Source organism: Plecotus auritus (genome assembly GCF_963455305.1).
Source record: "Plecotus auritus genome assembly, chromosome: 6".
In the NCBI taxonomy this organism is placed as follows: Eukaryota; Metazoa; Chordata; class Mammalia; order Chiroptera; family Vespertilionidae; genus Plecotus; species Plecotus auritus.
The window spans coordinates 59,835,231-60,073,678 of record NC_137773.1 but is presented as its reverse complement, the minus strand read 5'-3'; the positions used below and the strand labels follow the sequence as shown (position 1 = coordinate 60,073,678).

The 238,448-nt window shown below is 41.4% G+C and overlaps 2 protein-coding genes across 2 annotated transcripts; one reads left to right on the top strand and one right to left on the bottom strand.

Moving 5' to 3' along the window:
- Positions 1 to 2,106: 2,106 nt before the first annotated feature.
- Positions 2,107 to 218,595, bottom strand: FHIP1A (FHF complex subunit HOOK interacting protein 1A). Its single transcript, XM_080676534.1, has 14 exons — positions 218,278 to 218,595; positions 176,075 to 176,189; positions 152,467 to 152,590; positions 89,682 to 89,913; positions 77,984 to 78,610; positions 69,157 to 69,315; positions 66,872 to 66,958; positions 32,358 to 32,525; positions 29,765 to 29,844; positions 20,867 to 21,057; positions 15,819 to 16,949; positions 9,602 to 9,780; positions 9,078 to 9,216; positions 2,107 to 3,292 (listed from the first exon to the last, which is right to left on the bottom strand). The coding sequence occupies exons 4-14, from the start codon at positions 89,784 to 89,786 to the stop codon at positions 3,039 to 3,041; spliced, it is 3,120 nt and encodes a 1,039-aa protein (XP_080532660.1). The 5' UTR covers positions 89,787 to 89,913; positions 152,467 to 152,590; positions 176,075 to 176,189; positions 218,278 to 218,595; the 3' UTR covers positions 2,107 to 3,038.
- On the top strand, positions 131,317 to 135,937 carry LOC308251650 (large ribosomal subunit protein eL18-like; the record flags this gene model as incomplete). Its single annotated transcript, XM_080675394.1, has 2 exons — positions 131,317 to 131,322; positions 135,336 to 135,937. 2 exons carry the CDS (start codon positions 131,317 to 131,319, stop codon positions 135,927 to 135,929), a joined length of 600 nt encoding a protein of 199 aa, XP_080531520.1. The 3' UTR covers positions 135,930 to 135,937.
- Positions 218,596 to 238,448: the final 19,853 nt, after the last annotated feature.

The following is a 238,448-nucleotide window of genomic DNA, read 5'->3' as shown; positions in this document are numbered from 1 at the left end:
ATTGTTATTTGTATAACAGTATAAAACTACTTTTGCCCACCTCTGTAATACTAAGAGAAAGGGGAACAATTTTATAATTTCCCTAAATACCAGGAGAAGAAAGAATCCATTGATAAAGAAAATCCCACTGCTAATTGGTTACTCCAGCATCATGGCTGACAACTTCATGGCTAAGAAATTGTCATTTGCTCCCTCCCCCCAAATTGTATTTGAGCTAAACTCAACTTGAAATTTCTTTGTTTAAAAATTGAAGAATATTTCCTTGGCCATTTTGAAAAATCAATTTTAAATATCCCTTGCTCTCATATACCACAAAACTCACTTCATCTGAACTGAACCTCAGACCCTACTTATGAGTGGAGGTTAATGTTTTGATGTTCCAGGAACCCCTGACGCCTTCGCCGACCTGGGCCATCAGGCCAGACACCAGCCAGGGGCTTCCCCCAAGGCTCTGCCCACATCTTCCACAAGTAGCGCAGCATTGGACGTGCCAGTCTGTCCACATGGAAAAGTATCTCTACTCCTGGGTCACGTTTTAGAGCATGCCAGATATCTTTAATTTTCCCCCAAAACTTATACAGAAAATATTTCTGTGACAAGAATATTTTACTTCATTACCAGGACTTTTTCCCACCCAGAGTTCCCAGCCTCACCCACCTCCTGCACAGTATCTTCATATCTACCAATGTTCATTCCTCCAACCCCTAGGATATGCTCTTCTACTTACAGCCTCAGTTCTTCAGTTTTCCCCTGGCACATCCACACCATTCTGTAAACCACATTACTAACCCACCTGGCTGTTTCACTCAACCAAATAGGTTTTCTGGTTTTCCAGAATGTATTTCCAGGTCAATTTTCTGAATTAATGGTATAAAACCCTGGACACAATACTCTGCAGTGGATTCAGAAACATGAACCACTTTCTGATGTCAAACAGGTTAATGTGAATTTGCTACCAGCACCCAACCACTGGAGTTTAACTTCCTTGCCTCTCACCCCGGACACTGGTCATCTCTGTCTCCTGTAAAGTAAGTCTACTTCAGTACCTATTTAATAAATACCAAGAGCCCACACCATCACCGGATAATGGAGAGAAGTGTAAACCAAGCCTAAAAGCTTAAAGAATAGTTTCCAGATGTGACTTCAGCATTTTATGTACCTGGGAAGTCCAAACTGGAAGACAAATACTTGTGCAAAACAAAGGGAGAGGCTAATAACTTACAGCTTACATTCCCTCTTTCTGCTCTCTCTCCCTTTTCCAGTGGAGACTTGGTTGTGCAAATGCAAGCAGGCGCCAGAAAGCCCACTACAGGCCAGTCTGCTGGGCCTCCTGGGTTCTGACTGCTGCACCATAGCTGGGCAAACCATTTTTCAAACCAGACAAATTTGAAGTTGGAAATGTTCAATGAACTGGTGTCTTCGGTTGCTTGCTTAGACTCGGAAACACTACGAGGTTGGCCCCTAAAAGCCACTCTCAGTTCACCGCTGCGTCAAGGTCCCTAGACCACAAGGGTGGCCTCTACTCTGGAGGGCCTCAGATAACAATTGCTTCTTCCACTCTCCTCCTGACCCAGAGGCTGATTAAAACCAAACCAGTGCTCCTGAGGCACAGCCACCAGACCTGTGGCTGCCCACTACTCTGCCCCCACCCCCCCCGGGGGGCTCAGCAGTGACACCACAGAGGCAGAGAGACCTGGGGTTTCCGACTTCCCTCCACACAGGTGTGTCTCATCCTTGTAGGTGCTTCTCACCTGCCCCAAATCGAGAGGAGGAGTGTTGACTATCCATCAATACCAGTTGTTTAGGGTCTCATTTTTAGCCCACAATTATCTTGTGTGTTTCCCACTCTTGGTGATGATTGAAGGAGACTGTGGCTCTACTTATAATTATGCCTCTTGGAGCAAGCTGAAAAGCAGCAGAGAGGCACTAACACATCACACTGGGGTCTTCCAATGAGCCCCATTATTCAGGAGGCAGTGATTCCGAGTGGCGTGAGTCACTGGCAGGCACTTGGCTTCGCAGGGCTCCCTGGGACCTGTTTGCATTTGCATCCCAATTCCCAAAGCAGGTGTACAGTTCCTGGTTCTCTATAAAGTGCAACACATTAGGAAAAGCAAGCAAAATTTAATTAGCAATGATTCTATAGGCTGCATTTAGTTTATCTTTTTCCCTCCATATTCCCCACACACACATATCAAGAAACAACCACAAAAAAACCGTACTATGAAATAGCTCCACAAATTAATCTGGTTTTCATAAAACACTTTAAAAAATAATGATGGCTGTCTTATTATATAAGTATATGATAGCATGCTTCTGACAAAATCCTAAAAACCAAAGAAACAGTTTGCATAGGTATATTTCACTTTGTGCAAATCTGACTAAGATAAGGCTACTTTCAGTGTTTAGGTAACACGCCAAATAATCTCTCCAGCAATGGGAACATTTCCCAAATTCTCCAACCGCATCAGCCTCCCAGCAGACAGCTGAGACCAATGGATTTGCCTGCACCATAAGCAATCTATGTTGGGCAGAAAGCGAGTTTTGGACATAAAATGCAAAGGGACAGATTATAACGTGCTTACGTGGTGGAGGCTCCATTTTTATTCTTCCCTTTGATAAAATGGAAGCCAAAATGCAGAAGGCAACAGGAACGGGTGTGCTTTCTTCATGTGCCATTGAAGAGCCGACCTGACAAGGGGTATTTCCAGAAGTCACTGAACCCCAGTATTCGCTTGGTGTGCTCTACGCTGCAAGAAGAGTCGACTCAAAGGGAAGAGAGAATAACAACCAAAATATTTAAGGAGGGAGAACTCGCCCAAGGAGCAGCCAGCTTATGAGACTTACATTCTGTATGACACAGGGTGGGAAGGCCCAGCAAGAGAGAGAGGAGGTGCCGAAAGGTCCCCTCCCCACAAATCAAGTATTGTCAGGAAACATCAAAGTAGAAATCTTTGTAAGCAGCTTTGCATTTAACATTCAGTCAAGACACTAAAACCTTAAAAAACAAGAACCTCTATTAAAAAAAAAAAAAAAAGCTAACAATAGGAGTCCTCAAAGTCCCCCAGGATCTTGTAGCAGAGAACGGAGTGTTCCTGGGCCAACGCAGCCAGTTCCTTCAGGAACTCCGGGAAGAGGGCCGCGGCCAGCATGGTGTTTCTCACCGGCAGGGGCAGGCTTGGTGGCACCCCTGCCACCGTGGCTCTGCTTGTCAGGAAGGGCAGGAGCACTCGTGGGGGACCATCCAGAAGGCTCCTGCCAGCTCCCGTCCTGGAAGCATCCTGAGTGGGATCTGAAACCAGAAAGCAGATGGTCACGGGGACCCTCCAGAGCCCTTTACCTCCACCCTTGAGTGGTGGATCCAGTTCCTGTGACTGACTGAAGCCTGAAGACAGCCCTGAGCACACACTAGCCCACTCAGTGGTTCACACACTTGCCCAGCAGATAACCTTCAGCACAGGGCATGAGATACTAGGCTTTTATACCAAAGCTTGGATAAGGATCATGGTGCAGAGAGTGTGACAAGAATTTAGGTTTATCAGGAACCCCCATGCCCAGGACTTGGCAAAGGGAAGTGTTGAAAAAGTCATCTCCTGCCGACCAGTGATTCTCATCATTGATGTTTCTATCTCTCTCTCTCTCTTCCTCTCCCTTCTTCTCTGAAATAAAAATATATTTTTAAAAAAAGACAGAAAAAGTCATCTCCTGCCACTGCACCAACCAAGTGATGGCATAACTCACCAGGATGGTAATAGGACATCCAAGGGCTCCACCTGCTCTCCCAACCTCCTGGTATCTGTCGGGAGACTGTCCTACCTGTGCCAGCAAAGCCCTAGCACACAGCCACTGCTGCAGGAGGAGGCGGGGCCACACAGCACTGCTGCAGGGGGAGGCGGGGCCACACAGCACTGCTGCAGGGGGAGGCGGGGCCACAGCCACTGCAAGCTCTGCAGCTTATACTCCTGCCTCTGGGGCTCCATGGTGACGCCCCCCCCCGCTTCCCCCCCCCCCCCCCCCCCGTAAGCCCCTTCTGGCTGGGACCTCCAGCCTTCAGTGGAGGATAGGATGAAATAAGCCACTGAAATGTTGAAAATGATGGAGAGGAAGTTGGGTGCTGGGAAGACTAGACTGGGCATCTGGTGACAAGTGACTTTAAGGACGGTTTCCAGGGGTTTCTATCTCAGTTTCAGTAACGTAGGTCTCAGATGATAATGAGCCCAAACTTGAACATATTCAAGTGATTTGCATTTTCATATCAAAGCAGTTCCACTAATTAAAATGTTCAACTTTGCAGACTATTTAATTCCTGAACAGCTCCAGCCTTCATATAGTTATAGGAGTTATTTATGCCTTCTTCTGCCCCCTACTCAAACAGTCTCATTACTCTTTATAAATCATTATATTCAAGCTCTTCATTATTTTGGCTGCTCTTCAGAATTCCAGTCCCATTTTTAACACTCTAAGAAGAGTGTCGCTTAACTACAGTACTAAAAATTCTTGACATTTATAGTACTTTCCATATCTCACTACTATCATCTTTAGTGTTAGAAAAAAATCCTTTGCTTTACTGCTTTAAATATCCTTTTTGATTAAAGCTTATCACAGTTCGTGCCATAAAGAACTGGAAAAGAATCTGCTGGTACCTTTCAGGAGAAGCCCACAGCATGTCCTGACATCAGAGTGTGGACCAAAGAGTTGACGTCACTGAGGTCCACTCACCAACCATGGAGACACCCCCTCAGCACCCACATCCCAGTCTCCAGCACTGCATCTCTCCAAAGGGTCCCACGAGGCTCACGAAGGACACTGTCCTTTGACCAGTGGGTAATGGGACACGTGGGCACTAATCCAAGAACAAGACTTGCTCTCACACTGGCTCCCCAACTGGAATTCCTGCCCCCACACCTCTGTCACTAGCCTTACGAGACTCCAGTCCTGCGGTTGAGAGCAGACTCCACCACCTGCTGGCTGAGTAACGTCAGGCAACTTGCTTTACCTCTCTGTAATGTCCTCATGTGTGAAAGGCTCACAGAGTTGTAAGGATGAAATGAGTCATAGGTAAAATGTACACAGATTGCTGAACCCTTACAAAGGGTTCAGCAATCTGGAGAAAGGAGCTGCACGTAGATTCAAAAAGGAGTCCAAGGACAAAAGATAATTTTGAAAGGCATTGGGGGTCAGAGGAGCTTCAGCTAAAGGAACTGAAGACTACCCCTTGACTCAAGACCCTGCTTTTATTAACACAATTTGTCCTAAGGCAAGATGGAGATAATACACTTCAAAGAGTAGGGTTTACAGAAGCATTGTCAGTTTGGGGAATAGGCTACAGCTGTTCAGGTGTTTGGCCAACAGGAGGCAATAACATGCAGATTTAATATGTAACACCTTAATCAGTAAAGAAATTTATAAAATAAAATAAAATGCCCTGAGCTGTCTGGCAGTTAACAATCCTATTCAGATTTGGGGGAAGTGCCATTTAGCCGTTCCAACAGGTAAACTACATATGTGGCTCAGCCCTTGTTGAGCCCCCCAAGCTTCACCAACCTTTTGATGGAACTCTTGTAATTATTACATGCTGGAATTGGTTCCTGGCAATTTACCAATAATACCTGCATGCATTGCCCTGTAGCCTGCATTGCTGTTATGTTTTTCTTCCTCTGAGATTTCTGAGAGCTGAGCCCCTACTCGATGTGTCCTTCCTGGCCCCACACACTTCCTTACTCATAGTAGAAGCTAATAAACATTTACTGGATGAATGAGGGAAGAAACTGACCAACATTAAGTCTTCCCTACACTGATCTCCCTGGAGCTGGTTCATATTCTGATCTCCATCTTTCTCTTTCAAATTCACTCTTCTTTTCTCCAAAAAGGGTTTTTGTGGCTCATTTATGTAGCTTGATCCATGAATTTAAAAAGTGTCATTGCTGAGGCTCATTTACCCAGCTTGAATCCTAGACTCCAAACTGTCTTCACTATAGAAGGCAGGTGGCCCCCAGTGAGGGGGACCAGGGCTGGCAGGGAACCCTTACGGAGCTCTGTCCTGTCAGCACGGGACCAGCCTTCCAATGGGTCACACAGCCCCATCGGGCTCTTGACTCAAAGCAAGAAAGCCAGAGGTGTGGTCCCTCCCTGGCAAGTAGCTTATATAATGTTTCAGTTTCCTTTTATGTAAAATGGGGCCAATACCTACCTCACCTCCCTCCCAGAACTAGAGACCAGAGAGGACTCTGAATATAAATAAACATAGCCTCTGTCCTTTAGAAAGTATTTGACGGGGAAATGAAAAGCCTGGGAAGTGGTTGAGCCTCAGAGACGAGGCGACGATGGGATGGCTACACAGGAAGTCCATCGGCTCTGCAGCGGACACAACCTACTCCTGTTTAAAGGGTAGTGAGGACGCTCTTTTTCTCACGGGGCCACCAGGAGGCTGAGGAAAGCATGGCCTGCCTGATGGAGCAGCTCTGGCTGCTGGCGCCTGGCGACACCCTCATAAAGCACGTGCACAGAGGACAGAGGAAGGGAAGCACAGATCAATGCCGGGGTCAGGAGTGGTCTTCAGAAACGCTACCTTGGGTCTGAAAAGCTGCAACCCAGCATTTTCAAGACTAATCCTGGAAAGATTTCAGAAGTTAGGAGAGCAATCGTTACCGCTCTGCTCTTGGTCAGCAATGTCAGACAGAGCACAGACACGGACATGGGAAGCCCAGCGTTTGACCCCTTCCCGGGATTCCTCATTACACATTGTTCTGTTCCCAGGGACAGCGCTCCTGGACTCAGCTCCTAGGCAGCACCTGCTTCAGAAGCCTGCTCTGCACAGGGGACAGGGCCTTTCCCCTCCTGGGAGTCTGGAGTTTTTTTCAAGTGGAGCAGAGGCTGCCACTGTGCTAACCTGAGAGAAGTTAATGTGGAGAAACTCCATGAAAGGAAAGTCTTAGATCCCAAGAGAAGCCCCACTAGGCAAAGCCCCGAGTGTCACAGACCTGAAAAAGCATCAGCCACAGCTGACTAATTTGACAGCATCATGTGGAACAAGCTCCCCTGGGCACGTATCTGGTGGCCACAGCCAGAGGTCTGAAGCCAGAACAAAGCACCAGGTGTGGGTGACCCCATCCTTCACCAGAATATGCACCTGTGACATCAGTCAGCGTGTGTGCACTCGGCCTGTGAACTAGGCAGACAGTCTCAGGCACCTGGGCCGCATGGTCCCACTGACTACCCTGGGCCCCTACTTTCAGCTTCCTTATATGAAAATGAACCTAACAGTACCTTTCTTGCCCATTTCACAGCGCTGTTTGAAAATAAAAATGGACCGTCTGGGAAAGCACTTTACAAACCATGACATACAAAGGCAGACCAAGTCTGGAGTGTAATGTAAGGAAACTGAAGTCACCTCCTGCCTGGTAGACTGCAAGACTGGCCAAACTCTTTGCAGCTCTTCCCATCAGGAGGTGGGGGTTTGCTGCTCTTGGACCGTGGCTGCCCCGGGGACTTTGGCCAACAGCATGCAGGATTCCAGAGCCTCAGAGGATTTTCTGTGCTCCTGCTCTCACGGCAGCCCCGTGGCTGTGACATTTGACCAGCAGGGCTAACCTGCTGCATGAGGAGAAACACAGACCCCTGCAATCCCCATCGCCCAGCCAGCAGCCACCCATGTGACTAAGGCCATCCCAGACACCAGACACCTGCAGACAGCAGCCCACGAGCCAAACTCAGCCAAGCCCGGCCCAGGTGACCACGCAGACTCTGAGTCCTCACAAATGGCTTTCTATTAACCCACTGTTTGTGCAATGGCTTGGTATGCACAGGAGCTCACTGACACACCCTCTCTCACAGGTGTGATGTGGTAACACCCTCCCCATTCAGGAGGAACACAGCTAACAGGCCAGCTGTGCAGGTGGCTAGCAGAGGCCGCATGGGCCTGCAGTCCACCTTCCCACAGGCTCCTTTCCCTCCACGAATGGCCTGCCTGCTGCCCTCGAGGCCAAAGCCTGAAGCCCCCCTTCCAGTGGCACAAGGCCCACCTTTCTTGCAAAATCTGCCTTGTGATGCCCTAAGGGCTCTTCAAACCCAGAGTTCTATAGCCGCAGAGGAAGTCAGAGATGGAAAACAAATTAAGAGTCAAGGAACCTGAGGCCTTGGTGAGGCACAGTGACTAAGATCAAAGAGCTGCACAGAGGCGAGGTCAGCCTTCAGAGTTTCCCTTAAAGGGTTAAAAATTGCCCTGAGGTAGATTTCTGTCTCTGGGAGCCAGTTTCTGATCACAAGCCTTTAGCCCAGGACTGAGACCCCCACTCTCACCACTAGTCTTAGTCTTGAAAATGCTGTGTTGCAGCTTTTCAGACCCAAGGCAAATATGGGGCATTTCCTGGTCTGCACTCACCCAGGCCACAGTGATTGCTTGGAGGACAACTGGCCGTCCAATCTGTCCAACCGGAGCTTAAGCGAAGCAAAACTCGGTGCTCCCCAGGCTGGCCGGCCAGCAGGGCGACCTCAGTTCTCCTGCGGGGCACCCACCCACCACCCTCCCTGCCCACCTTGCCAGGCAGGCCCCGTGAGCTGATGAAAAGTCACCCTCAGGAACTTTAAGCGGAGCATAAACTTTACTTGTCCCAGTCCAAATGAATAGTTTTTACCTTCTAGAGCCCTAAAGCACATTTATTTGGGGCCCAATAGTCTCTGAAAACATAATGAAGAGAACAATGCCCTCCTCAGAGTAGGGCTGGCCAAGACATGGTTCAGGGTGCGCACGGAACGCCTCCTGGCCCCGAGGCACCGAGTTATTTATTCAAGGCTGGCAACAACCCACACATCACTCCTTCCCTACGGAAGCAAATGACTGCTAGACCCTCCAAACGGCAAATGGGCTGGGTGTGGGCAGGCAGACCTTTCTTTAGGCTTAAGAACACTAAAAGGAAACTCCTCGCAGTTACGTAAAAAATAAGATACAATTTAGATGCTTTAGAGCCCATGAGCCTATGCAGCATCTTTGAACCCAGATGGGGAGGCGGGGAAATGGAGGAGGAGGAGGAGGAGGAGGAGGAGGAGGAGGAGAGATGCAGCGGAGAAGCCCAGCTCACCTTTGGGTAGTGACTCAGCTGTCACATCGGACATGTCCACTCGGAAGAGCAGGTATTGCTGGGCTTGTATGAGGAGCCCTGGGAAGTCTCTTTCCATAGAAGCAAACTGCTCAATCTTGTTTTTCACAGATGCTAGCACCTGTCAAAAGGACATGAATGATGTTAATGCTTCACATGGCATTCCAGCCCCAGTTTTCAATATCTCTCTCAGGAGCGGCCCTCCGTGCAGGAACAGTTCTGTTAGGCATTTGCTCACTCCTAACTGACCCACCGGGGTGTTTTGGCAGGGCACCCTCTGATCATCAAACTAAATGAAGTTGTGCTGTTTGCTAGAATAATCTATACACAACTAGCAAAACAGGATGAGGAAGGGGAGCAAATGAATGAGAACAGAGGAATTAAACACACACACACACACACACACACACACACACACACACACAACAACAGGGGAAGGAGAGGAGGAGCCCTGCTCATCAGCACCCGTAAAATCAGCAGGTGTGGATGTGGCTCGGCTAACGTACCTGATAGAGAGAGCGGACGCTTGGCTGGAAGACCATGTTGGTGTTGAGCAGAAAGGAGCGCAGGAGTGGCTGCGGATAGCTGGCTAGCTGCGTAATGATCCCGATAAGCAGCAAATTAACGTGCAAAGAGTTCTCCAGCATGTTCTCCAGCTTCGACAGGACCACGCTGATGAACGGGCCTGCGGGAGGGACACGGGCTTCAGGGCTGGCGGGCACGGGGCAGCCACCAGGGCCACAGCTCCCAAACCACAGCCCCGTCAGGTGCAAGTCCAGTGCAGACACGGGAAAGGCAGCCGGGTCTTCCCCTGCCTCACACCCAAGCACACAACAAGCCACCACCACCGAGGACAGCAGGCAAATGGGCATGGGAGCTACTATCCTGACTCCATGAGCACGTTCAACACCTGGGAAACTATCACAGACCTTGACAGATGATTTACTTTTTAAACTTAAGATGTACTTTCCCACACTGTTTCTGTACTCGGTGCTGCCAATGCTCAAAACCATGATGTTTTTCAGCTCATGACCCTGCATGTTGTAGGGCTCCATGCAAACATGAGAGGCCAGAAGTTTGGGTAACAAAAAAATCTTTGTGCTATTAAAGCATAGCAAACACATATGAACTGTGTTTATCAGACAATTACCCTGGGAACGGGGGCAGTCTGTCCTCAACAAGCACTGTGAGAAAGATGGTCTTGTCAAGTGTCATAGTTCGGAAGGACAAGGAAAGACAGGTAAATGAGGCTGGTAGCCCTGAGCAACTTGGTAACCAGCCTTCAATTTTCAGATGAGAGAAAGGACTTCATCTGGGGAGATACAGTTTGGTATGTCATAGCTTCCTTAAAAAAAAAAGAGAATCCATATTTCATTAAAAAGCAGTTCCTAAGAAAATTAAGAAAAAAAAGAAGCTTCGACTAATTTGGGTCACCAGAATATTAATATGCTTTGAGTTCATTGAAGACAGGAAAAAATCCAGAAAATTAATCTGGCAGTAATAAAATTACCAGAAGATATTTTCTAGTTTTACCATAAAAGTGGTCCATTGAGCAAAATCAATGAGAATTTTGTATTTGCTCCAGTGGAGCTATTGATGATGCCACTAAACCATAGCATCTTTATAACAAAGCACATATCCTTTGATGGATAAACGTGCCTTATGAAGACGTCACCAACATTAGTATGAGTTTAACTTCACCACAAGAAGCTTCGTTCAGAAGCCGTGGTGGTGAGAAATGAGAGCACCTAACACAAACCTCTTTCCTACGCGGGTGAGTAGCAGGGCAATAGTTCTGCTGCCAGGAACACAAAGCATGTCTCTAAGGGGCCTCAAAACACAGAGAAGGCACCATCCCCTCCTGAACTGAACTTAGCCTCCACATCCCAGCCTTGGGATGGGGGTTGAGCTCCTCAGTCACAATCGATGACCCAGAAGGTCGATGGACTCTTTACACAGCCTTTGGAGAGTGCTTGCTTGCAAGACCACCCTGGCAGTGTTTGCCAAACATATTCAGGAACTCTGGGTTGAAACCCCAATTTGGAGCATCTTGATGGACTTCCATCAAGAACCCCAGAAATGTCCTCAGGCATCACAATGCAATTCTAGCTTTCCAGGTAGATCCACAAGAGGCTGCTGTCCTCACTCTCCTCAACCCGGGCCCAGTCTTTCACATCCCCTCTTGCCCATCCCCGTACAGTGCCAGGCTCTGCATCTGCTTCCTTCCAGAGGGAGCAGACAGGTGAATTAAAACATGTGTAGGTAGGAATAGTCTCCTGTAACACACATGGCCTTACTGTGAACCCTCAGTTTCCCTGGCACGTCCCAGACTGCACTTGGCCTCAGCTGGCCATCCCACAGACATGAAGGTGGCTGGCCATGCAGTGACCAGGGCACAGCATCTCTAGTCCAACACTGCTGCAAGGGCAGAGAGAAAACCCAGCGTAATCGCACCCTGGGAGCGTGCCATCACTGTCTCACCTGAATGATGGAACGTTAGGTCAAAGCCAGAAGATGGTCATTATGAGCCACTAATGACATTAATTTCAACTTCTTAGCCATGTGCAATAAGAAATAGACATTAAACCCTTTCAAATTCCTGTTTTATTCTTACTTGATTTCTAGCACTTTAAATGAAGTTGTGGCGGCGGGACCGGTAAGCAGCTGAAAAGCAGAAAACTCAGCTACAATTCAGAAAGCCACAGGTGTGTATGGGGGTGACGCCTGAGGAAGAGTGACAGGTGACATTTCTGAGGTTCTGGATGGAACCCCATCAAGTTGCTTTCAAATTGGGGTTGCAATCCAGAGTTCATCCCCCTCTTCTTCTAGAAGGACAGATAAACTCCGCAGCCATAAGATATGTAATTTTTCAGAACAACTAAGGCAATCTCTACTGCCCTTCCCTGTCACTCACTCCCGTCCTCAAGTGCCCCTTCCCCTGCCTCAATGTGACCCCCCCACCCCCACACATCCTGTATTTGACTCCAACGAACAGAGCTGCCATCAGTTCTGTACCCCGGCTCTGCCCATTCCACATTGGAAATATCTCCTGAATGTGTCCCTTCACCCCCACTGCCCCTGCCTGAGCTGCCTGAGGTCACAGTTTCATCCCTTCCTGTCTGGACTTCAGCAGAAGTTTTTCTATTTTCATAGAGATCAAAATGATTTAAAAATATGTTTTTCTTCAAACAGTATAGGAGTATAAAATAAACAACAGGCCTCCACCTGGAGGCAATTCCCCTTAACATTCTAGTGTATTCTTCAATAAATGTTTTATGTCTGTAATTAAATAACTGAATTATTATTTAAAACATTAATCACTTACTATGTGCTAGGCAGTGTTCTAAGCACTTATCTTGTATCAACTTACCTAAATACTTATACTCTATGAAGTATGTTTATTATTTATCCCCATTTAAAGGTGAGGCAAAATGCCAAGTGCACACAGCCAGTAAATGAAGAGTCTGCTTCAGTTCAGACCAACCATCTCTTTCCAACACTATATCATGTTTCCCAGTCGTGTGTGTGTGTGGGCGCATGTGAGCGTGTGTGTGTATACCTATGTGTGCATGTGTGTGTGCATGTGAGTGTATTTTTTTTTGATGACGACATTCTCTACACACTGCTCTGCACCTTGCTCTTCCACTTAACAATATACCCCGGAGCCTGTGCCATGTCAGCACACACAGAGCCGTCTCACCTCTCTCAGGGCCGTGCTTACCATGTTGCCATGGGAGTCGCGTTAGTAAAACAGTCTCCTACCAGTAGACAGCAGGTTGTGGCGGCCTTTTTCCACTATAAACAATGCCGCAGTGAACACCTCTGAGGACCCATCTTGGCACATAAGTGTGAGGACAGCCGAGAAACTGCCCCTAGAAACAGGATTGCCGGAGCCCAGCCTTGGTGCACTCTGAACTCTGGCACAACAGTCTCTTACTCGACCTCCCTGGCACTGCCCTCTCCAATCCAGTGCCCTCCGTGCTACTCCAAGGCGCATCCAATCACATCCCTGCCAATACTAATACTTCTGGGGTATCCTCAGTGCCAGCAGCACAAGGTCCCCAGCTTGGCCCAAAGGCCCCCTGTGAGCTGGCACGCACCAAGCTCACTGGTCTCCTCTCTCATGCACACGTTAATCTCTGCCCCGCACACCCACATGTTCATGCCCCACGCGCTGTCCGTCTCATCTGCCTTCTGCCTGTTGTATCTGCTGCCTGGATTTCGTTCTCAGGGACCTTGACCTGGTTCCATTCACTGCCGTGGCCCTTCCAGAAGCCTTCCCCGCTCCCTGCCCTGGGCTTCCGTAGGACTGGGCATACAGCACTGACAATGCATTTCTCACCAAGAGAGTTCAGTTCTTTGTTGATGTCTCCTCTAAAAGTCCACAAACGCCTTCATTTTTGTGTCTTTAGTACCTAGCATAGGACCTGCCACATAAAGGTCTCTAACAAAATCAATTAGATAAACGAAAGGGAAACTTCGATTTTGCCGAGAGGCAAACTCATTTCAGCGGAAACCAGGATCCTACACAGAGATGGACGTTCAGCCTAATGCTGCAGAACACGCAAGGACAAAGTTCACAGACGCGGGAAGAGTAAAGACGTTTCCTGAAGTTGTGTATGCATTTCAAAGGCGAAAAAGGCACGTTTTAGTTAAAATGACCAGGTGCTTTGCCTATGCCGATAAATGACAAATCACCATTGCAGTTATGGCTGTGTATATCCAGTCACGATGTCTTTCTATGGAGAAAACGGTCCATTTCAGTTAGTTTTCAGTAGTCAGAGGAGCTAGTAAATTGCGGAAGTTTCGACAGAGGAACAACCCAATAAAATTTCACAGTAGTGTTTGGGGTTGTTGTTTTTTCTTTTAAATGTTGCATCTAAATTAGCAAGAGGTAAAAATAAAATACACTTATTTTAATATGTGATTGTGTTCAGCAATGATTATTTTATTGACTAGGTAGATTAAAGTTAAATAAATTACAACAAAAAAGAGAGGAAAAAATGACCTATATGTGTCAAAAAACACTATGTTTTGTTGGCTCTCAGGTGTACCATAAGCAAAATATTGATGTTATTTAATAAGGTATTGTATTAGCTTTTTTTTTTTTTTTGCCCTAAGCTATACTTGGTTTCCTCAATTTACATATTTCCCAGGGTTGAGGTTCCTTAACAGAAGGCTGGCATTCTGAGGAAGGCTGGCCATTCGCCTGGGGCCCTGGAGTCCTGAAGAACAGAGTGCACAACACGGTTGGGATTTCCCGCTGGGTGAGAGTAAAGGGGACCTGCTTCAGGCAGCACTGCGACTCCTGCGGTCCCTCTGCCCGCTTCCCTGCACCGAGCTCTCTGCCCCTCCTTCAGCTGGTCTGGGGCCTTCCCTCCCCTCCTCCTCTATCGACTGGGAAAATTAAGCTCGTTTAATCCTTTTTATTTATGATTGACTGACTGATTGAATTTTAATTAAAACCCATTCACACTGAAATGTTATCTCAACTAGAACCTGCAGCCTTTTCATTGTGGAATTAAAATCTTTCTCCCCATTTAGGCGTCAGTAAATAGAAGAATAAGTACTGGAGGAAGATCGCGAAGCCGCCTGAAGCCTACCTGGCTGGGCCAGCAGGGGATGTGACTCCCTCTGGGTGGTTGACTGGAGGAGGCGGGAGCAGGTCGCTCCTCCCCAGGCTGCCCCCTACTTGCCAGGGAAGGACCAGCCTCAGCCGAGGCTGCTGGGACTGGCAGCAACCTTAATAATGACCCCCCAGTATGACATTCAGTCCTCACGGGGGAGAAGGGAGGGTCGGGGACACCAGGGCACTTGGCTGAAAGTGCCAGAGCCAGGATTCCCGGGAGGCCTGGGAAGGCCGCTGTCTGTCCCGCAGTGATGCCAGCTCCCTTCGGGCCTCTCCTTGCTGCCCGAACACCGTCCGGGTCCCTGAGCTTGATGAACCCGCCTCTGCGCCCGACCCTCTGCCTCACGGTTTGCAGGTTTGGATGTTATTGGCCAATATTTAATGACATTCTGCACCATAATCCCTCACCCAACCCACTTACCGGATATCCTCCCCTATCTCTGCCTTTCCCGTGAGGTCTACCTGTGGTGAGGGTGTATCACTGGGACACCCACTCTGCAGCAGTTGTTTATGTGGGTCTCCTGTACCTATTTTCGGATGAAGAATTTGTGATTATCTGAAATGAGCTCCCAGGCAAAGGCCCAACTAACCAATGGCCCGGATGTGTCCACAGCAAGTGTTCTGGGTGCCAACCATCTGCTCTGGTCAGTGTGCAGGTGCTGGGACAGAGCAGAGAGCAAGCCAGCGCCTGGGCCCCTGTGGAGCGTACACTCTCATGGGGGGTGGGATGTACTTTTTAAAAAATGCACATGAAATAAATGCTCAGGAGGAAAATAAATTAGACTAAAGGAAATGAGGCTATTCAATAACGAGATTGGATTTCTTATGTGGTTTCAGCAGTCCTATTACTATCAGAGGTGTGACAGTAAAACTTAACCTCTAACTTGCTGGTGGGGAAAAATACTACAATTGTGGCAAGACTGACAAAATAAAATAAAAATGAAACCACCCCTTCTCCACTCTTCACAAAAATACTTCCACCCCTCTGTTAGGTAAATGCTAATGCCCCTCACCCCCACCTACCTTACTCTCCTGTGGTAATATGCACAAGTGCTTTCAAAAGCAGAAATCACAAAGCAAGCTAAGGCTGTCACCTGTGAACGGGGCACTCTGAGTCCTCACGGGACGGCGACTGGCACAGTCAGCCTCCTCTCTCACCCCAAAGGGGGACGGCACGGTCTCTTCGGCAGGAGCTTCCACCATCAGAGAGTCAAAGTCATCCTCCGCCTCCTCCTCCTCCTCCAGGTCCTTCCTTCCCTCCTCCTGCTCCTGCTCTCCTTTGCTCTCTTCCTTCCGCTCTCGCTCTTCTGGGAGGAGCAAGGGATCAGGTCCCTGGGAAGAGAAATTCTGCCCCATCAAGCCCTGGGTGCCAGAGTCCAGTTCTTTAATGATCTGGTCGTACCGGGCAATGAAATCTTCACCCTCCGGGTCAGTCGCTGTCGACTCTGCACCGTGCTCTGCCTCGGAGACAGGGGGTGCTGACTCTGCATTTGATTCCGGGGCCACCTGGGGCCCCTTCTCTGGTGGTGGCTCCGCGGACACATTGGGAACCGCATCTGAGTTGTCCCTGTGATGCTCCTCCTCAGAGTCTGTCTCTGGCTGAGGGCTGGGCAAGGGGCCGTTGTTCGTGGGGGGACTCTGCCCCTCAGTCGGGCCCTGGGCCGGGGGCCGCGCAGGCTCCTCCTGTGACTTTCTGGTGTCCTCAGCGTCCTTCTCGGCACACAACCTGTACACCATCACGTCGTCCTGAAAGTCGGACTCCTCAATGTACGACCCTTTGAAGCGCAGGATGGCATTCTTCTTCATCTCCTGGATGTGTTTGGGGGGATCGATTGGCGCCGGGGGGCCAGGATTCTCCAGATCGGCCCCCGAGGAGATGCCGGTGTCATAGCTATCGTCCCACTCCAGTTCCGTGTGGCCCCGGTCCTTTCTGGGAAGCAGCTGAGGCCCCGTCTCCCTGGGGAGCTGCTGGGGAAGCCTGAGCCTGAGCGCAGGGCAGGCGGGGCTGGTGGTGCTCTCCTCCGTCAGACTCTGGAGAAAGGTGTCAGGGTCCGGGGAGTCTCCGTCGTAGAGGGCGGACCAGACCCGGCAGTCCCTCATGCAGTGCAGGATGTTGGCGTGGGCCTCCCAGAGGTACTGCAGGTAGCTGATGTCCAGGGCTTTGCCGTACTCCACGATGCAGGCCGATGGGGAGGACGCCTCGGGGAGCGGCTGCTCCGGGGGCCCTGCGGGAGGCGGAAACAAGTCAGAGTGAAACTTCGGAGAGGTGTGGGAACAAAGGCTTTGGGGGTGTGGGGACAAAGGCTTTGGGGGTGTGGGGACAAAGGCTTTGGGGTGTGGGGACAAAGGCCTTGGGGGTGTGGGGACAAAGGCTTTGGGGTGTGGGGACAAAGGCCTTGGGGTGTGGGGACAAAGGCCTTGGGGGTGTGGGGACAAAGGCCTTGGGGGTGTGGGGACAAAGGCTTTGGGGGTGTGGGGACAAAGGCCTTGGGGGTGTGGGGACAAAGGCCTTGGGGGTGTGGGGACAAAGGCCTTGGGGGTGTGGGGACAAAGGCCTTGGGGGTGTGGGGACAAAGGCTTTGGGGGTGTGGGGACAAAGGCCTTGGGGGTGTGGGGACAAAGGCCTTGGGGGTGTGGGGACAAAGGCTTTGGGGGTGTGGGGACAAAGGCTTTGGGGGTGTGGGGACAAAGGCCTTGGGGGTGTGGGGACAAAGGCTTTTGGGGTGTGGGGACAAAGGCCTTGGGGGTGTGGGGACAAAGGCCTTGGGGGTGTGGGGACAAAGGCCTTGGGGGTGTGGGGACAAAGGCCTTGGGGGTGTGGGGACAAAGGCCTTGGGGGTGTGGGGACAAAGGCTTTGGGGGTGTGGGGACAAAGGCTTTGGGGGTGTGGGGACAAAGGCTTTGGGGGTGTGGGGACAAAGGCTTTGGGGGTGTGGGGACAAAGGCTTTGGGGGTGTGGGGACAAAGGCTTTGGGGGTGTGGGGACAAAGGCTTTGGGGGTGTGGGGACAAAGGCTTTGGGGGTGTGGGGACAAAGGCTTTGGGGGTGTGGGGACAAAGGCTTTGGGGGTGTGGGGACAAAGGCTTTGGGGGTGTGGGGACAAAGGCTTTGGGGGTGTGGGGACAAAGGCTTTGGGGGTGTGGGGACAAAGGCCTTGGGGGTGTGGGGACAAAGGCCTTGGGGGTGTGGGGACAAAGGCCTTGGGGGTGTGGGGACAAAGGCTTTGGGGGTGTGGGGACAAAGGCTTTGGGGGTGTGGGGACAAAGGCCTTGGGGGTGTGGGGACAAAGGCCTTGGGGGTGTGGGGACAAAGGCCTTGGGGGTGTGGGGACAAAGGCCATGGACGGGTATGTGACTCATCCGGCTGCTGAGAACTTCTTCCACCAGCTACTTTGGTTCTCATAGTTTCTGATTAAATGATTTCTGAATAATTTAAAATGCTTAGATTTTTAAGAAGGAAAGATAAGAGCAGAAAGTCTACCCTCACAGGAGATATAGAACCAATGTGGCCAGTCAGATACTGGCTGTCTCCAAAAGAAAACTTATTTGGTAGCAGTCCTCAGAGAAGTAAGAGCTAACCGTGGAAACCTCTCAGGTTGCTGAGAGGATTGACTTAGGTAATATATCGGATATAGTACCTGCCACAGGGTAGGTAGTGATTTTAAAGATTTTTACTTTGATTCTAAAGTGGAAGGCCTGTAATCCATGAATTGGGGGAGCAGATTTTCTATAGAAAACACGGGTTTTTAGAAAAGCCTGTTGACTTGTGCTGCCTTCCTGGGAACTATTAGGGTTGATATGTACCAAATGGTCTCTTTATGATAAAGTCCTATTTGCTACCAAAATGGTTCTTTTCACCTAAGGATGCTTCAAGTGTTCCCATACTCTGCCTTTGATGTTCAAGCTCTTTACTGCATAACTGAAAAATAGGAACTTCAGGGAAAAAAAACTCAAACAAGGAAAAATATATACTCTGCAGTTCCCTTAAACATCTCCCATGTGGCAGGTGCTTTATCGGTGCTAATTTAATCCTCACAACAACCTATGTGGTAGATAGTATTTTCTGCATTTATAGGTTAAAAAATTGAGGCTGAGCCCTAGCTGGTTTGGTTCAGTGGACAGAGCATCGGCCTGCGGACTGAAGGGTCCCGGGCACGATTCCAATCATGTGTCTGGGTTGTGGGCTCGATTCCCAGTAGGGGGCATGTAGGAGGCAGCTGATCCATGATTCTCTCTCATCATTGATGTTTCTATCTCTCTCTCTTTCCCTTCCTCTCTGAAATAAATAAAATAAAAATATACTTTAAAAAAACCAAGAGATCTTCTTAAAAAAAAAAAAAAGAAAAGAAATTGAGGCTGAGACATAAGACCACCCAACTAACTGGTCAGTGGCAGAGCCACCGCTCAAGCACAGGCTGTCTCCTGTCACTCCCTGCTCTTATGTCACTTGATGCCACACCTTTGCAAGCTTCTTGTCTCCTCATTATTTAAATCTCCTCCAGACTAAGCCAGAATGGGACCTTTAGGAATATACATTTTCAGGCTATCAAGGTGGACATAATTCATTTTTTACGGTTCTACTGCTAAAAGGTTAGTGTTGACCTCCTATCCACTGTAAATAAAAAGACATTAAAAAACAATACTAGCAATATTTATTTAGCACTTACTACATGCCAGGTAGTCTTCTAAAGCTTTACATGTCCAAAGGCACTTATCCTTGGAACAACACTTTCAGGCAGGCACTACTTTATATACGAGGAAAACAGTTTAAAAGGTTAAGCAATTTGCCCAAGAAAGTAGCAGAGCCCAAGAGTCAGAATCCTAGCTCTTAGCCACTGCACAATAATTATATCATCTATCTCCCCACCCACCTACCTACCTTTCTATCTATGTAACCACCCATCCATTAGAGTATTTGTCTGCTGTTAGGAACCCCAGAGGCAGCACAGTGGAAAGAACAAAGGACCTACCCGCTAGATAACCTTGAACAAGCCAATCCCTCTCTCTGGATTTGTTTCTTCATCTCTAACCTGGGCATTCTACCTTTTCCAAAGAATTAAATATGATAACACAGGGAAAGAAAGTTGCAGGCACTCCACAATTGTCTGTTTAACTTGAATTTTGAATTCTGTGGCAAGATCAGCCACAGAATCATTCTTGAAGTAACATTTTTAGTAAAGAAATATCAAGTTGCAAATATGTTTTTTAAAAATAATTACTTGGCAGGAAAATAGAAGAAATCCACATTAATTTAACCAACAGGAAAATATACCTAAAATCCATCTTGTTATACTACCACAAAAATTATTAATTTTCATGCATACACTGTATATTTAAAGAGCAAAAATCAGTAAGACAACCTTAATTTCTAAAAATTACATTTATACCAAATCGGCTGATATTTCTGAATCAAGCAGACTGGGGCCTAACAGAAGTGTACCTGGATGAACAGAATACAGATCGGATCACCAGAATCAACACCAGGACTGTGCCACATGCTAGTGGTGGTAGGGCAGGCAGAACCCTCCTGGACTAAAACAGCCCTCTGACCACTAAAGATACACAATGCCCCCTCGTTCCAGCTTCCTGCAAGGAGCCAAGGCTAATAGAGGTGACTATTTCCATTTTACTTGTACAAGATCAAGTACAGCTGGCAAACAGCACATCACTCCTGCAGGAGGTCAATCAAATGACTCAGATACTGTTGATGTATCACAAATTTCGAGTTTTATGGTGATACGTTATTGACAGGCAAGCGTCCACAAATGGGCCATTTCAGAAATTAAAATAAGAGCTAATTCTATCTTAGCTCTTCCATCTCCACATCCCTCGTCCATATTTTGTTTTAGAAGACATAGTGGTATGCGTCTTCCTTCACATTTGGATTCTGAGGGCAACACTAGAAATCCTAGTTAAAATAAAAGTCTGGGTGCAAAGAATCAGTGACAGCTGGGCATGAAAATGAACACTAATTACAAAGTGTCATAACTCCTTACGGCGCAGAAAAGGACCCCCAACGAAACATTCATAAAAGACATGGAGCTCACTGTCTTATTCTCCATCTTCTCAAAGAGACCCATATCCCTAGGAGAGACAGAATCTGGCATCCTTTTGTTTAAAGATCATCACCAGCAAGTTCCTACCTGAACTATCATGCATGCACTTTGACCAGAGAATATAATCCCTCTCTTGGTTCCCAAGCGTCAGGGTGATCCCGCTGGAGCAGCAGACTGGGGTCAGGGCAAGCAGCTTGGCCGCAGACACCGAGTAGCAGTCTCTCTCCTTCACAGCCCACCTCTGACTCAGCATCATGTGGTTGCAAGGGATCAGGTACCTAGAATGACAAAGAGGGCGGCTTTCAGTCTCCACAATGTCCATTCCCAACCAGTGCCTCCTAAGCCATAATCACGACTAATGGCCAGGGGTGACCCATCCTCTCCCCATTCTCAATCCATCTATCCCACCAGTCCCCAGGGTTCACTCTCTTGCTTAAAATTTGTCAAGGGCTTCTTTCTTCTGATAGAACAACCCCCTGTGCAGAGCATTTGAGGGCCTTCACAATTTAAGTTGCACAAACTTCCTCATCTCTTAATGGAGCTGCTATCCAATCTCTCTTTGCCTCTGTGCCTCTGTACCCACTGTGACCTTCACCCAAAAGGGGCTCTCCCTGCCTGACAAATGCCTTGTCATCCTACAAAGTCCAGCTTCAGCGTCACTTTTTCCAGGAAGACTTCCAGGCTACCTACTCCAAGACAGAGCTTCTCCCTCCACCATGCTCACAGACTTCTACTAAAGAAGTAGTATTTAGTAAGTTATTTTGGTGTTTGCCTCCTCAATACAATGTGCTCTCACAGCAAAGAACCTCTTCCAATAATTCTGATTATAATCCCAGGAACTCTGCCTCCTAGTGGGCACTGGAGGACAGTGGAATCACTGCATAGAACAAGTCTCCTCTCATATTCTCCTGAGTGACTATGAGAAAATACGGTGGCCAAAGACTCCCTGAGGGCCCCATTTCACACAAAACACTTTTGGTTGGTGATCAAAAGCATCCTAGAATCGTCATGACAATCCTAATACCATCTGAGCAATAATTTCTGACACCCTTAGAACACATTGTGGGGAGAAGAAAGTGTGTTCAAACCAAGCATATTTCATTACTTAAGTTGATATACAGGGATTTCTACTCTTTGTTTGAAATATTTTTTAAAAATGGTACATTGGATCAAACCTAATAAAGCTACTTATCAAATATTACCAGTGTGTAGCTTGAAATTATATTAGAATAAAGAGGTATTGGGAATTTATAACTTTGCAAACACATGCTTTCAGTAGAAACTAAGAATTTTCTTATTCTGAGTAAATTAAATAAAGGAAGATCCCCTGTGGGTTGAAGGAGAGATTCTACAAGTGGGGGAATCAGTTCAAATGAATAACCCCCTCAGAGTTAATGCAGTACTTCTACTGTATCTTTATAATGAAGGCTTATTCCAGAGGGAAGGGCAGGAAAACTGTACACTGACCCTCTGCCTTTCCATCATTTACAGAGAAAGATTTTTTTAAAACACACAAAAACAAAACAGATAAAGAAACAAAAATGTATGTTCACTGCAGCATTATTTACAATAACCAAGTTAGGGAAGCAACCTAGGTGTCCATTGATAAATGAATGAATAAAGATGTGGCACATATACACAATGGAATATTACTCAGGCATAAAAAAGAATGATATTCTGCCATTTGTAACAATATGGATGGACCTAGAGGGTACTGTGCTAAGTGAAATAAGTCTGGGCGTCAGGGCGAGCAGCTTGGCCACAGAGAAAGACAAATACCATAGGATCTCACTTACATGTGGAATTTTTTAAAAAGTAAAAACAAACAAACAAACCAGACATAACAAACTCATAGAAGCACAGAACAAACTGATGGCTGCCAGAGGGGAAAGCATTGTGGGCATGAGTGACAAGGTGAAGGGGAAGACAGTCAATAATAGTGAGTAACTTTGAACAGTGACAGATGGTTACTAGTGTGGTGATCACATCATAAGATATAAAATGTTGAATGTTGTACACCTGAAACTAATATAATATTGTATGCCAACTATACTTTAATTTAAAAAAAGAAACAGGGAGAAACCAAGATGGCGGCATAGGTAAGCACCTAAACTGCTGCCTCGCACAACAATTTCAAAACTACAACTAAAAGACAGAACGGACACCATCCAGAACCACAGGAAAGCTGGCTGAGTGAAAATTCTACAACTAGAAGGAAAGAGAAAAGCTCACAGAGAATTGGAGGTACGGCAAAGGGGCTTTGTGCGCGCAGAGAGGAAGGGCAGCTGAGAGCCTGGCTGACTTTCTCTGGCGGAAGGGGGAAGGAAGCCCCCGACTGCACTGAACCCCAGTTCTGACTGCACTGAACCCCAGTTTCGGGCGAGCCCCTGGGGACCCACGCTCTTGTGGGGGGAGTCTGGACTCTCGGGCGGAGACTCGGGAGCTGGGGAAGGCAGAAGTCTGAAGGCGCGCGCATGCCAGTGCACACAAAGGCTGCGGAGGTTGCCACAGGCTTTCCCTAGTGGAAGGGAGTCAGAGGCTCCCACTGAGCCCCAGTTCTGACTACACTGGACCCCAGTTCCAGGCGAGCCCCTGGGGACCCACGCTCTTGTGGGGGGAGTCTGGACTCTCGGGCGGAGACTCGGGAGCCGGGGAAGGCAGAGGTCTGAAGGCGCGCACGTGCGCGCAAAGGCAAGGCTGACGGGAAGCCAAGACTGAGATTCCACCCCATCCAAGCTGAGCACAGAGGCTATTGCAATTTGACAAGTCTAATCCTATAAGGCTGTCTCCAGCACCGAACTTCTCCCAGCATAGACACAGCTGATCCTTACAGCCAACTGGCTTGGAGGTCAATTCTTCCCAGTGATACCAACAACAATCAAGACTTAATTACAACAAGGCTGTACACACAGTCCACAAAGGGGTGCACCAAGAGTGTCCACCTCAAGTTAACTGGGGAGGCAGACCCACTGGGCGATATTGGAAACCTAGCACACAAATCTACCTTACCAACTCAGGGAAGCAGTGAAAATGCGGCGTCAAAGAATCAGACCACAAACGAAAGAAATGGAGGAAAACAAACGACTGGATATAGAATTCAAAACCACGGTTATAAGGCTTTTCAAGAATATCCTAGAAAAGGCCGATAAATATAACGAGACCCTTGAAGATATGAAAAAGGACCAACTAGAAATTAAACATACACTGACTGAAATAAAAAATATTATACAGAAACCCAAAAACAGACTAGAAAAACACAAAAATCAAGTCAAAGAATTGAAATACAAAGAAGCAAAAAACACTCAACCGAAAAAGCAAAAAGCAAAAAAAAAAAATCCAAAAAGTTGAAGATAGTGTAAGAAGACTCTGGGACAACTTCAAGCATACCAACATCAGAATTATGGGGGTGCCAGAAGAAGAGAGAGAGCAAGATACTGAAAACCTATTGGAAGAAATAATGACAGAAAACTACCCCCACCTGGTGAAAGAAATAGACTTACAAGTCCAGGAAGCGCACAGAACCCCAAACAAAAGGAATCCAAAGAGGACCACACCAAGACACATCATAATTAAAATGCCAAGAGCAAAAGACAAAGAGAGAATATTAAAAGCAGCAAGAGAAAAACAGTTAGTTACCTACAAGGGAGCACCCATACGACTGTCAGCTGATTTCTCAACAGAAACTATGCAGGCCAGAGGGGAGTGAAAGAAATTTTCAATGTGATAAATAGCAAGAACCTACAACCAAGATTACTCTACCCAGCAAAGCTATCATTCAGAATTGAAGGGCAGATAAAGAGCTTCACAGATAAGAAAAAGCTGAAGGAGTTCATCACCACCAAACCAGTATTATATGAAATGCTGAAAGGTATTCTTAAAGAAGAGGAAGAAGAAAAAAGTAAAGAGAAAAATTATGAACAACAAATACACATCTATCAACAAGTGAACCTAAAAATCAAGTGAATTAAAAACCTGAGGGACAGAATAATCTGGTGAATATAATAGAATCGGGGGCATAGAAAGGGAGTGGACTGATAATTCTCAGGGGGAAAGGGGTATGGGGGGTTCATGAAGAGACTGGACAAAAATCATACACCTATGGATGAGGACAGTGTGGGGGAGGTAAGGGCAGACGGTGGGGTGGGAACTGGGTGGAGGGCAGCTATGGGGGGGAAAAGGAGAAACAATTGTAATAATCTGAATAAAGATTTATTTAATAAAAAAAGAAACAGAACAAATGTCAAATATCAAAATGAAGTGGCTGTCAGTAGCAGAAAAGTCACTGGGGAATTCAGTATAAGTATTTCTCATCAGACTATCTTTTCATTTTTACTCTACTTATTTTGTTTAGGGGGTCTTATTTAAATTCAGAAAGTCATAAATATAATCACAAGATAATAAATATCTGATTTTAAGAGTCCAGATTACTCAAAGCCATCCCACAACATAGCAGAAATATATATAGTACCCATACTGTCCTCCCTCTTTTCATTTTTTTCCCCAACTCTCTGCACCCCTTGTCTATTTTCTCTTTTCCTGGGTATCACTCATTAAAACAAGTCATCATCACTTCTGAAACAATTCAATGACAACCAGTCAATATCAAAGCACACATATTGCCTATTGTTCCATCGACAATAAAAACAAACACAACGGTGCAGTACAATGACGTAAGGAAGGTGCTTCTTGTGGGATAATGACGACCTGAATAACAGACCACTAGACAAACACTTAGAAAGCAACGTTAACAAATTTCAAAAACTATCGTTCCATTTTCAAAGATAGTATGGCCACATTTCTCCTATTTGTCCTACCCTAGGCTGGCTGGCATTCCCCCCAAACCCTCCTCCAGACACCTAACTCTTGTGCTAGATGGAAATGTTCCTGAAGTGCACACACAGCTGCTCTTTGAACAAAACAGCCTCTATCTGAACACAGCAGGCAATGCAGTTCGTAAAGCTGACAATGGACCAGCACTTCTGAAAAAACAACAACAACAAAAAACAACACCCTACCCAGAACATTCATCAATGGCATCGAAAGATTAAGCAGTTAAATTTTGCCTAAACGGGGAAGCGCCAGGAATCTGGGGGTGATCTCTCCCTTCACTGCTCCTCAGCATTTCTGCCTGCCTTTGGCCTATCACATGTCACATACATGGAGATGGATAATTTCTCCTTGGTTTTCTGCTCACTAAAATAGCCTCTCCTTGGGGAGTATCTTATTTCAACGTACTTTTCTGATATTTTGCTAACTGAAAGAAGGATATCAGTTGTAACTGGATTATCACTTTGAGATGTCAATATTTAAGAGTATTTGGGTTACAACGAAATCGATGTCTAGTTATTATTTATTTATCACATAACAAATAACTCCATTAAAAGGATTCACATAATCTTCACTGCTCTATTGCCTCCCAGATCTACAAATTCATCGTGTACACTTGAGTGACAGCAATGGCAACAACAAAAGGATGGATTACAAACCTATTTTTTATGTCCCTTAAGATAAAGTTCAAATGAATAACAGAATAAGGACTTTTCATTATTCTTGCTTTTGGTATAGATTCTAAATCAGAAGAGACATTGTTTTCATTAGTTTAAAATGCATTTTCTAGAAAATTCCACTTCCTTAAATTTGTGCAATACCTTATAGCATTTCAACACATTTTCACAGATATCACCACAGCTGATCTTTCCAAAAACCTTATGAGGCAGCAAATTCCAAAAACAGAACAGGTCTAGTCAAATCAGGAGTTCACTCCCACTCTGGGGCCCCAGCTGGATTCTTGCCTCCACTGTTCATAGCCTTGTTTTCATATTTTTTATCTCTTTATATCTCTTTCTGCTGCAAACTTAATACCTTCCTCAATCTATCTTCTAGTTCATTAGGTCTCTCTTAGTCTGTATCTTAAATGCTATTTATCCCACTCAGCTTTCTTCATTTTAATAATTACAGTTTTTGTTTCTAAGAGTTCTAGGTAGTTCTTTCTTAAATCTGCTTGTCATTTTTGTTTGATTAAAACTATCTACTTTCTTAAAAGAAATAACATATGTTGGTGAGGATATGGAGAAATCCATATATTGGTAGGCATGTAAAATGGTGCAGCTGTTAGGGAAAACAATAAAAAAAATTTTAAGTAGAATTACCATATGATCTAGCAATTCCACTTCTAGGAATATACCTAAAAAATTGCTAGCAGGGTCTTAAAGAGATGTTTGTACACCAATAGTAGCATTACTCACAGTAGCCAAAAACTGGAAGCAATCTACAGTGCCCATCAACAGATGGATGAATTAAAAATATGGTATAAACCACAGAATCGTATTCAGCCTTAAAAAGGCAAAAAAATCAGACATGGTACAACATTGATGAACCTTAAAGACACTTGTATGCTAAGTGACATAAGTCAGGTACAAAAAGGCAAACACTATTGATTCTACTTATATGAGGTACCTAGAGTAGTCAAATTCATAGAGTCAGAAAGTAGAACAGTGGCTGCCAGGGGCTAGGGGGAGGGAGAAATGGGGAGTTATTGTTTAATGATTACAGTGTTACTTTTGCAAGGTGAAACAGTTCTGAGATGGATAGTGGTGATAGTTGCACAACGATGTGAATGTACTTAGTACCATTGAACAGTACACTTATAAATAGTTAAGTGGGGAATTGTTATGTGCATTTTCCACAATTATAAATAATTTTAAATGTGGGGGGAAATCAGTAGTTCAGAGGGCAGAGAGGGCAGAGACCAGGAAGTAGAGGTTGCCCAGGTCTCTCCTACATGCCCGTTCTGTGTAAGTCCTCTATTCGCTCTTCTCATGGATTCCCCCAGGCAGTGCAGCAGAATTAGAAATAAAGCATTCAATAAAAGGCAACCTTCTTCTTCATCATCATCATCATTGTCATCATCAAAGAAACAAAGAAGAAAGCCTAGGATGGCTTTGTTGAGATTTTTTCCATTATTCTATTCATGCACTCTTCTAGTAATTCCTTACCCAGGAAATAACTAGTCCTGACTTGAGCATGTACATATTTCAACCATGAGCTAATTAATTCTTCACCGTCGTAAGGTACAGATCTGCATTTCAACAACAACAACAACAAAAAGCCTTAACTAATATCATCTCTAAGGACAGTTTTTAGCAAACACCACTTCATAAGCAGACAAAAGGTGAGGAGAGGCCACCTTGTAAAAGCAGACAGCCAGCTTCTGCCACCTGGCTCAGCTGGCCAGGTGGCCCAGTATGGGGAAGCTCCGCCCCTCCGGAGTGGGGCCAGGCATCCAGGTACACTAAAAGAGACACCAGCTTTTCATGCTTCAGAGAAGCAGTATTGGAGAGTTTAACATTTAAATATAATCAGGCTTTACCCTTGTTGGAGGCAAAGTCTAGTTGTGGGGACTAGAAAAGGCTTTAACAAGCTGCGCTAACGGATTTCAGCCAGTGTTGCTAATGCATTCTGTCATATCGGTAGAGATTTGATGGGGAGCTAAGTAATCCTTCTCGAACAGATAACCAATGCCATACCCAGATGACCCCGGGCATTCACTCCTGATAGGTTTTTTTTTTCTTTGCTAATGCCTCAAGAGTGGTTGTTGGTGACCTGATCTAAACCACTAAAAAGTCCAAAACTCTTTTTAAACATAGAAAATGAGTAGGTGATATTCTCCCATAACAGGATAACTCTGAAGGCCTCCACCACAATGCCACCACCAACCTTCCTGCCTGTGTTTTATCATTCGCTTTTGCAGGTGCTACAGCTACACGGCACTGCTCCTTCAGCCAGTGGTTAGCCAGCCATCAGAATACCCTGGAGAGTTTGTAAAACATGCCCACCCCCAAATGGCGGAGCCATCCCCTCTGGGAGAAAGCCAAGAATGTGCGTTTCTAACTGGCTCTGGAGCGATGCCATGCTGCTGTCCCCATGATGACACTCCCATCCCCTTCCTTTTCCAAAGAACTACCTCTTTGGAAATGCTGGTACATGCACTTGGAATGCCATCTCCCATTCTACCTACATTGTATCAAAGACCACAAGGGGGCCAGGGGCAGTCCAAGTCTCCTCCTCTCCCTCTGCTCTGGCTTCTTCCACCCTATTCCCAGAGAGGGGTCACAGGAAGGGTGGGGAAACCCAGTAAGGAGGGGGGAGGTGAGGACATGCCCAGGATCTGGTGGCTTTTCCGCACCACCAGAGGGGAGTATGGAGCACAGACCCCAGCAACCCTCCCTTTCTTCCTTACAGAAGCAGCTGCTGCCCTGGGGACCCCGGAAGGAGAGGCAGACCTGGGCCCAGACAGGATTCGGGGTTCCTGAGTCCCCTTGCCAAATGACCAAATTAATGTTGTCTTAATAGTAGTCCACTCTGACTCCCAACACCTGGCATCAAATACCAGCCACTTGATGAAACCCTTCCCACTGGTGCCCCTGAAGGACACACCTTTTCTACCTTGTACATAAGTAAGTCCTTTCAACTCATCTGCTCCACACCTTACTCCCTTCTGAACTGTACACAGAAAGTATTCATTAAATATTTACTGAATTTAATTGAAACATACATACAGGTTAGAGTGCACATTGTATTTGTACCATTACCAAAGCAATAGTCACAGGAACTATATATCAACAGCATTTCATATTTAGAAAAGTTTGGTTTTTTCCCCCAAGTAACACAGGTCCCCTTGTTTATGAAAAAGACATTCAGCCACGCCTCAGAAAAGCTTTTATAATAATTCTGAAAATTTCCAAACATCCTACCTTTCCTTTGCAGGAGCATATTTGTAACATAATGTATTTGGCCCCCTGAAAATTTTTAACAATAAAACTAAAATTAACCTTGGGAAATAGTGCAGAAATTAAATTGATTGGTCTTGATGATTTCCTTTCTTTGACACACAGCCCCTATTTAGCTTATGTTACCAAAGAAATATGTAATAGCAAGAGTACAGAGTGAGTTTTTCTTTAAAGGGAACAAAAGATGGCCACTCACCTCAAAACTAGTTGTAACATCACGTCCTCACAGTGTAAACCGATGAGAGTCCTAAATAATGCCAGGGACACCACACAGAGCTGGGGAACAATAAACACGTTCTATTTCAGATATTGGAAGGATGGCTCCACTCTCCACAGATGGCAAATAAATCAGAATTACAAAATAAAATGGCCTCTTTTATTCAGCAGTTTTGATGAAACATGCTGCTGCCACAGAGAATGTGCATTACGGGTATTCAGGCTGTCGGTTCTGTAGGGTTCTATTAGAAAGACTACGCCTGGAATTACACCATTATGCAGAATTGCCCCCCTACAAAATGCCCCCCTCACAGTGCCACCTGTTTAAGACCCACATAAAGATGCTGCTTGTCACCTGTTTGCCCAGGTTATTTTAGATATGACATTCATTATCCACAAGGCCCGGCTAACAGGAAACTGCATATGCTCTGGCCAAACTTCCCTCTCGAGTTCTCAGCCCTGAGCCGCAGCTCCTCCTGGCTTTGGGGCAAACCTTCTCCTCCGTTCCATTTTCCATTGTGTTGAGGGTGTGATAATACACTTTTCTAAGAAGTTCATTAAAAAAAACACACACACACACAAAGAAACAAGACTTCTCTCACTCTCTGATTTCCATAAAGGAAAGCTACACAACCAAACTGGAAAGAAACCCAAAGGTATATTATAAAACCGTCATGCCCTTTTGGGAGTCAGCGCTTATCATTCTATCAGACCAGGTAAGTGATTGTAATTCAGGCTCTCCTTCTTTGTACGGGATGCACGCATTGGAGAGTTATAGGGGCAGGTTTATCTGGATCTTTACAGATTAGAAATAGGAGCAAACAGGTATTTTGTAGGAGGATAATTCTGCATCATGGCCCAATTCCAGGTTTAGGCTTTCTAATCAAATACTATAGGAGAACAGAGAGTCTGAATACACATTCTCTGTTTACTCTTACAACTTAATGATAAAAAGACAAGTACAGGGGGATAAGGACACAAATGTAATACCTTCATCAATAAAGAAATTTAAAAAAAAAGACAAGTACACAGTGCTGTACACCCTAGACATTGATGTGAAGGGTTACTATGGTAACTGTATATAATCTAGTATTGTCAACTATAACCATCATGCTGTGTATTAGATACCCAGAATTTATTCATCTTATAGCTGGAAATTTATACACTTTGACCAACACTGTGCAGTTTGATAAACTATAGTATCTATTTAAGCTTTTATCTTTAGAGTAAGTGTATTGTCCCATAAACTTAACTTGTTCTTTCTAAAGGTTATTCTTTGTGTATTATCAATTATTTGGTTCAGTTCAGGTTTAGAAATTTAACTTTCAATCTATTGATATCATTGAATCTAAAGTGTATCTCTTGTAGATGGCATATGGTTGGTTCTTCTTTTCTTACCCAGTCTGACAATCTCTGCCTTTTGATTAAGTTTTTAACCTATTCACATTTAATAGTATTGTTATAATTGGATTTCTGTATGCTGTTTTACTTTTTGTTTTCCATATGTCTTATGATTTTTTATTCTCTTATTCCTCTTTTACTGTCTTGTTTTGCATTGAGTGAATATTTTTCCCTAGTATAACATTTTTATTCATTTAATAATTTATATATATATGTCTTCACCCAAGGACATGTTCATTGATTTTTAGAGAGAGCGGTAGAGAGAAAGAGAGAGACAGAGAGAGACAGAGAGACAGAGAGAAACATTGATAACTTGCCTCTCGTATTCACCCCGACTGGGATTGAACAGGCAACCGAGGTATGTGCCCTGACCGTAATCAAACCTGCACCCTTTCGGCATATGAGAAAATGCTCCAGCTAGTCGAGCCATACCCGCCAGGGTTCATTATATTTTTAAAGTTACTTTATTAGTGGTTGCTCTCGGCCTTACCATATACATCTTATCAGACTTTAATTCAGATTTATACTAAATTAGCTCCTGTGGAATAGAGAAATATTACTCCTATATAGCTCTATCCCCTCCCCTTTTGTGCTATTATTATTATACATGTTATATATGTATGTATATGTTGCAAACTCAATAATCCATTGAGTTATTATTCTTTTACTTTTAAAACAATAATTGTAATTAAATAGAGATAGCCTTTGGTGGAGGAGGGGGGTTGCAAAGGGCAATAGTAATAGTATAAGAGGATTTTCCAAGTTGATCAGAACTTCAAACTAAAGAATGACTTCCTAAATTCACAACTGCCCAGACTTCCATTTCAAAATACTTGAGGACAGAAATATAATCTCTAACATCCAGACTTGCTACACTCTGGTTCTTTGGCTTTGCCTGTACTTACACCCATATGTTCTGCTGCATCGCGCCTCCTCCGAAGCACATTCTGCTCGTTCCACAGAAGAAAGTGCCAACCCAGACAAACTGAGAAACATGTCCTATGAAAGGCAGTAAGTGCCACCACTCTGTCAAAAGGACCCCTAATAGCAAAATTCATTCTCTGTTTCCAAAGCAGAAAAGGTAATGGCTGCAAGAAAAAAAATGGTGGGGGGTGGAGGAGAAACAGAATATTCATAATCTTATTCCAAAACGAACTCTCCTGAAATCTTACCCGAAATGGGGTGTTGATTCGACTGGTGAGAGTGTCTAGGATGTGAACATTCTCGTGCCGGTGCAACAGGATAAAACGGAGGAAGATCTCAAGTAGCGCTGGCTCGGAGATGCTACGCAGAAAAAGGTCCAAGTAGGCAGTTGTGGTCATGACCTCCTCCACAGTCACCTGGGACCAACGACAGCATGAGCACAGGTTAGCATCCTCTTGACACTATGATACATGCCTCACCGCAGTGACCCCATCAAGGCAAGGACACTCCTGCCACAAGAACACACCTCAGAGCTTCATCTGAAGCCCATAACCTATTCACACTCTACAATACCTCATGCTGCTTCCTCCCTTCAGTTCAGTAAGGGAAAAGCAAAGGCATAAAGAAGCTGTTCAATGTTCAGACAACTCTAATCATCAAATGCAGTTCACACACCATAAAGATTTCAGTATGTAATCTCAGAGGGGAAAAAGATAATGGAAAGTATTTACATAGTCAGTAAAGGAGTAATTAGATAGCTCAGCATAACTTGTTTCATTATTAGTCATTCAATAAGTATTTGTTGAGACCTGCTATGTATTAGGAGCTGAAAACATTAAGAAGATACTTTTGGCCAGGAAGATGGATTATACATATGACCTAACATTCAAAATAATATGCTAACAAATGGCAAATGAGAGGTGAAGACACAAATGGATGCAGACGTTCAGATACGTTTCTGGAAAGTTTCAAGTCACTGCATAATACTTATAATCTGTTATAAGAATTTACGGCTTATAAAGTAACTGTGGCTTTTTTATAATACAAATTAGTATTTTCTACGTGGTGTGATCTTCCCCAGGCAGTAAAATTCCAATCTTTCAGGAAATAGAATGCTCTAAAGAGTCAAGTTTTTCAAAGAGCTGAGGATGTGATGCTTAAAGCATCAAGAAATTAACATTATCATTGTGACTGGGAATATTTTAAGAGCTAGCATACATTTATCTTCCTAAAAGCAGAATATAACATCTCTTGCTGAACAGGGGACATCAATTGCCTTATGGTCTGTAGTGCAGAAATACACAAACAGGGCCGCGTGAAAATCACTAGGGAAACTTCAAAGCTTCCAACTCCAATCCCATGCCCTAGAACTCCTGGCCATCTCCGCTGCCTGATGACACAGGAAATGGCCGGCGATACTTTGGGCGGGATTACATCTTCTCTTTCTCAGTTTTCCATCTTCTTTATTTCTCCCTTTGAAAGGGGTAACTGTCACTTTATCATACTGTCACTGGGCCATTCCTGTTATGTACATTTCTCTTCCACTTGTAATTTTCTGCTTTCAAAACCCACAAAGCAGTTTAGAAACTAAATCTCCAAATCTGCTTGTATACGTGTAGCTGGGCCTTGTGCGGACACCTCTGTGCATTATGGCTTCAATTACTTCCACGAATTTCTTGGTTCTTAGGTATATTCCAGGTCAATGAGTCCAGGTGGGTAAGAGATTACCAAGTCAGTTGTGCCTGTTTTCTTTTTTCTGAGCAAGGCATGCCTGCACACTGCATGTCAACCCGCTCTCTCTGAACCCATTGCCCTGGGTGGTCTGAGAACGGCCTCAGAGGGCAGACACCCTTCCCCCACCAGCTCAGCACCAATGTTGTGAGAGCCACTGTATCATCGGAACCACTTCGAAGGGCTCTCTGTGGCCCAAATATAGCAAAGGAAATGTAAGCATCAACCGCTTAGAGAATAAATTACCTTGAGAAGAGTGCTTCTCATGGGCTGCCCCGGCTTCTGAAACAAGCTGCTTCTACCCTGTGTCTCCCAGTATTCTGTAGTTACTGGCTCCTGCCACTTAGTCCTGTCCTGGGTCACAGGCTGTCTTTTTCCTTATTACTCCAATGCGATGGACTGGTCTAGCACCTACGCAGCACTTAATAAACATCTCCTGCACAAATGACATCCCCCAAGGACCCAGTGATTCACATTGACCAGAGATGAGCTTCATTTTTAATTCTTCTCTCTTCTCTGCATGTGTCCTGAAGGCCCCAGAGAGAGGGGGCATTTATAACGAAGACATAACATAACAGATGTCACCAAGTAGCTGGAGGGGGGTGGGAAGGGGCAGGGGAATGACCCATACATAACACCTAACAGGTAGTTTCATGAGCTCACACCCTTTCCACTATGGCAAGCTCGGGGTCCTTCTGCAGAAATTGAATCCCAAATCATTTAGGCAAAAGTCCAACTCCCTAACATTTTGATCACTAGAAAAAAAGTAGCACTGATCACTCCAAATGGGCGTGTAGTTTCATCTTCCCTACTTAGCGGACCATCATGCAGAACTCCAGAGCTGCCTTGGCACCAACAATGCAGCATCAGCGTGCCCCCGACCCCTCAGTTACACAAGACCTTAATAAGCTCAAAAGCACAGCAATCAACTCTCCAGAATATAAGTCTCAGTCTTGAGGGCTGCCATGGGAGGAGGGCACTAAGCATCTATTGTTTACTATCTTCGGGTGGATATCAGTAAATGAAAGATTTTTTTTAAGAAATCAAGGCTGTCATTTATAAGTTAAGAGGATTTAAGAAAGCACTTGGAAGGACAGCACTTACATAATGTGGTATAAATATTAAGGACCCAATTCTACTGAGCATCAAATTGCACACTCGTTATAAATCGAGGTCACACTCACCTTAAACTAATACCCGAACCAGGAAAATCTGGTTCCTTCTCTTTCCATTTCTTTTCTCCTCCATATTGTCAGAGCCCTTCGGAGCCTTTTATCCCAGAAAATCTTCTCCTGGCCCATTATCTTACTTTTCAGAATCTTCCTCTAATCCACCAAATAGGCAACCTCCTTCGCCAGAATGAGACCAGAGCCTAAGTGTGATCGATCACTTGAAAGTAACAATAAACCGGGAGAAAGCAGCCCCGCTGTGCAGAAAGTAAAAGGGAAGCTTCCACTAATGCCCCAAAGAGGGAGCATTAGCCAAACAGGAAGCAGCCTCCTTCATGGTCCAATTACAAAAGATAAGCAGCTGTTGATAGTAAGACCGTCTGACTGTCAATATCAATTTATAAAGAATTGCAGGTAGCTACAAATCTACATAGAAATTCCAGAAGAAATAATAAATGAGTCTCTATTTTACCACCGTAGAGCTTAGAAATGTTATTTCTTACTAAAGGTAGAACAGAATGACTATAATTACCTAAGGAAAACTCATTCCTACAAACAAATAATTATTCTTGACAAGGTAAGTACAACTGTAAACCAAAATAGTATATCTGCTTAGGTACTCTTTTTTTTCTGGTTGAGGTCAAATTGGTATATAACATTATATTAGTTTGAGGTGTACAACATAATAATTCGATCTTTATATACATAATAGTGATTGCCACAATAAGTCTAGTTACCATCAATCACCACACAATTGAACCCCTTCACTTATGTCACCCACCCCCTAATTCCCTTCTCCTCTGACACTCACTAATCTGCTCTCTGTATCTATGAATTTTGTTGTTTTGTTATACGTGTTTTGGTTTTTAGATTCTACATATAAGTGAAATCATATGGTATTTGTCTGTCTGACTTTTTTCCCTTATCTCACTTAGCATAATATCCTCAAGTTCTATCCACGTTGTTGCAAATGGTAAGATTTTCTTCTTTTCATATATACTAGTGGCCCGGTGCACAAAATTCATGCATGGGGGGAGGGGTGTCCCTCAGCCCGGCCTGCACCCTCTCCAATCTGGGACCCCTCGGGGGATGTCCGACTTCAGGTTTAGGCCTGATCTCTGTGGGACATCCCTCTGGCAATCCGGGACCGCTGGCCCCTAACCACTTGCCTGCCTGCCTGACTGCCCCTAACCACTCTGGCTGCCGCCCTACTCACCCCCAACTGCCCCCCTGCCGGCCTTCTTGCCCCCAACTGCCCCCCTTGCCAGTCTGCTGGCCCCCAACTGGCCCCCCCTGCCGGCCTGCTTGCCCCCAACCGGCTCCCCCCTGCCCCCGTTGGCCTGACCACCCCCAACTGCCCTCCCCTCCTGGCCTGATTGCCCCTAATCACCTCTGCCTCGGCCCTGCCACCATGGCTTTGTCCAGAAGGATGTCCAGGAAGGTCTCCCGGAAGGTCTCTGAGTCTAATTAGCATATTACCCTTTTATTAGTATAGATACCACATCTTTTTTATCCATTCACCTATCGATGGACACTTAGGTTATTGTAACTAATGTCCATACTACCCAAAGCAATCTACAGACTCAATGTAACCCCTATCAGTATTCCAATGGTATTCTTCATAGAACTAGAACTAATAACTCTAAAATTTGTATAGAACCACAAACACCCTGAATAGCCAAAGCAATCTTGAGAAAGAAGAACAAAGTGGAAGGTATCACATTCCATGATTTTAAACTATACTACAAAGCTATAGTAATCAAAAACTATAGTACTGGCATAAAAACAGACATATTGATCAATGGAACAGAGTAGAGAGCCCATAAATAAATCCATACATATGAAGTTAATTAATTTATGACAAAGGAGCCAAGAATATACAAAATTGGAGAAAGGACAGTCTCTTTGATAAACGGTGGTGAGAAAACTGGACAGATACATGCAACAGAATGAAACCAAACCACTCTCTTATACCATACACAAAAATTAACTCAAAAATGTATTAAAGACTTGAGTGTCAGACTTGACACCATAAAATTCCCAGAAGAAAACACAGGCAGTAGGCTCCTTGCCATAGGTCTTGGTAATGATTTTTTGGATCTGACTCTAAATCAAAGGTAACAAAAGCAAAAATAAACAAATGAGACTACATCAAACTAAAACCTTTTGCAAAGCAAAGGAAACCATCAATAAAATAAGAAGGTAACCTACTGAATGTGAATGTAAATCATATATCTGATAAGGGGTTAATGTTCAAAATATATAAAAAACTCAAACAACTCACAGCAAAAACAAACCAACAAACAAATGAAGTCAGACTTAAAAATGGGCAAAGGATCTAAATAAGACATTTTTCCAAAGAAGACATGCAGATGGCCAAAGGCACATCAAAAGATGTTCAACATTACTAATTATCAGGGAAATGCAAATAAAAAAAAACACAATGAAATTACCTAACACATATTAGATTGGCTATTATCAAAAAGACAAGAAAACAGTGGTGGAGAGGCTGTGGAGAAAAGGGAACCGCATGCACTGTTGGTGGGAATGTAAGTTGGTACAACCCCTATGGAAAACAGTATGAAGGTTCCTCAAAAAATCAAAAATAGAACTACCATACAACCCAGAAATTCCACTTTTGGGTATTTACCTGAATGAAGCAGAAACACTAATTTGAAAAGATCTCTGCATTCCTATATTCATGGCAGCGTTACTCACGTGGCACTCTTATTGCTTACTATTCAGCTCACGTTGAAGAAAGGAGCCCTGATTCAGGTACTTAATTTTACTGCTCTCAAGTCCAGTTTAGTCTATGCTTTGAACTAAATCTCTTTCTTCACCCCCCTTTCCACCCTTCACTAGCCCTTACCTGATCCACCAATCCCTTAAACTGGTGTTTTTCAAACTATAGTTTGAGACCCAAAAGTGGGTAGTGAAATCAATATATTGGTTCACTAATAGGTTAGACCAGATTCAAATAGAAAGTATTAGAGTACATTGCATGTAGTAAAAGCACTGTCTATTTAATTTGGTATACATATTTTATTGAAACTATATGTAGTACAGTATATTATATATGTATGTGCCTTGTTATATATTCAGTAAAACACACACACACAAACGTGTAAGGTAAATTTCTGGCTGTGCGTTACAGTCAAAACATCTGAAAGATACTGAAGAAGCACTGCAGTAACCAAGCCAGTTCACAGTCCTTTCTGCCACCCTCTCACCCGCCAGTTCTCAGCACCAGTTTCCTACACCCCGGGCTGTGACCCCGCGTGGACTGGTCACCTGCATAACTAAGATCAGTTCTCTGCGCAGGGTGGCAGGTAATTCACAGTAAATTTACTCCTTTTTATCTTAGCCTCGGAGCTCCAACAGTACATTCTTTAAATTAAAATTTCAAGCTTCTCGCATATGGAGAAAATAAAGAGTGCTGTCTTTTAAAAGGGGGCGGGGTGGGTGGGAAGGGAGGAGTTGACACTGTTATAAACTCTCTCAAACAGGAGGCCAGAGCTCAGCCTGCCATCCTGCCCACGCGGCAGCAGCACATTAACTTAATGCACAGCGTAGGAGTGAAATTGAGCATATAGACATTCCGACCTTTCTGTAATCAGCTCGTGTAGGGAAATTCCATTTGCATCTAAATTAGCACCAGAATCCTCCCTGTAATGGCAGGTTTATATGTGTCCTGGAAAATAAAATTCCCACCTGCTAACTGGTGTGTGTGTGTGTGTGTGTGTGTGTGTGTGTGTGAGAGAGAGAGAGAGAGAGAGAGAGAGAGAGGGAGAGGGAGAGGGAGAGAGTCAGAAGCCACACTTGTTTGGCATTTCCTTTGCTTAAGAGGAGAAAACTAGCAAACCAAGGGTTCCACTGGGTCACCTGTGAGCCCGCAGCCTCAGCGCTCAGTGGTCCCAACTGGAAAGTTAGGAAACGAGACCCAGGTGAACGCAGCCCACGGAAACCAGCAGTGGGGACAGGGATGATGAGGCTGGACGGCAGGAGCCAAGCATGAAGTGGTCTTTATGGGGAACACAGGCTGACCCTGCTGGCTGCTGCCAGAGAGAGACAAGCTGACAGGCAGGAGGCGTGGCCACTGGAGTGCAGCCAAGGGCAGCAGCTGAACGGGCTCTTCCCAGCCATCTTCTTCCCTCCAAGGACACAAAGCTCGAAGAACATTCAAGTACAGAAGGGAAGGCAGACACCCTGGTTCTCAGCGAGCGGCACCTCAGCCAAACACTCAGAACAGAAAACGTTTAATTATTCCAAGTCTGAAAGAGTCTGCAGTTGATAATCCAGGCTCCCTCCTGCCTGGCCCACTCACAGGTCCCTTCTGCTTATCGGGGACCTCGAGGCCACACGCTTCAGTGTCAGGACTCCCCCCAGAGGGAGGCTGGGGAGGTAAGTGGAGGTGATTCCAAAGCTGGTGAGTTTGGCTATTTATTCCTAAAATATCTGAGGAAGGAGGAAATTAACACAATGGCTACAAGGACTTCAGCAACATATTTTAAGGAAAAGATATTTACATTAAAGCCAGTCTCTGCCCTTCTTCCCCAGAATTTCTTCAATGTATCTGTAATGCATTAAATATAATAATTAAATCAATTAAATGTCCACTAACAGATTAATGAAATAGCATTAGCTTGTACTTTCCCAGGGGAAGGGGATGTAGAAAACAAATGGCTTTTCAGAGTTCTTCCAGACCCTGCAGTGGTGAAACACCTCACCCCCTACCGTAGGGAAGGCAGAGTTGGGGCCTGTGGGGGCGTGGCAGCCAGGCAGTGCAGAAGCACTCTGGGGGGGCAGCATCACTCCTGCCTGGGCAATGGGGGCACCTCCCAGGCCCAGAGGCTTCCTTGCTGAGCACCACTCCCCAGGCGCACACCGCCATGCACTCGAACTGGCTCAAAAGTGAGACTCCTCCCCCAGATACACGTCTGTTATTTGGAGTTTGGTTAATCTTTTTTACATCCCCCACTTGGTGCTCAGTGTATAGATGACATTGTCATGAATAATACCAACTGTTATGGGTGCTGCACCTTTGGGGGTTCCCCCCTGCCTGCACTTGCTGGCAATGGGAACGCATCAGGAACGGCCCTGTGTAAGAAGCATGAAGCACATGCGATGTGCTGCACAGGGCCTGGGAGGAAAGGTGAACAAATACAGTTCTGGGTGCTTTGCTGCTGTAAGCAGAGGCCGAAAGCATTGGGAAACTCTAACTCAGACCTGCACCTCTGTGAGATCTGTGCCAGGAGTTAGGAGTGATGTGAGCCTCGCAGAGAACACGGTTGCCAGCACTGAGTAGAAAATGAGGTTTTGTGGTTTTCGGAAAGAGTACAGGCTTTGGGGCTACACAGACCAAGTTCAAGTCCTAACTTGTATCATGTTACTTAATCTCTTTGAGCTGATTTCCTCCTCTGAAAAATGGAGATAATTCACTATCTTTAAAAGAATTGAGAGGATTCCAGTTAATGTGCATAAATCTCAACACGTGGAGAGGACTCAGGAATGAGGAAGCCATTATTTTCTGATTTGGGGCATCCACCTTAAAATAAGCTGAATCATGGCAAGAAAGGACCCTGAAGTGTGTGGGGCAGGGGGGTATCTGGTGATCAGAGAACAAAATGTGCCTGTCTGCATATTTGGGGGTGGGGGTGGGGAGTACAATAGCCCATTTAGAAAAAGACCTACCTCCACTACTTCCACATCGCTGCCCAATTCCCGCCCAGGCATTTTGCAGAATCAGAAAGGGTGCGGTGGTCACAAGGGCTGGACTAGGACAGACCTCAAAAGTAAGTGTGTCCTAGTACAGAAGAGAGTTAGAGGGAGGATACTGGAACTCTCCACATTATTATTTTGTCTGTAAATGTTGGTGGTAGCTAATTAAAACCTAGCTCTAATGGGCGAGCTGACCAGTATCTGGGAGCAGAAATAAAGCTGCCACCACCAACAACAATGCCCCTATCTATGTCTGATGGGCCCTTGCTGCAACTGATTTCGGTCCCTGCCCCCATAACATCAATATTCTCTCCTGTTGTCCATCATACACCTTTCCCGGGAGGAGTCAGCCAATGGCTACTCTAAAGCCTCCTTTCCTATCTCTAGGTGTATATAATTGTACCCTATTACTTCATTATAATATAACTTATCAGAGTAAAAATCAATATATCACCCATTATATTTGAACCCATTTAATAGAAATACTCCAAAAATCACATAAAGAAGATATTTCATCCTATGGCTCTGAGGTCAGACTTAACAGGGAAATTCTGAGGTATTTCACTTCAGAAGCAAAGAGCTGAAGAGTATTCCAAAGATCACTTGATCCGTCCCTTTCCTGTTTGTTCCAAAAAAGGTCTTCCCTTTTGATTCGAACCTCTTAGTTGTCATGTGAAGAAAGATAAAAACAACAGGCACATCACTGATCAGTTTGCAACACCAACCATGTAATTAAAGACATTCTCAGCATGGCCTTCCTTCATTCAGCTCGTTGGGGCCACACAATCTTATGAGAACAGAGTCAACCTAAGTTGAACATATGTTTATTGTAAGAACACTCCACCGGAAGGCTGAGGGGGCAGGCTCAGAAAGGAAGGGAGGTCTGATGCCGGGCAGCCAAGATACAAATATGCATTAACTCTTCTTCTAAGCTCAGACAGGATTCCACAGCTTCCTTTGGCAAGACAGCTCAGTGCGTCTCTCCTACCGGAAAGCATTCCTCGTGGTCAAAGAGACGCAGCCTGCTATAATGTAAAGTGAACCTGAATGTAAACTGTAACTGAAAAGGAAAGAAAACCTGCCGTCTATAAATGAAACTGTCTGTGTAAGGAATATAGCACTCTATGTGGAGCGCAGGAGAGACCCAATACAATTTAGTTATCAGTAAAAATAAAATAAAGTTAGCCTGCTCTCATGTTAAGAAGTGGTGATGAAGAAATGCTGCCGCCCCCCCCCCGCCCCCCCAAAACTCAATTTTCTTTTTTCCTACTTTGAAATTCTATTAAACCAACCAGCTCCCTTTCTCAGTTTTCTTAATGCATTTATCCCTCCTTTCAGATTGCAAAGTTACTGCAGAAATGACACTCTCTGACCTACGGTGTGAATTCTCAGAGCACCTGGTGCACTGGCAGGTACTCAAAGGGTAATCAATAAATATGTCGAGAAGGAAATCGGCAGCCCTGGAACTAATAAAAACACCCTGTTGTCACAGCCCATGTCGGGATGCCTTCATTAGCAAGGTGGTTAGATTAGTCTGACAGAACGTGAACGGCAGAGGAAATTTTTCTTTTATAGTGAAAAGCATTGCATTGAAAATACAGAGCCCAACTTAGGCCATGCTCTCGAATTAAGGCAACCTAGTCAAGTGATCCTTTGGGGAAAAAAGGGATGCTTCCCCAGGCTTCCCCCTAATTTCTCTTCTTGATTAGTAAGGCAGTACTACTGAGTTCTGATGAGACTGACCTTCCACCCAACAGTAGAGGGGAAATGATTTATGAGCCAGAGACTCAGCCAGCAGCTTCTCTAGAATGAAGTACCTGAGGACAATTATAAGAAGGTGGCATCCAATGCCTGCCACCCTCGCCCCCAATTCAGTCTGCCTCCTGGGTTACATGTATCGCTTGGGGGTGGAGTTTGATACACAGGTCAATTCTCCTAGACACCAAAACTATAACAAAGGCAAGTTCTGATGATAAAAGACAGATTTCACTCCTGGCTTATTTTCCATAAGAGACGGAAACACCTCAGCACAATGGAAGACAGAGATGACACAAACGTGTCTGCCCCAACGAATTCAATCGTCCCAGTCTTTCTGGTGGTTTTTCTCTGTTATCCCAAACCCACCCATCACCTGGCGCTGGACAGTCACAGGGCAAGACACGCAGAGGAGCATCCTGTTGGAGTTATTCTTTCTCTATCTCACCTGACATGCAGTTCAGACACAAAAACGAGGGGAGGGTGGGCCCTTTAAGAAAGTCGGTGTAGGGCAAGAGAAAACTACATCAAGAAGGTAAAATAAACCAACTATTAACTTCTTTTCTGTTTCCCTTGCTTTTTTGGTTTTCTTATGACTACTTCAAGACAAACCTGTAGGGCTTTTGTTGCTGATAAATTGTTAATGTTCTCTTAGGAGAGTGCAGGGAAAGAATAAAAGATTCACACCAACTTTGAGACCAGATTCTCCCTCCCGCTCCACGTTTGTTCCCAAGAACACCTCCTGGCTGCCTTAGATAAGGTGGGCCTTGTGTGAGTTCTTTCCTGGATTTCTCTGTGTAGGGAGGGTGGGAGGATGGGACCATTTCTATCTTTTCATAATTCTGATGCTTAAAAACTGAGTCCTTTGGTACGGCATTATCTTCTTCACGCAGTTGTTGAAATGAAAAAGAAAGAAATCTAACTTTCCATTTCAAATCAAAAGCAAGCTTAAATTATAACCCTAATTTCCCTCTCCTACAATGGGAGAGAAGTAACGTGAAGCCCTGCACAGAGGTCAGAGATGAGGATCTGGCACCTGAACTGGTTCAGACGAAAGAGGGAGAGAGAGAGGGGAGAGAGAGAGAGAGAGAGAGAGAGAGAGAGAGAGAGAGAGAGAGAGAGAGAGAGAGAGAGAGAGAGAGAACAATAAGTGTTGTCCCCGAACTTCTATTATTTTTAAAGTAGTAAAAGTGAGGTGTGAAGCACTATGCTAGGAAAAGAGGCTGAGCCAGTTATGTTTAGGGTCAGATACTTAAGCCTTCTGCTGGGCTTCCTGGGACCCAATCTCTGAGCCAAACCAGTGCATACGGGGCATTTCTGCAAATTAGGAAAAGGGTCCCTCCCTGGGCAGAGTAGTGGCCCAGGCCCACGATTTGGTAAGTAGATGGCTTGGCCAGAGCAGAAGGTGCCTTCTGCCAGTTAGATAGCGGTGCCACTTCCTAAGGACACAGGCCCCTGCAAGGGCACACAGCCTGGTGAGCAGAATGGGAACTTCATCTCCCCTAATTGCCGCTCAGCAGGGCATCCATGTGCAGTGGGCAACCTTTACTACACTATACCTGTCCAGCCTGTGTTTTTCCAATAATTATAGTAACAGAAACTTCTAGCTTCCCATCAATAGAAAGAGAATTTCTCTCTTGGAAATAAACCCTAACTTTATAGCTAAAAAACTACATTTCCCTACTTCCTTTGCATCTAGGTGGCTGTAGATATCCTGGCCAGGGATATCTACACAGTCAATAAGCACAGTCAGTGTATGGAATAGGGAAGGATCATTAAAGCGAGTTTTTTTTTTTACATAAAGGGAGTTTTCTATTATCCACAAATAATCCTTATGCAAACTGATAGAGTGTTGTTGTGTTTTTTTTTGTTGTTGTTGTTTTTCTGAAAATAAGACAATTTGCTTTTTGAGTAAAGCGCTACAGAGATCTCATCCGCAGCCTAAAAACAGTGCCTGCCATATACGGGGTGCTCAAAATTTATTTGTTGAGTGAATTGAATTGATAAATGAATGTTTCACATCAAGAGAAGGCCAAATAACATTTGCAGCCCATGATAAAGCAGAGACTTATCTCCTAACCCATTTTCGAAATAATCCTCCCAGGCATGAGAACAATGGTTTTCAAACTTGTTAAAAACCAGGCCCCATTATAAGAATCATATTCACAATGACATACAATATTTACCATTACCAAATACAATGCATCCTGATATTTTCTATTCCATTTTTAAGTGCTAATTGCCACCCACCAAACTGACTTTTTGATTCATTCATGTGACAAGACTCAGTGTTTGGAAACGATTTTTAAAAATATAGATGTACTTACTTATCTGTTAATTAACAAACAAGAGCCAATACTAAAGTTTAATTTTTTTAATTATAAACCTAAAGTACTTTAAATTAATGGAAAGAAACAATGGTAGAAACAACCAAAACATTGTGCTTATTTTGTCTGAAATTTTTATACAACAGTGAAACGTGATCACTTATGTTGTGGGGTCTCTACAACATAAAATGAATATTGAATCTGCCCTGGGAAAACCTGCCTGGGACTGGGGAGGAGCTGACAGCTAGTTGACCCTCCTCCCCTGTGTCAGCTCCTGCTTTCTGTTTCGAGCTGGCACAGGGCACACCCTCTCTCAGCATTCCCAAAGCCAGGCTATCCTTCCTCCAAGTTTGGCTCCTAACTTTCTACCCTGGAGGGCTAACTACTTATAGTAGCTGTTCTTTCTCTTTGCTGATGATGGAATGCAAATGTGCTTCCTTTCTAAGCTGTACAAATGAAAATTTAAGGAAGAAAAGGGCATCACAAGGTAATAGAAAATGGACTGCAGTGGACATATATAAAACACTTGTGTTTTAATCCTTTGTATCTGGTGACCTCAGGCAAGGGATCTTTTGGCATCTCAACTGCTACGGCTATGAAACCATGGTGTCTGGCCTGCCTGCTGTGTAACCCAGCACAGTTTGTGATGAGATGGGGTGGAAGCTTCTATGAAAAGTGTCTTCCTCTGCAAATTTTGATGCAACATAAACAAGTGAGGTTCTACAAGATAATAGAAGAACACTCTAGAACTCTTAGAAGGCTTCCTAATGTAAATACAAAGCAGCCACATGAACCCTGCTGTAGATAATGTTAAAGAATTTTCAAAAATCATCTATTTTGTGTCCTCTATCCCTCTCACATATATTGTGCTCATAGACTCTGAATATTTCTTTTCAAATCATGAGTCTTACTATTCTCAGCTGTGAAATGGTGATGTTGAACCAAATGATCTATGGTCTCAGTTTCAAAAATCTGAGATTCTTTGATCCCATGTTAGTGACGTGAAACAAAAGCTAATTTCAGGCCCTGACCAGGTAGATCCGTTTGTTAGATCATCATCCCAATACACCAAGACTGTGGGCTCAATCCCTGGTCAGAGCACATACAAGAAGCAACCAATGAGCCGAAACCGGTTTGGCTCAGTGGATAGAGCGTCGGCCTGTGGACTGAAAGGTCCCGGGTTCGATTCCGGTCAAGGGCATGTACCTTGGTTGCGGGCACATCCCCAGTGGGAGGTGTGCAGGAGGCAGCTGATCGATGTTTCTCTCTCATCGATGTTTCTAGCTCTCTATCCCTCTCCCTTCCTCTCTGTGAAATATCAATAAAATATATTTAAAAAAAAAAAAAAGAAGCAACCAATGAATGTATAAATAAGTGGAACAACAAATCAGTATTTCTCTCTCTCTCTCTCTCTCTCTCTCCCTCCCTCCCTCCCTCTCTCAAAATTAATAAATAACATTTTTTAAAGCAGAGGAAGGCCTGGCCAGTGTTACTCAGTGGCTCATGAGTTGAGGAGATCACAGTTCCATTTCCAGTCAGGGCACATGCCCAGGTTGAGGACTTGATCCCCGGTGGGGAACATATAGCAGGCAGCCAATCAACTCTCATCATTAATGTTTCTATTTCTCTCTCCCTCTCCCTTCCTCTCTGAAATCAATTTTTAAAAAACATATATATTTTAAGTGGAGGAGGTATAAAACTTTAAAAAAATAATTTGAAAAGCTAATTTCAGTTTTTTGCCTTGGTAAATTAATCTCTCAGTATAATCAACACAGAACTCTATTCTTATGTAGTGATGAGGGTGCTAGCAGCTTCCTTTTGACACATTTATTTAACCAATTGCATAATGGAGTGCTTTTCATGTGTACAATATACTAGCAGCTGAGGATACACAAAAGAAGTGAACTGTGTGGTCCCCAGTGAAAGCTCAGTAACAAAAATGAGAGATCAGGGTGTGCTTACCCATGTCCCAGGCTTTAGCAGACTTAACAGATGAATATATTTTGGGCAGATACGCATGAAGAAGAAAAATCCAGTAGGAACATGGTAGTAAGACTAGAAGACAATAAGGATACTGCTCTGACATCAGGTTTGCATTTGAAAATCATGAGAGAAGGGACGTTAACAGGCAGGATGGGGTTGCATTAGGAGGAATTTTCAAAAACAACTGAAGGAGACTGGGCTATCTTCTGCAGGTAACAGGGACCCATTGTAGGTTCTTGGGCATGGAAATGACGATTAAACCACCCCTATTTATGTTTTTAATATATTACTACTTCCAAATTTGCTAGAAGTTAGAAAGGTGGAATTTTTGTACAGCTGATAGGGAAAAATGAAGTCTCCAATCCGAATGTTTCCTCCCACATGCAGGATCTCCCAGCAGAGTCTGGCCTCCCTCAATAACTCTCCCTGCGGGAGGAGGCGGAACTGGTCACTTTGATGAGCCTGTCCCTTCCTCTTTCTTTTCTTCTGTGAGTCAGGCTGCGGGTAAGAAGTACATGCTCCTCCCACCGCTGGTTCTGTGGTGCGCCTGGGTGAGTCTCTCTAACTCTGGGCTTCAATATTAGGAAATCTTGCCCACAGGCATAAACCCTATTCTCCAGAATCAGTTTAATTGGTAATAAAGGTGCTCTTTTGGTCTTCTGTATGCCTCATTCATTTTCCATAATCCTCCACTTGTCACAACTCAACTTTATACCTCAGTGAGAATACAATGACTTTTCTAAAACTGCATATTCAGTTTATATTGATTCATACAAATGCTTTACACTGTTGGCCCAGAGCTTCAATGACAGGGTACTATACTCCAGACATGGCCAATTCATTGCAAATGAGATGAGTCCAACATGGCAGCATGCAGGCAGTCTTACCAGGAAACTCGACAGTGATTCAGAATTGATGGCTGTTGTATTTGGGCCCTTGCCACCTTCCAGGCCCCCATTCTGACATCTCCTCAGCTTCCCAATGGTCCAGCCCTTTCGGGGTGTCCAAAACCCACAGCACTCCAGGGCAACAAGGTACGACTTATACTAAAGTAATCCCCCAAAATCATATTTTCCCTACTAACTCCCTTCCACACTGTTTAAATAAAAATCTGTATTCTACTTCCTCTAAGGTCAATACTAGTAAGCAGGATAGATACAAGATGAGTTATCAGCGAAATAAACTTTCAGGGGAACAACTACGTTTTAAGTGATTAATATGTGATGAGACTAAGCAAGAAGGAGTTGCTTATATGAGGACAAAGACTGAGTCACCTTTCCCAGCTGAGATCTCTGTTGGCAGCCCTTTGCCACCCCAATTCTCAGCTACCACAAGCACAACTGGACACACAGGCCATGAAGCTACTTATATCCCAGGCACCTTTCCAAAGGAGGAAAAAGTTAATTATCATTATCATTATTACTACTATTAATAGGAGTTCTAGAGAAACTTTTTTAAAATATATTTTTATTGATTTCAGAGAGGAAGGGAGGGAGAGAAAGAAACATCAATGATGAGAGAGAATCATTGATGGGCTGCCTCCTGCACACCCCACACTGGGGATCAAGCCCGCAACCTGGGCATATGCTCTGACCCTGACCGGGAATCAGTGACCACCTGGTTCATGCATTGACACTCAACCACTGAGCCACGCCAGCTGGGCTTAACAGAAGTTCTAGAAATAGCCAGAGTCCCATTTTTGTGGCAAGCACTGTGTTAGGTGCTTTACACATATTACCTGAGTTAATTCACCTTAGTCCCATAAGATGGGTATTAGGGTTCTCGTATGACAGATAAAATTGAGGCTCAAAATTTAAGCCAAAAGTACACAATCAGTGGCAGAGGCCAGAGTCATCAGAGACCAGGTCTACCTGATACCAAATTTCATGTTCTTTATATTATTTTGAGAAGCCAGGACAGGAATTCTAACAATTCCATAACACTCTCATCCCCTGCCCTCTGAAAACAGAGCAGAAATACTTTAAAACTAAATAATTGTATCAGCTATGTGGGCTGATGAAGGTCAAGGACGCTGTTATATGAGTTAAAGTTACAGCATTTTGGAGTATTTACACCCATGTCTGTCCTTCTACCAGCCCGTCCCTCCTCCAACCAATTCAGCTACATGTCTCAGGAGCAAGCTGCTCCCAGTGACAGGTCAGGACGTTACTCCAGAAAACAGCTTCTCCAAACAACTCCCTCAGCACCTGACTCCCAGAAACCACAGAGAGAAGAGAACTAGAGGAGAAAAAATGCTCTGAAAACCAACAAGAGAAAAAAAAATTAATGTGAGACACCAACATCCCGACTGTCGCTGGGACAAGTGCCAACAATATGGAATCAATGTACTCAGATGAGAATAATTACAATAATACATTAAACTGCCACTCACAAAACTCTGGCCCTCACTGCTCCTGGCTGTCCCTGGAGAGTACCCATTCCTCAGACCTGGATCGTGCATCAGGACTGACTCCACCCCTACCAACTAGACATGTCAACATGGAGTCACTTAGACCCACTGATAACTTCATTACTCCAATCATAACACAGGACAACCTCTGTCCCCAAGGAGCATACTGGTTTTCAAATATATATCTCCAATGTTCAAACTTGATTTGGAATCCAGTGATGCACAACACTCTCAAGTATTTACAGCAGTGGTTCTCAACCCTGGCTGCATGTTAGAACCACCTGGGGAGCTTTTTAAAAATACCCATGCTCACGCCCCACTTGGATATGGTTAAAGCAGAATCTCCATAAGTGAGGCCAGGATTCCCTTGTTGATTCTATCACAATGACCCGGTATCACAAAGATGACTGTACTGCAGGGGTGCTAAGGTGCCATTTAAAAATATTTCAGTTGATAGAGTGGCAAAAGCTAAAAAAAAAAGCAAACAAACAAACAAAAAACAGCTGGTTGACCAGTACTTCGCAAATAAAAAGATGACCAATCACATTCTTCCCAAAGAAAACTCAGGCCCAGGAGGTAAAGGAGCATTTCAGATCACAGGGAAAAGTCAGTGGTGAGATCCCCTGTGCTACCCACTCAGTCATCAAGTTATCCTGCTTCACAGATACCACCTTCTGCCACCTGCCACATAAGTATTTTGCAGAGCTTATGAAAACATCTAAAATCACTATTGAAGGAAAACAAAGGGGTAATTTGGAAACTTCCCCAAATTCATTTATCCAGTTGGTTACTCGATTACTGTACATGACTGAATATGTTAATTGCCCAATGGAGTACTACTGGATTTCCCAGGAAAAATAGCAGGATTGGACTAGTTCTCAACTATGATGGGAAGGCCCATTACAGAAGAGTTCATGTTTGAATAAATGACCTAGAGAATCCAAGCACTGGTTGAAAAAGCAAGGTTGATATATTGCCCACTTCCTTACCCTCCTTCTACCATAAAAGAAAAAGGAGAAGGGGGAGGGGGAGTGGGGAGGGGAGGGTCAGTAAGGTGCCTTGTTTTTAGCACTATGAGGCACAAAGTGACCACACCATCATTCCTAGCTGCTAACCTCACTCTCATGATATGAACAATGGGTTGCATGTGAGAATCTACATATTAATTACATAAAAATATTGTTCCTCTCTTCTTTTTAAAGTAGAGCCACCAAAAATTCAGACCTGCGAACCTCTTAGATCCACTAGAGGGTGCAAGCTCTCCTTCTGGAGCAGACTGAGCTGAGGAAAAACTCCAGCAGGGGTGCACCCAAGCAGCCACACACAGCAGAGCAGCCTTCCAAGGAAGGGGGTTTCCTTTCTAAGAAACCATTGAATTAACAAGAGCATAAGGAGACTTTTCCCTAAATTCTGCATTGGGAGCTCAGGAGTTAACTTATGCCATGGAAGGAATCATGGAATTAAGATTTACTTTGAAGAAGGGTCATGAAAAGAGATGATACTAAGGCTTCGAGACTTGGGAATTTGGGTTTTGGTCCAAGGTTGGCTGGTATCAACTGTGTGAGCAAGTTGCTTAACCTCTTTAGTCCTCAATGTCTTTATCTGAAAAACAAGGAGCTGGGACTAGACAATCTCTGAAATGATGTCTAGTACTCAAATTCTATGAGTACGTAATGTTATGTGTTCCCATCTGCAATTTAATCTCTCAGTGTAGATTTGGCAAGGACATTAAACTAAGGTATTACTAATTCATTTATTGAGAAGATGAGGTGTTAATAATTCATTTACTGAAAAGCATGTATGGAGTGTCTACTGGGTGCCAAGCATCGGGCTAAGAGTATGTTAGGAAATAAGGAAATGGAGACAAATTAGAGTCCTTTGCCCTTATACTACATATAGCTCCTCTATGACATTGAAATCTTTGGACTTCAAAACTCTCAACTACTAAATTCTAATAGAATTATACCTTCAAAGGAAAAACTGTGTAGCTAAATCTACTAGTTCTCTATTAAAGCATTTAACACAAATATAAATACCACATATGCTTATCCAGATAGTTTGATGTCTTGATACATAAACATGGCAATGACATATTGCCAATCATAGGCAGCATAAGCCCAAAACAGTAAAGTTTGCCCACATCATACAACTTCATTTCCAGATGTGGAGAGCACATTTCAAACATCCATCTTAGAGCCATCACTGATCCTTCAAAAATCTTTTTTTGTTCATTTTCCTTTTATTATTTTTATAAAATACCCATATCTTTCTATTTTCCCAGCAATATTTATCAGCAACATTTCTCTGGACTTCCACAATAATTAAGAGTTGCCTCACTTTCCGCAGCAGCCATATCTAGCCAATGCTAAACACCCCTCCCCTCACGTACCTCACTTTTCTCCCACTCTATGACATCCCTGAGTGCTAGCTGTCAGCCAAACATCAGTTCATCAACCTGACTAGAGCCCAACAGCTCTAAACTATTTAATCTCTCCCCAGCTTTCTCTCTCACTCCCTCACATTAGCTCTACACACATGCAACTATACTTCGTTACCATATCTATGTTCACCTATTCACTTATTTAAAAAACATAAAAACACCTATTATGTACAAGGAGGTGTGCCACAGATGCTGCTGTAATATGAGTTCAATGGATGAATGAACAAGCAAATATGTGTGGCCTCTGTTCTTATGGTGTTGACCATCTGGTAGGAGAAGTAAGACGCATTAAACCCGTAATGATCATACAAAGTGTCACCAATCAAACGCTGAAGAAGTGAAGAGTGGTTGCCTACCCCTGGCTTGATCAGGAAGACTTTCAGAAGGAGGGGGCATGTGGTCTGGACACTAGAAGATGAGAAATGTTTGGATAAGCCTGGTCGGAGGAGAACGGCAACTCCAGGAGAGGAAAAGCATAAGCACAGGCATTTAATTAGAAGGCTAATTCACACTCAGTGTACAGCACATAGCCCAGAATAATGGAGAAGTAAGTCTATGAGAGGCAAGTGGGAGGAAGTTTGGGATTAACCTAGGAAAAAGTTACAATAATTGGACTCTAAGAAATCTCACTTAGTTATTTCTTCTAATACCTTGATGTCCATAGTTCTCTAGCTATTTCCTCCTGGCAACATGCCAAATTTTATATTATTACAGGTAAAATAAAAATATTACAGTAGAGTATTACATACCAATGAAAAGACAGCTCAGCAATCTAAAATTACGATTTTCCAACAAGTATATAAGAAAAACAGAAAACAGTAATAACAGAGTTAACACTCACTCTGTGCTAGGCACCATTTTAAAGTATCAGCTTATTTCACCCTTATAAATTCTATAAGGTGGGCACTATCATTATCACCCCCATTTTACAAATGAGGAAAATGGCTCAGTGAGGGTAAAGGTTCTGCCCAAGGGCACACAGCAAGTGGCAGAGCTGGGAAATCAATCGTGGCAGTCTGACTCTGAAGTCCAACCATATTAAACCCTTTGCAAAGAACTTATTCACTGGATACCTTGATGGCTAGGTTTATGTCAATGAATAAATTTGCTTTCCCCTTTACTCTCTATTTTAAGTCTATTTGTTTGGGCATAGCATTAGATCCAGCATTATAGAGATACTGCAGGCATAGTAAAACATAGCTCCATAGAACAAGTAGAGCATTATGCTAAGCGAAAAAAGCCAGTCAGAGAAAGATAAATATCACATGATCTCACTCATTTGTGGAATATAATGCACAACATAAACTGATGAACAAAAATAGAACCAGAGACATAGAAGCATCAAACAGACTGTCCAACCTATGAAGGAAGGTGGGGGGGGCGGGGCCGCGGGGGGTAAGAGATCAACCAAAGAACTTACATGCATGCGTATGAGCATAACCAATGGACACAGACAGTAGGTGGGTAAGGGCATGTGCTGGAGGGTGGGAGTGGCCAGGGAGAGGTCAATGGGGGGAAAAAGGAGACTCATGTAATACTTTAAACAATAAAGAATATAAATTAAAAATAAAATGGAAAAAAATAAATAAACTGACAGAAGAAAAAAAAAGAACAAGTAGAGCTCAGCATCATTACAGGAAGAGGAACAGGGATACCTCCAAGGCACCAAGAGGCTGGCTTTAAGCCACAGTGATGGTATCCAATGGCCAACCAGTTCCCTATTTGTTCTGTGAATATGCAAAATGGGAGGAAAGATTTAGGTTTCCATTCCCATAACAATAGGCCAAGTCTCAGCTGAATACACACTAGTTGCCTTATCTGGAACCTCCCTGTTCACACATTCAAAGACCCAGTGCTTCAAGTAGGCTAGAAGCTTACCATGCAAGCTTAGATATTAATTACAAGATTTTCTTTAGAAAAAAAAGTAAATTTTCCAATAGTTTCCACATTCTCAGAGGCTTTCCACAATAAACAGTAGACATTTCATTATGAGCCACAGCTGGTTCACACATGATAGCTCTGGGATAAATAACAGATTCTCTTAGGCTTTTCTATATGTTGATGATGGAAAAAGTACACTGAGTGGCCGGATTATTATGATCTCTGAACACATAATAATCTGGCCACTCAGTGTATATCCTATATAATAAAAGGCTAATATGCAAATTGTTCCCTTGACCAGGAGTTCGACCAGCAGGCAGGCCGGCCAACTGCCCATGTCCCCTCCCCCTGGCCAGGCTGGCTGGACCCCACCCATGCACGAATTCATGCACCGGGCTATAAATATATATATTTATATATATATATATATAAATATATATATATATATATATATATATATATATATATATATATATATATATTTACACTGAGTGGCCAGATTATTATGCGTTCAGAGATCATAATAATCTAGCCATTCAGTATATATTTGTATATGGATCTAAACATCTGTGTAGAATTTAAACATTCCACTTAGTAACCTAGAATATGGCAAGTGGACAAAAGAAATAAGGTTACAGTCTACTGTGTCAGCAGTAGAACGATGATGCCTTATAATACTCTGTGATATACAGGACATCAGTCAGTATTCCCACTGCAAAGTCAATGGCATTTCCGTCTGGGTTTTTATGGTAATGACATCACTCACTGTCCACATATCTTGACAGCATCACACAGGAGAACAGAGTTATTTCGGAGTAATTCTGAACAATGGGAGGTACTTCCCTCAATCAAACACTGTACATACATTCTTAGATAAGAACCCAACAATCTCCTTTCACTACTCACCTTTAGATACTACTACTAGTAGTAAGTCCTTAAATATTGCTAAGTATTTGACCTATGTCATCTGCGTTGATGGCTAAAACAGCTGCAGAGGGAAGCATGGTAGACAGTATCCAAGTTCTAATACCTTGCTCGTTTGGAAAAGGCTCCAGTGCTTCCCAAAGTGCTGTCATCTTCCTCCTCATCTGATGGTCACTAGCCTTGGGAGACTGACACAGTGCGGTTACCAAAGATGAAAAACCTGGATCCTTAACTGGGTTAAGACCCTGGAGATCACACCCAAAACTAGGACCCATGTCTTCTGCATCCTCATCCAATGATAGAGCATAAATAGCCAGAGTGCCCGCAGAAGGACATGGATCAGTGTGATCAAGCAAGCGTGGTCCTGGCTAAAGTGCAAACTCTGGGCCTCAGCCCTACCTATTAGGCCAGAATCTCTAGTAGTCGGGAGTTCCCATGTAAAAAGTGTCCAGGTAATTGTCTTTGCACATTTAGATTTGAGAACCTCTGACATTGAAATTTAGAATAAATAGGAAACTAATTCTAGGAACAGCTGAGTTGACACCACACTCTGAGAGCAATGAGGAAAGAGTAAGTCCAGAGTCATGCTGTCTATAAAATAAGGTAAAAATCAGTTAAGGAACAATGAGCATATTATCATATATAATACAAGGCTAATATGCAAATTGACCTAATGGCAGAACCACCAGTCGCTATGACGTGCACTGACTACGAGGGGGCAGATGCTCAACACAGGAGCTGCCCCCTGGTGGTGGAAGTGCCACTCAGCCAGAAGCCCTGAGCCAGGCTCAAGGCTGGCAAGCACAGTGGCGGTGGCGGGAGAGGCTCAGCACTAAGGATGTCCAAGGGCTCCCGGACTGTGAGAGGGTGCAGGCTGGGCTGAGGGACTCTCCCCCCACCCCCCTCTCTGAGTGCATGAATTTCATGCACCAGGCCTCTAATCTAAAATAAAAATACTATAGCACTAAAAATGGCATAGAATTCACTGTCCAGTAATATACCGTATCATATGAAGGATGTTTCATTTCAGAGATTCAGCTGGTTAATAGGTAATATTGAGTACTAAGTACCAGAGACAATAACTACTTTAAATGCAGTATTTCATTTATTCTTCACAAGAACCAATAAGGTAGATGTTATTACCCACAGGTAATATATACACATAGATGAAGGTACTTGACACAGTGAAGCAACAGAACTCAAACTAACATCTAACTTCAAACACCAATTTAAAAACTATTAAGCTGTGCTCCTTCCCAAAATTTTATTTGATTACAATGCATTAATTGGATGTATTCGATGGCACAAGCTAACTTTCAGTTTTCAATTAATAAATCAAGTATTTCAAGTCAAATACTCTTATAACTGCCACTAAAATCTTCTAGGTCTACTTAATAGCTGGCTTTCATTGGATAGAGCGATTATTAATTTAGGCTGTCTAGAGCCAGCCTGTTTAATAGGATTTTTCAACCAAGTTTAATAGTGCTACTGCCGATCCACATTACATAGCTGCAGGCCCGAGACAGGACTGGGCCTTTTAATTACCTCGTTCAACTGCCATCGCTGACGGACTACAGTGATCTTTATATCTGTACTGTGGCCTCTCCACTTCCACGGTTCTTCTGTCTAAGTTCGCAGTAACTGAGAAGACAGGATTGTCTGGGCTCCACGAGCTCCTCAGTCACAAATGGATCTCCCGCATCAAACGGGAACCACAACGCAATATAAACATGAGGTGGCACCAGGTGCATCAGCTCTCCTGCTGAGCTCGGGCCTCTACACACAGCGCAGGACTTCCCCAGCTGCCAGATGGCCCTGAGGGAGTGAGCACCTCCCTGCCTGGAGCCACTGCACCTGCCAGAGAGAGGCTGAGACAAAAGCAGCAGCTTCTGTGCGAAACAAGCTCACTGCTCCAGGGCATCCTCGAGATCCTATCACTTTGCACCAGACCAGCAGCCTGTGGGTCCAGGTGGGCACACCAGTGTGCTTTCAGCGACGTGGAGGACAGAAGCATTTAAGTGACTGGTCTACTGCAGGCATGGTAATAAACAGAGCTCCATATGAACACGGAGAGCTCAACATCATTACAGAAAAAGGAACAAGGAGCCAGCAGAAAACAGAGCAGGACAACATTCAGGAGGCCTTTAACAGGTTTTAAAAGCAAATTACTGAAATGCGTAAGTAGAAAAATGAAATGGAGGGACCAAAATACTATCCCACTACCGTTTTTAGTATAGCTCTCCCCAGAACTGGAGTCTAGTGGGGACCTCCATAACTCAAGGAAAACTATAACGGATTTAGCAAAGAACCACCAAACTTAATAAATAAAATCTCAAAGTGCCAAGATGGCAGGGTCAAGATGGCATCCTAATTCCATGGTTTTGATTCCTTTTTTTCTTCCAACTTGCCACTGAAAGCAATGACTGGTCGGTGAAATTTTACATCATTAGTGGAAACCAGACCTAAGACTTCAAAGTGTCTTTCAACAGAAAGTGACACAGATGACAGCAGTGACAAAGAGCGCCAACATGCTCCGTACCCACAAATGCAACAGGAAGTCTGTCAGAAGAGCCAGCAGGAGACCTGTCTCTGCCCTCCTGCCTCCCAAAGCCCCTTCGCCGCCTCCCAGACTAGAGATGCAGGAGGAAGGATGGATGGAAGTGGAGCTTAGTCAGGTGACAGGCTGCTCTGCTCATTCTGCTGGAGACTAAAAACAGCAGGACATATGGGCTTAGGTATTCCTCCCATAAACTCAGCACCAGTTATAGCTCATTAACATTTATTAATGATGATCATTTGAGGATTGTATTTAACTTCTCTTAAAAGCTTCACTCTAACTAGTTTCATAAAAGTTAAAAACATCCCTAGCTAGTGAGAGTCCAAATGGTCTCTGAAGGGGTCCCCGCCCACCCCACCCACAGACACATTAATAGCAAGTGGGTGATTCACAAGTGTGGCTGCTCCCAGCCTCTCAAAATTTCCATCTTTTCTTCTCTAGTCCCCCAAAAACTTCCATCCATCAACCTAAGTCAATAAGCTATGAATTACTGAGCTCACAGGATACAGCTCATGAATATGTATGTATGTGTTTGGAAGACAAGATTGTAAAATAAATGGGCTCCAATGTGGCTTCTAGGAACCCAGCACACATGCCTTTAAGGAAATGCCTGAATTATTCTACCATGTATACTGTTCCAGCATGGTTTCAGCACACAGAGATGGTGGAAAAATCGTTTTTTTCTGGTAGATTTTTTTGCTGCTGGTTTTCCAGGCACACATATGTGGAATAATTTGCTGAATGAAGCACAGCTAGCTGCTCTTTGCAAAAACTAGAGGTACAGGCTTTCTCTCAGGCCACAGTTTTTACTGCTAATGCCTGTGAGCTGCCTGCAGAAAAGAATGGTGTGTGATCGCTTTTCCTTCCATCCATCCCTTACTTCAACATCCTCGATATCTCCACCTTCAACTACTACAGATAACCCCAAATTTCTCCCTTCATTTCTTACCAGTCTCCAAATAAAGGAGCCACTATAACCCACAAAACAGAAGACCATCCTAGTTCATAAGACACGTGACAGAAATAATATGAGTGAGTGCTCCAGTCCCCTTTCTGTCCCTGCTAGAGCCATCTTCAGCTGCTGCCACCAACTGTCTGCTGGTCTCCCACCAGCCCGGGACCCCTAAACAACACACCTGGACAAAGACTCTTCCAAGCCAATCATCCTGCTTCCTTCTGTTTCTGCCTATTGCTCCTCAGCCTCAACACTGCCTTCAAAACAAAAAGGACTTAATCCTCTCACTAGGCCAGTGGCCGGCAAACTCATTAGTCAACAGAGCCAAATATCAACAGTACAATGATTGAAATTTCTTTTGAGAGCCAAATTTTTTAAATTTCAACTTCTAACGCCACTTCTTCAAAATAGACTCGCCCAGGCCGTGGTATTTTGTGGAAGAGCCACACTCAAGGGGCCAAAGAGCCGCAGTTTGCCAACCACAGCACTAGGCCATCTCTTTCTAACTGGGGACTTTCTTCCACTATTACCATCATCTGCAAACATATATGGATCATCTAAAATATACAGAGCACCATGCTACCCTCCAGAGCAGGACTCGGCACACATTTTCTGTGAAGGGCCAAAGTATAAATATTTTAGGGTTTGTCCTTCTGTTGTATATTCCCTTCTTTTTAAATTGTGGGTAAAACACACAATTTTTAAGTGCACAGCTCAGTGGTGTTAAGTACAGTCTCACTATTTTGCAACCAATCTCCAGAACTCTTTTCATCTGTGGAACTGAAACTGTACCTATTCAATAATAACTCCTCATTAGTCCCTCCTCTTTGGTGACCATTATTCTGGTTTCTGTCTATAAATTTGACTACACTAGGTACATCTTATACATGGATTCATGTGATATTTGTCTGCTTTTGACTGGCTTATTTCACTTAGCACAATTCAAGGTTCATCTGTGTGTCAGAATTTCCTCTGTTTATGTGAGTGTGTGAGTATGTGTGAGTGTGTGTGTGTGTGTGTGTGTGTGTGTGTGTGTGTGGTGTGTATCACATTTTGCTTATCTATTTATATTTCAATGGATATACAAACCATTCTTAACTCAAGATACATGATAACAAACCACAGACCAGACTTGGCCCCCAGATCATAGCTGGCCAAATCCTGCTCTAGAGCATAAAAGATCATTCTTCACAGACCAGAGGATCTAAAGCACTTTCAGTCCATGGTACCTTCAGTATATCAGAAATTTTTTTCATAGCACTCAGAAGCCAAAAGAAATACCCAAACATACCTTTATTAAGTATTTAAGACCAAGCAACTTAATGTGTCGTTAAGTCCTAACAATTCACCTCCTGTTGGTCACTTATATCTAGAAATCAGATTGGACACTACCAACCTCACTCCATCCCACACGGATTTTCATGTGCATTTGCTTTAAAGAACAGGACTCACCCCAAACTCAGCTTTGCAAAGGTATAAGCATATTGAAAGGAATGTGTATTGAATGCTGAAACTGAACTATTTCGAGCTAGGAGTTCACTTAGTATCAAACAGATGTCACTGTGTTTCCTCATAAATTTAACATATCTGGCAGCGTCCCTGTGAGTTCACTGAAAACTCCCACGGCTCCTTGGCACATGGTTTGGGAACCATAGATATACTCTTCCAGAGACTCAGGATAGAGATAGGAACACAGAGTCAAATACCAAGAATACACCAAATAATACAAAAGTGCATATGCTGATTTCAAAATGACTGACACAGATATTAAGAGCTACAAATTCTAGAAAAGAGAAAAGCCTAGAACCCCCAAAGTCAGGGACAGCTGAGGAGCCAGTGAGATTTAAGCTGGTCCTTGAAGACTGAGTAAGAGAAAACATTCATGTCTAGTATGTCGTTAGTATATCTGCCTGTTACATTCAAGTCTAACCATGATTTTAGGCTCCAAAGGATAAGGTTCAATAGATAGAAGTGGGTGGTAACTACCTATAATAATAAAAGCATAATATGCTAATTAGACTGGGCAACCGGACAACCTTCCAGACGTCATTCCAGATGTCCTTCCGGACGAAGCCACCATGGCGGGGGCCGAGGTAGAGGTGGTTAGGGGTGATCAGGCAGGCAGGCAGAGGCGGTTAGGGGCAATCAGGCAGACAGGCAAGTGGTTATGGGCAATCAGGCAGGCAGGCAGAGGCAGTTAGGGGTGATCAGGCAGGCAGGTGAGTGGTCAGGGGCGATTAGGCCGTCAGGCAGGCGAGTGGTTAGGAGCCAGCAGTCCCGGATTGCAAGATGGATGTCTGGCTGCTGGTTTAGGCCCAATCCCACAGGGATCGGGATCGGGCCTAAACTGGCAGTTGGACATCCCCTGAGGTATCCCGGATTGTGAGAGGGTACAGGCCAGGCTGAGGGACCTCCCCACCCCCACCCACTCCGTGCACAAATTTCATGCACCGGGCCTCTAGTGAACTATAAAAAATAGACTTCCTTTATGTGTTTCTAGGAAATTTTAAACCAGAGTTTACTTAAGCATTTCCAAACACACTCTATAGATACCATCTATACATGCTAATTACTACTCTAAAATGCTGACCCTAGTAAATAAATGTGCTGGATGCCTTCCATTTGCCCCTCTCCATCTTTCACCCTGTGCAGGGCCTCAGTTGACCTGTATGGACCACTTTTTCCCATGAATCCCTTGCCACCTGGTCTCCATTTGGATTCAGCCACCAGGACATCGGAGGAAGGAAGGAGAATAAAGTCTTGCTATTTATTTTATTCCACTGACTTCCTCTCTGAGGGTTTGCCCTCACAGAAGTTCATGGTTCTTATCAGGTGGCCCTTTCTATATAGTTCTCTGCCCCTTAATAAACACATCCAGTCCTAGAGGTGGTAACCATGGTAAACCCACCCAGGATATGGGCACAAATTGATACTCGTGTCAACAGGAGGTAGGGTCTATGGTATGTCCTCTCCCCTGGAAAGTGGGTAGGCTCTGTGACTACTATGAACAATGAAATATGGCAGAAGAAACACTGTTTTAGTTTCCAGACTAGAGGCTTCTACTTCCTGTCTCTAGGAGCCCTCAACCCACATATAGGAAATCCAACTACCTGAAGCTGCCATGCTGTGAGAAAGCCCAACGTGGCCCCAAGGAGAGATTCTGTGGAAAGAAGGGGGTGGGCGGAGAGAGAGAGAGAGACAGAGAGACAGAGAGACAGAGAGACAGAGAGACAGAGAGAGAGAGATATCTCCATCCAGCCCCAAGCTATTCAGGCCCCAGACATCATGGAACAGAAACGAACTGTCCCCATTGTGCCCTACCCTAATTCCTAAACCAGAGACTTGTGCTTTATTCTAATGATAAATGATTGTATAAGTCTTTAAGTTTGGGGGCAGCTTATCACACAGCAATAGATCATTGAAATATCATATTCCTGCAGACTCTTTTCACTACCCAGTGGGTGCCATCTGACAAAAGTCATTAGGGCTGATGATCACATTCTAGACTTCTCTTCTTTTTGAGAAAATGAAACTGCACTGCCCTCTGAGGTCAGATGTGATTTTCTTTGCTTTAGAGAATGAAATGAGAACAGAAGTGATATGTGTCACTTCCAGACAGGAGCTTCAAAAGCCAGCGGCCATTCACTATGGCCTCTCCCTTATGACATTATGACCAGAGATATCAGATGTTGAAGATCTATCAACCTGGGTCCCTGACTGAGGATAACGTGGAGAAAAGCTATCTACAAGTTGCTCATTCCACACCCCAAGATGGACATGTCATGCGAACAAAAACATAAAGAGACATTGGTGTTGTTGGTGACTTAAGCATAATCATGGTGACTGATTAGTAAGTCCTTTTCTCAAGCTAATCCTTACCAAAACAACCCCATGCATGAGAGAGCATTTGAACTCTGGAATGTTTTGCACACACAAAAAAAGGAGGTCTGTAAATTAAGCAAATATATATGTCTATCTTTTTGACAGCTACAATCAGGAACACCATGAAAATCAACCATGTGGAAACACAGTGGCCATGGGAATCCACCACCTAGACCTCTAATTACAGGGAGCCTAAGCGACCAAGGGCCCCGTGGCTACACTGAAATCCCCCCACATCTCCCACAGGCTCCTCACAGCCAACGATAGTACAGTGGGGATGCTTGGCAGACCTGTCCCTGGGAAACACAGGCCTCCTCCTGGCAGCCTGCAACACTCCCATTCAATCTTACACCCTCTCCTTCACTTGGGGTCAGATTTGCATTGCAGTCTGACCACTCTCCCAGCATTCCCCTACCTTGCTCCCTATTTTCTCTCTCACCAGCACTTCTCCTAGCAAAATCCTTACACATTGAATCTATCTTGGCATCCACTCCATTGAGAACCCAGCCAGGGGTGGGCAAACTTTTTGACTCGAGGGCCACAATGGGTTCTTAAACTGGACCGGAGGGCCGGAACAAAAGCATGGATGGAGTGTTTGTGTGAACTAAAATAAATTCAAAGTAAAGGAGCGGAGGGGAGAGCAAGAGAACCCTCCACTCTTTCGGCTCCCGCGGGCCGTAGTTTGCGCACGGCTGACCCAGACTAATATAACTATGTCAATGAATATTCAGCCTTGATAACTTAGCTTTGATCAATTAAACATACAGAGACAGAGCTAGCTCTTGCTGGATGGGGGATGTTCCATTAATCTAAAGTAATTATTTTACATGATGTCCTTGGCTATGGTTAGATCCAACTCCTAAATGATCTATATCAGCCGTGGGCAAACTACGGCCTGCGGGCCGGATCCGGCCTGTTCGGCTGTTCTATCCGGCCCGCGGAGCCGAAAGAGTGGAGGGTTCTCTTGCTCTCCCCTCCGCTCCTTCACCAGCAGCAGTGTTAACATGGCAACGTCGGGAAACACGGCCGCAGCTCCTTCTTCTGAGTGGGCGGATTTAGATCCGCCCATTCAGTAGAAGGAACAACCTCTCAATCTTCCAGAGGCTCCTTGTAATGCCCGCGGTCGCGTCCCCTGACATCACCCTGGGAATGCGTAGACACGTTATCGTGGTGATGTAGGGAGACACGCCCCTGGAGAGCACAGTATCAGAGCATTAGCTAAAAAGGAGACCAACAACACTGTTCCCACTGAAGTTGATGTTTTAAAGACCAAAAACCTTTCAACCCAGTCTACATTGCCATCTACATCTACGTCCCGGGCATAATTTGGAAGTTGCACTAAAGAAAATGTTTAATTTACTGTTTACACATTTTGTTCTTTTCTATTTGTTTTAGTTTTAAATTATTTTATTATATTTAAGTTTAATTTGAAAGGCTTTTGTACCTTTCCTTTGTTAGGCAATTTTATTTTGCCTTTGCCATCTTCAATATAAGGTATTTATTGTGCTATGATTCCTCCATTTTTTGAAGTTTCAAATTATAATAGTGTTTACATTCTTCTTGTTAAAATGTTTGAAATGAATAAAACTATTGAAATTAAAAAAAAGACCATACCCTTTTATGTAATGATGTTTACTTTGAATTTATATTAGTTCACACAAATACTCCATCCATGCTTTTGTTCCGGCCCTCCGGTCCAGTTTAAGAACCCATTGTGGCCCTCGAGTCAAAAAGTTTGCCCACCCCTGATCTATATGAACATGGTATCATTTTCTTTAATGTAATTTTTACAAAGTGGGATTTAACCTATCTCCAAAAATGTATCCTTCCCTAAATGTCCAAAATAGGCTTCCAATCTCTTATCCAAAACCCTGGAGACCATGCATTTTGGAATTCAAAATTGCATATATTAGAAAAGTAATATTACACCTGCCATATTTGACGTAACCCACCAGATCTGGAGCAGAACTCTACAATCAAATACATCATTTTTTTTTCTTCCCATATAACACACAAATATTAACTCAAGTGAGATTTTTTTTAAAAAAAACAGCCTTGAGATAGTTTAGGTATGTGTTTGCCATCAAAGACAATTATTTTAAAAATTCCATTTTCAGAGATGTTTGCATTTTTGAGTTGTGAATAAAGGATTGCAGACGTGTATATCCACACTACAGAAATCTGTGCAGCCCTATAAAAAAACTAGCTTCATACTAACACAGGAGAACAAATGGCTGCCCCACAGCACTGCATGAAGAAAGCATACAGCAGGACAGCCTGCACTGGAGGTGTGACCATAAACATACACAGAGTGGGAAGAGGAAAGGTGGAGACAATCTTCACTTGCCACTTCCCCTCTCCCCTCCTTTTCCCACCCACAGCCCTCGGTAATGACTTCAGCTCATTGAGCAATGATGTGGAGACATTGTTTGTGAGTAATGATTGTGATGTGGTAAAGTTTTTAAGTATGAATTTATTTATATTACTTATGAGAGAGAGACTAAATTCACCTCTACAGACTGCCTACACTGATGGCAGGTAACTAGAATGTTTTGCATAAACTTGGGGCTGAGATAGTTCACAGGGAAATTTACTTAGGGTATTAAATCAGGCTATTCTGTCAAGGCAAGAGACCCAGATGCTGAAAACCATGGACAGGAGCCCCTGCAGTAGACTTGAGATGCCCAGTATTCTCTTCCCCATCAAAGGAGAGGACACAGCATGGCACTGTTCCCTCAGGGAACTTCTCAAGAAACACTCAGTTCTGGACATTTTTCCTCATCTGTTTCTAGCCCCTGTCCTGACATTCATAAAAGGCTCTTTTCTTCATCAACCATTTCAGAAGCCAAGAGCCAGAGGAGAGGCTGTTAACCACAAACAAAAGAAAAAGATGAAGAGCAGAATGAAAAACAAATTAAGGAGGAAATATTCTTTCTAGTAGCTCAATAGTCCTGGGAGAAATGGTCCGCGATGGATAAAAGTTAAGGAATCTTAATTAGGGATTGGAAATCTAATATGGTAACATTCACTTTGCATTTTATATACTCAGTATTGACTGTATTTTTTCACAATAAGCATGTATTAAAATAACTTCATGATTTAAAATTTTTCATTTAATTATGGGAATTATTGAGAACAATCTTTGTTAATATATGTAAGGTGCTATTATTATTCTCTATGAACCACCCTTGGGAGATGTACCAAATGCAAACACTCTGCTTGGCACTCTGACAAACATCATTCCATTTGTGTGCTGTTTGTTCAACCTCTAAACCTGAGGCACTGTGCTTGGCACTGGAGATAGCCCGGTGAACAAAACAAGTGTGAACCCTACCCCAAGAAGCAGGTGCACCATGTGGAGACAGGCATTCAGCAAGTTATTGCACATTTAATGATTCAATTCCACTTGTGGTGCGTGCTATGAAGGGGAGCACTGTGACCCGTCAGAGCCTCATGGCAGCTCTCTGAGGTGGATCTCACCCTTAATTATGGATAGAGAGTTAACATGAATATTTGTAACATTAAGGCAGGTTAATTATAATACCATACAATATACTGAACAAGTAATATTTTTATAATTACAGCTATTATGGCAATGATAAGAAATTATTTTAGTTCAACCGGTCAATGGGGGAAAGGATGGGAATAAATGTGGAACTGAGTCTAAATATGCGGGGGAGTACATGGATCATTACTGCCAAGGGTTTCACAGCTCTGCTGGGTTCCTTCATGCAGAGGCTTGGAGACCTCCACTTCAAGACACCCACTCCATCCCCAGAACAGCAAGATACTAACAGAAAGACAACCTGAAAACAAATACAGGGGTGTATTTTCTGAAGATATGTTCCATATTTTATAAGTATTTTTCATTTTAAAGACGTGGGCCCTTGTGCCCACAAACCACTAAAATAAACTGGAAATCTCAAACCGTACCCAGGAGTCCCTCTTGAGCCTAGAAGTAACACACAAGTCCTATTCAGAGCAAATACCCTGTCTATTTGGAAAACTTTGCCTCTGTGCTCAAAAGGCACTAAGTGGCAAGACATAAACATCTTCCACCAAGACCTGCTGCTCTATGAGATGAGCATGCAGAAAGGCTTGCTGGAGTCATAATACTAACCATGGTATCTGTGGTATGAATTGCCTTCAAGTTAACATCTGCTCAAAATAAAATACTTTGGAAATTTGGGGGGTGCGGGAGAGACCTGTTGCTCCCATCAGCATATACAGCCAGGCTTCAAAGTTGCCATAATCAGGGAATCTCGGATTGTGTAAAATGAGAGCCCATGGAAATGGAACTTCCAGGTGTAGAAAAATGGGCATTCCATCCAAATGCATGTGATAAGTAGTTCCTTGCTTCTCTCCTGACCAAGGCTGGCACTTACAATAACTTGACAAAGATCCTCTTGAACTAAATATTGTATATGTTTCTTTACTTAGTGAAGCACAAACTTAAAATTAGAATTCTAGGTCCATGGGTATCTCCTGACAGCTCACAATGGAATAAGCTGACTTATTACACAAAATGAAAGCATCATAGTGAATTCAGACTGGTGCTAATGAGACAGCCAACCTTTGATGAGACCTTAACTTGGCTTCACTTTAATTTTTTGCTCTCTCAAAATTTTTATAATAAAAAATTATGTTCTAAGATATGGCAAATCCATGGGACTTTTGCTCCCACACCCCTCTTCACATCCATAGTAAACCTTGCTCCCCCTATGACAGATGTGGCCTTATAGGACACCTTAACCAGGAGTTCCAAGTAGCCACCATGACCTCAGCAAGAACAAGAGTCAGTCTAGTTGCCAATCCTGGTTTAGACGATCTTACTTGACATTCAAAATGCTGTATTCCATGACAATAAATAGATCCCATTGTTAAGACCTGTTTGATATGGCTAAGGAATATAGATGGTGCGAGGAATAAGGCTGAAGTCACCATCAAGACAGTTACACCATGTTGGCCTTTCTCAGTTTCCATTAGTTGTACTACAAACAGATAAAATATTACATCAGCCAGTCACTGACCTTATGGAGAGCAGGAGCCAAGACTGGTACCAAGAACCCATTATAAATATAATTTACAAGCTGGTTACGAATCAAAGGATGAGCCACCTAAGAGAGAAATAAGTAGTTATAAAAATTACAAAGAATTCAATGTTTAGGTCTTCTTAAAAATCAAACATTTCTGAGTACATCCTGAATTCAAAATAGAAACCCAAATTTTGGCCATTTATTTCATGGTTAAAGAATAATTCAGACTTCAAACTACCATGGAGTTTTTTCAGATGGTTTATTCCAGTATAAATAGTTTGGACTTTAAAACAAAATAAAATAAAAGAGAGAGAGAAAAGCTGATAGTTTTAAGTTTATTTTTGAAAAATAGACTGAAAATGTATACGGAGTCATATCATAAAATTCACAAACTAGAAAGCATAATTTTACCCCATAATTTCATTTTTGTCCCATCTCAATTTGTGACTAATTTAAAAAAAAAAGAATACAACTGTCAAAATGGAGAATTAAATACATTTATTTTGCTGGTAGAAAATAATTTCTCATTTTAGAGGTGCATTTTCTGCTACTCTTTTTATTAAGGAGGAAGGCATTTAGAAATTCTTTTCATAAAAAATAGATCCTATTCAAAAGCAGAAAACATTATCAGAGGCACAAGTCTTCCTATATTTGATTTACAAAATACATTTTGCATGGATAACCCCCACTAATATCTTTAAATTTATCTTTATTGTTGAAAGTACTACAGATGTCCCCCCTTTAGCCTCCATTAACCCCTCCACCCCATACCCGCCCCCACCTCCCCAGGCCTTCACTGCAACTATTGTCTGTGTCCATGGGTTATATATATATTCATACAAGTTCTTTGGTGAGCCTCTTCTACAAGTAATTTTTTCAATAGTGCCCCCAAACAAAAAAATCTTAAAAGTATATGGCCTCAAAATACAGAATGAAATATATCACTTCTCGGTTCTTAACCATGCCTGTTAGCTTTAATTCTCTTTCTTAAAAGACATACAATAAAATAAAAAGCATTTTCTAGGGAAGTGAGGCTAGATCTTTAAATTACTAATAATCTCTCTCTGTACATTTGGGGAGAAACTAACAGTTCCATCTCTTTTATGTCCACACACTTCTGCAGGAAAATGTTGATAGGCTGTAATATTAAAGAAAAACATAACTTAAGATGTAATCCACTGCCCTAACTGGTTTGGCTCAGTGGATAGAGCATAGGCCTGCAGACTGAAGGGTCCCAGGTTCGATTCCGGTCAAGGGCATGTACCTTGGTTGCGGGCACATCCCCAGTAGGGGCTGTGCAGGAGGCAGCTGATCGATGTTTCTCTCTCATCGATGTTTCTAACTCTCTATCCCTATCCCTTCCTCTCTGTAAAAAAAATCAATAAAAAATATATTTTAAAAAAAGATGTAATCCACTTATCTTATATATAAATAAAACTTCCTTTGACTTAGCAATAAAAATGAGATGGGAACCAAAGTGATTTACTGCATTTCCTTCCAGAAGCTATTTCTTTTTTGGTAGATAAACAGATTATAACTAACATTTTCACTTCACAATCACCATAAAGAAAATTTGATTTCTTAATAAATCCAATACTGAGGTGATGTTTATGCTATACAGAAATAAAACATTTTTGACGAAAACCTACTACATCCTTAAATGTTTATAAAATCTGATTTTTATTGAAAACAGTAACAAAAAATCTGAAAGTAAAAATCTAATCAAGAAGCAAAATATAGTAGAGTTCAGTGGTATTCTCCCCCCGCCCCCCCCCCGCCCCACCAAAGCAGGCCAATTTCAAAGCAAATTTAATTTGTGTTGCTAAGAAGATGCTTAAGTTCTTCTAAATTCAATTGGGATAACAATATTCTTTATGTAGTATGCACCATTAAGCACAACAAAGTGTTTTCCTTTGTAGACTCCCCAAAAGACCTTGAAATAAAAGTGGTATAATTTGGAGTACTTAGAAGCCTAAAAATATCTATTTAATGAGTCAGGCATTTAACTTATTTTTGATGGTTAAGTGGATAATCAAAACAGAATTAACATTTTTTATGAGGAAGATAAAGAATATCTACTTACGTTTTCTCAATTAAAACTTCCCAGAAATCCATAAACTAACGTTTTTATTCATTCAAGAACAGTTAGTATGCTTCGAGTAAAGCATCAACATTCCATAAACATTAAAATAAAAAAGGGAATATTTATAAACTACTCCTTTACCATGCTTATACTCTGAATGGATCATAACAAAGGGTCCCTGCATTGCACTCAGTACCTGTATGACGGCATTGCAAAACTCCAGGGAGTTCATGAACTGGACGAGAGAAGGGAGTAGGAGCCAGTCATCTTTCAGAAGGCAGTGCCACTCCTCGCCTTTCTCTTCTAGCTTTGTAGGCAGGGAAGAGTAGAGACCACTGAGCCCAGTTGCAAGCACCTGTGTTCAGAAATAAAAATGTAATCAGCTCTTTTCCAAAGTTTTTTAAAATATGTTTTTATTGATTTTGAGAGAGAGAGGAAGGGAGAGGGAGAAATAGAAATATGGATGAGAGAGAAGCATTGCTTGGCTGCCTCCTGCATGCCCCCTAATGGGCACTGAGCCCACAACCCAGGCATATGCCCTGACCTGGAATCAAACCAGCAACCTTCTGGTTCATGGGTCCACGCTCAACCACTGAGCCACACTGGCCGGGCTCTTTTCTAAAGTTTTAACCTGCAACTAACAGCTCCTCAGGGAGGTCAATGCTGCTAGTTCAAAGATTGCACTTGAAGTAGCAAGATATTTAAGTATGAGAGGGTATTTTGCTACCTAGGAAGGATTTGACAAGTGGAAATTAGCAGGGAAGGACAGCTTCAGTAGAAGGAACAGCAGCACCCAGGGTATTTGGTTAATTCCTAGATGGTAGATACAGATGGCTTGTCTCTTCTGTACCAGGCACATGCTAGTCTAAGGGTAGGGGGAGTGAGGGAGAGGCAAAGATGAAAAAAACGTGATTCCTGCCCCCAAGCTGTTGAGGAGAGGGGCAAACTCATAAACAAGCATTACAGTACCATACGCTGCATGCAAATTCAGAGAAGGCACAAACCCAGTCTCTGGGAGGAAGCCCTGGACTATGGCAGCCCAGGTCAGAAGATCTCACAGGTAAGAACCATGAGTGGCTTTAGAGAAAGATTCCTGCAAACATGTTAAAGTTCAATGCCTATTTACAGTTTGAAAAGCACTTTAATCTGATCTTCAAAAGTGATAGCAAGAAGAAAGAACTGGGGGCCGTGGGTCAGACATGATGACAATAGTTCAAACAGAGCTACAGTGGGGCTAAGCTGAAGTATCGGCAGTCGGAAAAGAGAGGAGGAAATAAATTTGAGATTCATGTGTGAGGTGGGTGTGAGGGTGAGCTAACCATGACATCTGTCGATCCAGTATTGACCCAAAGCTCACAGGGTTTACTTCCTCCCTCTGTGCTATGTTCCTAAAAGGACAGAGTTTGGGCTTAGTAAGTGAGGATGAGTGAGAACTCCAAACTATGAAGTTATCCAGCTTGGTCATTAAGGAAATGATGTCTTTAACAGAGACAGAAATGTGGGCAAGGAACCCACTTGTGCTGTGTGCCTATTGATTTTATCTTGTGCAGCATAATCTGAGGGAAACTATGGCAGTCACAGTTGGGAAGCCTCCCAGCTGGAAAGTGATGATCCCAAACAGCACCTCAGAGATCCTGATCAGGCAGAGGAATAGCACGGAACAGAAGCAAGAAGTTACCTATAAAAGGCGTTCCTCTAGGCCCTAGAGTCTAGGGTAAACCCTGAGGTTATGAGGGACTCAGATCAGCTAGAAACATTCAAGAAAACATTCAATCCTAACTTAGGCCCAGAAAAGAAATAGCGAAGTTTTCATTGACCTCAGAGTCTAATAAGAGATGAATCGGCAATTATAATAGTTCAGAATACATGATAGAAAATGCATGGTGCTGTGGATATACAAAAAGCCCTTAATCCAGACTTGGGGTGGGGGAACAGGGAATGGTCTCAGAAGAAGTGACACCCAAGCTTCTAAAGAATAAATAGTAGATGGTCAAAAAAGAGTGTTGAATGGAAGAATGTTCTAAGCAGAGTGTGTACAAAAGCTCAAAGGAAAAAGGAAAAATGGCATCTTCCAGGAACTAAGAGCAGTGCAGTGCTACTGGAGTGTAGAATTAGGTAAGCAGGAGTCAGACCCTGCAAGGTTCTGCAGGCCAGGATAAAGAGCTTGAGGGACATCCACTGGACAGCCCAGTAGGCAGCTGTATGGAGTTGATGCTTAGAGAAGGGTCTGGGCTAGAGATAGAGATCTGGAACCATCCATACAGACCAGAGGGAGAAGGGAAGGGAGGTTGAGGCAGATGATATGATAAAGTAACCCATAGTGCCTGACATGAGAAAGTCAGAGGAGGTGGTGGGAGTCCAGGTATGTTGAACCTAGAAAAATGATCTACAACCTCCTTGTTGCCTCTCCTTCTCCCCTGTCCTGTTCCTACAGCATCCTCTGTATTCCTCTGTGTAGCACCTGTCAGTCTTGCATTTATCAGTTTACAGCTGGGGTCTGGATGATTTGTGCAGGCATGTACATGGAGCAGCAGAGGCCAGCAGTGCTTCCGTTAGAAACACCCCCTGTTGGACAATAGAGTACAGGCCTGGCCTGAGAAATGAGAACCTGGAGGTCTTAGCACAGAAAAACCGGATGATGCCTCGGGAAGGAGGGGGAAGGGGTCACATGGAGTGGGAGCCCACAGTGGAGTAGGAAAGGCAGTGAGAGAAAGAAGTGAACCACTTCAATATTTGAGAAATAAAAAGATTATGTCTGTTTCTCTGTCCTTTTTCCTAGTGTCCTTTTTTCACTCGTTCATTAAAAAAGAATTACTAAGCACCTTCAAGCCAGGTACTAGGGTAAGTACAGAAATACAACAGTAAACAAGATAGTGAATTTATTTCTTTTTCGTAATCAAAGCATCTGTGTTCCCAAAGGAGACTGTCCCCTATTTAAAGTACTTAACTCCTTATCTATATACCCAAACCAATCCCTTTAACTCCAGTTTTAAATGTGATCCGAGTGAGTTGTCTGTAATAAATTAGAATCCTCTACCAAGAGAGAACAGAGACCAAAAGTTCTCCTTGAAGGGAAATCTAACCTTGATGCCACATTTTAAAACTCAATTACATTTGCTAACTCATGCTAAATTATCCACAGAACAAAGGCTTTAATTCTGCATATGCCCGAAACCTTAACCACTTTGAGGCTTTGAAAATGAATTCATAAAGACAGGCTTAATTTGTCTGACTAAAAAGCTGGGAATAACTATTTAGTATATCAATATAATTACAGCAACATTAATCTTCAAATTACATACATCAGTGACAGTAATTAAAAACAACACATACCTAATATTCACTTTTTTAAAGCATCTTCTTGGAAAAGGCATGGCTAAGATGGGAACAGAAGCCTGTCTACAGAGAGAGTGCAGTGTGGCAACTGGAACAGAGAACTACCGCGTTCTTGCCACTATATGTGGGGCTAGCGGATGTCTCTGCTATATTCTTCAGACAAAGAAACACGGAAGAAAATATTCTGCAGAATAATGAGTATCACATATTTCTTTTAAATAGGTTTTTATTGATTTTTTAAGAAAGAAAGCAAGGGAGAGGGAGAGAGAGAGAAACATCGATGAGGGAGAAACATAGATCAGCTGCCTCTTGCACGCCCCTACTGGGGTTTGAACCCGAACCCAAAGCGTGTGCCCTGACTGGGAATCGAACTGGCGACCTCTTGGTGCACAGGATGATGCTCAACCAACTGAGCCACACCAGCCAGGACTAGTATTACATAGTCGTAACAACAAGATTCCAAATCTTTACTGCTAAATATTTATAGCCTCCTTTCTAAGACTGCTCAGAGTTCAGATCCATTCACCCAATCCACATATATTTCTAAAACACTGACTGTGGCCCAGGTGCTGGAGAAAGAAGTGGACAAGCCAGCTTAGGAGAGATGGAGAAGAAAGGTAATAAACTAATAAATGCAAGAAAGATGATTGCTCCACAAAGGGAACCAGAGGTGCTGTGGGAACAGGGCAAGGGAAAAGGCGAGGCAACAGGTTTGTAGGTAATTTTTCCAAGAGTTTAATGGCACCATCTATTTACTTTTAAATTTAATTTTTAACCTAATTTAAAAATATATAGACATTCAACAGCTAATTAAAAATAAAATGCCCATCCACTATTTTAGCCTTGCATTGATCCTGGCCACACAAAAGTAATTATAAGACATATTTGTTCCTAACACATTAAGTATTAACCCAATATTTTTAATTTATTTTCTCTCAAGAGTCTCCTTAAAAGAAAATAATCACCATATAAAACTATAAGGATAATAACAGATCATTTAAACAGCAACACTTCCATGAAAGCATGATAGTGGTTGAGACCATGGATTTTAGTATCAGACTAACGCAGCTGTTGAACGTGCCTCTGCCATTTACAGGCAGTGATTAAGTCCTCTAGGGTTCAGTTTCTTTACTGAGTTGCTGTGGGGATTAAAGAAAACACAGGTGAAAGGTGACCATCATGGGTGACACATAGCAATGTTCCCGCTGGAGGGAAGGAAGGTGATGTGCACCGAGCACAAAACAAGCCAGGGAAGGTCCATCTTTAACGCGAAACCTTCAACACTACCCAGTTAATTTTAGCAAAAACAAAAAGATTTTTAGCAGATGGCTTTAGTCTGAAGCTAACAGTAGAACACCTGGTGGGGACCATTTGATACACCTTGCCAACATAAAAAGCCTCATAAATTTTAGATATGGGATAAATAATGTTCTACCTGCGGCTATGTACCTAAAGGTTGCTTATTTCAATTTGCCTTTCCGAATTTATGTATAGGCTGCTTTCTACTTTTGCCAATTAGTAACAAGTGACAAGGGCTTAATCATTAATATTTGTTTTTAAAAAATCAAAAGAAGACAGGGTCATAGAGTTCCCAATCATTTGTTCCCTAGGGTATTCTCATCCTCCTCCTTTTCTTGGAAAAGCACATCGTGCGATGCGAGGCGGCGGAACCAGCAAGCTCTTCCTATCAATGACAACAGCAGGAGTTTCCAACAGTGGTCTAGTTTCCTGAAAGAGTCATTACTCTTCCCCACACCTGATGCAAACACACTTTGACAATCATACTAATTAGAGAAAGCTTTTTGTCAATTGTGGTCCTTAGCCGGGTGGTTAATAGAAGATGCTTTTATATTCAACATACAGAGGCCCCCTTTTTTAAAAATTATGTTGTCAGATGTAATTATAGAAAACTGGGGACAAATGAGATTATGGGATCCATCCTGAGGGGCAACTTAACACAACGCAGCAGCTCTGTGTTCCATTCTAGAAAATAATGTCAGCTGTAGACGTTGTTTTTCTCCAACTTTAATGAACTCGACAGTGTTTGAAAACACATTTTTAGAAAAGCAACACTCAGTAAAATCTGCTTACAACATAAATAAAAATCTAAACATTAAAAATATGCTCCATTCTAGTCCTAATAAATTTAAATGTTTAAGTATGAAATGTTACAAACATATATAACACAACAGAAACCACCCCAAAATTTCACAGATTTTAATGTTTGCACATCATTTCTTCAGGGCACTCTTTATTTTTATCAAAAAATAAAACCTAACAAATAGAGCTAAACCCTTTTCCAATCCAATTACCCTCACTTCTCCTTCCTTCAACCCCAAAAGCAACCACAGTCTTGAAGTGAGAACATATTCCTGTACTTGTTTTTGTACTTTTACTGTATTCACATGTATCCAAAAAAACAGCATATCTATGTCTTAAAACTTTGTGAATTTACTAACATACTATATGTAACCTTTTGCTACTTACATTTTTACTTAACATGTTTTTAGACTTGTAGGTATTCACACATATATAGTTACATATACACTATACATGCAATTCATTCATTTTGAATTCTAGGTAGTAATCCATTTATGTAGAACAGGGGTGCAGAATGTACGGGCTGCTGCAGTATAAGGCCTACGAAATCATTTGGTCTGACCCTGAATTAATTAAATGTTTGACCAAATATAGCAGGCTAATTTTTTAAATATATTTTTATTGATTTCAGAGAGGAAGGGAGAGGGAGAGAGAGATTCATCGATGATGAGAGAGAATCATTGATCAGCTGCTTCCTGCACACCCCCAACTAGGGATCAAGTTCACAACCCAGGCATGTGCCTTGACTGGGAATCGAACCATGACCTCCTGGTCTGTAAGTCAATGCTCAACCACTGAGCCACACCAGCTGGGCTGCAGGATAATTTTCAGTTGATAATTTTGTATGGCCTGCGAATGATTTTTTTTTTAAATATATTTTATTGATATTTTACAGAGAGAGGAAGGGAGAGGGATAGAGAGCTAGAAACATCGATGAGAGAGAAACATTGATCAGCTGCCTCCTGCACACCTCCCACTGGGGATGTGCCCGCAACCAAGGTACATGCCCTTGACCGGAACCGAACCCGGGACCCTTCAGTCCGCAGGCCGACGCTCTATCCACTGAGCCAAACCGGTTTCGGCTTGATTTTATAAATATCCAAATGGCCATTGGCAGAAAAAAAGGTTCCCCATCCCTGATTAGAACAAGCCAGTCTATTTATCTTTCCCTTAATTTCTATTTTTTTCTTCCTCAAATCAGTATTCTATTGAATACCTTTGTGCTTGTATCCTTGCAAACATGTGCCAGACTTCCCTAGGGGGACATCTAGAAGATGCAGGGTCACATGGAACACAAATATTCTATTGTATTAACTATTGCCATATTGCTCTCCTGGTTTATTGTCCCAATTTACATTCTCAGGAGTTCCTGTTTTTTCACACCCTTGACAACACTTGGTGTTACCAGATGTCCAACAGTTCACCACTCAGATGAGCAGTATCTGATGTCTCTTTGTGAGTCGATTTGCATTTCCAATGCTAGGAAAGATGCACATATTTTCATATGTTTATGGGCTTTGGGTGTCTTCTGGGAATTGTTCATTCACATCCTTTGCCCATTTTTCTAATGTTTTCTCATTAATTTGTAGCACTACAAATATTTTTGTATATTTTGGGTACCAATTACTTGTATTTATGTGTGTTGCAAATATCTTCTCCCAGTCTGTGTTTTTTGTTCTTAATTCTAGTCTTTTCTTTATGGTTGGTGCTTTATAATTATGGTTGGTGCAAAAATATAAGTCTTGATATTTTATTACTTAAGTACAAGGTAATGATTAGACACATGGGTCCTTGAGTCAGACTAACCAAGTTCAAAATCTGACTGTATCTCTTACTAGCCATGTGCACAGGTTCAAGAATTAGGATGTAGACAGCTTTGAAGTGGGAGGGGGAGCATTATTATGCTTGCCACAATTGTTATATCCAGTTTGGAGTGCTCTTGAAGAAATTTAAGCAATAAAACAGCAAAGTCAGAATTCTCTTAGGAGTATAATCTGACAATGTAAGATGGTGAATTTGGTAGATGCTAGGAAAGTAGAGAGACACATTAGGGTCTAAACACAAGGATGGTAGGAATGAGAACGAAAAGGAGGAGCTGGATATGAGCTCCAATACTGTGGTAGTAGAAGAAAAACATTTTTTTCAGAGAGCTCAAAGAAAGAGAAACTTAATATGTTGGCACAGATGAATAAATCAGTTCTTCATTTCCCATGTGACTATCAATCTTTGTACAATCTCTTATTCCACTGGTCAGAACCCAGAAGGGAAGAGATACTTCATATCCTCAATTTTTTAACTGCAATTCTATTTTTCAAAAAATTTTACTTATTTGTTGGCCTGAAATAAATATTTACCAGATATGAGGTGACCCTGGTTTATCAGTAGAAATAGGAATTCAGTAGTATAAAGAAAATTACTGCTTTTAATAAAGCAAAATACATTATGTTACTCACTAGGGTTGCTTACTAGCATTTTGAGCAGGTCAGTTCTTTACTGGGCAAGACCATTCCACAAACTGCTGTACAGCATCCCTAGCCCCCTCACACTAAATTCCTCCCCAGCCACCACATGCCCCTATAACAATCAAACACACTGCACATACATTTCTAAATGCCCTCTAAGTGCCCTCATGCCTGTTCAAGAACTATCCATATAGTGTTAATTAACAATGAATCTAATCTACTTATGTCACCTTTCCTGGCCTGTTCCAAATAAAATTACTAATGGTCTTAACAGTCTTCCAGCAGAATCAGGCATATTCAAGGCACTATACTAGTAGTTTATAAAGAAATACAATGATGCAACTGGTAAAAAGAAACAGACAATGGAAATAAACCGGAAATGTTCACTGAGTTGGGAAAATGAAAATAGCTATTTCCCAATGTAACTGACAAACCAGAAGAAGATATAAATCTGTCCTCTAAATCTTCCTTCCAAAGCCAACATTAACGCCAAAATAATGATCAGAGCCCTAAGGCTTCTTAAGAGTCCCAGAAAGTACCCATTATTTTCTGGAACTGGGACTGGACTTGGGCTATTCCACCATCTGCAAGCAACCTTCCACTTCTCACCATACCAACGATTAAGAAACTATACAGAACAGAGTATTTCTTGCTTCCAACTGCAAATAGGTACTTATTTTTAAAAATAAAGCCAGTGCTTTTTATTCACAATTATGTTCATTATCTTGCTGAGAAACAAATTAATTTGTGAGACCAGCTCTGAGGGGTCTCACCACATGCCATAATCCATTGGTGCACAATAAACCTGAGAAGCTAAAAATACAGAAAGAGCAGGTCTTACCAATTGCTCAGGCCATGCTCTTAGGAAAAACTAAAATAGTTTCTAACCCAACAAAAGTGAACCAAGACATGGTTACACATGTAGGTTCCTTATTTTGAGCTGACACTGCTAACCAAATAGCATCTCAATTTAGGATTGCCCTGGTCCCTCCCAAAAATATCCTGTAAATATCTTTCCAAAGAAGGTGCCAACTACAACTTGCTGAAAGGGAATAATAAAGTATGTATCACCAGCACAAGCGAGGAAAGAAGACTGTGAAAAGCAATGAGGGCATTGGGACTTACAGGACAAAAGTAGGTGTTCTCCACGATGTGATGGGCCACCATGCTGTTCTCGGCAGAGAGAGACATGATGAAAAGCAAAGCGTCCCGGGCCTGCTGACCCACTGTCCCCTCTCGGTGAATAAAGGGAATTAGAAGGGAGAAGATGAGGAAGTTGGCCGCCCCTTGGTCCTCACTCGTGTGGAAGAAGAGTTCCAGGATGGACGGATCTTTGGCAAGTATAGAACAGAGCTGGTTGAGCAGGACAACCAGTTTCCCCTCCACGGCGGGGGTGGCTGTTCCTGAACAAGAGCTCAGTAGCATCATCAGGGGCTTCAGAATAGGCTTGTGGTGCAGCAGAGGCTGGTGCGACTGGGTGACCAGCATCTCGTACATCTTTAGCTGCTCGACTTTAGTGTCATCAGTAAACTCCCGCCTCAAGCTCCAAAGGAAGAGTTTCTCCATAATGTTCTCAGAGACCACAAATTCCAGAATTGGCCCCATGGCAGCATCCTTGGCTTGTTCTTCAATCAGCAAGAAGAGCATGTGTTCTACATAATTCTGCACTGCACTGGCCTCGTCTGGAGGGATGGATCCGTATTTTGCCTGGGTGTTTTTCAAGGGGTCATGCTTCTCTAAGATCTTCACAACCTGTAACCAAACCAAACATTTGTCAACCAACTGATGTCTATCATAATGACAAAAATAGGGCACCAATTGTGCCAAATCTTCACGGAAGATATGGGAGCCATGGCCCACAAGATATATGTGAGCATTGTGTTTGTCTCTCTCTCTCTCTCTCTCTCTCTCTCTCTCTCTCTCATAAAATGAAGATGTTAAACTATAGAAGGAAGATGTTTGCAGATATTCATTTATAGTAATTATTATTTTGGGCAACCTAATTGTCAAAGAAAGTAGTATGGTTATGCAAATTAAGCCACATGCATATCTAGGACTCTTATTATGAAGACGATTGAGCAAAATGAAAACTTGTGATATTTTAGATGAAAAAATAAGTTACTTTATGTCGTTAGGTCCATCATTATCAACTATGTTAAAAACATGAAAAAAAGACCGAAAAGAAACATAAAAAATAAAACCATTTTTGTGTTCAATGTGATGACAAGTTCTTAAATTTTTTTCTAACTCATCAAAAATATTGCTTTTTAATCTTAAAATACATTAAATAAGCAAGACTACCTGTGTTCTCCTATAAATAGCATTGATTTGAGGATTTTCAACAGAGGAACACATCTCCTCATAGGCCCTTGAAAGAACATTCTCTTCCCCTCCTATATACTTGGATGAGCACCCTTCTCAGCCAAGCAAGCAACATTAGGAAGGATGAGAGGAAACTGGTTAACAAAAGGCATGTACCTAGCAGAATCAGCTCTAACATATGGCATATGTCTGCATTTCTTGAAGCCAGAAAAAGTTCTGAGATAACCAATCTATACTAATAAAAGGGTAATATGCTAATTAGACTGGGAGACCTTCCGGACATTCTTCTGGACAAAGTTATGGTGACAGGGCCGAGGTAGAGGCAGTTAGAGGCCAAGAGAGGAAGGCAGTTGTGGGTGATCAGGCCAGGATGGGACGGCAGTTGTGAGTGATCAGGCTGGTGGGGGGTGGGGCCGTTGGGGGTAAGCAGACCAGCAGGGGGGGCAGATGAAGGCGAGCAGGCCATCAGTGGGGGTTAGTTGGAGGTGATCAGGACAGCAGTGGGGGGCAGTTGGGGGTGAGTAGGCCGGCAGGCAGAGTGGTTAGGGGCAATCAGGCAGGCAGGTGAGTGGCTGGAGCCAGCAGTCCCAGAATGTGAGAGGGATGTCTGACTGCCGGTTTAGGCCCAATCCCTGTAAACTGGCAGTAGGACATCCTTCGAGGGGTCCAAGATTGGAGAGCGTGCAGGCCAGGCTGAGGAACAACACCCCCGCCTCCCCGCTCCCTGTACACGAATTTCGTGCACCGGGCCACTGGTTATAAAATAAATCCCTAACATACAGCATGTCTGTTTGGAGTAATGAAAAAGTATTGGAAATAGTGGTGATGGTTGCACAACATTGTGAATGTAGTTAATGCCATTGAATTATATGCTTAAAAATAGTTAAGATGGTCCTGGCAGGAGTTCCTCAGTGGGTAGAATATCAGCCTGTGCTCCGAAGGGTCGTGGGTTCAATTCCCAGTCAAGGGCACATACCTGGGTTGCAAGTTCAATCCCCTGCCCTGGTTGGGATGCGTGCAGGAGACAACCAATTGATGTGTTTCTCTCACCTCAATATTTATCTCGCTCTCTCTCTCTTCCTTCTTTTTCCCACTCTCTCTAAAAATCATTGGTAAATATATCCTCAGGTGAGGATTAACAACAACAAAAATGGTTAATTAAGATGGCAAACTTCATTATATATCTTTGACCACCAAACAGAAAAAGTCAATTGACAGTAAGAAAATGAATGAATCCCTAATCAGGTCATGGTGCTTCTCTCCCTTGCCACTGCTAGCCTGTGAATGCTTCCTACCTCTCTCTGCCCATCGATACTGAATTCTACTTTGGGACCCGGAAACTAAAACTATTTTTTTTATCTCAACTCCCATGTAACTTTATGACTTTTATGATACTATTCATTCATTTCCTTTAAAATGTATCCACATGATAATTTTTAAACAACCAAATGCTGATGGCTTCATTTTCATTCCGTTTTGCCTGTCTGAACTGCATGTAGTACCCTCCTGGCCCAGTTCTGTAACATGCAGTTACATGTTCTGTATTTAGGTTACAGAATGTTTGCAAGTCACTGGAGAAGCTGGCAATAGTACGATGCTATGTCAGCATGCATGAGAGCGATGACAGAAGTTTAGTTCTCAGGGGAAGTTCTAAGTTTCCCCCTGTCAGGAACAGGGCAAAGGAACTTTTATAGACCAGGCAAGTTATATCCTTACTTAATGAACATAATTCTACAGACTCTGTCAACTCTATCCACTTCTATTATAAAATTAACAATTCTGTTACAAAGGAAGAAATCACCCCAGCACCCCTGAGCTATTTTTTAATAAGAAAGGCTTTGGTTAGCAGCTACCCAGGAGGTACGTGGCTCAATGACTGGTGACCCCAGTGTGCCCACTGGACATGCGCTCCTTCACTCTATGCCAATTCCAGAGTGCCCCCACCCTTCCTAACATCCAAGAAGCTGCCCAGAATTCCTCAAAGGCCTGATAACCTCGCTGGCAGAAATGCTGGGACCCGTCCTCCTTTCCCTTTGCTCTGGCCTTGGTGACAGAGATCACAGTACCACACTTGTCCAAAAGGGGGCTCCACATCAACACAGCATGGTCTCCAGCTCCAAAGACCTAACTTTAATGCTCCACATTCTGAAGAACAAGTTAGCTGCCCTGCCTTATCAGTTCTATAATTTCAAAGTCCACATATTAAGTTTATGTATGCGAGCTATCTGTACAGCCATGCTTTGGGGTAGAAATGTAATTATACTTCTCATGTGTGCTCAGACTGCCTTAACTATCTAAAATTGGGACATTATACATCGATAGTGGCATAGCAAATTAGCTCAATCCTTTTGGAAAACTATCTGCCAAAAACTACTAAAATTGTTCCTCCCCTTTGACTTGTTAATCGCACTTTGGGAGAAATGCCTAAAGGAAACAACCCAAAAATAACTGGTTAATAAATGTTCACACTGGTGATATTTTTCATAATGGAAAATAAAAATATTATTTACCCAAACGGTCAAAAAGAAGAGAATTACAATCAAAATGTTACCTCACCATACAATAAAGCTATTAAAACACTTAACATATAATTACCTGCAAGTGTATGTATAAAATAATTTAAGTTAAAAACTAAATATTTGACAAAGAGATGTCTGATTAGAAGTGGGTCTGAAAAGATATAAATGAGATAGTCAGGTTCATAAGTTCTTATAAATTGATCTAATTTCATAATGTAAGTAAAAATAAAAGTAGACAAAGCAATTTTGTACTAATGTATTTTTTAAAAGGACCAAAACACTGAGTTAAAAACAATTAATTGGAAATCTCCTCATCCTCAGAAATTCCTGAGCAATATATATTTATGCATATGTACTTATACTTATATGCATGCATATAGATTATATATAAATGTACACAATACACACAAAAACTATATACATAATCATAAGTTACATTTTTCTCGTGAATATTGTTTATTCCAATGTATTTCTTTGCAAACAATCTTTTTTTTCTATGAAAAATCTAAAAAAGAGAACTGAGATTTTTATATAAAATGCAAACTATTGAGCAGCTTTTAAGTCAGAGCATCTTTATAATGTAGCTCCCACTGCCTTCTGGGTTAATGGGTAGAGAAATATGAGAACAGAGCTATAAACACCTATGAAGATATAAGGTTTGTTGATCATCTGGAATGGAGCAGAACCATTAAGAGCCCTTTATTCATTCCCAGCCCAGGAGTGGTTTTACTGCCTGGAAGATGGGTGTGTAACAACCGAGGCCTGTGAGTCATGGAATACACAATGCCCAGCAAAGTGCTGATTCTGCCTGTGTTGCCACAAGTCCTTAACCTCTCTCTGTAGGTGCCAGGACCCTCCCAGGCCACCTCCCTTCCCCTTCCAGGCAGACACACCCATGACCTGCTTTTATAAGTGAGCTCTGGGGCCCACACTCTGGGCCTGGTTCCTGTCCAAACAGGGAATGCCTTACAAGCTCTTGGCTAGAGCACAGCTTGCACTGAAATGGCCAAGAACTTCAGTTCTCATGTTCCAAGTTTGCTGCCCAGGTGGTGTCACAGCTCTTTCAATTTCTGCAGACTGGTTCCTGATGTGATCTGGACTTTTCCTTATTTTTTCCTTTGTACCCACCAAACTCCAATTTTCCTGTGTCCCCGATTTTTGCTTGCTGCCTATGTTCACCTATGTATTGACTCTGACCTTCCAGGTCTAGGATCCATGATCCCAAACTGCTCCCAGCAGCGTCCCCAGGCCTTGCCCATTCTCTGATTATATCCTCTCTCTTATACTCTCAACTTTGCCCCAGATTTCCTAGCCCCAGCTTCTTCTCAACTATAGATACTCTCAGTCTTGGGGATTCAATTCGGGGGTTGGGGGGGTCCAAGTAGAGAAGAGAGCAAAAGCAAGGAAAATACACATTGCAAATATTTGTTTTACTAAACAAGTTCACTTCATTAGGTTGCAAATATCATTCAAGAAATGAATCAACCCCTGATAAAGTCCATGGTCATTAAGTGGGTAAACCAGCTGAGATCAGAAATTATACTGTAAATGTTTTGCTGAGCACAGCCAGACATGTGTTGATTTACAAGCTTTAATAAATACAAGCTGGTATGTATGTTTGCGAATTATGAGTCCAAATCACATACAGATCCACATGTAAATTATCACAACTCTAAAAAGAAACAAATAAAAAAAAATCAACAGTGTTAATACTGATATACAAATTATCATCTAACCAATCTAGCTAAATTTTAACCTAATTTCAAAGTCATTTGATCTTATATATTAGGATTATCGGGGCTAAATAAGATGAACAAATAGCATATTTCTTTCATAAAGGACGATTAGTTACTCCTATCCTTAGCCTTAATGATGGGCCCCATCAGTCAATGAAAATGGGCCCGAATTTCAAATATTCACAAATTCTAAACAGAAAGTTCAAATGCTTTCAGAATCGAAAGATCTACATAAATCACATAATCACATCTCAAGATAACAAATGATTATTCTTCACAATAAACACAAATGTTTCCCTCTCAGGAGATTAGCTTTGACTACATCTTAACATTGTTCTATATCATATATATGTGTATACACACACACACACACACACACACACACACACATATGCATGAATCAATAGATGATTATTTATGCTACTTTAGTTGGAGCCTAGTTATTTTAAGAAAGTCACATGAGTACAACCCATACTTCCAAATCCTCTGGAATGCTAAAAGTGGCAGCATGAAAAAAAAACCAAGTTATTAAGCAACATTTTCCATCACACAGAAGAAGGGCAGGATTAGCAATGTTAAGCGAATTCCACTTAATGTACCAAATAAATACAACAAAAGTTAGCTTCCATCCAATCCTTGTTCATGACTTAACACCTGGTCTTTTAGTCTGGGGTATTCCTTACACACCTATTCCTGTGGGAGACCTTTACTAAGTGATTTCTGTTTGTATTAAGATAACATAAAATAATAACATGTATTCTTGCACAAGTTGGTTAACTCAGCTCCGGTCCTGAACTCCAGAGACTTGTTTAAATCTGGTATTAACCAGGATCACACAGGAGCTACATGTACATCCCTCCTTGGGACCAAAGACGGTCCAATAATTACTGCAGTGCAGAAACATGGTAGGGACATCAGTCAATAAAACATCATAAACTAATGCTAAGTTAGCTTTTTTTTTTTTAATTTAGGTATTAGGGAAAGGACTTAAGAGTAGTGGTCTATGTAATAATACTCCAGAGAACACTGTAATTTCAACCACAGCAAAAACAGACATCGCCAAGCACACCATGGGAGAGTTGCTGACATTTCAACATGTGTAACCACTTGAGAGGCTAACAGAAGCACAAAGGGATGCCTTGACTCTCTAAAGCAGCGATGGCTAACGGGTGGTCCGTGGACCACTGGTGGTGAGATCCAAAAGGTTGGCGACCATTGCTCTAAAGAAGCATAGCTTTTGTTCTGCTGTGCTTTCTACTTCAAATTTAGAGCTACTTGGAAAGCTGAGAAAAAATATACAAATTTTTTAAATATTAACAAATATCTCAGGTGAGAAGAAATACTGGTCAGATGTTTAACAATTTTTTTAAATGTAACTAAGATATGAAGATTAATCGAAGTTCTCTAATACTGCCCAACTTTTCATCTCTTGAAGATTTTACTTAATTTCTCTCCGTCATTGATTCTAAGACAAGGGCACAGACCAAAGGAATGAAGATGAGCAGAGCAAGAGAATGACTGTCAGGTTACAGGTGGAAATGCAGATCTCAAGTCCACGGACAAGTACTCTAAACGTTCTCAGTAGAGCCAGGCTACTTGGAGCGCTACACAGACACTATACTTAAAACATATTATCTATTTTTCATTACAGCATTGTGGGAAGACATTTGACTTAATTAACTAATCTAGATTACACAGTGTTTCCTATCCCCACCATCACCTTAGAAGAAAAAGGCTGCTAAACAGACTAGCTTTTCTTCATCAGTCAGCATTACTCTATTTGAGCTCTGAATTTTCTTAACTTGAAAAAATTGTGTAACAGCTTATTTTTGCAGAATAAGAGTGGTCTGAGAAGCTTTGGGCTATTGCCTAACTAGAATCACAAAGAAATGTGCATTCATAACTGATTTTTAAATAACCTACCACCCCTGTTCTCCTGGCTCTAAGAGCAGACACCTTTAAGTATATAACTAATCTTGATTCAGTCCTTAAAAGGAGATTAGAGAATGAGTACAGCATGGGCCATGAAGCTTCACAAAGTACAACTGTGCCATTAAGAATAACTAGTGTGTGTGTGGGGGGGGGGGGGGTAGTTTAAATGGCAGTGTAGTTCAATAGTTTATTATCTGATGGACCAGTGCTTATTTCTTGCTCTTGCTCTCTCTTCCATTCAAAAGCAAAGAAGCGAAGGCAAGAGATAAAAACAATAGTCTACTAGACTATAAACTAGTCTTATAGACTACTATAAAAATTAAACACACACACACACACACATACAACACAATACAACACACTCTTCCACATCACTGATCATTAAATACAAGTCCAAAGATCTTACTGGTAGCAAATTATAAAGTGTTTGAATATTAGTGTATGTTAAAGTTGTTTTCTAAGTCACCTCGCTCTTCTAAAAGTTGTATTTTCTGTTTCCCGTGTTTCAGTTCAGCAAGTTGAAATCCACAATATGCCAACATATTGTTGGCACTGAAGATATAGGTGAACAAATGGTCTCTGATCTCGTGATCAGAGACCACAAGATCAGAGACCGTTGGGAAGAAGATTCTGTGCATGTCATGTTAGTGAAAGGTGGTTGGTCTAACCGTGAGAGAACACTTGAGGTGCTACTGGAGCAGAGTGGGAACATACAAGAGGGCGGAAAGGTTTCCTGGAGGAAATGATGTTCCACATGAGGCCTGCAGGAGAGGCATGTAACCAGGGGGAGGGATATTCCAGGCAGAAAGAAGAGGAAGTGCCTAAGGCAGAGAGGCATAAAATAGCACAATGCCACTCCCCAGGAGGGCAGTGACTAAGAACTCCACGTAATTTTGTATTTCTGGAGACTCAATAAGAGATGAGGAATGAAAGAGGCCAGGACATAACGAACCCTATGTGCCATCCTGGCCTGTAGCTGGGAGGCCACTGAAGTTAAATCACTCCAACTAAAGGAATGATCCAGACAGATCTGAGTTTTAGATTCCCTGCTCTGGCAACTTACGATGCAAGATGGCATCTCAGGTGAGAGAAAGTACTGGCCAGAGACTACTTCCTACAGCCTGGGTTCTCCAGGGTCACTATTAGGAATACAACTATTCCTGAATGCCCACCATAGAACAAACCTGGGGGTGTCATGAGATCCCTGGACCCAGAGAACAGTTTGGGAACTCCAGTGCAATGCTGGCCACTCAAGGACTCTCCCCTGCAAAGCCCCCCTGAATCACAGGCTGCCTTGGATGGTGGTTGGTACATAACTAGCTGTCCCTGACACACTGCAAGTTGTAGGTGGACAAGCAGACTCTCTCCCCCTCCCCTGCAAAGTGTGCTTTTAAACTCAAGGTCTGGAAAAGAAGCTATTAGTAAACAGTAGAATAGAACCCATCCAATGTTAATTATGCTGAATCTGCACACTAACAATCAGAAACACCCTGGATAAAAAAGGTGCTGCACTTGCCAGCTAATGGAACACTTCACTAAATAAAACCTTATCACTCAGCTCTGTCTCTGCCACATTTCTTACCTGCCTTCCAGGTTGCCTTAGGGAAACCCAGGGGCTACAGCCCCAGGAATCACAGGAGTTTATGTCAGATTTTAGCTCATTTCCCAATCCTCTGCAACTGCTCTTCATCCACCCCCCGCCCCCCCGCCTGAACAACTCACATATGCAACTCCAAAACAATAAATAAATAGCATTTATTCCTATCAACTGGAGGTCTCATTCCTTACCTTACACTTAGTCCCACATCTCTTCCTTGCCCTGACTTCCTCACTCCTTTCTGCCACCCAAAAAAAGTCAAAGCTAAGCATTTGTTTCCAATACCCCTTCTCTAAAGTGTTCTTGACCTTTCTGACATCAAGACCTTCTTTTCCCTCAGTCGTGCTAGCAAAATCTCACTGCCTCCATTTCCCAGGCCATTCCCATCCATAGTAGTCCTTTCCCTTGATTTAATCCCTGTAATCATTATTATTCATTTTATAGCAATGTATGTCACATTGACATCCAAATTAACTTCTACATCTTTTAAAGCCCAGACCAAGGCTCATCCATTCCTGCGTCTCCTGCCCCCCCTACCCCCCGCCCCGTGGTACACTGAAGTGTGGACTCAGCAAATCCCCAACCAGCAATAGTCACGTTGACATCCACGTGAATTTTTACAACCAGCATTTTTATTGATAAAGGTAACAGGAAAGCCCTCCAAAGCCTTTGAAAGTAGACAGAAACTGAGGACGTTTTCCAGATTGGTTACAAACGAAAAGTTAATACTAAAGAGGTAAGAAACTTGACCAAAGTTAACAATGAGACCAAGAGTGTCCCCACTTTACAAAAGGAATGTTTACTAACTAAACACCATTCTCTCTGACAGTTATCCTTACTTACCCTCAGCTCGGTATTTTTCTGCACTAAATGGAGGGGGCTATGCTTCAGATAACTGAAAATGTCTGCCAATGCTGAAGTCATTCATATCGGACATGACATTAATATGATTCCGGAACTAGGATTTACTCCTTCACCAATGGGAAAACATTTTCACACCTTCCTGAATTAAGACATTCTCACAGCACTCCCACAGCTTTGGAGAAAATTTGCCCAGGACACTATCTGAAAGAGCAAATGATCTAACTACATAAAATCAAGAGGCTGATGACATATTATGTCTTTGAAGAGGGGTACAGAATGCTAAACGGATCACATCACAGATAACCCGGCAGGAATGATTACAAGCAAAGGTATTATACACAAACAAATAAGCAAAATGGGGCCCAGGGCAAAGACTGCACATTAGAATGACAGGCTTCCTCTGCCAAATGAAATGACTGAGGTTGAAAATTTCTCAATAGGGAACATCTGACTGTTCAATCTTACAAGTTAAAAATATGAGGACAAATAATTAAATTAATAAATATATACATACTAATTTATGAATATATTATGTACATTATAAACACAAAATAGGAAATTTTAAAAGATAAAGATGGGACTAGGCCTTCTAAAATATTCTTCCCACACGCAATAGCCTATTGGGCACATCTGTTTGGGTTGACCACCCCACTTTGAAGCTAGCACTTTAAGAATCTTACAAAAGTACAAAGCCAAAGGTATTAATTATTCTATTACCTGGAAAACTCCTGAATTATTTTTTTCCATTTGCTAAAGCAGCTGTGCCCTTAACATCCAGAGAAAACCCATTAAGATTCTAATGGTGAAAAGTCAGAGAATGAGAAATGCATAAGAAATTTTAGAAGCTTTGCACTGGACTGGATAGTGACAAGAAGCTACAAAGTGCAAATGACCCAGAAGCAGAATTAATTTTGTTTTTGATCTAAACTGTGTCCCCCATAATTGCTGTGATTTACAGGCTCAGTGCTTTAACCCATGTGCTGTTTCCGGACACGGGAAGGAACTGGGTAGTCATTAAAAAACTGTCATATAAATAGCCACTTACCAGCTCACCTGGGAGTTTACAAGTAGTAAAGAATGCCAATTTTATTTATTTTACTACTTGTAAACTCCCTGAGGAAAGGGTGAGCTGGAACATTCAACCCTTAATTATCCATGAAAGCAGACCAGAGAAGAGTCACAGAGAAGTCAAAATGAATAATCAAAAAACAACAACTGTTATAATTGGCTTTGTAATGAATTCAGATAACACCTGGCACTGTCTTCCCTTAAATTACACCGGACCACCAGCCCAAAAAGGGTAGAATACAGAGGTCAAAGGACCATAATCTAAGTACTTGCTTGAAAACCCACTAGTTATATAACCTCAAGCAAGTTACTTAACCTCTACAATTTTCCATTCCCTCAATGAGGAAGCTAATGTGAACTGCCTTATGGGTTTGTGGAAAAGATTACATGATATAAGGCATTTAAAGTAATCAGCACAGCACTTGGTAAACATCTAATAAATGTGTGCTTTGCCATGTCAGAGTCTAAGGTCTGGGTGGAAATCAGCAGGGAGGAGGGGAAGAGACGGGATGTAGACATGGTCAAGTATATTGAAAGTGAGGTCAGATTCACTTGAAGGCCAACTGCTGGGGAACATGCTTGTGCCCTAATTGGTTGTGTGTTGAAAACCATGGTTTTTAACCAGATACCTAGTCTAGGGAAGCTAGAAGAGAAAGCTGCTTTTCCTCCTTCTGAAGGGGCTTTCCTCCCTGTTTCTGGAAGGAAACCCTGTCACAGGTAGGAAACCCTGGGTCAGTGTGAAGAAGGCCTCTAGACCAGCAGAGAAGGTAGAACTCATACATTACCTGCGCCCAGTGGTTTTTAAATACAATCATGCATGTTTCTGGGTCAACGCCCTGCAGGCTCACAGCCTGCTGGAGTTTGCGTTCAGTCGCAACCGATGACATCATAAACCTTCATAAAGCAATGCTTCTAAGTCATATTTAATTTTCATCAAAATTTTGCAAGCAGTCACTAACTTTCAAGTATCACATTAGAAATGTAACTTCTTCACATTTCATTGTCACCTTCCAAAACCTGTAATGACAACAAAAAATGCATCTCATTATGTTCATATATTGACTAGGACACTGACTACTATATTTAAATCAAAGCCCAACACAGAACAAAACATCTACAAAATAGACATTTCTACTCAATCTAAAGGCTTCCCTTTTTTCTCTCACCTTGCTACTAAAAATATAATGAGTCTACCAAAGTTACATGCATAAATTAAGCAATTATTAGGTTTATTCTCTCCACTACTGCCAACCAACCCCCTCGATTACAATTCTAAATCACTCAAATCTAGTTGCTATCATCAAGCAAGAAACTATGATGCCAATGTCTGTGGAGTTTAAAAACACCCAGAAGCAGGGAAACCATTAGCTAATAGTGACAGAAATAAATGGCTTAATGAAAGTTGTGTAGTTATGAAACAGCACCCAGACTACTGGGCCTAATATTATTGATTTTTTTTTTTTAAATAATGCAACTGAAAGCATTCTTGGTCACTTTGTGGCTACAAAGTGAAGGTTTCTAGATTTTCTGAAAAATAGTAGAATTCCAAGTAACCTTGACAAATCAGAGAGAAATGATCCATCAAAAACAAGATAGGGTACAATTACAAATGAGAAGTGAATTGTGTGGATAAAATATGAAGAAAGTCTGACTGCAACCGACTCCCCGTAGGGAGGAAATAGATACTGAGGTCACACAGCGAACAGTGGGTCTGATCCAGTTGTGTGGCGCTTACTCTCTGACAAAGAACTAACACAGTGGTGTTATCTCACTAGTTTGAACAGCCCATAAAAGGACTGGGTACCATTCAAAATATTATTTTTTTAGTGTACAGATTGGAGAGAGATCAGAGAAAGGTAATTACACTGTAATTATCAGAGCACTGGAAAACAAAACCCATGATATAATTTCCAGGCTCGTAGTGCCAAAAAGAGTAGTGCAAAAACAGCTATTTTCAACTGACAGATATGAAAGGTATTACCAGGAGAACACTAATCAACTGTTCCTCCTACAAACAACGAAACGTAAGAAAGAAGGCTTCAGGTGATGATTCGGGTTAGACCTACGGTCAAGTTCTTTGTGGGGAGTGGAATTAAACACTGGAAAACAGTTAAGGTATATTCAAAACAAGTGTTTCTGCGGGGGGGAGGGGAGGCTAACCCTTCATCATTAAAGGATCTTTTAAAAAACATTAGGACACAGGACAGAAAACTTGCAAGAATTAATAATTCTGAAGAAAGAAACATATTTAAGGAGAATGAAAGAAGACGAAATTGTACACAAAGAGGAAGGCCTGCTAGGAAGAGGACTGCACACAGGACGTTCCCCAGGGAAAAACAGCTGTGTGTGTCTTCTATGACTGTATTTTATTATTTAAATTGGTGAATTCCCTATTGTACAGTTGCTAAGAATACAAAATTGTTGTTTTCAATAAGACACTGTTCACTGCCAACCATAGCCCTTTGCCCCTGAGAGGCAAGTTTTTTCTTGGTGTTTTAAAGCCTAAGAGTGGCCACCCCAAGCATGCAGGGTATGCGCTCCCAGTCCCCACAGTCCCCATGGTCCCCATCACTCCCTGTGACCCCACTGTCAGCCTCTCCCCCTCATTTTGATTACTAGGCTAGCCCATACAAATAACATTTCAGCATGCAACTTTGCTCCAAGTGATGAGAGATGGACCAAGTTCTGACTCAACTTCCTCATTGTCCTAAACATAATATTGCTGTGAAAAACATCCAGGTCTGTTATTCAGATGATGTATTTATCATAATAAGGAAAATCAGGATAGTTTGGTTTATCCCAGAGGCTGGATAAGTAGAAGACTCCTTGACATTCCACCTCCAGGATTCTCAGATTCTTCTTCAAAGCTTTGAGGAGAACTTATACTGTGTCAACCGCCTCTAAATCAAAATCAGTCACATGCTCTCTAAGATCCTTTCAGTTCGTTTTCAAAGGGATTTTACATGCAACCTTTCAGAGAGTGAGACTGCATTACAGACAAAATAACTATCTTAGCTGAGGTCATAAATTTACAAGTTAGTTTTGATGGCAATAGAATGTAAGCTTCTCAATTCCCAGTCCGGTGTTCTTTCTAGAAAACCATCTTCTCCTTCCTGCTGGCTAGAATTCCTGGCCCTATTGCCGTAAGGAATGTGGTTCTTCTCTGGGAAAAGTGCATCTCACTTGGTTGGTACTTATCTGATCATACTTCTGAGGCAGATGCCTGAAGAATCTAAACATGTCATGAATCCAGAAACCACAACTTCAAGAAAACTTAGCGGAGAATGGAGGTGTGTCAGGCAAGTTAAGCAAGCCACATTTGATAGTAAAACACCATGCCAGAAGATCCTACAGATGAAAATACTACCCAGAGACCAAAGGGCTGAATATTTCCACTCTTTCTCTCTCCTTCCCATGTTAGACTATTACATCCCAGACATGTCCCCTGGGCAACCTAAACCCGAAAGGAAGAGACAGCACCATATTTATGAGAGATGTACTGGTATAAGGATATATTTCCTCTAGCACCAAGATTTTCAAGATAATTCTGCCTTTGCCTGTTATCAGGCTTTCTCTTTTCCTTTTTTGCATTTTTCAATTCCAAGCTGTTTAATTAACTCTCAGATCACAACTGAAAGTCCCAAGAGAAGAACAGAGAAGGACAAAACTAAGCAAAAAGTTATGAGGAGGTAAAAGAGGCTGCAGTGGCTGGAATGTGTGCCACGTGACAAGCCTGGCTTTACTGGATATTCCCCCTTCCTCGCCGTTTCCTCTCCAGCCTAAGGCGTCTGAAGCTGGGAATGCTGGCCACTCTTGGAATACAGCCCGTTCTTCCCGAAATACACACATGCACATAAATTTAAATTTCATGCCAAAGAGAGAGCTCTATAAACCATCCAGACCCTAATGAGTAATTTCTTTTTCTTCAAATAAACCACCAACACCAAAAAAAATACCTAAAGGGCACTTTTTTCAACAAGGGTTGTTTGTGGTTTTGTGGTGTGGTTGTTGAGTTTTCTGGCATGGGGGTGGAGTGAGTAGAGGAGCTATCATAATATTACATATATAACAGCCTGATGTATCAGCACACATTCTATAGTGAAATGACAGAACTAAATATATTATTTCCAAAGACTTTACTGATAGTCAATATATTCATCTCAATATTATATGTAAAAATATTTTCCATCAATAAGGAAAGAAAAATCTATTAGATTTTTGTTGGAGACAGAGATAACTGACATAAAATTATATGATTTTTATTGGCCCTTTTTGGAAAACACCAGTATATGGTAACTTTTATTTGACTATGAAGAAAAGTGTAAACATACGCTTCCACATCACAGAATTATAAAAGACTCCATATGGTCATAAAAGCTTAGATTCTAGTCATCTAGATCACCCCTCCTTCCAATGTAAAAATTCCTTCAACCTCATTCCCAAATAAACAGGTACCTAATTTCAGACTCTCAAAATCTACAGTACTTAGGAGAGCTATAAATGTGTCAGAATTACATTTTTTCTTGAAATACAATCCCTGAATGACTATATGTTAATATATGTCCTTTCACTACAGAATGAACTTATAATGTAAACATTTTGGCATATAATTCTATATTATATCATCCTTCAATTATTTTATTCGTTTCAATATAATATCCTTTAAAAACAAATTTTTAAAAATTCCTTAAGGGAAAGAAATAGATAGCTACCTTAATGGGAGACAGAGCCAAGAGAACATTTTTATTGAGGAAAAAGTGATCATATTTGCAGGCCTAATGGGAAGGAACTAATAAACATGGAGAATTTGAAGATTTTTTTTTTTTTTTAAAAAGGCTCTGATGGAGCAAGAGGAGAAGAACAGTGAAGAAACACAGGTAGGGTGAGGCCTAGAGACAAAAGAGAAGCAGAGTCTTTTCATCGTGTTACCAATTCAGAAGTAACAGCCTGACCTTGGTGGGAAGACATTGCAGGTTCCCTTCCCACCTTTCCTTCTTCTACCCACCTGACATTTCTCTGATTGGTTTATGGAAATGGTTTGAGAGTTTGGGTGAATTTAAAGTAGGGAACAAAGGGTAAAGACTAAGAGTTTTTAGCTCTGTTGTCCAAGCGTGGAAGTCAAAAACCTTTAAGTCCCCACTTGGAATCTTGACCTCTGAACCAGGAGAAAAGGCCCCAAGACTCTTGTTCCAGTTCTAACCAGCTGTGACACCCTAACTAAAAAATGGGGCTCTTAGATTGGAACCTCACTTAGGTGAGTAGTTAGGTCTCTCCCAGCTCAGAAGTCATTATTTTATGTATTTTATTACAACTGTGATACTAATTGGGAAGAGGTAATCTTAAAGAAGGACAATAAATGGGATTCTATCTGTATGCTTTTTTCAATTGAAGCATATTTCACTTAAGGAACCCAAAGCACAGGAATCAACAATCTCAAATGTATAAACAAACAAACCACATTTGTGGTTGGTTGGTCAGTTTCTTGAGCAACTGCCAGTATAAAACCTCACTGTTTTAGAATGCACTTTGGAATGCCCTGAACTGGCTGCTACTAAACACATAAAAAGTCTATTACTGTAAAAGTGCTTATCACGTGAAATTGCATCTAAGAGTGAAGACTCTCCCAATATTGAGAACACCTGAAAGAGGGGAACCTTGTGCCCTCACTTATAACTAAGAGCAGCAAGGGGAATTCATTTCAGGTCAAACTACCTCACACAAGCTCCACTTAGAGGCTAATAAAATCCTGTTAAGCCTAAATCCTCCCTGTGCTCTAATCCTCTGGCCCCGTTTCCCTTTTTCTCTTACTGTCATATCACATAGCTTGCTGGGCTGTGGAAAATAAGGCAAGATCTAAGAGCCCTGACTCCCCTGGACCCTCAACCTGTCCAAGAGCATTTTATTTAATCCTCACCTGAGAGGATATGTTTATTGAATTGCGCGCGCGCGCGCGCGCGAGAGAGAGAGAGAGAGAGAGAGAGAGAGAGAGAGAGAGAGAGAGAGAGAGAGAGAGATATCAATCGGCTGCCTCCTGAATACGCCCCAACCAGGGATGGAACCTTCAGCCTAGGTATGTGCCCTGACCAGGAATTGAACCCACAGCCTTTTGGTGTACAAGATGATGCTCCAACCAAACACTCAGACAGGGCATCATAGAGTTTGACTCTGGCTCCTTCATGGTTCACTGTCCATCATTTCAGTAAAGCAGTACCCTGTTTTGTGCCAAGTTGTAGGTCACCAGTTCATTCACAGAAAAATTCTCAAGAATTTCAAGTGCATGAAGAAAATTCTCTCAATACATATTCAAAGCGGTTTCGGGCTTTGATAAAGGCAGACTTCAGATGAGGAACAAGACTGAGGAAAACTGTTAATGCCCTGAAATAATTCCACCGTGTTTCACATCTTCATTTCACTACAACAGGCTGCCAACTAGGTCTCACCCAAGTGCCAGGCAACTGACTGATAAACAGAATAAGTAGAAAAGGAAAATTAAAATTAACATTCAAATTCATACCTGAAATTTGTTTGGGGACTTAATTTTTAATGCTATTTAAGAAATTAAACCCCTGTTGGCAAAGATTTGGAATGTAAAAATTATAGCTTTTGAAAAAAGCTATTATAGCAAGTGTTAAGACATCTGCTCGTGCGTGACTAAACAGAAAAGTTCCTTATACACACGGAGAGATTTGTTGAAAATGAAATCTAGATCATTCTTAAAGCAAGTCTTCCCAACAACCCAATCAATCAATGTAATTTTACTAGTATGCCCAACATGTCTTGGTCATTTTCTCTGGAAAGGGAGGGGCCTTTGGGAAATTATGCTGTTCAGTCTAATGCCTGTCTTTACACCTGTACCCATGAGGATTAGTTTCCTAACGGCAGTCCTTCAAATGTCTTCATATGAAAATTTTCAGACATGTAATCTGCAGAGTAATCAAGATGATGTGAGGATTACCTCTTGAAAAAAAAACACACAAGAAGCCACCTTTTTTAAAATGTCATTCATCCAGACATGGCATAAGACTTACTAAGTGTTGCCCTAACCGGTTTGGCTCAGTGGATAGAACATCAGCCTGCGGACTGAAGGGTCACAGGTTCGATTCCGGTCAAGGGCATATACCTTGGTTTCGGGCACATCTCCAGTAGGGGGTGTGCAGGAGGCAGCTGATTGATGTTTCTCTCTCATTGATGTTTCTAACTCTCTATCCCTATCCCTTCCTCTCTGTAAAAAATCAATAAAAATATATTTTTAAAAAAAAGACTTACTAAGTGCAATGAGTTAAGTAACAATAAAATTCTCCACATATCCCATGAGTCTCATCAATTGCTGGGCATATTTTTCTAAAGAGTGGTGGCTACAGTATTTAGCCAACTCTAAAAAAGGACCCATGAATTGCTCCCCCGCTTCAAAAAAGTTTAAAAGCCACTTTAAAGATGTGTTCATGGAAAAACCAAAGAGCCCCAGAGCAGAGGCAAATGGCCAGCTCCAGTTCTGAAGGTGTCACTAAAGAGACAGTGGTGGGACTTCGGTGATAAGAGAAAGTATGTTTCAGCAGCTTGCGGGTTGTTCCAGCCTAGGAGTAATCATGCTCTTGAATAATAATCAGTTCAGGCCTCCGAGCCTTACAAATTTCATGGCTGGCTAAGCGCTTCCACTCCCACCCAAAGCACTGTCAGAGGAAAAAAAATGATTAGCATTTATTATAATTTAGTAACAGGCTCAAAAGTCAGCAAACTCCTGGTCTCCTCGAACTTGATCCCATGCCGATTAGGACATGGCACCTTCCTTGGCCAGTCTATGAAACAGGCCACGGAGAGCCCGATGCCTACTGGGTACCATAAACATGACAGAAAGGGCATGAACCACTGGTGCTTGAACTGACTGATAAAGGCAGCCTGCCTTTGAGTAGGGCATTTATGTGGTAACCTATGACTATGAAGTTCTAATTTCACATTTAATTTTTATAAACATAAAAATAATGTAAGGATATAAATATGATAATCCCTCTCACAAATGGTCTATGATTTAAACAGCTACGTTTTCTCATCCATGAATAGTAAAAGATTCTAGAAGTACATGATAAAAACCTACTGGTTTAAAGTTTTTACCACTCAGATATATATTATTATCAGGATCAGTTTATCATCAAGATAAGACACCATATGGAGAAAAATAAGAAGCAAGACCTTCTAAAAGCACTGAAAATTTTCAGGACGGAAGAAAGTTTTAACTTGAAATCTCTCCCTCTTGAGCAACACTGCATGGGCCTCAATACATGATCAAGGTCCAGACTCACCCATATCCAGAGATGACTTAGGGAAGTAACCATGGGTGCATCTCAGGGACCTCAGATGAGTGCATAAACTGGTGCTCTACCCACAAAATTAAATTTGATCATCAAAACCATTTCTGTGCATTTACCCTACAAATACACTTTCCCCTTACAAGATGGCATATGGAATAATAGTACTAGTAAGAGTTGACACTTACTGTGTACTTCTCTGTGCCAGGTACTATTCTAAATACATTACACCGTTAACTCTTTAAATCTGTAAATTATTATTACCCTTAGACACAGATAAGGAAACTGAGGCACAGAAGGGTAGAGGAATTGGTCTAATCACGGTCACACAGATATCCTGAGGTCTGACCCAGATGCAGTCTCTTAACCACTAGCACCTCTCCATGTAGAATGATGTCTTTTAGGACCATATCTGTAATGCTTATTTTAATATTATTGTGCAATAATACTTACTGGGTTAAATTTATGCAGTTTACCTTCAGCTTACGAGGTTCATAGCTCTAGGAATAGGAAAGTCAATGTTCTGCCAAAATATTTTTTAGTCTATTCAGGTCCTCTGCCCATTTTTAAATCTGATTGTTTGTTTGTTTTGATGTTGAGTTGTATGAGTTCTTTATATATTTTGTATATTAACCTCTTATTGAATGTATCATTTGCAAATATCTTCTCCCATTCAGTTGGTTGCCTTTTCATTTTGTTGATGTTTTCCTTCGCTGTACAAAAGCTTTTAGGTTTAATTCCATTTGCTTATTTTTGCTTTTTTGCCCTTGCCTGGAAAGGCATATGCAAAAAGGTATTTCTAAGGCCAATGTCAAAGAGTTTATTGCCTATGCTTTCTCCTAGGAGTTTTATGGTTTCTGGTCTTACATTTAAGTGTTTAATCCGTTTTTTAAAAGATTTTTAAATTTATTTTTACAGAGAGGAAAAGGGAGAGGGAGAGAAATATTGATGTGAGAGCAGAACATAGATCAGCTGCCACCTGCACACCCCCTACTGGGGATCAAGCCCACAGCTTGGGCATGTGCCCTGACCAGGAATCAAACCAGCAACCTTGTGGTGCATGGCATGATGCTCAACCAAGCCACACCATCCAGGGCTAAGTGTTTAATCCATTTCAAGTTTATTTTTGTAGATGGTATATGAAAGTACAGTCTGGTTTCATTTTTTTTTTGCATGTATCTGTCAGTTTTCCCAACACCATTTACTGAAGAGACTATCTTTTCCCCATTTATATTCCTGCCTCTTTTGTTGTAGATTAATTGACCATATAGCTATGGGTTTATTTCTGGGCTCTCTATTCTGTTCCATTGGTCTATTGTTTTGTGCCAGTACCACATTGTTTTTATTACAATATCTTTGTCTTGCTCAGTGGTTCTCCAAATGTAGTTGAGGAATCCAGAGTTCCCCAGGACCCTTTCTGGGGGACCTCAAGGATCTCAATAATTTTTAAGGACATCTCCAAAAAAACAAAATCAGTCAAAGTAAATATAGCTCGCTATGAAGATTTCTTATATCCCAAAAAGCGGCTGGCACTGCAATTAACTGTAGTTATACTTGAGCAGTTAGTTTCACCACTACTCACTACAACTTTTTAAATTATTTGGCTTTTTTTAATAGGATTTTTTTCTATTTGTACAAAGCCTATTCTTTCAAACTAACATTCACCCTGAAAAATCAAAAAGATTATGCATTTCTTGAGCTTTGTTTCAAAATATTGCTTTCATTCAAAGATGTGGAAAAAAATAAACTCTAGTACACTGCTCGTGGGAATACAGACTGGTGCAGCCACTGTGGAGAACAGTATGGAGTTTCCTCAAAAAATTAAAAATGGAACTGCCATTTGACCCAGTGACCCCACTTCTAGAAATATATCCTAAGAAACCTGAAATGCCAATCAGAAAGAATATATGCACCCCTATGTTCATAGCAGCACAATTTACAATAGCTAAGATCTGGAAACAGCCCAAGTGCCCATCAGCAGATGAGTGGATTAAAAAACTGTGGTACATCTACACAATGGAATACTATGCAGTGGTAATGAGGGAACTCTTACCATTTGCAATAGCATGGATGGACCTGGAGAGTATTGTGCTAAGTGAAATAAGCCAGTCAGAGAAAGACAACTATCACATGATCTCACTCATATGTGGAATCTAATGAACATAATAAACTAATAAACAAAATAGAATCAGAAACATAGAACCATGAACAGACTGATTAATTTCAGAGGGAAGGTGGGGGTAGGGGCAAGAGATTAACTGGGGAACTTATGTGCATATATGCATGCATGGCCCATGGACACAAACAATAGAGTGGCAATGGCTTGGGAGGGGCAGGTGCAGGGAGGAGGAGGTCAATGAGGGAAAACAACAACAAAAAATCGGACATCTGTCATACTTTCAACAATAAAGATAAATTTTAAAAATATATATTGCTCTCATTAACAGCAGCTCTCACTGCTCTGAAGCCTTAATTTTGCCACAGGTATGATTCTGTGGAATTCTGAAACAGAACTTGGTGAGACTGGTTACCCTGGATGGAGCAGCGCTTTACTTCAATGGGAGGTGCATTCACTCTCTCTCTCTCTCTCAGCCCCGGTCTGCACAGAGAAGCACACCCCTGCATGCACACACCCAAGTCTAGCTCTGCACCAGATGTAAATACTAACCATTAGTTGTTGCCTTTTCAGAGACGCTACAATAGAAAAGCCATATGTGATTTGCAATTAACAAAGGGTAATGAAGCTCTAATTTCGGCCTGTGGGTCCAGAATTTAGGCTTACTGTGATGCCTTTCCAAGAAATAAAACTAAAGCTGACGTGACTTATATTAAGCAGTTTCTCTATCACAGCAAGGATGGCTTATGGACTGGATGGCTGCCAGCCCCTAAGCAGACCTGCAGAGAGGCTGTCCTCATGGGGAGGAAGGCATTCATTTATCCAGAAGCCTCCAGAAGCAACTGGGTAATCACGACTCTCCCATATTCTGCTTCAATTCATCTCCACTTGCCTCTGGAGTGACTGGCACAGACTTGAATGGTTTCAGGCCATCTAGACTTCTTTAATTAAAAATTTTCTCCACTAAATTAACACATGTGTATCAATGTCTTTTGTACAGAGGGTAAAGAAAGAGAAAGCAAAAGCCAAAAAAGAAACATCAAAGACAGTGTTTTAAATTAAATTTTGCTTCAAATATATTTTGCATTTGACACTATTTCTCCCCAGAGTTGGTGCTTCAGGTAGAAAACAATGAACGAGGAGAGTAGACAAGGGTTTCTATGTTCCCCTCAAAAGTATCCTGCACTTTAGAGCTAATTAACTTCTAAAATCAAAGGAGTTATAAAGAGGGTATGGAAGCAAAAGCAAAATTTGGCTAGTTCCTTTTGTGGCAAGAGTAATTTTGAATATTGACATATATATGCATGATACTTCTATGCCCTGTGGGATTGCCAAAAAATTGATGATCTGACTCAATACTACTAGAATGAATTTGCAATTTATGTGGAGATTAGGTTCTAATATCAGTGCTTAAGGCCTGAACACCCCTTAGCAAGGCACTTGTTGGAAATCAACATACTTTTTCTCATTAAGTTGGAAAAGTAGTTGAGTATCTAAAGTAGTAGTTCAGCATTTGGGGGTCAGGTGTACAAAAAATACTGTGTATCTTCCAAGGCAAGAATTGCTTTCATCGTGGTAAGATGCTCACACTGTGAGACGCAGGTAGAAACTGGAACCAAGCAAGGAAAGAGCAGGAATACATCTCCAATTCCCCAAGAGTAAACCCAAATGTATCTGATCCCCTGAAAATTACCGTTCTCTCTTTCTCTTTCTGATTTCTTTTCTGTGGAGTGTCAAGGACATAAATAGTGGATGAAGCTACTGCACAACCCTGGAGCTATCTTCAGAATAACTATCCTAAGGGGGCTTCACAAACAATAACTAAATATACAGCAAATCTGCACTATGTCCCCAGTAAATCATATTTCCTGCTTTCATAGAGAAGGAATCTAATATAGGTAAGCCATCTAGGAGACAACTCAAGTAAAATTAAAGACAGATTTTCCATTAAGTAAACATGCCTCTGTTTCTAAAATATTTTAAATTTACACCCACAAATATAGAATACGAACATTGCTAATTAGAAATTCAGTATTAAACATCATACCCTGGAGAAAGATTTCTCGAAAGTGAGAAAAAGGATGATGATATAATAAGAACCAAATAAATATAAATATTTGGGTTTCAGGTAGACCTGATCACGGTGTTATTAGTTTTCACTTATTAAACTGGTAGGAAAAATAGTAGTGATAACTCTGGCTTTGCCACACAAATTGCTCATTTCAAGGTTCTTTCTGTAAGAAATCTACAGAGAATTTTTAGCTTTAAATCTAAGTATAATAGTTCTGAGGGCATCCAAAGTATATTTATTATAATTACAGTACATTTAAAATACAAGTATTTCCCTTACATCAGAGAATCTTTAACTTGTTTACATATTGTTTAAGAATAAAATTATTCCCTCCAAAAAGTTTCCACAGCCTTTTCTTAGAGTGTTCTGAGAATTTAAGTCTTAAAGTAAGAAAAAGATAAAGTACTGCTATAATGCTGCAATTAAACATTTTATATGATTCTATCACAATACCATCTCCTTTAGTCTAACATAATCAGTATTCTATATTTGTTGCCTGCACGAAACCATAATTACTCATTGATTTGATCAAAATTACTAGTTGACTAGAGAAATTCAGTCTGCCAGCCAGCCTTCAGAGTAATTAGTCAAATCAACAGTATATCAAAATGACTAATATGTTTCTGAATCATAGATTAGACTATCTACAACATCATGGCAATGCGTGGTTTATGTTCCAAAACCTCAGTTCACCTTAACTCTGTAGACTATTTTCCTCATAATTGAATTTACTCAGTACACAGTTAAGAGTTTTTCCTCCCCTTCAAGGGATAAAAGAAAGTGACAATAAAAGCCAAAGCAGGAAATTTAATGAAATCAGATACTCTTGTTTAAAAAAATAAGAGGAGGAGGACAAGAGCTGTTTCATTATTGTGTGAGGGGAGTAGAGTCAAGAAGAAACAAACAAAATGGATTCTTCCCAATCAAACCACTTCACGGTGCTTCCAATTCCATTAAAGGCCACAGTTCTGTTGATTTGATGCCAAATGCCTCTAAAATGTTCTTACCCAAGAAAAGTGTGTTTTTTGAAAGAACAAGGAAAGCAACACATTTAAAAGCGGGAGAAAATTTTCTTCCATTTACTTGGGTCAGTGAAACATCCATCATGCAGAGACACAAACACCTTACAGAGTGAAAGATCAGAGGAGCTACGCTAGCAGGAGATCAAAGAGCCAGTGCCTCTGGGGGATCAAACAAGCACTGAGCAGATCCCCCTGAGATTTCTCTCCTAAACTAGCTCATGTGAGTGCGGGGAGAACCACAAAGCAGAGCAGGCTAGCCCCAAAAATGTGACTAAAAAACATAATTCTAATTTGGCTCTCTCTCTGGAGGGAGAAACTTTTTCAAAGTCATTAAACAGAATAATTATATAATTAAAAAAATTTTTGAAAGCAAGGTTCAAATTATATACGTGCTAACTATGACCAAGCATTGAAATTAGCATATGCTCCGATAACAGTATGCCCAGCCCAGTTTAAACGATGATCTATTCAGCAAATGGTTACACAGTGTCAAAGGGGCCTGGATGCATTACACAGATGCCCTCAGATCTAATTTCACCTACTTGGCCTAAAAAAAAAACCACTTTGTCCATCCCTGTTACATGTACAGTTCAAAGAACAAGTTGTCATTAAAATAGGTGGAGGGGGGTAGAATTCAGAGCAGAAATGTAACGTGTCAGTATAATTTAGCAAGAAATTTCAGCATCCCAAAGCCTTTGGTTGCCGGGATCAGAAAATTATGCTGAATACCTATTAAGTGCCTGCCTTAAACCTGCCCTATTAATATCCTTCTTCTCTAAACCTCTTAGTTTAATTACCTCTCCCTGGGGCGAAGTCATTTCTGCTTTGTGTTGTGGTTATTTCAGAACAAGACTCTGCTCTCCTTGAGGGTAGGGGTTACACCTTCTGCTATTCATGGGTGATTCAAGAAGCATTTATCCACTGCCTAAGATGTGTAGTGTGGAGCATGTGAATAAAACCCAGGCCCAGGCAGTTCACTGGGGGGAGATGTTCGCCTGGGTAAGCTATCAGTGAGAAGGGCTGGTATCTATTGGGCACTCTCTCTCTCCCAGGCACCACATTAAACTGTCTATTTAATTCTCACAACCACTCAGTGAAGTAGGGATTATCATACCCATTTTGCAGATGAAGAAACTGAAGCTTAGAAAAAAGTGAATGTTTGCATGACTAACAAGAGGGACTAGGAGGACTAGGAGGACTGGGTCAGGACCAGGAGAACTGGGAAGTCTGGATGGGTGAGAGGAGGAGTTAATTTGCAGCCATGGTCAGGAGAGGGAATTAGGAATGGCACCTTCATTGATACCACCTTTGGATAGGACTGTATCTGCAGTGGCACATGGAAGCAATTCACCTCAGCAAATGAGAAGTGTGTTGATAAAAATATGATGTGATTCCCTGCATTCTAGTCCCTCATGAAATATGCCCACCATTCGTTTATTTATTTTACCATAAGGGCAACAGAACAGGGTCGTGGAACTTGACCCTATCATGAGTCCAACTTTTAGGGAAATTAAAAGTTTGGGAAAAGGCAAAATAATGGGTGAAGAGCTGTAAGAAGCACTAGTCAACTAGTCATTGCTACCACCACGTGTCACTCAAACTGTCCAGACAACTTGGGTTTCAACCACTGGAGATGGTGCATTTCCCTTCTCACACAAGTCTAGCCATGAAAGAGAAATCTACTGGTTATCAATTCCAAAGCACATTAGAAACGTGAACAAAACAGGTTACCTCACCAACAAAAAGAAAAACAAAACATAAAATTAGCCACTTTAATATATACTAACTCATCACTATAGCTCTAAGGGAAGAGATATGTTAATACTATTAGCAGATGCATTACACCCAAAATGCTGGTTCAAACCATGTGTGTTTTCCGATTCATGTAGCATATACTGACCAATAATGTGAGTAGCAGGTCATAAATTCAGTTGTATATCTACTGCGGTTATTTTGTATACAATTTAAATAAGTAAATTAAGACATAACTATGTTTTTTAAATTTTATTTATTTTATTGAATTTATGGGGTGACATTGATTTATACAATTATATAGGTTTCAGGTATACAATTCTATAATACATCATTGGTATACTATATTGTGTGTTCACCACCCCAAGTCAAGTCTCCATCCATCACCATTTATCCCCCCTTTACCCTCTTCTACCTCCTACCCACTCTCTTTCCCTCTGGTAATCACCACACTGTTTTATTTGTATGAGTTTGTTTTTTGCTTAATCTCTTCACCCTTTTCACCAAGCCCTCCAGCCCTGACCCCTACGACAACTGGCAGTCTATTCTCTGTATCAATGAGCCTCTTTCTATTTTGTTAGTTAGTTTATTCTGTTCATTAGATTCCACATATAAGTGAAATCATATGATATGTGTCTTTCACTGACTAGCTTATTTCACTTACCATAATATTGGGCACTTTCTCTCTCCCAGGCACCACATTAAACTGTCTATTTAACTCTCACAACCACTCAATGAAGTAGGGATTATCCAAATAAATTTTTGAAATATTTGTTCTAGTTCTGTGAAATATGACATTGATATCTTGATTGAAATTGCATTAAATATATAGATTACTTTGGGTAGTATGGACATTTTAATGATGTTAGTTCTTCTCCTAATAAACATGCTCTTAAGTTATGTGAAAAGACATGTGTCCTATACTACATTTTGTTTTAAGGGAATGTGTTTCTAGGAAATTAGTTCATCTATTAAATACCACTCTGATATTTCTAACGCACTTATCGCTATGGTATAGTACAAAGAACACTGGACCAGGGGTCAGGAATTCCTGGGCCCAGACCTGGTGCTGGCTCTGACCACTGTGTGACCTTGGGAAGATCATGACAACATCCTGAGGTACCTAGTGCTGAGATCCCACTAGATCAGCAATTAAGGGCACGGGCTGGTTAGTCAGGAAGACCCAGGTTCACGTCCAACTCCCATCACTTCCTAACCATGTGACCTTGGACAGGACATTAAACTTCTTTAAGTCTAATGCCCTGTCAGCAAAATACCGATGATCATAATGGTGCCTCCTCACAGGGCTGCCAGGGAGATTAAATGTGACACTGTAGTAAGTGCTAAGCACAGTGTCTCTCTTGTTGTGAGCACTAATAGAAATTAGCTATTATATTGCTAGTAACTATTTTTCAATCTGTGCCTGCCAGAACCCAAGAAGTTTGAGGAGAAGCAGTGCCTCGGGCATTTAAAAAATAATGAAAATTAAAACTTTCTAAGGTATCAATTGCTTTTATCATATTAATATTCTAGATTTCCATAGAAGATTTCAGTGTCTTAAGAAAGTTCAAAGAACTTGAGATCTTGACATTTTAGCCTTAGTTTTCAGTGAGTCTGTGGCCTGCTCCAAAGAGCGGCTCTTCTCTTAGAGCCATTTTCTCACTAAAGTAGAGAAGTGTGTCCTGACTGTTTCAGAAAGAACTTCTTTCTAATAATCTCCAATACAGTGTCTGCAGGTACTTCTGACACTTGTCATACCATGTAGGATGCAACTGAGGACCTGCAGTCCTTTATGATAACGCTTCAGGGGACAAAATCAGTGGCACCACTGCACAAAAGCATGTCACAGTTTTCTCCTGCTTTCTGCGTTGAACTAGTCCACTTACTCCAATCAGATCTGCCAGCCTAGAGGAAGAATCCCCAGGCAGTTTTCAAAGTAAAGGAACGTGGCCAGACTCAGAGTAGCTGAGGCTGCTGGGGCTAATGAAGTGGGGACCAAAAAGAATGTTTTTGTGAATGTAACCCAGGACTTTGAATTTCCCCCTGGCTATTGAGGCTGGCTACCTGGAGGAACCAAGTTTAGGCTCTAAAATAATGGCAAATGGTTTTTTGTTTGGAGATGAGGACTCTGTAATTACACCTGAATGTTTTCAAGGCCCTCCTTTTTAGCATGATTTATGTCTATCCCCACTTTCCCTTGGCATTCCAGGTCTATTTATAGTAGGTACTGGGTGACTAAGATTTCTTCTCATTCCTCAGGTCTCGGCTCACAAATCTCCACCACTAGGAAGTCTTCCCAGATGGATTTGATTTTTTGCCCCCCAAGACGATAAACTCCATGAGAGCAAGGTCTTCATTTTGTTCACTGCTAGAACCCCATTGCCTTACATGGCACACATAAATATTTGTTGAGTGAATTAATGAATGAATAAATGAAAGAAAGGGAAAGAGGGTTGTTTTGCCCAAAATTTGAGCCTGGTTTTATCTATCATTCCCATGATATTTAAACAACAGTAATATATTCTCGAAAGATAAATGGGACATGATCATCTTTAAAAGTTCTTTTTCTAAGCTTCTCCTCCAAAAGCATATTAAATATTAAGGCATTCACCTTTCCCCAAAGGCAAGAAGCTTTTCAAGGCAGGTTTCTTTTTTTTATTATTATAGAAAAATGTTAATCCATCAAGATAATTCTTGTAATCAATTGACATCATCATTAGTTCTTTGTTAAGGAGTGGGTGACAAAGGTAGGTTATTCTGAAAATAAGAAGAGTAAGGAAACATTTTTGCCTTAACAATTTTACTCATTTGTATTGGCACTAAAGATGAAATATAAAATTAACATGTGTTTCCAATCTTGAAGATGCTAACCTTTGTACAGCTCAGTCATCACAATGTCAAAATATTTTTGAACTGCAAACATTCATTACATTTAGTTTTCATCCCACAATATTGATAGAAATATTTACCCATGCTGCATAGCCCTTCCTGAGAAACCAAGTGCTCTTAAGAGAAAAGAAGAGAGTGAGGGCAGCAAGAACTTCCATGTTTCTGAACCTGCAGAGCAAAGCTACATTCAAGTGATACTCCAAGAACTGGTTTCAAGAGCAAGGTTCAGTCCGGCTGAGCCAGCTTCCATGGCTGAGCTCCAAACACAGCTTTTACTCAACACCATGATAGAGAAGAGAAAGGCTACACAGCCAGACACTGACGCTACCACTGAAGCCCATAACCCCCAGTGAAACCGATTTCTAAGCATAAAGCCCTTAACAACCTCATAGAGGGACAGGCCATATGTAAGGTCCCCATCTTCACACTCTTCCTATTTTATCTAAATTAAACACTGGCAAATGGGAAGCTGTAAGTGGAGAAAGAGGAATGATGTGGTAACAAAGCTAGATTGTCTGATTAGCCCCAAAGAATTGCAAACATTGATTATTTTGTTCTGTGGTCATAAGCAGTACTTCCAAATTGGGTCAGCTAGGCTAGGAAGCCAGGGGGAGAAGGGATGCAGATAAACAATTAAGGTAAATGAGAAAGTGTTTAAGAGTGAAAAATCAGTGAGTTTGATAAACAGAAATCTAAGTGTCATTCTGCTCCTAACCAGTTGTATGAACTTTGACAAATTACTTAAGCTGTTTCTCACTTTCTTTATCTTCAAAACATGGGATATATTAAATGGTTAGTACAGTCTCCTCCAGTTTGTAAATCCTGGAATTCCACAAAGCCCATCACATCTTTACTGCAAAGTCAACCAAAGAAGCACTCAAGGAGCGCCATGTCCTTATTACTCAAAGCAGTTTGGGTTCAGTGCAACTTGAGCCATGACCCTTGCCCTAGATCATCTATCATATTAGCAATGACTAATCAAAACATTATTGGTCCAAAAATAATAATAAACCAGTGAACAAGTAGTCAACCAGGACAGTGAAATACCTGGAGTTTCCCACTACAGTAATAAATTGGTTCAATCTTTGGAAGGCAGAAGTCCTTTTTAAAGCCATGACCTATGACCCATTTAATTGTAGAAATGCTTCTTAGTCATTTAAAAAATGGAAGTCAACAATATGTCCACTATAGACAGATTAAGCAAACAATTAAATTGTTTGAACTCATTATAATGGTGACTTAGGATAATATTTAATGACACAGGCAAATGCTCGTGCTATAATGTTAAGCAAGAAAAGCAGAAGGCAAAATTATATACATGGCATGACCATAATTACCAATAATGTGTATATATGACCTATATCGTCATGTGTGTATGTATAATATTTATGAATAAGACTAGAAGGACAGATAATATATGAATGGCAGTTATCTCCAGGTGGGATATGGAAACATCTTCTTTGATGTTTCCATATCCTGAATTCTCTATTTTAGCATGTAGAACAGTCTCCCCTTATCCACAGCTCCACTTTCTGTAGTTACCTGCATTTTCAATTACCCACAGTCAACAGTAGTTCAAAGATATTAAATAGAAAATTCCAGAAATAAACAATTCCTAAGTAATAAATTGTGCACCATTCTGAGTAGCACAATGAAGTCTCGAACCATCCTGCTCTGTCCCACCTTGGATGTGAATCATCCCTTTGTCCATCATCTCCACCCTACATACTAGTAGGTCACCCGCCTATCGGTCACTTAGCAGTCATCTCAGTTATCAGATCGACTGTTGCTGTATCACATGTTGCTTGTGTTCAAGCAACCCTTATTTTACTTAATAATGGGCTCAAAGCACAAGAGTAGTGATGCTGGCAATTCGGATATGCCAAAGAGAAGCTATAAAGTGCATCCTGTGAGTGAAAAGTAAGTGTGTAAAGAGAAAAACATAGCATATATGAGGTCTGGTACTACTCCCAGCTTCAGGCTTCCACTGGGGGTCTTGAAATATATCCCCTGTGGATGAGAGAGAGCTACTATAATAACTTTACAATGAAAGGAATTTTTAGTATATATACAGGACAGAAGGATGCAAAACAATGAAGACCTAGGCAATTACTAACTTATTCTGCCTATTACATGCTTCAAGGGTTCCAAAAGAGAGATATCACTATGGGCTGAGTGGCCAAGGAGAGTCCTAGAGGGGGTTCACAAGTAGAATTTAGGGTTATACAATAGTGCTTAAGAGCACCGACTCCAGAGCTGGATTTTCTAAATTCACATCCTAGCCCTGCCACGTACCAACGATGTGAGTTTAGGCAAGTCACTCAAACTCTCTTGGCCTCAGTTTTCTCATCTATAAAATGGGGCTGGTATCAGTTCTTTCCTCATGTGAGGATTAAACAAAACCCAAATAAAGGTGGGTTTTAGCACAGTGCCTGACACATAGTAAGCATTATATAAGAACTAACATAATTATTAGAAGGACATTTTGTACTACATAGCATAATACATTAATAGTTCACACTTTTGCTGTATCCCTATAAGTCAGATACAATCCACACCTCTATGATGGAAGAAATATCATTTTTCCTAATTTATAGATGAGAAATTTAAGGCACAGAGAGGTGAACTGCCCAAGGTGAGTGGCTGAACCAGCATCTGCTCCCAAGCTAATCTGCCCCCAGTGCCTATGCTCTTAACCACAGCACCATCTTGCAGAAAGGAATGAGCATGCTTACCCTGGGTAAATTCCTTACTTTCAAAGAGGACAGGAGAAACCACTGACAGAGTGCATTGAACTTGATAATGAAAGCCATCTTGTGTATTGGAGTGATGGTCAATTTGCACATTACTCTTTTATTAGATAGGATATACCTGCTGCACGTGTGGGGGCTGGCTGGTTTGCCCTGAAGGGTGTCCCGGATCAGGGTGGGGGTTCCCTTGGGGGTGGGGTGGCCTGGGAGAGGGGCCTGTGGTGGTTTGCAGGCCAGCCATGCCCCCCGGCGACCCAAGTGGAGGCCATGGTATCTGGAATTTATTTATCTTCTATAATTGAAACTTTGTAGTCTTGAGCGGAGCCAAGCCTCCTGCTTGCTCCGTGGCTGCAGCCATTTTTGTTGGGATTTATTTATCTTCCATAATTGAAACTTTGTAGCCTTGAGAGGAGGCCTAGGCCGGCCAGGGTGTGCGGAAAGTTTGGCTTCCTCCATTACCGGGGAAACCCAAGCCTCCTGCTCACTCCGTGGCCGCAGCCATCTTGGTTGGGTTCATTTGCATACTCACTCCTGATTGGCTGGTGGGCATGGCTGGTGGTGTAGCGGAGTGATGGTTAATTTGCATATTACTCTTTTATTAGATAGGCTATTGGAAAGACGCAAAAGGAAGCTGTGTGAGAGAGAGGGAGGGAACAGACAATGCAGGTGGCAGGTGCTGAGGGACTGGCCAGGTATTGCACAGAGATAGTAGAGCTGGGCAAATAAAAAAAATATTTGAATACTGGGAGCAAAAAAGGGGGAGGAGAAACAAGTCACATTTCATAACCCATTGAGGGCTGGACAAGAAATGTTTCCTTTTATTTTGATTTCTATAAGTTTTGTGAAATGTTTAATGCAATTATTATTTGTAAAGCATTTTTTAAAAACCTAACCCATAGTAGCACAAAATAAAACTTCACCCAGCATTGCACTCTAAGCAAATGCTGGGTGACGGAAAAGGTGTTCTACAGTAAGTGACAAAAGTGACTAGCAAGGAATCATAGAGTGTACACATCTATGGTGTAAAGGAAGTGGCTATTTACAGAACCAAGACAAAGAACCCACTAATGGCTAATCCTGACATAGAGCCCAGGTCTGATTACATCTTCCAGCACAAAGCCAAGCTAATTTACCCCTTGTTTTAAAGAGGCACCCTAAGCTTGCCAACAAAAATATGTGATTGACCTAATTAGCTTACTGAACTGAGGAAAAGAACACGCCAAAGTCATGTGTACTCACAGATGAGTCCTTCCAGGACCAAACAGTGCTGCATAAAAGGCAATCCTTCAACTTAAACGTTCTCGCTCATTTAAAGGGATAAAACCTAGCACTATTCATCATGAAGGCACTTAATGAATATTAGATGGTGATGACACAGACATGAGTGTCAAAAGAATGAGCTCTTATGGTGGAAAACAAGAAGAAACATAAAGGACTGCAAAAAAAAAAAATGTATGTGCTGTGGTTAAAGTCCAATTCCCAGCTCAGGCCAGGCAATTTTCCCACATTGAGCCTGCATTAACATCCCCACTCTCAACTTAATGCTTTATTAACTTAACCAATAATGCCTGTGTCTTCACTTGGGATTATGAACAAATATAAGCAATGCCTGTTGAGACTGGCAGCCATTAATTCATTCAACAAACATTCTTGGGCACCATGTTGCGCAGGTAATGAGTAATTATCACTGTCTAGTCATTTGCTGGGAAGGCAAGAGATGGTCTAAAAACCATTTTGGTGTGCAAAAAAAAACAAAACAAAACCTTAATGGGAAGAGATGAATAACCTAGACAAAAGTGGCGACTTTCTCTAATAGTCTGAAGGCCACAAAGGGGCAGCTGACTCACTGGTTACAATCAGGGGGTAAATATATATCCAAAAAGCAAATTTTCTTCTTCCCAGAGGCTATTAGTGAACAGTACCTCTCTCTCTCTCTCATGGACTGTGAGCCAAAGTCAGTATGAGGAAGAGTTTATGTAGTTTCTCCAAAATGCCTTGCCTGTTCTAATTAGCTAACTGAACTGATGATCCTACCTTCAACAAGGATCCTTGACCCATGAATTCATAGCAGCTCTGGATCCTGGAGCCCTGAGTTGGTTGGATGGGACCTGAGCTTGGCCCCTGCCTGACTTGGGAAAGCAGGACACACCCGAAGGATATTATTGGAATAGAACTGAGAGCCAGCCAGAGAAGCAGACTGTTGATATGTTTCATATTCTAAATTTCAGGCTTTTATCACTAACATCTTATATAAAACAATTTATCAATCCATGTCTAAAGTAAGAATAATTTATTACAACCAATTTTACTGTCATATAGTATTCTGAATATCCTTGAACTTGAAAAATGAAATCACTTTGCATCACCTTATATTGAATAATAAGCATCATTTATATGAGAAATTTTTCACAGGAAGAGAAAACAAATGTTGATTTTTACCAAATGTACAATTACTGGTATTTCAGTAGACTAGACAGAGCTATGGTATAAAATAAGAGTCAAACTTCAAATTTCAGTAACAAATTTAAGGTACTTAAAGATACTTTGCTTTTAGAGCATTGTATGTGTATTTCTTTCTAAAAAGAGACCCTCCCCCCAACTTGCCTGTAAACTAGTCTTAGTCAACTACTCAATCTTGTCAACATATAGCAGAACAACTGCAGAAATCCTATTGCAATTGAGATGTTGTCAGTACATAATAGAAGATGGCATTTAAGGCACGGAATCATTAAAAATTACCTAAATACCCATTTTAAATATCTTATTTCATCATGAACCATAAGAAAGCACATTTATTTGCCAAAATTTTCACACAGACCAAAGCTATTTCTGCAAGTACAGGCCCACTGATTGAAGTTCAAAGTTTTCTGTCTTGCATGAACCATACTCATAATGTATAATACATGACTTCCAGTTTGACTACTTGAAGTTGCAAAAAATCTGTGTAGATCAATCTAAATGTGGAATCATTCCACATTTTAAACATCTCCCCAGTCTTCTAGAGTTATTTCTTCCACATCTAATTAGACAGCAGGATCTTATAGCAACTTGCCTTTACTTAGTCTTTCCAAAGAACTCGATTTCATATAAACAAACAATTTTCTTTTCACAAATATATTTCATCAGTTTATATGCTATTTGATAAAATTATATAATTCCTGTAACAATGCACACAACTCAGCGGTGGGAAGAGAAGTTTGGTCCTCAAGAGCACCCTGGAAATAGCCCACCAGACAGCACACTTACCAAGGGGTGGGGTAAGTCAGTGTGCTATCCAAAATGAGTAGAAAGAACTGGCAATCCAGGGAGCCACTTAGGTTGGTTGAGAGAACTCCCATGGTATTACTTTTAAAAGCCAGCTGTGTTTCAAGAGCTAACCTCTAGCTTAAAAGGGTATCTCCAGGCAAAGTTATGTCTTGTTTAGAGGAAATGTCATTTAAGTCTGTCAAAGAGAGGACTTCTGTGTCTTTCTGACATCGCTTACGGGACAAGTCCTAGAGCGTTATTCTTTTTGAGAAAAGAAGCGTATACTTTTATCTCCACAGCCTATGGTTATCTCCAGAGGTTTAATTTCCAATATTTACACTGGACAGTAATTACTAACAGACACCTGATGAAAAAAAATAAAGTTAATGCCCTTGAGCAGCCCATTTACAAGAAAATTCACACATATTTGCAAATACAGTCTCCCGACAGTCCCCTCCAAATACATTGTTCCAGACCTATGCAAGACCATTAAAAATAGCAATGAAAATACTAAATCCAGCCCATGGACTTAGTCTTTATTACCATTATTTTCATTTGGAAATTTTTAGGTATGGTGTTCATGCTCTAGCTTACCACAGACTCCACAACTCCCTATGGTCTCACACCTGCTCCCCACAAGTGGGCGTGCCACAGAATCAGTAGGATCTATAATATCATCATAACTTGATTCTGTATAGAAACTTTGGTTAGTCTCCAGCCAACACAGGAATGCTCTTAGAAAAAAGTCATTTGCCTTGGTGGAAGCATCCAACCACATCACTAAAAGGAAGACCAGAGGGTTCACTTATCATGAAGAAATAGAAATAAATGATTGGCAGCCTAAGTAACAACTGTTCAAAAACTTTAGTCTTCCTGTCCTGGCCCATAACGCTCAGTGGTTAGAGTGTTAGCCCACGCACCAAAAAATCATGTGTGATTCTCAGTCAAGGGCACGTACCTGAGTTGCAGGTTCAATCCCCACCCCAGGTCGGGGTATGTGCAGGAGGCAACCAATCAATGTGTCTCTCTCGCATCGAAGCCCCCTCTCTTTCTATCTTTCCCCCCTCCCTCTTTCCCACTCTCTCTAAAAATCATGGAAAAAAAATATCCTCAGATGTGGATTAACAACAACAAAAAAAACACTTTAGCCTTCCTAAAACCATGTGGGAATGTTGCTAAAATGCAGGTTCCTAAAGGTCTAATCCTTCAGATTCTGATTCAGTAGGTCTAGGAGTGGAGATTTAGGGATCTGCATTTTTAACCCGCACCCAAGGTGATACTGACTGACACAAGAGTTGTAACACTAAGAATATTAACAACAACCATAAGTGCTTATCAGGCTCTGGTCTGAGCACTTCACATGTATGAGTTAATCCTTGGAACAACCCTGTGAGGTAGATACTACTATTATCCCCATTTTATAAAAGGCAAAATTGAAGAAGAGAGAGATTTTAAAAAAAGAAAGAAAGAAAGAAGCAGGGCTCTGCTTACTCAGTAAGAAGAGCCAGGATGAAAAACTAGGTCATCTAGCTAAAGAGTTCACAATCAACCACCTGGCTATGCTACTACATACTACCTGGACCTACAGGGAACTGTAAAACATAAAGTAGGTTCACAGTTGCTGACTCAGTAAAATCCCTTTACTCCTTAAGGGAGAACATAAGTCCCAAGAATCTCCATTTTCACATTCATCACCATCTTTCGTGGAGAGGATGAAGAATTCCTTTTACATGCTATAATGAGAGCAACTACAGAAGAATTGGCAAAAGAGACCATGAACAAAATAAATGCTCAGAACCCAGATGCCCCCATTTAAAGAAGTATTGCAATATTTTATGAAAGCTCTTGAGAACATGAAATAAAAGGGGAACTCTAATTGTCTCCCAAATAAAGTTATGAGAACAGGAAAGACAAAAGTCTAGTTATTAATAAAGTTAAGACAATTTCAACCCAATTCCTACACAGGTATCTCAAGTTGAAAAACTACAATCAACATTAGAGGGTCTCTGAGAAACTAATCAAAAGTTCATGCCAGCCCTGACCGGTGTGGCTCAGCTGGTTGGAATGTCATCCTGTACACCTAAAGGCGTCAGGCTCAGTCCCCAGTTGGAATGAGTATGGGAGGCAACCGATCTATTTCTCTCTCACATCTCTCTGTCTCTCTATCCCTTCCTCTCCCTCTCTCTCTAAAAACCAGTACAAACATATCCTTGGGTAAGGATTAAAATAAAAAAAAAAGTCCACACCCACTAGGCAAAGAATTCTGAGACTTGACACCAAAATCATGATCCATAAAAAAAAAAAAAAAGGATAAAGTGAACTTCATCAAAATTTAAAAAAAAAAAAAACAACAAAAAACCTTTTGCTTTGTAAAAGCCTTTCTGAAGAAGATGAAAAAAATAAATAAATACTGGCAAAAATATCCAACAACTATGTACCTGACAAAGGACCAGTGTCTAGAATATTAAAAGATTCTCAAAACTTAATAGTAAAAAGACAACAATCCAATTAGAAAATGGGCAAAGACATGAACAGACATTTCACCGAAGAGGATATATAGAAGGCACATAATCACGTGAGATGATGTTCAACATCAGTGGTTGGCAAACCGTGGCTTGCAAGCCACATGTGGCTCTTTGGCCCCTTGAGTGTGGCTCTTCCACAAAATACCACGGCCTGGGCGAGTCTATTTTGAAGAAGTGGTGTTAGAAGAAGTTTAAGTTTAAAAAATTTGGCTCTCAAAAGAAATTTCAATCGTTGTACTGTTGATATTTGGCTCTGTTGACTAATGAGTTTGCAGATCACTGTTCAACATTATTAGGTACTAGTGGCCTGGTGCATGGATTCGTGCACATTGAAAGGAAATTAATTACCCCAGCTCAGCAGTAAACCAGATTCGGGGCAGAGACTTCCCCAGCAACAACATAACCCACGGCCGAAGGTGGAATCACACAGCTCCACAAGGAATTGGGCTCCTCCTTCTCTGGTTCCAGGGTGCATCACCCGAAAACCACTGCTGCTAAGTCACCACAGCTCTGCAGCTCCTGTATTAAGCATCTGCCGTCTAGTGGTCAGTGCGCGTCATATTTACTGGCCAGTCAAATGGTCCGACAGTCACCTAGCCTTTTATATATATATAGATTAGGGAAACACAAATTAAAATCACAATGATAGCCCTAACCGGTTTGGCTCAGTGGATAGAGTGTCGGCTTGCGGACTCAAGGGTCCCAGGTTCGATTCCGGTCAAGGGCATGTACCTGGGTTGCGGGCACATCCCCAGTAGGGGGCGTGCAAGAGGCAGCTGATCGATGTCTCTCTCTCATCGATGTTTCTAACTTTCTATCCCTCTGTCTTTCTCTCTGTGGAAAATCAATAAAATATATTTAAAAAAATAAAAATAAAATAAAATCACAATTGATGTATCACTACACAGCTATCAGAATTTAAAAGTGACAACACTAAATATTGGCCAGGATGCAGAGCAACTGGGTCACTCGTACATTGCGGGTGGGAATGTAAAATGCCACTCTGGTTTTTTAAGAAATTGCCAAGCTCTATTCCAAACATGTAACTACCATATAACCCAGCAACTGACCTACTGGGTATTTATCTCCTAGACTCACATATAAACCTCTGTACGCAAATACTCACAGCAGCTTTTACTGCAATAACCAAAAACTGGAATCACCCAGATCTCCTTCAACAGGTGAATGGTTAAACAAATTGTGGTAAGTCCATACCATGAAATAGTACTCAACAACAAGTAACCAACAACTGATACCAACATCAACTTGGATAAATCCCTAAGGAATTCTGCTGAGTGAAAAAAAAGTCAATTGCAAATGGTTGTATACTATATAATTCCTTTTTTAAAAAATATATTTTATTGATTTTTTACAGAGAGGAAGGGAGAGGGATAGAGAGTTAGAAACATCGATGAGAGAAAAACATCGATCAGCCGCCTCCTGCACACTCCACACTGGGGATGTGCCCGCAACCAAGGTACATACCCTTAACTGGAAGTGAACCAGGGACCCTCCAGTACGCAGGCCGATGCTCTAACCACTGAGCCAAACTGGTTAGGGCACATAATTCCTTTTACATAACATTTTGAAATGACAATTTTATGAATGGAGGATGGATAAGTGGTTGGCAGACTTGGACAGCAGGAGGAAAGTAGGATGTTATGAGAAGGCAATAGGAGGGATCCTGGTAGTGTTGGAACTGTTCAGTATCTTGACTATGGTGGTGGATAAATGAACCTACACAGGTGGTGAACTTGTAGAGAACTTAGTACAGTCACACAGGCACATACAAATGAGTACAAGTAAAACTGGAATATGTCAATGTCAATATCCTGGTAATGATATTATAGTCTAGTTTTGCAAAATGTTTCCATTGGGGGAAACTGGGCACAGTGTATAAGGGATTTTTCGGTATTATTTCTTACAACAGCATGTGAATTTATAATTATCGCAATAAAAAATTCAATAAAAAAAAATAAAGGTCCATGATCCCAAGAGTATAGGTGAGACCAGGCACTGCATTCTCTCACTGGGAATATAAAATGGCCACTCTTCTGGAGGGCACTCGGAAATGCCATCAAAAGTGAGAAATACACATGTACCCTTTGATCCAATGAGTCGATCTTTAGGAGAGTAATTGTAATGAATAATTTATAACGGGAGTAAAAGTTGACCTGGAAAGATAGTCAAGATATACATAGTTGTTCCATGAATATTTATGCAATCCCTGCTATGTGCCAGACACTGCTGTTGCATGTCCCTGTGCTCATTAAACTATACAGTCTGGTGGACTGTCCTCCGCTGGTAAAAAAAAACAAAAACAAGTGAGAACGCACTATAGATATATGTCTGTGTGTGATTACAGATACACACACACATATATGTATATATAATATAAAATCTGGAAGGACATAACACAAAATAATGTTAACAGAGGTTATTTCTAGAAAGTGGGGTTGTATATGTGAGTTTTATTTAATTTTATTTGTTTTACTTATTTGTATATTCTAAATTTCTATAATTAACTAGTTTCACTGGTATTAATTTTTTAACTAGTAGAGGGAAAAAGGCTGGTCCCCACAGAGTGCTTTCTTTCTTTTTTCTCTTTTTCTTTTTAGTTTCTTTTGATTTCTGAGTACAAGCAGAGTGAAATGTTTCTAAATCCTGATTAAAAAAACTCAAAGACTTCTTCAATTAACATGAATAAAGGCAAGTTAACCACAATGGATTATCTCAGGATTAAAAAAATGTGCACATTCCTAACAATTACATTTTCTCACAAATTCAGGTTTGTAGACAATTCCTAGCCCTTAGATTGAACTGGAGTCTCTATTTCAAGATGTTTGTATTGTTTGCTTCTGCTAATTTCTTTTTTCTGATCATAAAAACAATGCAGATTCATTACAGGAAAAAAATTTAATGAAGATATGCAAAATAAAACCCCAACTGTAATACCGCTCAACCAGATAAAAATAACTATTTTAAGCTCCAGATATACTTTAAACTAATATCTATATGTGTATATTTGCTAGTTCATGTGGTTACACTAAGATGGGCTCACACAGCCCATTCTGCTATTTAAACTGTATAATTTCCTTTTGCTAAACAATACATGTCATTTTAATGACATATTTTAACATCAAATATGTTTCTTTAATCAATCTGCTAATGGTTAAGTATTTTATCAACGGTGGACAATGAACATTTTTTTAACTAAATATTTGAATGTATACCTGGTTTTATCCTTCAGTTAAAACCCCAAAAGTGGAAATGTTGGCTCAAAGGGTATGCACACTTGAAGCTTTGATATTAGTGGGCTCCCCAAAAGCTGTGCCAATTTGCACTCCTAATGATTGGTTTGGGCATGAAAGTGATCAGTTTCTACATGCTCACTAATGCTGCTGACCAATAATGAAGCTAACCTTGTTCGTGGATTCTCTAGAATTTCACTTTGGGGGCAGGGGGAGAGAAATCATTTCAACAGATCAAAATGGAGGATGTTTGGCTGTCAGTTAAACTAAAATTTTACTTTGTCAATTTCATTTTGATTGCAGAATTTTGTCAGAAGCAGGAAGGCTAACAAAAGATCATCTTTGTAGGACTCTGTATTCAATCCAATGATCTCTATTTAGATAATCATTGCAGATTTCTATCTGACATCTTCAAATCGGTGGCCTAGAAAGATCAACCTTTCCACCAAGAACTCCAGGCTAAGACAGAGGTGGCCTTTTCATAGTAACTATCAGATGGGGAGACGTAGGAATAAATGAGATGATGATGCTGGCTTTATGTGCCTGCTCCAAGGCACAGTACTGCAGCACAGCACCCAGCACATATCAAATGGTCCAGAAATATCGTTTACTATTAGTGTTCTATTATAAGGAATGTAACTTTAACATGACATAATGAGGACTTAAATAACAGCTATTTTAATCCCTTTTAATTTTGCTGATTTGCAAAGGAAACTGATTCGCAAAGCTGGGCCTGGAACTCAGGTCTCCTTGAGGCCGTCTGATATGCTGCTTTCCCTCACACTATTTTGTCTGTTGGTGGGTTTTCTCTGTGCAGAGTGAAAGCGAGAGACAACTTAATTCACACAATTACCCTTAATCAGAGCAATCTGCAATTTGAGATTTAATTCTACATGCTCAACATATAGTAGTTGTTTTATAGAGATCTGCCTGGTTAAGTAATACTTCTCTAAAGTGGGTATTTTAAGTTGCAGGCTAAAAGCAAATGGGTTTATATCCACCTCAGAAGATGATGAATTATTGATTATAAATCTCTACTCTAATAGAGGGTTTCTGATTGCATTAGATGGAGGGTTGAAGACTAATTAAAAATGCTCATATACATTCATCACCGTTGATTCTGCATAATCCACTGCTCAAAGTATAAGCATGGCACCTTTTCTAAAATGACAGAGGAAACAGATGAAGTTCCACTCAGAACTCCCTGAGGCCATCTGTCTTGATTTCAGGGTAAATGGGCTTTCCCTAATAACCTAAATCACGAACAGAGTGACAGTTCCAAAACCCTGGACCAAATTTTACTCTTCTCTCTGAGCAGGGGCTGGCCAGGCCTGGTCACGTGGTACGTGATCAATAAACAATTACAGATGGACTGATAAATAGGTCTATGGGCATACTTTAGGGATTTTCAAAACTAATTTGTCTAGGTGTCTACATAATTGGAAGTCATAATGTATGTTCCAGTGAGCTAAAGGAAATAGATCCTATATGCCATCCCAAACAGCCCTAAAAGTAGTTCCTTCATATATGTGCTCCAGCCCTATGGTGAGTGGCTAGTACTGATCTCTCACCTTCCCTTGGAGGCTATAATTATCTTACAGTCCATAGTGTTGCCCTCACCCAGGAAAACATCAGCAGGTAAAACACTGGCAGGTTCTTTCTAACAAGGAAAGATGGGTGGTCCTCACCTCTGTCCTCTAAGGAAGCCTCCACTCACCACACATCACAGTGACCAATACATGGCCTCAACTATAAAGGGAAGGATGAGAGGAGGCTGACAGTCAGTCTGTGTTCTGCTACTCCTCAGGAAATATCTGTCCACCAACTCCACCCTATCCCAGAAGTCCACCACCAGCAGCCCCTCTCTGACCTGATTCAGGAGTTAGAATCCTTACCTGCCTTCAGAATGTGAGGGTAGAAGAGTCAATCTGCCGCCCATTACGCTGCCTAAAAGTGCCCCAGTGCTTAAGGGGCATTTACCCATCTTTCTCCAGGAATCCCTGGTGGCACCACTGTATGTCTGCAGTGGAAACAGCCAGGGAAGCGGGGAAAGGAACAGTATCTGGTCCATGGAACCTGCACAATGGAGGCTTAAAACTTAAAATCCAGTTGAGAACATTTGTCACACTAGCTTTTGATCCGCTTGCTGTATAAAGAATCTGACAAGTCTAAATGGATTGGAAATTATGTAATCTACATTAATAGCAAAGAAAAGAGTTTTGAAATTAATGGTACTTCAACACAATTATAAGCCTAAGGTGGAAAAGGGAGAGAGAAAAAATGATACTTTAAGCTTGAAGAGTCATCCTAGTTTAATTAATAAAAGGACAACACTAAGAAGAGACCAAACAATAGCAAAATTATTACACAGCTGCCTGACCTCTGCTTTTTGAAAAGCAATCAAATAGCAGTATTGAATTGCGCAATGTCACACATCACACAGTCTATGTTCCTTCCCTATGAAGTACCAGCAAGTGAAATTTACATTTCCTATTTTGTAACTTTCTTATACATTCTTATATACATACTAGAGGCCCGGTGCACGACATTCATGCACTGGAGGGGGGGGTCCCTCAGCCCGGCCTGTGCCCTTTAGCAGTCCGGGAGCCCTCGGGGGATGTCCAACTGACAGCTTAGGCCCGCAGTTGGACATCCTTAGTGCTGCAGTGGGAGGGGCTCCCGCCATGCCGCTGCGCTCGCCAGCTGTCAGCCAGCTTGTGGCTGAGCAGCGGAGCCCTGTGGGAGCACACTGACCACCAGGAGGAAGCTCCTGCGTTGAGCGTCTGCCCCCTGGTGGTCAGTGCACATCATAGCAACCGGTCGCATCATAGCAACCCGTCGTTCTGCCGTTCAGTTGATATTACCCTTTTATTATATAGGATTCCTATGTTGTTGTTTTTTAATTTTTGCCTCTTTACCTCAGTCCCTGGAGGTCCAGATTCTGGCTCAGGCTCTGTCCCCATAGAGATCAATGTAATTTACATAAGTATCAGTGGGCCTCCATTTTCTCGTTAATTTATTCAATAAATTCTACTCGGCACCAGGGCCTGTGCTAAGTACAAAGAATGTGACACGGAACAAGTCAAACATGTTCCCTGTTCTTATGGAGCTCAGAGTCTATAACCATGAAGGTTAGATATGAAATCAACAATCCCCTTTCATTTCTCAAGTTTTTTTACTTGACTCTTCTTTTTTCTGATTCTCATGGCTCTATCTTCACCTTTTTCATTTCCACTATTAATCACCTTCAGTATTCCCAAAACAGCCAGTGCCATATGAAAATTTTATTCTCTAATGTAGGGATTTAACCAGATTGGTTCACAAGACAAGAGGAGGATTGTGCAGAAGAGGGTGTCCATAGAAATTAAGGCCTCAAAAGAACAGACAGCAGACCGGCCCTGTTTTAGATGAACACCGAATGTGAATAAAGGGTACAGATGGAAAACGGGCAGAGAGAAGAGAAAACATAACCAGCTCCTCCTCCTCAAAAATTGGAACCTGATCCTCTGAAAGTCTGGTCACTGGGTCATTCAATCCTGATTGCTTAATGAAAGTGTACAAATCAGCAGGTATTTTGCCTGGGTGTTCCAAATGCCCTAATTATGACCAAGTGGAGACCTTAAAAAAATCACACCTTTATTGAAAGGGTTGCTGGCACATCGTTCATTAAAACACCTCGGCTCCTCACTACATTAGAAACATGATAATTATCTCCACTCAAAATTTGCTTTACAACACTTGAAATGCTTCGCATGCTAGGATGATAACAGAATATAAACAAAAGGACCGTGCATTAAGGCTCCTGGGGCCATTACTGTGTAGCTGCAGCTCAAAGTGAGGAGCTCTCCCTTTGAGAATAATGAAGAGAAGAAAATGCAACAATTGCAGTCATTATCATTATAATAATATTAGCAGCACCAAATTTTTCTTGAGTCATTACCATGTGCCATGCACTGTACTCAGTACTTTTTTACATGCCCCAAGCCCAGAGAGACTGGATAACTTGCCAAAGTCACCCAGCCAGGACGTGTCAGAGCAGGGACTTGAACCCAGACCTGTCTGGCTCACAAATCTACCCACTTAGTCACTATACTGACACCAAAGAGGTAATGTCAAAGGAGGGAAGGGCGAGGCAGGAAAGAGAAGGAGTTGCCAATTGCAAACATCTTTATTTCCCCAAAGCATGGTTTATAAGACTAAAAACCATTAGAATCACAGAGGTTGAATGTTGAACCACTAGAGAACCCCCCAAAAATTCCAAAGTATTCCCCTAACAGGTGTCAGAAAGTCTGCCTTCTCTCCCAGGAATGGTAAAATTTGAACAAAGAGAAATGATGAGGCTGTAGCATGAAGAAAAGTGATTCACCAAGAAGGTGCCTACCTGAGGACCCACAGTGGAGCCACAAGTTATCCAACAAACATGTATTGTATGCCTACTGTGTGCCAGTTGCCAAGCCACTGCCCTGGTTATGGTATCTAGCCTCCATGTGCTGAAGAGAAATCACAAAATCCAAGAGAGGAAGAGAACCTTGTATACAGAACCATGAAGGGGAATGAGCTGGACTGATAGAAGCTACTCCAGGAATGCTGGCCTTGAGTGTTCCTCAACTCAGACGAGTACCTCTCAGTTTTAGACCCTCCAGCCAACCCCAAGTCCAGTTGTATTATAGTAAGAACAGTATCAACGTTCAAAGCATTGAATTGGAACTTTCTATTCAATAACTGAAAGCTGAGAATCTTTCTTAGAAGATCTTTCCCTCGAGATGGAAGAATGAGAAGCTATCCTGGTTATTAAACACCAGGAAAAAGCCCCCGCCCCTCCAAGAACAAGAAAGGTCCAGCACTATTTCAAGCTTCAACATGGCCTTGCCTCGTCTTTGAAGAACTCAAAAGTCAGAAACAAGTTGTGGCCTAGTGGAGTCAAATAAATCTGGCTTCACATTCCAGCTCTGCCACCTCCTGCGTGTATAGCTTTACGCAAAGTACTTAACTTCTTTGGCCCCAATTTCCTCAGTTATAAAGCAAGGGATAATAACCTCACCATCTAACTGTTATCTTATGAGCATTACATGAGTGTACTCTTCATCCCATTGTGGCGCATGCCCCGCCCACAGCCCCTACTAAAGGAAGTTGGTAATGTTCCCATGAAATTCTTAAGGGCAGCCTTAGAAAATGATTTTCTGTACTAACACACACACACACACACACACACACACACACACACACACACCATTGACCTTCTAGTCACATGGAACAGAACATGACAGGACAAGGGTGGGAACTAATCCCTAGACTGGCCATCAGGGATGATGGCCTATTAACTCAACCATCCAACTTCTCTGGACATTTGAACTAGAAAGTAAAGCTAGCCTGTAGGGCAGTGAAGCAGATAAGCCCCAAGACAGACTAGTGATTTGAGAGTAGCTGGGTTAATGGTGTGTGAGGGCAGGCTCCCAGAATGACAGCCACAGGCCCTCAGCAAACACTCCTGGAGCCAGTGGGAATCCAAACAGCCTTCTGATTCCAGCCTCCAAGTGTCCAGATTCCCTGGGTCCCTGCCTTTCCTGAAGCCCAGCTGTTCCTCTTCCTAGCATCTAACAATCAACCCCTACAATCTGAGGTCTCAGGGGTGTATCTCTGTTCTTTGCAACCAGAGATAAGGCAGTTATGGAGCCTACACCCACATGAAGGGCAGGGAATCACTGGCCAGGCTGCCTTATAGGAGCTCACTGGACAGACTGGGAAGGAGAGAGGATATGATCCACCCAGCAAAGAAAGGCTCCAGACGCCTTTTACAGAAGCAGGCCGCCAAAGTTAACAACTCATAGAGGGAACACCCCTGTAATAAGTAGCATATATCCTTAAGAAGTTCCCTGAAGTGAAACACATAGTAAAGTCCAAAATCCCCCATACCCTTGCCATCACTAACAGCCTCCTTTTGGGGGTGGGGGGGTGGGGGAGGAGGATAACACTCTAACACTGCTAAAGATTAAAGCAAAGACAAATGTGGTTTTTTCTTTGAGATACATTTTCATTAAGGGACAAAAAATACAAACCAGACTATGGAAGCCTCAAAGCAAAAAATGAAACAATGACAAAAAGCCATAAAGCAAAGGCTCCCTGCTCCCTCCACCCAAATCCATAATTTGGAAAATGACACTCAAAATAACTAGCCCCATCAATCATGCCGAAGCCATTACAGGAAGCCTTTCCAACACCCACCTCCTCCTGGCCTGGCTTCCAATCCCATGCCAGTGTTTCAGAGCACCTTGGAGGTCCCTTTCCATTTATCATTTATTTTATTAGCTGGCTTGCAACCCAATTTGTTCCACTTCATGTTTCTGGTTTAAATATGTGAGCTCTATAGTTCAACAGAATGGACAATGGGTTTCAGCAGACACTGTCGATGTGTATACTCCATAGCTACCTGCTTCAGTGCCTCTCTCAAATCTGCATATGACGTAGAAAATGTGTTTGCTGTAAATTATTTAAAAGAGGCAGCCGACAAGCATTTTTGCATCAATCATACCTGAAGAAGGAGTCAGGGTTTCTCTAACAGGCCAGAGCGTAATTTATCTAGATTTACTCTTCGTCGGACCACTACTCAGCTGAGCTTGAAAACTGTTATTGCTGTTAGCTTTTCCTCTAACCACCCAAAGAACTGGGCTCAAAGCAGCTGTGGTTTTGATAAAGTATTCACTTCTCACAGCGGTGAGGGTGAGCAGAAAATTTCAGATCTAAAATCATTGGTCCATTCCATGCATTATGAGAAACACCTGAGATAACACACTTAGACTTCTGTTTTGAGCTACAAGGTTTTTATGCTATTCTATCATTGTATAAGATTCAACGCCTCCCTGGCATTGAGTGGCAATAGCTCAAGGTGATAAGCAGTGAATCACAACAAACTCCAAGGAGTATTTTCTTGCAGCCTTGAAATAAAATCAGAATCTTTGAAGCTAGTAAACCTTCTGAGGGCTGAACATCTCAAGGTTATTTATTTCTAAGTTTCTCTGGGAAGGATATAAACACAATCAAAAGAAATGCATTTTATGATGAACAGATTTTCTTAGTGCACGATAATTCATGTTTTAATTGTCAGGATGTTATACTAAAGCATTTCAGACTTTTAACTTCTCATCCCGCACCCCCCAAAAAACACACACAACAGAACTCATTTTCCAATAGGGTCTGAAAAATGCAGAAGAAGCAAAAGACAACTTCAAGGAAAAGCTATGGTTCTGCATTATTTTTATATGATGAAATTGATAAATGCACTGAATAGATTTAATTCCTCATTATGCCACTAAGAAACATTTTCAAAACATTTATGCAACAATTGGCAAATAACATTTTAGGAACTTCGGTAACTTTAAGTGTTTTCTTTAATTTGTTGGGAGTATCTGCCCAAGCCCCCAAAAGCCCCAATTCAAGAGTGGGACCTACCAGCCTGTGTCACATGAGCCGGGCTGCCCTATTCGCACCTTTACTGACTAGTCTGAAAATATGGGCCTATGGACTGAGCCCATCAAATTTTCTCCCCTAGGAATTTAAATCAGAATGGGAAAATGCTAAATGAGTTTCTCTAGTTGCTTCAAGAACTAGAACATAAACACAGAGGGAGTAAAGCAGCCCAGTTTAGCTATGTGGAATTCTATTCAAAAATAGAATTGAGTGGTGAGCTGGCATTCTCATTCCTTGTCTGAGTTCCCTACAACACCAGAATCCTTCCCATAAATTTCCCTTTTTATTTAACCTAGTAGAAGTTTTCCTTGATTCCAAGTTATTTCAATCAGGGTTAGGGCTAGAGTAGCAGAAGCTTGGCATGCAGGTTAAGTAAAACTAGAATGATCTTTCAGCAAGTGAAAATAAAATAATCATCAAAATTCAGAGTCAGAAAACTTACTTTGATCACAAGAGATGGAGCTGACATGCCATTTGAGAATTTGATTCCTATTTCTGTCATGTATTTATTATACCATCTTAGTTCAAAATCAAAGAGCCTCAAGTCTCTATGTGTCAAAAGGGTAACACTTCCCTTCCAAGGTCATTTCCTGCTGTCCTCCTGCTCCCAACAGTACTGACACACGGTGGCAAGAATCTCTTACATCTTCCCTTGAGTGCTAGTTTGCTCACATTAAGCTTCCAGCTGCTTGATGTGTCAAATTAAAATACCTGATAAAGTGCTGCATCCATCAGTTCTGCATTACCTAAGGACTGTCACTACCCATTATTTCTAAACTCACAGTCAGTCCTAGGGCCAGCCCTCTTCTTCATTTTCCCATGGTCACCAGACTCCCTTACACTCCAAGTTCAAAGTATGGTGCTCACTGGTACTTGCTCTTAGAAATGAGGAAAGAAAAAATAGAAGAGATCCCAGAGTCTGTACACCTGGATACCAATCGTGATTCTTCTAATAACCACTTATTTTTTCATTCTACAGGCCTGATCCTTCTCCATAGACTAAAGATACAGGGACTTGACCACTGAGTTTTAGCTATTTTTCTGCCCCAACACATCTAAGAGGTATAGCAAGAACACAGCGTGGTGGGATTTGAACACTTAAGTAATGACACAAGAAAAGCAGCTAAAATATGTCACATTAACTGAGTAGACTATCCAAAAGTGAGGTTGCTATTGGCTTGGCAGGCATCACAGCAGAGGCAGAGTCTGGGCTGAGCCATGACGGAAAGAAGAACGTGGATCAATGGAAGGACAGGTGCTTATGTCACCTAAGCGTTCACTTGTATGTTTGTTGTTGACAAATGGTATTAATAATCCACTGGGGGTTTGGGGGAGCACATATTAAGAGATACCGCGGAGGAGGAAGAAAGGAACTATTCTAAAACTGTATTGAGTACTTAGTGAGAAGCTTTGCATAAGGCAAAAAGGATAGTGCTAACGGGGGAACCCAGAGGTAAGCGGGCCTGGTCCACTAGCGTCTCATCCCTGAGGACAGGCACCATCTCTGCTCTGCTCACATTGGACTCCCAAGCCCTAGGAGTACCTAGCTGAATGCTCAATAAATATTTGTTGAAAGAATAAATAAATATAGCCCCTACCTTTAAAGACATAATTTTTTAAATGGATAATAAAAAAGAACATGTGCCCTTTCCTTCTAAGATCCCTAATAAATGTGGTAACAATTTCACTTAAAGGGAGCCCTCCTTGGGATAATAAGGGGAGGAATGTAAACCTCACACAATAACCATTTTATGCAATAAATGATCAAATCCCATCACGTTAGCAAGTAAACAAATCTGTCACTTGGCTCATTCTCTATGCTGATGCATTAGCAAAGCATGAGCCTTTTAATAAAAAAGAATAATTCACTCCACAATGTAAGCCCAAGAACTCTCTGAAATATATATTAATTTGATCAAAATGCCACCGCCTCTTAAGTTGATTTTCCCCTCCAAATGCCTCAACCACAGGCAATTATGTCACACACACCAGATCCATGAGGTCCAAATGACAAACAGTCCCCTTAAACCAAATGTATTACCATAGCAACAAAGGGACCACATTTGCCGTTCTCTACCTGCCATGGCCCAATCAATTATTTAACATGCCTATACTGCAGTGACACCATATAAATGATCATGTTCATTAGCAGCGAGAGTTGGCTCAGGGTAAACCACAAACGCCAGACAGCTAAATTGATCACAAACCAAACACACACACACCTCGATGGTGATGTTCAAGATCACAGCACAAAGAGAAGGAGGGAGAACAGTATGTTCTTAATTTTAAACGTTCACTTTAGAATTATACGAGCATACAAATCTCGCAGCTCTTATTTAAAAAAAAAAAAAAGGATAACAGATAAATTGATTTTATAGATATAGCACACGTTATCAAAAGTTGCTAAAGCACCGAAGATCAGATGAGAAGATTAGGGAGCCAAAGGATGAAATTCATCTTAAACTGGTTTTGTGGTTTTGGTTATGGGTTTTGTTCTGTCCCATTTTCTGGCTTATTTCTCATTAGGGGAACAGGCAGGGGCTGGAAAATTGGATTCTGAAGCGAATATACAGCAGCCAGCTGTGACCACCTTCTCATTGAACCTGGTTAAATCTCTACTGACTTCCCACAGGGAGATCCCCGAACAGAGAACAGGACAGCCATATGGTTTCAAGAGAAAGAGATTCTTTCATTAAGAAGAAACACAGATTGAGTTTAGGACTTCTGCAATTCACTCTGGACACACCTCAAAATCTTAAGGCCAATACGACTAAACCCAACAATTCTCTCTTAAACCACCTAGCGGTGTACCTTGTGTCTACAGTGGCCTAGTACCAGGATCTGTACTGAAGGCTGCAGTCAGCATTGGGGCTGGAGTGGAGGGGGCTGGTTTTCAACTCACTTTGTTGTGCACTTTCTTGTCACCCCTCAGAAAGAGGAGGAGAGGATAGCCCTCTGAAAGACTCTAATTTATTTAAAATAGAAAGCTTCACACAGACAAGAGTTTATATTTGGTTAAAAATAACTAACATGGCCCAGAAAGGAAATCTCTATTGACAAATTAAAAGGCACATATAAAAATCTAAAAAACCCATTCTTACAGAGTCCCAATGATGCTCTTCTAATTGTAGCCTTCTGTCTCTATTTTGCTAAAATCTAGCTTGCCACAAGCTGCAGCTATCAAACTTTGATTACAGACTGCAGAGATAACTTAATAATTTATGAAAACTATAGTTTTCTAGTACAGTAGTCTTTTCATCACATATATTAATTTTTATGTTGTAAACGCAAGAAAACCTCTTAAAATATTATGATATACAATTACTTCACTATCCATACAAAAAATATTTTGGAAACATAAACATTTGATATTCACCCAAAATAACTGTTTTCCCTTTAAAATCTATGTTCCCTGAGAAAAGCATCACAAATACTTAAAATGATATCTAGGACAGTCTATACACCACAAATTCCTCCCATAAAGAGATAAATTATCACGTAAAGAAGCTAAGTATTTACAAGCACTTCACACAGTATAATTTTATTTATGTACCCACATAAAATAAAAACATGTGTCTTGGGTTATCATTTACACAATTAAAAATCTTGCTGATTACCACATAACAAAGCTTAAGACAGATAACCTCTCACATCTGACAGGAGACAGGACATGAGTCATGACCACTGTGCTTTTTCATAATTGAGTGAATGCCTTTAGACAATTGGTCAAATATCTGCTTCTCATTTCCCATCACCTGACATGCATGCAAATAATATCATGGGACCCACAGAAAGCAATAAGCTCTAAGGAAGTCCTTTTGAAGTTTTTAGTATTTATGTCTCTCTATTCTAATAATGCTGGTTGACAATATAGTAAATGTAATCCATAAATGACATTTAGAAGCAAAGTGAATTTTCTCCTTTCGGCTGATAAGGACGACATAGTTGCTGGACACAGTCCTCACTCTACCTTATTGTCAACTGCAGGCACTCTCATTTGTCACAGAACTAATAATTGGAATATATGTACTATGGAAAGCTGAATAATGTTACACTTTTACATATTTGCCTTGAATTTTGCTTATAAATTACTTCTACTACTTACAATTAAGTGAAGACTACACAGAAGTAATATAGCAAAAATAAACTTCAAAATGTCCAATAGCAAAGTGATCCCATATGAGTGTAGATATTTGTATTATATACAATTATTTAAAATGGTATAAGACAAGAGTAATTAAAATAGATAAAGGAACAGAATAGAAAGCCCCAGAAGTACAGCCCCACAAAGACAGTCATGATTTTCAGCAAATGCACCAAAGCAACCCAATGGATAAAGAAAAATGTTTTCAACATATGGTGTGGGAATAACCAAATATCGATACAGAAAAATATTAACCTTGACCCCTACCTCACACACACTGACTTGCAACGTAACAGATATATTGTTAACGTAAAGCTAAACCCATAAAGGTTTTAAGGAAAATATAGTTTATCATCATGACTTTGGGGTAGGCAAAGGTTTCTCAGGCAGATCACAGAAAGCAATAATATAGGAAAAATAATAAATATAACTGTCAAAATTTAGAAATTCTCAAAGACACAGTTAAGCACATGAAGAGTCAAGTTACAGACGTGAGATCTCCAAAACGTATACCTGACAAAGAACTGGTACCCAGATATATAAAGAACTCCAACAACTCAAGAGATAAATACAAAGCGTGTGTGGGGGTGGTCTCTTTAAATGCATTTACATGTATCTACACAAAACATAAGGAGTAGCTGTACCAAGTACAGTATTTTAAAAGGAAACGTAGAGTGAACAAAGCAGCAAGGAGCCCTGCAGCGCAGTCTACCTCAGTACTGGCTTTTGGTTGGCCGCCTTTATTCCTTGCGCCATCCACTATTTACTTGTTTGTCAGCCAGAGGTACATTTCATACAAGAATACTTTCACAAATGGTGCTCTCGGTCTCCGAGGGCAGAAGTCACACCTGCTAATGTGTGTTGTGCCATCCCTGGCTCAGGGCCCCATGAAGGTAAAGAGCCTGACAAATGCTTCCAGTGTTGCCAATGGCTGAAAGAGTGTGCTCCCCATCTCATCTCATCTACTCTTCTCAAGTCACATTTATTAAATATTCATTTGTACAAGGGGAGCCCATGGTAGGGACTATTTGTTTTCCTCCCAAAGAATGTCTAATACCGCCCACAGGGAGGAATTTCATCCACATCTAAAAGGATGGAAAACTGTTGTTTTAAGGGTTTCCTGGCTTTATCTTGGGAAAAAGGTTCTAGGAGGAATGTCCCTTCATAGTGATGGGTAGTTTTTAGGGAGAGCTGGCTGGGGACAGAGAAGTACATAGCTGACTGGTGGGGAAATGGGCTTTTCTAACCTTTGAGTTGCCTTTTTTTTTTTTTTTCTGTCTCTTCAAGGGTCCAGACAATCCTGAGAGACTGGCCTTACTTGGTTCCAGGTCTCAGTAGGTTCCAATTCCCAATGGTGAATATTTGTTTAGCCCATAATTCTAAGCTTTGTAAGACTAAAAAAGTCACGCCTTGATTCTGAGGGCCTTTCTACTTAAGTATACTGCTTAATTTTTGGTTCAACCAATGATTGTGTCTCCTTGGTATGTGGCTGTTCACCTAGAGGGCAAGTAGAAGGCAACCTGTTCTTTCTCATACCCAATCCTTTCACCCATAGCTCCAGCCTGGGACCACACACAGCCACTCATTTAATCTTAGTTCTTGTGCTCCAATGAGGAGCCTACAGACAGGCCAGATCCCACCCCAAGATAAAAGGCTAACAATTCCAGGTCCAACAACCTAAGGAGACAGTGCTGGCCAGTAGTCAGACCTCGGTAAACATTAGCATACTGCCCATGAGGGCAGGTCTCCGGAGTCTTTCTCCCCTAACTTACTGCCTGCCTTGGTCTTTCCCAGATCTTAAGTTCCCAAGAGGTTGTTTTTCTTTTTAATATTTTAATTAATTTATTTGTTTGTTTGTTTTTTAGAGAGAGAGATTGGGAGGGAAAGGGGGGATAGAGAGAGAAAAACATCAATGTGAGAGCAAAACATTGATTGGCTGCCTACTGCACACTCCCTACAAGGGGATTGAGCCTGCAACCCAGGCATATGCCCTGACCAGCAATAAAAACAGCAACCTTTTGGTGCATGGCACAACGCCAACCAACTGAGCCACACCAGCCAGGGCAAGAGGTTTTTCATTTTAAATGTTGCTCTTCTCTAAGATTAAATAAATATTAAGTTATACAAAAGCACAGAGCCAGAGAATATTATGCAATCCTGTTATACAACCCCTCCTCTAGTTCACTAGTTTCATGTCTGTGCCTCTTCCAAACCTTTTCATAAACCTGCCCGGTAAAGCCGGGTAAGGTCTGCCAGCCTGCTCACCTTCCAACAGCACCTCCTCTAGTCCTCTCCTTGAAATGGCCGCTTCTCTTTTCATTCTATATTCTGTCTTCTCCTTCTGGATCATTCAGACTGAAGTGTCTTGGGAAAGACACTCTGATTTCAGTACTACTGCTGCTTCTAGAATCAGCAACATTTACCTTCACTGAATAAATAATATATAACACAATCTCTCTGGTGAGCACCAGCTTACACTATCCTTCCCAGCTCCTGATCACCTCTCTCCTTGTAAATGTCTCCATCTTTCTCTCTCAGAGTCAAAACTGTGGATCTCAAAGAGTTTTCACTCATGATGGGGGGAGGGGAGAGCAGTAGGGGCTTTTCTACAGGTCATTATAACTTTGAAAATAAATAATAAAAAGATCATAGATGCCCCTTGTCCATTTAGTAAACCAAGAAAGCATTGCCTACAAAATATGACATAGATCTAAGATCATCTGCCATACCATTTAACAGGGTATAATGATATGAAAATAAAAATATATTAGATAACTCCTTAATTAGCAAATAATAATAAGTGCATACTATTGACTGAAAGTAATAAATGAAAAATTTGGCTTAAAAATAATACACAATGTTTTAACTTTTCAAAAAACGTTTTTCTTCTTTTCTAGTTTCTACCTCACTTATTGTCTTTCTTTTAAAAATTAGACATAGCTCTCACAGCATATACAGCGATAGTGGTACAAGTCCCTGGATTAAGCAAGGCTACACCTCAGTTAGAAACAAGTATTTCTTGTTGAAGATTATGGAAGTCTCATTTTTTATTAAATGTTAATGGAATGTCACACTTGACTTCCCTTTTGTAGAGGAGGGGAGATTTGTGCTCTGTTTCAGGTAACAAAGTTGGTTTGTAAATAAACTTAAGAAACTAATACCGCAGTTCTAAACCTCTTCCCGTATTATATAACTGGTTTCATATTTTTTGTTTTGAAATTTAGCACTCTATTAAGGTATGTTTGTTTGTTTTTATTTAGTGGAATTATTTCCCTGGCAAAGGTCACAGAAAATTCAGTAGAGCCTCACAGTCACAGCAAATATTTTATTAACCATTCTATCCAAAAAACCATCCCTCTCTACATACTCTCTACCCAAGTCAATTCCTTCCACCCATTTTCATTCGAACTCTACCCCAAAATATAGGTCGTGCCTGCCCTCGTGCAAGAACATTATTTATTAATGCAAATGTGGAAGAACCTGAGACCTGACCTTTAGCTTTCTGAGACAACCATGTGGCAAACACCTGTACCAAAGTCTGACCAAGTCCTGGCAGACTATCAGTATCTTGGGTATAGCATAATATTTCCTACTTTATTAAGAAACCTTTCCAAGTCTAACTACTAATTCTTTCAAGATCTAGTTCTAAGTAAATGAAATTGGTTTGTAGGTGATCCAGAGCGCAGAAGGTTTTAAAACTTTTACATGTTTAGAAACCCCAAATTATTCAGTGTTAGCTAACCATTACATACATAAGATTTTTGTTTGTGGCCATCAGTTTACTATTAATGGCCTTGAACAACATACAATTTTGTTGTCAGTCCACAGCACATAAAGAGAGCTAAAAACCCTCTACCAGGCAGTGCTAAAGTACAAGGAGAAACAGATCATCTGAATAGAACTATATCCATCAAACCAATAATTACTAACCTTCCAAAACAAAAACACCACGCCCAGATGGGCACACTGATGGATTCCACTACACATTTAAAAAGGAAATTACTTCGATTATCTACAATCTCTTCCAGAAGTTAGAAGCAGAGAGAATACTGCCTAATTTATCCTATAGGCCAATATTACCCCCTAATATTTGTTTGATATTTTTATTTTCGAGAGAGAGAGAGGAAGGGAGAGGGAGAAACAGAAACATTGATGTGAGGGCATAACATCAATCAACTGCCTCCTGCACACGCCCCACCCCGCGGGGATCAAGCCCCCAATCTGAGCCTGTGCCCTGACCAGGAATCCGACTGGCAACCCTTTGGTGCACAAGATGATGCGCAACCAACTGAGCTACACCGGTCAGGGCTTACCCCACTCTATTAAAACCAGACGAAGACATTCTATACATGAACACAGATGCAAAATTCTTCAACAAAATATTAGCAAATTAAATCCAGCAATGTATTAAAAAAGCATGTGGTACAGAAGGACAAGCTTGGGCTCAGGAGGGTTTGAGATCCAGTCTGCCACATACTGTTCAATGGCCTTGGGCAAGTCACGAACCTTACTTTATCTTAATTGATATCTGCCTACCTACTGTATGGTATTAAATAAATCAAGAAAGAAAGAAAAGTGAAAAGGCACATCAGATTATATTGTTACTCCAAATTAGCAAGCACTGATGTAATGAACAGCAACTATGGTACTCAGAGTAATTAGAGTCAAAAGTAGAAGTAACCACCTGGCCGGTGTTGCTCAGTGGTTGAGTGTGGACCCATGAAACCAGGAGGTCATGGTTTGATTCCTGGTCAGGGCACATGCCCGGTTTGTGGGCTTGATTCCCAGTAGGGGGTGTGCAGGAAGCAGCTGAACAATGATTCTCTCTCACCACTGATGTTTCTATCTCTCTCTCCCTCTCCTTCTTCTCTCTGAAAGCAATAAAAACATTTTTTTTTAAAAAAAGAGAGTAGATCTTTCTGGACCTGGTGGAGCAGAAGGCACCATCATAGGAGTCGACATCCGCCACAACAAAGACCGAAAGGTTCGGCGCAAGGAGCCCAAGAGCCAGGACATCTACCTCAGGCTGTTGGTCAAGCTATACAGGTTTCTGGCCAGAAGAACCAACTCCACTTTCAACCAAGTGGTGCTGAAGAGGTTGTCCATGAGTCGTACCAACTGGCCGCCTCTGTCCCTTTCCCGGATGATCCGCAAGATGAAGCTTCCTGGCCGGGAGGGCAAAGCCGCCGTGGTTGTGGGGACTATAACTGATGACGTGAGAATCCAGGAGGTGCCCAAACTGAAGGTGTGTGCCCTTCGTGTGAGCAGCCGTGCCCGGAGCCGCATCCTCAAGGCTGGGGGCAAGATTCTCACCTTCAACTCCCCCAAGGGCTGTGGCACTGTCTTGCTTTCTGGTCCTCGCAAGGGCCGCGAGGTGTACAGGCATTTCGGCAAGGCCCCAGGAACCCCCCACAGCCACACCAAACCCTACGTGCGATCCAAGGGCCAGAAGTTCGAGCGTGCAAGAGGCCGCCGGGCCAGACGCGGCTACAAAAACTAACGCTACATCCTATCATATTATTAAAAAGATTTTGGATGCTAAAATAATAATAATAATAATAATAATAATAATAATAATAATAATAATAATAAATAAGAGAGTAGAAGTTACCAAAATCAAAGCCTTAAGTTTAATGTTGTGCTGGCTTCAAATCACACTGGTATTCATGGCAACAGACCACAGCTCCAAGACTAAGCATCCACCTCAAGGATGCACAGGCACCACCAGGACCTGACCCAAGCTCCCAGGAAAAGGACTTAAAGATTCAGGTCCTGCAGACAGTGGCGGGGCACGGCATCTCGCAGGCACTACCTAAGTGCTTGACAACACTGCCATCCTATGCTTTTGCAGAAGCTGCTTTTACATAAGTGTTCTGGCAGACTGCTTTACCGGAACTTAGTACATAGCCACCAATTTATTTGAAAAAAAAAGAAAACAGATACAAAAAATTTTCATTACCCACAGGATATGTCACAGTTAATGGTAATTAATCAAACCTTTTTTCTCTCCGTGTAGAAAACCAGTCACATAAATAAAACATATCAGGGAATCAATGAAGCATTTGTTTCATCCGGTAAGAAAAAATTAACTGGCAGAATGCTATGCAGATTTTCTGGTGTGTTTCAAGAAAACCATTTTCAGAGAAAGGTGCTTTATTTTTACTTAAAGAAACAAATCCATAACCTCTTCTAAATTTGTTTTCTCCACCATAATTACATTCTTTTATATATGTGTAGACACATATTAACACAGGTGCACTTGATTATAAACACACACTTAAAAAATTTTAGGCTAGTGCCATAAAATAGGAAGATAACACGTTAGGAATTTGAGTATTTTAGGAAAGCAAATTTCATTTGAAAATGTTTCTGTACATCTAAATAGCATAACTATACTTATAAAAAATGTCTAATCTTCCCAACTCTTGTCTACTGAACAAAATAAAGGAAAATTTCCCCCTTCATAAATGGCCAATTTATTCTGTCAACTGACCTAAATCTGGGTTGTTTGTATTACCTTTATCACTGCAGGTGTCACCAAAATTCAAATTCCATGTATTTTGCTATCCTTTCCCAAATTAAACCCCATAGGGAGCTTCACTTTCATGATCTTTAACAAATCAATATTTGCACAGTAAGACATATTTAAATGAGTGCATTTAAGCCAACATCCCTGATACATAGCCAAGCTGCTGAAGTACTTTGCGGTGCCTCAGCAATGGCTGTCACCTAAAAATACCCTAAACAGAAAGTGTGTCTATGGGAAGCAACCTATTTGGAAAACATATAATTTGACACTGCCAACTATTTCATTTCTCTTAATCTGATTTAAGATATCTTTCTTGAAATGTCTGAACATATTTCCTTCTATTCCCTAAAAATACGTTTGGCTAGATTAGCTCATTAATTCCAAGGCCACAATAAATACTACTACTAGCTAAGGCTTCCATGGTAGTTACAATGTGGCCTACACTGGTTTAAGTACTTTACATATAAACTAATGTAGCCCTTGCAACAACCCTCTGAGGTACATATGCTATTATTTTCCCTGTTTCACAGCTGAGAAGACTGAGGCACAGAGAGGTTAAGTAACTTGTTCCAGGTGATATGGGCAGAGCTGTCTCCAAAGTCAGTATTCTTCTTCTATTTCATTTTTCAATTACAGTTTACCATTCAGTATTGTTTTGTATTGGTTTCAGGTGTGCAGCATAGACAATCATATACTTTACAGAGTAATCCCTCAATGTTTCCAGTACAAAGTCAGTATTCCTCTGTCTAGATCAGTGGTCGGCAAACTGTGGCTCTTTGGCCCCTTGAGTGCGGCTTTTCCACAAAATGTGTGGGCGCGCACGTACAGTGCGATTGAAACTTCGTGGCCCATGCGCAGAAGTCGGTTTTCGGCTCTCAAAAGAAACTTCAATCGTTGTACTGTTGATATTTGGCTCTGTTGACTAATGAGTTTGCCGACCACTGATCTAGACTATATAGTATTTCTTAGGATGGATTAGCAGATTGAATTTTTTATGGAAGAATTTTATTTGAAAAGAATGACTGATCTTGATCCAATCCAGGAAACAAAAATATTTTTCCATGTCTAACTTAATAACAAATAATAAGTTAGTAAGTTCACCTAGTTACTTAACTGATAGTTCCCTTCTTATCTTGAGTTGCTAGTACATTAAAATGGTCTTTTGGGGCCTACAAAAATAAAGAGTGGTCAAAGTCCACTATGCAACTATTAGAAATCTCTGTACACTGCCCTCTTTTCTCTGCACAGATTTTAACGTTTCCCATGTCCTCTGGACAGCTTCTATATTGACAATTATTACTCATTAAAACAGTCTCTAATAACAGCCTGACAGTGGCCATAAAGTATCTATATGAAGATTTCACCTGACAATAGTCAAAGACCCATGAACAGTAGCAGGATCTATTCTATGACTTGCAAGCATTAAAATGAAAGATTTCCAGGGCAGGTAAGGAGGAGAGTTAAAATTTTTGTGGAGAATGTAGGGGAATACAGAGATAAGTTCTAATTATCTTATGTCACAGTTCATGGTAATTAACTGGTTTTCTACATGAAGGGAAAAAAGTTTGATTAAATACCATGAACTGTGACATAAGGCTTTGTGGCCATTTTGGAACTACACTTCTTATCAGAACCCTGACAGAAATAACATGGTCAAAGGAAATTAGGATGTTAAAGAAAATCAAAGCTATGGAACCATCTGAACCATCAGCTGGGGTGGTTCAGCTGACCAGTCTGGACTTATACTGGGCAGGTCTGGCTTCCTGTGAAAAAGAGAGACATTCAGACCCGTACATAAGCCACAGCACCCATAGGTTTTCGCCAGAGTAGGAAGCAAAGCCACATGGATAGAATAGGTGCTGGGCACGTTCTAAGAAAATAAGCAGGCAAAAAAAAAAAAAAAAAAAAAAGGCGGGGGGGAGGGGAGGATCTGGGACTCAGTTATACAAGGAGAGTAAAGTGGCAGCTTTGAACATTTCCTTTGTCTTTAGCTTTCTCTTGCCTCTCCCTCACCAATGAAGATCTCCAACCTCCCTAACTTCTAACCCAAAATACAGAAATACATTTTCAAACCCTGTGTGCACTCTTCCTTTCAACAACACCTCTAAATGAGCCCAAGGAGAGACACCGTTAATCAATTCTATTTATTGCTTAATAACTGTCTAAACTTGTTTTAACAAGTTCATACATTTGCCTTTTAGCATTTTACTTTGGACTGAAAATTGCAATGTTTCTTCATCTAATGAAGATCCCAACAGGTCAAAAAATATTGGGGAGGAAGGGGAGTTGACAATGAAATCCCCACAGACACAGTCAACCTTATTTCATCCTTAAGGAAACCCAGGGAATAGAGCCAGGGCCAAACACAGCATGGCCACCCCATCCAGACTGCCCTCCTCTGCCCTGGGAATGCAGTTGGGGTAAAATATCGTTACAACTGACCTCTTCCAAGTCCTGAAGACAACTGTTTCCTTGTGCATATTTGTGCTGGTTAGACCCTCTTCCCTATAAAACAATGGAACCCCAGAAGCGGGGAGGGACTCCCACAGAATCATCTGAAGAGGTGTTTTCTGAATTCATACATGTACCGAACACCACTTTAAACCAGGGTTGCTCAACCTCTACACTAGTGATGTACAGAAAAGATACTCTGACACTTGTGAAACCAGTAAGGGAGATTTCATTCAGGACTACTGCAATAGGTGTCAAGATTTTTTGCAACAGAAGAGAGAGATCAGGTTCAACTCCAAATACAGCCAAGACAGCTGGGAATTTATACCAACAAGCAGAGTGCGGGAGTCAGAGACGGAAAATTAGTAAGGCAAGACATCAACAGTAGGAAGATTCTTACTAAACTGACCTAACAGGATTCTTGCTAAATGTAGGGTGGCCAGCTATGAAGGGTGGGGGAAAAAGAATTTGTTCAGGTTTACCAGCTAGGAAGAGTGGGGGGATTTTCATTAAACTGACTCAACAGAATTCTTGCTAAAACTAGGCAGGCCAAACACGGGATGGGGCCAAGGCTAAAGCCTGCTTGAGAAGAAGGCTCAGAAAAGCCTAACTACAGTTTGGGCAAGGAGAGAGTCTTGGTCAGCATTTGGACCAGTTAATTCTTTGTCTAGGGAGGCCATTCTGTGCACTGTGAGGTGTTCAGCTGCATCTCTGGCTTCTACTCTCTGATCGCCAGCAGCATCCCTACCCCCACCTTCCCTATCTTGTGACAGTCTAAAATGTCTTGAGACAGTGACAATTGTCTCCTGGGGGCAAATTTTCCTCTGCTTAAAAACCACAGCTTTAGACCAAGGGCTGACAAACTTTTTCTGTAACATCAGATAGTAAATATTTTAGACTTTGCAGGATATATTTATGCTCTCTACACATTTTCTCCTTTGTCTTTTTTTTCCCCCCAGCCATTTAGAAATGTATAAACTATTCCTATCTGGTGGTGCATAGAAAAACAGGCAGGAGGCCAGATCTGGTCCATGGGCCATTGTTTGCCAAACTCTATTTCAGACTAAGTACCACTTTTCAAATAAATATAGATGATGTACAGATAATTATGTTTAACAAAATACACATTTTCTTAAAACTATGATTAGGGTCTTAATAATGTCTATCAATATTATTTTCTCAGTTGAGGGGAACAGAATTAGAGGCGGAATCTAGTAGCAGTCCAGAGTATGTTTTTACATTAGAAAAGTGTGCTCATTCTCAATAGAGCCTGGGGAAATGTTTAAATGCTTAAAATGTTCCTGCAAATCTTCCCTCCCCCTAAACAAAACCCAAACCTTATTCCCATCCTTAAGTTCCAAAATCCCCACCTGCATATTATTGATAGAAGGGTTTGTTTTTGTTGTTGGTTTTTACCTGACACCATTTTTGGTTTATATTTAACATGTTTTTCATACTCTCTCCCCTTATCTGACATTCTGGAATATGTCTCTAAAATTGACCTATTCCTGGCTACAGAGTCTGTGAATATGAAGTAGGTCACTGGGTCACGTTATCTTGATTGAGGGTCAGTTACATGAACGCATATGCTCCATGATCCTCTCCACTTTAGCCTCTAGAAACAAATATGTACACATATATTAAGAGGATTGCCCTGGAAATGGCATGCTAAAAATGACACTATGATTACATAGAGATTGTACCACGGTCCAGCTACTAAATAGGAGATTTTAAGTTTTGCAGTGCTTTTGTTTTTAATCGCTACAATGAATGGCACTAAGGAAAAAAATTACTGGTCTAAACTGCTAGGAAAAATGTCCCCAAACAAATGCAGGAAAACATGTAATATGTAAATCATAAACCCTATAGGATATATCTTTCATGTGTTTATTCTTCTTTCATTAAAACATCATCATTAAAATTTCAGATTTGATTCTGAGACCCTAGATAGCAAAGCAACAGATCATCAAAACAGAATATTCTTTATTTTCAACTGAATTCATTTTTAAATAATAAAAACAATAAGCAATGCAATATATATATATATATACACAGGCATATAAAGATAGCAAAAATCACTCTAAGACCACCAAAGGAGATCAACCATTTTTCTACTCTTTTTTCTATACTTTCTAATAATTTTACAAAATCAGAAGCATAATATATGTGTTTGTATATACATTTGGCGAAAGTTTTGGCAATGGGTATCAACAAATACAAGTTCTATATCTTTAATCTCTTCTGTTCGTTCTTCTATAAGTCTATCATAAAAAACTAGAAATCCAAACAGAAGTTATGTACAAATGTACTAAGTCATTCACCAAAGAGTTTTCCTAATAGAGAAAAGCTGGAACAAACTAAATGTTCAATAATAAGAGAAGAACAAAACCTATATATGGGACACCCATAGAGTGGAATGAAGGACAACTAATATAATTGGATGTTTTTTGAAGTATTTAATGACTTGAGACTAAATCTTGATTTCTGTTCCTTCCATTTAATACTATATCCTGAGCATTTTTCCAAGTTGTTAAATTCCCCAAAAAATCCAATTTAAAGAATTTAGATTTACGGAAGATTGAACAGAAGGAGATTAAAGATAAAGATTCAGCCCAAGCCGGTTTGGCTCAGTAGATAGAGCATTGGCCTGCAGACTGAAGGGTCCCAGGTTCAATTCTGGTCAAGGGCACATGCCCGGGTTGTGGGTTCAATCCCCAGTAGGGGGCATGCAGGAGGCTGCTGAGCAATGATTCTCTCTCATCATTGATGTTTCTATCTCTCTCTCCCTCTCCCTTCCTCTCTGAAATAAATAAAAAAAAATATTTTTTTAAAAAAGATAAAGATTCAGCCCTGGCTGGTGTGGTTCAGTGGTTACAGCATTGGCCCCGAAACCAAAGGGTCAAGGGTTCGATTCCCGGTCAAGGGCATGATCCCCAGCCCTAGCTGGGGCCCATATGGGAGGCAACCAGTTGATTTATCTTTCTCACATCTCTATTTCTCTCTCTCTTCTCCCTCACCTTCCGCTCACTCTAAAAATCAATAGAAAATGTCAAGGATTAACAACAAAAAAAAAAGATAAAAGATTCAGTTTTTTCTTGATTTTTCTTGCCAAACCTTTTGCCAGATGTTCTGGCAATTTACACTCCACCAGCAGATTCTGGGGACATCTCAATGAGACTTTAAAAAAACATCCTCTTAAATCAACAAGTGCAAATACCCCAAAAAATTATAATAAAGACTCATAATAGTAATCATTTCAATTTTTAGATGCCTGTAATTAAAACTCCTAAAATATAAAAAAAATTGATAATTTTATGTAAAGTGACTAGACTCCTTTGAAATCCATTTTATCTATTTATTTATTTTTAAAAGTGCTGCCATACTGATCTGAAAATTATTTACTAAAACTGTGATCACTTAAGGAGAAATCATCCTAAGCTATATAGAGATTTCTTGTTACCACTTAATATTCATTTTCTCCTTCCTTATTAACAGAACCCTGACTTTGTACCAAGCAGCAAAGAACTAAGACAAAAAACTATCTCCTAGCCTCCTTTGCAGCCAGAAGTGATACTGAGACATCCTTTGATCAATGAGTTGAGGGGAAATCCTTGAAGACCTTTCAGGAAAGCCCCTGAAAGGGATGGAGAGAGGGCAGAAGGCAGACTGTTGATAAAGCTTCCTTTTGCTTTTTGACGGCTACCTTTGACGATTCCTAGCATGAGGACCTGCAGATGGCTAGCCATGCTGACACGAGAACAGGAGCGCCAGGATCACACCCAGGTGAGTGGAGAAGAAAGACAGTGGTTCCCTCATAATCAAGGGACCACTCTACTAAGCCTGGATAGCCTACTTCCAGATTTATTTTATGAGGAAGAAAAATAATCCCCTAATTTGTTTAAGCCATTGATCCTGGTAGTTACTTATGGGTGAGCTTAACCCTAACTGATATATCCCCCTTCCAAAGTTACTGTACAGAGATAAGAAGCGGGGCAGAAATCAATTAGCTCATTTAAATACTCATTTAATCTTCCACACATCAACCTCTATTTAACACCCCTGCTGGGTGATAGAAACACAGAAATAAATAAGATGAAATTTACAGTCTAAAAGAAGCAACTGAACAGACAATTAAAACGAAGTTTGATGAGTCACATGGTAAGAAAAGAATGGTTTGCTGTGGCAGCATAATAAGAAAAAGCACTTAACCCAAACTTTGGAATGTAAGCAGGATCAGAAAAATCTTTCCAGTTGTTATAAAAATGATACGGTTAGCCAGGCAAATGGGGCAGTGGGGGAAGAGTATTCCAGGGAGAAAGAAGAGTACTTTCGAAGGCCCAGAAGAAGAAGAGATAAGATGATGTACCACAGGGAGTGCTGGTTTGCTATGGCTGGAGCACAGACTTGGAGTTGGAGTGAGAAGAGCACTCTTCTTCTTGTCAGTCTCTCTCTGGGCCAGTTAGACTCTGACTTTTTTTTAATCACAGTAAGTAGAAACTTAGTTCCCAAAGAGGCAAAGACTACTCAAAAGATAACATTTCTCTTTTATTTCCTGGCCCTCAAAATGTCAGGTACCACCCAGGTATTACCTGCCCTCTTCTAGCAGTCAACTCACGGCCAGATTCTTCAAATGTCTGAACGTCCTGCTCCTCGGGATTGGTGGGGTTTGCTCAACAGTGAAGTGGATAATAGAAGATTTGTCCTGCACTGGATGACTGACTGTGGAAGGGGAGGCTGGGGAATGTAGAGGTGTCATGATGAGAGTTACTACTAGAAAGAATAAGACTGACAATAATATAAGGAAATGGATGGAAAGAGGACACCAATTATAACAGTGGGGGCAAGAGACCTGGACTAGAACACTTATAATGAACGTGGAAGTATGCTTTATTTAAAATATATTTTTTATTGATTTTTTTACAGAGAGGAAGGGAGAGGGAGAGTTAGAAACATCAATGAGAGAGAAACATCAATCAGCTGCCTCCTGCACACCCCCTACTAGGGATGTGCCCGCAACCAAGGTGATCGAACCTGGGACCCTTGAGTCCACAGGCCGACACTCTATCCACTGAGCCAAACCGGTTAGGGCAGGAAGTGTGCTTTTAAGAGAGACTTGGAAGCTGGGCTCAGGAGGGCTGGCCAGATACACAGGGGGAGGAGGGCTAAGCTAAGGGTAATCCTAGATTTCAGGCTCAGGCTACTGAGAAAGGAAGGTACCAGAGCACAATGATTAGGACTACCTGCTCTGGGAGTCCCTCTCCACCAATGAATAGTTTTAGGGAAGTTACTTAAACTCAATATGCTTTGGTTTCTGCATCTGTATAATGGGAATAACAGAATCTATATCAAAGCGTTTTGTGAGGAGTTACATGGAAGTTCTTAGGACAGTGCCTGACATGTGGGAAATGCCGGACAAATGTAGCTACATAAGGATCATGGTGATGCCATTCACTGAGACAGAGAACATGAGAGAAGGCCCAGTCTGGGGGAGCGGGGTGGCAAGGGAAGAATGACAGTTCAGTTTTGCATACATTAACCTGATCTGCCTGAGGGACATCCAGTAAGCAGCTTATAACATGGGGCTCAAGTTCAAAAGAGAGCTGTGAGAGTCAGATGCTCCTTTATAAAGGGTGGTGTTAGGGTAACATTTGGGCAAGGACCACATAGACATGAAGGCCCTGCCTGAGGGGAGAGTACGCAGGTGAGATGTAAAGAAAAAAACTTGGGCCTGCCCTAGAGAAAGACAGATGAAAAAAAAAAACACAAAACGAAGAAGGCAATGGGGGGAAAAGGAAGGAGACATATGTAATACTTTAAACAATAAAATACAAAAAAAACCAATTACAAATATTTTTTTAAAAGAACAATCTGTGGGAATATCTGAGTACTTAATAAACTTAAAGTATTATTTTTATTATGGGGGGGGGGGGAGGGAAGACTGAGAAGGAGCAGCCAGTGAGACAAGAGGAAAACTCACACAAAAAATAGTTCTCATAAAGTTGTACTATAAAAATTAAAGGAACAAACAAAAGTAGGGATGACAGTGACAGTGAAATAGGGATAAAGCTTAGAGACTGGGACTAAGAGTAGGGAAGAAAAGATCTCCATAAAAAGTGGTACTTCTTTAGAATTAATGTTTATAGTTTTTTTTAATAATTATTATAAATTTTTTTTTAAAACCACATCATGCAATCTCTAAATTTATAAGCATGAGAAAGCTCTTTTAGTGAGCAAACTGTTTTGCCAAAGAGGACAAGCCTCAGAAAAATCTCAAATAGTAATCTGGGTAGGCAAGAAAGAACCATATTTTTCAAGGAAATAAATTTGAACATAATGGCTTCAGTGAAAAATAATCCAAGCAGTATTTTGCAAATAAAGCTCTAGACCCAAGCTTTCAGCTATTGAACTCAAAAAAGGCCATTTTAAATCACCAGTTTGGGGCTTAAAGGAAACTCAAGACACATCCATTGGTCCAGATCATAGATAAAACTACTTGGGGCAGCTTGCTGAAAGAGATAACTGGCAGGGTTTGCTCACCAGTGAGTCATCCAAGACCTGCTGAATCCGAAAATCTTGAGGCATGAGGTTAGGGCAAATTTACTGCTCTCTGAAATTTTTGAAACAAGCTCACTGGATAATTCATGTGCACACCAACGTTTCAGAAACCCTAATCTATCTGATCAGGGGACCAAGAGCTAGAGAAAATGAATTACTTGGACAATAGTATGTAGCTAATGACAGTGTCCAGAGCATTTCTCAAACTTTAACATGCATCAGAATTATTTAAGAGGTCTTATTAAATACAAATTTCTGAGCTCTACCCTTAGAGTTTCTGATCCAAGAATTGACATTTCTAACAAGTTTCCCAGGAGAGACTGCTGCTATTCTGGGGACCACAGTGTGAGGACCTCTGGTCTTTGCTGAAGTCATTGGTCACTTTTCTGAGGGCATCAATGCAGCCCCGCATCCTTAAAGACCAAGAAAGACAAAGTATTCCAAGAATGATGTCAAAAATGACATAGGAACATGACTAAACATACATCATATACATTTATTCTAAGCCATTCTGTTCAATAAAAGACACATACAGAACTGGAGAACATGCCAACTCATCCAGAACAAAATTATAAGGGTGATGAAACATGTGATGAGACAAAAATGAACAAATTGTAGAATGATAGCATTAGATAGCTAGTTTGATTAAGAAGTCATTTTTAGGCATCTTTTTGAGTTATTTCCATAGAAAACCTAGTCCCAGACTAATCTTGAGACTAGATTTTGATTCAAAACCACTTTTGGTGCCCATTCAGCATGGCTCAGTTGGTTGAGCAACAAGCTATGAACCAGGAGGTCACAGTTCAATTGCCGGTCCAGGCACATGCCCAGGTTGCAGGCTCAACCCCCATTGTGGGGTGTACAGGAGGCAGCCAATCAAGATTCTCTCTCATCATTGATGTTTCTATCTCTCCCTCTCCTTTCCTCTATGAAATCAATAAAAAGATATATTTTTAAAACACTTTGGAAATGGCTTGCCACTGGTTCCACACAAAGCCAGGGAAACCACAGAGAAACATTCTTCACTCACCACCCCAATTCTGCATGACTCAGGCATTCTGGTATTACGTTAGAACAGATAGCATTTTGCTTCACTGCTACCCTTTTCTCCTGTAGACAGCTCTTAACCCTGAGATATTGTATTCAAATAATTTTCCCAACAGCTCAGAATATCTGTAATTGCCTCTGTCTACCTGCTATTTGTCTCACTGTTCTAAGACATCCAAAATCCATAACACATGAATTCCACTGGCAGCATCTCCACAGGACTATCATACACTTTTTATATCAAATTGTCTTCAACCCTTTCAGGCCCATTTTTTACTTGTGGTCCTTGCTGTGCTACCTTTGGTATCTGCTATCATTTCCTCCAAAGAAGTAATACACCTAAAGTGTTAGATCCTTTCAGTATCCATGTTACTCCCACACCCACCTAAGTCTCTCCCTCTACCTTCTAAGAATCTTTCCCCAGGCTTTTATCATAGTTACACATATTTGCTTTTGTATTCTCCCAAATCCACCCTCAACACCCTCCTCTCCTCCCAAAAAATAACCACACTTCTAAGTGCACAATACTTGGTTTTTGACCTTTCCAAAATCAGTGTAAATATCATTGTGTCAGCGTACATAACTGCTTTTTAGAGCTAAGAGGCAAAAACAGGTTCCAAATAACTTTTGTTACACAGACAGGTGACTTGTTCAAGCTGGCTATAGATTTTCCTGGGATTTATTACAGACTATTCTATTTTGTTTGTTTGTTTGTTAATCCTCACCTGAGGATATTTTTTCCATTGATTTTTAGAGAGAGTGGAAGGGAGGGTGGGAGAGAAGTGTGTGTGTGTGTGTGTGTGGGAGAGAGAGAGAGAGAGAGAGAGAGAGAGAGAGAGAGAGAGAGAGAGAGAGAGAGAGAGAGAAGCATCAATGTGAGATGCATATTGATTGATTGCCTCTCGCATGTGCCCCAGCTGGGGCCTGGGATCGAACCTGCAACCCAGGTAAGTGGCCTTGACAGGGAATCCAACCCTTGACCCTTCAGTGCACAGACCAATGCTCTAACCACTGAGAACACTGGCCAGAGCATTACTGGTTATTCTTTATCATGAGAATGTTGATTCTGTTTAGGGTCTTGAAACAAAAGCTCCTAAAAACATTGGAGAATCTCTCATTGGCTGGAGTTAACTGGGAAAAACCTGTAACAGGACACACACACACACACACACACACACACACACACACACACTCCCCCACCTGAAGACCAAAACGCAAAGTTTGCCATAATTAAATTGCAAATATATGAAGTTGTTGTCCATTGAATAACTAACATGAAACTTAAGGGCTCTATGCCTACCTACAATTATTAAATCTCAGTTTAAAGTGAGTTTCAAATCCCTTTACTTTCTGAAATATCTTAATTAGAAACAGGGGACATAATAAGAATTCCTTCATAGACACAACATAGCCATTTATGACTGATTTTCCTTATTCTAATCTGTCTTTAAAAATATAAACTTCTCTTAAACCAATTGTGTTAGGAAAACTAGATATCTACAAGGACAGGAATAAAGTTGGATCCTTCCATTACAGCATATACAAAATTTTACTCAAAATGGATCAAAGACCTAAGCATAAGAGTTAAAACTATAAAACCCTTAGAGGAAAATACAAAAGAAAACTTCAAAACACTGGATTTTGCAATGATTTCTTGGATATGAGACTGAAAAGCACAGGCAACAAAAATGAAAATAAATTGAACTACACCAAAATTTAAAACTTCCATGCACAGGACATAATCATCAGAATGAAAAGGCAAATTACAGAATGGAAGAAAATACTTGCAACTTATATAACTGATAAAGGATTAATATCTGCAACTCAACAACAAAAAAGACAAATGACCTGATTTAAAAATGGGCAAAAGACTTTACTAGGCACTTCTCCAAAGGAAATATGCAGATGGTCAACAAGCATATGAAGAAATGTTTAACATCACTAATCATTAGAGAAATAGAAATCAAAACCACAGTGAGATATCACCTCACACCCATTAGGATAGCTACTATCAAAGAAAATCCCTCAGTGTTGGTGAGGGCATGAAGAACCTGAACTCCTGTGTATTATTGGTGGGAATGTAAAATGGTGCAGCCACTGTGGAAAACAGTATGTCAGTTCATCAAAAAATTAAAAATAGAATGACCATATGATCCAGTCATCCCACTTCTGGGTATATACACAAAAGAGGTGAAAACAGGAACTCGAACAGATATTTGTACACCCATATAGAGCAGCATTTTTCACAATTGCCGAAAGGGGGAAGCAGCCCAAATGTTGGTCAACAAATGAATGAATATCCATACAATGGGATACTATTCAACCCTAAAAAGAAAGGAAATCCTGACATATGCTACAATATGATTGACCCTTGGGGAGATTATTTCAAGTGACATAAGCCAGTCACAAAAAGACCGGGGTGGCTCAGTGGTTGAGTGTCTACCCATGCACCAAGGGGTTGCCAGGTTCCCGGTGAGGGCACATACCAGGGTTGCAGGCTGATCCCTGGTGAGGGGCTTGCAGGGGGCAGCCCATCAATGATTCTCTCTCAAAATTAATGTTTCTATTTTTCTCTCTCTACCTCTCCCTTTCTCTATATATAAAATTAAATTTAAAATCTTTTTTTAAAGACAAATACTGTATGATTCTACTCATATGGGGTATTTAGAATAGTTAAATTCATAGAGACAGAAAGTAGAACAAGTGGTTGCCAGGGGCTGGGGGAGGAGTAAAGAAGAAGTTTTTTTCATGTATATAAAGATTCAGTTTTGCAAGATGAAAGCATCCTGGAGATCAGTTGCACAAAAATCTAAATCTACTTAATACTAAACTATATACTTAAAATGGTTAAAATGGTAAAATTTGTGTTATGCTGTATTTTAACACAATTTTTTAAAGTAAAAACTTAATGAAATAGTTTATGCCAATATGTTAAACATTTTAATAAAGAAACAAGCATCTGAAGTAATAGAGTTGACTTATAAATCTATTGCCATATTTTTATTTTACGTAAAGTATATTATTATCTCTCAATATTAACATGCACAGAATGATATAATATTATAAATATTAAAGTAAAGGTATAATTTATAGGATCGAAAATATCTATAAAATAATGAACTTTATACACAATGCTTACATTCTGTAAAATTAATAAATTTATAAGGGTGATTACTAAAGAATGTACATAGTAATGAAAATAACTTCATAGCAAAGCCTCCTGTTTCATTTCACATTAATACTCCCCTTGAAAGTTTCAAAGAGCTTCACAAATCTCAGGGCACAGGAAAGAAAGGATTTCATCTTTTTGAACCATAAATTGCACAGCAAAAGCTTCATCACATGTTTACTAAAAAATGCTGGACTGGATGGTAAGTGCAGTGTGGCACAGGACCCAGGTGCTTCCAATGCTTATCTACCCCCTTACTCTTTAGCCTCTGTTTGAGTAAGAAACCTGAAGCACAAATTAGCAAATTTGAAGAGGAGATGTTTCATAAAATTTAGTATTTGGCATCTAGATCTCAAATACAGATTTATCCATTTACGTCCAAGGAAAAAATATATACATTTTAAATTTAGACTTAAAGTTCAAATACAGTTATATTCCATTACATTCTTCATTTGATCTAAAAATGAGCTACTTGAGAACATAATCCTGTGTCAAAACAGTAGAGTAAGATTATTAGTATTGTTATATTCAAAGCAAAAATCAAGGAAATCACTAAATAAAAAATACAAAGATTAGTTAGAGGTAAGAATGTAAATCTTTGGTGATACCTGTAAAAGGCAGATTCCTAAACCCTGCCTCCTACCATTCTGTTTCTGATGTTGACACACTAGATTGGGGCCAAGTCATTTGAATTCTTAATGTGCATTTTTAACAACACTCTAATAACACTTTGAGGGGGAAAATGCAAAACACACCACCAGTAAGATGTGAATTACAAAGTTTTAGAGGTATACCTTATAAGGAAATTCAGATCTCATCCTATTTAACCTGATTAATATAAGAACCCTTTCTACAATACTGACTGATTGACTAATTTCAATAAGAATACCAAGATTTAAGAAACGCCAATCAGAAAGAATACATGCATCCCGATGTTCATAGCAGCACAATTCACCATAGCTACGATTTAGAATCAGCCTAAGTGCCCATCAGCAGATGAGTGGATTAAAAAACTGTGGTACATCTATACATGGAATACTACACTGCTGTAAAAAAGAAGGAACTCTTACCATTTGCAACAGCATGGATGGACCTGGAGAGCATTATGCTAAGTGAAATAAGCCAGTCGGAGAAAGATAAATATCACATGATCTCACTCATTTGTGGAATATAATGAACAACATAAACTGATGAACAAAAATAGAGCCAGAGACATAGAAGCATCAATCAGAATGTCAAACCTCAGAAGGAAGGCAGGGGAGGGTGGGCATGAGGGTCGGGGGGTAAGAGATCAACCAAAGGACTTGTATGAATGCATATGAGCATAACCAATGGACACAGACAGTAGGGGGTTGAGGGCATGTGCTGGAGGGTGGGAGCAGCCAGAGAGAGGTCAATGGGGGATAAAAGGAGACTTACGTAATACTTTAAACAATAACGAATTTAAATTTTAAAAGAAAGAAAGAATACCAAGATTTATATAGTCAAATAAATAATACATGCTTCTCTGTAAGGTATGAAGCCTAACCTCTTATTTTAACAATATCATTGTTTAAAACGTAGAGTCACCTCTTCTTGGAATTAACTTTTTCAATACGGAATATGAGCCTTCAAATACATATAAAAATTACAAAAAGAAAAAGTGGTTTTGTTATATTATTGCTCCTTCTCTGTGTGTGTGTGTGTGTGTGTGTGTGTGTGTGTGTGTGTGTGTGTGTGTTTTGTTTTTTTAATCCTTACTCGAGGATATTTTTCCATTGAATTTATTTTAGAGAGAGTAGGAGGAAGGATAGGGGGAGAGAGAGAGAAACATCAATGTCAGAGACACATCCATTGGTTGCCCTCCCCCACCCCTCCATCACCCCATCAAGGCTGGGGATCAAACCATTACAGAGGTACATGCCCTTAATTGGGAATTGAACCCACAACCCTTCAGTCCTCGTGCTGATACTCTAACCACTGAGCAAACTCGACCAGGGCTCCTTCTGTGTGTTTTTTTTTATTAAAATTAGAGCTCCCCTGATTCATCCAGTTCTAAAGTTCCTAGTACTTTTCAAATACACCATCACAGTGTTGAATTTGCCACCACAGAAAACAGGATGCTTTAAAAAGGTACCAGAGGATCAAGATGCAGAGAAAATGTTTAATATTTTGAGTAGAAGATAGAGAATGGCCTCTCAAAAAGATAATGTTCACTTGGCTATGTAAGTTCAACTGGGCTTTTTTAAGTGTATTACTGAACAGCACTGAACACATATCAATAGTATTAAGAAGAGAAGACATTACCTGTGACCACTCTTCAATCGCCTCCTGCGGGGTTGTTTTTCCTCACTTCACTATCAGAGGGACAGAAAAAAAAATTTCTCCAACACTTGGCACTGCTGGAAACTCCAGGAAGACTTTCAAAAATCTATAGGAATAAAATAAAAAAGGTTCTACAATCATAAATAAACTATAAAAATCCTATCTAAGTTTTCCTAGTTTTTTCCTCCTCACATTTCCCACCATTTGTTGTGCATTGAGTGGGCTCTTCTCAGATGGTGTTTATCATTTAAAAAATAAGCAAAAACTAAATCTTTATTTAGAAATCTGAATGCCAGCCAAAAATGAGAGACTCTTGTTGGTAATAGAAAGTAGAGAGGAGGATTCTTCCATCCCCTAAGAGAAGTAATTATATGCTTCTTTTACAAGAGAGGGAAAAAAAGTGAAACTAAATAAATCCATATCCATGCATCAGTAGCATCATGTCAGTTAATGACAACAAAATAAAAAATAACAAAGAGAGGACCATAAGTAACTTTCATAAACAATTTTTTCAAAATATGCAATACTCCCAAAATATTCCTAGGAACTGAAGCCGTCCATTGTAATAACCTGGTTGTTATTTAACAGAAAAGGAGTGGAAGGGAAGACCAAATAATACAGGCATGCCATTTATTCACTCTGAGTCTGTTCCCTGCTGACTGATGCGGGAAGGGACGAGACAAAGGCAGTTAGACGCATGCCCAGTAAGGTCTAAGTGAGATGATGGGAAGGTGCTTTCCCATAAATCACACCTGAAAGCCAGTCAGTGGCCAAGATGGGAGTGGCCACTGCTAGGGCGCAAAATCTAAGTATATAAACTTCCAAACAAAGGAAGTCCTCTCTCCTCTCTTGGCTCTAGGGAGCCTGGCTCCTGTGACTCCTGCTGCAGGGCACGCTCCCAGGCACCAGCATGGCTCAGGGCCGTGTGCGCCACACGTGGACTAACGGACTTTATTCAGCTCCATACTGAACTACATTGGCTGCAACGTGGAACAGAAACTCTGGCACTGTCCCTCCTCTGGCACTGCTGAACTCCCAGCTGCCCCTCTTTCAGGACTGGCTTGGGGAAATGGGACATTGGAAGCTGAGGAATGTAACTCCACTCCAATAAAATCTTCCACATCTCATCCTCCCGTGGGGGCTCCTGAAAATGCTTATTTCAGCGGCACCACAAGAACCTCCACCTCATCCTCACGAGTGACCCAGGAATATAATTCTCAGGTAACAGTACCTTTGACTTATCTAGACATGGACAGTTCAAAGGTCAGTTTTTTTGCCATCCCATGGGCAAAGTTTACTTTGGTTCTAGACACACATCTCATATCATCCGGATGACTGGGAAGATAAGTTTCACAACATAAATCCATGGCTTGCACAAATATTCCCTGCTTGTACAACCAGAAGAACATGAGTTTGAAGAAGGTTGGGAAATTATCCTACCTGAGAGAAATACAGAGAACACCTAGAGGCATCCAGGACAGCATAACAAAAAGACCAACCTCAAACACTTAAGAGATACAAAAGGCAGAAGCTAATGCAAATGCTAAACAAAACCACAGGAAGCCATTATTCAAAGTCAAATGGGCAAAAGCTAAAGAAAATTTCCAAGAAAAATTTAAAAACAAACAATACTACACTTAAAGCATGGAAACCATTTATTTGTCCAAAAAGGGGGGGGGGGGGGAGTGTAAGTAAATTTGATACAATTACATAATTTACTTAACCACAATCTGTCAGCCATCAAAAAATGTTGTGTTTATAATAAAATGGGGAAATGCCAATTAGCATACAGAAAAGAAAAAGACAGAGTACAATGTTGTAATTACACATAATCATAATTACTTACACAAAAGCAAGAAACAAGATGCAACTTGTTCTGATGTAGTCATATTAGATAAAATATTTCCCCCCCTCTTTAGATGGGTTAAGGTGAGCAATGCAAGTCAGAGTCTAGTACAAATAAGTCTTTTTAAAATCTCTGTTTAAAGATTTCCCAAACCCCAAAGGATGAGCCACTCATTACTGTAATAATTTTTCTGCAACAGTCCAATGTATTAAAAGATGGCTTCCTAAAAAGTTACTATAAGAGGTTTTGAATGTGTGTATTTTTTATCTACATTTGCCTTAAAGGCTTGGAATGGAATACCTTTTCTTATAACAAATGTTCCATGAGAGGAAAAAAATGGGGTGAGGGAATCCTCTGAGTGACCTAAATCTTCAAAACTAGGCACAGTAGTGGTAGTGACCAGGCATAAGAAGAGTGAGTATGGGGCATGAAATGTAAAGGATAACATGTGTGGTGCCAGATGCATACTAGAGTTACTGGGGGGGGCACTTCCTAAATTATAAGTTTAACCTTTATGCTCTACACCTGAAACTAATACAAAATAATATTGTCAACTGTAATTGAAAAAATGAAAATAAACACAGACTAAAGGATAACATTTCACATGCAAATAAACAAAATTCGTATTAAAATTTCCTCAGGACCTTTAAATCTGCCTCCTTCACTCTAATCAATTAATCTTTTATTTAAGCACCTGGGACCTTGCAGTATTAATTCATATTCAAAATTCTGGACATTTCATTGCAGGAGGTCTTTCAAGTCACAGAATTCTCCTTCCTCCATAATCCCACGTGAGCAGTTTTTGCACCATGTACTCGAGTGACACAGGCTCTTCTACTGCCTCTTAAGAATTACAGATTGCTCCCAGATGCTTTTCATGCTATTTCAAGCCTTTCCTTGTTCGGTCACTCTTGAATTATGAAAGGGCATCTCTAATTCATGAGAAATGCTTCTCCTATCGTACTGTTCATTATCATTTACCCTCCCTTTACACACCACATTTTTAAGCACCCCCACACGTAGGCTTTTACTTAGGTAATAAGGCATCACTGTGTATCACTAAGAGCTTTACTGGGAACCCCTCTTATATTTCACCATCATGATTCCGCCAGCAGCAACTTCAAAGGAAGCCGTGTCCTTTGACAGTAATGCACAGAATGACATCGAAAGCAAGGTTAAATGGAACTCACGTAATGAAAAGGACTCTAAAAATTCACTAGGTCTTGATAATTCACTTGGTTGTCATCTCATTTAAAAACAAAATATGTCTCTTGTTTAAAAGCGGGAAGTTGGCAGTTAGCAATTCAGTCACACTCAAATCTGTCCCCAGACAAGTGCTTTCCTTCTAACACAACATTCTACCTCCACATAATCAAATCCTATGCATGCTAACAATCCTTCCATGTAATAACTATGTTACATCCCTAATTTCAACAGAGGAACAAAATTGAAAGCTCATTTCCAGATGGCATGAATTCAGTGAATTTAGACCTCTACTGTGCTGAGTTCAGAAATCAGCTAATAAGCAGGGAGTGTGCAAAAGGCACCAAATGAACAAAGGGGTGGGGAGGGAGGGGTGATGATAATTAATATTCACATCATGGATTTCTCCCTATATCAGTAAAACAAATGTAGGAGGTGTGCATTTATCCATAGCGCTGCATTAATTGACCTGTACTTTCCTATAGGGTAATTAACAAATCAGTCAATGAAGGCATAAGTCTCAAACAACTCAATGAGTTTTCAAATACATGGAGTTGACAATGAGCTGATTATTGAATAATTTCATTCTCCAGAAGAGCTGAACCGAGACACAAGGTTATAGTCACATGTGGAAACTTGCGGAGTAAAACAAAATATTCTACGTAGGCCCACAATCATCACTGACTTAAGTATATTAATAGTAACTCTGCCTATTAAAATGGATGAATCTAAATCCATCCCTGAATTTTACAAATGACAAAACTGAAGCAGAGGGAGACTAGGTGGCCTGTTCAAAATGAAGTACTAACTGGTAAATGGTGAACCCAAAGGTAGAATCCTTATTTTCCAACCCACCATAATGCTCTTCTCTACAATAAGTTCACAATTTCTCAACTATTAAATTGATTTCATTCCTCCTTCCAAGCAGCAAAGCTTTTAAAAGCTTTGGAAAAGTTGAATCAAATGAACCGTCAATCTTCAATTTCCATTCAATCCACCCCTGAAATTTTTACATTAGTCATATATAATTCTCTTTTTTACCTAAGAAACCCAGTGCAATTTAGATGACTTTGGGAGGGTCTCAACCACCGAACAAATTAGTAAATTGCAGCATATCGGAGGAGGAGGAGGAGGAGGAGGAGGAGGAGGAGGAGGAGGAGGAGGAGGAAGAGAGAGAGAGAGAGAGAGAGACTGAGACTACAGGCATCTGAAAAATAAACCAAGAATACTGATTTATTAAAATGAATAATGAAGGCAAACAAAACCAAAATTCAAGTACTAAAGTGATGTTTCCCAACATGACAACTACTTGTGAGATGTTTCTTAAAGAAAAAAAAAAAAGTAGTAATTGTTTAAGGTTCTATGTTCAAATAAATTTGGGAAATGTTGCATTTTAAATATCCCTCTTGAATATTCACCACACACACAATGTGGATTAAGGTCCTAGGGCGGCATGCAGGAGGGAACCCGGCTTTGTGTAATCCAGTGTGTCCCCGTCACATTGGGCAGCCTTGGCTTGCACAGCTGCACAGACATCCTCCAAGAAACACTTCCTACTATATTGTGAGGTGCTTTTTTTAAATCTGTAATTGTGATATTAGGTTTTATCATAGGCCTTTTCTATAAAAATAATATTAAATATAAGTAGAAAAGAAATCATAAGATGATGAATGTCATTAATAAATTTCATATTACTGAACCCTTCTTTCATTCTAAAATAACCCTCACTTGTGATGGTATATTACTCTTTGTGTGTGTGTATTATTCTTTTAATGTGTGTAAAGTACATATTGAACATGTCATCTCACTGGATTTTCTAAGCACCCTACACCCTACAAGGCAGATGCTATCTCGGCAGCTCCGGCTCTCACTCAGGCTCCTCCAGCTCCCCTCTTCACCCCCCCCCCCTCCTCACTGTTGCTCATTGCTCCTCACACACACCTAGCTTACTCTCACCTCAGGGACTGTGCAGTGCCTGCCAGACTTGCTGTTCCCCGAGATCCTCTATCCCTAGGTGTCCTCATATGTCACTCCTTCCCCCATTTATATCTCTGCTTACATGTCACCTCAAACAGAGGCCTTCCCTGCCTATCCCGCATGAAACAGAAACTACCTCCCAATCTTGTCAGTCTACCCCTGACCCTGCTTTATTTTTTTTTGTAGCAACTGTCACCATCTAACATATTATACTTAACTTGTATTAATTTATATTTCATTTCCACAGTAGAATATAAGCACCATGAGAGCAGGGATTTTGTCTGCTTTGCTCATTTTCAGAACCAAGTATAGACCTGGCACATAGAAATTACTTAATATTTGTTCAATGAGTGAATGAATAAATGAATGAATGACCATTTTATAGTCAAGAAAACTAAAGTGTAAAGCGATTACATAACTAAAATCACACAGTAGCAGAGCTGAGACTGAAACCCAAGTTTAACTTTCCATTTTCTACCCTAGCCATTAAAACAAATAGCAGGTGAGCAGTCAGCAGCTGTGCAACGCAGAAGGTTGCCTAGGACCAAACCAGAGAGAGTTGGACCTGCATTGCCACCATGTGCCCACCATCCAGATATCATTGCTGACATGTACACATAAGGAACTGTTTGACATTGAAACGGGGACTCAGAACTGTTGGACATTGAAATTGGGATTCAAACATTTTTTGTTATTATATGTTTATTTCTAGTCTGCAGAGGCAAGATTTTTTAAAGGAAAGAAATGGGGGAAAAAATAGATACAGACGCAAAGAAGCACTGAACAGACTGTCAAACTACAGCGGGAAGGCAGGGGAGGTTGTTGGTGGGGGGCGCTGTAAGAGATCAACCGAAGGACTTGTACGCATGCATATAAGCATAACTAATGGATACAAGACACTGGGGGGGGGGGCGGGCAGGTAAAGGCATGTACTGGGGGGAAGGGGAGGCCTGGAGGAGATCAATGGGGGGGAAAAAAGGAGACATATGTACTACTATTTGTAATACTTCAAACAGTTAAAAATAAATAAATAAACAAAAAAATAAAAATAAAAAAATAAAAATAAATAGCAGGTGGAGAAACCAAGATGGTGGCATAGGTAAACACCTGAAATTGCTGCCTCACACAACCACTTCAAAACTACAACTATAAGACAAAACGGACATCATCCAGAACCACAGAAAGGCTGGCTAAGTAGAAATCCTACAACTAGAAGGAAAGAGAAAAGCACACTGAGACTCAGAGGGGGTGCGGAAGTAAAGTGCAGAGTTACGGAGGCACGTGCCGTGGAAAGGGCTGGCAGCTAAGAACGTGGTTGTCTTTCTCAATTGGGAGGGAAACTGCTCTGAACTCCAGTTCCGGGTAAGACTTTGGGGACCCAGACTCATACTGGGAGAAACTGGACTGTCTGGCAGCGGGCGGAACTCGAGGGTGGCTTTCTCTCAGAGGTGATTGCAGTCATTACCAAGGGACACTGACCCAGGGGCCTCTTAAGGCTGGGTTGAAGGTCAGCCATTGCTGTTTGCTCCACCCTGTTAATTCCCTTAGACCCGCCCCACCCAAGCTGTGCACAGAGGCTTTTCCATATGAATGGCCTGGCCCTTTGCAATCTAAAATTACCTAACAAACTGCAGCTGGGTCAGAGAGACCCAGAACATCCAAAAGGCCCAAAGCCCCACAGCAGCTTGCATTGCTTCACAGCTGGGCCTCATCGGGCACCTCCAAAATCCAAACCAAGAAGAGGAATCTACAGATATCTCCGTAGCTTCTACTGGGTGGCCTCAGGCAGAGGCTAAATTAGCACCTCCTTGGAGATCCAAGAGCCAGTGTACCCAGTGGCCAGAGTGGGACCCTCCAGATTACAACTCCTCAGATCCATAAGGGACACACTCAGGGGGCAGACTCAGTGAGCACCAAAGCCCCACTGAAGCAAGTCTTGCCCCATAAGGGTGTCTCCAGCACAGAAGTTCTCCCATCATAGACACAGCTGATTCTCACAGCCAATTGGCCTGGAGGCCAATTCCTCCCAGTGATACCAACAACAATCAAGACTTAACTACAACAAGACTGTGCACACAGCCCACAAAGGGGTACACCAAGAGTGTCCACCTCAGGTAACTGGAGAGGCTGAGCCACTGGGCCCTATAGGACACCTAGCACACAAAGCCACTCTATCAACTCAGGGAAGCAGCCAAAATGAGGAGACAAAGAAACAAGTCACAAATGACAGAAATGGAGGAAAGCAAACTACTGGATATAGAGTTCAAAACCACCGTTATAAGGTTTTTCAAGAATTTTCTAGAAACCGCCGATAAATTTAGTGAGACCCTCGAGGATATGAAAAAGGACCAACTAGAAATTAAGCATACATTGACTGAAATAAAAAATAATATACAGAGATCCAACAGCAGACTAGAGGATCGCAAAAATCAAGTCAAAGATTTGAAATATGAAGAAGCAAAAACACCCATAGGGAAAAGATAAAAGAAAAAAGAATCCAAAAATATGAAGATAGTGTAAGGAGCCTCTGGGACAACTTCAAGCGTACCAACATCAGAATTATGGGGGTGCCAGAAGAAGAGAGAGAGCAAGATACTGAAAACCTATTGGAAGAAATAATGACAGAAAACTTCCCCCACCTGGTGAAAGAAATAGACTTACAAGTCCAGGAAGCCCACAGAACCCCAAACAAAAGGAATCCAAAGAGAACCACACCAAGACACATCATAATTAAAATGCCAAGAGCAAAAGACAAAGAGAGAATATTAAAAGCAGCAAGAGAAAAACAGTTAATTACCTATAAGGGAGTACCCATACGATTGTCAGCTGATTTCTCAACAGAAACTATGCAAGCCAGAAGGGAGTGGCAAGAAATATTCAAAGTGATGAATAGCAAGAACCTACAACCAAGATTTCTCTACTCAGCAAAGCTATCATTCAGAATTGAAGGTCAGATAAAGAGCTTCACAAATAAGAAAAAGCTAAAGGAGTTCATCACCACCAAACCAGTATTACATGAAATGCTGAAAGGTATTCTTTAAGAAGAGGAAGAAGAAGAAAAAGGTAAAGATAAAAATTATGAACAACAAATACATATCAACAAGCGAATCTAAAAATCAAGTGAATAAAAAATCTGATGAACAGAATAATCTGGTGAATAAAATAGGATCAGGGGCATAGAAAGGGAGTGGACTGACAATTCTCAGGGGGAAAGGGGTGTGGGGGGTGCAGGAAGAGACTGGACAAAAATCGTACACCTATGGATGAGGACAGTGGGGGGGTAAGGGCAGAGGGTGGGGTGGGAACCAGGTGGAGGGGAGCTATGGGGGGGAAAAAAGAAGAACTGTAATAATCTGAACAATAAAGATTTGTTTTTTAAAAATGGCAGGTGATTTTAGGCCATAGAAAGTGCTCATGTAACCCTATGAATACTAAAACACAAGTTAGTGACTCCAGTAAAAGTCAGAGGAAAACTATGCAGACGGTCCCTGTACAAGGTAAGCGAAAGAATAAAGAATCAGCCCTAACTGGTTTGGCTCAGTGGATAGAGCATCGGCCTGCGGACTGAAGGGTCCCAGGTTCTATTCCGGTCAAGGGCATGTACCTTGGTTGCAGCACATCCCAAGTAGGGGGTGTGCAGGAGGCAGCTGATCAATGTTTCTAACTCTCTATCCCTCTCCCTTTCCTTTCTCTCTGTAAAAAAATCAATAAAATATATTTTTTTAAAAAAAGAAGAATGAATCAGAAGATGGCCTCCAAAGAGTTCCTTGGAAATTATGGGCATTCTATTAAGACAGCTCTGTTCTCTCAATACACATGAGCCTCACAGCAAGCACCATGAAGCTCTGACCTTCATCCATACATGTCCTTCCATATCCAAAAGATAAAACTGGATGCTTCTTGGCCGAATGGCCATTAAACACGTATTTACTCCCAGCACTCGCAGAGATACTACTCCCCTGGAGACCAGCCATATTACCACCAGGACACACACCAAGCACCAGGCTTTGAAAAATTATTTACTCTCTCTTGGTTTCAAAAGGCAATTTACAATTAGATAGTCTTCATGTTCTTCCCCTCTTCTATCATCGGGATACTTTCTTAAACCAACTTTAGGCTAAAAGCAAAATTTCACAAACCTCCATTTCTGATATTAAACAGTATCTTTAATTTTTTTTTTCCAGAATCCAATCAAACCAACTGAGGAGCTGATGCACCACTGCAATGCGTCACATTTCTGTCCCATCAGTGGAAAGCATAATGAGCAAAGATGGAGCTAGTGAGGCATGGCTAACTGTTTTGAACCGATGAATCTAAAACGCAGGCTCATTTATGTTATTTCTAACTACCAAGTAAAATTATTTTACAGCATTTCGCTATCCAATTACAGTAATTTTCCCACCAGCACACACTTGAGGAATGCCACAAAAGCCCTTTTTCTAAGAGTTCATTCTATTGTTGCTCATAACCTTCTAAATATTACTCTAGTTGGCTTCTATTCAGAGCTAAATGGGAGGCAGTAAATTTTATGGAAAATGTATGCAACTGCTTCAAATACATCATCCAAAAGGAGAAAAACGATTTCAGAGCTATATTATGAGTTGTGAAATTATATGTCCTTCACTTAGTCTTCAGTTTCAGTGATAGGTAAGAAAATGGACAGACTGGTCCAGTTCCAAATCACCTCCTATTTATACAGAGCCTAACTCTTCCATCTCAAATTCTAACCTTGGTCAAGGCCAAACAAACACCTGTCCTTCACATTTTAACACAACTTCACTTTGTAGGCCACAAATACAAGCTTTCACACTGGAGGAAGCAGATTCCAGTGCACCAGACAAATTTCAGCTCTCTTACACCCAGCTGCTGATTGTTCCCTTAATTTTTTCAGCTGTCAAGATAGCAAACGGAGAAAAAGGACCTTTTTATAAACTGTAAAGTGTAACCAGATATGCTTGCCCTTTAAGCAATTAACACAGAGAAAGGTAAAATAAAACTCCTGTTAAGGTTTAAAATTGAGGTATGAAAATTATATTCTCGCTCTTGACCAACATGTTGCAAGATTTTAATAACATGAGATTACTAAAATGAAGTCAATTGAATTCCATTTTTACATTTCATGGGCCACAAATGAGACATTGAAGAAGAATTTTTTAAAGTAACATTTAAAATACATTTTATAAAATTAATGGGAAAAATGACAATTGTGCCAGTTCAGAAATGCCTTAAAATAGGGAAGAGAGAGAGTGTAAAGTGCATTTTAGCTATTTAAAAAAAGAAGTCTTAAAATTAAAAATTAAAAAAATTTAGCATTGAGAAAAAGTCACCTTAATAAAATTCAGCTTAATTCAAGAAAATAATTTATTCACTTTACATAATACTATTTCATTTATTTAGTCCTTTCTCTAAGAAGTCTAGAGATCTTTATAAATATTGTCCACTAAACCCTCCATTTACTAGTATAAAAGGAAAAGTCATTGTTATCATTTGCAAACATGCAAGAGATTTTAATAACAACAACAAAAAAAGAACAGATAGGAAGTTTCAGCAAAGAAGACTAAAGTACACTCTTTTTTGGCTTGGGGTTTTGGAAGAGATGGGGTGAAACACAATAAAAACAGGAATGTATGTAATACAGGACTGGCTTAAGTAAGCAAACAGATCTGGAGTTTACTGGCCTACAGTCTTGCCACAGATTTGCAGGAAAAATAAGCTTAGCAGAATCCCAGTTTAACCTCCAACATTTGAAAATACCTTTTTTTATGTCAGCTTTGAAATCAAGCTACATCAAGCACATTTGACAATTCTAACAGACTAACATCAGACATCACCACTTACATATCTGTCTGAATCTGAGCAGCAAGAAATGTTCAGAAGCATGAAATAGCTGACAAAATTCTTTCATATGAAATACCTAACAGAGAACACGAAGACAATGAAGCAAGACAAGTCGCTACAAAAAATAGAGCAAGAGGAAAAGATGCCACTGTTTTCAGAGGCAGGCTCACAGAGGCAAGTGCAGCAAACACCCTCTGCAGTCACAGGGCACCTTGTACATGTCTCTATCAATATTTATTTACATTTTTATCCCCCTAGATCTTGAAGGCAAGAGCCTGGCCTATGAGCCACTGAATGCAAATACATGAACCAAGTGTTCAGTTAGTTAACCTTTCTTAAATTCTCTTGACAAAAAATATTCAGTGTGTTATGTAAATTAAAAGATACCAAAACAAACAAACAATAACAAAAAAACATTAAAAGCCAACTGGCAGGGGAAGGGTTTTTTAATTATTATTATTAAGGCAAAGCTCTTTTGAAGTTAGACCCTAAGTCACTGTACTCTAACATAATGGTAATATGTTTTACAAAAAAACAAACCTTATAATCGAACAGATATTTTTTACCCCTACATATGTCCAGAGACCTCAACTGTCCAGAGAGGTGGATACACAACCTCAAAATAACAACTTCAAAACATAGCCGCAAAATACACAACCTCAAAACACCCGTCAAGTTTTTGGGCCACCTGATTGGCATGCTGTTAAAACTGATTTACCTTCTCTATTTTAATGTGAACAGATTCTATAATACTATAGTTTTCACAACAGAAAGCATAGATTCAGAGTGCTGCTGTTTTTTCTTATGAGAACAAAAATAAAGTTTAAAAAAAAAGATAGATGCCAGGAGAGACCTGGAGTTAAAACAAACAAGAACTTCAGGGAAATCCAGAGACCTGCTTTGCCTCAGGCTCCTTTCTAACCTCAGTTATTTGAATCTATTCTGTTTCTTCCAAGAAACCTAAAGACCACTAGTATGTGCTGGGGGACCGATTGCTACATGGCCATGGAGCTGCTGAACCAAGCATCACTGCTCATCTCCCTTGATCTCCTCTGTATCTGCACTCATTGGTTTCCCCAAGATAGAAGCAACAAAACAACCTCATTCAGGTGCAAATATGATCTCTGGCAGGAGCTCTGACTTTGAAAGGTCAAGTCCACACTAGCCACCACTTGAGGTAATTAGCTAACTTCATGCCCACTGTCTTTGCCCCACAAATTAAAATCCTGCAGCAAAAATGCAATTTGGCCCAGCCATCGTGACTCAGTGGTTGAGCTTCGACCTATGAACCAGGAGATCACAGTTCAATTTCCAGTGGGGGGCATGCAGGAGGCAGCCAATCAATGATTCGCTCACATCGTTGACATTTCTATCTCTCTCTCCATCTCTCTTCCTCTCTGAAATCAATAAAAACTATTTTCCCCAAAAAAATACAATGTGGCCAAAGGTCAAAGAAAGAAAACAAAAACTTCGGTAAAAGAATGCAGAGGACAAAGACATTATTATTAAACTCCTAATACTATCATCAATGGCTTGAAGAACACAGAGCTTTCCCATGATCCATGGGTTTCATTAGATAGACTGTATGGAGGCAGGACAGGAATCATCTTCTCTTATTCTCTTTACTGTTCAACAAACCACAAATGTACAAACCCTAAAATTAATGCAAACATTTTATATTTCCCAAAAAAAAGTATAAATGGCATTAATATGTACTTTCCTCATAGAAATATGAAGTGACCTGCTCCAAGTTAATGTAATCAAACCCCTGATTTGTTTGAACTAACACCCCACTTACCTTTCTGCCCAACCAATGCCAGGAAACTAAAGAAATGACTGATATCTTGATGTCCTTTTCAGTGACCCCCACTGAAGTAAGAGTAATTCAAGTCACAACGAGATCTTTATAAGAAGTTTTCTAAGCACAAATATTCCTTTTGTAAAACTTTCTGTCCCCAAGCCCTCAGCACAGACACCTTTTAGATGCCAGCCTGCCTTTTAACACACATACTCTCACTGCTGACCGAATCATAGACATTTGCAAAATAAAAGTAAATTAAATATCTACATGAACAACTTTCTTTTCTACACCATTAGACAAAAAGCACAAGTAGAATAAGTAAGTCACTGACCTCTGGCTTAAACACAAATAGAACTACCCTATCACACATTATTTTAAAATGCAAAGCACTCTCTCAAGTTAATTTGTCACTTGGAGAATCACTATGCTTTTATAACAATTCATTTATGAGAAGCCCTCAGCACAGTTTTCCCCTTAACCTTCTTAATTTATCTTACATTGCTATTCTTCCACAGCAAACTTTTATGTGCAATTTTAAGACTGTAATGTAAGTTACAAGGGTACTCATCTTTGAAACCCAAAGAACAATCTAATGAGAATGAGGCGATGCTACCAGCTGCCAATGACTTGCTCTCTCCTGACCCAACATCCTAAAAAATATAATCAGGTAGAGTTTTCTATGATCTTTGTGGAGAAGAAAAGAAGATGGATGGGAGCCAGCTTTTATTTGACTGTGAAGTTGGAAGATTATATCTATAAAGATTTGTTTTAAAATTGCTAAAATAAGGCCAAAAAAAAATCCACAATGTGAACATGATCCATTTCCTTTAGAGAGAGAATAATGATGTTAGATCAGTTAAACAACCGGTTTTTTAATCCACAATAAACTTTTAAGACTTCTCTAGACATCATCCAAGTGTATTTAGATGTAACCAGAGCATGAACTAGTGGGAGTGTCAGATGCTTTTAGATGACAGGCAAACCAAGTGATATTGTTTCATGCTTTTCTCTAAGCCTCAGTGTCCTCAACTATAAGTAAGGATAGATAATACCTCCATCTCTGTATACTTCACAGATCTTTAAAAAAACATACACACACACACACACACACACAAAAAAAAAAAAAAAAAAAAAAAAAAAACTACACCTGAGCCCTAGCCGGTTTGGCTCAATGGATAGAGTGTCAGCCTGCGGACTGAAGGGTCCTGGGTTTGATTCCAGTCAAGGGCACATGCCCAGGTTGCAGACTCGATCCCCAGTAGGGGGCGTGCAGGAGGCAGCCAATCAATGGTTCTCTCTTATCATTGATGTTTCTTTCTCTCCCTTCCTCTCTGAAATCAATAAAAATATATTAAAACAAAACAAAAACTATACCTGAAACTTCTGGATATGCATCCTTTCCACCACTAGAAACCGCAACATGTGATTGCACAAGTTAAAGAACCAATCTTACTCTACCTAACGAAGACAGTAACAGTTGAGGAGACCACAAGGCAGGCTAAAAGATGGGTGCCAATTCCCCTGAAGCTCTTCCATCTCAAATGACTGCAGATCTTAAAACTGTTATTCAAAAGCAGCTAAAGCAATAATCAATCAGCTTTTAGCAGGTAGAGGGGTGCAGAAATCTTTTCCAGAAACTGATGAAAACTATAGACCTTCTGTACACAAAAAGTCACATCCACACATACAAGCAAGTTTATTTTTCTGTTATCAAGGTTAGTTCTTGGATCTTACATTAGGAATCCCCAGCTCCAGACTGCCGAGTGACTGCCTGGTTAATCAGAAAGACACAGAGAAAAGAAACTGGTTTATAATGTTAACATGGAGAAGATGATCATGGTTACTTAAGGGCTACACTTGGGAAATCCTCCTTCACACTCTCACTGGAAAGAGAAACTGAAAGGTCTATTATTCTGAGTCACCTCAGCAGTATTCAGACAAATGAGGCTCTGATTGGTCAAGCAGAAAATCACTTCCTTTCAGAAACAACCAGACTTCCAACACCTGAAAATAGTGTCCATATACATCCAGTGGCAGCTTCGGAATCCTATTTAATAAAGAGGGAATATGCAAATTGACCATCACGCCATAACAAGATGGCTGTGCCCTCAGTAGAGGCGGGGATCCCATAACACAAGATGGTTGTGCCCACAGCAGAGGCCAAGTTCTCGTAATGAGCCTTAACGAGCAATCAGCAGGGACCTGAGGATGCATGGTGCTGGGATGGGGCAGGGGACCTGAGGCTGCGCCCCTGCCTGGTGGGGCTTGACAGGGGACCTCAGGCCGTGCCCCCCACCCCAGAGCCGGGCTGGGGGACCTGAGGCCACACCCCACACCCAGCAGGGCTTGACAGGAGACCTCAGGCCATGCCCCCCACCCAGCGGGGCTTGACGGGGAACCTCAAGCCGCGCCCCCCACCCCAGCGCCAGGCCGGGGGACCTGAGGCTGTGCCCCCCACCATGAGGGGCTTGACGGGGAACTTCAGGCTGCGCCCCCTGCCCAGCGCCGGGCCAGGTGACCTGAGGCCACACCCCCCACCCGGCGGGGCTTGACTGGGGTGGGGCCGGCCAGGTCTGGGTCTCACGCAATTTCTAGGTGCAGGTGGGCGGGGACTTGATTCTGGTTCCCATGGCACACCCCAGACTCTGACAGGAGGAAGGTTTTCATATATATTTTACTAATTTTCTTTCATCTCTGACACTTCTATTATAGAGAAAAGGCCAACAGCAATATTAAAATATTTCCTCTAATTAATTCCCTTTTAATGTACACAAATTTCATGCACCAGGTCACTAGTATCCATATAAAAGGGACCAAGAGATCACAATCTAATCGAAAGGCAGACCTAGGGTTTTGTTGTTTTTTAAGATAAAGTTGCTTAGGATTTCACATAAGATCAAGACAACATCAAATTTCCATAGCAAAGCAAGAAGTTTGCTAGAGGAAGGGGGCAGGAGGGGGAGGGGGAAGCAGCCAACACTTGGTGCTATCATCCTGTTCTCCAACACCCGTGGTTCTCAAAACTGTAATGTGCAGCAGAATTACACAGAAGGCTTGTTAAATACCATTGCTGAGCTCCACCCTCAAAGTTTCTGATTCAGCAGGTCTGACCTAGGGCCAAGAATTTGTATTTTAACGAGTTTTAGGAGATGTTGCTGCTGCTGTTGGTCAGGGGGACATACTCTGAGAATCAGATCTATACAATTAGAGTCTATGCCAGGGGTGGGCAAACTTTTTGACTCGAGGGCCACAATGGGTTCTTAAACTGGACCGGAGGGCTGGAACAAAAGCATGGATGGAGTGTTTGTGTGAACTAATGTAAATTCAAAGTAAAGGAGCGGAGGGGAGAGCAAGAGAACCCTCCGCTCTTTCGGCTCCGCGGGCCGGATAGAACAGCCGAACGGGCCGGATCCGGCCCACGGGCCGTAGTTTGCCCACAGCTGGTCTATGCTGTATAGGAAATCCCAACTTCTCGAGAATACTCACAGTCTCCTTCAGATGCCATGCTTGTCATCAAATAAGAAAGACAGTTCCACTCAGTCACTCAACTCATCTTCTTACTTGTGGTTCCTAAGGGTACACGCTGGTTGGGCTGCACATTCACAAAACACAATAAACTTCTTGGTGACTGGTGAGTGTCACACACAGAGAAATGCAGAGGAAGAACTTTGAGCACTTCTATTTTAAAGTTTTACTCCCAGAAAGCAATAAAAAGCAAATTGGTGCTAGGAAGATTTAACACTTGGGAAAACTCCCATGATTCCAGAGCTGTGGTTTTCAAATTGAGCTCCACAGAGCCCAGATGTCATATCCAGATACCTCGAGGGTTAGGATGGGCAAGCAGTAGAGAAATAAAAGAGGATTTTGATCTCCCATTTCAGTCTCTCTGAATGGGAAGTTCAGCTTTTCTCTGATTTACATATTGGCATAAATTATATTTATTAGAGGTTTTACTGTCCCTTTGAGGGAAAGAAAATTTAAAGAACACTGGATTTGATTACCTCTCTGAGTCCCTCTAATTCTGTGATTCTATTAAATACAACGAAGGTTGACTGGCACATTCAAAATATCAAACTGGCCCAGGAGGCTAACTAAACACTAAAAATAGCACCAGAATGAGTTGTTAGCAGTGAGATCACACTTGTGTCTGGTATGAGGATCTGGGTATCATACACAAGAGCTTCCAAACTCACTGAGGGCAGCAACTGAACATCTGTACATGGCATATAAAAACCAGACAGACTCTAGTGGTAATTATCTTCACTTAAACTTGCCCTGTCAAGCAGACACCTTGCAGAAAAACCTTGCATGGTATTTTTAGTAAACACCACGGTGATGCCATGAGATACAGTGCATGGTGCCACATGCTCATGAAAAAAAGACCATCTCGGTAAGTCAGTACCTTGCAATCCACTTCCAACAGATGATCTAAACTGTTCAGCAACACCTATCTCTTCCAAACCAAAGCAGCCAGGATGTCCCCACTCATATCTGTTCTAGGGGCCATGGGTGATGGAGAGAGCACCAGGCAGAGGTGTTATTTATTCATTATTTCATTCAACAAAATGTTTTCTGAGCTCCTTTGGCAATAATGCACAACAATACACAGTCTGAAATCTCAAAAGGAGCTTACAGGAGCTCTGAAAAGAACTGCTCTCAGCCAATCAACACTGTAAAGTCATAACTAATGGCACAGGGAACTACGTTAGAGTTCAAAGTCAAACTCAAGGCAGCAATCACAAAGAGTTAAAACTATCCTTGAAAATGCCCTGAAATTCCTCATAAACTACGATACTATGCTGCCTCTCACTAAATCTAGTTTTCCCGGCCATTGATATTTACTCTTCAGGTAAATATCAAAGTATTTCACTTGCATATTATGGGTCATGCAGTTAAACCCAATGCTCAAGCTCTGAGAGGAAATGCAATCTCCCTACAAAGTGCAGGCTCATATCTCCCATCTCATGTTCACTCTAGGACTATGCTCATCTTATCTCAATTGTTACTTCTTGTCCTTTTTCTTCGCTTTTAGACAAGTGCGTAAGTTTAATTCCCATGAGTATAATATGCCTATAAAGACTCTGTTGTAATATCACCATCTTATTACTTACCCAAAGTCATGCCCAAAATGCCACCATCTCTTTGAGTCAACATACTGTGACTCCTTCTTTTGAATACAACATATAACAAAAAGGGGGCTATATATTAACTCTAAACAAGAGAATGAAGGTTTTTACCAAATTAGCTCCAGTTACTGGGCGAGAATAGGGACACCAGAAAGTGAATGGGTAAGTTTTGATAAGTGGAAAGAAAATCAAGAAAGATCCAGAATGTGAAATATATTTCCAGCAAATTGGGACCTGCCAGGGAACAATGTGAACCCATGATGAACCTCAGGAAGAGGACAGAGGAAGCAAGAGGGGGGTTCTAATGACACACATCCTAAGTTCTTCATGGTCAGTCCTACCCTCGTGCATTACAAAGTAAATCCCATTCCCAAGTCGTCCAGGCGAGGAATAATTCAAGAGAAAGGAGATGGGCCTGTTAGGCTGCTCTGATTTGATTCAACTAGATTTCCCAGTCAATTACATGATCCCAACCATTATTGTCTTCCTCCCACTTCAAGGTCATGCACAAACTGCTGTGGCCCAAACATACCCCTGGAGGCTAACACATCCGCCACATCCTCTTCCATACCTATTCCCTTAGACCAGTGGTTCTCAACCTTTCCAATGCCGCAACCCTTTAATACAGTTCCGCATGTTGTGGTGACCCCCAACCATAAAATTATTCTCGTTGCTACTTCATAACTGTAATTTTGCTACTGTTATGAATCATAATGTAAATATCTGTGTTTCCCGATGGTCTTAGGCTCTACAGCAGCGGTTCTCAACCTGTGGGTCGCGACCCACAGGTTGAGAACTGCTAGCAGGGTCGCCTAAGACCATCGGAAAACACAGTGCCACACTCACCACACCTCAGGCTGCTGGGCACATCAACAAAATGAGCCTTGCCATTTGCTGGGAAACTTGGCCTCTCCTATACGCAGAGGTGCAGGTATATATTATTCCACTCAACACCAACGTTTTCTCTTCCTGCCTCTTCCTAAAGGTCTCTTCACCTCACCTCTTTTTCAGCCTTTTTTCCTTTCTATGTAGATTATCCTGGTGTCACCCCTGAGCACATTCCATTGTTTCCCCTCCTTCCAGGTCTCTATTTTTGGCTCATGGGACATCCCTCTCTCTCTTGTCTGCTCCACATTCCACTTTGTCTTCATCTATTTTTCCACATCCTTCGAATACTTAGCCTCCCATTCCCCAGAAGAATAGGTGGCACATTTAAATGCAAACAAACAAAAAACCACAAAAACCTGTTTATACTAGTCAAATAGACACCATCTACATTTTCATACAACCACACAATTTAAACCCTGTTCCATTCCTCTAGATACCAATGCTTCAGCAATCCTTCACTCCTCCACAAGGGCCTTAAACTCATTCATCTCTGCATTTCCCTCCTGCAGTGAATTCCTGATGTGCTCAGAATTTTTACTTGACCTCAGTCCACATTTATCACCATCTTAAATTCTTTAGCTGATTTTTTGAAATGACCATTTTTAAGCAGGCAATTAAAAAAAAGACTGGTAAACCTGTTCTTAACAGGACAAGACTTAACTCTAATGAGCTAAAATGACAAGTACATGGCTTGCTGCCAAGCTATCATGAATGATTTAAGAATTCAATTCAAAATAGGCGACAGAAAGAATCTGAAAGGCAGAGTGACTTCTATACATTTTATCTTTTGCTTGGTTTGCACTGTGTGTAAGATATGAAACTCAAAGTATTAACATAACCAGTTTAGGAAGAGACCTTCAAGATTTAGGAAGAGGTGTTTGGGGAGATTAGTAAAGCAGAATACTTACTAATTAGATGTAACTATTTTTATCTGCAGTGAATCTGAAATATATAATATATGGTTTTCCAATGCTCTGAAACATTTCATTACTATTTTTTGTCTTGCAGAATAAAATGATCATTTCTTTGCTAAAATGCTTACCTCTCTCATATAAATATTATTAACATTATATCCACATTTGAAAAAATAATGCATCAGTATTCCCATTTTCATAATAATATATCCTCAAACATCAAAAAGAAATGTCCTTTCTCACTACATAACCACCGTTTTGGTAAGAAATGTTTTCCCATATTAGGAGGAAAAGTAAACTCTTAAAAAAATGAGAAATCCTAAGCATTCAAAAGAGCTGACCCGAGATTCCCTTTATGTCATTTGTCCATAAAATTAAGGGTATCTTTCCTGAAAAATGAAAAGGAGCTAAATTTCAAGTTTATGCAAAAGCCATTCCTCCTTCCCCTCACCCCCTCACACCACCCCCACCAACCTTAAGAAACAGGTATCCTTTTGGAAGGAAGCTCTACAACAAGAATAGTCATACTTTAAGCCATTCTAACGTCAACCACTGTTCTGGTTTCTTCAGAAACCACTGTCACAACCTGAACACTGGAGATGAATAACGGAGGTTAAGGCAGTATTACCTTGCACAAGCAATTAAAAGAGGCTGCAAAACAGCAACTAAACCCCAAACCATGTGCTCTCGCGCAGTAGGAAGCTGAAGATAATCTTGTTTACTAAACATAAATCACTTGAGATCTGGCCAAATTCTTAAATGATATTCCAGATGGAAACGTTGCAAACAGGAGCTGCTTACATAAGTATTTTCTCCCCAACTCTGTGAAAACAAACGGGACCAGTTTTTCTTGTTGCTTCTAGGAAAGTGATCATTTAAAGCCAATGAAACAACTCAACAAAAGGGCTTTCCCTGGACCCAACTCCTGCTCTATTTTTGGTCCCACCTCTCTCCCCCTTCTTCCAGGAGTATTAGGTTTCTAGCAACTAAGTTTGCTTCCTCCTCCTTTAGGTCTATTTAAGTCTTCGGGCTGCAGAAAGCAAACTCTATTCATCAATCTTAACCTATCATTTTTTTTATAGTATATTCACATTTTTCCGGGGCAGGGGGCGAGGGAGAGTCAAGATATAGCCCTTTAACTTTTTTCATATATAATTTTTTAAATTATTTTTAGGGGCCTGTGAGGTTTATGCAGATGAGCCTCTCACAGAGGCTGCTCTGTTTCCTAAGGTTCATGTTCACGTGCTGCCGGTTAGGAATAGCCTGGCTTTACTTTACTTTTCATTTCCTTGAGTTCCAGTCACTTAGACAGAGAGGCTTTGAGAGCTACAAAGCGCAACAAGTCAGTGGCTTGTTTGTTGAAAGGTGCTGTGTTAACAGTCGAATATTTGGCTTGTGCTGGTTAATTCAACCACCTCAGGTTTGTCAGGATTCTTTCTTTATGACTCTCTTTCTACTAAATATCACGGGAAATGCCAGCGAGCCTGATAGAGATCCACTATGCCCCAGAAAACCCACTCAGAGGCCAGTGAGTGGGAGCCTGCTGAGACAACGGAACAAAAGACAGTGGAGAGAAGTCGGTCCCCTCCACCAAGCCAAAAAACCTCATTTAGTTTTAAAGTGTATTGCATCAGGAAGCCCTGGGTCAAATCTCAGACCCCATACGTGTTAGTTCTTTATTCTACAGCTCCAGTTAGTCCCTCATGCACTGTTAAATCGGGGGTACATAGTATCCCCGTAGCCCTTATCCACATCTGCCAACGCCTACATTACAAGCTCCTACTAAACTTCCATTGAGTCTGATTTTCCACTTCTACATGACACACACACCCCACACTCCCAACCCCACGCACGCCGTGTGCACCTCACAGGAACTATTTCTCTCTTTAATCCCCTCCCCAGGCACCTGGTGAAAAATTCTCTCCAGCCTGGCCACGCCGCTAAAGACCTGATCCTGCTGTTTCCTCTTCCTCTAGGACCAAGAACACTGCCCTTTCTCCCAGGCTTGGCTGCCTCCTCCAAGGTCACAGAGCTGGCCAGTGCCAACACTGAGTAGCTTAACCACTGCCTGACGATTTTCTTCCTACCCAATGCAATTCCAAGTTCTGTGGCCTAAAATCAAAACACATCATGGAGCTCAAGACCCAGAGTCAGACAAACCTGGCTTTGACTCTGTCACTTACTGTCTCTGTGACGGGGGCAAATAACCTCTCTAAGCCTCTGTTTTATCCTGAGATGGGACAGTAAGAGTATTTACCTTTATTGTGGGAACAGAAGGAGATGATGCATGTGCCTGGCACAGAGTAAGCTGTCAAAAATTGTTAGCGATTTTTACTGTCATTATCCTGCTCTTCTCCTATTGCTATTGTTACAGGGATAACTGGCATAAACAGACATACATTGGTAGGCTTTAGGCCAAATTTGACTTTCTGTTTGGCTGTTACAATGTATCTTGATTTTTGCTTTATTTCATTGCCTTTTAAGAGGTAAGTATTTTCCAAATCTATCACAGTCCTCATCACTCCTCTTTATAATCCTATATAATAAAGAGGTAATATGCAAATTTACCCTCATGCCCCCATGTCGTCACAAGATAGCCGCCCCCATGTTGCCACAAGTTGGCCGCCACAAGATGGCCACCCCACGTCGTCACAAGATGGCCAGCAGGGGAGGGCAGTTGGGGCAACCAGGCCTGCAGGGGAGAACAGTTGTGGGGGACCAGGCCTGCAAGGGAGGGCAGTTGGGGGGGGACCAGGCCAGCAGGGGAGCGGTTAGGGGGCTATCAGGCTGGCAGGCAGAAGCAGTTAGGGGCAATCAGGCAGGCAGGCAGGCGAGTGGTTAGGAGCCAGCAGTCCCGGATTGTGAGAGGGATGTCCAAGGGGTCCCAGATTGGAGAGGGTGCAGGCTGGGCTGAGGGACACCCAACCCCCCAGTGTACGAATTTTGTGCACCAGGCCTCTAGTCTTATATATTCTCATTAAACCGTCTGGTCCCTGAGTTTGTGACACCTCTTCTCCCTAAACAAAAGGTCTCAGAACTATACAGGACTTTACAAAAAAAAGAAAGAAAAAGATACTATAGAACTAGGGCAGCTATACATTATATTAAAAACAATGTCTTTTAAAACACCATAGCAAGGAGCCATCAATTTCCAAAAAGGTCAAGACCTCTCAATCAGTCAAAAGGCACATACTCTACTTTGTAGTTTTATGGACAGTAACAACTTCCAAAACATAGAGAATTCATTAAAGTTCTTCCAAAACACAGAACCCCACTGTTAGCATTCCTGGTCTGGCACAAATGGACAGAGCAAATATAACAGTGACAGATCAGAAAATATACTTCAAAAGCCAGGCTCTTCCCTAAGTGCAAAAAGCCATTTCCCAGGCAAATTTTTGTTCCAAATGCACCTGTCAGAGGTCAAGATCTTAAATTCACCAATAGCTTTGCATATATCAAAAAATTAAGTTGACATCTAATATTGTTCTTTTCTTACTAACTTAGCTTACATAGATTTTCCATTCATGATAAAAAGAGATAATTAATAATTAAGAAATATGCACACTCCTTCTTAATAACACATCATTTCGGGGGGGATACACTGTAAAACATACAAAAATTAAACACCATAAGACTGTAAAGATATTTGCATATTACAGAGTTTTACTGATATACAATTAAACAACCATAATGTCTATTTAACTTATTAGAAAATCTCCATCTCCTACCATTCTCAAAAGTCTACCCATTGAAAAGATTCTCTTTAAAAGAAGGTCATCTGCTTTCAAATACTCTAAAATGAAAACAAATGGGCTTTTTCCAAGAGTTATAAAAATTTTTCAAAATAACTACAAAATTAAAGGTAGACAAGGTCAAAATTATCATTACAATAACCAATTCAGTGATCTTGTATGAATCCAACTAAAATTTATTCTTTATGGAATCTGTACACCCTCTGATCTGAGAAACCAAAGTTAATATAATTAAAGTCACTTACATAGGGAAAAAAGCAAGGGCGTATTCCACAATGTTAACAGGGATTCCTTTGAGGTGTCTGGAATATGGGTGATTTACTTTATCTGTATCTATGTGTCCTTTACAAATCTTCTGCCCTACAAAAAAAAAGTTATTACTTTTATTATCAGATGAAAAACATTTATTTATATATTTTAACAATGCTATACCTAACTACTATTGGAGAATCAGGATGTATTTTCCAAAGGGCTAAGGCCCTTAAGGCGTCAGGAGCCACTCTCTGCAAGCCACCAAGAATTGCTGTTGGAGTGCAGGGAAATCCACACAAGTGGACAAGGTAAAAAGTAAACCCACATAAACATTTCCATTTTCAAACACAAACCAAAGTTAAGGGATATGTGTAGAAAGTAGCTCTCTGCCTGGTATTCCTTTTTTTTATTATTTTTTTTTTATTGCATTCAGAGAAGAAGGGAGAGAGAGAAACATCAGTAAGAGAGAATCATTGATCTGCTGCCTCCTGCACACCCCCTACTGGGGATCAAGCCTGCAACCTGGGCATGTGCCCTTGACTGGAATCGAACCCGGGTCCCCTTCAGTCCACAAGCCGATGCTCTATCCACTGAGCCAAACCAGCTAGGGCTGGTATACCTCATTTGCTTTGCCTTTATTTCCTCTTTGGAGAGGTTTAATGACCAGCTCCCTTCCCGAGAGCCTTATGGCACAAAAGCTCTGGACCACACAATGCAGCCCTTTCTCCTACCAGTTAGGCATCTTCTCTGTGCTCCCTGCTTCTGTCTTACATTCCAGGCTACTTTAATAGGAACCGCATTTTATATTTACTTTGCAGACCTCTACAGAGCTTAGCACAGCTCTCTCAACACACAGCAGACTTTTTACACCTATTTGTTAAACACACATGACACAACTCATCAACCAGTTAATTCACAGTGAAGTAAACCCAGCCTCTGCCTTTTTGCCTTTAGAGAAGTGTTGTATTTTATGTGAATAACGAAGACTGAGATGTGGTCCCACCAACCGAGATGAGGACAACTGATGTTGAAGGCTTTCAGAAAACACGCAAAGCACTGAACAAGAAGTGGCTCCTCCCAGGCTCAGCTGGGACCTTCCAAAGTAAAAGGACAGACCTGGGGGGAAGGGAGGAGTGGCATACCTCAAGAAAGCAATGAAATTGACACCTGCTCCTTGAACCATCCCTACAGAAAGGCATATGGTGTTAGCTGTGGACTCCTGATCCAGCTTTACTATCCCAAAGAGATTAAATCGGCAAACAGTAGGAGGCAGGAGTAGCGGATCCCTGCTGGGGGATGACCTGCCTGCCCTCGTTGACAGCAGGGGTTATCTCAGTTTACAAAGCATATGTACAAAGCACTGGCAGAGCTTTCAGGGTTCCTAGACAAAGCGCTACTATTACAGTGATGTTGAAGGCTGCTAATAATAGGGGAAACATCCTTATATGCGTTGGCTTTTCAATAGCTTTAATTATATTTACTATGAATTCTTAAACCAGTGGAGGTACAGATTGCACAAAGAAAAATGAGCTGCGTGTGTGTGCAATTAATTGTGCTGGGTACTGTGATGCTACTGTTAATGCTTAACGCTGTGAACATGTGGTTGTGAAATTATCATCTACAGAAACTGGAGTTTAGAATGGCAAAGGGGGTGAGGGGAGGGAGGGACATGACCGCCCAATGCGACCAGGTGGGTCTGTCAGTCCCCAGCCACAATGAAAGAATGTGTTTCTTTTGCCACTCTCTGTTGGAGAAGAATTGCTGTTGGAGTGCAGGGAAATCCATTTTCAAACACAAACCAAAGTTAAGGGATATGTGTATAAAGACGCCTTACTCAGTCTCTTCGACTCTTTCAGGCAGTTGTAATGCAACATATACGGTTAAACATGTAACTCTTTCACGGCGTCAGAAAGGCCCTCAGGAAGCACCTGTGCCTCTCTCGGGCTTCTTGTGTTTTACCACATCTTTTTTTTGAGATGTCGGAAGCCTAATATGCCTCATGTGCTGTTTTCTTCACTGGACTGTAATTGTTAGGTACATGAGTGTTTTATGCAAACACAGCTGTAAACACTTAGGAAAATACAAACCTGCTCCGAAGGAAAAAAGTAAACTTACTAGCCCCTTTTCACTGAGTCTTTCTAGTAAAAAATGCCTAAGATTTGGCATAGCTGGTCCTGTATCACACAAGCAGACCCCAAGTTCCTTACAGGAATGAAGTCCTGGCCCAAATAGGAAATGAAATGGCTGCCAGTCTTTCACACCAGTAACTCCAATGCCTCCAAGGTGATACACCTAAATCAAGAGGCATCTGAATGCCACTTCACAACCCTTGGAGAAATGACTCTCTGTGACTTAACCCAGGGATAATTAAAAGCCATATGTTATCACTGAAAGCCTTGATACCCAGAAATTCTATGTCTGCTTTAAAAAAAAGAAAGAAAAAATAATAACAAGTGTTGACGAGGATGTGGAGAAACGGGAATATAAAATTATACAGCCAGTAGGGAAAACAGTGTGGTGCTTCCTCAAAAAACTAAGTAGTAACTAATAGACTTGCCATATAATCCAACAATTCCACTTCTAGATATATGCCCAAAAGAACTGAAAGCAGATTCTTGAAGAGATATTTGTATACACATATTCATAGCAGCATTACTCACAACAGCCAAAAGGTAGAAGCAACCCAAATGTCTGTCAGTGGACGAACTGATAAACAAAATGTGGTATATGCATACAATAGAATGTTAGTCATAAAAAGGAAGGAAATTCTGACACATGCTATAAAATGGATGAACCTTGAGACATTATGTAAAGTTAAATAAGCCATCACAAAAGAACAAATACTGTATGATTTCCCATACATGAGGTACCCAGAATAGTCAAATTCAGAGCCAGAAAGTGAAATGGTGGTTTCCAGGGGCTAGGGGAGGGGAGAATGGCATTTCTGTTTGGCAAGATGACAACAGTTCTGGAGACGGAGGGTGGTGATGGTTGTACAACAATATGAATGTACGTACTGTCACTGGTTAAAATGGTAAATTTTATCTCATGTATTACATTCGTTTGCTAGGACTACCACCACCACAAAGTTCCACAGACTGGGTGGCTTAAACAATGGAGATGCATTTTCTCACAATTCTTGAGGCCAGAAGTGCAAGATCAAGGTGTCAGCAAGGTCAGTTTCTTCTGAGACCTCTCTCATTGGCTTGTTGGTGGCTGTCTTCTCCCACTTCCTTCTGCCACTGTGTCCAAATTTCTTCCTGTTATCAGGACACCATTCATATTTGTAAGGTTTAATCAGAGATGTAAGACTTAATCCGACCGAAACCAATAAGTTGACCAAGACAAGCAGGTTAAAGCGAAAAATCGCGTTTATTGAAAGCTCTCGGGTGAGGTCCCGCGGTCCGAGAGCACAGGCCGGGGGAGTCACACTTATTCACCGCAGTGGGCTTAGAGAAAATGAATTCAAATTCTAAGCAAGGCTACAAGCAGAACTTCCCTTTTTATTAAAGAGCCAGCCCTATGTGCACTTAGTGGTTATCTCGCTGCTGGCCTTGAAAACAACACAGTTCTATCCAATTAAAAAATGCACCTGGCATGGCATTGAAATTATGGGCATATCTAGTCTCTGGCCTACAAAGTCAGACAGCTTAAGTTTATCTTCCTCATTATTCAAGCAGGCTAAAGCAGGCTAGAAAGCAAAGTTTGTAAAGTGCCTGCTTTCCCAGCCCCAGACCTTACAATATTGAATTAGGACCAACCCAAATGACCTCATTTTAACTTAATTGTGTCTTTAAAGGCCCCAAAACAGTCATTCTGAGGGCTTAAACACGTGAATTTGGGGGGATATAATTCAGCCCATAACATGTATATTTTACAATTTGTAAAAATAATAAAATAAATGGAAGCAGGCAAAGGAAAAAGAACAACCCTAGGAAGACCCTGAGGAAGGAAAAGGATGGTGATTAGAGGAAATAAAAGCAAGCCCGTACGGCTGAAGCAAAGGGGGGAGTGATAGCTAGCATTATGAACATAAGATAAATGAACATATAATCCTTGAAATTCATTCCAAGATTTACAAAAACTCAAAAAAAAAGTAAACCTTCTTCTTAAAAGATAGTCATGGCAAAAAATAATCAGCTTATGTAAAAGAGATATTGCCGATTACCATACATCAGTAATTAACTTTTGAAAGATGGCTCTGCACTCAAAAACAGATATACTTCAAAGTGTCATATTTGCACTTTTATTGGAGTCCAAAGTCTCCCAAGACATTTTCTTTCCAGCCTTTGGGGGTATTTTTATTATGATTGTGGTAAAATATATGTATATCACATAAAATTTACCATTTCAACCATTTCATAAAGTTTTCATTTATAGAACTATCACCATGTAAAAGAAAATTGTCCCTTAAAGTTAGCTTCAGGGCACATTGTTAAATGGAGAAAAGAATGGGTAGTAACTAATGCTATCAAGCCAACTTACAAAACATTGAATTTCAGAGATGTGTTAACAAGAGCCAAGAAAACTGCCATAGCTCTCCCATTAGAGATGTGGATCCACATTCACAGCCCAGCTCTTCTCTGAACCCAAGTGCTGGCCAGCCCGGGCCTGGCAGGTCCATCTTTTACAGCATACACACCAAAGAAAACACTCCGAGTTACTGAATGTCAGGATACTTTTTCAACCAAAACTCTTTCACAATGGGGGTAGATTAGGAGGAGGGAAGGAAAAAAGACTCCAAAACTTTTAAAGTGCTAAAACCTACTTCTCAGTATTGTCAACAATTAGCCACAATCAAAAGGAGAATGTCATAATTATATCTGCAGAAAACTGAATCCTGCCCACATACAAAAAAAATAATTCTGGCCCTGACCGGTTTGGCTCAGTGGATGGAGCGTCGGCCTGCGGACTGAGGGGTCCCGGGTTCGATTCCGGTCAAGGGCATGTACCTTGGTTGCGGGCACATCCCCAGTGGGAGGTGTGCAGGAGGCAGCTGATCGATGTTTCTCTCTCATCGATGTTTCTGACTCTCTATCCCTCTCCCTTCCTCTCTGTAAGAAATCAATAAAATATATTAAAAAATAATAATAATAATAATTTTGTCATATATTATATGTATGTATACATATATACACTTATATTTCCATGATATCTAAGGGAAACCCACCAGTCAATAAGAAATAACTGGAAAAAATATGGCAAACTTTTACAGAAGAGAAAGCATGAAAGGTTAATTGCTACATAAAAATATAGTATCTTTAACCTCACCAATAATTAGGAAAATAAAAATCAAAGTTGCATTAAGGTAAATTATACTACATATAAATCACATCTCATTTTTAAAAACACACAATAATATATGATTTCACACCCACCAAACAGACCACATTTTTTGTGTGTGTTTTTTTGTTTTTGTTTATCTTTATTGTTGAAAGTATTAGAAATGTCCCTTTTCCCCCTTTAACTCCTTCCACCCCACACCCACCCCACACCCACCCCACACCCAGGCCTTCACTGCACTATTGCAAACAGACAAAAAATTCTTAAAAATCTGATCACACCACCCTGGCCAGTGTGGCACAGTTGGTTGCACGTCATCCTGTGCACCAAAAGGTTGCTGGTTCAATTTCTGGTCAGGGCACATGCCTTGGTTACAGTTACACTCAACCCCCAGTGGGTGGCCTGCAGGAGGCAGCTAATCCAATGATGTTCCATCACTCTCATGTTGATGTTTCTCTTTCTCTCTCCCTTCTTCTCGCTCTCTAAAAACCAATAAAAAATGTATTTTTTAAAAAATCTGATCATACCAAGGGTTGTTGAACCACGGGCAATTTCATACACCCATGTAGAACCACTCTGGCATATAGTTGTCAACACCTAGTAAAATTAACCATGTGTATACTCCATGACTCCACATTTCCACTCCTAGGTTTCTACATTAGGGAAACTCTAGCATATGTGCAACAGGAACTATGTTCACACCCATCTTTCTCATGATGGCAAAAAGTCACACAAACACAAATGCCCATCAGCAATAGAAAACATAATTCAATGTGGTATATTCTTACAATGCAATGCTATAAAGCATTCAAATAAATAACATATAGCTTCATGAATAAACATGGATGAATCTCCAAAACAATCTTGAATAAAACAGCAAGGTTCAGAGGAGTACATGTAGTATGATTCCATGTATACAAAGAGCAAAAACAGCTAAAATTAAACAATATTGTTTAGAGATAAATATTCATAAGGCAAACCCATTGTTTTCAAAAAGTAAGGGAATGACTGGAAAATCCTATCTAATAAAAGGGTAATATGCAAATTAATCATCACTCTGTCACAAAGATGGCGGCGCCCATAGCCACAAGATGGTGGCACCCAGTCCCCTCAGCCTCCCGGAGTCTCTCAGTCCTGGGGGGGCTGCCGCTGAGAGCGGGCAGCATGAGCAGCCTGGCGGAATGCTTGCTTTGTCGCCACGGCAACGGAGGGCCTCTGGGCAGCGGGCACCTAGCGGCGGGGGGCAGGACGCTTGCTTCGTCACCATGGCGACACCCTGGCAGTGGAGGGCCTCTGGGGGACAGGGGGCCGGCCCACAGCCTGGGCGGCCAAGTGCAGGCCCGGAGAGGAGACGGCAGGCCCACCTCCCCCGGAAGCAGCGCAGCTCCCTCAGGGCGCCCACGCTTGCTTCCGCCTCCCGTGGAAGCCACAGGACTCCTATAGAAACAGTGCGGCTCCCAGTGGCGCGCTGCGGTTCCTGGCCTACTGCACACGATATCGCGCGATGGGCTACTAGTGAACAATAAAAGCCAAACACCAAACACTATTTTTTAAAAAACAAACCTGATGGGGTTTTAATCTCAATATGGTTGGCAACCTGGTTTTCCCTCCTAAATCTCCCTAATGAAATGAAAATGTCAAAAAATGAAACGGAAGTATTCCATTAAGACTAGAAAGGGATTGCTGGAAGAGAATTTTAAATGCAGAAAAGATTTCAACTCATCTCTGGACAACAGAGCAGGAGATGGGAATGTGCTGACAGATGAAGCCATGAGAGGAGAGCTGCTACCCAGGGGCCTCCGAGGCGGCAATCTGCTCAGTAGAACCCCAGGGGGGCTCTGGACTCCTCGTCAACAGGAATCACAGAGGCAACAGGTCTCACAGAGCAGGAAGGACAGATATGGGGCCAGAATGGGGGATGCAGTGATGACAGTCAGTACTCCCACCCTGACTCCCCCACCCTCTCACAGAGCCTTCAGGCAACTTGGCCAAGAGTAATGACAGATGAAACATCATTGGAACTGAACCAATTATGGCAGCAGGGAGTGAAAGATGGCTTGTGAAGGCTTCTGAAATGAATTTGGGTCCCTGGGAATAAATCCCCCTCTTTAGACCATTTTTGGGGTGAAGCAATGTGGCCAGCAAAAAACCCAGTACCCTGTCCACCCCACCACACATACACAATTTAGAATTCCTATTCAGAAAAGAGGTGCACCTCAGAGGGGAAACTCTACATACAGATGTTTCTAAAATAGTAGAGGAAACTCCCCGTCCTTTATTCTTAATGATAAATAGGCAACCAAGCCTACAAAGAAAATCAGTAACATGGGGGGGGAGGGGTAAAAAAGCTAACACTAAGAAGAAACACAGTAAATTCGGGAAAAAGAAAAGCACTTTAAAGAGAAATAACTCAAACAATTCAGAGAGATTCAAGAAGATACTACAACCATTAAACAAGAACATGACACAGTGAAAATAAAATGAGAGAACAATGAAGAACTTTTTTATTGTTTATGAAAATAGTATTACCAGACTAAAAATTCAGTGAAAGTACTATACGGTAACTATGAGGAAATCTCTTCAAATGTATAATGCAAAGACAAAAGGACAGAAAATAGGGAAGAACAAATTAGGAAAACAAACAACAACAAAAAAAAACAAAGCAGGAGGTGGAATATCCAACTAAAAGCTGCCCAGTATGTGCCACATTAAATCCTCCCCGACCCCAACCCCAACCTGTCACTGGACCCAGGGCAGCAACCTGATTCTAGGGAAATGGAACCATGGGATGAAGAAAGCCAATCAACGTGTCTGTTTGAGAATGTGACTTAAGAAAAATATAAACAAAAACCATGGGCCTGAAACCACAGATGACATCAGAGAAAGACAGAGCAAGAGAGGAGGCAATGTGACCATGATTCTTTACTTCTTAGCCCATCCCATAATCCCTCGTGGGTGCCCTGGTGTCACTGAGACTGGCTATTAAATCTTACATTTTTCAGGGGTTTTTTTTTCCTATTTTAAGTAAACCTGAGGGGGTTTTTGTTCTTTGCAATCTAAGAGAGCAGATATCTATTGTCTGGGACTACACAGTAACCAAGAGATACCACATTATACCTGCTGTAACATGGGAACACTCTGCCTTTCCCTTCACCGATCAGCTCTGCAAAACACAGTATTAGCCCCCGACTGCCTGTCATTCTGTCAGCTTTCTGCACAAGAGTGAGTCATGTGCTATTGTTGAACACTATTAAGATTATATGTGATCAAATACTCCTCATAATTAAAATGTCAAATCCCAAGAATAAACATATAGTGTATTCAATGAAAACTTGAAATTGTGGAACAATTACAAAACCAAGAATGCTAACTTGCCTTACAATGTGGAAGAACAAGATAAGCAAATGGTTTAAGATTTTAAAAGAAAATGAAGAAATTCATGTCTTTTGTATCCTGAGTTTTTCAATCAATTAGCCTGAAAAATTAGAAAGCCATAAAAATTTCTCTTTTGATGACATGAATAAAGTTGGTTTACTTAGGGCATGGAATGCCATTGTCTAGATCAGTGGTTGGCAAACTCATTAGTCAACAGAGCCAAATATCAACAGTACAACGATTGAAATTTCTTTTGAGAGCCAAATTTTTTAAACTTGAACTTCTTCTAATGCCACTTCTTCAAAATAGACTCGCCCAGGCTGTGGTATTTTGTGGAAGAGCCACACTCAAGGGACCAAAGAGTCGCATGTGGCTCCCGAGCTGCAGTTTGCCAACCACTGGTCTAGATTAATCTGCAGTGTACAAGAAAAAATATTCTTTGAAGTTCAAGAGATGGAAGGACACTCTTCTGCATATTTAGAAGGTAACTTTCATGCATTCCCAGGCTAACTAACCAGAATCAAATCACAGCATGAGAATCTTAAGTCGATATCTGACACCCTGAAAAGTGAATACTGTGCTATGAGCAGGGGAGAGAATGGCCACCAGGTGAAGGGACAGACTATGTACCCTCCCATGATTAGCAGCAAGCAAGACTTGTCTGATTTCACAAACCAGTATGATTACACACACACACACACTCTTCCAAATAAAGATAATTTATTTGAAGCCATTACCATTACTAGATGTTATTACTATCGTTCAATTTTTTAAAAAAATATTGATTAGAGAGAGTGAAACATCGATTTGTTGTTCCACTTATGCATTCATTGGCTGATTCTTGGGTGGAATCAGTGATCGAACCCGAAACCTTGGTGTATCAGGACGATGCTCTAACCAACTGAACTACCTGGCCAGGGACTATCATTTAATTTTTAAAAAGGACATTTTAATGCCAAAAAAGGAGAAAGGACTCAAAATTGGCATTTTCTGGAGCCCCTGAAAACTTCATCACAGGCTAGATATGCACTTACATTAAGTCAATTTTGTTCCAGTTTAGCAGGTTTTGCTCTGGCTATGAGTTGTGATTCATTCACTAACCTCAACTCCATTATTCCATTAGTTCCTCCCCTCAAGAATGTAATCATAAAGTAGGGGAAGCAATAAATATGCAAATGGTTATTTAAGAGTAATGCAACATTTGGGAGCCCAAAAACATGATATAGATGGCTTCACCTAAGGGCTGAATGCTTCCCTGGTGGATTAAGGAAGATGGATTTGAATGGGTGCAGAAGGAGGAAAACTCTACCACAATCATTAATGACAGCACAGGGTGAACAGAGGGGCTTAACAGCGGGAATGAACATGCTTTAGAGGCCACTAAGGAAGAGGCCTCAGCTGTGGGGAGAACTGTGATCTAGAACTGGAAAGTTCTGTGATTTCAGTGGATGCCAAGCTATAGAGTTGAGAGGTCGTTTAGAAGCAACAAGGAATCTCCAATGGAACTAGCATGACAAAGGAAGCATGTCAGAAATATTAACCCAGCAAAAGCTATGACTTTAGTAATGAGTTTTGGTAACTCTAAGTAATTTCCTGGGCAGCTCTGGCTCAGAAGGTTCCTTTTGAGAAGATTCAGGTCCACCTACATTGTATGAACATGTCACTGTTTCTGCACCTAGAGCAGGGGTGGGCAAACTTTTTGACTTGAGGGCCACAGTGGGTTCTTAAACTGGACCGGAGGGCTGGAACAAAAGCATGGATGGAGTGTTTGTGTGAACTAATATAAATTCAAAGTAAAGGAGCGGAGGGGAGAGCAAGAGAACCGGAGAGAACAGCCGGATCCGGCCCACGGGCCGTAGACACTCTTCTGCATATTTAGAAGGTAACTAAATACCTAGAGCCTTGGTGGCAGTAACTGTTTAAATCCCCTTGAAAATCATCCAATTGGTTCTATCTCAGGTATTGCTGTCAACTCCTCTGGGATTTTGCTCTTGGTCATGTGAAAGCAGTTTCATTGATGGAAATAAGAAAATCAAGAAAGGGCGTTGTTTTAGAAGAGAGTCAGAAGTGGCCAATTAATAGAAATGTCCACTAGGCAATTAAGGATTCATTCATTTATCCAATAATATTTACTGAACCCCTACTGGCACCTGTTATGTACCAGGCACTTGAACAAAAAGATAAATGTCCCTGCCCTGTGAAGCTTACATAGACAGGAGATAGACAAACACTGAACATAATAAAGTTTTATAAATATATAAAAAATACATAATTTGGAAAAATATATAAAATGAAAGGAAAAATAAAGACTGGTACTAATCTAAAACACACACAACAAAAAACAAAAAAACTAATTAAAGCTAAAAGAAGGGATGAGTTCCACCAAAGAGTAGAGTATTTGGTTAATACTCCTTCCACTTCTAAAACTCTGCCATTCCAGATCCAGGAATTTGACACAAATAATCTCAACCTTCTTGTTAAACAGAAGATCAAAGAATCACGGAATTTTTGTGACTTGAAGCGATATCAGAGACCCATCACCATGGAACTGTCTTCTTATGATGAGGAAATGGAAGCCCACAGAATTCAAGTTAGGTCATCTTAGAGTAAATGAGCGCTGGGGGCAGAAGGGGAGTTCCAGAACTCTAGCTTTTCTTGTACATAACTTTTAACAGCAAAAGCCCTTTCGATAGCTTCAAGAGTTTCAAACTCTATTGGAGGCAATGAAAATTGTTTTTTAATTACATAAATAAATGGCTTAGCCATATAACAGCAATAATAAAAACAGCAAACACTTACATAGCACTTACTTTGAGCCAAACACTCTTCTAAACGCTCATGAATAACCAACTCATTTAATCCTCACAACCCTATGAGGCAGTCAGTGCTTTTATGCTGTCTTATGCTGAATAACTGGTATTTCACTAATTCAATAAAGGGTCCTTAAACATATATTTTCAATTACATACTACTTTCAAAGACACTCTTTCAACAAAATTTTTTTAAAATGAAATTCTGGTAAGGCAGGGTTTTTGTTTTTAATTGAACAAATCTTATGATTTTGTTGTCAGAGGAGGCAACGGGAGAGAATAATTCAAGGAAGAAAGTTTTCTCTGATTAGTATTTTTCTAAGTATCTGATATTTAAAGTTTTACTATTAGACCATGATGCTTACCAATAACATGTGATAACAGATAAAATACAAGCAATTTTTTAATTTTTATAAAACAAAGCTTTCCTTTCTCAATACACCAAATATAGATTTTGTAAATTTAATTATAAAAAAGTGTTACTACCAATCTGATTATCTTTAACCTTCAGTTAACTAGATCCACTTGCATTTCAATGGACTTTCCTATTAAAGAGTTTTGACTGTACAGTCACCTACTATTAGAATTCACTGCATGGGTCTGTCCACATTCTTTGGTTGTACTGGAATTTAATCATAAATAATAATAGCTGACACATGGATCATTGGCTACAGCTCAACCATTTTAGAGGTGATATAGTCTGCATTACACAGAAGTTGTTTCTATACTATTTGTATGCAGAGATCTCAAAGCAACTTCTAAACCTTCACTGATTACATTGTCTTTCCTAACAAACTCATCTTTTTTTTCTATGAGAGGAGAGAATTGATCTTTCTTAGTGGAGCAAAGTTAGGAGATGCCAGGTTCCCAACTGTGATACAGCAGTATAGTTAGATATGACATAAAGAGGAAAACAGCACACGTTGGCTCCTATATGCAACATTCTTTTCTCATTCATAGGAGCATCCCAAATTGTTGTGTCATATTTTCCAACATTCAATTCCTCTGACCCTCAGCATATTTCAAAACCTTCCCTGGCATACTACATACTTGTACCCACATCACGGGGAGAGCCCAACATGAAGCTATTTTTGAATGGCCTAGTACAGTGGTCGGCAAACTCATTAGTCAACAGAGCCAAATATCAACAGGACAACGACTGAAATTTCTTTTGAGAGCCACATTTTTTAAACTTAAACTTCTTCTAACGCCACTTCTTCAAAATAGACTCGCCCAGGCCCTGGTATTTTGTGGAAGAGCCACACTCAAGGGGGCAAAGAGCCGCATGTGGCTCGTGAGCCGCGGTTTGCCGACCACTGGCCTAGAACAGTGGTTGGCAAACTGCGGCTCCAGAGCCACATGCGGCTCACGAGCCGCGGTTTGCCGCTCTGTTGACTAATGAGTTTGCCAACCAATGGCCTAGTAATACTCAAGTCAGCTATTATTTGATTTGCCAAATGTGTGTAAGGCACCGTGATCGTACTGGGAAGAATTTTTTTTTTAAATAGTAGATTCCTTATCTTCAAACAGCTTTTAAAATTAGTAGGATAAGTAGCAATCACTGTAGCCACAAGGTAGAATGAGAGCCAGAAGAGATGTTCTCTAAGCACTGCTGGCGGGGAGGAGGAAGGAAAAGGAGGGGTGGGGACTCTAAGCTTTGCTGCAGCCAACATGTAGAGGGAAACATGATCTGTTACAAGATTCAGTGTCCACGGGGTAAAAATAAACCAGTTGCTCAGAGAAAGAACAACTATTTTTGATACTGAGATCAGAAAGCAATTCAACCCATGGTTCCTAATAGAAGATTCTATTAAATGTAATAAAAATCCTAAGGATATTTTTTTACAATCAACAATAAAAAGTTTGAGTAGGGCTGAGAAGCTCTAATAAATACCAAGACATTTAATATGGACACAAGGCAGAAGAGCAGGCCTCAGTTCTACCATGATTGCAAGCTCCCTGCCTGTAGCCTTCACAGAGAAGATACTGAAGATTACTGCCACGTTTAGAATAACTGCATATCTTTGGGGGTAATGAGATGGGTCTAAATGAGTAAATGCTATTGTTAATTAACTAAATTTATTTATCCTTATGCAAATTGAATCACAAAGATATTTTGATGTTAATATTTGACACGTCATTTAAATAGGAAGTAGGTCATCTGTCTGAAACAAACAGACTTACATCTAAGAAATACTGTTTTTAAAACAAAGTTCCTAAAAATACCTAATTTTATATTCATTTGATGCTACAAATTTTTTGTACCACTGAAATTTGTATCAGCACACATTTGCAGACTTCCCACTTTTTAAGAATGGACAAAGTGGTTTGAGGGAAAGATGACATGTTGTCAAGTTTAAAATTGGGGGAAATTTTCTACTGAAGGCTATGTATGGCAAATTCTATAATCACAGATAGCTCTTTAATTATTTGGCTATTTTAATTTAAAAGATTTTTGTTATAAAGGAGTCTAATTTCTCACCTGGTCACTGAAAGCAAAAGTTTCCCTCTATAGAATGAAAAAGAAAAGATCCTTCTTTAGATAACAGAATCTAGGAATGATTGGCAGTAAGAGGTCAATTCTTTTTACCTAACTGGTGAACAATTCATTGCTCATCAGTGAATGACCACAAACACTACACAGTCTTCTGGGGCAGGGTTTGCGTACATTGATTAGAAATTAAAAACATTACCATGACTATATCACATTGCTCAAATTCCAGTGACCAGTCCCAGGCCATTAGTAATATCCACTCCAAGTTTCCAAATCGACCAACCATTAAAATTTATGAGCCATGGCTGGTGTTGCTTAGTGACTAGAGCATCGCCGATGTGCCACAGGGTCATAGATTCAATTCCTGGTCAAGGGCAGTACCTGGGCTGTGGATTTGCTCCCTTGCCCCTGGTTGGGGCATGTGTAGGAAGAAAGCAATCCATGTGTTTCTCTCACATAAATGTTTCTCTCTCTCTGTTTCCCCTTTCACCCACTCTCTAAGAAAAGAAATGGAAAAAATAAAGGTGAAGATTAACAATAAATAAATTAATTAATTAATTAATTAATTAATTTATGAATGACTAACAAAAAATTCTGATTCTTATTGCAAAGATTCATATCAAGAGGCCGAGTGGACTGAGTCAATGTAGATATTTACTCATGAACTTGGCTATTGCTGTTGCATCATTTTTCATTTAGTTTTATAGTCTGATTGTATGTATGATTTACCTAAAAACTATTGATGAAAACGAAGTCTATAGAGAACAAAGAACATATAAATTTAAAATATGTTGTATTTATGTATTGATCGATAAACATTCAAGTATATATCATTTGTATAGTAAACAGCATAGTGGCATTATTTATTTAGCCCTATCTCATTCTACAAAGAATTTGAAGTGCCTTATGAGAAATGTGTGTATTAAGGAAGAAAATTAAAAATTATGAGCAAGGAAAGTATAAATTAGAGAGGAAAATGAAGGCTGTGGCTGGGGTAAGAGATATTGGAATAGGTTTCAAATATGGAGACCTACTTGAGACTTACATAGTTATTACAGTTGAGCAGAGAATTTGATTCTGTGCTTCCTAGCAGCCAAAGTGAAAAAGTAAATGTGATTACTTAAGTGATTGTCCATGAGGTACAAACATTTACATTCCTCCAGGGAAGCAAAGCTGTTTACTATCACTTACTATGAAAGAGCTGCTCTAGGAGTCACTGAAAGATGTGACGGGAAATTTTCCCAATAGCAAATGAGATCACAAAGCTGTTTAGTTGTCCCTTATTAAAACTGAACTCTACAAAGAAGTCAAGATAATATGGCCCAGGTGTACAATTTTTTAAGCAACATGGTGAATTGAGCTGCAAGTGAAGGGCTCAAAGTCCATAAAAATAAATGGCCAAAATTACAGTGTTTCTAAATTTCCATCCTTGCCTCCTTTCTTTGAACAATCAGTCCCTGGCCAAAGTCATCTACAACTGGAGATGCTTGATTATCACCCCATTTTACATATTCAAACCCAGAGCTAAACTCTGACTTTCACTTACTTGACACTTTTACCTCAAGGTCCCCAACACATTAACTCCAGACGTCCTCAAAGTAACCTAAATAATCCTTCCTCTCAAACACATTATTTTTCCTGCCATTCCTAGTTTGTCATAGAAATCTTCTCAGTCATCTAGGCTTACATTTTTGGAATTTATTTTTCTCTCCTTTCTCTCACCACCTTCCCACATCTGATCAGGAGTCTGCCTCACTATGTCTACCTGTACAACCATCCCCTGATTTCTAACCCAACCCCAGGGCCATCTTCCTGCATCAAGCTCCTGAATTATCTCCTAGCCACCTCTCTCCCCACTCCAATGTATCTTTTATACTTCTGCTAGAATAATATTCCTAAGGATGTGATTATGTAACACTTCCTCCTCTGTCCTACCCCCTGCACTTGCCTAGGGCTGTAAGTATCACATCCTAACATCAGTCTCTGCCCTGTCTAGCCCATATTTCAGATTATTCCACAATTACCATCCTAAACACACATCTGGTCCTGCCAGTAGACTGCTTATAGTCATCCCTCAGATCTCACAAGGCCCTTCACAGTCACTTCACCCAAGGATTTTGCTCATACATCAATCATTGTACACATTGAACATACTGCAGTTAACTGTTTACAGGTCTGTCTTCTCCTTACATTTTTGGAATTGATTTACCTAACTTACCTTTGCAATTCAATGGAGCCACACTGTTACTCACCGCACACCTTCCTGCTGTAATTCTCTGGAGAGCAGGTCTTTTCTTGCTTACTTGTTATCTGTCTCCTTCCCACTAAAATGAACACTCAGTGAGAATTCAGACCTTGCCTGCTTTGTTCTCAGCTATATTCCCAGTATCTAGAACACTGCTTGGCACATAGTAGGTAATCAAAAGTTTAAGATGAATTGACAAGTATATAAATGATCTGCAGTGTCCAGCCCAGTCCTGGCACACCACAGGTGCCAAATAAATGTCTGCTGAGTGAATGAATTCTGCCTTGTATAAATGTTTTATTTTTTTTTAATAAGCTCTGACAGTTGGTGATCTTGATATCCTCTCTAGCATATAGCATAGTGCTGTATATATGCTAGGCCCTGGATAAATTTCTATTAAATGATTTGCCGGTTTAATGAAAACTCAAGTAATTTTTTAATTTCCCTTTTAAATCTGAATTTGTCTCCTCTTGTCAATAAGAGGAGTCCAGCCCAGCAGGTGAGGCTCAGTGGTTGAGCGTCAACCTATGAACCAGGAGGTCACAGTTTCGATTCCCAGTCAGATCAGGGCATATGCCCAGTGTGGGGCGTGCAGGAGACAACCAATCAATGATTCTCTCTCATCATTGATGTTTCTATCTCCCTCCCTCTCTCCCTTCCTCTCTGAAACCAATAAAAATATATTTTAAAAATACAAGAGGAGTCTGCGTTATTTGTCATGCCACAGCATGCCTTCCTCCCAGAGGACAGGGAGCACGGCAGAGGGGTAAGATCACCAGCTGAGCTGTCAGAGGTCTGGGTTCAGATCCCAGAACCAGCTCTGTCACTGATCACCTACATCACCTATGTAACCTCTCTCCACTTCAGCTTCCTCTCTAACAGAAGATTAGGAAACCTGGCATGCAGAGCATCTATTTCCTTCACAGCTAAATGAATAATCAGTCCTAAATTCTTTATTGCCCCTTCTTTACTAGTTTCACATTGTTCGACTCCAGTTAGAATATTTTAATATGTGTTGCCTGAACTTGAGTAGTTCCTTATTTAAAATAGTAGGGGGTTATGTGTGCAGAGTATTAATTTTCCATTAACTTTTCATTACCTGACAGAATTTCCGTGCTCATCCAGGGAGCACAGGTGACTTAAGCACATTACTGCCACCATTCCTAAGACTTCCTGGAGCCACAGCAAAATTGTGTCCCAAGATCGCACTACCTCACACAGAGGAGTAATTCTCTTTCTCCTAAATCCCCTCACAGAAAACAGTACAACAATCACATACGTGATGAGCAAGAGAACTGTACCCATTACATTGCATAAAAGCATGGCTCCAGCTTAACAATGAATGATTTAGAAAAAATAATAATAAAGAGCTTGCCGAAACCGGTTTGGCTCAGTGGATAGAGCGTCGGCCTGCGGACTCAAGGGTCCCGGGTTCGATTCCGGTCAAGGGCATGTGCCTTGGTTGCAGGCACATCTCCAGTAGGGGGTGTGCAGGAGGCAGCTGATCGATGATTCTCTCTCATCGATGTTTCTAACTCTCTATCCCTCTCCCTTCCTCTCTATAAAATATCAATAAAATATATTTAAAAAAAAAAGAGCTTAATGCTAAAGTAAATGCATCTCAGTCAAAATGCATTTGACATTATTTAAATCCCTCTGGGGACAATAATTCCATTTGGAGGTAAGGCGTGGTTGGCCAGGGCTCACACAGATGGATGTCACTGATTCAGGTCCGAAGTTACGACTCAATCACAAACAGATTCACTGAGATTCAGACAGGCAGAGAACACAGTGAGCGCTCTGCACAAACACCGAAAGCGGTTTTTCTAAGAGCCTTATTTAACCAAAAGCATACACGTATTTAAAAAAAAATTCTAAAGGTTGTGCTCTCACAAGTCTTGATATTATTGCAGGGCACAGGGACTGTATTTGCATAAGGAGGCACCAAAAATATATTTGATTAAGTAAATACTGTCAGCACTGAAGCAGTATGAAAATGTGAGCTTTCACTGGCAAGTAGTACACCAAACAAAAAGCAAATGAAAGACAAATCTGTTGGTCAGATGCAAACAAGAACGCTTGAGAATAAAGGGTCAATAAAACTTGTTACTGGCCACGTAAGCAGGAGTTGCTACCAAGATGTTAGCTGGCAGAGCTGTCTATTATTCTGAAAGCACCTATATCACGTTGAGTTTAGTGCATTTTTCTCCAAAGTGAACAAGCAAAAAGAGCAGTGCTAATGGCGGCCTGAGTGGAGATGTAACAAATGTTCTGCTTGAAGATAATCTTCCATAGCTGCAGTTATCAGTTCAGTAAATCCAGAGGTATTCCCATAGATTGAAAAGCACAGATGTGTATATGTCATTTTAAGTTCCGTTACTCCTACTTAAAATCTATGCGGATTTGAGCTATTGGAGAAAGACCGTACACACAGCAACTTGCTTCCAAAATCAGGAGATAAAAGGGCAATACTAGCCCAGAAGAGATTCAACGCTATTGACTAAATCAACAAAAGTATTGAATAAATAATCTTGAATAGCACAACTTGGCAGGAATCTCTGATATTTTTCAATGAAAGAATGTGGTCTCAGTTCTGCGATCTTTCACACTAACAGGGACTTTTGCTAAACACAGAACTCAACATCTAAAAAAAAAAAAAAAAGTAAAGCACTTTGTAGTAGTTAATTCACTATCCTATTGCATGCCTTTCTAGTAAAAAAAAAAAAAAAAATCCCAAGGCTCATTTTGCCTCTGGAGGATGGAAAGCACAAAGAAGAGGTGAATGACTTAAAGTAAAATACATCCCTCTGCCTCATGGCAAGAACCAAAAATGGGACCATCTTAAAAACATGAAGAGTGACTTTGAGAAAGGTTTTAACAGAAACAGCAGAACCCACACATCCACAGGAGTATGAGCCCCTTCAAAGACTACACACTTTTATTACAAAAATGCCCAATGCTCAAAATATTTTAGGAACAACTCTTTTAAGGTTGCCTTCATACATATGACGTTCTCTTGAAATTTTCAACTGTGGTCGATTTGGTTCTTTTAAAAGTGGAACTTGATATCTGTTAAGTTGGAAGTGCATTTAGAAAATAAAGAGAATCGTCAAGCTGGATATTATTTTTAGTCAAAAGCTTAAAGTGCTTTTGTTCTGTGGCTTATAAACTACTTTTAAAGACAATTCTTTAAAACTGTCCCAAAATTCCTTCCAAAGAGCAACAGCTATAGAATGAGCAGGCAACCTCCTTAGAGGACCTCTTTGTAGGGCTCATTTCGCTTTTACAATTAATGTCTTTGGTCTTGTGCCTGCATTAATCAATGAGGTAGCGGAGCTATCTGGTTCTATTTTTTCATGTTATTCGTTCATTTAACAAATATTTGTGGTGCACCTAATGTGTGCTAGGTACTGTGCTAAGTCTAAGGGACATGATGTTGAACAAAAACAGGCCTTTACCTGCCATCATTACGCTAATTTACTTAAGCACATAAATAAGAATGGTAAGTCCAATTGGGATGAGGGGGATACATGATGATGTAAAAAGCCTATAATAGTGGGACCCAACCAGTGTAAAGAGACTTCCTGAGAAAATGAAGTTCAAGCTGAAGATAAATAGGAGTTAACCAATTAAGCAAAGCGGACTGAGGATTAGAGGTATGGATATGGTGGAGGTGGGGAGGAACAGTGTTGTGAGTAGTGAACATTTGTGCAAAGGCTCTGTGGTTTTTATAAAACATATGTGTGCATTACAAACTGAAATAAAGACAGGGGTGCTAAAGTACTGAGAGCTAGTGAGAGAATGGTAGGAGATGAGGCTGGCCAGGTAGTCGGGCTGGATTCCACAGAGCCTGGCACACATTAAGGATCTCTATTTACCTTAAGAGTGATGAGAAGGTGGGGAAGGAAAATGACACCATGAAATTTACCTTCTTTAAAAATCAGTAAGAACCAATTAGGGAGTGGATGGGGAAGAAGCAGGAAGACCAGTTAAGAAGCTACTATAATAATCTACCGTGTTTCCTCAAAAATAAGACATCCTCCGAAAATAAGACCTACTTACAGGTTTCCTTCTGAGTGAAATATAAGGCATCCCCCGAAAATAAGGCCCCAGGCTCTGTCTCAGAATGAAAATTAATTTACCGTAAACTGGTCGCTAGGGCCGCCCTGACTGGCGTCTAGCAACCAGTGACGTTACGCAGAGTCCTGACGTCACTGCTGTGTGGAGGCAGAGCGGAGGTCGGAGCAAGCGGTGAGCGCGGGGCGGGAGAGAGGAGGAGACTTTCGCAGATGCGTGTAGAAGAACAGGAGGATTAGAGCGGACGGGATGCGGGGAAGGTGGTGAGTGCTGGTCTGTCTCTGGTGACACTACCTGATGCTCACGGCCGCCTTCATGATGACTGAAGGTTCTCAGTCAGTGGCAGACCCTGCTCCAGCCCAGATCCAGGCCCCAGCAAGCCCAGTGACAGTCCCCAGGCAGGCCCCAGGGGGTAAATGTCTGATAAAGGGGTAGGGGGATGTCTGGTGAAGGTGTTCAGTGGCACAGGGGTGGGGGGAGGGGGATCACTTTGGAGGATCAGAGGGGCAAATCAAAATGACACAGGAGGATCAAAAGGGGTTACTAAAATGGTAATCCCCCCTGATTCTCCTGTGCCATTTTGATTCCCCCCTCTGATCCCCCTGTGTCATTTTGAGTGATCCCCCTCCCCCCACCTTGATACCCCAATTCCTTTTTTTTTTACCCCTAGAAATGAGCGCAAAAAGAAAAAGCTACTCCGTGGAGTACAAGAAAGGAATCGTGGAAGACTCTTGGGGCCAAAATCTTACTGCTTTCTGCAAAGAGAAGATGTTGAGTATCCGATTGGTCCAAAAATGGCGAGCAGAGTATGGTAACCTCATTGAACAAGTGGACAAGGGAAATGCTAAAAAGTGCAAGTGTGGATCAGGTCGGCAACCATTATTTTCCGAGCTAGAAGACCTGATCTGTGAATGGGTTGTTGACAGGAGAGCAAAGGCTTTGGTTGTGAATAGGGCTCAGATTCAAGAATTTGCCCTTGCAATGGCACCACAGTTTGACATAGCCCCCGAAGACTTCAAAGCATCACAACACTGGCTGGATAATTTCCTTCAGCGAAGTGAACTGTCTTTAAGAAGATCTACAACATTGTTTAGGTTGGAAGATACTCAAGTTATTAAGCGAGCACTTGCATTCAAGTCTTTTATTGATGATGCTGACTTCTCTAAATAAAATCTTTCCAACATGATTGCTATGGATGAAACTGCAGTGTTTATGGGCCAATCATCTCAAACAACAATTGAACAGCGGGGTGCCTCCTTGGCGTACATTCCCTCCACTGCTTACGAAAGTGCACGTGTTTCCTGTATTTTGGCAATTCATCTGGATGGCACTAAAATCCCACCTTTAATCATTTCTAAGGGCAAGAAGGAAAAGATTGAATGTGTTTTGGGCGTTTTTATTCTTGAAACTGAAAAAGCCTGGGCCACACAAGCAGTTATAAGGAAGTGGGTCGATTTAATGCTGCCGCTTGTTATGCGAGGGAGCCAAAGAGGTCTGCTAGTCTGGGATGCAGCCAGCACTCACCGCGCTAAAGACATGAAGACATTTCTTCACGAAAGAAAAATAGATCAGATAATGATTCCCGCAGGAATGACGGCCTATCTCCAGACTCTTGATATTGCAATAAACAAGCCATTCAAAGACAATTTGCGCATGGAAATTAATGACTACATTGAAAATAGAATGGAGAGAAATCAGCGTGGAAACTTTGTGAAACCTAAACTGCAAGAAGTTGTGACTTGGGTGAAGAATTCATGGGAGAAAATCACTGACAGTTGCATTGCAAATGCACTGCGAGCAGGCTACCTTGACAAGAAGTACTCATTTAAAGACAGTGCTATTGCTAAACATGAGAGATTTGGTCCACTGATTCTGAAAGAAATGGAGTCACAAGAAATTCACCAGGAAATTCAGGAATTGGATTGTTATGTTGATGTTCCAGAAGATGATGACATGATTGTCATTGAATAAATGAGTAAATTCTTGATACTGTAGGATTCACAGTTTGTCTGGTTTGTGTTGACAACTACTGTACTACCGTACTGTATACAGGTAATAAATTTCCTTTATTTTCATTTAACAATAAATGTGTACCGTATTCTTCTTCATGGAAAAATAAGACATCCCCTGAAAATAAGACCTAGCGTGTCTTTGGGGGCAAAAATTAATATAAGACACTGTCTTATTTTCGGGAAAACACGGTAGTAGAGAGGGTGGAGTTAATACATATAAATGAATGGACTTGAGAGGTACCAAGGATGTAAAATCAGTAGGGTTAAATGGTATTCTACATTCATTACTAGACCCCTGGTGCACGAAATTCATGCACGGTGCGGGGCTGGGGGGGAGGGGTGCCCCTCAGCCCAGCCTGCACCCTCTCTGATCTGGGACCCCTCGAGGGATGTCCAACTGCCCATTTAGGCCTGATCCCACTAAATGGGCAGTCAGACATCGGACATCCCTCTCACAATCCAGGACTGCTGGCTCCCAACTGCTCGCCTGCCTGCCTTTCTGATTGCCCCTAACCGCTTCTGCCTGCCAGCCTGATCACTCCCCAACCACTCCCCTGCCAGCCTGATTGATGCCTAACTGCTCCCCTGACAGCCTGTTTGCCCCTAACTGCCCTCCCCTGCAGGCCTGGTCACCCCTAACTGCCCTCCCCTGCAGGCCTGGTCACCCCTAACTGCCATTCCCTGCAGGCTTGGTCACCCCTAACTGCCCTCCCCTGCAGGCCTGGTCCCCCCCCCAATTGCTAACTGCTCTCCCCTGCAGGCCTGGGGGCCCCCAACTGCCCTTCCCTGAAGGCCCAGACACCCCAAACTTCCCTCCTCTGCCAGCCTGGTCACCCCTAACTACCCTCCCTTGCAGGCTTGATCGCCCCCAACTGCCCTCCCTTGCAGGCCTGGTCCCTCCCAACTGCCCTCTCCTGCTGGCCTGATCACCCACAACTGCCCTCCCTTGCAGGCCTGGTCCCTCCCAACTGCCCTCCCCTGCTGGCCATCTTGTGGTGGCCATCTTGTGTCCACATAGGGGCAGGATCTTTGACCACATGGGGGCAGCCATCTTGTGTGTTGGAGTGATGGTCAATCTGCATATTACTCTTTTATTAGATAGGATAGAGGCCTGGTGCATGGGTGGGGGCCAACTGGTTTGCCCTGAAGGGTGTCCCAGATCAGGATGGGGGTTCCCTTGGGGCGTGGGGCGGCCTGGGTGAGGGGCCTGTGGTGGTTTGCAGGCCGGCCACGCCCTCTGGCGACCTAAGCAGAGGCCTTGGTATCTGGGATTTATTTACCTTCTACAATTGAAACTTTGTAGCCTGGAGCGGAGCCAAGTCTTCTGCTCACTCTGTGGCTGCAGCCATTTCTGTTGGAATTTATTTATCTTCTATAATTGAAACTTTGTAGCCTTAAGAGGAGGCCAAGGCAGGCCAGGGCTGCAGAAGCTTGGCTTCCTCCATCGCCGGGGGCAACCCTAGCCTCCTGCTCTCTCCAGCTTCGTGGCTGCCTCCACTTTTGTTGGGATTTATTTATCTTCTATAATTGAAACTTTGTAGCCTGGAGTGGAGGCCTGGGCTGGCCAGGGTGTGCAGAAAGCTTGGCTTCCTCCATCGCCAGGGAACCCAAGCCTCCCTCCTGCTCTCTCCATGGCCGCAGCCATCTTGTTTGGGTTAATTTGCATACTCGCTCCTGATTGGTGGGCGTGGCTTGTGGGCGTGGCTTGTGGGTGTAACAGAGCGATGGTTAATTTGCATATTACTCTTTTATTAGATAGGATTGCCTCAGAGATAATGCTTTGGTTTTGCCTAAGAGTTCCTTATTTGTTAATTATTTGCAAACCAAAAAACATCATGCAAATATTAGGGGTCTTTATTCAATCAGTTTTCTGTATCATATTTATCTTCTTTTATATAAAGAAAAAGCAGCCCTAGCCAGTTTGCTCAGTGGTTAGGACTGAAGGGTCAAGGGTTTGATTCCAGTCAAGGGCACGTACTTTGGTTTCAGCTCAATCCCAATCCCCAGCCCCGGTCGGGGCACATCAGGGCGGCAACCAATCGATGTGTCTTTCTCACATTGATGTTTCTCTCTGTGTGTCTCTCCCCATCCCTTTCACTCTCTCTAAAAAACCATTGGAAAAAGAATATCCTCAGGTGAGGATTAACAAATAAATAAAAAGAAAAAGAAAAAGCAGCCAAGAGAAAAACAAAACTTAAGTATTTCATTTTATGTAAAAATGTGTTTTCCTAAAAAATTGTGCTACACTTACGTAATAGAAGAACCTATATCTTAAAGAATATTACTAAGTAAATATTTCTTCCTTGCACAAAAGCAAACACTAAAAAATGCAGAACAGATTGCCATGATACTATATCAACTGAAATGTAAACCTCTATCTTGATTATTCCCATATAACATTTCTCCTTTATTACAGGGTACATAAATTGGGTGATTTTACAACTTTAAAGGGATGAAATGCCTGAGAAATTTAATAATCACCATCAAGTTTTATAATAAACCATTTGGTAAGCAACTAGAATGGCCAAGAGGCTTGCAAAGATTTAAATTTATTCTTTCACCAGTGACTTCACCGACATGGAAAAGTCATTTTTATATCTATATTACTACAATATACCAGCTCTAGTCCACTCTCTCTCTAAAAAAAAAAAAAAAAAAAAAAAATACAGCTTTCCCATAAGCCTGGATTACAAATGTCATAGCAACATAATAAGAAGTTTAATGTACTCCACTTTATCTATTATATGAACATATTAGAAAAGTCTAATTTTATACCAAATTGGCCACATGCTTTTGTGTCTGGCATAGACAGACCAATTTGTACCACAGCTCAGAACAAACAGAAAAGAGGGAGATGGGTTTTAGCAGCCTAGTATATCAACAACAAATGTACCAACTACATTCTAATTCCATGAGCTAAAAAAAGACAGTCTAATTTTGAGATTTTGCAACTATAGTTTATACCACCCCTACAAAATGCAGCTTTCTACTTGAAAAGAAACAAATCCTATATAATAAAAATCTAATATGCAAATAGACAGAACAACCAGAACAACCAACCAACCAACCAGTCGCTATGATGTGCGCTGACCACCAGGGGACGTGTGAGAAACATGGCGGGCATCGGCTGCTGCGGGATGGTGGTCTGTGCACGTCATAGCAACAGCTGCGGGGTGCCGGTCACTGTCATCGGGTGAGCCTCTGGTGGTTACTGAAAATTCTTTGCTCCTGCGTGCCACAGTCCCCCCCAGCGCTCGCACCTGCTGCTGGCACTGGCCCCGCTCACACCCACTGCTGGCACTGGAGCTGCCACCACCGGTCCCAATCGCTCAGTGCCATCAGCGGGTGCAGGTGGCGGCTGCCAGCCCTGATTACCTCTGAGGGCTTCTTCATCTCCCCCTGCTCCTGAAGGGCAATCGGGGCAGCAGCCGCTGCTCACACCCACTGACGGCGCTGGCCCTGCTCACATCTGCTGCTGGCACCAACCCCAGTCACTCGCAGGGCCAGCGCCGTCAGCATGTGGGAGTGGCAGCGGCTGCAGACAGGAGACCAGGGGGCCATGGTGGGAGGGGCCAGGCGGGGGTGCAGAGGATGGGCCAAGACCCATCCCTGTGCCTACATCAGCCTCGAGGCCCTTTCAAGGTGTATGAATTCGTGCACTGGGCCCCTAGTTCAATATAAAAATCACTAGCACTAAGCAAAAAATGTAATGCCACTGCATGTCAATAAACTGACTTCTAAAGGCTAAAATGCACTTTTAAACATGCTGCTTTTGGCAATTTAAGTCACAACTCAGGCATTAGTAATCAGTACCTCTCAGAATCTAGAAAAATCGATCAGAGATTCTGAATATGAATTTGTTTTCCTTCCTTAAAGAAATCATTAATATACTAAGTATATGTGAAATAACTTAAATAGTCTACAACAGTTTCTTGACAGTCATTATCATTTCTAAACATACACTTAAGCCTGAATTGGGTATATAGTGGTAATTTTGAGAAATAGCATACTTCTGGTACAATAGCTCTTTGAGAAATTCTGTGCTCTGCCTCCTGTAGTTTATTTTTTAATTGAATTAATGGGTTGACACTGGTTTAAAAAATTATACAGTTTTTAGGTGCACAATTCTGCAACACATCATCTGTACACAGTATTGTGTGTTCACCACCGCAAGCTAAGTCTCCCTTCATCACCACTTATCCCCACTATACCTTCCTCCACCTCCCTCTACTCCTCCTTACCTCCACCCCCAAAGAAGTCACCACATTGTTACCACTGTCATCAGTGTCCATGAGCTTTTTTTGCTCAATCCCTCCACCCCCAACACCTAGCCCCTGCCTCCCCACCCCCACCAACAGGTGTCAGCCTGCTTCTATCTATGAGTCTATCTCTCTTTTGCTTGTTAGCTCACCTTGTTCATTAGTTTCCACATATGAGTAAAATCATATGGTACTTGTCTTTCTCTGACTCCTATGGTTATTTTTAAATGTATACTTTGAAATCTTTCTGGCACAGGGGTGAGAAAGAGAAGTCATGAGAATGTCATTATTTTTTTGGTTTAAGAAAGAAAAAAAAATAAAATAAAATACATTGGTTTTAGGAATTAAAATCTCAAGCCTTATAATACTGTAGTACAACATAAGAGTAATTTGCAGAAAAATATTAATTACTATTGAGCTATGCCAAGGAATGTACTCCATGTGTCAAGCTGCAGCTCACTTGGACAGTTTAGAATCACATGAAAACACAGTTGAAAGATGGGCCCTAGAATTAAAAAAGTTGACCCTTTCATGATTTCCTCTGGCATGATAAGTTCCTTTGCCTATGAGTCTCCAAAATAACTATACTACTTCATGCACTCACCAATATTTTAGTAAGGGAGAGAAAAAGAAAGAGTTATAGTACCTAAGCCTCAGGTCATCTTACATTTTACAATTTCTGAATTCCAAGTGAAGAGATTATCATTCACCTTTTAATTCTCTTTTTCTTTCTTGTTTTAAGTTTATTGATTTTTAGAGAGAAAGAAAGGGAAAAGAGTGAAACATCTATGTGAGAGCTTAACATCAATTGGCTGCCTCCCACATGCCCCCATCCCCACTCCCCACCAGGTTAAGCCAGAAACACTCGCATGTGCCCCAACTGGGAATCAAACCAGCAACCTTTCAGTGCACAGGGGGATGCCCAACCACCTGAGCCACCCAGCCAGGACCTTTACTTTTCTTGAGATGCCCACAGAAATGTCTAAAAAAACAGTGAAAACTTTAAGGATTAACCAAGATATTAAGAGTTATCATACTTAATTTTTATGAAGAGAAAAATTGTGAGGTTTGTATTATATTATCAGGGGTTAATATGGTATTTTCCAGATTCTGAGAGGAACTGATTACCTAAGCAATATTGATGTGAGAATTTCCCTTTTTTAAAAAATTTGTTTTTACTTTTTATGATGGAAATTTTTAAACTATACAAAGTAGGGGGAATAGTACAATGAACTGTCATGAGTTGGTTCAAAATTAGCAATCATAATTCAGCAAGTCAGAATCTCTCATTCCCACTCCTTGCCTCTGCTGGACTGTTTTAAAAGCAAATCTCAGCTATCATATCTGAGATAAGAAAAAAAATAGCCCCCAAAGATATACCACTTTCTAATCCTCAGAAGCTGTGAATATTAACATACTTGGCAAAAAAAAATGTGACTAAAATTTAGGGTCTTAAGAAGGAATTTACCTTGGTCCTGGCTGGATGGCTCAGTTGGTTGGAGCATGTCCCATACACTCACTGGTTTCCTGGTTAGGGCACATAACCAGGTTGTGGGTTTGATCCCTGGTTGGGGTATATAAGGAAGCAGCCAAAGTTTCTCACAACCATGTTTCTCTCCCTCTCTCTCTTTCTCTCTATCCCTTCATCTCTCTCTAAAAGCAATAAAAATACTAGTATATCCTCAGGTGTTGATTTTTAAAACAGGAATTTACTTTGTATTATCCAAGTAGGCCCTAAGTACAACCCCATGTATCCTTATAAGAGAGAGGCAAAGGGAGATATGTTACAGCCACATGTAAAGGAGAAGGCCATGTGAGAGTGAACAAAGGGATGCAGCCACAAGGGGGGATAGCTAATGAAAACTGGAAGGAACAAGAATTCTCCCCTAGAATCTCTGAGGAGGCATAGCCCTGCCTACATCTTGATTTTAGACTTCTGGCCTCCAGAACTAGAAGAGAACACATTTCTGTTGTTTCATCCACCCAGCCTGTGACAATTTGTTAAGGTAGCCATAGGAAACTAATATCACATAATCTGAAAAAAACTCAGTCTGTAGTTTTAAGAAATTAGTCTTTTAAAAATAATAATACAATACCATTCCTTTTTTAAAGTCCTTTAATTTATCTAATATCCAATCAGACTTTAAATTTTTCCCAAATTGTCTCATAATTTTATATTTATAATGTACCACTGTATAGTTACTTTACCCAAATCAAGATCCAAGCACTGTTGATATGTATCTGGAGTCTCTTAGTAATAGTTTCTTCCCTCTTTGTTTTTCTTGCCATTTATTTATTAAACAGAATAATTTGCCCTATAGAAATTTCTACAATCTGGATTTGGCCAATTACATCTCCATTGTTTAACATGATCTTCTTTCTACCATGTGTTCAATTCTGGTCAAGGGTGTGTGCGGGAAGCAACCAATCAATGTGTCTCTCTCACATGGATGTTTCTCTTTCTGTCTCTCCCCTTCCCTTCCACTCTAAAAATCAATGGGGGGGGGGGCGCGGGGAATCCTCAGATGAGGATTAACAACAACAACAAAAAAAACTTGACAAATAGTTCTGTATATTTCCTATTGCATCAAATTTGGAGGCAAGTAATGTCTACTTCTCTCTCTTTTTGTAACTTTAAGATTTTTCCATGGGCTCAGGGGTTATTAGCCTAACCCATCAATTATAAGATTCCCATCAACCTTTGACCTAATAGTTTTAGCAGTCGTTGATGATTATTCCCTATTATTTCATTAGGGGTAACAAAATGGTAATATCTTATTTGTATCATTCCTTCTGCATTTATTAGCTGGAATTCTTCTAAAAACAAGATTTTGTCCAAATCATCTATTTGGTTTCTCTGAAATACCTTTCCTATAAAAACAAACAAATAAATAAAAATCACTAAGGTAAATAATAACATCTAATTTTTAAGGGAGTGCCAGGATGGACATCTGTCTCTTGAATACAAAGACCACCTGTCTACCTCAGCGAGTGTACCTTCTCAACTGCACTCAACTTAGTCCTCAAGTTACCAATTCAAATACTCGGCCTACAAAATGAAACCTATTTTTAAAGAATAAACCTATTTTTAAAAGCCAGGAAGAATCTGAGGTAGGAGAAACCAAGACAGTGGCATAGGTAAACACCTTAACTTGCCGCCTCGCACAACAACTTCAAAACTACAACTAAAAGACAAAACAGACATCATCCAGAACCACAGAAAGACTGGCTGAGTGGAAATTCTACAACTAGAAGGAAAGAGAAAAGCACACTGAGACTCAGAGGAGGTGCGGAAGGCAGAGGTACAGAGGCATGCGCATGGAGAGGGCTGGCAACTGAGTATGCAGCTGGCTTTTTCAATGCACAGGGAGACACAAGCTACCGACAGCTCTAAATTCCAGTTCCAGGAGAGACTCTGGGGACCCAGATTCATACAGGGAGAAACTGGACTGTCTGGCAGCGGGCGGAACTCGAGGGCGGCTTTCTCTCAGAGGTGCTTGCAGCCATTACCAAGGGACACTGGGACCCGGGGGCCTCTTAGGGCAGGGCTGACAAGAAGCCATTGCTGTTTACTCCACCCTGAGACTCCGCCCCACCCCAGCTGTGCGCAGAGGCTTTTGCATATGAATGGCCTGGCCCTTTGAAATCTAAACTTAACTATCAAACTGCAGCTGAGTCAGAGAGACCCAGAACATCCAAAAGAAAGCCCAAGGCCCCACAGCAGCTTGCATTGCTTCACAGCTGGGCCTCATCTGGGCACCTCCAAAACCCAAACAAAGAAGAGGAATCTGCAGATCTCTCTGTAGCTCCTGCTGGGTGGCCTCAGGCAGAGGCTAAATTAGCGCCTCCTTGAAGATCCAAGAGCCAGTGTACCCAGGGGTCAGAGTAGGACCATCCAGATTACAACTCCTCAGATCCATAAGGGACACACTCAGGGGGCAGACTCAGTGAGCACCAAAGCCCCACTGAAGCAAGTCTTGCCCCATAAGGGTGTCTCCAGCACAGAAGTTCTCCCATCATAGACACAGCTGATCCTCACAGCCAAATTTGCCTGGAGGTCAATTCCTCCCAGTGATACCAACAACAATCAAGGCTTAACTACAACAAGACTGTGCACACAGCCCACAAAGGGGTACACCAAGAGTGTCCACCTCAGGTAACTGGGGAGGCTGAGCTACCGGGCCCTAGAGGACACCTAGCACACAAAGCCACTCTATCAACTCAGGGAAGCAGCCAAAATGAGGAGACAAAGAAACAGGTCACAAATGAAAGAAATGGAGGAAAGCAAATGACTGAATATAGAGTTCAAAACCATGGTTATAAGGTTTTTCAAGAACTTTCTAGAAAAGGCTGATAAATTTAGTGAGACCCTCGAGGATATGAAAAAGGACCAACTAGAAATTAAGCATACACTGACTGAAATAAAAAATAATATACAGAGATCCAACAGCAGACTACAGGATCACAAGAATCAAGTCAAAGATTTGAAATATGAAGAAGCAAAAAACACCCATACGGAAAAGATAAAAGAAAAAAGAATCCAAAAATATGAAGATAGTGTAAGGAGCCTCTGGGACAACTTCAAGCGTACCAACATCAGAATTATGGGGGTGCCAGAAGAAGAGAGAGAGCAAGATACTGAAAACCTATTGGAAGAAATAATGACAGAAAACTTCCCCCACCTGGTGAAATAAATAGACTTACAAGTCCAGGAAGCACACAGAACTCCAAACAAAAGGAATCCAAAGAGGACCACACCAAGACACATCATAATTAAAATGCCAAGAGCAAAAGACAAAGAGAGAATATTAAAAGCAGCAAGAGAAAAACAGTTAGTTACCTACAAGGGAGCACCCATACGACTGTCAGCTGATTTCTCAACAGAAACTATGCAACCAGAAGGGAGTGGCAAGAAATATTCAAAGTGATGAATAGCAAGAACCTACAACCAAGATTACTCTACCCAGCAAAGCTATCATTCAGAATTGAAGGTCAGATAAAGAGCTTCACAGATAAGAAAAAGCTAAAGGAGTTCATCACCACCAAACCAGTATTACATGAAATGCTGAAAGGTATTCTGTAAGAAGAGGAAGAAGAAGAAAAAGGTAAAGATAAAAATTATGAACAACAAATACATATCTATCAACAAGTGAATCTAAAAATCAAGTGAATAAAAAATCTGATGAACAGAATAATCTGGTGAATATAATAGATTCAGGGGCATAGAAAGGGAGTGGACTGACAATCCTTGGGGGGAAAGGGGTGTGGGGGGTGTGGGAAGAGACTGGACAAAAATCATATTCCTATGGATGAGGACAGTGTGTGGGGGGGGAAAGGGCGTGGGGGGGGTGGGAACTGGGTGGAGGGGAGCTATGGGGAGGAAAATAGAGGAACAACTATAATAATCTGAACAATAAAGATTAAAAAAAAAAAAGAATCTGAGGTAACCACACAAAATAAAATAAAATAAAAAATAAAGAATAAAAGCCAGGCTCCAACATAACTACGTCAATTTGATGTTAGTGCTTAGGATTTATGCCCTCTCAGATTAGTCCAAAATCATCGACTAACCACTACAAATCATTCGCTTTGAGTGTGTCATCCTATTTCACTGATACAGACTTCTCATTCTAGATCGTGCCTTTGGTTGGGTGTTCTACACACCTGCATCTCTCCCTGCAAAAAGCTGTCCTCTTCCCCATCAGGAGTAAACACATCTCCTGCTCCTGCTATCCAACACCCCTCCTTTTTGCAAAGGAGGACACAATCCTTTTAGAAAACTATTCCTCTTCCCCACCCTAACTATGTATTTCTAGATGGGATTGCCAGTTACCAGATAATGTGTATCCCTGGCCACAAGTACAAGGATGTTACCCAAGTGAGGCCGATCAGAGCCATTCCTAGGATTTTGAGATTTAGATTAAGGGAAGAAGGTCAGAGCCTCTCTCTGGATGGTCCTTGGTTGCTGGCAGCCATGCCCCAGCCTTGTGGAAGAAATTGACAGAGAAGCAGAGCTTAGAGACAGAGAGTCCTGGTGGTACAGAAGTTCTCAGTCTGGCTTCTCTGGGATTTACCTCACTCTTTGGCCATGTAAGCCAATAAATAGCCCTCTACACAGTTTAACTTCCATAATTTACAACCAAAAGACACAATTTATGACACAACCTCTACCATGATTCTTGACGACTATGACCACAATGACCTCTACCTTTCTGGTTTCTTGTACTTACTTTCTGTACAAATAACACTTCATCACGTTTTTGTGTGTGTTGTCATTATTTGTGGCCTTGCAGATATATATTTTACACACCTTTTGAAAGCCCCTCAATAGTCCCTAGAAAAGTGCTAACAGAACCTCAGTATATAAATAACAATTACCATGGATTATTACTTCCATGTAAAGCACTTCACATCTCTTATTTAACCCAGAAACTTCCTGAGATGGGCATTATTATTTCCACTTTAAGATGAGGATGCTAAGGGTCATCACAGGAAACTTATTTGTATGAAGCCACACTAAAAGGCAGTGAAGGGATTTGAACACAAATTCATTCAAATTTCATCCCCTTTCCACTATGCCCATGTTGCCTCCCATAATAATAAATACTTGCTAATTAGATTATCAGAGAGAACAATAGATCCAGGACTTCCATTTAACACTTGACTTTCCATTAATCTCAAAGTTCATGTTCTTCCGTCATTAAAAATAATAATATTAATATGTTAATACATAAATAAATGAGGTATATGAAAATAAGAATCTTGAAAAAAGTTATACTACAATTTGTCCAAAATTGCTACTGGCAGCCTAAAGACTAAATGCTGGCATTTCTCTTAAAGTAATAGGTAAAAGGAATGAATATTTAAGACCACTCTGTCATAACAAGTTGTATACAATTCCCCCGAGTGTGATATTTCAAAAGAGCAAAAAGAGATTTGTGAGTACCTGTCAATGTGTGACACGCCTACAGCTCTTTGATTGCTCAGAGGAATAGTTCTGTGTCATTACTAGACACTAATAGTTATTGAGCACTCCCATGACTTAGAGGCAAGAACAGAAGGCCTTTAGGAAGAAAATGGTCTGTCTTCATAGTTTAGCAGAGAGAGAGGCCAGGTGGAGAACCTGAAGGTCACCAGCCCTCATTTCTACATGAATTACATCCTTTAGCCAACCTTCCCATTTCCATGTTTGTGTCTCCAATTTCACATGGAGTTCCTGCAAGCAAATTAACTGAGGCAAAAATAGTTGTTCAGCATCTAGCTAGGTACCTTTCATTGACGTCCCATAAATGCACGTTATTGGTTGTCTGTTTCTTTGTTTTTTCCTTTCTCTTTTTATCCTTTTACATGAGGCTCTTATACAACATAGGCACACTTCTGGAAAAGGATAAAAGATGTCAAAGAGGTATAGTCCTTATATATAATTTGGCAACAGCCAAGCCAAGGGGAGTGTGTGCTTGGCATAAAATAAAGAATGGTTGCATCGTTGGTGGGACAAGATTTTGCCAACCTGCATACTTTCGTAAATGGCAGGCCCTAAAGAATACATCACTGTCACAGACTCAAGAATACCTCAAATGAGATCATATATGTGAGAGTGCTTTGTGAACTATGAACAGCCAAGGGACTGTAAATTCCTTCCATTAGTGACAAGGGTATTACAAAGACACAGACCTGGGAAACAGGTAGTGTATGATTTGAAAGAACTAGCTAGCTCTGGATAGAAGCAATCTTCAGTACAAAGAAGGCAAAAAGAAACAGAGACCTTACAGAGGATATAACAGAAAGACTAGACAACTAAGGGGATAGTGGGGAGGGGCAGTGAAGGGTTCCAAGTTAGCAAACTTCCACTCAATTCAAATACTTAATTGAATGTCAGGCACTGGTCTACATGTTGGTACATATAGTCGAAGGTAGGCAATACTAATATAGCCAAAGATCCCAGCCCTTCATGGAGCTTTATATTCTTATGCAGGGAGGCAGTCCATAAACAATACACCTATTAAGTAAAGTGTAATATGTTACAAGATAAGTGCAGGAGCACAGGGTAAAGATCTCCAATGCTGTTCCTCAAAAATTCCATTTAATTACAGGAAAATCATACTGTGCTTGAATGAAATTTGCATAAAATTTGACAAATCTAAATTGCCTAGAAACATATAGCTAATTTTCCAAATTTCTTTCTGTTCATCCTTGTTCAAAATTATTGACACAAGTGTGCTACATAGTATATTCACGGAGGAAGATATGAAAAGACATAGCCAGAGGCCAAGCAAAGGGAACTACAAGATATAAGAGCAAAGCAGGTGACAGCAAAAATAGTTGCAAGCCAGCACCTCAGGAAAGGGCTAATTCAATGGGACTTAAAATATGACTCAATCTTTTTTCCTAGGAAAAGTTGGCTTTAGGTCAAGAATGATATATAGGTTTCATTTCTAGTAACAACCCCAAACAACCAGCAGAGTTTCCCTGGAGCATTGCATTGATAAAGACTTCCAGGTCCTATGAGAAATAAATTAGACATTTCTTCTACAGGCTCGAGATGGGGAAGTGTGGGGGCATGCAAGCTACACATTTACCTTGCCTTTCCCAGGTAGATCTAAATGTATATATAACGGTAAACATTCACTGGCCGCCTACTAAGTGTAAGGCAACGCCAAAAACAGAGGAGGATTTGGAAATCTAGAGCTTGGACCAGGTCCTAAAGGAGTTTATAATCTAGTTGGGAAGAAGGACAAATGTTTAAAAGATAACACTAGAAGGCAGCAAAAGACTAAGTTTTTATAATTGCAGTACAGAGATTCTGATACCAGGAAATTACCACAGGAAAAGACAGCCAAGAAAGGCTTGATGGAGGACCCAGCCTCTGAACTTGGCTTTGAAGAATGTGCCTCACTGAGATAACTGGAAGGAGGAAGGATTAGTCCCAGCAGAAATCGAGAAAAAGGAATAGGTAGGGTGTGGCTCAGGAATGAGAACAGATCAGCAGGCAGCCAGAGAAGAGGATCTGCACAGGACAGCAGATCATAGATGCCTGAGTATTAGTCAGGGTTCTTCAGAGAAATAGAACCAACAGGAGATAGATACCTAAAGGAGAAAGAGACAAGAGACAGAGACACTAATTTATTTTATAAGGAACTGGCTCATGAAATTATGAAGGCTAAAAAGTCCCAGCACCTGCAATTAGCAAGCAGAAAAGCAGGAGAGCCTGTAATATAGTTCAAGGTCAAGGCCAAGTTTGAGTCCAAAGGCAGAGAAGATCAATGTCCTAGTTCAAAGACAGACAGGCAAAGAAAATGAATTCTCCCTTATTCAGCCTTTTTGTTGGAAGGGAGGCCCACCCACAATGGGAAAAGTAATCTGTTTTATTCAGTCTACAGATTCAATGTTAATCTCATCCAGAAATACCCTCACAGAACACCCAGGATAATGTTGACCAAATATCTGGGCACCCCATGGCCCAGTCAAGTTGGCACATAAAATTAATCATCACACCTTGAGTTGAGTCATTACCCAGTAGACAACAAGGATCACATTCAACAACATGGGCAAAGTTGTACTTTATAAAGTCAAACTGCCTATGATATGAAGTAGATTAGAAAAAGAAAACTGGGACAAGAAATAAGATTTTTAAAATTATAATTGCCCAGCCCTGGCCAGTGGCTCAGTTGGTTGGGGTTTTGTTCCATGAACCAAATGGTTTCGGGTTCAATTCCTAGAGTAGGCACATATCTTGGTTGCAGTTTGATCCCTGGTCAGGGCAGGTACGGGAGGCAACTGATCGATGTTTCACCCTCACATCTATGTCTATGTCTATGTCTATGTCTATGTCTATGTCTATGTCTATGTGTGTGTGTCTCTCTCTCTCTCTTTCTCTCTCTCTCTCTCTCTCTCTCTCTCTCTCTTTCTCTCTCTCTCTCCCTCCCTCCCTCCCTCCTTCCCACCTTCCCTCCCTCTGTAAATTCAATATAAACATATCTTTGGATGAGGATTTTTTTTTATTATAATTGCCCATGTGATAATAATAGATCACCAGCAAGCATGTATAAGATTCTATTCAATATGAAGGTGCTCTACTAGAACTAGATGATTAAGATGCAGAGTTACTCTTGTTATTCTATAGTTTAACTTGATGTCAGGATCCAAATGTAGACCTATCCAACAAGAACTGGAGAAGCAAGCCTAGGATTTCAAAAGTCAGCAATGAGGATGCAGATTTAGAAATGATCCATGTAGGAAAGAGAGCCAACTTGAGAACCTGTTCCTGGCATGCCTATACTGACAGAAGCTCGGAGGACAACAGGTTGAGTCAGTCCAACTTGAATCAGGAAGCCTCCTCAAACCTACTAGTGTGATTCACTGGGAAGGAATTACCACTCCTCGGTGAACAAACTAACCCTAAAACATGACCAAGAGGTAGATCATCCGCAAACATGATTACTTTTGGGGGGCGGGGGGAAGGGGGGCGGGCGGAGCGGGAAGGAAGGCAGCAACAAAACCAGTTCACAGATACCTAAAAAGTTACAAGCTGATTCATCTATAGCAACTCCAGGGTCTACTTTTCAAATAGGACATGCAAGATCCTAACCTAAACAGTAACATAGTGGAGAAGTACAAGGAGGGAATTCAGATAAGGTCAAACTTAATCAAGCAGATAAATTTGCATCAACCATTAAGTTTTTAATACAACGCAGATAAATAAGGTAGTCTGGTGTTTTCTGAAGCAAATCAAAGTGAATGAAGGTCCCACTGTCAGATTTTTCATAAAAATCTTGCTTAAAATAAGCAAAAGTGTAAACATTTTATAACATACACATTGTTATGAGAGATTTAAAATATTCAACTTATCTAAAAAGTGACTCCATAATAGAGAATAGGCAGTAATCAAGAATAATATCTTAAGTAAGTTGCATCTTGCCATGAAAAGATCAAAATATGAGTATGTACAAACTAAAATTTCACCTGTTCTAAGAAGTAGTTTTATTAAGCCCCGCTGGTGTGGCTTAGTGGTTGAGAGTTGACCCATGAACCAATAGGTCATTGGTTCCATTCCCTGTCAGGGCACATGCCTAGGTTGAGGACTGGATCACCAGTAGGGGGCATGCAGGAGGCAGCTGATTGAGGTTTCTCTCTCGACCATGCTTTCTTTCTATCTCTTTATCCCTCTCCTTTTTTTCTCTCTCTCTAAAATTAATAAACACACACACACACGCAAGTTTTATTTAAAAAATTTATCATACAAAAATAAAATAACATTATTTAATAAAATAAATGCGGACAATTTTATTTTGAGGATGTACATAGTATTCATGCTAAATGACCTACTGAAGATCATATTTTTAAAATATAGCTATACTCACCAAAACCGGTTTGGCTCAGTGGATAGAGCGTCGGCCTGCGGACTGAAAGGTCCCAGGTTCGATTCCGGTCAGGGCACGTACCTTGGTTGCAGGCACATCCCCAGTAGTGGGTGTGCAGGAGGCAGCTGATCGATGTTTCTCTCTCATTGATGTTTCTAACTCTCTATCCCTCTCCCTTCCTCTCTGTAAAAAATCAATAAAATAAAATAAAAAAAACTTCATTGCAAAGCCCAAGAATCAATAAAATATATATATATATATACATATATATATATATATATAACTATACTCATTCTGATATACTACAAAGAAAATCAACCTAAAATGAATAAACTTTAAGTACAAGTTTCATGCACACAAACAAAACTGAAGACACTAATTTTGAAGAATGAAACATAATCCTGTAATTGACTGGTTATGAACAAAGCTTAGACTCAGTAAAAATATTAATCAACTCTCTAAGATAGTCAATAAAAACTTTACCACAGGAATCCCTGAAATGTTCCTGCTTCAATGAGCCTGAGTCATGAAATTTAGCCAAAGTATCTTATTTCACATTTTCCACATACAGAAGAGTGAAATCAGTTCCTAGCACTTTCTACAAGCCTAAAGACTAAAATTTACCCATTGCCAATATTCCAATAGAGGTAAACTTTAAAAATACCAGAAGAGACGCTAAAATACATTCATTTTGCACAGCTTAGTGGATCCTCTGAAATCCTTAATGGCATGTCCTAGAATAATGTTAAGAAAATGTGTTCTTTTTTAAAAAACTATGCCCCATAAAAGCTAATTAGCAGCTCATCCAACAACTGCAGAGTATTTTTATAGCTGTTATCAATTACTGTCTTCTCTTGGGGAAAAAATTTAAATCAAAAAGAAGCTAAAATGTGAGGAAATAAGGTGAGCCCTGCCTAACAGTTCAGAGCCCCTTGCTACTCTGACCTTTTGTTTCAGTGTCTGGTCATGAATTAAGAATTTCTATCTTCAGTCTTATGCATTCAGAAAAAAAAGTGGGGTATCAATGTAATATTACAGGAAGTATAATTTTAAAATGTTAATATTCTCGTATCCCTGACTCACAAAACTTTCCTACAAAAAATACTCACACAAGTATACTTTAAGGATATTCTCTAAAGCACTGTTCTTAGTATGGAAAATGGGAAGCAACCCAAATTTCTAATAATGGGCAATTGTTTCAATGACCTGTGATGCAATAATATACAGCCAGGATGCTCCATATATATATGGTCATGGAAACATTTTCAAGATATATTAAGTTAAAAACAAAAACCAAGTTGAAAGTTGTTTAGTGTTACCCCAGTTGTTATTAATATTCACAATAATAGTAAACATATTTTAACGGAGAGAAAAGTTTTGGGCAGTTTCTTCAGAATATAAGACTACAGTGTACTTTCATTTTCAAGATTACATCTTCCTAAAAGTTTGAATGTTGAATAATATATATTGTGTATATAATCAGAAAAAAAGTTTTAAGTTAGTGATATATGTGGAATGGAAGTAGGAGAAAATCTTGTGGTTAAAGAAAAAGTTGGGGTGTTAAAACTTTAATATAATAGCTTTAAAATGTCATAAATGTACCACTCTTTTGAAAGTCAGCTGTATCCTTATTCTTGGAACTTCTGGGTACAGCCACACTGTTGACATGCAAAGGCTACAAATATTACATACACATATAGAGGTGTACAGTCCTGTCTTCAATATAGACAGTCTGTTTAATAAGAAATTAAGGTCCCATTTTACATCCAAACACTTCATAGAATGTAGCAGGAAAAAGTTTAAAACATAGCCTTATCTAAATCAGAAATCCTAAATTCAGGTCTGAATCCACCACACAGAGCAGCCAAATATGCATCTAAAAGTTCCTTATTTTCTCTGAATCGCATCTGTTTTCCTCCCGTGTAGGCTGAATATAATAGGACCCACTACAAAATGGTTAAATCACAGTGCAGAAATATTGCACATGTCAAAGCACTTTGTTAATCATAAAGCACTACAGAAATGTTATTTTCTCTTATTGTCTTTACTAAAAGAGCCCCATAAATGAAGTCCCTGAAGTTACTGATCACTCTTGAGCACTGTTGCCCTACCTAGGCTAAAAACTAAGAGTTGGAAGTAGCGGAGAGTAAGCGTCATGTAGATGTAAATTGTGTTCCAAGGTGAGAATCTGAGGGTCCAGTTCTTTAACGACCTATGTATTGCCCTATGAGACAAATCTAACACAGAATAAAGATCAAGCGTCAAGCAGTGACCCAAGAGAGCAATTTTTATATCTGCAGAGAAAGGGAGTTTCCTTATCAAAATTTCTTTTTAAAAGTAATATAAGAACATAATTTCAAAAGTCATTCCTTAGGTAACTCTTTTTTTTTTGTCTCTTCTAATATGTACCTCTACCTCTCTAATAATGTATGTGTGCATCTGCCTGTTGATTTGTAGACATTATCTATTGACTTCCTATTATGGTAGAAAGAACTCTGCAGAGAAAGTGTTTTGAACCAAACTTGGGAGGTTAACATGAAGAACTGTCCAGCAATGCATTACTCTGACTCTGCAGTAAAAACAGTCCTTTTATTTCTAGTCTTCCAAAGACTGCATGAAAAGGGGTACAACCTATAGGGCCTCTATGTAGAGGCAAGAAGGAAGCTAGTGGCCTAAATTATCAGTCTATTCTAAATTTCTCCTGAATCTGGTTCACAGATGTTTGGTTTCTCTTGCCTTTTCCACCTGCCTCACAGTTGATCCTGTTCCAAAAGCTATAGGACAAATAACAAATGGGATCCCAAACTTAGTTTATTTCAATGGGATCCCAAACTTAGTTTATTTCACAATTCTTATGAGCTCTGTGGAAAGGGATTAACTGGAGCTGAAAGAAACCAGCCTTTGATTATCTGAAAAATTATCTAAAGCCAAGAATATGCTGATTAAAGAGTAAATTTATGGCCTGAATCTCCTGCTCAATTCCGTCCAGAGAAGACCAGTTAAGTTCTCCAAATATGGACTTCAGCTGTAGTACAACTAGGTTTGGGCAGCTTCAGGGACAACATCCTGTTTAGTGCCAGGTATACAAGAAACTTGAGGGTCAGGCAAGTGACCCTGCCAAGCAGGCAAGATACACTAAGGAGAGGAAATCTCTTCCCTCATTAACCAACAGGATAAAGGTGATTAAGCAGGAATTATTTTTCAATGACCTACATAATTTCATCAGCGCTGTTATCCATGCTAGCAGAGAGCAGCTGACTTCCTAATGAGATTAATTTGATAGCAGGACCCTTTTAGAGAAGTCAGGGAGTAGTTCAGATTTATAGGGAAGCAACAATAGGTATACATTGTTTACTAGTACTCCTCAGGGCTGTCTGTCCTCTGATTGGGGCTCCTTGTCTCCACGTGGAATTTTGCACGTCCCTAAATAGCTGAGGCTTCAGCACCTGCTAAAAGGTGGAGACCGGATCTGCTAAGAATTCATAGATCCAGGCTGATGGGACAGAGCTGGGCTAATTCATCAGATCTGCTCACAGGATTCCCAATGCCCCTAGCAAACAGGGCTGCTACTGCTGCCACCAACACCTTGCTCTGGCTGGATTAGGACAGCAGCCAGTTCCACTCCCTAGCAGAAGTGGGGTTAACAAGGGAGCTTTGTTGAGGTGGAGGCGGGACACACACACACACACACACACACACACACACACACACACACCATCAATAACAACCGACATGACTTAAACGCAGGTTCACTTGAGAACTTATGAAGAAGTTGAGCAACAGCCACCAAACAAGCAAGTCCTTACACCAGTAAAGTGCTGCAAACCTCAAAGTGGCGCCGCCTGTCTCTAGTGTAAGCCAGGAGTTTGGAGAGGGAAACTGAGCTCTCGATTTCTGTGCCTTTGCCCTGTTCCTCCCGTAGGATCCAGCTCTCGGGCCCCAGGGATCAGGGAAGGGGGTAGAGCCCTGATGACATCTTTCTCCGTCAAAACAACCTGGCTCTGGCTCCCCCAGGGTTGTCCCTGAGTAACGCCAAGTCCCACAGCTCTGGGAGCCACCTCCTACCCGCTGTGCCTTGGCCAACACCGAATCTTGTTAGGGATACTTTCCCTGGGTCCCCCCACACCCTCCAACCCCCACCCCAATACCTGTTCCTCCAGCCCAGGTGGCGGGGAGGGGGGTGATGCAGGAAAGGGACACTTCTGCTCCCCCTTCCCTGAACCCCCTGAATAAAAGAATCCTCAAGTGCCACTCACACAGCAGCATGCCACGTACACGTACCTGTCCCCCTGGCCTGGCTCCTCCTCCCCTCGCGGTGCTGGGGACTTCCCCGACAAGTGTCCCGGGACGATCCAGAAAGTTTGTTCCCGGTCCTGAGGACGTGGACCCGGAGCCTCCCCGAGTGCTGAGTGCCACGGGGAAGGGAAGCCGGCTCCTGACCCGAGACTTCGCAGGTCTCTGCCCGGCTCCTCCCCGCCCGACTCCAACTCACCAGCAGGGCCGGGGGGAAGGAAGCAGGAGGCTGGGGAAGGTCCGAGGGCAACTTTCCGACGGATCACCAGTGGGTGGCTGGGCCACACGGGTCCCACATTCGCCCCCGCCCCCTCCGCTCCGAACCCTTGGAGAGGGCAGGCGGACCGGGCCAGGGCGGGGCCCAACCTGCCACTCCAGGCTGGGAGCGCGCTGGCCCCGCCCCGGCCCCGCCCCTCCCACCCCGCACTACGCCAGGTGCCTGTTTCCAAGGTGAAAGAGGAGGAGCCTCTAAGGGAAAGTTTCCACTGAAACTTACACCCCTGCGGAATGGAGGACAGCTCGCCCTTGGGGGCTGGCCCTTCGCAGGAGCCACGCTCCTTCCTACACTCACCCCCGCGCAGGAAAATAAACCTGCGAGTGGGAAGTCAGACCGCTCCGCACGTCAGGGAGGGTTCAGATTTCTCCCTTCCCAAAGGTTTGACCTCGGCTACTGGCGCCTTGGCCACCCACCTCTCCCCCGCTCCCCAGCCCCTCCCCACCACAGTTTGAATGTTTAAATGTTAGTAAAATCCCAAAAGAGCCAAGTCAAGAGATGGAAACGGTCCCCTGTTATGCTACGGGCACACTCCCTGACGTGGGCAGGGCGAGATTGGGTCTCCGCAAACCTCACTGCCCCAGGAGAGGGGGCGGGTGTTGCTGTTCTCTTTTCTTTTTTTAACGGGAGCCAGTGTTACCGGAGTTGTTCTGAGTGTATGTGTGTGAGAGCACCCCAAAAGTGAGTGCTCTTTAATTTGGACTGTTCTGCAGCAAAAAGGAAACTTCCCCAGCTCAGCACTCCCTGGAAGAGGCGAGAACAGGTTCGGCAATTCTTTCCCTATCACGCTGGGTGGTGGTGGTGGCCCTTGGCACTGATCCTTTGTCTCAGTACCCTTCCCAGAACCCAGACCCTGAGTTTGCCCGCTGCCCTTCATCAGACATTTGGACCCACTGCCAGGCTGGCAGCGCCATCCCCACTCCTCTTTCCTCTGTCTCCCACTCCCCCTGCATGCTTGGGCAGCGAAGTCAACGCTCTGCTTTCTGGACATGAAATCCAGGAGGAAGCATCAAGTTCTTCGTGAGAGGCCCTCTTGGCATTTTCAGAGTCCTGTGGTTGGTGTGGCTGAAACTTGAGGCGAGCCACAATCTGGGCAGGTTGGGTCATACCACGGCTTGCAAAGGCGGATGTGGAAGTGTTTCCGGCCGCAGCGGCATCCTGCTGGCGCCTCACCAAATTACCCTTTGGAGGAAGTATCTTCCTCCCTTCCTTCTCCATGAATGGCATCCAGAGAGAGCCAAAATTAGTTTATATAGTAGATAGTATCGTTTCTAATTCCCTCTTGCAACCATGGTAATGGAATGATGCAAACTTCACACTTCGTTCTGCTGTCTAGCACCACTGATGAGCTTGTGCGCGGCAGCAGAAACACTGGGTGCACTTGCTGCCGATATTTCTCAGGACTCCCCAGCCTTTCACCTATAACAAGTGCAGACAAGTGGCTCCTGAGGAGAAGCTGGGGAAGGACAGGGGAGATAGAAATGAAAATAGGAGCCGGGAAGTTCTGCTCAGCAGGTCACCTTGGCCTGCCCTAAAAGTGGATGTGGGAGAATAATTCATTTATTCAACCAATATTTATTTGATGCTTTACACATGCCAGACATTCTTCTAGAGGTGGGGGACACAGCAGAAAACAAAAATCTTAGCCTTCATAGAGTTCACCTTCCAGGTAGGAGAGACAGATGATAAATAAATAAGGAAAATATGTGGGCTGCTGTATGATTATAAATACTGTGGAGAAAAATTAAGCAGGGAGGGGACATGAGGAATCTGATGGGGATTTCTTTTAAATAAGATCATCAAGGACAGCCTCTGAAGGAGGTAATATTTGAACAAAGGCCTGAAGGAGTAAGATACCAGGGCAGACAACTTTTGAGGCAGAAAGCAAGTACAAAAGCTGTGAGGCCAGGCTGTGCAAGTGGAGAAGATGAAGTCAGAGGTAAGGATAACTCAGATCTGGTGAGGATTTTACTTTGGGTTGTGAGTCACTGGAGAGTTTGGGATAAAAAAAAGTGACTACTTCTGACGTATTGTAATAGCATCACTTTGACTGCTGGGTTGAGAATAGACCCTAGGGCAGTGGTCAGCAAACTCATTAGTCAACAGAGCCAAATATCAACAGTACGATTGAAATTTCTTTTGAGAGCCAATTTTTTTAAACTTAAACTATATAGGTAGGTACATTGTTATTAACTTAATTAGGGTACTCCTAAGCTGGCCTTTGCTAAAAACTCAAGGAGCCAAAGAGCCGCATGTGGCTCGCGAGCCGCAGTTTGCTGACCACTGCCCTAGGGGGTAAGGGCTGAAGCAGAGACCTAGTAATAATCTTGCTCCTGAATTATTTCCTTGAAATAATTCAGGAGCAAGAGGATGGTGACATGCCCCGGCCCGCGGGGCAGCAAGGAGGGCACGCAGGAACCACCTAAGAGAATGAGACAAACAAGGAACGCGAAGAACGGAGGCAAGACAAGGTTCCTGATCAAGCCTCGTTTTTTTATTCGAGTGTTGCGGTATATAAGCACTCAAGAGGGGAGGGGTAGGATAGGGAGTTGCCATGGGATGATTGGTTGGGGACTGGGTATCTGTCCTAGCTGATCGGTTATTCTGATATGGGGGGTTCTTCTGGCCCTTGGGCGCGCGGGCTTTCCTTGTCCTTGCTTTGTCCTTGCTCAATCAGGAAGTAGGGCTGACCAGGAAGTAAGACCAAATTCTTCTTTTATGGCCCCGGCAGTGACATGAACCAGGGAGATGGGGTGGAGGTGATGAGCTGACAGGGAGTGGATGTGGAGTATGAAGTGGGAAAAAACAAAGATGAATCTGAGGTTTTTGAAGCCCTGAGCAGCTGGAAAGATGAAATTGTCATAACAAAGATGGAGAAGACTTTAAAAGGATCGGGGTGGAGGTAAAATAAAGCCAAAGGGGCCTGGCTATTGTGGCTCAATGGTTGAGCACTGACCCATCAACCAGGAGGTCACCATTCAATTCCTAGTCAGGGCACATGCCTGGTTTCAGGCTTGATCCCCAGCGGGGAGGTGGAGTGCAGGAGGCTGCTGATAGATGATTCTCATCATTGATGTTTCTATCTCTCCCTCCCTCTCCCTTCCTGTCTCTGAAATCAATTTAAAAAACAACATATAAAAATATTTTTAAAATAAAAAAGAAAGCCAAAGGGAAAACAGGAAAGAAAGGACACATCATTTAAATGATCTTCAATGTCCTCAGCTTATAAAATGAAGAAAACAATACATACTTCATTAAGGTCCTTTAAGGGTAATATGAATTAATATAGTAGTGTCTAGCTCAGGCCCTGATACATGGCAAGTACTAAAGAATGTTAGTTCCCTCTCTACAAATAGAGATGTATGAAATTCTATCAATTTCATACATATCCATTATGCCCTCTGGGAGTGAAACAGAGTCTTTTGCTTCAAGGAAATAAGTCTTACTTAATGAGTGGGAAAACAGGAAAGAAAGAACATGAAATGAAAACAATAAGTAAAGCCCAACAAAGGTGCCTGATGAAATCTATCTGTGACAGTAGTTTCTCTCAAGTTCTGGTTCCTCAAGAAGACAAAGTATCAGAGTTTGCTAGTTTTAAAAAGGATTTTGAAATATGAAGTTTGTAATAAAGCAGAATAATCCACAACATATTTAGTAAGCAAAGAATTTTGGTAAGGAATTCTAAATAAAGATATATAGAAAAATAGTCTAAAGACATGAACAGAGAATTCTGAAAAAATACATATGGACAATATACATATATTAAAAGTCCAACCATACTAATGAAACGTAGAATGGGAGGCATTTTTAGTTATAAATTTGGCAAGGATTGGAAAAAATAATTATGCCTATTGTATGTTGGACAATATCATAATAAACGGTATTATTTAATAATAAAAATATTGTTAAAAATAATTTTAGCAATTTTATATAAATCTTTAAAATGTACATACTTTGAAATCAGAAATTATACTTCTAGGAATTTAATATTCAAATATTTGCTAAAAATTTATATATAAGAATGTCTGCTAGTGTCATTTAAATGTAGTAAAGTTAGAAATAACCTACATATCCAACAAGACAGAATTAGGGTAAGCACTGTATGTTGTGGGGTAGCCATGTTATGATATGATAGATATTTTTAAAAATATATTGTTGAATACTGATTAAGTGGAAACATATTCACAATATATTACTGTATAAAATAAGCCCACTACAAAATAGTATGTAAAGTAAGGTTCTCCTTAAAAATGTTAATAATTATTATCTCCACATTAAGATGAGTTTATTTGCATTCTCTTCTTTGTACTTTTCTCCATTTCCAAGTTTTCAGCCATAAGCAAGTATCACATTCTCTTAGGAGTGGAATTTCTGGATGATAGGCTGCATGTATGAGTTGATCCTGCCAAACAGTTTTCCAAAGTAGTAATACCAATTTATACTCCCCCAAGCAATATATGAGTTCTAGTCTGGAGCAAGTCATTTTTAACAGCAGGCATCCAGTAAATAGACATTGATTTGAACCCTACTGCTTTAGAAGTTATCATAATTAATGAAGCAGAAGTTAGAAATAGGGATATTGTTTGTGAATGCATCTCTCTATATATAAAAGCCTAAGCAACTGGCTGACCTGCCGACTAGCTGACCAGCCAATAGCTATGATGCACACTGACCACCAGGGGGCGGATGCTCAACACTGAAGCAGAAACCACAAGCATGGAAACATGGAACAGACTGATGAATCTCAGAGGGAAGAGGGGAGGGGGGAGGGCAGGAAGAGATTAACCAAAGATTTTATATGCATACTAGAGGCCCAATGCACAGATTCGTGCACTGGTGGGGTCCCTCGGCCTAGCCTGCAGGGATCAGGCCGAAACCGGCTCTCTGACATCCCCCGAGGGGTCCCGGATTGCAAGAGGGCACAGGCCAGGCCGAGGGACCCCACTAGTACATGAATCTGTGCACCAGGCCTCTAGTACATTAATAAAATATCAACCTTTCTAAGTTATACTTTACATAAATTTATCTCATTTTATTTATTTTTACCATTTTTAGCTGTGTTATATGCAAAATGTCAAAGCACTGAAATTAGATGTCTTTAATGAGAAGTCAGAAAAGACTCCCTCCTCTTTTACCTCCTTTATTCCCACTTGTAGTCAGACTAAATCTAAATTTAAATTATCTTCTAAAGTTGCTTCTCTTAAAAAGAGCTCAGAAATGAACAGTGTTTATCCTCTTAGAATATTAATCATCTTATCAAGAAATTCTTCTTTATAACAAATAAATTAATGAAAACCCATTGCTTTTGAATGGTCTCATCTCATATGAAAATTATCAAGTGGTCAGAGTCTACTCCACTGATGATACAAGGATTATTTATTATTAAACTCTTCTCAAATCCATCTATCTTCTCCTTTAAAGTGAATCACTACAGCCTATTCAGAGTCCAGTCCCTGGAGCAGACACAGCTGTCAGACTCTGTTCAAATCCCAGCTCTACCCCTTTCCAGTTTTGTAATCTGGATCAAGTAACTAAGTAACTTTACATCTAGCTATGCCTCAGTCCTCTCTCTAAAAAGAAATAATCATAGTATCTACATCATCAATTTGTAATGAGGATTATGTATCTCTATATCTACATATATTTTTGAGCACAAACAAGGGCAAATAATAAGCACTCAGTAAATTTAGTTTTCAAGGCAATTTTTAGGAACTTATCATAAGGAAAAAATTTAAACATGCAGATTTATGTACAAGTATTGTCCTATCAGCCAGATTTTATAATACCAAAACTTTGGAAACAATTTAACTGTCAAGGAATAAACTAAAATAAATTATGTTCTACCCAAACATAGTCTACCAATTAGTATGATCTCAGTTTTATAAAAAAATATAAAAACAAGCCAAAACAATCTTGAAAAAGAAGAACAAAGTTGGAGGTATCATGCTCCCTGATTTTTTTTTTATACTAGGAAGTTACCGTAATCAAAACAGTGTGGTAATGGCACAAAAACAGACATATAAATTAATGGAACAGAGAGCCCAGAAATAAATCCATGCTTATATGGTCAATTAATCTACAACAAAAGAGGCAAAGGCAAGACTTTATAATGGGGAAAAGACAGTCTCTTTAATAAATGGTGTTGGAAAAACTGGACAGCCACATGGAATAAAAAGAAAAACTGGATCACTTCCTTACATCATATACAAAATAAACTCAAAATGGATTAAAGATTTAAATCATAAAACTACTAGGAGAAAACATAAGCAGTAAACTTTTTTTTAATAAACTAAGCTATGTATTTTTGGACATGTTTTCCCAAGCAAGGGCAACAAAAGCAAAATTAAACCATGAAAGTACATCAAACTAAAAAGCATTTGCTCAGCAAAGGAAGCCATCAACTAAATGAAAAGGCAACCAAGTGAATGGGAAAAGATATTCACAAATGATAGAGCCAATAAGGAATTAATATCCAAAAAACATAATGAAGTCTTACAGCTCAACATAAAAAAAATCTGATTTTAAAATGGGTGGGGAACCAGAATGGACACCTCTCCACAGAGGACATACCCATGGCCAAGAGATGTTTGCAAGATGTTCAGCATCACTAATCCTCAGGGAAATGCAAGTCAACATCACAATGAGATATCATCTCACACCTGTCAGATTGGCTATTATCAAAAAGACAATAACAAATAACAAATATCGGAGAAGTGGTGAAGAAAAGGAAACGCTCTCGAACTGCTGGTGGGATTGCAAATTGGTGCAGCCACTATGAAAAACAGTAGGAAGGTTCCTCGAAAAACTAAAAATAGAACTACTATATGACCCAGCAATTACATTCCTGGGTATCTATCTGAAAAAACAAAAACAAAACCACTAATTTGAAAAGATATATGCACACCTATATTCACTGCAGCATTATTTACAATAGCCAAGTATGGAATAAGTGTCCATCAATGGATGAATGGATAAATAAAATGTGGTATAAATACACAATGAAATATTACTGAGCCTAAAAAAAAAAGAAACCTGCCATTTGTGATAACATGGATGGACCCTAAGGGCATTATACTAAGTAGAATAAGTCAGAGAGAGACAAATATCATATAATCTCACTTATATGTGGAATCTAATGAGCAAACCTGAGCTTATAGATGCAGAGAAGAGATTGGTATTTGCCGAAGGCAGGGGTGTGGGGTAGACCAAATAGGTAAAGGGGGTCAAAACTTCCAGTTATAAAATAAATGAGGGGTATAATGTATAGCACGGTGACTATTGTTATTGCATATTTGAAAGTTGCTGAAAGTAGATCTTAAAAGTCCTCATCACAAGAAAAGAAACCCGTAACTATGTATGATGACAGATGTTAGCTAGATTTACTGTGGGATCGTTTCACAATATATACAAATATTGAATCATTATGCTGTACATTTGAAACTAATATAATGTTAAAAAAAAATAAATTATCCCTCAATTTTAAAAATTTTAATAGTATTTGACCAAAACCTGGACGGAGTTTGTAGATTTTTATTAGGTCAAGTTTGGTAAAGACAATATGTCCTATGAAAAAGGAATTCCAATACTAGCACAATGACATGCAGCTAGAAAGCTATATTTGAGGATGGGTGCTAGTCTAGCTGGACCAAAAATTAGTAAAAAAAATAACATAAACAGCTTTGCAAAAGTTAAAATAAATTAGGAATATTCAGCTACATATGTGATATTATCTCTGTGTCCTGTGCTGCATATATGTAAATCCCTAAACTGATGATATGGGTGTTTACATGGGATTTGTGGAGCATCTCATTGGTTTATGGTCACAGGTCTTACACGACAGCCACAAAGGCCTGTCTTCTCTTTCTCATTGAAGAAAGACGATTCCTGGGTCCATGAATTTTTTTTAAAGGTTCCCTCCTGTTAGCCCCTCGTGATATGAATTGGACCAGTTTTTTTGTTTAACATATGCTTCAAGTTTCCTTGACAACTGAGGGTTTTTGGTTTTGGCTTTAGTTTTTCCCTCCTCTCTTTACAGGAGTCACCCACTCTGATGGCCGTTGATAAACTTTTTCTTAAAAACACAGGTGAAAACTCTTAGCATTTTCCAAGTCATCTATATCCCTTTTGCTAGCGTTTTAGTTGTAAGAATGTTTGCCTTTATCTTTCAGATTTCTCACAAATTATATTCTCTTCGTACCCTACTACATACATTTTATACTGGGTGCTTTATCCTCCATCCTAGGCTACAACGTGACACATTAAACTCTTAGATATTCAGGAAACCTACAGCCAGTTTCAAGAGCTTTCTCTGAGTAGACAGTGAGAGATTATAATTAAACTGCTATGTGGGGTTTTAGAAAGGATAAAGTCAACAGAAAATTATAGCCACAGTGAACTCTTGGTTATTCCTAGGATAAAACTTCATGAATAATTGAAATGCACAGCCTAATCTGCTTCCTTCTATATTAGTTCTTTCAGGCTGCTACAACAAAACACCACAGACCAGGTGACTTATAAACAACAGAAATCTCTTTCTCACAGTTGTGGAGGTTGGAAGTTCAAAACCCGGGTGTCAGCATGATACGGCGAGGGCCTCCTTCTAGGTCACAATCTTCTCGTGGTTTCTTCAGATGGTGGAAAGGGCAAGGGAATGCTCACAGGCCTCTTTTATAAAGGCACTAATGCCTTTCACGAGGACTCCACCCTCCTGACCTAATCACCTCTTAAAGGCCCCAGCTGCTAACACCACATTGGGGGTTAAGTTTCAATAGATGCATTTTTGAGGGACACATTTAGACTACAGCACCCTCTATGCCATTAGCCATTGTTTCCTATCTTCATTCCCATTTAATTCACAACTCTGATCATCCAAAATTTGAAAAGGTAGCAGGACTATGAAATTCACTGTTGTAGTTAGTAAAGAGATTATTATTCATAAATGAAATGTATCCCAATGAAAGATTATAGGAACTCATAGTAGAACACAGCCACATATCCAAATATGTGAATCCTGGAAGTTATTCAGTTGGGCTTCTTATTCAGTTAAAATACAAAAAACAGATATCAGATTGAAATCATGTTCAAAAGAAAGCATAAAAAACAACAACAAAAAATCAGTCCTTCCAACCAATACGAAAAGCGGTTTGAAAGATGTGCTGAGAACTCAAGAATAAGGACCAATAAGAGAGACCTGTGCCCAGTGGGGCTCAGCATTAAAGAAGATAAAACAGTGGTTCACAAAGTGTGCATCCTCCCCACCCACAGCAGCATCAGCATCAAGGGTGAACTTATTAGAAATGAAGATGCTTTGGCCCTGCCCTAGTCGCCCTGGTCGGCAAACCGCAGCTCGCGAGCCACATGCGGCTCTTTGGCGCCTTGAGTGTGGCTCTTCCACAAAATACCAGGGCCTGGGCGAGTCTATTTTGAAGAAGTGACGTTAGAAGAAGTTTAAGTTTAAAAAATGTGGCTCTCAAAAGAAATTTCCATCGTTGTGCTGTTGATATTTGGCTCTGTTGACTAATGAGTTTGCCGACCACAACCTTGGGTTTTAGGCCCAGCGACCTGTTTTAACAAGCTGCCAGGTGATTCTGATGCATTATCAAGCTTGAGAACTGTTGGTGTAAAACACAGGGAAAATATTTAAAGGGCCGCTCTGCACCGTACCTCAGTTACACTCCTCTGCTTTTAAGTAGCCACAGGATTTGGCCACCTGCACCTTATCTATGATTTTGCCAAATGAAAACTATAAGAGCTAGCATTTAAAAAGGCACGTATGATGTCCTATTATCAAAATAATTCCTATTCTAAGCCTATGAGATTGCTGCTCTCCATCTCAGTCATCTGGGCTTGGCTCTGTGACATAAAACACCCAGCTCTTCAGATTCCTCCCTTTATTCTCTTGTTCTCCTTACCCCTTTCCAGGCTTCTCAGTATTCACAGGTTTTGACGATGAATTTCATTTTCTAGTTGTTTCCCAGAATTTGTGAAAATATAATTGATAAACACTGAAATTTCAAAAGTATGTAGATTTAGGAAAAAAAACACTAGCTCTCTTTATCCTGGATATGCAGTTTGCAATACAGAAAAGCTATTTTTATTCTTGGCAGGCTTATAGTTCTTTAGCACATTTCATTTACAGGCATTTTTCCTTTTGAGTGTGTTTCATGGAGTCAGAGTGTGATGCCATTGAGATAAAATAATTGCCATTACTTATCAAAGAGGCATATGATACAGTTATAAAAATACTAGCATAGGTAGTTTATCATTTAAGAACTCTTTAAAATATGTAAATCACTAGAGGCCAGTGCACAAAATTCCTGCACGGGTAGGGTCCCTAGGCCTAGCCGGCAATCAGGGCCCATTGGGGCCTTCTGGCTGCTGGCCGGGGCCTTCCTTCATTCCATGCCCCCCCTGGTGGTCAGCGCACCTCATAGTGAGCGATCGAATTCCTGGTCTCCCAGTCGAACTCCTGAGGGAACACTTTGCACACTAGCCTTTTATATATATATAGAAGATTGCCCCAGCTGGATGCCTCAGTTGGTTGGAGCATCCTTCTGTACACCAAAAAGGCTGTAGGTTTGATTCCAGGTAGGGACACATATGGGAGGCAATGGATCAATGCCTCTCTCTCTCTCTCTCTCTCTCTCTCTCTCTCTCTCTCTCTTCCTCTTTCTCTAAAATCTATTTTTTAAATCTCTCTCTCTCTCTCTCTCTCTCTCTCTCTTCCTCTTTCTCTAAAATCTATTTTTTAAATATATCCTCAGGTGAGGGTTTTAAAAATTTATAATTTTTAAAAATGCATAAGTCATTGAAGTTACAATCTCTCTAATATCACTACATAACTTGGCCTGGCAGATGCTGTCAGTAAATAGATATTCCTGACTTACAATAGGGTTATGTCCCAATAAACCTATTGTAAGTTAAAAGTATCCTAAGTCGAAATGTATTTACTACACCTAACTTACTACACATCATAAACTGAACACCATAGCTTAGCCTAGCCTCCCTTAATCATGCTCAGAACATTTCCATTAGCCTACATGAGGTAAAATCATCCTCCTGCAACTGAAGGCCACCATAGGAGAGTATCATAGCCCGGGGAAAGATCAAAGTTCAAAATTCAAAGAAAGGTTTCTACTGGGTGCACATCATTTTTGCACCACCATAAAGTCGAAAAATTCTAAGTGGAACCGTTCTTCGTCAGCAACTATCTGCATTGAGAAGGCAATATATTAAATTACAAACATATTGGAATGCTTGCATTTTTCCCCTTGTCTTAAATCTACAAGCTGTCTTTTACTACAATAACTAAAGCAAATAAACAGTGATCATCACGCCGTGAACTGTTGCTTAATTTTATAATGGTGGAAATCTTTCTAGCATAGTGATCTCGTCCATGGTTGCATATTAAAATCACCCAGGGATCTTCTAAAAGTACCAGACCAATTACATGAAAATGCCTGGGGTTGTACACCAAATATTAAGGTTTCTTTAAGCTTCTCTAGGTAATTCCAGAGCAATTCAGATTGATTAGGCCCTTTTACAGAAAGGATTAGATTTAGGTGGTTAAACTAGACATAGAATCTGAGGACATGAATGAGGCACTGTTTATGATTATTATCAGTTTACTAAATCATTAGCTTACAACCATTTCATGTCACTCCATTAGTAGTTATACAAAAACTAACTCAAAATAGATCCAAGAGTATAAAACTCTGAAAAGAAAACATATGGGGAAAGTTTCGTGACATTGGATTTGGCACTGATAGCTGGGATATGACAACAAAAGCACAGGCAACAAAAGTGAAAATAAATTGGGCTACATCAAAATTAAAAACTTCTGTGCATCAAAGGCCACAATCAATAAGGTGAAATGCAACCTATGGATTGGGAAAAAAATAGTGCAAATCACATATCTGATAAGGGATGAATATCCAGAATATAAAAAGAACTACTACAACTCAAGAAGGAAAAAAACAAACAATCCAAGTTAAAAATGGGCAAAGGACTTGAAGAGACATTTCTCTGAAGAAGATATTCAAGTGGAAACGAGCACATGAAAAAAAATGCTCACCATCACTAATCATTAGGAAATGCAAATCAAAACCACAATGAGATACCACCTTACACTCATTAGGATGGCTGTCATAAAAGAACAACAGAGAATTACAAATACAGGCATACGTTCTTTTATTACACTTTATTGCACTTCACAGGTGTTGCATTTTTACAAGTTGAAGGTAGGACCCTCTACCAGGAGAAAGATCGAGATTTGCTTTATTGCAATACTCACTTTGTTGTGGTGGTCTGGGATGGAACCTGCGCTATCTCCCATATATGCCTGTCTTGGCAAAGATGTGAACAAATTAGAACCCTTGTGTATGGTTGGTAGGAAGGTAAAATGGTGCAGCTGCTATGGAAAACGCTACAGTGGTTCCTCACACAACTAAAAATAGAATACCATATGATCCAGCAATTCCACTTCTGGGTATATACCCAAAAGAACTGAAAGCAGTATCTCAAAAAGTTATTTGAATACCTGGGGTCATAGCAGCATTACCCACCACAGCCAAAAGGTGGAAGCAACCCTGTATGATAAATGGGAACATGGGCCCCTTCCCATGCTCCAACTCCCCCTCCCATCCTGTGGGAAGATGATAAAGGCCAGCAGTAAGCAGACTGTGAGACCTTGGGACCCTGGCCAGCTCCTCAGTCAAGAAAACAGCTAGCAGTTTTGATCTTACACATGCCTGTCCCGCTCCCACTGCATGCCCTGTTTTCTCTACTCTATAAAACCTTGTGCTGGGAAAGTCTGGGTGGCAGGGAAACAATAGCACTGGCGGGCCACCCTGAGTGTGGCCTGTCTGCGGGCTGGATGGGACTTAGTGGTTCAACTTCATGGATGGCAGCTGGTGTGGCGGTGAACTTCACCTGTCACTCACCACCAGTGCGCATGTAAATCCCAGTGAACCAGTCTTTCACAGCCAGTCCTCCGGGTTATTTCTTTGGGAATCCAAGAACAATACGCTGAGGTTTTCTGGAACCTCAGCACGTTGCATAACAAACCCAAATGTTCGTCAACTGATGAATGGAAAAACAAACTGTGGAAAAGGTACACTTTATGTTCTGACACATGGCAAACTAAAGAAGTTATTGCTATAACTATATTAGTATTGTCATTCATAGTACCGAGTAATTATTGAGTAATCACCATGTGCTCAGGACAGCGCTATGCACTGTGGCAGCCCAGATGTTCCTCTCAGACCTCCAGCCATGTTAATCTGCGCCTCGGATACTGGGCTCTGAAACCTTGTCCTGTTTGGACGAAGCTTCCCAGGGGCTGCTCTGAGCCAGTGCCTGAGCATGGCAGAGATACCAAAGCAGGCTCAGTCCTGGAGACAGCTGACTCCTTAGACAGGCAACTAACCAGCTAAAGGCTTCCGGAACAACCCTGTCAAACCTTGATGTAGCCTGCACAGCGGTCTAGGATGCTCCTATCCAGCCTGCCTCACTCACAGGCTGACTGGCATTGTAGTCTGAAGACTCTGCCCATCCTTCTATCTTCAATCACGGGGGGAAAATCTAAAAACTAATCCTTGGGTCTTTAGTCCTGCCTCTCACAGGACCTGGTCTAACACAGTAAACCTATTATTTCAGTCCATGCTTGTAAAGATAATTGTTCTGTGGTCATCTCCACTTTATAATTAGGAAAACTGAGGCTTTCAGAGGTCATAAACTCATCAGTGGTGGAAACAGGATTTGAACCCTAGTCTTTCTGACCCTAAAACCAACACTTTCAATCAGTGCATGAGTAACACAAATTATAATGTGGATGGTTCCTTACTAAATATTTGTGTATATTTTTATTTAGAAAAAAAATGTTCTAAATATGAGAAAATAGTATAGTAAATATCCACATACCTATTACTCATGATTAATAAAAATGATTGGGTTGCCACACAAGCTCCTGAATTTTTAAAATCCTATCTAATAAAAGAGTAATAAGCAAATTAACCATCAGTCTGCTACACCCACAAGCCACGCCCACCAGCCAATCAGGAGCAAGGATGCAAATTAACCCAACCAAGATGGCTGCAGCCACAGAGAGAGCAGGAGGCTTGGGTTTCCCCAGTAATGGAGGAAGCCAAGCTTTCCACATGCCCTGGCCGGCCCAGGCCTCCACTTAAGGCTACAAAGTTTCAATTATAGAAGATAAATAAATCCCAACAAAAATGGCTGCGGCCACGGAGCAAGCAGGAGGTTTGGCTCCGCTCAAGGCTACAAAGTTTCAATTGTAGAAGATAAATAAACCCCAGATACTACGGTAGGGCCTCCGCTTGGGTAGCCAGAGGGCGTGGCCAGCCTGCAAACCACCACAGGCCCCTCGCCCAGGCCACCCCACGCCCCAAGGGAACCCCCACCCTGATCCGGGACACCCTTCAGGGCAAACCAGCTGGCCCTCACCCATGCACCAGGCCTCTATCCTATCTAATTAAAAGAGTAATATGCAAATTGACCATCACTTCAACACACAAGATGGCTGCATGTGGTCAAAAATGGCTGCCCCCATGTGGACACAAGATGGCCGCCACAAGATGGCCAACAGAGGAGGGCAGTTGGGAGGGACCAGGCCTGTAAGGGAGGGCAGTTGTGGGCAATCAGGCCAGCAGGGGAGGGCAGTTGGGAGGGACCAGGCCTGCAAGGGAGGGCAGTTAGGGGTAACCAGGCCAGCAGAGGAGGGAAGTTGGGGGTGACTAGGTCTGCAGGGAAGGGAAGTTGGGGGGGGGGACCCAGGCCTGCAGAGGAGAGCAGTTGGGGAGGGGGGGCCAGGCCTGCAGGGGAGGGCAGTTAGGTGCAATCAGGCTGGCAGAGGAGGGCAGTTGGGGGGGGGGGACCCAGGCCTGCAGAGGAGAGCAGTTGGGGGTGGGGGGCAGGCCTGCAGGGGAGGGCAGTTAGGGGGTGATCAGGCTGGCAGGCAGAAGCGGTTAGGGGCAATCTGGAAGGCAGGCAGGCGAGCAGTTGGGAGCCAGTAGACCTGGATTGTAAGAGGGATGTCCAACTGCCCGTTTAGGCCTGAGGATCGGTCCCAGATTGGAGAGGGTGCAGACTGGGCTGAGGGACACACCCCCCCATGCAGGAATTTCATGCACCGGGCCTCTAGTATTTAAATAATACAACACTACACTCAAACATTACAGACAGAATACCCAGACCCAGGCCCATTGCCTTTCTGCCCTCCTCATAGGCAATCATTTTCACAATTTTGCTGTGTGCTCTTCCATTCCATATTTTATATAATTTAATAAATACATTTGTATCCATAAAAATGTATTGTTTTGTGTGTTTCTAAATTACATTAATGGATGCATACTGTCTGTATGTCGTTGGTTGTTGTTTTGTTTTTTTTTTGCAGGCTGCTTTTTTTCTTTTTTTATATTATTAGTTTTTATTATGCTATCCTTTTTAAAAAAATGCCTTTATTGTTGAAAGATATCCCATTCTCCCCCTCCATAGACCTCCTCCACCCTGCTCCCACCCCCAGCCTTTACCGCCCTACTGTCTGTATCCAGGGGTTATGCATGTCTACACTAATAAAAGAGAAACATGCAAATTAACTATCACTCCGCTACGCCCACCAGCCAATCAGAGCACGTATGGAAATCAACCCAACAAAGATGGTGGTTAATTTGCATACACAGGCTCGAGGGAAGACTGAAGACAGTATACAAGGAAGAGGGAGGGAAAGGGGAAAGTGGAAAGCGCAGGGCGGCGGTGGAGGTGGCGGGAGGGAAAGCGCAGGAGGGAAAGCGTGGGCTGGCGTCGGGAGGGAAGCCTGCCTCGGTGGGCTTCAGTCCCTTCTCTGCTTCACTCAGGCCGCAGGAAGCCCTATTCTTGCAGGAATAGGCCCGAGGAAGCCCTATTCTTGCAGGAATCTTCCTGCAACGGGCCTCTAGTATGCATATAAGTTCTTTGGTTAATCTCTTCCTGCCACCCCACCTTGGAAATACATCAGTCTGAATCATGCTTCAGTGTCTCTGGACTGTCAGTTTATTTTGTTCATTAGATTCCACATGCAAGTGAGATCATGTGATACTAGTCTTTCTCTGACTGGCTTATTTCACTTAGTATAATACTCTCCAGGTCCCGCCATGCTGTCTTAAAGGGTAAGAGATCCTTTTTTTAATAGCTGCATAGTATTCCATGATGTAAGTGTGTCACAGTTTTTTACCCACTCATCTACTGATGGGCACTCGGGCTATTTCCAGGTCTTAGCTATTGTAAATAATGCTGCTATGAACAAAGGGGTGCATATAATCTTTCTGATTGGTGTTTCGAGCTTCTTAGGATATATTCCTAGAAGTAGGATCACTAGGTCAAATGGCAGATCCCTATTTAATTTTTTTGAGGAAACTCCATACTGGTTTCCATAGTGGTTGCACCAGTCTGCATTCCTACCAGCAGTGTACTACTAGGGTTCCTTTTTCTCCACATCCTTGGTAGCACTTGTGTTTGTTGATTTATTGATAATAGCCATTCTGGGGGGGTGTGAGGTGACACTTCATTGTTGTTTTAATTTGTATCTCTCTGATAAATTAGTGACATTGAGCATTTTTTCATATGTCTGTTGGCCATTTGTATGTCCTTTTTGGAGAAGTGTCTATTCAAGTCCTCTGTCCATTTTATAAAAATGTATTTTTATTGATTTCTGTGAAGAAAGGAGAGGGAGAGAGAAATAGAAACATCAATAATGAGACAAAATCACCGATCGGCTGCCTCCGTCACACCCTTTATTGGGGATCAAGCCCAAAACCCAGGCATGTGCTCTGACCAGGAATTTAACCATAACCTCCTGGTTCATGTCGATGCTCAACCACTGAGCCACAATGGCCAGGCTATAAACTATTTTTTTAAGATTGGTTCATGCTACTAGCTCATTCTCCCTAACCAGTGATTCTCAACAGGAAGCAATTTTGCCTCCCTAGAGATGCTTGGCAGTATCTAGAGATATTTTTGCTTGCCATAATGGGAGAGGAAGAATAGGTACTGCTGGCATTAAGTGGGCAGAGGCCAGGCATGCCCCACAATGCACAGGACAACCCTCCAAAAAAATAATTACCTAGTCTAAAAGGCCAGTGCCATGGTTAGGAAACCCTGATTTAAACTAATGATTCTCAAAGTGTGGTCCCTAACCAGCAGCAGCAGTGTCAGCATCACCTGGGAATCTATTATAATGCAAATTCTAAGGCTATGCCTCTCGCCCAATAAATCAGAAACTTGGGGTGTGGAGCTCAGCAATATGTGGTTTAACAAACCCTCCCAATAATTCTGATGCACACTAAAGTGAGAACTACTGATATATCAACGATTGAATAATATTCAATTGTATGCAAACACCCCAATTAATTTATCCTAGGAACCACTTCACATTTATTATGAAAACAATGTTCTTTGTATAGGATGCCTCTTTGTCTTCCTATACTATACCATTAAACATACCCTGTAACAAACTCAAACTGATAGTTTCATAGTAATAAACATCTACCTAATGCTTAACATGTGCTTAGCATTATTCTAAACTAGAGGCCCGGTGCACAAAATTCGTGCACTGGGGAGGGGTGTCCCTCAGCCCAGCCTGCATTCTCTCCAATCTGGGACCCCTCGAGGGATGTCCGACTGCCCGTTTAGGCCTGATCCCCGTATCAGGCCTAAACGGGCAGTCGGACATCCCTCTCACAATCCAGGACTGCTGGCTCCCAACTGCTTGCCTGCCTGCCTTCCTGATTGCCCCTAACCGCTTCTGCCTGCCAGCCTGATCACCCCCTAACCACTCCCCTGCCAGCCTGATTGATGCCTAACTGCTCCCCTGCCAGCCTGATTGCCCCTAACTGCCCTCCCCTATAGGCCTGGTCACCCCTAACTGCCCTCCCCTGCAGGTGTGGGTCCCCCCCAACTGCCCTTCCCTACAGGCCCAGTCGCCCCCAACTTCCCTCCTCTGCTGGCCTGGTCACCCCTAACTTCCCTCCCCTGCAGGCTTGATCGCCCCCAACTGCCCTCCCTTGCAGGCCTGCTCCCTCCCAACTGCCCTCTGGGCTGGTTTGCCCTGAAGGGTGTCCCGGATCAGGGTGGGGGTTCCCTTGGGGCATGGGGTGGCCTGGGCAAGGGGCCTGTGGTGGTTTGCAGGCCAGCCACGCCCTCTGGTGACCCAAGCATAGGCCAGGGCCGGCCGGAAGCAGGTATCTGGGATTTATTTATCTTCTATAATGGAAACTTTGTAGCCTTGAGCAGAGGCCAGGGCCAACCAGGGCCAGTGGGAAGCTTGGCTTTTCCATTGCCGGGGGCAAACCAAGCCTCCTGCTCTCTCCAGCTCTGTTGCTGCCACCATTTTTGTTGGGATTTATTTATCTTCTATAATTGAAATTTTGTAGCCTTGAGCAGAGGCCAGGGCCAGCCAGGGCAGGCAGGAAGCTTGGCTTCCTCCATTGCCGGGGACAACCCAAGCCTCCTGCTCGCTCTAGCTCTGTGGCCGCTGCCATCTTGGTTGGGTTAATTTGCATACTCGCTCTGTTGGCTGGTGGGTGTAGCAGATTGATGGTCAATTTGCATGTTTCTCTTTTATTAGTGTAGATAATGCTTTTCATTTCTTAATTACTTATAACAACCCCAGGAAGTAGGTGCCAATATTATTCAATTTCACAGCCGAGAATCCAAGTAGTTAAGAAATTTGCTCAAGGTCACACAACTAAGTGTCTGGCTGAGCCAAGCGTTGAACCTAGGCCATCTAGGACTAGAGACTGTTTCCTTAACATTGCATATACTCCCACAAACATAGGCCATGTCATTTTGGCTTAATGTTCAGAACTTAACGCATCCAAACATCTAACAAAAGAGGGTGTGAAAATCAGAAAGAAAAAAAAAAGGGTCTAGTGGATATAGAGCTAATCTGCATGTGGCATGCTTCCACTAAGCACAGAACCCACATTTTATCTAAAATACTTCAAAACACTGCTCCAGCCATATATACAGGTATTTATATTTGTAACACTAAAGTGTGAGCCTCCATATAGAATTTGAAAGGATAATCTGGCTTCTCAACACTTTTTTTTTGTTGTTAAAAACAGGATTTGGAATTAGGTTGAGTTCTGGTCTGAGCAAATAAAAAAATAGATGCTACAACCTTAGTGGTATTTTTTTAAACCTCGAAAGAAAATATCTTAATTGTGACCTTTAAACATTTACTGTGGTTTTAAGTCTTCTTGAGAGTCACATTCTATTTTGATTTGGTATGAAAAGTTTACTGAATTCCATCCTAAAATATTTAGGATGCCACTAGCTGCAGGCACATCAGAAGGGGGAGCTATTGGCATTTTGGATGGGACAATTCTTCATTAGGTAGAACTAGCCTGTACATTGCAAGAAGTTTAAACATCCCTGCTCCCCACCACTAATTACCAGGAGTGCAATCACTCACGGGACAACCAAAAATGCTCTTACACATTTCTGAACATCCTCTAATGCCTTGATACTCAAATGTGGCCCTTGGGCCAGCAGCATCGCTGTCACCTGTTAGAAATGAGAAAGATAGGGCCCAATCCAAACCTGGAGAATCAGAAACTGCCTTTTAACAAGCTCTTAGGTGATTTGTAAACACCCTCAAGTCTGAGAAGCAGGGTATGACCATGTGTGGAGAACCATTTCCCTTGAGAAACTCTGCCTATGCATATGAGGAGGCATGCACAAAAATGCTCAGACTAAAGATGCTAACCATTTCACAAGGCCATTCTACTTCTGATTGGAAATCAGTAACTTAGAGTATTTTTGAAAAATGAAGCTGGCATTCAATGGGATGCAGAGTCAAATGTTCGATGAGCACAGGTCCACCAAAATT

What these genes read in the sequence shown, in the direction of transcription:
- FHIP1A (XM_080676534.1), bottom strand. Translation starts at nt 89,786, where the DNA reads ATGATGTCATCGGTTGCGACTGAACGCAAACTCCAGCAGGCTGTGAGC. An exon ending in TGGCTCCTGCTCTCCATAAG is followed by an intron (nt 32,526 to 66,871) that starts GTCAGTGACTGG and finishes CGTTGGTCCCAG; the next exon opens with GTGACTGTGGAGGAGGTCAT. An exon ending in ATGTTACAACTAGTTTTGAG is followed by an intron (nt 21,058 to 29,764) that starts GTGAGTGGCCAT and finishes TTGTCATTCTAG; the next exon opens with GTACCTGATCCCTTGCAACC.